Source organism: Sinohyriopsis cumingii, chromosome 12 (genome assembly GCF_028554795.1).
Source record: "Sinohyriopsis cumingii isolate HCF-2022 chromosome 12, ASM2855479v2, whole genome shotgun sequence".
NCBI lineage: Eukaryota > Metazoa > Mollusca > Bivalvia > Unionida > Unionidae > Sinohyriopsis > Sinohyriopsis cumingii.
The window spans coordinates 120,969,171-121,257,528 of record NC_142972.1 but is presented as its reverse complement, the minus strand read 5'-3'; the positions used below and the strand labels follow the sequence as shown (position 1 = coordinate 121,257,528).

Here is a 288,358-nt window from a genome sequence, read left to right as displayed (position 1 = left end):
GACCCACGTCTCTCCTCCTCAAGGGACCGGACAACGCAATAAGGTGTTATTGGTGAACGACCTTTGCAACACCAAAACAAGTCTTGTCCGAATTAACAACCCTCAAGACCAGATGTGTTTAGCCCGAGCCATCGTGGTGGGACGAACCTATGCCGACAAGAACGACACGGCAGAATGGAAAAGAGATTGGGAGAACATTCGAAAATCGAACCGAGCCAAACAACGAAGTGAAGCAGAACTCATGTTGCAACAAGCCGGCCTGTCCAAAGACACACCCTGCGGCATTCCTGAAATGCAAAAATTGCAAGATGTCCTAGCTCCATTCTACACCTTGAAAGTGCACCCTCAAGAAGTGCGCGGACCTCTGTTGTTTCGAGGGAAAGACTTTAAGGATGGAAAATATATTCATGTCTATTATCACGATGACCATTTCGATACCATTACCAGTATCACTGCATTCCTGGGATACAGTTATTACTGTGAGAAATGTGACTATGGCTATAAAAATCGAGAGCAACACAAACATTGCGGATCGAAATGCTCAGGATGTTTGGTCTCTCCACCCTGTCAGAGCGAAGGGCAAAAACCAATGCATTGTCCTCCTTGTCTGCGCACGTTTGTCAGCCCTGCCTGTTACCAACAACATCTGAAGACGCAAGGTTCACAGCAGAAATGTGTTTGTCAACTCCTGAGATTGTGCCCTACGTGTGGACAAGGCATACGTACCAATAATGCCAAGGCACACGTATGTTCAGGAAAGAAAAAATGTCACATTTGTCACCACATCGTGGACTTGGAACACCAATGCTACGTACAAAAATACCAATCCCCATCAGAGAAAGAGGATGGACACAAGAAGAAAGGCAATTTCATCTTTTTCGATTTCGAATGCATGCAAGAGACCGGTATTCACATTCCTAATTTCTGCGTGGCTCATCGAGCGTGCGAGAAGTGCATTCAGGAACCTATTTTCAGTCATTGCCCTCACTTCAGCAAGATTCCCGGAGGGCGTGAAAAAATCTTTCGGGGACCGAACACGCTAGCCGATTTTGCCCAATGGGTCTTAGACCCCGTCGACAAGACGTGGAGCCAAGAGGACATCGAACGTTACGGAGATTGTCATCGTCATGCCACGGTGATGGCTCACAATTTCTCCGGATACGATGGACAGTTTCTTTTGAGATACTATACGGAACAAGGCACCGAACGTCCTAAAGTCACTTTGAACGGAGCCAAAATCATTTTCATGCAAGTGGGACAAGTACAGTTTAAAGATTCGATGAGTTACTTGGCAATGCCTTTGAGCCGAATGCCTAAAACGTTTGGAATGACAGAAATGGCTAAAGGGTACTTTCCACACTTTTTCAATACGGAAGCCAATCAACACGCCGTTCTACCCCATTTGCCTGAGGCTCACTATTACGACCCTGACAACATGCGCACCGAACAACGAGAAGCTTTCTACGCTTGGTACCAGGCTCACGCCTCGGACCCTTTCGACTTTCAAGAAGAAATGTTAAAGTATTGTCGTTCCGACGTGGACATTTTACGACGTTGCTGTGGAAAATTTTGAGACCTGTTCATGGAACACGGAGGGGTCGATCCTTTGAAAGAAGCTTGCACCATTGCCAAAGCGTGTTCCTTAGTGTACAGACAACGATTCATGCCTGAAAACACCGTGGCTGTCATCAGTCCTCAAACGACCGACTATGTCAAACGTCAATACTCGGTCAAAGCCCTACGCTGGTTACATTACTTGTGCGACAAGGAAGACAAATGGATTCAGCATGCCCGCAACGGAGGGGGCGAAAAGACCATCGGAACGCATTCGGTCGATGGCTGGGACTTAGAAAACCCCAAGATCGTGTACGAGTTTAACGGTTGCTTTTTTCACGGATGTCCCGTCTGTTACCCTGACCGAGACACTAAAAATCAGTTTTTACAACGAACCATGGAAGACTTGTACCAGGCCACTTGTCAGCGACGCCTAAAGTTAGAACAGGAAGGATACCAAGTGGGGGAAATGTGGGAACACGAATACGATCACCGTTTGAAAACCGATCCCGAATTTAAACGCCTCGTGGAAAGTTACCAGTTCATGGACCCCCTGACCCCAAGGGATAGTTTGTACGGAGGAAGGACCAATGCCACCTGTTTGCTGTACCAAGCCGACGAAGAGAAAGGAGAAGAAATCAAATACTTGGACCTGTGTTCGCTGTATCCCTACGTATGCAAATATTGTCACTTTCCTGCAGGGCACCCGCAATTGTGCACGGAACACAGCGACCTGAAAAACATTCGCAATACGAAGGCTTGATCAAGTGCAAAGTTTTGCCTCCCAAGGACTTGTACCATCCCGTCTTACCTCACCATTGCCAAGGCAAACTGATGTTTCCTTTGTGCCGTACTTGTGCCGAAACGTGCAACCAAGATCAGCCTTGTCAGCACACCCAGGAAGAACGGGCTTTGACGGGAACCTGAGTCAGCGTAGCATTGTTCAAAGCTATGGACATGGGATATCAACTGTTAGAAGTGTACGAAATTTGTCACTTTCCCAAGACACAACAATACCACAATGGTGACCCCAGTCAGAAAGGCATTTTTGCCGACTACGTGGATGCCTTTTTGAGACTAAAACAAGAAGCCAGTGGCTATCCTTCCTGGTGTCACACTCCCGAAGACCAAAAGACATTCAGAGAGAAATACTGGGCACAAAAAGGCATTACTTTAGATCACATCGAGAAAAACGAAGGAAGGCGATCGTTTGCCAAAGTGATGTTAAATTGCTTGTGGGGTAAAATGGCACAACGTCCGTGTTTACCCAAGACGGAGTATTTGACAGAACCTTCCCGCTACTTTCAGATGATTCACGACAAAACCAAATTCATGAAACACGTGGACGTCGTTCGCGAGGATTTGATCTTGGTCAATTACGAAGAAGATCTGGACTTTGTACAAGAGGACCCTTTTGGAAATGTCATCATTGCGGCTTACGTGACAGCTCATGCTCGCTTAAAATTGTACGAAGCTTTAGAACTGTTAGGGGAACGCGTCCTGTACTTTGACACGGACAGTTGCATTTACATCCATCACCCGAGTCAACAGCACCCTGACATCGAAGGAGACCGTTTAGGAGCCTGGACAGACGAGCATCCCGACGACAAGATTCTAAGTTTCGTCAGTGGCGGTCCAAAAAATTACGGCTACGAATACCGGGACCCACAAGGAGAAGTGCACACGACGTGTAAAGTGAAAGGATTGACTCTGAATTATCGTACCAGTCGTGTGGTCAACTTTGGGGTAATGAAAGAAGCCTTGCAATCCGGAGAGGATGAACACTTTAAAGTGACCACCTATCAACCCAACAAGATTGTACGTTTACCCACTCACCACATCGTCAGTCGACCCTTGGAAAAAGTCTATCAAATCGTGTACCAGAAGCGAGTGCGACTTCCCGATCATTTCACTTTACCGTATGGACACGTCGGTATTGGTCTTTATATAAAAATGAACTCTAGGCAAGATTGATAGTTTATTGGGTTTACCAAGACCAAACAATTGAACAAGATGAATACTTTCAGAGAAACACACAACATGTTCAGAAGGGCACACTTCAAGTTTGGGCGCTCTGAAGTGGAATGCGATTGTGAGCCTTGCGATGGGAACGATGCTGTACGCTGTGACCTTAGCGATGCCGTAAAGCATCATGGGAACTTTGTTCTCACTACCCCTATCATGGAAAGTGATGCTGTGCGTGTCAAACCTGAGGGATGCGAAAGCGATGCCGCTCGTCCTCTTGGACATTTTACTGGGTTTCGTTTTAAAGGTGGATGTTCACCTTCACGTCTACCTCCCTAAGGATGTCATCCAGCCCTGAGCAAACTCCTGTCCATGTCACCCAACCCTCATCGAAACGAACCTGTGAAAGATGAATATTCGTTTCCTGTGCGTTTGTCGGAATACTGTGACTTTGAAAATCGTCTTCAATCGTTCAAAGAAAAATGGCCTAAGTATCTGGGAGGACCGACCCCCGAAGAATTAGCCAGAGCCGGATTGTTCTACTTGGGCGAAGGAGATAAAGTCAAGTGCTTCAGTTGCGGTGTGTCACTTCACCACTGGGAACCGGAAGATTCGGCCTACGTAGAACATGCTCGATGGTCACCGAATTGTCATTACTTACCCTTAGTGGGACCGAGACATTGAAGTAACTTACCATAATCTGTTTATGGATACTTTACAAGAGAACATTCGTGCTTTGCCTGTGGAGTTGAGAGAACGCATTTACCGAGAGCTGTTCAAAATACAATTAAAAATTAAGGAACAGTTGCATCCCTTACGTCACCGGTGTTTGAACCACTGGTACCTGAATTCTATACAAGGACTGATTGAGTTGAAAGTGTTCCATTGGACACACATTGATCAACGACCCCCTGGTTATAAAAAGAATTGGTTTGGTATGGATGATTCTATCTACTACATTGTAAACGTACTGGATCCAATTCCAGAGGAAGAGTTAACGAATTACCAACATCTTTTACGCAATCTCAACTTAGTGAAAGAGGAAACTTCTGAACGAATTGTAATGTGTAGATTAGTGATGAAACGATTTAGATTCGACAATGAATTAAAACCATGTCTGTGTAAACAATACATTTCTTGTGTCAGACAAAAGAGCATTTAGTATGACCTATTCATGGATACTTTACAAGAGAACATTCGTACTTTGCCTGTGGAGTTGAGAGAACGCATTTACCGAGAGCTGTTCAAAATACAAGTGAAACGTAAAGAACAGCTGCATCCGTTACGTCACCAGATCTTTAACGACTGGTACCTGAATGGCATAAGAGAACTGATTCGGCAGAAATTGTTTCAGTGGTCAGACCTTGTTCAATACTTCCAGGGCCCCGATGATCCACGTGTTGATCATTTTGGTTACTTCGAGATTCACCTAGTGCAACGCATTGAGGAAGACAAGTTAAAGGATTACCAACATATTTTACGTGGAATCTACTTAGCGGAAGAGGAAACTTCTAAACAAACTCTGAAGTTTCGGTTACAGTTTGGGGCATTTAAATTTCCAACTGGAGAACGAAGATGTCTGGCTAGAAAGTACGTGTATTGCATCCGAAACAAAGAGACTATAAAAACAGGCTTCCATGCCACGACTTATGTCACATGTAATTGAACAGATTCCGTGGAAGGAACTCAATGACCATATTCAAACCGTGGATCATTACCATCGATTATTACAAGAACTGTATCCATTCAATTTGGGTCGACAAGTGGTGTGTGTCTTAGTGACTTGTTTTCTGGGATTTCGTTTACCAGCCCATTCTTTGTGGACTCTTTACGATCAGTACTTACCACCTCAATGGCCTTAAATGGTCACGAAAGACTCCTTTTGCTCAAAGCCTTGCGTTTTCATCTGGATACTTCTCGACCTCTACGGGTAAAAAAGATTCGTCAACTTTTAGCTACCCAAGACGTGTATGACGATGTGTGTGTAGCTTGTGACTTACATCCCCATTGGACAGATGTCCGTGACTGGAAAAAAGGGGGTTTTGAGGCTTGGACCCAAGAAGTGGCCCAGTATGCACGAGAGTTGTTCAAGGAAAAAAGTCACTTTTCAACCTGTGTTAGTGACGGTGCCAGAAGAAGCTATCACCCAGGACAGGACTGTCGTGGACATGCCTGAAAGACCCTTTCGGGAGGATACTTGTGTGACCTTACCCCCTATAGAACTGGTCAGAACATTACCCAAAACATGTTGTACAGACACTTGTGTTTATTCCACGTTGATGGTTATCATGTGCCTTTTATCCTTGTACTTAAGCCTTTGACTTTTATGTATTTTTGTCTTTCGTGTTCATGTTTAAAACATTCAATAAACGTGTCCTGGAAAAAGTATATAAACTCTTGTCTTGTCTGTTTTCGTGTCACAAGTGACATTCCTAACACTATGGCTACCTCTGCTGTCTCTGCTCCCTCTTCCTCTACTGTCAAAGTCATCGACGAATACTTAGATCGTGCCAGTTGGGAGGCTTTGTATCTTCGCCATCCCTTTAACATGCTCATTGCTGGACCTAGCGGTTCAGGCAAAACCGAATTCGTCAAACGTTTGATCGAACATAAACATCATTTGATCGATCGTCCACCTCAGCGGATCGTGTGGTGTTACAAAGAGTGGCAATCGGCGTACAGCCTCTTGCGAGAAAGTCAAGGAGATTCCATCGTGTTTGTGGAAGGCATTCCTAAAGAAGACGACGGCATCGTCTCTGACTCCCGTCAAACCCATTTGGTCATTTTCGACGACATGTTAGGAGAAGACGAAGAAGAAATTAAACTGTGGTTCACTCGCAAAGGGCATCATCGTAATGCCAGTGTCGTTTACATCACCCAAAATTTGTTTCAACAAAGTAAAGCCCATCGCACCATCAGTCTCAATGCGCATTACGTGGTCTTGTTTAAAAGCCCTCGAGATAAATCGCAAGTGCAAGTCTTAGCCAAACAGTTAGGAACGCCTTGGCTGACTCAGGCGTACGACGATGCCACCCAAACACCACACACCTATTTACTCGTCGATTTGAAACCTACGACCCCCGATGATTTGCGATTTCGTAGCCACTTGTTTCACCACTGGTGCCAAGACGGAGGGCCTGTCCTGTACACGTCTCCGTCCTCGACTTAACTTCATTCCACAAAAAAATCTATAAAAACCTCAGACACTTTTCGTCTGTCTCACACAGTTTGAACATGACGTCCCTTTCGTCGCATCTTCCCGTCAAATTGATTCGTGCCTTGTATGGCATCAGTCGATAAAAAAATCCACAAATACGAGCTCGTGTCTTAGAAGCTAGTCTCAAAGAAGTCTTACGATGGTTCACGGTGACGGCACGTCAATTACTCCAAGGGATCATTCAGATTCCTCATCAAACCAAACGCTTTTCTAATCGAAACAAAGTCGCTTTGACCCAACTGGCCGATCCCCGCATCGACACTCAAACCAAAAAACAAATCATTTTGAAACCTGGAGGGAGCGGTACTCTAGCAGGGGTCATCATTCGCTCACTCTTAAGATGGGATCCTAATGCCCCCAAAGTTCTCCCCAAGAAAAAAGTCAAACGAAGCCCCAAGAAGAAGAAAAAGACCAGGTCCCCAAGGAGAACTTCTCCAGTGGCGGGACCCTCCTCTTACCAGACACCACCCCGAAAAAAGAAAAGAAGCCATCAGAAAAAGAAACAGAGAAAAGTCCCCAGAAAAAGAAAAGTCCACAGAAGAAAACTAGTCGCAAGAGAAGCACTTCGGTCAGGACGCAACCTTACACTCGCAAACCACGACCTGCCACGGCGGTGACCGCGTCCTCGGCAGCCTCACGTTCATCCACTTCCCCGTTGATGACACCAAGAACTGAAGAGTACTTGGAGACGTTGATCACACCAAGAACTTCTCCGTTGATGACCCCAAGAACTTCCCCAGTGGCAGGACCCTCCAATTTAGTGACAGTGGCCGCTGCTCACAAAGTACCTGCTCCCAAAATCAAAGTCCAAGAGAGATCGGGCATGTTACAAAGTTTACTGGATTTGTCCAAGCAAGAAGTGGCTCGATTTAGTCCGTTGCGTACCCTTGCACGACGTGTCATGCCTGTCCTGAAGTTGATACGACGTAAAGACAATCAGTGGCGACGCGTTCCAGTATAAAAAGGTGTGTAACCAAGTAGGGTATCAGTGTTTTGGTGCTCCTGAAGATGTCACCCTCCAGAAAACATCCCTCTTCTAAACAACCCCAAGGAAAGAAAAGGAAAGGAATGCCACCACGTTTGGTCAAACATGGGGACATGTTATCTGTCCTGTCCAAAGCTTCTCCACCCCTACGAAAAAAACTCATTCAATCAGCTTCCAAAGAGGTCATCGATACCGTGTGCGAATGTTGTTTGAACGTCTTGAAAGGCACGATCCCTTCTTCGCCAAATGGGTCAAAAGAAAATTCCCCTTCGACAAAAGAAGCAGATGTTTGTCCAACGTGGAGGCATTTTACCCCTCTTGTTAGGCCCATTGTTGAAAGGAGTCTTGGGAACCATGTTGGGAGGACTGGTGGGAGCAAGATAAAAAGGCTCTCGGAAGTCCCAAGATCTCAGAATCGACCCCTGACAACCCCATGGAAGGACGAAAACTAGCTTTAGTGCCTTACAAACGATGGATGGAATATCATCGTTGGCAAGAACAACGCACCCCGCATTTACCTCCCAATCCCCATTTGAGCGAGATGTCCCAGTTACAACACGAATTGCAGTCCTTGATGGATCGCCAAGATTTGTCCGAAACAGAAAAATCGTAAAAGTACGGTCAACTCTTGCAACAACTGCAACTCTTTCACCAGAAAGCTTTAGACGAAACAGCTCTACCCACTCTGAAAGATTTTAAGACCTTGATGAAAAGTCCAGCACCATCATCACTACCACCACCACCACTACCAGTGACCAAGACAGAAAAAGAAGAAGAAGAAGGGTTTCAAACTCCACCAGAAAAAGTACGCAAGTTAAAAACACCACGTACCTCCAGAATTGGATGGATTAAAAAGATGATGACCACCCCTTCTTCATCACAAGAGAAAAAGAAAGTGAAGACAGAAGTGAAGACAGAAGAGAAACAAGAACCGATATCCCCTGTTCCGACATCCTCCTCTTCGACACCTATTGCCGGTCGCACACGCAAAGCATTGCAATCCAAGAAAGTACCCTAAGAGAAAAAGAGTAGCATCTTCCAAGAGTGGGTGCCTTATTAACACAAAATGGAAAAAGTGTTAGCCAGCATTTACTACGATCCCTCCCATCCTGCAGGTTACGCAGAAGTTCAAAAATTGTATTGTGCTGCCAAAATGCTACTGAAAAGTCTCCGTTTACCTCGGTTGCAACGATGGTTACAAGAACAAGCTACCTACACTTTACACAAACCCATTCGACGCAAGTTTTCCAGAAGTCGCACCCGAGTGGAAGGCATCGATCATCAATGGCAAGCCGATTTAGCCGATGTCTCTCATTTGGCCGGCTACAATCGCGGCTACAAATATTTGTTTTGTGTCATCGACGTCTTTTCCAAATTTGCCTGGGTCGTGCCCTTGACTTCCAAATCGAGCAGCGAGTTAGTGCGAGCCCTGCAACGAGTGTTGAAACAAAGCGGTCGTCACCCTCTTCGATGGCAAACGGACAAAGGCACCGAATTTCTGAACCAAGCTTTCCGAAAAGAATTAAAGAAACGTGACATTCATTTTTTTACCACCGAGAATCCCGAAACCAAAGCCAGCATCGTGGAACGTTTTCAAGGCACTTTGAAAGAACGCATGTGGAAATATTTTAGGCATCACCAAACTCTGAAGTACATCGACATCTTACCGCACCTGGTGCAAGCGTACAACCAATCTTACCATCGAAGCATCGGACGTACCCCGCAAGAAGTGACAAGCGAGAACGAAGTGCTGGTGTTTGAGAGCCTGTTTGGTACGTCCCCGACGAGGGCTGCCCCGAAGAAAAGTGGAGTGTTGACCGTAGGAGATTGGGTACACATTGGCAAAACCATACGCACTTTCGACAAAGGTTACTTACCTAACTGGACGACCGAATTGTTTCCTGTCACTGGACGAGTGCATGGCCGTCATCCTGCCGTCTATAAATTGGAATACATGAACGGAGAATTGCTCAAAGGAACGTTTTATTTGCCCGAGTTACAACGTGTCACCAAAAAAGAAGACGACGTGTACGACATCGAAAGCATTCTCGAACGCAGAACCCGTAAAGTGGGTAAACGACGTGTCAAAGAAGTCAAAGTACGTTGGAAAGGATATCCACCCAGTTTCGATTCTTGGATCGACGCTTCGCAAGTCATCGACTATAAAAAGAAGTGACCATCATGCCCTTTCACACAGACGCAGCTACGTCGACCACTCCTTCACCTAGTTCTTCTCTGCAAGATTTACAAAAACAACCTTTGTGGGTGTGGTGTGGAGAACGTGTGCCTAAAACGCAAATGGTCTTTTTCTGCCAAATCTTCGTGGTGTATTGTGTCATCGGGGCAGCCATCGCCAATTTGAGTTTGCAACAAGGAGACAAACAACTGTGGACCATTTTATTGAGCAGTTGCATCGGTTACCTACTTCCCAATCCCGTGCCAGTGTCAGTCACCACTCCAATAACAACAACAACCCTATTTTGGGCGGAGACACGCCTCTGACGTCCAGTAACCCCTCGGACAGCCACAGAACTCTGGAATTATGAGTCACCAAAACCAATTTTACTTAACCTTACCCAGTGACAGTTCCTTGGAGGTGTTTCGCAACACCATGTTGTGCTGTTACACGGCCAAATTACCTCAGACCATCCCATTAGATCACGAAGCCCATTGGGGAGTGGCTTTAGTAGAAATCATTCACCCGGCTCAAGTCCTCAATGTTCTTCCCAATCAAAATTTGTTTGATGTGGAAGTTCATGACGAACAATTGCAACAGTACTTGGTTACCTATGGCAAATATGACAAGAAAACCCCTCGCACAAAAAAATCAAAAGTACACCACCTATCACTTGTTCATTCCTCCAGGCTATTATTTTAGTGGTCAACATTTGGTGAGCACCATAACCTCCAGGTTTAATGTCGTGTTTCTGAAAGCTTTGGAAAGTGTCAAAAAAGTGTCACCATGGAATACCACAAAGCAGCTCGTCGCTTCTTGATGAAATTTGACGGGAGTAAAATCGTGTCCATTTTTTTTGTTCTGAATTGTTTGACATGTTGGGCGGAGACATGGACATGAGAAAGGCCATGCTCAAGAGAAACGTATTACCAATCATTTACGACAACGAGTCTTTTAGCAAGTTATTTCGTGCCCCGGTAGAACTGAACCAAGGACTGAATTTGATGTTTGTGTACTCCGATGTGGTGGAGTACAACGTGGTGGGACACACCTCTGTGCCCTTACTGCGTGTCATTCCTTTCAAAGTGGATTCTGTCACGACCGATGACGAGGAAGGTGGAAACACTTACCACGTTCACCGCGAATTTGTACATCCTCACTATTTGCCTGTCAGCAAATCGTATTTGGACACGGTCAACATTGCTATAAAAGGAGATTTGGGACAAAATATTCCATTCACCAAAGGAAAAGTCACGATGAAACTCCATTTTCGAAAACGGTTCTCTCACGACTCGTAAGTCATGTATCCAGTGTACCGAGGGGTTGCTCGACAGCGAGGACACGGTTTAGGAGATATGTTAAAATCGGCCTTTCGTTCGGCGGCCCCGGTGATGAAACCGATGGTGACACGCGGATTGCACGCCTTGAAAGATGCGGCACTGACACAAGGCAAAGAATTTCTCCAAAATGTCATCATCGACAAACAAAATCCTAAAGATGCCTTCATGAGGGCAGGCAAAAAATGTCCTGCTGCAAACGGGCAAGGACCTTTTGGGCCGACGAGACACACCTATAAATGCCCTGCACGCTACCGAATCAAGATTTCAGCAAGGACAAGGCAGAAAGAGACGACGAAGAAAACACCCTTTCACCAGACTTCACACGTCTAAAGCTAGAAAGGCAAAGAAAAGAAGAACCGTTCGAGACTTAGACGTTTTCGATTATTGAGAAAGAGAAAAAAATGATGCACCGAGAGTCTTGTGCTTGTTCCAAGTCGGAACTGGATCTGTTTGCCATGCCCCCCACCATGATGACCATGCAAGAATTCCAGTGGGTGGAATTTGATCCCGTCTCCTCTTTGACGGATTCCACTCCCATCGAGGTTGAAATCAAAGGACAGCCCGAAGATTACATCGATCTAAATAGCAGTTACCTGTACTTGAAAGTGAAAGTGATCAAAACGGACAACACCAATCCAGGCGGCGATGATAGAGTAGCTCCTGTCAACAATTTCATGCATTCCTTGTTCAGCGAAGTGGACTTGTACTTGAATAACAAACTGGTCAGCAGCAGCATGGATACTTACCCATATCGTGCCTACCTGGAAAATCTCTTAACGTACGGAAAAGAAACCAAGAATACTCATCTGGATGCTTGCGTGGTATGGAAACCTGACACGGCAGGTGTAGGCACGTTTAACGACACAGTCCTAACAGAAGATGAAAATCCTCACAATGTGGGGTTTAACGACCGTCGTAAGAAAATTCTGCAAGGGCGAAGTTTAGAACTGATGGATCGTTTGCATTTGGACATGTGGTTACAAGAAAAGTATTTGCTGAACGGGGTGGATATCCGTCTGAGACTGAATCGTAGCAGTGCCGCTTTCCATTTGATGGCCCATGCCAATGAATACAAAACTATCATTCAATAAGCCCGACTTTACGTGCGTCGTGTGGAAGTGTTACCTAAAGTGGGAAACGACGTCAGTCAGAGGTTGAGCAGAACGACCGCCAAGTATCCGATACGACGCGTAGAAGTGAAAACGTTCACCATTCCAGCTGGACAGCGATCTATGATCGAAGATCATCTGTTCCAAGGACAGTTACCCAAGCGTTTGATTGTTGGTATGGTCAGGAATTCAGCCTTCAACGGAACCCACGATCAAAATCCGTTTGAGTTTCAACATTACAATGTGTCCAAGATCGAAGTCAGTCGCGACGGCAAGACCTTGTGTACCCGACCCTTTGAGCCTAACTTTGGTGTCGCGAAGAATTATTTGAGATCGTACTTGTCCCTGTACGAAGGCACGGGACAGTTAGGAACCAACACCAGTCACGGTATTTCGTACGACGATTATGCAGGAGGGTATGCTTTGTGGGGTTTTGATTTCACTCCAGACCAAGGCAGCGACGAGGGACATTTCCACCCTATAAAATCGGGTCAGATTCGTGTGGAACTTCAGTTTGCAAATCCACCTCCAGAACACAAAGTGAACGTCATCCTGTATGCAGAATTTGACAATACCATAGAAATCAACAGTTTGAGAGAAGTCATTCTAGACTATTAGAAGCCACGGAAGACTGTTATCCCTCTTTACCTAGTGGAGAAACTTTGAAGATGGAATGCGAGGAGACCGGAGAAGAAGAATCTCAAGACAAAGACGAAGAAGTTATCATGATGAAGTCAAGATGGCCAGAACAAGAAGCCCATTTAGTCTCCTGTTTTGCCAAACACTTGGTCGAAAAAATGACGGAATTGATCAAGAAAGATTGCTATGGATGTCAAAACGATCATCCCAGTCAAATTCAACACGATAAATGCCTTATGCTGAGTCAAGAAGAAAAATTGAACGAGTATCTGGACGAAGCTTGGAGTCTCATCTCGGACGAAGTCGTGTTGCATCAGTGGTATAAAGACTTGCGTGAACATTCTTGTCCACAATTAACCACTCAAGAGATCCATCGTATCGAAGCTCTCCTGAATCAGAGTGGGGAGACGAAGCGAAGAAACGGTTATTTGTCAGACATTTTCAAGCAAAAAGTCAGGATCGAATTGATGACTTATCATTACCTGTGAAGAAGAAGAAAAAAAAAGACACAAAACATGGATACCTGGGAACTTTATTACCTTTTGTGGTTCGTACACGGCTTCTTGGAATCCTGTCGTCTGTGCTAAAGATGAACTCCCTCATCGCAAACCTCAAGACCATCTAGCTTATGTCATCAACACGGACGACAGTCATCTCCCAGGAACCCACTGGGTAGCCGTCTACTTTCCTCAAGAAGGATGTGTGGAATATTTCGATTCGTATGGATTGCCCCCTTTGGAAGACGATATCATTGACTTTATGAGAAGAAATGCTCAAACCACCCGATTCAATAATGTGAAATTACACGGCACAGATTCCTTGGTGTGTGGACAATATTGTGTGTATTTTCTGCATCATCGCAGCCTGGGCTATTCCTTAGAACATTTAGTGACTCATTTTGATCCTCGTTCTTCTTCTAGAAACGATGTGAAAGTAGATCAATGGTTTTGTGACCATTATGCTTATCTTTTGTCTCAAGCTAGGAGACGTAGTGTCCATCAATGGTCTAATGACTTCCAACAGTGGAAATCACAATTTCATTCACAACGTTGTCAGCCCTGTTTAAAGTAGAGTGATAATTGAAAAAATGTTTGATGTTATATTGTTGAGTTAATGTTAAAAAATCTTAGAGTTGTTTGTTAGTGTTAAGTGATTTTGAATAAAAAATGTTGTGTTTTGAAAAAAAAATGCCTTTGTCTTTTGTTTGGCTATAAGAATTTTGATTCATGCTCTTTGACTTCTTACTATCCCTCTCATGGCACTCATTGAACGTTCCGACTCGAAAACCGTGTGGGGGATGTTTTCCTTCACGTCCGCGCTTTGACTTTAAAGCCGGGGTAGCCTCCAGTCTAACCATCCATTGTTGACTCATCCTCCTACGAAGATGTACTCCAAACTAGCTAAGCTAAACGAAGAATACGTGAATTTGCACAGGAACAGACACAGTCTGATACCGAAGCCAGAAGAGATAGAGAATGTGAGAATGATAAAAGTCACTGAAGACCTAATAGAAGAGCTCTTCAGAGAAGAAGTGAACAGGGAGAAAGAAGAATGGACAGAGAAGTACAGACTTCAGAAACAGCAGAGAGAGCAGCAACAGCAGCAGCAACCTGAACCTGACAGAGGCTTTGTCGATTGTCGTATCGACACCAAAGAGTTCTTCTTCTCTTTCCGAAGAAGCAGACCTATCGTCAGAAAGTCTATCGTCAGAGGACATCGCATTCTTAGAAACTAAAAGTGTGCCATAGCTTCAACTTTGCACAAGCAAAAAAAAAAAAAAAAAAAACAACAGCCCCTTTCAGGGCTACCCAATACTCTAGAAAAGAAATAACAATCCATTTGCCAATGTGTGTATGGGGTTTGGTTGGATTGCTTTGCGTATGTGGATAGTATATTATTGATTAAATGAAATTTTTTTAGAATAGTGATGGGCAGTATAAAAAAGTCAGCGTGTGTTTCTTTTAAGTCCGCGCGTTGTTTGGTCATGATCTAGGTAATATAACTTTTCTTTTAGGGGGATGTTTTCCTTCACGTCCACGCATTCACTATAAATTGAAAATCGCTAAGCAGTCTAGCTACCCTTGTTAATTGATCAACAATAAAAATGAGCAGCAGACTTGAAAAACTTTTTGAACTCCAGATGCACCTGGAATATGCCAGATGCCTCCTGAACGAGCTGGCTGCGGAGGCCCTTGTGGAAGAAGCCAGGATAGAACAGGAGGAGGAAGAGAGAAAAATGAAAGAAGAGGAGGAAAGAAAGAGAGAGATCAGGTGTCACCCTATGATGAACCCTGTGTGCAAGGTGACACCTGAGGCAAGGACATCTCCCCAACCTGTAGCTGCACCACAGTTACAACAGGAGGTAAGGATGCCGATTCATCCTAGAATTAGAAATAGAAGAAGAGAAAGGGAAGTCTTCAGTATTCCAGAGACAGAAGATTGGAATAGTGAAGCCACTCAACCCGCCTCTGCGCTTACAGCAACAAGGGTGAATTGGCAAGGAGACTGGAGTCGAAGATGCGTGTGCGGTGCCAGACCAGGAAGGTGCCAGCATTAGATAGGTGCATCTGGAGTTAAAAACAAACAGCCCTTTTCAGGACTACCCAAACCTTTAGAAAAGAAATAGTAATCCATTTGCCAATGTGTGTATGTAGAGTAGTGTGAATATAAACACTGACTCTTTTTTCCTTGTGTGTGTGTGTGTGTGTGTGTGTGTGTGTGTGTGTGTGTGTGTGTGTGTGTGTGTGAGTTTGTAAGCGCTCACGTACGTTTGTGTGGATAGTAGATTATTGGGTTTCATTATAATGCTTTCCGTGTGTGGATAGTAGATTTGGGGTTTGTTTATTGCTGCTTCACGTATGTGGATAGTAGATCATATGAAATGAGAAAAGTAGGGGATGTTTTCCTTTACGTCCGCACGTTTTAAGTGATGATCTAGGTAATATAACTTTTGGGCTTTACGGGGATGTTTTCCATCACGTCCGCGCTTTTCGTATAAGAACCCACAGTATTCGTCGTTCAAACCATTCTACAGAGAATAAAAAAGAAGATGGCTTCAAACCAACTTGATAAAATGAAAACATTGCAAGACGTCCTAGACACTTTGGGTATGATGGAGCAAATGTTAGTGAGGCTAAACGAGGATCACTATTCTTATAGTCCCCATCGAGTGAAGATGGAGATCAACAATTTAAGAAAAGTAAAGGACATGATCAATGCTCTGATGAAAGAAATAAAGGAGGAGAAGGAGGATGAAGAGGAAAGGATAAGGATAAGAGAATGGAACGAAAAAATTGAAAAAGAAGAAGAAAATGAGAAGAAGCAGAAAGAAGAGGAGGAGAAGCAGAAAGAAGAGAAAAAGAAGAAAAAGGAGGAAGAAAAGAAAGAAAAGAAGAGAAAAAGTGTAGGACAGAAAATAAGAAGCTGGTGGAGAAATAGAAGAAATTAGAAGAAGAAAACCAAAGGCCCTTTTCAGGGCCACCCACATCTCTCGAAAAGAGATAGACTTTCAATTGCCTACCCGTTTTTTTTAATTTTTATTTTATTTTATTTTTTTTATTTATTTTAAAAAAAAAAAAAATAAAAATCCCATGTTCAATTCCCCTTGTCCCTAGAATTGCTTTTTACTCCCATGTTAAATTTCCCTTGTCCCTAGACTGACCCAAAATAGATTCCCATGTTAATTCCCATTGTCCCCAGAGTGCCGGGCAAGTTTTCCCCATGTTAAATTTACATAGTCCCCAGAGTGCCGGGACCCTGTTTTTAATGGTAAGTCCCATTGTCCCTAGATCGCCCGACTTCACTACTTGTCTGGTTGGAGCTCTAAGGGATTGGCTTGTCTGGGTGGAGCTCTAAGGGATTGGCTTGTCTGGGTGGAACTCTAAGGGAATGGCTTGTCTGGGTGGAGCTCTAAGGGATTGGCTTGTCTGGGTGGAGCTCTAAGGGATTGGCTTGTCTGGGTGGAGCTCTAAGGGATTGGCTTGTCTGGGTGGAGCTCTAAAGGATTGGCTTGTCTGGGTGGAGCTCTAAGGGATTGGCTTGTCTGGGTGGAGCTCTAAGGGATTGGTTTGTCTGGGTGGAGTTCTAAAGGATTGGCTTATCTGGGTGGAGCTCTAAGGGATTGGCTTGTCTGGGTGGAGCTCTAAGAGATTGGCTTGTCTGCGTGGAGCTCCTTGTCTTCATCCAGGAGACGCTGAATATGCTGAAGTCTGCCTTACTTATCAGGTCGTTTTTCTGCTCAGGTTTTTTCATGGACGAGTTAACGATAGGTGGCAAGATTGGCCGTCTACAATCATGGATTATACTCACCATTGGCTATAAGACCTTGTGCGACTTACTAATTCTAGTATTGCTGGATTTTAATTAGTCGCACGAGAGAGAGAGAGAGAGAGACTCCTCTCGTGAGCGTTTCTGAATGCACAGCATCCTATTTACTTAAAATGTGTACGCCATGTGCACTAATCAGTTTCCCAAAGTTTGGAAGTTTAATCCACCAAACGAGATACCCTTACTCGGCACGCACCGCGTGCTCATTCGGGCTTTAAAAAGTTAATTAAAAATTTTGTCGTCTCAGGTGAAAAATGGCCAATCACCTGACGACACACAGTCCAGAGTGCTTAAATTACGGGTCTTGCGCTTTTCTTTGTGTGTCTCATACTGCCGGAATACATGACGTGTGACAGAGGCAAAGGAGAGATAGGACGGTCAGGAGACCGCAAACACACGCCATAACTTTCTGAAAATCAGTGACTGTAATATTACGTCAAATTCTGTCCAGTTTTATCTAATGTGGCGTTCCATAATAATAATGTGAGCCCATATTTAATTAGGACAATAACTTATACATTTCATTTAATTTATCTCATTCAAGTTTGAACTTTAAAAAAATGTACATTAGCTTTCCAAAACTTAAACCAATTCGAGGTATTATTATTAATTTCTTTGTGTCACGCTATATTATGCAATAAATAGTTTTAATTTTGTCGGTGGCATAGAATAGATCAAATTTGTGCTATTAAATAGTTTTATTAAACGGGGTTTTCGTATAAGCTGAAAAGAAAACCTCAGACATTCAGGTAACCTTGATCAGTCCGCCTCCATAACTATTAAAGTTAGTTTCTTTTCCAGGTTAAGTCTTCGGGCAGGCTGATCTGCTCCATACGTATTATTTCTGCAATCCCAAGAAAAGACTCGTACGCCAACTGGTCTCCCTCCCTCGTGTTCCCGGGTGACAGCCTCTTCTTCGCAGAGTGGCTGCTTCCCCGGTATGGTCTGGTGGGTTTCCCGGCTAGACTGCTGGTATTCTTCCCCAGGCCACAGTACGCCATATATCTCAGTTCCCAGGTCAGGGAAATACTGGCAAACCAGCAGGTTTCCCACCGTGGAGTTCCTGGGTGGCTCCCTCTTCATCGCAGAATGACTGCCTCCCCGGTACGGTCTGGTGGGTGTCCTCGCTGGGCTGTTATACCCATCCTGCTACTCTCGTGAACTGTCAATCGTTGTGTCGGTATTCTCAGCCGATTGTATAACCTGTCGCTGAAATTACTCGACTCTGGGGTGGGGTCGGAGTTGCCTATTATATAGCGCACTGCCATGTTTATGCAGCCATGCCTCATACTTCCTTGCAACAAGTATTGGGATGGCCATTAGCTACACGTGGCAACAGGGGCACCCCACAGCTTACTCCCACATCTCCTATACCATGGCTTGATGTCTGGTCTCTGACTGAATCTGAACGTTATGGAATGAATTAATGAATGTGTCAAGATTGTTCGTTCGTTTAGAATAGAGTCGTCTGACATGTACGACTTATGGCTGCTGGCAAAACGAAATACTTAATTTTGTCGTCGGGTAGTAAGCAAGAAAGTTTTTCCACCCGACACTTTACTGTATGTAGAGCGTACTACTTACTAAATCGTCAGGTGAGAAACGATTGGTAGCAAGATCTGTGAACGAACGCTTTATATATGAGAAACACGCATGTCAAGGAAAACATCCCTCCGATACGGTAAACAGACGTGAAAGAAAACATTGTTTTTCTTTCTTTATACAAAGAATAAAAGAGCATGTAGACACAAGGAAGGGGGAGGGTAAGTCAACACCTGTGTTTCTAAATTAATATATTTAATAAGCAGAAGACTCTTCTCAAACTCAGACATGAAGACGATCTGACAAATTAAACATGTACGCATTTACAAGGATGTGGAGTCGGACTTGGCTTCCGATGATCTAAAGCAACGCCATTTTCCATGGATGCAATTTTTATTTCTCAGCTAAACAAAATTGATAGCCACAATATTCACAAAACTTCCTTTCGATAATATAATCGTTTCTAGAATACCCACGGTAAAAAAAGAAAATCGCTAATGTTTTTAAAGAAATCCAAAACTGCGTAGAAAATACATATCATGAAGTCCACACATTATGGATTGTCATCTCACAGTATTCAAATGAGTGGATACAACATTTATTATCATAAAGTCACAGATGTCGTCCTCCAGAGGAGGTAATGCGCAAAAATCTAGATATTCCACAGTGGTAGTTAGAGATGTGGACAGTTAGCTAAACAAAATCGATAGCCACAATATTCACAAAACTTCCTTTCGATAATATAATCGTTTCTAGAAATACCCACGGTAAAAACCAAAACAATCACTAAAGTTGTTAAGGAAATCTAAAACTGCGTTGTTTATAAAGAAAATACACACTATAATGTCCACACACTATGGACTTTCATCCCATAGTTCAAATGAGTGGATATAATATTTTTTATCATAAAGTCTCTGATGTCGTCCTATAGATGAGGTATTAAACAAAAATCTAAATATTCCATAGTGGTAATTAAGGATGTGGACAGCTATCCAACGGGCTTTTCGACAATAACTATCGTCTGCGTCCATTACATAGGCTTGAACTTCTTTTGGTTTTTGAAGAGGAAGTTAAATTTTAGCACACACTACTACAGTCCAAGAAACTGTACGATCTGAGCATAAAGGTTATAGAGTTCATGGGTTTCCATTTTTGACAGGAAATGACAAGTCATAAGTTCACAGTTGACTTTTTCTTGAAAATATCGTTCAAAGAAGTCGATGAATGGGCAGCCTGCTGAAAATCCGCTTCGATGTGTTTCCTGTAAAGAAAACTGAATGGAGGTGAGGAATGGTCACTCAAGTCTTTATACGTGTTTTGCAAAATCTTCTATCATAAGATGAGGACCCATGCCTCTTCCAGATACCCTACCAACTTGTCATCAGAATCATCAATACAAATTTGTCAAGTTGTTGCTGACTAGGATGATTGATTTAACATCCATGAATAATGTACTGCAAACTAAAGTTCCGCCCAAAGTTGTTCCGATTCTACAGGGTGGAAATGTCTTTCGTCACTGCATCGATGATATCTTAGTAAACAAGCATTATATTTAGTCCATCGTTCATTTCGATGGAGAAGTGAAACTTGTGTTACGACTCTATGGTCATAAACTGAGTAACAGAAGAAAGGAAAACCAACAAGTTTTGTAAAACTATAGAAATAATTTAATTATTAGAGTTATAAAATGAATCCTTGAATGTACTGTTGAAAGTCCTGATGGCATTGTCCAGAACTCCTTTGATTAATCTCACACTAGTTCCAGAATAATATGGTAGTCCTATGAGTACTTTGTAATAACAGTGAATAATGCAAACACTTTATCTCCTCTCAAATTATATCTAAACACAACATTATACACATCTTCTGACTGATATTAACACAAGAACATATGAAATTAGAATCCTAAATAAGAAATGAAATAATTGCTTAGTTCTCAGCTTGTTAACATCTCCAAGAGTCTATTACTACTATATATCTCAATATACTACACATGACATACCTTACTACTAAATCTAATATTTCACAATACCTAGTCACGAGACCTACGTCGTTAAATAATCCACATAACTGACCCATCTAATAAAAAAAAATAACTTCATTTTGCTAAGAACCTTCCTGACCTCACTATCCAAGGAGCAATTATCTAAATTTGTCAACAGGTTCAATATTTACGTTGAAATTAACTTTAAAAAACATATTTATAGTTCAGTATCCTTAATATAGAATCTACACCTATGAACAAGAAATTAGTTATAATATGTTGTTTATAGATGATCATCACAATTTGCGGTCATGAACAAAAGTTACACGAAAATTTAGGTTTGTATAACATTTGTAGAATCGATCGTTTTGTATATGTCTTTCATAGGAGCGAGAACAAAGTATCCACCCAGAAGAGAAAACAAACAGAGGCTAAAGTAATAACCATCATTTGCCCTCAGGAAAGTCCATTGTAAGACGATGCGAAATGTAATACAATTTGTACACGTCGACGAGTTTTCTCCAATGCTTTGCCATATGACCTTAGCTGAAATCGTATCGACCAGACGTAAAGCATTAAAATAATATCCTGTCGTAATTCTCATGGCATAGGCAATCAACAGTTTGATTAAAATCATATCTCCGCTGTCCTACTTGAAGATCTAACGACGATCGCGTAAGGGTAATGTTCTGGTGACCTTTGAATTAGCCAATGGAAATGCAGCTTTCAAAAATCTGAACGTGAATTAAATCGTTCGGTACACATTCATGCTCTTCATCCACAGTGCTGTCTCCAAACATGAAGATATTAGACTTCATCTGATTGGTTGATAAAATGAGCGATTATGGTAATATTATAGGTTACCAGAATATGACTCCTAAGCAGTCGCTGTCAGATCTTCTTGCATAACAGCGGAGATCTGATTTTAATCAGACTGAGACATTCAAGGAGCATTAGTTAGTGATGCTTTTGCTGGATTCATAATAGCCATATCAATTTCGTCCAACCGTTCTTAAACTTGTTCGCTTTGGATATCGATGACGAATGTGTTTTGAACCGCAATGATATTGATGGCTTGAGTATGATGAATGATTTGTACCCAATATACTGCCCAATGAGCTTCCTGATCGAACTGTGTGAATTAAGGTAATTTGGCCGTGAAGCAACATATAATATTGTTGGGAAACACATCCATGTGTAATGTGTTAAAATGGTTATTCAGTATTCGATGGTTCAGGTCCGGGATGAGTCACTTGTTATCAAAGGATGAATTTCCAAATGGTTCCAAATGAAGGCTGCTACTTTAACTGGAAGAGTGGTGACTGGTCTTTGACGGCGAATCAACCGTTGTTATCGTTGTTATCATCTGTATATTTCAACGGATGATTAGGAAGAAGATATCCAGTACAACTACTAAGAAAAATAGTCCACGATTGTTACATCCTTTCAAATTCAAATTTTAAATTTCTGCCCCGATGTCACAATACACCAGAAAGCAGAAAAAAACGGTTTTAAGTTTTAGGTACACGTCATCCATCCATCCCCCCACCCACCCACACACTTTTTTTTTTTTGAGGTCTCAAATGCTTAAAGTTTCGAAACACAAGTCTGTATGTTTTTATCATCAAAGGATAATGTGCGTAAATCGGGCCGTGATAGTTGCTAACTTACCCGGGAAATAGTTAATGGTCAATCAGCTATCGAAACACATGCCTGTGAATGTGCAAGAGTTCCTTGGTCAGCATAATTGATATCAAAACTAGGCCTAGCTACTGATGGCTTGATGAATACATTTCGCTACAACAAAATACTAGAATTAACCTGGCTAAGGCGAGGTGGCATCTGAAAATGTATGGTTGGTCAACGTACCTCGATAAAATCACATGCTCCTTCCTGACAAGTAAAGTCTTCCTTCATCCTCGGCAATGACACGTACAAAGCGAACCGCGCGCAGGTCCACAGGACGATGGAAAAATTCATGGGAAACTTTGCATTCAAGAGAGAAATGAATCAATAGAACATTATATGCAAGTATAAAACCATACAATTTGAAATTGTTTATACAAATATTAAAACAACAGGATTGAATTAGTTGTATTTCCAAACTGAACTAAACTCAGCGCACGAGCAGCACGAGAAATCCAAGATGGCGAGATACAGAGAACAAAAGGAACAATATTTCGACACAGAATGAAATGAAACAGCTGAGGGAGCTTTTTTGAAATGTTCTTATATGAAGGGGACACAGGAAACTGACACAACAAGGATACCAGCAGACAAAAAACCATCAGTGGGCACAATGATAGTAGATTTAAGTATGAGAAAAAAAAAGACTTCACAAACGTAGCGGATAGTTTGAACACGAATGGACCGAGAGGCTTCATACTAATGCCCAAAGAGACAGATCCAATCATGCCATATGGAGAGATGGAAATCGCAGATGGGACAATAATAATAAAAAAACCGAAACCCTTTCTGAGAAATATTAAAAAGAGTACAGGGGACCTATGTATGGTCGACATACCTATGGAAATCCCACTTGAAGCAACGGTGAAAAATATTCGGCAAAAACTACAAATTGAAGTCGTAAGGGCGAGAATTAACACAATCCCAGGATACGGTATAAAAAATGACATCAGAATAATAGAAGCGGAAAAAGAGAAATTATTCACAAAAATGGTGTTCTTCCTACACGGTTTTCTTATTTAAAAAAAAAGTGGGATAAAGGGTGCATTTTCCACAGAAAAGTCACAAATGCGGAAAAACGAGACACACGCCAAAGATGCAGAACACAACAAGAAGAAACAAAACAACAGCTACACCACATAAGTGAGAATACGATTTCCGCCAAACAGACAAAAACACAACAAGCAGGAAAAATAGAAAAAGCGAAAGAGAAACAGGAAACGATCCAAAAACAAAATCATAAACAACAAAGACAACAAAACTCCAGAAAAAGAAAAAGATATGCAAGAAGGCAGACAACTTATCCAACAACACAAGTCTAAACAACAGCAAAAGCAACAACAACAACAAAAGCAACAACCAATAAACAAACAAAAACAACAAAAACAAGAACCGAATGAGAAACAAAAAGAAACACAGGGTAAGCAACAGAACCAACAACAAAAGCAAATGGAAGCGAGAGAACGGCAAAAACAAAACACAACAACAACAACAGCAAAAGAAGCAGAAAGAAGTATCGCAAGAAGAAGAAATAGGACAACAGAAGAAAAAGAAAACCCTTGGAAAATATTAACAGATGAGCAGACAAAGAATATAGGAAAAGAACAAAGAAAGTGAAACCATCTTCAAGTCAGGAACGAGAAACAGAACAACTGAAAACAACCCCGGAAGTGTGCGAAAGATAAAGGAAAAGGATCTACAAGATGTTGTACGACGAGGAACTTGACGCTGAAAAAACGTATGACATAATTTAGATGTCAAGTCGAACTGAAATGGAAAATGAATAACTAAATAAAAAAGAGGATCCGAAAGGACCCAAAACACATACAATAGAAAAAAAAAATACAATATGAGAAAGCGCACATGCACAAACAACCCATACAAGTTAACCCCCGAAAATACTTAATTGAGAAAGTGCACTGGCACAACCCATACAAGAAAACAAACAAAAATTAAAAACTGTAACGAATAGCATTCACCTTGAACAAATACACTAAGCCTACGGGTACAACTACAGTTAGGAAGGTGGGCCAAACTATAATGTTCTGAAAAGATCAGAAGAGGGACCCCCTTCCCCCCAAAAAGAAAAAAAAATCACAGGGCGAAGTCGTTTTCGCTTTCTAAGGTTACACTGTTTAGGCGACTTAGTCCCCCACTTCCTCCGGTAGATTGACCCCTGGTCCATGTAACAACTTGTATTAATTCCATTTATTTTTCTCTTACTAATTATTTAAATAACATGAAATATCTAGGAATCATTAGTATGATGTATGGTAAGTTCATCTGATTTCACCAAGTGCAAACACTGTGGTCAAGGTGTCAAAATATATTCTTGTCATGCGCAGCTAGACATTGCCAGTTGGAGGGCTGAGGTGTAACAAAATTTAGAGATGTTATATATGAAGGATATTTGGCAGATATAATGAAAACTGATTGATAGAAACAAAGTTTTGAATACAATATTTATAGTGTTTTCTCAACGTGTCTTGTTACACAAATGCATGTATAAACATGATAGACAGCATGGATACAAACATTACTGACATAATTCACACAGGCAGATTTGTGAATTAAGAAAACATATATTGTTTTCAAGACAACATTTTCAATATTCTTGTATATTTTAAATCAAATCAGTAGTGTGTGACGCAATTGCTTACCAATCTGTGTACCATTTTAAAAGACTATTTTACATATAATTTTTGCAAGGAAATTAAAGTTAACTTTGTGTCTTTAACCTAATTTTTGAAAATGGTGATTCGCCCGTCATATGCCAATGGCACCCAAAAACTTACAACCGAAATGGCCGGATTCCATGAAACTGAATAAGTCGGAAAACTATCAAAGGAAAATTCAAAAGAGAAATTATGATCGTCGACATCGTGCCCGAAATATGAAAAAATTTCAGATAGGGAATAAAGTATGAATTAAGGACCATTTTTCTTCAGGCATTGTTAGATCTGAGACATCTACACCTCGTTCATACATGATAGTAACTGACGAGGGAGAGATACGGCGTAATAGGAGAAATTTATTATCATGCCTACCTCACTATAGGATCCACTCAGAGTGACTATTTCAAACCCTGATACTTTGTCTGACTCTGAAAGCAGAACAGTGTGAACAGGTCAAAATTGATATTTTACACGTTCGGGAAGATTGTCAAAACCACCAGAGAGACTGAAATTGTAAACATGAAGCTTAGGTAACTTGTTTAGAAATGCGGTCGTCAGATCACGTTTCTTTTTCATGTTAACATTCTCAGGAGGGGAGATGTAGTGTAAGCCTTAATCTAATTAGCTTTGTAATATCACTTGACAGTAAAGGTAATCAGATATTCCACACTGGATTAGAACTGATATACACCAACAGCTGGTTTATATTATACATTCCCTAGGGTTTATGTTCCATGGGAGAAATACTTTCAGGGCAGTCTTTACTCTTCTTCCTAATTGTACTGATGTCTTGTATTTAATAAAGAGTATAGAACACCTTCTGCAGTTATTCTTCAATAATAAATAACATTACATGCTGTCGTCTGAAGTACATTTTTAAAATTTACAGACGTTTCAGAACTGTTGAATATTTGCAGAAATATTCGCCAGTGTAATAATACCAATTTTTTCTTCGATATTTAGATCTATAAATATATTCTGAGGGGCATGTAGGATATACTTTACAAAAAACCATAACGGTTGGACATTTTGAGCAAGCGGTTTATTTCAACTTGAGCAATGTTAGTAGTGTCATTACGGTGGTTTAGGACTTTGATTAGTTTTCTAGATCGGCTAATTAGTTGTGGAGGTCCATAGTCGCTACTTAAGTGGATGTTATTTTGACTCGGCCACTCGATAAATGCTTTTATTGTGTCTTTACTGACAGAATAGATTATATCCTAGATGGACACACGTATGCGTTTTAGTGTGTATGAATCAGCGCCTTTCTATGGAAAGAAAGTTGGTTATTCCTGTGTGTTTACATCACGTTGTTTCATGTCGTCGGCAAACCTGTGCGTCAGTGTTAACACTACTGCATCACAATAACCCAATATATAGACTGCTGTCGTGGTTTTGCCAGATCCTTCTCCGCCAAGACAAAGTTTATTACGCCCAAGTGGATATTGTATCTGTGGCACAGTTGTAATTACAACTAGGTCATTAACCGTTCCATACTATTCTAATCACTGCCTAGCGTTGATGAATTCTTGATTCCTCAATTACCATATGGAGTATTGGGCGTTGATATTAATTTTCATTCACACGTGTGTTGATAAGCTTTAAGAAACAACACAGTTTAATCAATGTGTAGAACACTAGAATCATTTGGAGCAGCGATAAATGTTTGAATCAATTTAGACCAGAGCGGCTTTGCGATGGAATCTGTTCATCGAGAGTAAATTATTTCTAAATATGCGAGTATCAAAGTTCTCAGTAGAATGTATTGATGTATAAAACCATCTGAATGTGTGTCATGAAAATGTCACACAATTTTACTCGCGTGAGTAGTCTCGAACGAATAAATCTAACACCTCAAGGTTTATAACTAATCGTCGAGACAGACACATTTAATCATTTCCAGCTACGAAGCTAAATTTGATAACTATTTTTCATTCGATATTTTTCATGTGATATTTATTTCGGAGTTGCCTCATATAATGGTGTATGAAGCCAACATGTTATTGCGGCGACAGAGTGAACAAGATGAATCAATATCCACAGCTTCTAAAATAAAAGGCAGCAACGTAATAGGGACCCATCCACAATCAACTTGCACACGCTCACTAGATGACCTAGCGAAAACGTAAACTGTACGATCTGAGCAAATCTGTAAAAATTTTCCTCAGTAAGATGTTCGTTGACTGAACCTCTGTCAAGATCATGTGTAATATGACAACACCGTGCAAAGTCCAATAAATCTGGCTGGGAAACAAGTATCAATGCTTATGACATCATCGATGTCCAGAGACCTCCATGACCGTATCATCTGCAAAACCGTTAGACATATTAGTAGTGAAGTGGGTCACCCTAGCGTCAATGGGAATTAGCATTACAGACCCCCCCCCCCGGGTCAATCTAGCGTCAAGGGAAAATTAACATGGAGAAAAATCGTGGGTCAATCTAGCGTCAAGGGGAATTTAACATGGAGAAAAAACCCTGGGTCACTCTAGCGTCAAGAGGAATTGAATATGGAGAAAAAATCTTGGGACTGTCTAGCGTCAAGGGAAATTGAATATGGGATTTTTTTAAAAAAAAAAAAATAAAATTTTTTTAAAAAAAAAAAGGGGTAGGCAATTGAAAGTCATTCTCTTTTCGAGAAATATGAGTGGCCCTGACAATGGCCTTTGGTTTTTCTTCTTCTTCTTCTTCTGCTTCTAATTTCTTCTTTTTCTCAACCAACTTCTTATTTTCTCTCCTACACTCTTTCTCTTCTTTTCTTTCTTTTTTTCTCCTCCTCTTCTTTCTTCTTCTCTTCCTCCTCTTCTTTCTTCCTCCTCTCATTTTCTTCTTCTTTTTCAATTTTTTTCATTCCATTCTCTTATCTTTATCCTTTCCTCTTCATCCTCCTTCTCCTCCTTTATCTCTTTCATGACACCACTTATTATGTCCTTTACTTTTCTTAAATTGTTGATCTCCATCTTTACTCGATGGGGACTATAGGAATAGTGGTCTTCATTGAGTCTCACTAACATCTGCTCCATCATTCCTAAATTGTCCAAAACGTCTTGCAATTTTTGCATTTTGTCAAGGTGGTTCGAAGCCATCTTCTTTTTTATTCCTTGTAGAATGGTTTGAACGACGAATACTGTGTGTTCTTATACGAAAAGCGCGGACGTGAAGGAAAACATCCCCCTAAAACATAAAATTGATCTTACCTAGACCATGACCAAACAACGCGCGGACGTGAAGGAAAACATCCCCACTTTCTCATTTCATATAATAAAACCCAAACTATACTCTCCACATACGCTAAGAAACAATAAAGAAACCCATAATCTACTATTCACACTAACTTACGTGAGCAGTTACAAACACAAACACTTACACTCACACTATAAAAAAAGAGTCTATATTTTATGTTTATATTCACACTACTCTACCTACACACATTGGCAAATTAATGGTTATTTCTTTTCTTGGGTATTGGGTAGCCCTGAAAAGGGCTGTTTTTTTTTTTTTGAACTTCATGGACACCTGGTTAATGATGGCACCTTCCAGGCCTGGCGCCACATACACATCTTGTTCTCCAGTTGCTTTTTACTTTTTTTGGGGAGAGAGCAGAGGCGGGATAAATAGCTTCAGAATCCCAATTTTCTGTTTCTGGGATTCTGAAATTTCTTCTCTCCTTTTCCTCCTCTTCTTCGTTTCTTCTCTCCTCTTCCTCTTCTTTGTATCTTCTCTCCGCCTCTTCTTTGTATCTTCTCTCCTCCTCTTCTTTGTTTCTTCTTTCCTCCTCCTCTCTCATCCTTCCCTCTTCGACAATGGCCTCCGCGGCCAGTTCGTTCAACAGGCGCCTGGCATATTCCAGATGCACATGAAGTTCCAACAGTTTCGCTAGTCTGGTGTTCATTCTCGTGTTGATCAATCAACAAGGGTAGCTGGACTGCCGAACGAGTTTTAATTTATAGTGAAAGCGCGGACGTGAAGGAAAACATCCCCCTAAAAACATAAAATTGATCTTACCTAGATCATGACCAAAAAACAACGCGCGGACCTAAAAGAAACACTCACTCACTTTTTTTATACTTCCCATCACTATTCTAAAAATTTTTTCATTAATCACTTCAATATACTATCCACATACGCAAAGTAATCTAACCTTGAATCTACTCTCCCCACACCTCAAACACCAAAAAAAAAGACATGATCTTAATCTACTATCCACACCAACGTACGTGAGCACTTACTAACACACAATCCTATACACAAACACATACCCTCATACTATAAAAAAGAGTTAGTGTTTATATTCACACTACTCTACCTACACACATTGGCAAATTGATGGTTATTTCTTTCCTAGAGTATTGGGGGTAGCCCTGAAAAGGGCTGTTTTTTTGTTTGTTTTTTCTTTGCTATGGCATTCTTTTTTAGTTTCTAAGAATGCGATGTCCTCTGAGGATAGACATTCTGGCAATAGGTCTGCTTCTTCGGAAAGAGAAGAAGAACTCTTTGGTGTCGATACGGAAATCGACAAAGCCTCTGTCAGGTTCAGGTTGCTGCTGCTGCTGCTGCTGCTGCTGCTGTTCTTGTTGTTGCTGTTGCTGCTGTTTTTGAAGTCTGTACTTCTCTGTCCATTCTTCTTTTTCCCTGTTCACTTCTTCTCTGAAGAGCTCTTCTATCAGGTCTTCAGTGACTTTTAACATTCTCACATTCTCTATCTCTTCTGGCTTCGGTATCAGACTGTGTCTGACCCTATGCAACTTCACGTAGGCTTCGTTTAGCTTAGCTAGTTTGGAGCACATCTTCGTAGGAGGATGAGTCAACAATGGATGGTTAGACTGGAAACTTCCCCGGTTCTTAAAGTCAAAGCGCGGACGTGAAGGATAACATCCCTCCACGGTTTTCGAGCCGCAACGTTCAATGAGTGACATAAGAGGGATAGAGAGAAGTCAAAGAGCATCAATCAAACATTCTTATAGCCAAACAAACGACAAAGGCATTTTTTTCAAAACACAACATTTTTATTAAAAAATCACTTAACACTAACCGACAAGAACTCTAACATTTTTTAACAATAATCCAACCATATAACATCAAACATTTTTTTTCAAATCACAAACATTTTTTTCAATTCATACTCTACTTTAAACAGGGCTGACAACGTTGTGCATGAAATTGTGATTTCCACTGATGGAAGTCATTAGGCCATTGATGGACACTACGTTTCCTAGCTTGAGACAAAAGATAAGCATAATGGTCACAAAACCATCGATCTACTTTCACATCGTTTCTAGAAGAAGAATGAGGATCAAAATGAGTCACTAAATGTTCTAAGAAATAGCCCAGGCGATGCAGAAAATACACACAATATTGTCCACACACCAAGGAATCTGTGCCTTGTAATTTCACATTATTGAATCGGGTGGTTTGAGCATTTCTTCTCATAAAGTCAATGATATCGTCTTCCAAAGGGGGCAATCCGTACGAATCGAAATATTCCACACATCCTTCTTGAGGAAAGTAAACGGCTACCCAGTGGGTTCCTGGGAGATGACTGTCGTCCGTGTTGATGACATAAGCTAGATGGTCTTGAGGTTTGCGATGAGGGAGTTCATCTTTAGCACAGACGACAGGATTCCAAGAAGCCGTATACGAACTGTGGTTCAAAAGGTAATAAAGTTCCCAGGTATCCATGTTTTGTGTGCTTTTTCTTCTTCTTCACAGGTAATAATAAGTCATCAATTCGAACCTGACTTTTTGCTTGAAAATGTCTGACAAATAACCGTTTCTTCGTTTCGTCTCCTCACTCTGATTCAGGAGAGCTTCGATACGATGGATCTCTTGAGTGGTTAATGGTGGACAAGAATGTTCACGCAAGTCTTTATACCACTGATGCAACACGACTTCGTCCGAGATGAGACTCCAAGCCTCGTCCAGATACTCGTCCAATTTTTCTTCTTGACTCAGCATCAGGCATTTATCGTGTTGAATTTGACTGGGATGATCGTTTTGACATCCATAGCAATTTTTCTTGATCAATTCCGTCATTTTTTCGACCAAGTGTTTGGCAAAACAGCAGACTAAATGGGCTTCTTGTTCTGGCCATCTTGACTTCATCATGATCACTTCTTCTTCTTCAACAGTCTTCTCACATTCCATCTCCAAAGTTTCTCCACTAGGTAAAGAGGGATAACAGTCTTCCATGGTTTCTAGTAATCTAGAATGACTTCTCTCAAACTGTTGATTTCTATGGTATTATCGAATTCCTCATACAGGATGACGTTCACCGTTACATCAGGGTCTCGGGTTGCAAACTGAATTTCCACACGAATTTGGCCGGATTTTATAGGGTGGAAATGTCCCTCGTCGCTGCCTTGGTCTGGAGTGAAATCAAAAGCCCACAAAGCATAGCCTCCTACATAATCGTCGTACGTAATGCCGTGACTGGTGTTGGTTCCAAACTGTCCGGTAGCTTGTACAGGGACAAGCACGATCTCAAGTAATTCTTCTTCTCAAAGTTAGGTTCGAAAGGTCGGGTACACAAGGTCTTGCCATCGCGACTGACTTCGATCTTGGACACGCCAAAGTGTTGAAAGTAGAAAGGATTTTTATCGGCAGCTCCGTTGAAGGCTGTATTCTCGACCATACCAACGATCAAACGTTTGGGTAACTGTCCTTGGAACAGATGATCTTCGATCATGGATCGCTGTCCCTTGGGAATGGTGAAGGTTTTCACTTCCACGCGTCGTATGGGATACTTTGCGGTCGTTCTGCTCAACGTCTGACTGATGTCGTTTCCCACTTTAGGTAACACTTCTACGCGTCGTACGTAGAGTCTGGCCTCCTCGATGATAGTTTTGCAAGCAGTAGTACCTATCAAATGGAAAGCGGCACTTCTCCGATTCAGTCTCAGGCGAACATTCACCCCATTCAGCAAATATTTCTCTTGCAACCACATGTCCAAATGCAAACGATCCATCAGTTCTAAACTTTTGTTGGCTCCCATGATTCTGTTTCTTCGTTCTACAAATCCATCATTGTTGTCTTTGGTTGTACTAGTTTCGAATGTTTCAAACTTTTCAGCTTCGTCAGCTTCCCATACCACACAGGCATTGAGATGAGTGTTCTTGGCATCTATTCCGTACGTCAAGAGATTTTCCAGGTAGGCACGAGAAGGGTAAGTATCCATGCTGCTACTGACTAGTTTGTTATTCAAGTACAAGTCCACTCCACTGAACAAGGAATGCATGAAATTGTTGACGGGAGCTATTACCTCATCGCCATCTAGGGACGAATTGTCCTCATTGACAACTTTGACTTTCAAGTACAAGTAACTGCTATTCAGATCGATGTAATCTTCGGGCTGTCCTTTGATTTCGAACTCGATGGGAGCTGAGGCTGTCAATGAGGAGACGGGGTGAAATTCCACCCACTGGGATTCTTGCATGGTCATCATGGTGGGGGGCATGGCAAACAGATCCAGTTCCGACTTGGAACAAGCGCAAGACTCTCGGTGCATCATTTTTTTTGTTGCTGTTTCTCAATAATCGAAAACGTCTAAGTCTCGAACGGTTCTTCTTTTCTTGGCCTTTCTAGCTTGAAGTCTGGTGAAAGGGTGTTTTCTTCGTCGTCTCTTTCTGCCTTGTCCTTGCTGAATGCCTGACTCGGTAGCGTGCAGGGCATTTATAGGTGTGTCTCGTCGGCCTAAAATGTCTTTGCCTGTTTGTAGCAAGACATTTTTGCCTGCCCTCATGAAAGCTTCTTTAGGGTTTTGCTTGTCGATGATAACATTTTGGAGAAATTCTTTGCCTTGCGTCAGTTCCGCATCTTTCAAGGCGTGCAATCCGCGTGTCACCATCGGCTTCAACACCGGAGCTACCGAACGAAAGGCCGATTTCAGCATATCTCCTAAACCGTGTCCTCGCTGTCGAGCAACCCCTCGGTACACTGGATACATGAGTTACGAATCGTGAGAGAACCGTTTTCGAAAATGGAGTTTCACCGTGACTTTTCCTTTGGTGAATGGAATATTTTGTCCCAAATCTCCTTTTATAGCAATGTTGACCGTGTCCAAATACGACTTGCTGACAGGCAAATAGTGAGGATGTACAAATTCGCGGTGGACGTGGTAAGTGTTTCCACCTTCCTCATCAGCGTTCGTGGCAGAATCCACTTTGAAAGGAATGACACGCAGTAACAGTACGGAGGTGTGTCCCACCACGTTGTACTCCACCACATCGGAATACACGAACATCAAATTCAGTCCTTGATTCATTTCTACTGGGGTACGAAATAACTTGCTAAAAGACTCGTTGTCATAAACGATGGGTAATTCGTTTTTCTTCATCATGGTCATTCTCATGTTCATGTCTCCGCCCAACATGTCAAACAATTCTGGACAAAATAAGAAAGACATGATTTTAACCCCATCAGGAAATTTTATCAGGAAGCGACGAGCTGTTTTGTGGTATTCCAGGGTGACACTTTTTTGGGCAATCTCAAAAGCTTTCAGAAACACGCCATTAAACCTGCTGGCTATGGTGTTGACCAAATGTTGACCGCTAAAATAATAGCCTGAGGGAATGAACAAGTGATAGGTGGTGTACTTTTGATTTTGTGAACGGGTTTTCTTGTCATATTTGACATTGCCATCCAACCACTGTTCCATTTGTTCATCATGAACTTCCACATCAAATTTATTTTGATTGGGAAGGACATTGAGGACTTGGGTCGGGTGAATGATTTCCACTAAAGCCACTTCCCAATGGGCTTCGTGATCTAAGGGGATGGCCTGAGGTAATTTGGCTGTGTAACAGCACAACGTGTTGTGGGGAAACACCTCCATGGAACTGTCACTGGGTAAGGTTAAGTAAAATTGGTTTTGGTGACTCATAATTCCAGAGTTCTGTGGCTGTCCGAGGGGTTACTGGACGTCAGAGGAGTGTCTCCGCCCAAAATAGGGTTGTTGTTGTTATTGGAGTGGTGACTGCCACTGGCACTGGACACAAGGTTCCCGTGGTTCCCGTTCGAGGTGAATTTCAGGGAGGGATTAGGAAGCAGGTAACCGATGCAACTGCTCAATAAAATGGTCCACAATTGTTTGTCTCCTTGTTGCAAACTCAAATTGGCAATGGCTGCCCCGATGACACAATACACCACGAAGATTTGGCAGAAAAAGACGATTTGCGTTTTAGGCACACGTTCTCCACACCACACCCACAAGGGTTGTTTTTGTAAATCTTGCACAGAAGAACTAGGTGAAGGAGTGGTCGACGAATCTGCGTCTGTGTGAAAGGGCATGATGGTCCCTTCTTTTTATAGTCGATGACTTGCGAAGCGTCGATCCAAGAATCAAAAGTGGGTGGATATCCTTTCCAACGTACTTTGACTTCTTTGACACGTCGTTTGCCCACTTTACGGGTTCTGCGTTCGAGAATGCTTTCGATGTCGTACACGTCGTCTTCTTTTTTGGTGACACGTTGTAACTCGGGCAAATAAAACGTTTCTTTGAGCACTTCTCCGTTCATGTCTTCCAATTTATAGACGGTAGGATGACGGCCATGCACTCGTCCAGTGACAGGAAACAATTCGGTCGTCCAGTTAGGTAAGTAACCTTTGTCGAAAGTGCGTTTGGTTTTGCCAATGCGCACCCAATCTCCTACGGCCAACATTCCACTTTTCTTGGGGACAGCCCTCGTCGGGGACGTACCAAACAGGCGCTCAAACACCAACACTTCGTTCTCGGGAGTCACGTCTTGCGGGGCACGTCCGATGCTTCGATGGTAAGATTGGTTGTACGCTTGCACCAGGTGCGGTAAGATGTCGATGTTCTTCAGAGTGTGTGATGCGAAAAATATTTCCACATTCGTTCTTTCAAAGTGCGTTGAAAACGTTCCACGATGCCGGCTTTGGTTTCGGGATTCTCGGTGGTAAAATAATGAATGTCACGTTTCTTTAATTCTTTTTGGAAAGCTTGGTTCAGAAATTCGGTGCCTTTGTCCGTTTGCCATCGAAGAGGGTGACGACCGCTTTGTTTCAACACCCGTTGCAGGGCTCGCACTAACTCGCTGCTCGATTTGGAAGTCAAGGGCACGACCCAGGCAAATTTGGAAAAGACGTCGATGACGCAAAACAAATATTTGTAGCCACGATTGTAGCTGGCCAAATGAGAGACATCGGCTAAATCGGCTTGCCATTGATGATCGATGCCTTCCACTCGGGTGCGACTTCTGGCAAACTTGCGTCGAATGGGTTTGTGTAAAGTGTAGGTAACTTGTTCTTGTAACCATCGTTGCACTTGAGGTAAACGGAGACTTTTCAGTCGAGTTTTGGCACCACGATACAATTTTTGAACTCCTGCGTAACCTGCAGGATGCGAGGGATCGTAGTAAATGCTGGCTAAGACTTTTTCCATTTTTTTTGTGTTGGTTGGTGTGTTAATAAGGCACCCACTCTTGGAGGATGCTACTCTTTTTCACTTGGGGTATTTTCTTGGATTGCAATGCTTTGCGTGTGCGACCGGCAATAGGTGTTGAAGAGGAGGATGTCTGAGCGGGGGATATCGGTTCTTGTTTCACTTCTGTCTTCACTTCTGTCTTCACTTTCTTTTTCTCTTGTGATGAAGAAGGGGTGGCCATCATCTTTTTAATCCATCCAATTCTGGAGGTAGGTGGTGTTGTTAACTTGCGTACTTTTTCTGGTGGAGTTTGAAACCCTTCTTCTTCTTCTTCTCCTTTTTCTTTCTTGGTCACTGGTACTGGTGGTACTGGTACTGGTACTGGTACTGGTGATGGTGCTGGACTTTTCATCAAGGTCTTAAAATCTTTCAGAGTGGGTAGAGCTGTTTCGTCTAAAGCTTTCTGGTGAAAGAGTTGCAGTTGTTGCAAGAGTTGACCGTACTTTTGCGATTTTTCTGTTTCGGACAAATCTTGGCGATCCATCAAGGACTGCAATTCGTGTTGTAACTGGGACATCTCGCTCAAATTGGGATTGGGAGGTAAATGCGGGGTGCATTGTTCTTGCCACCGATGGTATTCCATCCATCGTTTGTAAGGCACTAAAGCCAGTTTTCGTCCTTCCATGGGGTTGTCAGGGGTCGATTCTGAGATCTTGGGACTTCCGAGGCCTTTTTATCATGCTCCCAACAGTCCTCCCAACATGGTTCCCAAGACTCCTTTCAGTATGGGACCTAACAAGAGGGGTAAAATACCTCCACGTTGGACCAACATCTTCTTTTTTTGACGAATGGGAATTTTCTTTTGAACCATTTGGCGAAGAACGTGACGATGCTTGCCTAAGCATTGTTTCTGATGTTTGGACAAAGGGATCGTGCCTTTCAAGACGTTCAAACAACATTCGCACACGGTATCGATGACCTCTTTGGAGGCCGATTGAATGAGTTTTTTTCGTAGAGGTGGAGAAGCTTTGGACAGAACAGATAATATGTCCCCATGTTTGACTACACGTGGTGGTAGTCCTTTCCTTTTCTTTCCTTGGGGTTTTCTGGAGGGTGACATCTTTTAGTCTTCAGGAGCACCAAAAACACTGATACCCCGACTTGGTCACAGGCCTTTTTTATACTGGAACGCGTCGCCATTGATTGTCTTTACGTCGTATCAACTTCAGGACAGGCATGACACGTCGTGCAGGGGTACGCAACGGACTAAATCGAGCCAGTTCTTGCTTGGACAAATCCAGTAAACTTTGTAACATGCCCGATCTTTCTTGAACTTTGATTTTGGGAGAAGGTACTTTGTGAGCAGCAGCCACTGCCACTAAATTGGAGGGTCCTGCCACTGAGGAAGTTCTTTTGGGGGTCATCAACGGAGAAGTTCTTGGTGTGATCAACGTCTCCAAGTACTCTTCAGTTCTTGGTGTCATCAACGGAGAAGTGGATGAACGTGAGGATGCCGGAGACGCAGTCACTGGTTTGCGAGTGTAAAGTTAAAGTTGCGTCCTGGCCGAAGTGCCTCTCTTGCGACTAGTTTTCTTCTGTGGACTTTTCTTTTTCTGGGGACTTTTTCTCTGTTTCTTTTTCTGGGGGCTTCTTTTCTTTTTCCGGGGTGGTGTCTGGTAAGAGGAGGGTCCCGCCACTGGAGAAGTTCTCCTTGGGGACCTGGTCTTTTTCTTTTTCTTCTTGGGGCTTCGTTGGACTTTTTTCTTGGGTATAACTTTGGTGGCATTAGGATCCCATCTTAAGAGAGAGCGAATGATGACCCCTCCTAGAGTACCGCTCCCTCCAGGTTTCAAAATGATTTGTTTTTTGGTTGGGTGTCGATGCGGGGATCGGCCAGTTGGACCAAAGCGACTTTGTTTCGATCGAAAAAGCGTTTGGTTTGATGAGGAATCTGAATGATTCCTTGGAGTATTTGACGTGCCGTCACCGTGAACCATCGTAAGACTTCTTTGAGACTAGTTTCTAAGACACGAGCTCGTATTTGTGGATTTTTTTCTCGACTGATGCCATACAAGGCACGAATCAATTTGACTGGAAGATGCGACTGAAGGGACGTCATGTTGACGTTGTGTGAGACAGACGGAAAAGGGTCTGTGGTTTTTATAGATTTTTTTTATGTGGAGTGAAATTAAGTCGAGGACGGAGACGTGTACAGGACAGGCCCTCCGTCTTGGCACCAGTGGTGAAACAAGTGGGTACAATCCTCGGGGGTTGTAGGTTTCAAATCGACGAGTAAATAGGCGTGTGGAGTTTGAGTGGCATCGTCGTACGCCTGAGTCAGCCAAGGCGTTCCTAATTGTTTGGCTAAGACTTGCACTTGCGATTTATCTCGAGGGCTTTTAAACAAGACCACGTAATGCGCATTGAGACTGATGGTGCGATGGGCTTTACTTTGTTGAAACAAATTTTGGGTGATGTAAACGACACTGGCATTACGGTGATGCCCTTTGCGCGTGAACCACAGTTTAATTTCTTCTTCGTCTTCTCCTAACATGTCGTCGAAAATGACCAAATGGGTTTGACGGGAGTCAGAGACGATGCCGTCGTCTTCTTTAGGAATGCCTTCCACAAACACGATGGAATCGCCTTGGCTTTCTCGCAAGAGGCTGTACGCCGATTGCCACTCTTTGTAACACCACACGATCCGCTGAGGTGGACGATCGATCAAATGATGTTTATGTTCGATCAAACGTTTGACGAATTCGGTTTTGCCTGAACCGCTAGGTCCAGCAATGAGCATGTTAAAGGGATGGCGAAGATACAAAGCCTCCCAACTGGCACGATCTAAGTGTTCGTCGATGACTTTGACAGTAGAGGAAGAGGGAGCAGAGACAGCAGAGGTAGCCATAGTGTGAAAAATGTCACTTGTGACACGAAAACAAACAAGACAAGAGTTTATATACTTTTTTCAGAACACGTTTATTGAATGTTTCAAACATGAATACGAAAGACAAAAATACATAAAAGCCAAAGGCTTAAGTACAAGGATAAAAGGCACATGATAACCATTAACGTGGAATGAACACAAGTGTCTGTACAACATGTTTTGGGTAATGTTTTAACCAGTTCTATAGTAGGGGGTAAGGTCACACAAGTGTCCTCCCGAAAGGGTCTTTCAGGCCTGTCCACAACAGTCCCGTTCTGGGTGACGGGTTCTTCTGGCACCGTCACTAACACGGGTTGAAAAGTAACTTTTTTCCTTGAACAACTCTCGTGCATACTGGGCCACTTCTTGGGTCCAAGCCTCAAAATCCCATTCTTTCCAGGCACGGACATCTGTCCAATGGGGATGTAAGTCACAAGCTACACACACATCGTCATACACGTCTTGGGTAGCTAAAAGTTGACGAATCTTTTTTTCCTGTTGAGGTCGAGAAGTATCCAGATGAAAACTCAAGGCTTTGAGCAAAAGGAGTTTTTCGTGACCATTTAAGGCCATTGAGGTGGTAAGTACTGATCATAAAGAGTCCACAAAGAATCGGCTGGTAAACGAAATCCCAGAAAACAAGTCACTAAGAGACACACCACTTGTCGACCCAAATTGAATGGATACAGTTCTTGTAATAATCGATGGTAATGATCCACGGTTTGAATATGGTCATTGAGGTCCTTCCACGGAATCTGTTCAATGACATGTGACATAAGCCGTGGCATGGCAGCCTGTTTTTATATTCTCTTTTTTTCGGATGCAATACACGTACTTTCTAGCCAGAGATCTTCATTCTCAAGTAGGGAATCTAAATCTTGCATACTGTAACCTAAACGTCAGAGTTCGTTTAGAAGTTTCCTCTTCCGCTAAGTAGATTCCACGTAACAAATGTTGGTAATCCTTTAACTTGTCTTCCTCAATGCGTTGCATTAGGTGAATCTCGAAGTAACCATAATTATGAACATGTCGATCATTAGCGACCTCAAAGTTTTGAACAATGTCTGACCATTGAAACAATTTCTGACGAATCAGTTCTCTTATACCATTCAGGTACCAGTGGTTAAAGATCTGGTGACGTAACGGATGCAATTGTTCTTTACGTTTGACTTGTATTTTCACCAGCTCTCGGTAAATCCTTTCTCTCAACTCCTCAGGCAAGCCCAAAATGTTCTCTTGTAAAGTATCCATAAGTATATACACTGTTTTTGGAATCCTTGGGTGGTGGCCAATATCCTCGTTTACCTTTGTGCCTGATGTAATATCCACTCATAATCAGTCTTCTTATACTTTGGAACAGAGCATAATTTAAAAACGGTTCAATAACTTTGCGTTTGCGTTTCACTTGTATTTTGATCAGTTCTCGGTAAATGCGTTCTCTCGACTCCACAGGCAAGGCACGAATGTTCTCTAGCAAAGTATCCATGAATAGATCATACTAAATCCTCTTTTGTCTGACACAAGACATGTACTGTTTGCACAGACATGGTTTCAATTCATTGTCGAATCTAAATCGTTTAGTTACTAATTTACACGTTACAGTTCGTTCAGAAGTTTCCTCTTTCACCAAGTTGACATTGTGTACAAGATGTTGGTAATTCGTTAACTCTTCCTCTGGAATTCGATGCAGTACGTTTACAATGTAGTAGATAGAATCGTCCATACCAAACCATTCCTTTTTAAAACCAGGGGGTCGTTGATCAATGTCTGTCCAATGGAACACTTTCAACTGAATCAGTCCTTGTATAGCATTCAGGTACCAGTGGTTCAAACACCGGTGACGTAACGGATGCAATTGTTCTTTACGTTTCACTTGTATTTTGACCAGCTCTCGGTAAATGCGTTCTCTCAACTCCACAGCAAAGCACGAATGTTCTCGTGTAAAGTATCCATGAACAGATTATGGTAAGTTACTTCAATGTCTCGGTCCCACTAAGGGTAAGTAATGACAATTCGGTGACCATCGAGCATGTTCTACGTAGGCCGAATCTTGCGGTTCCCAGTGGTGAAGTGACACACCGCAACTGAAGCACTTGACTTTATCTCCTTCGCCCAAGTAGAAAAATTCTTCGGGGGTCGGTCCTCCCAGATACTTAGGCCATTTTCCTTTGAACGATTGAAGACGATTTTCAAAGTCGCAGTATTCCGACAAACGCACAGGAAACGAATATTCGTCTTTCACAGGTTCGTTTCGATGAGGGTTGGGTGACATGAACAGGAGTTTGCTCAGGGCTGGATGACATCCGTAGGGGGGTAGACGTGAAGGTGAACATTCCCCTTTAAAACGAAACCCAGCAAAATGTCCAAGAGGACGAGCGGCATCACTTTCGCATCCCTCAGGTTTGACACGCACAGCATCACTTTCCATGATAGGGGTAGTGACACTAAAGTTCCCATGATGCTTTACGGCATCGCTAAGGTCACAACGTACAGCATCGTACCCATCGCAAGGCTCACAATCGCATTCCACTTCAGAAGCCTCACACTTGAATTGTACCTTTCTAAACAACTTGTTTTGTGTTTCTCTGAAAGTATTCATCTTGTTCGCTCGGTCTTGGTAGTCACAATGAACTATCGATCTTGCCTAGGGTTCCCTTTTATATACAGACCAATACCGACGTGTCCATACGGTAAGGTGAACTGATTGGGAAGTCGAACTCGCTTCTGGTACACGATTTGATAGACTTTTTCCAAGGGTCGACTGACGATGTGGTGAGTGGGTAAACGTACAATCTTGTTCGGTTGATAGGTGGTCAGTTTAAAGTGTTCATCCTCTCCCGATTGCAAGGCTTCTTTCAATACCCCAAAGTTCACCACACGACTGGTACGATAATTCAGAGTCAGTCCTTTCACTTTGCATGTCGTGTGCACTTCTCCTTGTTTGTCCCGGTATTCGTAGCCGTAATTTTTGGGACCGCCACTGACGAAACTTAGAATCTTGTCGTCGGGATGCTCGTCTGTCCAGGCTCCTAAACGGTCTCCTTCGATGTTAGGGTGCTGTTGACTCGGGTGATGGATGTAAATGCAACTGTCCGTGTCAAAGTACAGGACGCGTTCCCCTAACAGTTCTAAAGCTTCGTACAATTTTAAGCGAGCATGGGCTGTCACGTAAGCAGCAATGATGACATTTCCAAAAGGGTCATCTTGTACAAAGTCCAGATCTTCTTCGTAATTGACCAAGATCAAATCCTCACGAACGACGTCCACGTGTTTCATGTATTTGGTTTTGTCGTGAATCATTTGGAAGTAGCGGGAAGGTTCTGTCAAATATTCCGTCTTGGGTAAACACGGTCGTTGTGCCATTTTACCCCACAAGCAATTTAACATCACTTTGGCAAACGATCGCCTGCCTTCGTTTTTCTCGATGTGGTCTAAAGAGATGCCTTCTTGTTCATAGTATTTCTCTTTGAATTGTATTTGGTCTTCGGGAGTGTGACACCAGGAAGGATAGCCGCTGGCTTCTTGCTTCAGTTTCAAAAAGGCATCCACGTAGTCGGCGAAAATGCCTTTCTGCGTGGGGTCACCCTTGTGGTATTGTTGTGTCTTGGGAAAGTGGCAAATTTCGTACACTTCTAACAGTTGGTATCCCATGTCCAGAGCTTTGAACAATTCTACGCTGACCCAGGTTCCCGTCAAGGCCCGTTCTTCCTGGGTGTGCTGACAAGGCTGATCTTGGTTGCACGTTTCGGCACAAGTACGGCACAAGGGAAACATCAGTTTGCCTTGACAATGGTGAGGTAAGACGGGATGGTATAGGTTCGTGGGAGGCAAAACTTTGCACTTGATCAAGCCTTCGTATTGTCGAATGTTTTTCAGGTCGATGTGTTCCTTTAACAATTGCGGGTGCCCTACAGGAAAGCGACAATATTTGCACACGTAGGGATACAACGAACACACGTCCAAGTATTTGATTTCTTCTCCTTTCTCTTCGTCGGCTTGGTACAGCAAACAGGTGGCATTGGTCCTTCCTCCGTACAAACTATCCCTCGGGTTCAGCGGGTCCATGAACTGGTAACTTTCCACGAGGCGTTTAAACTCGGGATCGGTTTTCATACGGTGATCGTACTCGTGTTCCCACATTTCCACCACTTGGTATCCTTCCTGTTCCAACTTTCGGCGCCGCTGACAAGTGTCCTGGTACATGTCTTCCATGGTTCGTTGTAAAAGTTGGTCGTTTGAGGGCTGATGACAGCCACGGTGTTTTCAGGCATGACTCGTTGTCGATACACTAAGGAACACGCTTTGGCAATGGTGCAAGCTTCTTTCAAAGGATCGACCCCTCCGTGTTCCATGAACAGTTCTCGAAATTTTCCACAGCAACGCCGTAAAATGTCCACGTCGGAACGACAATACTTTAGCATTTCTTCCTGAAAGTCGAAAGGGTCCGAGGCGTGAGCCTGGTACCAAGCGTAGAAAGCTTCTCGTTGTTCGGTACGCATGTTGTCGGGGTCGTAATAGTGAGCCTCAGGTAAATGGGGTAGAACGGCGTGTTGATTGGCTTCCGTATTGAAAAAGTGTGGAAAGTACCCTTTAGCCATTTCTGTCATTCCAAACGTTTTAGGCATTCGGCTCAAAGGCATGGCCAAGTAACTCATCGAATCTTTAAACTGTACTTGTCCCACTTGCATGAAAATGATTTTGGATCCGTTCAAAGTCACTTTAGGACGCTCGGTGCCTTGTTCCGTATAGTATCTCAAAAGAAACTGTCCATCGTATCCGGAAAAATTGTGAGCCATCACCGTGGCATGACGATGACAATCTCCGTAACGTTCGATGTCCTCTTGGCTCCACGTCTTGTCGACGGGGTCTAAGACCCATTGGGCAAAATCGGTTAACGTGTTCGGTCCCCGAAAGATTTTTTCACGTCCTCCAGGAATCTTGCTGAAGTGAGGGCAATGACTGAAAATAGGTTGTTGAATGCACTTCTCGCACGCTCGATGAGCCACGCAGAAATTAGGAATGTGAATGCCGGTCTCCTGCATGCATTCGAAATCGAAAAAGATGAAATTGCCTTTCTTCTTGTGACCATCCTCTTTCTCTGGTGGGGGTTGGTATTTTTGCACGTAGCATTGGTGTTCCAAGTCCACGATGTGGTGACAAATGTGACATTTTTTCTTTCCTCGACATAAGTGTGCCTTGGCATTATTGGTAAGTATGCCTTGTCCACACGTAGGGCACAATCTCAGGAGTTGACAAGCACATTTCTTCTGTGAACCTTGCGTCTTCAAATGCTGTTGGTAACATGTAGGGCTGACAAACGTGCGCAGACAAGTTGAACAAGGCACTGGTCTTTCGCTCAGACAGGGTGGAGAGGCCAAACATCCTGGGCATTTCGATCCACAATGTTTGTGTTGCTCTCGATTATTATAACCACGGTCACATTTCTCACAATAATAAACATATCCCAGGAATCCGGTGATGGTGGTAATGGTATCGAAATGGTCATCGTGATAATAAACATGAATGTATTTTCCATCCTTAAAATCTTGGCCTCGAAACAACAGAGGCCCGCGCATTTCTTGAGGGTGCACTTTCAAGGTGTAGAATGGAGCTAGGACATCTTGCAATTTTTGCATCTCAGGAATGCCACAGGGTGTGTTTTTGGACAGTCCGGCTTGTTGTAACAGGAGTTCTGCTTCGTTTCGTTGTTTGGCTCGGACGGATTGTTGAATAGTTCTCCAGGTTCTTTTCCATTCTACCGTGTCGTTCTTGTTGACATAGGTTCGTCCCACCACGATGGCACGGGCTAAACACATCTGGTCATGAGGGTTGTGAATTCGGACGAGACCTGTTTTGGTGTTGCGTAGGTCGTACACCAATAACATCTTTTTGCGTCCGGTCCCTTGAGGAGGAGAGACGTGGGTCATGTCCAGTGTGGCTTTACCATCGGTGATGTCAAACTGATCATTAGATTGTTGTACGTGTTGAATCTTGTCCATGACTTTGGAAGCGGTCAATTCTGCAGGGGTGCTAAACTCGATCCAAACAGGGGATTTCAAACCGTCGTGTTGTATGGAAAGTCTCAAGCGATCGTCTTCTTTGGGTTGACATTGTCGCTTGAGTGTGGTGAGCAAAGAATCCCACACCCCAGTGATGAACACTTCTGCTTTCTCTAACGGCACTTCAGCCTTGAAATCTTTAAACTTCACCGTGTATTTGTAAGCCGTGGTTCTACATTTTCTAGAGGAGCGCTTTTCCGTCTCTCGAATGGAATAGTATTTTTCAGGGTTGACTAAGGGTGGCGAACTTTGTTTAGAGGGTTCGGATTCTGGTTCACTCATGTCCTCTTCAAAATCACTGGCATGAATTTGTGCCAAGATTTCAGCCCTGGTACGAGGCGATAGATCACGTTTCTGCCTCTTACTTTCTTCTTCTTCTTTCTTCTCGAATGAATAGGATTGTTTCATCTTGAGTGAAAAACGTCAAATGACTCAAGTTTAAACACCATAGACCAATTTATAGTCATGGCAGGCCAGCGTATATAAAAGGGTGTGTGTCTTGTCCTTTCACTATTCATTTCACTCTCAAGCCGAGCACAACGATGGAAGAGACTAGCCAAATCGAACGTTTCGTCAGAGCTTTGCGAGGGGTCATTAGAAAATTCTCTTCAGACCAGCCCACGGACTACTCTCCTTCCTTTCGAGATAAAAGTCAAGATACTTGCTATATCTGTCAGAAGAGAGGGCATTGGTCTTCAGAGTGTCCAGACCGTCAAAAAAGAAAAAAAAGGGCTAAAAAAGACAGAAGTCAAGATACCTGTTATTATTGTCATGAAAAAGGACATTGGTCTCCAGATTGCCCAAAAAAGAAACAACAGGAGTCAGAAGAAAAGAGGGATTCTTCAGAAGAAGAGAGGGATTCTTCAGAGGAAGAGAGGGATTCTTCAGAGGAAGAAGAGGAAGAAAGAAGACAATTCTATTTACAAGAGGCAAAGAAACAGGAGAAGAAAAGAAGAAGGGAAGAAAATGAGGAGAAAGAAGAGGAAAAGACGGTGAAGAAATTCAAAAAACAGAGAGACTAAACAAGGAGAAAGAAGAAGTGAATGTAATTTATAAAGTGTTCTGTTGTGAATTGTGAATTGGATTGTAACTATGGAGAAAAGAATAAATTAATTATATAAGGTAAGTGTCTTTGAGTTTTGATTTTAAAAATAAGAATGTACACTCACGCACTCATACAAAGACACGTACTATAGGGGTAAAATGGGTTTTTTTTGTGAGTTATTGGCAATTGAAAGTGTATCTTTTTTCGAGAGACGTGGGTGGCCCTGAAAAGGGCCTTTTTTGGTGTAGGGGTGAGTTTAAGCAATCAACTTTAACTGCCTTAAGCCTTTGCCACGGCCGAAGCCTACTTCTGGACTGCGTAATGTTGATGATTGGGTTGAAATCACTAAGGGTGGTACTGTAGGCTTAGTCACAGGGTTAACGTGTTTAGCTCGGGAAGGTCGTATTCTCTTCGGTCGTAATAAAGAAGTCTGATACATTTGTTTCAGACTTCTTAACTCCGCTAAAATGTCCAACAGTACCGTGACCGTTTGATTTTCACCCTCTTGTTTCTTTGCTGCTACTTCTTCTTGCTGTTGTTGCTGTTGTTTTTTTTCTTACCTCTTCTTCTTGCTGCTGTAGGAGAAAAGCTTGTTCCGCTTCCTTTTGTCGTTGTATAAATTTCTCCAATTCTTCTTTCTGTCTCTGTCTAAAATTCTCCACTTGCGGTAATGAAGAAGGTAACGAAGGTTCCGGAACAAATTCTTGCGAGGTAAGAAAATCCACAAAATCCCAATGTACCTCTTCTGAAAGTAAATCCGGGTTCCCTGGGGCAGTCTCCCCTGCTGGTGCACCCAAATGGATCGTTTTCTGAGTTTCCGTCATGTTGAATCACTGTCGCATAGATTGACTGTACACAAGCGCTAGCGAATCTATATAGACCACGTGACGTCACAGACTGCTCTCTTCGGATTGGATGTGAGCTGACTGAATTTTGTAACGCGTGTTCGGATTGGTGAATGAACTCAATCCGTTTCAATCCTTCCTCTACCTATAAATAAGCGCAGTTCACTGCATTGATTCACCTGTTCTCGTCGCTTCAAGATGTGGACCACAGTCGAATCATCCACCCTTATGTCTTCCATGATGTTTAGGACGGACATGCTCATGTATGTCCTGTCCAAGTGGACCGTTGTCGACAAGTCAGACACCAGTCTGTGGATACGAAGAGTGTACGTAGAAAGACAAGGTTGCCTCAAGAGGACACTGATTTATGGCCCTCGAGTAAGACGCAGCTTGAGGACAAGAAGATGCCACAGATGCCCTTTATGTTAATGGATACATTAACATAAACCCAAAGGCCCTTTTCAGGGCCACCCATATTTCTCGAAAACAGAATGACTTTCAATTGCCTACCCCTTTTTTTTTTAAAAAAAATTTTTTTTTTTTTTTAAAAAAAAATAAAAAAATCCCATATTCAATTTCCCTTGACTCTAGACAGTCCCAAGATTTTTTCTCCATATTCAATTCCTCTTGACGCTAGAGTGACCCACGGTTTTTTCTCCATGTTAAATTCCCCTTGACGCTAGATTGACCCACGATTTTTCTCCATGTTAATTTTCCCTTGACGCTAGATTGACCCGGGGGGGGGGGGTCTGTAATGCTAATTCCCATTGACGCTAGGGTGACCCACTTCACTACTCATATTCGTTAAATGAATTTGACGTTGTCTGCCAGTTAAATTATGTCTTGCTATCATCCACGTGTCTGATAATGTTGTAACAGATAAGTAGTTGAACATTGGTTGCGACAGCAATTAATTCATCGTGTACACGTGCTGGTCTAAAACATCTTTCGGAGGGCAACACAATACTGATCGATTCGCTCTGAGTGAGGATCCCTCTCATACAACCAGACAGACACAGGACATATTAGTGTACTGTTGCTTTTTACCCTAGCATATTATTATTATTATTATTATTACATGTAGATTTTCCTTGCATATTGATATATTGTTACTTTTCTCCAGGATACTGAAACACTGTTATTTCAATGTGGTAAATATGACAACATTAATGTCTATTGGGATCTCACTATTATCGCTTTTACAAATATTTCCTCTTACTGACTACAAAACCTGAAAGTTGAAAATTGACTATCTGAGAAATGAGAACAAATTTTAAAATATGAGAGGCTTTATGTGTTTTGTATGTCGATCTACATATTACTGTATTTAAATTTCAAACATTGTGTCACCAACCCTCATTCCATGTTTGCTACTAAGAGAATCCACCGTATGATAAAGAGAACCCAACTAATGCATGACATTCAAGCAAACCTGGCACCTTCGTCATCTCCTACAGCAGTAGAACATGATAAGTTCCAGAGTTGACAAACATGTCTCAACAGCCAAATGCAGAGTGTCAGTTCAGAAGTGTTCTGCACATCGAGTGGGTTAAAAGCTCAGTATTTCCAATAGTCGCGATGCCACGAGTGACAATACTACGTTTATCACTCACGACGTGAAGTATATCTTTAGTTTTTCCTCAAACGTATTGGCTAGTGTGTTTTCTTCGTCTGACCCGAGATCTCTTGTCCATATTACCTTATGGAGTCCTAGTGTTGAGACCTCAGTGGAACATTATAAAAAACTAACTCATATTAGATGATGTAATTATTCTTTAATCTGTCCATCTCTCCAAATTATCTTGACGACAGTTTAGCTACATGGTTTTCTGATATGACGATCATGTCTAATACGATTTCTTCTTCCACTGTTTCCATAATTCCTCTCTCCATTACATAAATCTCCCTCTATTATTCTCAAGGCACATATATCTACTGCATCACCTACCTACACCCACTGCCCTTATATACGGAATATGATTGCCTAACCCTTACAAAATGAAGGACAGGTCCCACAGACCACACAAATACTAAATGATGCTGAACCAAAATTTAGGAAGAAAACGACCTAGTTACCCCGTATTTGGCATGGTCCTCAGCCAGTAATTAAGACGAATATGACCCAGTTGCCCAGTTTTGTCGTTGACTTCCTGAATCCCACAAACATGTCTTTACAAATGTCCATGATCTTGATATGTTTCCCAAATTCTTTCTCCATATTTGTTGCCAATTTGAAAACTGATAATGGTAACTGTTGATTCCGTTATTTCGTGCACTACAATCCGTTTGGTCACACTAGCTTGAGGTACTGTACAACATATTGAAGTAACAATTTCCATAGTGGATCCCGCGCGATGTCAGCTGTTTATAGTTTATGTTCTACTGTAATTTGTGATTATTCACACAGAAAATATAAACAGCTACACAAATCTTTCTCCCAGGTCAATGTAAAATATCACATTACACAAAATAATTCGCCCCTTATTGTATTGGAACCCGGGTAGTCCTGTAGTGGAGGCGGATATATTTACCATTCGGCGACGTAAGCATCTAAAAGGAGCTTCTAAGTTCATGGCTATACTGTTATTAACGTGTCACTGAAACTATTTGTCGTAATTCACTACAGTGAATTATAAGTAATTTTGTTTAGAAGCTTCAGTAGTTCACTGCCTATCATCAATGTTCTTATTTGTTTTTATACTGGCTGACAAAATATCGAACGTAGTAGACAGTGTTTTTGTTCATCTTTGAACCTGTTTCCCTGTTAAACTTAACTTGCGTCGAATGGACATGTACATGGCAGTGCTATAGATTATTATATTTTCCCTGTGCCTATGTGGGCAAATGGTACGTAAGAACAGGAAAGCCGTGTGTACATGTGGGCAAATGGTACATAAAAACAGGAAAGGTCATGTGTGATTCTGTATGATGACACAGAAACGGCATGATGAATGGAGGCAACGGTATACGTATGTAAATACAGAAGGACAAATGGTTGGATAGACGTTGGTTTTGAAAATACCCTTGTATCCTACTCAGAAAGTAATCAATAATCATGATAAAGAACACAATATATTTTCCTTACTTTCTGAAAATAAACCGATTTTTAGAAAACTTTGAATACTTTCTCGAGAGACTTTCCTTCTGCTGAAAACAAATGAACACAAAACTCTGATGTCAGTTGATAGATATGTATATATAAAAGTATTACTTGGTGTAAACTTGCTGTGTGGTCTGTAATACATGGAGAGAAATACAATTTGGTAAGTAGCTAGTTATAAATGGAGGGAAATAGGAATTGGTAAGTAGCTAGTTATAAATGGAGGGAAATACGAATTGGTAAGTAGCTAGTTATAAATGGAGAAAATACGAATTGATAAGTAGATAGTTATACTTGGAGAGAAAAACGAATTAATAAGTAGGTAGTTATAATTTGAGTGCAATCTGAGTGAACGTACAAGTAATAATTGCACTGATGTCAGTTTAAAGAAGGATTATTACAAATCAAAGGCAATTTTCTGATGATTTAGTTTAAGCTAGCAAAGAAGGATTACTAATACAAAGGTAATCTCTCTGATGATTTAGTGTAAGCTAGCAAAGAAGGATTACTAATACAAAGGCAATCTCTCTGATGATTTAGTGTAAGCTAGCAAAAAGAAGGATTACTAATACAAAGGCAATCTCTCTGATGATTTAGTTTAAGCTAGCAAAGAAGGAATACTAGACAAAGGCAATATCTCTGATCATTTTGTTAAGCTAGCAAAGAAGGATTTCTAAATCAAAGGCAATCTCTTTGATGATGTTTTAAGCTATCAAAGAAGGAATACTAGACAAAGGCAATCTCTTTGATGATGTTTTTAAGCTATCAAAGAAGGAATACTAGACAAAGGCAATCTCTTTGATGATGTTTTAAGCTAGCAAAGAAGGAATACTAAGACAAAGGGAATACCTCTGATGATGTTTTAAGCTAACAAAGAAGGATTTCTAAATCATGCCTTTGTAATCATCTCTGATGATTTAGTTTAAGCTAGCACAAAGAAGGATTACTAAGACAAAGGCAATCTCTCTGATGATTTAGTTTAAGCTAGCAAAGAAGGAATACTAGACAAAGGCAATATCTCTGATCATTTTGTTAAGCTAGCAAAGAAGGATTTCTAAATCAAAGGCAATCTCTCTGATGATGTTTTAAACTAGCAAAGAAGGATTACAAATAAAAAGACAACCTAATACATTGTTTTAAGCGAACAAATACATTTTACAATCTTACAAATGACCTTGCTTGAAAACATGCGTGTAATAAATAATATTTCCACGATTGATGAAACACACGTTGACTCCTGGATGACAGATTACTACAGGATTTAGGAAATAACCTACACAGTGTTTTATATTAGCTGACATTGTTTACTTGTTGAGTATCGAGATACATGACATGCAATTTCTAAGTAGTAACTGGACGCCTTTCTAAATTTATTCATTTCCATTTATCGTGTTTATTCTGTCAATTACTGATACTTGCTGAGTATCGTGATATATGACACGCAAATTCAAGTAGTAACTGGACGCCTTTTTAAATTTATTCAGTCCTTTTTATCGTGTTTATTTAAAGTCTATATTTAAATTGGGGTTGTACTCCTTTACGTCCAGAGAGATGTGTTTTCATTACACCAACGCCAGGGATTGAGTTTCCTTCTTGGAAAACAAATTCTGCTAATAAAACGTAAGACTGACACATCCATCACATTATTTCGTCATATTATTGGGATTTGGACTTTATAATAATAACTCATATATTTTTGGAAAAGGAGTCATTTAAACAAGCAAGTTAGCAAGAACACTTGTAACCGGGCGGCAGAATGAACGATTAACTAAAGATACAAATAGCAACAAACAAATATCTTAAGAGTGATGAGTTTAGTTTTAAATTCCTTCTTAGAAGCGATTTCGTGAATGTGAAGGAGAACAAACATATATGTGCCTTTTGGTTTACCACGTGATAATAAAACTGACATCACTACATGCTTGAAACTTACATTGCTTATTTCTCTGTTCATTGCGAGAAACTAGTATTGCACGAAAATCAAAGCAAAATACTAATTTACATATGAAAATACCCACTCATTATGCATACTAAATTTTCAACTTTGATTGTTGTAAATGATCATGTATTGTATCATCTGCACCGAAGAAATTATTGTACAGACAGAAAACATCATATTGGTAAAGTATTTCATATTCCGTTTTTTTTTTCTGTCAAGAGAACGATATTCATAGACGAATGCAGTGTTTCATGGGTAATGGTACAATTTTGATAACGACTGGTGGTGAATAATAAACATGGTATTTCTAGGTCAAACTTTAGAGTTATACTAACAAGGAAGAATGCGTTTATAGTTATTGATTTAAACACAGATCATTTTATGTTTGTCGTTTGAATTAACAGTAGATAAAATGTTTTATCCGACTCGATACAAGAAGTTAGTGAAAACATGTATAATGATGATACAATACAATCAAAATAGAGATAGGGCAAAAAAATCAGAAACTTTCAACGTTTTTAAATGGCAGATGTTTTCGTGATCACGATTATTGATTCAATATCTATACCATATTTCTATCAATTCTATTATTCTTCGTCGCTTGAGTTATACATATTTCATGTTCTATAGTTCTTGTAGTGAATGCTCTTGTGTTGTCTCTGTATTTTGGATTTGCTACTCACCATCCCACATATACTATCCAATACCCAACATTTACTTTCCGTGCATTGTGAGCAATACTTGTTTATCAACCATCCACCAACAAAAAATTGATATTATCCAACACGCCATGTGAAAGGAAGAAAACCTTATCACCTACTACCACATGAAAATGGTAGGATGTGAAAAAAGTTGGTTGAAATTGCACACTATCACGCGCAAGATGGTAGGAGCGTTTATACGTTTGCTATCAGTCGATACACGCAAACATACTGTCACACACTACAGGTTACTGATAGCATATACCCTATATCAAACAAAATAATTATACAATAGTTTTTACGTTTTATTTGCTTTTGAATAGACGTAGACCTTTACAAACACAAAATACACAGTGATAATGACTTTGAGCAGCATCTCGCTTTTCGAGGAGATTTGGGTGGCACATAACTGGTCTTAGGGTTATTTAATCAAAGATGTTTGACACATGCATCGCTTCACAGTTCATTTTCTCAAACGTATCCTTATAGCTTGTCCATAGACTAATACTTCCTTTCACATATGATTTGTGTTTCCTTACCAAATAGTTGTGTATGTGATGCGTGTCAAATTGGCATACCTGTATAGGAATACAGTTTTGCACTGCAATCTATTCCCTCACTATTTATGGATGCCCTTTCATAGAGAGTTTCGGCACCAACACACAAGACTCTCCAATGTTGCGCCGACATAGTTGATGCGATTCCGCTAGGGCCTCATTAGCTTTTCTATTGCTCCTCTTTCTTCCGCTAAATTAAATGTGAGGCTAACTCGGCCTGTTTGCCAACCGTAGTGACTACATTACTGAGGACAGCTTCTGTAATCCCGTTGATTCCCATGCATTCTCTTACTTCGAGGACAAGATTTTCGGGATGGAAACTACATTCACTTTTATCTTCATCAAAATAATTTTATTGTTATTTCACAAGATTTATATAAGTAATATCATGGTTGCTCAAGTTCTAGACCCTGCAATTCGGAAGGAAAGTAATTAGTTCATTAATCAACTTCCAAGCTAACATTGTTCAGTCCAGCCTGCTATAAGCGACATCTCCATTCCAAGAACAGAACAGTTCTTGCTAATTATTGATAATGTACATCACCGGTGGACATCTTGTTTCAGCAAATAGCTAAAGGTCACATTTTTGTCCAGGAACAAAAATGTGTCTTTGTGTCCAAGTTGTAGACGTCAATCATTCCATTCAAAGACATGACAATGAACACTAGAACTATTAAGCGACGGTCAGAATAAGAATTAAAAAAAGAAGAAGGTGAATTTTATCTTTTTTGATTTTGCTATGCGTATTCACAAAAGACTGGAATTCATATACATACTTTATGTGTGGTTCATTGCAATCGTGACAAATGTATTCAATACTCTTTACTTTGTCACTGTCCAAGTTGTACCTTGATTCCAGAAGGACGCAAGACTCTGACAGCTCTTTTTACATTTCGTTGGTACGCTATTAGAGTATAGTATCCCTGTTATGAGAGTTACAGACTCTGACAGCTCTTTTTACATTTCGTTGGTACGCTATTAGAGTATAGTATCCCTGTTATGAGAGTTACAGACTCTGACAGCTTGTTATACATTTCGTTGGTACGCTATTAGAGTATAGTATCCCTGTTATGAGAGTTACAGACTCTGACAGCTTGTTATACATTTCGTTGGTACGCTATTAGAGTATAGTATCCCTGTTATGAGAGTTACAGACTCTGACAGCTTGTTATACATTTCGTTGGTACGCTATTAGAGTATAGTATCCCTGTTATGAGAGTTACAGACTCTGACAGCTTGTTATACATTTCGTTGGTACGCTATTAGAGTATAGTATCCCTGTTATGAGAGTCACAGACTCTGACAGCTCGTTATACATTTCGTTGGTACGCTATTAGAGTATAGTATCCCTGTTATGAGAGTCACAGACTCTGACAGCTTGTTATACATTTCGTTGGTACGCTATTAGAGTATAGTATCCCTGTTATGAGAGTTACAGACTCTGACAGCTTGTTATACATTTCGTTGGTACGCTATTAGAGTATAGTATCCCTGTTATGAGAGTTACAGACTCTGACAGCTTGTTATACATTTCGTTGGTACGCTATTAGAGTATAGTATCCCTGTTATGAGAGTTACAGACTCTGACAGCTTGTTATACATTTCGTTGGTACGCTATTAGAGTATAGTATCCCTGTTATGAGAGTTACAGACTCTGACAGCTTGTTATACATTTCGTTGGTACGCGATTAGAGCATAGTATCCCTGTTATGAGAGTCACAGACTCTGACAGCTTGTTATACATTTCGTTGGTACGCTATTAGAGTATAGTATCCCTGTTATGATAGTTACAGACTCTGACAGCTTGTTATACATTTCGTTGGTGTGCTATAAAAGACCCAATGTCAGCTTGACCAAGTAATCTAAGGTGCTCGCCTTAACAGATTACTCGGACATCTCACTTCTGTCCGCCGGAGTTCAAGTTTCAGATCGACCAATGTGTATATGTGAGAAAGCTTACCATTTCTTCCGTGTGTCTTTCCGAGTTCTTCTTCCACCAAAATATACTGGCAGCCATGAATACTATCAATTCCTGAAAATGGCGTCAATGCCAATAAAACCAGACAATGTGTGCTATAAATTAAATAGCTTTCAAATTATGAGTACTGCTCTGAGATGATGAAATATAATGAGTACTGCTCTGTGATCATGAAATGTAGTTTTAAAAATGCAGTGTAGATCTTTGTTAAATTTACTTTCAAATTTATTGTGTATCCCAAAATGCATTATTTTACAAAGTACAAAAGTACACGCTGATAGTATATTAAGGGAAAGAATCTCAAAGAGCATTCTGCAAATACTGTCAAACACCACCTAAATCAAGAGTACAAATTCTTTAAAATACCTCATTTTTATTTACTAATTTTGTAACATGAATTAAACTGAGCTCTTTTAATAGACTATTTCATATCTTTTCCAACAATGATCTTGTAATACCTGTGTGGTTGCATTGTATTAATTTAATTGTTATGACAACTGTCAATCTCTCACAGTAAGAGACAGATTCGGAACAAATATCTGAAACATAATATAATTTCAAGATAATCAGAATGTTACAATCATCTTCCATCTTTCCATGGTGTGCATCTTTATATTAGTAGCATACAACACATCAGCACAATAATGGTTTTAGGGTACCAACCTAAGGTAAAGTTCGGAAAATTAAAATAAAAAATCAAGTACACAAACACTTAGAAAAATAAACCCTCCAAATAATTGTAGCTATAAAGTAGAAGAATACAGCATGCAATTCGTAAAGATGATACAGTTTGCAAAATGTATATAAAAAGGTAAAAGCAGCATATAGAATCCTCGATACATGACCAAATTATATATATATATATATATATATATATATATATATATATATATATATATATATATATATATATATATATATATATATCCCACCTTCTCTCAAGAAGTCAAATATTTTCTGAAGCGTACAGTTTCCTCATGTAGTGCACATCAAAATACTTCTGTCTCTTACGGTGGATGTCGATTTACTGGCCACGAATGTGTTCTACTGTCACTTGATACTGGAAGGGTATACACTAGTGTCGAGGTTAACCCTTCAGTGGGTATGCACGAGTAACGTAATCTCCAAGGTGTAAATTATAGAGTTAGAAGTAGTATTATATTTTCAAATTTAAGTACGTCACCCGTTTCAATGTTTAAAAAAATTGAGGTTCAAGACACAAAGCGGCTACAAGAGTACTCAGAGAGGCAACATATGAAATCCCAAAGATATTGCTAGTACAAAGTATTGAAATATCTGATCGATCCGCCAAGGCGTAGATGGTTAACTTATCGGAACCTTGACTAGCGGAGATGAATACACAGGAGATGCAGGCAAAACATCGTACAACAGAATGTTCTGCTGGTTCATTCTTAGCACATGCCTTCAAATCTGTATCCAGTTATGAGCGTGAAAGAAGAGAAATGTTTAAAATTTAGTTTGATTTTATATACTATTTCACTCACACATTCATCTGCAAGCCTTTCCATCACAATTTTATTCTTGTATAGTCGTTCCATAGTCCATGAGTTGAGGTAAGGGTCCGACCATTTCATTTGCCCGGGGCAGGGGGGTCGGGGGCGGGGGCGGCAGTGATGATAACATTTTCATTTTTTGATTAACGAAAAATAATTATCCCCTTGCATTAATAGTTAAATTGCTGGTTCCCGACAACAGCTATCCGCTCAATATACATTCGTCCGGTCAGTACAGAGTTACATTCTATGTCTGTTTTATTTTTAGATCAGCAGATTTGATAACGTTTACATTGTGCACATCATCGTCAATTTGTTACTTCTTAGTGAGAATCCGAACCTAAACTACATCCAGTAGTATGTATATTCCTGACAGCTGTCATTATTGATGCCAGAACATGGTGGTACAGCAGCGCACAAAATGCCAGATTTGTCTTCTTAGAACGGCCATTTATAGACGCATATTCTTCCAGATGCCCGCTGTCAGTGTTGGCTTTGATCGGTCTTTCCTAGTTCTTCGTCTTCATACCTCACAGGATTGAGAAGTAAAGAAAAAGATTCATGGGATAGTGGTCATCTGATGGATATTTGGATTATAATTTAGTCGGAGTAAATCAACGTTAGTAAAACTGGTTTCGTCAACGGTCAACACGTACAGACACATTTTGCGAACTACTGCATTGGTGTCAAATTGGTGTCACAACTACTGCATTGGTGTCACATTGGTGTCACAACTACTGCATTGGTGTCACATTGGTGTCACAACTACTGCATTGGTGTCATTCTGCGCTCATAGAGGAGACTAAACTGATAAAGACGTTTCTGAAAGAATCAGTGAATTGATGAAAGTATTTCTAGCATGACTGAATGTAAGATAATATAAAATTGTACACCATGGAATCAAAAATCGAATACTGAGTCAAGTGCTGAAAGACACCAGTAAATGGTGTTAGTGACGTTTCGGCAAAAACATAACGTGAAGTGATCTGGCTTCGTATAATTATTATTTTCAACTGTAGAAATCTGAATTACTTAGAGAGGAATGGTGAGTTTAATTCATTTCAGTTTCTACAGGATAATACTAGTCACTCTCCATCCAATGTATATGTGTACGTACGTACGTACGTACGTACGTACGCATGCATGCATGCATGCATGTATGTATGTATATATGTATGTATGTATGGATGGATGAATGTGGATGGACTAATGGATAAATGGATGAATGTATGTATGTATGTACGTACGTACGGAAGGACGGAAGGACGGACGGACGGATGAATGTATGTATGTATGTATGGATGGATGGATATATATGCATATATGCATGTATGTATGTATGGATGTATGGATGGATGGATGGATGGATATATATGCATGTATGGATGGATGGATGGATGATGGATGGACGGATGAATGTGGATGTATGTATGTATGTATGTATGTATGTATGTACGTACATACGGACGGACGGATGGATGAATGTATGTATGTATGTATGTATCTATGCATGTTTGGATGGATGGATGGATGGATGAGAATGGATGGATGGATGGATGAGATGGATGGATGAATGTGGATGGACGGATGGATAAATGGATGTATGTATGTATGTATGTACGGAAGGAAGGAAGGACGGAAGGACGGACGGAAGGATGAATGTATGTATGTATGTATGTATGTATGGATGGATGGATGGATGGATGTATGGATGGATGGTTGGATGGATGGATGAATTGATGGATATATATGCATGTATGCATGTATGGATGGATGGATGGATGGATGGATATATATATATGCATGTATGCATGTATGTATGTATGTATGTATGGATGTATGGATGAGATGGATGGACGGATGAATGGATGGATGGATGGATGGATGATGGATGAATGTGGGTGGATGGATGGATAGATGGATGGATGGATGGATGTATGTATGTACGTACGTACGTACATACGGACGGATGTACGTATGTATGTATGTATGTATGTATGTATGGATGGATGGATGGATGGATTTTTATATAGAAAAATTATATAATACACCAGTAGATTATTTAGATGGTTCATCAAACAGATACAGACATGTTCAATAGAAGACGTGATACACCCTAAAGTTTACCAACCTTAAATATGTTCTAGTTTAAAAGACAAACATGTACCCCCACTTTAGGCTCCTTTGTTCATCCTACCCACTTTGATCGGTGCGTCCTCAGCTTCTTCCATGCAAATAAAAACCTTAAATGTGTGGCAGAGGAAGCCATTTTGAATTTTATTCTTGAATGGGTGTCTGTTACGGGACGAAATACTACGTCACTGTTGATATGAAAGTTAAATTACTGATTTATTCAAATATGAAATATTCAAACGCTACATCAACAATATATTTTTCAGCTTAAATATGTTCAGTTCATCTATTTTTAGTCTATATACGTGCTGGAAAAGATCAAAGGCTGCTTACTAACTTTTTGGAGCAAGAATTTAGTGCTGCCTAGTTTTCTGTTTTCGCCTAAACTTACAAAAATTATCGACCTTACGCATCCGAGTTTTACAACGACTTGACAGAAAAGGCAGAGGTTGCTCCGGTTGCAGCCTGATTAGGTATATTATTAATGGTCCCCGGACATTCACTTGCTTGGAAAAAAACTCAGTGGCTGGAATTGTTTGCAGTCCTGTAGGTAAGCGGATAAAATGAATCTCAGATTTGTCCATCATGTTTTAACGACCGTCGTCCGAGAGTAGACTGACCTATCCCTCCTTTCTTCGACAGCCGTTAAAGTAGCGCAGCAATGATCAGACATGCACTGTTTTGCTAGTAATTGTTGTGAATTTTTTCTCCTGTCTAATGATTTTTCCAACCTCTCTTATTTTTTTAATATAGTTTTGTCTATTTGATTTGTCTGTTGTTGCTATTGTTTTTGTTTTTTATTTCTTTCTTATATGAAATCAGTTCATATATCGCAGTTTACATGGTAACTTAATGCTAATGAGTCACGGTGCGCTTTAGAGTGGATTAAATTGATGCTAATCTAGACTACTTTAAATAGCTTTCTTGTGCTGAGATACCGTCTCGAACGCCTGCTGATGTGGAGATCAAATGCCAATGAACAGATCCCACAGGTCACTACTGCGTGTCCTTAAACCACGTGGAATTTTGTCAGTTGTAACTCAATTTGCCCAGCATCGCAATGGACTATTTTGATAAGATACTCCGATGGAACAAAACAATTTGGTAGAAATACTAATTTCTCTCTCGCGTTAGATGTTCTAAAAATATGTCTTGGCTGTAAATATCATTCTATTTAAAGGACAAAGTCTTCAGAGAAAGAACTTATAATTTAGAAAATTGGTCGATAATGATGTGCTGTCATTTGCATGAGTAGGCAGTGAAGGGTTAAGCCTGAATTCATGTGTATTAGGTTTTAATGAATAACACTAAATTGATCAACTCGTTCATATCATAGAAAATATCATTTACTTTGACAACAAATCTAGTTTCCCCAGGAGCATAAAACAGCATAACTTTTTAATCCACATTGTCAGAATGAAATGATGTAGAAAGAATCTTAATCGCTCTGGTGGCCTTGTGGTTAGAACGTCCTCCTCAGATGTGGTACGTCCCGGGTTGGAGCCCTGGTCAAGTCATTACAAAAACATAAAAAATTGGTACTAGCAGCTGCCTCGTTTGGTACTCAGCATTAGGAGGTTAGTGGTGTTGGGATTGGTTGGCCTGGTGTCAGAATAATGCAGCTGGGTGGGATATCATGCTACGTGTTTGCGGCATGATGCCCCAGTGCTAGACATCACTATAAAATGCCACACAAAGTAGCGATATGGACTGGCTGTAAAGTACTGACAAATTGTTAAAGCTACTTTCAAAATCGAGATAACACACACACACACGTACGCACACACACACACACACACACACACGCGCGCGTAGAAAGAGTCGTGTAGCTTGTGTTTCATTTCGAATTATACCAAAATAAGAAATTGAATGTTTCTGGTTTAAGACCTTAGCACACTATTTGGGATATACAATGCTTTATTATAATGGATATTTAGCCTTTACAAATTTCAAATATTTGATTTAGTCATATACATTATCCTTTATACAGCTTTCGTGATTCTTTAATTAGTTTCAGTTTATGGACCTCGTGGAGCCAACATTTGACTCCATACCATTATATAATCAAAAACTCAATAATATTGGCAGCATCGCATACTGGAAGGTAATTTTTATTTTTAAGCTCAGTTTATAGAATATTCGTCTGAAAGACATGCAGCGTTGAAAGCTGGGTTATTAGGTCCAACGTGGGTTTTGGGTGATGAACTATTTAGTATTACCTGTAGCTCGTTCTCCACGTGTACTAGTAAACAGGTGACGCATGTAAGGATAAGTAGGGCAAGGAATGTTGTGCAACATCCGATATAATTTGCACTGGAACCATGGACTCTATATATATACCATGCGCAGCAACGTTAATATGATCATCCAGTGTAATTTGCTATAGTGTTACTATGGTCACCCAATGTAATTTGCTATATTGTTACTATGGTCACCCAGTTGTACAAGGATTTTCTCACAACTTAAATAATGTAATCCGGTGAAAAAGAGTACAGTGCCTACATACTTTCTGGATTGTAATTGATGTTTTAATTCGACCTTAAAGGTGAATTCCTCTGAGTACTTTGCGCCATTTTATGAACAAAGATGAATGTATTCAGTCAAAAAAGTTAATCGGTAACAGTGTTTGTGATTTTTCGTAATCTTGAGTCAGGCTTGGAAGAAATACCAGAATCTCATCCAACTGTTCAGATGTGCCATATTCAGCAGAGAGTTAATCATTTCCAATTCCAAACCGTCAGTCTTGTTCGTTTGTGCGACAGTACGCATCAAACCGAAAGCGATTAATCATCACACTGGGTATCCACGTCAAATCCTTCTGGATCTTTCGGGCTTGTTTCGTCTTGAGCCATTCACAGATAAATATATAATACTGCATGATTCACATACTGCATGATCCACAGGAAATCCTTTGAAATTCTGTCACATTGGTAAGAAATGTCAGAATACAGATATATATTGTAACCAAATATGAAAACGAATTTTCTTGGTGGGTGGGTGTACAATCTAAATATTTGTTAAGTTTTTTCGATGCCATTCCCAAAACATTGCAAATACAAACTTGCCTAAAAGAACGAATGCCAATGATCCGACCGCCACGGTAGCATGACTGTTACGATTGTATTTCCAAAGCAGCGTGAATCCAATATTAGAAAAATCTGCGCGACACCATTTCCAAAGTCAAGGTCGCGTGTCGTACGCAGTATAAGTCTCCCTTTGCTACTTGCATATGACACGTGCACAATAAAACATCAAAACACTTTAAAAGATTTCCATTTTATTTTCAGCAATAAAATTATAAATTTGTATATAAAGACAAAAATTTACTGTCTATCATTTTCGTTGTATAACTCATTTAGAATATAAATACAAAGGAACTATCTCGCAGCGTATAACACTCAACCTTCACCTTGGAAATGGTATTACACTGATTTTTTTTCTGAAATTCACGATGATTTGTTCTGAATGCTTACAGTCATGTTACTATGGCGGACGAGTGATTAGTATTCGGTCTTTTAGACGAGGTATGGTTTATACAAATATTTTGAATGACATCGAAAAAACTGATGAATATTTAAAATGTCTCAGAAAATTCGTTGCCAGCATTGCCAGTTATAAATCTTTATCACATAGTCGGTACACTTTGCCTGCAGTGTGTGCAGTTTCATATTTTTTATATTATGCATGTGAACATATCACTTTGTGTGATTCTGATTGGTCCAAATAAGCCCATGAAATTAGTATGCAGTATTCTCTTTACTGATTAGCTGTGATCGTGTGAAAACTTTTTTAACCCCGCCTTCTGGAACTTTTTGTTTTCATTAAACATTTTTGACCGCCATTTTTTATTTGACTCGTGAAAGGGAATAGGGAATAAATGGTCTCGTCTGTTTCAGTAATGCCAATTTACACACACAGGGATTTCTTATGTCATGTATATCATAACATGAAAAAAAAAAAAGAAAAGAAATAACCCACAAGACAAGAACAATAACATGTAAAACTACCGGTATTGCTTAGATGATAACGAGGGTGGGGGTGGGGATGGATGGGCGATATATATGTATCATGGAATCCACCCTATATACAAGCTTGGTTTAAATGTGAACTTACTGAAGTAAATAAAGTCACCTTTGTTCACAGAAAAATACAGACATAAACCGGTCTCCCCAACTGAGAGAACTTTATCCAACCACAGCATATTGACGCGGTAAATACGTCAAGCAAGTCCGACTCAAAATGAGATTTGTTTACGTCTTCTGTATCTAATGTTCCAAATCAAATACTGCAAATATCTGGTCACAAATACATTACAGTAAATATGTGTATTTCTGCATCCAGTAATCTTCTGTTCACAAAAATATCGCAACAATGTAATGTTTAGTTGTGATGTGGAATTTCAAACACTGTCATTGTATTGTGTATGCCAACTCAAACAGGTACTGTGCTCAGTATCAAATAATCTGACATCACACGAATTGGACATCTTGTGTTGACAAATGTTTTGTCTTTTGTAAAATGTTCTTTTTATTTGGACGGACGCTTTTTCTTTGATTTTTAGTTATCAAAAATGTATAATATAATTTTGCTATCTCAACTTTTTGGGGACCAATTTTTACGCACAACAAATGAAAGGTACGGCGTCTGTTAGAATGAACGAAATTATTCGTTCTTCGTTCTATCTAAATAATTTATACTGAAATAAAACTATGTGATGAAAAGAATTTCAAATGGATAATGATTTAATACTAAATTTATGAAACTCTTTGAATAACATTCAACTCGTTTTATAAATTCACTATTAAATCGTTTCATAAATTCACTGTTAAATCGTTTCATAAATTCACCGTTAAATCGTTTCATAAATTCAATATTAAATCGTTACCCATTTGAGATCCTCTATGTATGGGACTTGTTCTGGTTCTTTTTCCCTCAACTATTCTGACATTGCTTGATACGATAATAGAATTTCAAAGGCCTGTGCACGACCTTTCTATCACGAAAACAAAAACAAAGGAACAATATAGAAAGTACCAACAAATACTTATCTATCGAAATAACAAATCTAGATTCGTAATAGCACTGTATCCCAATTAAGCTCAAAAAATTTCTACAAATATAATTACCCTTAGGATTTAAAGGGTTGCACATTAATTATTAACTCAGGATTGTTCGAGTTTTATGACCATTGCGGCCAGTGCCGGATTCAACCCTGTAGAGGCCCTTAGGTCCTTAGGTCGAAATCTTGGGTCCCCCTCGCAAATTATCTCCTAATACGTTTTATCAATATTATTTTTATCCGTTTTGGCGGGGCCCCTAGGCCGGTGCTTACACTGTCTAGTTGGTAATCCGGCACTGATTACGGCTTCCACTTTTTAGACAAGGACTAGTGGTAAATGATGGAAATCTCTTTCTTAGCTTATATAATTTCAAATCTAAAACAAAGTTTAATACATATCAAATGTCCTCTTTAGTGCCAAACTTAGTTTATCTGCTAAACAAGGCTCAGCTGTAATATTTAGTGGATAAATAAAAGCTGTATACTAATGAATCGCAAAGGAGGAATACCTTTATTGCACAAAATACTTTTTTTCCCATTTAAGTTTATCAGTTTACCCTCCAAAAAATCTGAATTTATATTTAGTTCATTGACAGTGCCAGACAATTTGAATAATCCAGGATCATTTTGTTTATAGTGGATTGAAGTGAAATAAAGAAACATAAAAAGATGCCACTCACGAGCAAGACATTTTCTTCTCGTCTCATCAACAGGATATATAACTTTAAGATAATTAGTTACCTCCTTGATGATCGTTCACTTTTTCCACCAGTTGTGTCCTTTACTTCGAAAGCAATACACGCAGAATGAGCAGTGTCATCACTATGAGGGTGCTGGGGGTGTGGACTGCACCGGGTGACACCACCGGGGATACACCAAAATGACTGTCGATGACATTTTTGATTTTTGTGCAGGAAGGAGGTCTATGGGAGTTACACCATGAGTTACCGCACGTGACTGTCTATAATATTTTTGCATTTTTATGCATGAAGGAGGTCCATGGTGTTGACACCATGAGTTACCGCACGTGACTGTCTATAATATTTTTGAATTTTTGTGCATGAAGGAGGTCCATGGTGTTGACACCATGAGTTACCGCACGTGACTGTCTATAATATGTTTGAATTTTTGTGCATGAAGGAGGTCCATGGGGGTAACACCATGAGTTACCGCACGTGACTGTCTATAATATTTTTGAATTTTTTTGCATGAAGGAGGTCCATGGGGGTGACACCATGAGTTACCGCACGTGACTGTCTATAATATTTTTGAATTTTTGTGCTGGAAGGAGGTCCACGGGGGTGACACCATGAGTAATCGCACTGAGTGACACCAACCCTAGTGACGCCACTGAGAATGGGTGTCAGTTGTTTACTTATAGGCCAAATTCCTTGACCATTTTTACATCACATATCTGCTTTAACAAGCCTACAGAAAACGACGAACTTTTCAATTCACCATAAAGAGTGATGAGCTTTTCGCTTACTAAACAGTTATAAATGGCCTCGGGAGGTCTAAAGCGCTCGCCTTAACTGATCACTGCTATCTCACCTCTGTCCACGTGGGTTCGAGTCTCTGGCTTTGTCAATGTGGGTATAATAGAAAGCTACCAGTGATTCACGTGGGTCGCTGTTTCCTACTGGGTTTTCCCGAATTCTTACTCCACCAGTCATACTGGCCGCCCGATATAGCATATTTTTCCGCTGAGAAATGGCGTCAAATCCACAAACAACAACTACACAGCTGTGAAGTGAAGTGTAGCGAAGTTCACGTGTTAAGAAGAAAAAACAACATTAGGCTGTTTTTGTCAAGGCTTAGGCGGTTGCTTAGTGCGATATCGGAGAGAAATAAACAAACCAGCATGTGTATTAATGTATTAAAGAAAACAAACTCTACAAGTGTTTAACCAGAAGCATATAAACTGACCTTTCTAAAGCTGGAAGAGACAAGATTTCGATTGATGCTGAACCAGAGATGTTCAGAACACAATCATGTTCAGATTTAATTCCTGATTGTGTGGATAATATATATGATCGCGTGCACTATACACGAAATAGCTGCCGAAAATGACCCTTGTCGTCACAGGGATACATAGTTCTTACTATAGCTGAAAATTATGCATTATTCTGGCAATTACACACCGCAGTAAGAAAAACCTGTGGGAAAAAAACACAGAATATACGGAAATTACCATAATTTATGAGACAGGCGTCCAACCAAGAAACACAGTCACAAAATAATATTGGTCGTTGTCCACTCGAGTTAAACGTATCCAGTCAACCGTGTCGTATTTTATTCCATACCACCCCTAGTTAACATTCTCTCGCGACGTTTTATCCTTAACAGACGAAATTGGAACTAGCAAAGTGCACCAAAACCATCTAATTCTATACACAATTGCAACATTTATTTGAGCATGAAGGCATTGTTTATTAGGTGATACATTACCAGCGGTTTAAAATGATTAGAGAGATTTATTGTAGTTGTATGGGTTAACAGTAAGGAACCTCTTCAATCTATTTGTTTGCTGAATCAGCTACAGATAAACTAGACTGGGTTATAAAACTGTACCTAGAATTATGTATATTTGACCAAATTCATGGTACTACTTATATTCTTGTCACTTTTTTGTATTGTTACGAGTCTATATCTTAGAATATGTAACAGAAAAGAGTGAAAAGCAATAAGCTTTGTACACGTCAATAAATAAATTATTTTCCTACAATGCAAAATGTGAAAATGAGAAAAAAGATCTTGCGAATTAAATCCCCAAATAATCAAAGAATTACCGACACAAGTCCTTGTAATTTAAAGTAAAGTCCTGAATACCATTCAACAGAAGTCCAGAATAAATCCAAAAAGTGAAGTCGATGATGTGTCTGTGGTAGTTTATAGAGCATTGATGTGTCAACGGTCTTTTGTTGAATCACAGTAATATATTTCCAGGTTTGAATTCACTATTAATTCCAGTGAATGTTTCTGCCCACGAATTTTATCGGAGCACTTTTGTATTTCCAGAGACAACTATCACTTGAATTTAATAATTTGAAGAAATAACATTTCCAGCCCTAAAATGAAATACTGAACACAACGTATAATACAACTTGAAAATGTTAGATCTTAAGGCATGACTGAAAAATTCTCTCATTTACAAGTTTATATAGTTCTCTACTCGACCTTAGGTCACAATTAGCATTTTCTAAACAAAACTAATGGAAAATAACCTTCTAGAACGATCCTGATATTTATAAAATAAAAAACATAACATGGACTACGTAAAATACACAGGCGAAATTCCAAAACCTATGACCTAGACCCTAATAAAAGTATTTACTTCTATTAAGAATAATACTGATTTTAAACCCATATACAGAGAGAATAATTTAGCAGTGTGTTAGTTGTTTACAGAACAAAGTTAATTCAGGTCAAGCCCAACATACAATGTTACATTACAATAGCATATAATGGAATTTAAAAAAACTAACAAACAATCAAATATACATAACATTTCACCTCATACAGAAAAAGAAAGATTTACGCAGTAAAACTTTCCTTTTACTATTAGTGAAATATTATGTGTTAAAAGAAATTAAATAAGATGAAATCTTATGAATGACATAATATACACGAAACAATACATTTCTATATACGTGATAGTTCATCTGCTATTAGATTGTCTTTTCCCTTGACGTGCCTGATGTCATTATTGTATTCCTGAAACTTCAAATTCCGCCTTAATAATCTCAGATTTCTGTGTTTCATCTTGTCAATGAAAGTAAATTGGTTGTGATTCCTAAACACAATAATCGGAGTAGGAGCTGAACTAATGTAGTCATCAAAGTGTTGTAATGTAGCATCAAAACCAAACATTCATTCTCATTTGTGGAATAATTTCTCTGGTGATTATTTAAAGTCTCAGAAAAATAGCACACTGGATGATCTACACCATTTTTGTCTTCTTGAATCAATACTACTCAAACCCCAACAACACTTGCATCAACATACAGTTTAAATGATTAACTGAAATTTTGAACTGTTAGAACTGGTGCACTCCCAAGCATAGCCATTGACTTATTAAAAGCCTTCTGACATTTGTTTTGGGATTCTTGCTCAATAAATTTGTCACGGGTTCAGCAATTATGGAAAAATTGGAACACAATTTCCGATAGTATGCAGCCATACCAAAAATTGCATCAGTTGCTTTTTACTAATAGGCACAGGGATTCAGTAATAGCCTTAACCGTAGCATTTATAGTTTTAACTTGTCCATGTCCTACGATATGTCGTAGAAATGTTACACAAGCACGGCAAAACTCACTTTTGAATAAATTACTTGTCAGATTTGCATCACTGAGTCTGTCAAAGAATTTCCGAATTCTCGCTTAATGATTTTTGTGTCGTTGTAGATGATGACATCATCGATGTAAGCATTACTATTATCTAGACCAGATGCAATCATGTTCATTAAACGTTGAAAAGTATTAGGCGAACCTTTCATCCCAAACAGCATCACTTTATATCGATAAAGTCCCTCTGGAGTCACGGATGCCGAAATTTCCTTTGCCCTTTCCGTCAGTGGAATTTGCCAAAATCCTTTGAAAAGGTTAAATTTGTTGACTTACTTGGCATTTCCAATTTTATCAATGCATTCATCGATTCATGGTAATGGAAATGAATCTGTTTAAGTCAAACTATTCACCTTTCAAAAGTCAGTGCAAAATTTAGTCAAAATGTTTATCAAAGCTTTTACTATTGTTTTAGTTTTTAATATTCCTCAAAGGAATTGCCTCTGGAAATCATGTAGACGCACACATTATGGTCTACAAGTATTGGTTACCTGAAAGATAAAAATACAATAAAACTTACTAACAAATAATGCAAATTAAACATACATAACATTATCTCCTGTATTGCAGCATAGTGTAACAGACACTTTTAAACCTTCATTTTTTTTGGAGTCAGATGTAATTTGTTGCGCTTCTATTGTATATGCAGTCATCCTTGTTAGAGTGTATGTGTAGATGTGTGTAGGGGCCTGTGTGAATGAACACATCAGTAAATATCAATGGAAGTTTTTGACGCTACAGCTTCTGTTGTTGCGCCTTAACTACACCTTGAAAGAAAGTACATGATACCGGCTTGCAACAACGAAACTTTACTTTTTGGAAGATACTGTAGCTGCAAACACTAAAAGCACTTATCTATACCTCCTCCCAAAAACTAATAATTAATGTCGACTTCCTCAAAGCTTTAGACAAAGGCAATGTACAGTATGATGGACCTAAAACAACATGACCTTGGGGTCCCTTGGGCTTCACTGTATCTGGAGTACATTGTATTTCTGTTTTGCAGATGAAATTTAAGAATTTACGTGGAATGTTTGAATCAATCTCCAAGGCCAAGAAACATGACAAAAATGACAGCAAACCTGAGGCGGAGAAGGAGAAGAAAGGTTACCGTTCCCGTCATCAATCCCTTACAGAACTGTCAGAAGATAAAATACAAGGTACGTACTGATGGTGCCTAAGTGCCGTCTTTATTACCATATTCCTCATGCTGTAATGCCTTCTATGTTATAAACAGCGTAACGAAGACGTTGATAAACTATTCCTTGAGTTGTTTACGATATTATGTTACTATGCCGTTCACCATGTTATGGATGTTACTCCTTGTAGGTGGAAAAGCAATGATTAAGTTTGTAAAACATTATACCTAACTCCCTTATTTGCAAGTTGGTAAAACGTAGTACCTAACACCGTGTTTCCAAGTGGTAAAACTTGGCACTTTACCTCTTGTTTGCAAGTTGGTAAAACTGGACGTCTAACCCTCAGTTTGCAAGCTGGTCAAACTTGACGTATAACCTCGTGTTAGCAAGTTGGGAAAACCTGGTGCTTAACCCCGTTTTGCAAGTGGGTGCTTGTATAGCATGTTCAGAGAAGACGTTATGTAAAGATGTTGTATTTGTAAAAAGCTTCTAAACTTGATAAATGACATATATGTATACATAATTTCTTTGGGACAAAATCTTCGATTCATTACTATACACAATCGATTATTCTTCCAGATAAAATCAAAACATCATCATGTCGATTCTCTGTATATTTACAGAATTAAAAGAGAGCTTCACATTGTTTGACAAGAACGGAGATGGAATGATAACAAAAGAGGAGTTAAACAGCGTTTTGTATTCCTTTGGGGTCAGGTCAACTGTCCTTGAACTGCAAGCCATGATTAGAACGGTGGATATTGATAGTAGGAAAAGTCAAATATCTTGTTTTCATTACAGTTCACAAAATGCCCATCACACATTTTGGCTTCATAATTGAATGTATGGTAAAATTTAAGGTAAATTCAGATGTTCGGCTTCCTTCTGCAGTAAGGTGGAAAATATGACTTATCAGAAGAAAAAATGTTTAAAGCGTTTTTCGTAATAGAACATATAACGTTCCATTTAGATGATGTAGCTAAATCACGACAATTCAAATAAGCAAACGAATACATTTATGTTCATTTTCTTGCTTTGTTTTTCAAATCGCTACTTTCATCAGTCTGCTTAACGGGTATTAAAATATTGTTTAGTTTGGGTAAAATAATTATACTAAACGAAATATACGAATTCTTACATATACTTTGGGATTTAGGTATCGTATGCTTTTACTAATTACAATTTCAGAATCAGGTACCATAGACTTTTATGAATTTCAGAACCTGGCAACATTCTTTTATGAATTATAATTTCAGAATCAGGTACCATAGACTTTGAGGAGTTCATGAAGATCTTCCAGAGAAAGTTATCCGTTGATCCCGAGATGGAGCTTCATGAAGTGTTCAGCTTCTTCGATAAGGACAAAGATGGAGGAATCTCACCTGGTGAACTGTACGAGGTTCTCAACAAACTAGGAGAGGTCATAACAGAGGTATTACATTATATACTGCTATCATATTGAAACCTCTGATTTAATTGCTGATTTAAGCTACTCGATACGTGTTCAGTTGTACACTGCGGCGCGGAATTGATTGATTTAAACCATATCAAACTGGATATTTAGTTACTTTTAAATAGTTCTCGAGATCTGATTAGGTTAATTTGAATTTTTGTGATTTTGACATTTGTTTGACCAAACAAAAAATCTTGTATTCACTATTAAGCAAAACCCACTTGATGTCAGTGGCGTGGAACCATCCAAGCAATCTCCGCAGTAGCATAGGTGTGGGTTGTCCAAGGTAGGCCTAAACTGCCCATCGAACAACTATTTTTATTGAAGGGGTCCCCATAATTAAGTTTTGGAGGGAGAGGGCAGAATGCATACGCCATATGTATACACATGAAATCGTAGAGTCATGTTGTGACAATATGCATAAGGCACGACCTGGATGTTAAAGTCATTTTAGAAATTTTTCAATATCTTCTATCCACTGTTAAAACCTTTTTGATAAAGCATTCTTTGCACAATTTAGCAAAGAAAAAGACAACGTAGACAAATGAAATTTGGTATCCATATGTGCACGTTTCGGTGGTGCACGATTTTATACACAATGGGTGTTTATGCATAATGAGTAAACATGCAATCTTATTTCGCATGGAAGCAACAATATATGGATTATTTCACCTAATTAAACTGAAACCTACCTTAGACACCTCCACGTAAAGGACAGTTACTCCTAAACGACATCATTTTGGTGCCCCTGCTCTTGTATATATGATGTTTTCATACCTCAAATTAACGTTGCATACCCCTTAAGGGCTCATTCAAATTACGTTGTGTGCCCTTTGTAGGTAGACATATTTTATTATAAATGGTATTGCTGGTATCAACATCAAAAGACGACATTCTTTTATCATCGCGTATGTTTTTTTTACCTAAGTGAACAGCTTTTGTATGTAATATCAAACCTAATGACCTTGTAATTTTTCTTAAGGTCGCCAGAACTATAAATTAGGTCAGGTTTATTTTAATACGGTTAGAAATAGCTTTGCCACATATTAACTTTGTTTGCTAGGCACAAAACGTTACACTTTGGCTTAAACTTTGGGACTTTTTTATTACTCTTGTGACAATGTATTTTCATTCAACATACAAGATTCCGACGTTTCGGTTTGAAAAGACTCTTTTTGCTTTCTCATAAAATATTCATTCTTGTTTCCAACTTGCCGAGTTATAATGGTGCCAACTTACAGTCCTACTGGAAGAAGACATTTAAAAATATTTATATTCTTTGAAACGCCTCATACAGGCTGTATTTTCCAGTCTGTTACTTACAAAGTCTCATCTTGGCTAGATATTCAAATACGTTTCTTTACAAACCTCATACTGAATACATTTCCAGTAAGTTTCTTGAAAAGCCTCATCCCGACTACATATTCCAGCTTGTTCCTTTAGGAACCTCATCCCGACCACAAAGTCCAGCTTGTTCCTTTAGGAACCTCATCCCGATTACATAGTCCAGCTTGTTCCTTTAGGAACCTCATCCCGATCACATATTCCAGCTTGTTCCTTGAGGAACCTCATCCCGATCACATATTCCAATCCGTTCCTTAAAAAGCCTCAAAGTGACTACATATTCCAGATTATTTGCTCTTGGTCGAGTTATCCTCACATTTCACGGCAATTTCACACCGTTTAGGACCAAACTATTTTTGGGAAGCAAGTAAATGTCTTATACTGTTTGAATTTTCATGGAATAAGGAAAGGGAATTAGAATTTCACGAACGTCGTGCTGAAAGAATTGTTTAACTAGAATCAATATCAAATGTGTTGACATGTATCTGTATATCCATGTATTTCTCCTGCTTTCATTTACTCAGCTCGTCTTTTTTTTATTGTGATGAACATCAATGAAGTATCGTTATTAAATCTCCGTATTTGCCCTTCTTTCGTGATGCTGAAAGGTTTTATTGTTTTCTTCCACTTCAGAGCTGCAGATCTAGTTCACGTGGCTCGGTTCCCTACTTTCAAATGGCGTCCAATAAATTCAACGTTCGTATACATTTTACTGCCCACATGGAAAATATGGTTGGCGAATACAAAATGCATTGATGATGCTCTCATTTCTATGCCACTTTGTTCCATTTGTATATGCTTCTAATCTAATATGAAGCTTTATAAATATTATGAAGATATAGGTTTCGTGTATTTTCAAAATAATCATATATATTTTCTATCTGTTTTACTGCCTTGTATGGAGGCTTTTGCTCAGACAGCGTACATGTCTAAAGGTATATATTCATCTGTACGTGAAAGCAAATTATGAAACGTCTTGTGCTCTTACAGGACGAGGTAGATGCGATGATAAAAGAAGCAGACATTAACAGGGATGGAAAAGTGGACTACGAAGGTTTGTACACTGTTTAAATAGCAACAAGTAAAATTGCATGTGTTAATTCCAGTTCTAGTTGTAAATGAAATATATGTTGAAGATGGTAAATAATACTTGACAGACGGACATCGCCTTTTTGGTCTTAAAACTGGATAAAATCCGCATTCTAAGGACATTTTATTTTAGACAGTCATGCTTTTTTCACGATATTTATTGGATTTAATTCTGAACAAAGTAGATCCAGGACTTTTTGAACGTGTTAGATGGGTAGGAGTCGGTGGTTCTGATTAAAATGGTCAAACGTGTTCGGTTGTAAACTGCAATAAAAGGAGTTTTACCGAACCCCCTCCTCTCCGAGACTCCTCTAAATCTATCACAGGGGCTGTTTGTGCTCGAAGAACCAATTTAGCGCGGATGTTGGGAGTGGGGTCGGGTGGGGTGATTGGTTTCGAAGACTCCGCTTCCAGTCTTCCCAAAGAGCCATAACTCTGCTCCGTCTCTCCTTCCTCTTCATTTGTTGTCAAATTTTCTCACCAATCTTATTTATATGAGCCATTGAAATAACCATTTGTATATGTCCGAAGGTCATTGAGCCAATCTTTATTATGTTCGTCATATAGCACGTCTGTGAATTAAGTAATAATAATTGACGTGTCTGTGAATTAAGTAATATTAATTGACATGTATGTGAATTAAGTAATAATAATTTACTTGTATGTGAATTAAATAATATTAAATGGCATGCCTGTAATCAAGTAATAGTAATGTGGATGTCACAGCCTGATTCATCCTTTAGGAAAGAAGATGAAATTACAGAAATGTATTATTGGGCTAAATAGTTTTATCGACTTGAGGATTCGGTGAATGTTACATTTTGTATTTATGGGATGCACACACTACAACTGCTGAATGATAATATATCATTATAATTAAGGAACTGAACAACGTTCCGTCTATTTAATACGGAATATAAATAAATAATTTTAAAATAAACCAGAAGATAACACTAATCATTCAACTAAATATATTTCGAAACGAAACGCTTTCAACCATATATCATACTTATTAACCAACTGCATTATATAGGCATTTATAAGGCAAATCAACGACGTGTGACGTATTCCAGATTGCCATATCCGGTTATTTGTAATGCAGTGAATAGGACGACAGCCATCTTCGCTAGCCAAGGTTCCGATAACCATGTCTACACCTTGGCGGATCGAATAGCTATATTGGTACTAGTCTGGTTCCCTGCTTAGTATGCTGCCTGCGTTGCACTCCTGGGTGCAACGCAGGGATCATACTAAGCAGGGAACCAGACTATATTGGTACTTTGTCCTAGCGACATCTATTGGATTTCATGTGTTAACTCCCTTAGTATGTAGTGCCAACTAACCAATAGTGTGGGGCATTGTACATATGACAAAAACGGTGGTTGCAATTGACCTCAAAAGGATACTTTGGAAGCTAAACATCGAAAGTATGACTATGTACCAGAGGGAAGCCATTACAGGTGTATTTGAGCGAAAGGTATTTGTGCAAACACGGACTGACACTGGAAAATTGCTTATTTATCAATCCATTCAAATTGTGTGCTCTCCTTGTCTTAATCACGTTGGAACAGTGTTGAAATTTACACAACTTAGTTTTGATTTGATGCAGTGGCTCGCGTCACAAGGTATTTGTGCAAACACGGTATTTGTGCAAGGTATTCACAGACCCGAAGCTCAAAAATATATGCTCCATATGCCATGGTTTAGATAGGGTTATTGGAACCTTGGCTAGCGAAGATGCACGATCACATGCAATTGGTTAATTCAATATGCCAGCATACAGTATAAAGACACTATCTTTCCCCCCTTTCAGAATTCAAAGCCATCCTGAATTACAGATAGCTTCACTCATGTTTTGAACGACGTTCTGGGATGTATTCTGAAGTTCACAAGGGCACCATATTTTTTTTATTATCATGATTGTTTTCGCTGTTAAGAGACTAAATAGTCTATGAAAAGAATGTTTTGCGTACTGAAGCAAAACTTAGTTTCATTAACTCTAAATCACATATAACTCTTTGAAAGATTATTTTAAAGATAGTGGGATCAGAGATACCGCCGTAGATGTGTGGACGAAGAGCAGTTGGTGATGAACAGCACACCTTTGCCACGTCGATTACAGAATGCTCAACATATGAAAAAACATATTGTGTGTAACCTTTCTTTGATCATTGTTTTAACTGATACCAATAAAAAGTCGTGTATTTTACTGCAGACATAAGAATGTCCTATTTTCTCTACTCTTTGATGGACAAACTGAACAATTACCTGTCATAAACATTGTATAAAATCAGACATTTATTTGTGAGCACTGAATGCGCGACAGAAGATACTTAGGAATTTAAATTTCGGAGTGCGGTCGCTGGAGAGGTGGAGAGAGCACCCAATATGCGTTCGCTTTATTTCAAAATTTGTATTCCTTTTTTTACAATGCACATAAACATATATTTGCCTTTAGGAATTTGTTGTAAGGATCAGTCGACAGAACCTTCAGGCAAAGAAAAAAAATATTGTATTTAAAATTGACTCTTGAAATAGTATCTTAAAATGCCTATTAATGAAATATTTAATTAACAGACACCAATATATAGAGGATATTTACTATGTTAACACTGGATATATTTAATCGTGTGGTGCCACAAACATGATACTTTAACGAGCGGAGAAGCCACGAGTTAAAATACTTAGTTTTTGCTACCAAAAGATGAAATGTATTCATTATTAACGTAGGAAAACAAATTTGTTTTTATTCTATACTGAACTTGCTCCAGAATCGAAGTTTAGAAGATTAAATTCACTATTCGGTACAACACGCTCATCCCCACCACCTGTTCGTAAATTCACCCCACTTTCATGGCCTGATCATACAAATATACGTGACTTAAGAAAGCGGAGGGATTGGGTTGGCCTAATCTATCACAGAAAATTACATTTCTCTCATCTTGACCCTATCAAAACAACGCAAGTCCGATTCAGCAATGCATCACGGTGAGGTTTTGTCGTTGTTAGGAAGTAAGAGCAAACAGCTGCAAAAAGACGCAACGGCGTTTGGTCACATTTCTTTATCAAAGATTAATTCCTATGTTTGAATTTTAAGGCAGTTTTTATGTATTTATTTTAGCTCACAGGGTACTTTTTTGCTCTTGTAAGTACAACTTTTGTTGGCACAAACAATCAAGCGTCGCATAGCATTATAGGAAATAGTATATTTTCACATGTGAAACTATCTGTATATATTTTTCACATGTGAAAATATAGGAATAAAAAAATTATGGAAATTATTTCGCCAGATAGTCTCCTAAGTTACTTAAGTATGTAATAAAATGAAAAGAATTCTGACTGAATTGGTAAATAATAAACCTGAACATTCCTCCACACCAAAACTTTCTGGATGTATAGTATTGAAAACTTCGAGGAAGGATAATTTGGTATTGTGAAACAACAGAACAAACTGTTTTCTAAATTTAGTATTAGTCCGTCTGGTCGTAAGACCATGTAAGATTATAGTATGGCGTTTGACAACATGCCTTAATAATCTACATTTTAAAATGTTCAACATAAGATGGACAAATGTAACAGAAGACATTTTGGTATAAAATGCTTTCAGGTTTTTATAATCGATACTGTTCAGTCATGAAAAAGCTACAAAACACTTTTGAACGACTCATCAAATCTGACAAATGATGCAAAATGTGTGAAGATTTAAAATACAAACAAATCATGAAACATTTTTTATAGCATGCTATAAACAGAATAGAATACATTTCTATTTCGATAGCATATGCTATAAACAGAATAGAATACACTTCTATTTTCACAGCATGCTATAAACAGAATAGAATACACTTATATTTCCATAGCATATGCTATAAACAGGATATACATGCACTTCTGTTTCCGTAGCAGGTGCAATAAATAGGATAGAATAACTTTCTATTTCCATAGCATGTACTATAAACAGGATAGAATACACGTCTATTTCCATAGCATGTTATATAAACCGGACAGAATACATTTATATTTCCATAGCATGTGCTATAAACCGGATAGAATACATTTCTTTTTCCATATCATGTTATAAACAGGATATAAAGAAATTTCTATAGAATCCATTCTGTTAATCCAGATTTTGTGGACAACTGCTATTAGGCATATGTCATCTTAGTAATCGATCTCATACCCACATGGGCCTCGTGTTACAAATTTGGTGGACAGAGGATAACATACTCGCCTTATGAGACTTATCTGTCTGGCTGAACATAACGTATATGTTGAAAGCACGATGAGATACATGAAAAGAAAGTCCATACATTTAAATACATGTCTTCTAAAAAAGTGACAGTGATCAAGTACACATGATATGGTACAACAATGAGCGTCGCACAACAAAAATCGACGAGCTTCAAAATTTTTATTAATAAACAAATGCTTCTAAACTTTTGTGTACAAAATAATTAGAACGTGTATTATCTGTAATTTTTATGATTCACGTGCTACCTATGTAAGAACAATAACACGAACAATGTTGAATTATCATTTCACAGCCATCCAAAGCAACGCATTCTGTACTGTTGAGGTTGTTTAAGATTTTCCTAAGAAAGATTATTAAGAAAGAATATTGTACATACGCTGCACAGTAGTTTTTAGAATCAAAAGGCCGAACAGGGATGCTGTTCCTCAGAGTTCTGACCTGAAACACGTTTCACTTTAAACTCTGGTCAGCTGTTTTGGAAGTTCTGAGTTGTGATCATGTGCTAGCATTGGTACTGTCAAAATTAACCCAGGTTTATACTCACTTAAGGTGGTGCTATACAGTTTCGCATTTTGCATAGGGTTAGGAATTTAAAGAAAAACAATGTCCCCGGCTTTCCTCACTGGTTATACTGGCTATTTAAAAAAGACCTTGTATATCTTAGGTATAATGCAAAGAACCTTTAATTCCCTTTATTTTGGTGTATGATTGATGGGTGTACTATGGGTTATAGAGTATACAGCTTGGCCTTACTTCAGATGTGCACCTTTCAAAAAAGTGCTAGCTCTACTTGGTCATTTTCACTTCCTGAACTTCAGAGGTCATTTGTATAAAAAAGAGCCGATAACTTTTTTGACATTTTATATATTTGGTAATTCATTCATTGCACTTTCAGAAGCTGGTATTGTCTAGTCTGGCAAAATTCATTTTCCCTATTTTAATAGCTGCTATGTATAGTGTACTTTAGACTAATTCAGACTGATTTTTTAACACAAGGGAGCAGTCAATTTAGTTAGCAGTGTGCTTAAATCATGTAAAATTTCCAAAAGTACAATATCCAAAAGAAATATCATCCACATTACATTAATGTAGCATAGAGGTATGCAAACATTCTCTCCACTGTGCATGTTTTAAATGCGAACTACTTCACCTTACATACGTTACTCTCTCAAAAGTACATATTATCTGGTGAGCGCCACCTAAACAGAATCAAGATGGCGAAAACAGGGCCGCCATCTCTAGCCGTAGTAGTTGTATCGATGCAAGATGGCGGACAGGAGATGCCATCTTTTTTCCTACTCTGCCCATTTTCGTACGTGAACAAACTCATATTTTATGGCTCATTATCGTTCGGAACAACACACTTTGGTAAAAGGATCAAAACACACCACGTGATGCGTTTCGACCAAACGAGAAATGTTATGCAAATCGGGACATCTCCGTCACAACTTAGTTTGCAGTATCAGCAAAATGAAACAAATGTCATAACAAGGTAAACCCTGTCCATAACTGCATTAATGAAGCTGATAATAATAATAATAATAATAATAATAATAATGATAATAATATAAATAATAATAATTTATTTCAAGAGCGCTAGGCTCTCACCTCTTTATGCGAGGGTTTGAGTCTTGGGTTCGGCCAATGTGGGTATGTGAGAAAGCTTGCCAGTAGTTTCTCATGGGTCGGTCGTTCTTTCTGGGGTTTTCCCGGGTTCTTCCTCCACCATTTACACTGGCCGCAATGTATAGCCTATATTGTGCTGAAAAATGGCGTTAAACCCTACAACAACAACAACAACAGCGCTAGGCAATATTTTTAAATCAAACTATTCTACCCTGATACGCCAATTAATAAACATGAATAGAACGAGATACTATAAAAAGTCAGTTATATTCAGTTTTACATAAAATCATTTGCAAATATATACAAACATGTTAACATATGCATATATTCAAAACTTCATAAAGATAGGAAGATGCTAACAGTGAAGATCGATAGGCCTACTGGAATTATTTCAACGTTGATGGGAGGGAATTCCACATCATGGCGCCGGAGTAGTGAAGACTTTATTTTAATGTTTCTCTTAGTGGCTTTTTGGAGATTAATGTTAACTGCAAAACTTATATCATCATAAGTTTCGCATAAAAAAAAGTTTTTCACAAGGTGCTCCATTTATACAGTTGTATCCATGAGTTGTTTATTATATTCTCTCTATCTAATAAAGATGGGGGAAAGATTATTTGACGGGTTATCAGATGAAGCATCCAATATTTTGTTGTAGTCTATAGACACTATTTAACTGAGACTTTGAACTTTTACCACGTATTGTGGCACAGTCTTATTTTCGCAAAACGTAGGAAGAATTAAACAGAGTTGACGTTCCGATGGCTCGAAAGAAATGTTTAGGAATGAAAAACAAGACCACTTCATACTTTTAACTGCTGATTGTCGAAACCATCTTTGATATTTTTCGGTGAAAACAAGATTTTAAATTAGTTGCTTGATGTCATCTTGGAATCATATCATTTAGCACCAAAATGGTATCATAAGAAGCATTCTGGTGGAAACCCCATGTTGATATGACTTCCGGTTTGAAGGGTTAACGATGTCAAGATTTCCAAGATGGAAGTCATGGTTACCATATTCGATATCAGATTGGAACCATTTCTATTCAGTACTAACTAAACATAATAATAAGTCTTTTTGGTGACAGCACACGGTCTCTTTGACTAGTCATCCAGGAGAATTAGAGATAGCAAGACGTTCAACGTGGCCATTGTGGCAGTCATATTAGAAGTCGGATCAGTACCATTTTCAAGTATGACCAACTCGACATCATAAGAAGTCTTCCAGTTAAATATCCATGCTGATAAGACTGGTGGCCTTATTGGACATCAGATGTACACAATTTTCATTCAGGATCAATCATGCATGATACAAATTTCTTTAGTAAAAACCCCATGTTGATATGACCATTCCTTCAGAAGGAGTAATGACAAAACAAATTGTAAAGATTGTCATTGTATTGGTTATATTGGAGATCCGAGCGGCACCATATTCATTTAGAACTAACTAGACGACGATGGGATGATTGTGCATTTACAGTTTCATGGTAATCCTCGAGTAGTTTGTAAGGAGTAACGGTAACAAACTTTTTCTAATGGACGAACGTACGACAGACGTCGGACGATAGACCATCCCGTAAGCTCTTCTAGTCTAAAACCAGCTGAGCTAAAACCACAGTCTGGTGTCAAGAGGCAAACACTTCTCAATACAACCAAGTAATAAAATGTTTGACATCAAAAATTCGAATACAGTATACACGGAAAACATGTTAATTCCATTCTCAGCTACGAGCCATGAAAGCATACAAGAGTGTTTTACATATCCTGTTCGCAGTTCTGACATTGTCAACATATAACTCAAATTCCGAGTCCTCAGATCACATCGAGTGTTATTTTATAGCAACTACAATGTGTACGGATTTGCGGTTATTAACTGGTGTTTCCTATCACACCAGTTCATGATATAAAGATCACACATTAGTTTCGTTTTTGATTTTACTTGTACATGGATCAGATGTACAACTGACTGTGTCATCTGATAAGAGGCTTGCTTATGTATAAGGTTTGTGTAATTGAATATCATTAATAAAAAGTGAGAAACAGAAGTGCTAGAACAGATTTACGATGCACACCTGATGTAATAGGCAGCGCCTATAATCTTGCAATTTCTCAACATACTTGTTGAGACCTATTAGTGTGATAAGATATAAACCTATAAATTTACCAGGTGAGATGTCTTTTTGAAGTCTAAAAAGAGTAGTCCTATTAAATTTCCATTATTCATGGCCTTTACCCATTTTTCTGTAATTCTTGTTAACTTTCCATGACCCTTGCTTTTAACCCGGTTTCGTGTTATTACTGTTAAATTTCCATCTTCCATGGCTGTTACCCAGTTTTCTGTAATTCTTATTAATCCAGTTACACGTGAGAGGGAGACTCAAAATCCCAAATACAATTACACATGAGAGGGAGACTCGAAAACCCAAATACAGTTACACATGAGAGGGAGACTCAAAATCCCAAATACAGTTACACATGAGAGGGAGACTCGAAAACCCAAATACAATTACACATGAGAGGGAGACTCGAAAACCCAAATACAGTTACACATGAGAGGGAGACTCAAAATTCCAAATACAATTACACATGAGAGGGAGACTCAAAATCCCAAATGTCCCCGTAGACAAAGATTATTTATGGCAATGTAATAGTTGAGCTGCTTAGTTATATTTGTTATTTTTATAAATATTTTTGATAATTTTGGAATAAATGATACATGTTTATAGCTTTTAGAATTATCTTTGCAGCCACATTTGAATATAGGGCAACTGTAAAGTGTCATGAAAGGTACCGTATATACTCATATATCTGAACTGCGATAGTTTAGAAAGGATCATTAGCTACATCACTGAGGAAGACATTTTCATTGAAATATCTCTATGTAAGTTAGATATTTTGTTATACATACAGGATCGAAGCAACTGGAAACATAAACTGGGACTTGCATTGCAGAGAAAATATTTAATGGTTAGTATAAGTGTGATACATCAAATAATAACTAGTCACAATTACTCGTATAGGCTGGGTTATCACTTGTTCCCAATTGGACATTTCGATGTTTCGAGTCATCTGTGTAGTGGGGACCTTTAAAAATAAACTTTATTTATATTACCCGTTACAATTATTTCTTTGTCCTCAATTTCATCTTGAAATGTACCCATCCAGGCAACAGTAAATTAAGATAACTGTGTGCAGCACATATTAGAATGGTGTTGTTATTGTGAAAGTGACTCCACTTTGATACAATGTCACCAATTTATCGATCATACTCGCTGTTTCATTGTTCGCTGACACAAGGTAGAAAATGCAACAGGAAGATCAAAAGCAATGACAATTTTCATTATAACCACATTGCGTTGTTTTCCTTGCATTTGTAAGAAATCCTAATTAATATTTCTATTCGAAAAAGAGTGACTGAATTTAGGATGAAACGTTTTTGAAAGACCGGTAAGCAGCAACGTCTATAGTAGTAACACTAGCCACTATCACCACAAACAACAAAGATAGCCAAAAGAACCCACGATCGTTCCACTTGGGGCAAGCTGGAAGATTTCTTTTTCCTGTGTCTGAAAGAATGCCACATATGTGCTCTCCTAGTGCAAGCAAAGGTCTGTAACTGTGGCTAAAACATCTTCAGGTGTTTTAGAAATCCGGCTACAACAGCAGCGGCAACAACAACGACAGCTCCAACGACCAAATAACAGTGTTTTGTTCCTTTCTTGAATGTGCACCGTATTTTCCTGTCTCCAAGTGGAAGTGGAGGTCTGTAGTTGTTTCCTATCGGTTGTCCGCCTTCTTCGTTATCTCGCAGAGATCGTAACGAATCCAACTGGAAAAAGATGGGCTGTCATAAAAACTGTAATAATAAGATACAAGTATATCTTGTATCACTCAGTTAATAATCTTAAATATCGTTTAGTTTACATAAGACACTTGGCATTACGGAGAGATGTTAGTCTCGTCAACTTTGTGTTTGTAATTTTTCAGAGATTTTCTTTTCAAACATATTCCTTGTTTGGTTTTTTAAGTATAGGGCTCATAAAGTTTTCTACTTCCGCCTGTAAGATAATGGGATTCAGATGAGGTGACGTAAATTTTTGTGGGCTTGTTCAAAGGAATTGGTTGTATAGGTTATTAGGAATAGCAGGTGGGTTTATTTTTTATTTTTTTCTCACTTTAGTCATTGTCAGACTTTTGGCAACCTGTAGACCAGGGTAACCAAAACAATTCTAAGAAATACACGGAGATACCCGGAAAACGACCGAGCGCTGGTGCCAAAACGAGGCCGAGTCATCGACCTAACTCGAATCAAGATGTCCAAACCAAAGAACAGGAGAAAGCAACAGACATGAACCAGATTTATACATTTCGGGTAAGGATGAAAATGACAGTGAAGATAATTTAGCCAGTAGGGTTGAAGTTATCACAGAAGCAATTGATACAGGTGCAAACTCTGAAGCAGACAGAGAAAGAGGGGGCGTTGTTTTTTAAGTCGATGACGTAGTTCTTTAAATTTTATCAGCAGGAGGACAAATGTGGCTCGAAGAGAAATGAAATAATAGCGTTTGTTTTAATTATTTATTGTGGGTACCACCATCTGAATATAAATTAAAGGCAATGAAGAATGAATACCCAAATTTTGGTAAATGAATGATGCTGAATGGATACCCAAACATGATAACTAAATAATGATGAAGCCGAATAAATAGATAGGGTATGATATTTGAATGATGCTGATGCAGAATGAATACCCAGCGCGTGATTATTGAATGATACTGATGTAGAAATGAATACCCAAAGCGTGATTGTTGAATGATGCTGATGTAGAATGAATACCCAAAGCGTGATTATTGAATGATGCTGATGTAGAATGAATTCCCAAAGCGTGATTATTGAATAATGCTGATATACAATGATTATTCAAAGCATGATTATTTAATGGCGCTGATGTAGAATGAATACCCAAAGCGTGATTATTGAATGATGATGATGTAGAATGAATACCCAAAGCATGATTATTGAATGATGCTGATGTATAATGAATACCGAAAGCATGATTATTGAATGATGCTGATGCAGAATGAATACCCAAAGCGTGATTATTGAATAATGCTGATGTAGAATGAATACCCAAAGCGTGACAATTGAATGATACTGATGTAGAATGAATACCCAAAGCATGATTATTGAATGATGATGATGTAGAATGAATACCCAAAGCATGATTATTGAATGATGCTGATGCATAATGAATACCCAAAGCGTGATTATTGAATGATGCTGATGTAGAATGAATACCCAAAGCGTGATAATTGAAGGATGCTGATGTAGAATGAATTCCCAAAGCGTGATTATTGAATGATGATGATGTAGAATGAATACCCAAAGCGTGATAATTGAATGATGCTGATGTAGGATGAATACCCAAAGCGTGATTATTGAATAATGCTGATGCAGAATGAATAACCAAAGTGTGACAATTGAATGATTTAGATGCAGAATGAATAACCAAAGCATGATAATTGAAGGATGCATATGCAGAATGAATTCCCAAAGCATGATTATTGAATGATGCTGATGCAGAATGAATACCCAAAGCGTGATTGTTGAATGATGCTGATGCAGAATGAATACCCAAAGCGTGATAATTGAATGATGCTGATGTAGAATGAATACCCAAAGCGTGATTGTTGAATGATGCTGATGCAGAATGAATACCCAAAGCGTGATTATTGAATGATGATGATGTAGAATGGATACCCAAAGCGTGATTATTGAATGATGCTGATGCAGAATGATACCAGAGCCTGATAAATGTTCAATCTCATTCCGCCGATTGTGAATCAGTAGATAGTGGCTGTCGCTTCGGCCAAATCTCAGGCCAACATTCATCAAATTAAACTTTACATGAAGGCTTATGTCAAAATGAAAGATGTATGCACTGATTCTGTTTCCTTGAGTCCACAATGCACCGAGTCATTACAGAGAGTCATTGAGTCCACAATGCACCGAGTCGTTACAGAGAGTCATTGAGTCCACAATGCACCGAATCATTACAAAGAGTCATTGAGTCCACAATGCACCAAGTCATTACAGAGAGGAAAATCTGAAGATAGACCTTGGAGAAAGTATACAAGCATATGCACAAAATTCAACATATTCAATAAAGTCATATGTGTCGTCTGGAGAAAATTTAGATGTACAGGTAAAGGCCATAAAAGACACAAGCATCGAACCCTTTTAAGTCAGGGGTGATGAGTATGCCAGGCAAAACCGATCTGGGACTTTGGACTATTTAACTAGATGCTGCATTTTTCAGCCAAAACGCAGCAACACTAAATACCACCTATAGTCATTTGTAATTCAGCAGATACAATCGCAGAGATCATTACACTCCTGGTTGATGGCTTCCGTAGTAAATGATGACGTGAGTGTAAGCGAATAACAGTTCCGTGATGTCAGCATATTGTAAAAACTTGTGAATTTCAAAATATACAAAGATGGCATACAATTACATCTCATGAATGAAGTCCAGAAAGTTTGATAGGGTCTATAGTTGAATTTTAAGATTTTCCGTAGCAACATAAGCGTTTGCACCCTATAAAATGCATTGATTAAGACAAGATCTAAATCAGGGTCTCAAACATGTGGCCCGCCGACCGCATGCAGCCCGCCAAAGCCACATCATGTGGCCCGCAGAATGATTGCATCACAAGATGTCATGAGAAATAACAAAGGTGGTACTGCCCTTGGGGTGTCGAAAATACCATTATGCGGCCCTCACTGTGGTTTGAATTTGAGATCCCTGCTCTAAATGAACTTGAAATTCAAATTATCTTGAGTAAGAAAGTTATTTAAAAAGCAAACCTTTTGCCACTAGTATATTTCTAAGAAATTTTCACGTTTAAACAAAGAATGGTTCATCGAGGATTATTCTTAATCTGAAACGTTTCATTAGGTTTATGGAGAGTCATCTTTTAAAATGGGATATTTTAAAATCAGTAAACAGTAATATGGGACCAGGTGTTACATTGCATGGGTATGTTTGAAAAAGACGCATACCGTATTATCCACACAAGATCGACCCATCATTAGTGTCTTGGCTTCTTTTGGAAACAAAAATTATATCAGTTCACTTGCCTGTCGGATTGATTTTCTAGCGCAACATCTATCTTTACGAAATAGTGTGTACTATCCTCCCTAAGAAAATGGTGCTAGCGTAACTCAGGATACATGAACTATTCACGTCCTCCCTAAGAAAACAGTGCTAGCATAACTCAGGATATATGAACTATTCACGTCCTCTCTAAGAAAACAGTGGTAGCGTAACTCAGGATATATGAACTATTCACGTCCTCACTAAGAAAACAGTGGTAGCGTAACTCAGGATATATGAACTATTCACGTCCTCACTAAGAAAACAGTGGTAGCGTAACTCAGGATATGTGAACTATTCACGTCCGCCCTAAGAAAACAGTGGTAGCGTAACTCAGGATATGTGAACTATTCACGTCCTTACTAAGAAAACAGTGGTAGTGTAACTCAGGATATATGAACTATTCACGTCCTCACTAAGAAAACAGTGGCATTACACTCATTGTATATAAACGATTGACGTTCCCACTAAAATAACAGTTAAGCATAATTCGGGGTATAAAACAATTCACCTCCTCATTAAGTGTGGTAGTGTAACTCATTGTAAATAAATGACTTGCATCTTCATTAAGTGTGGTAGTGTAACTCATTGTAAATAAATGACTCACATCTTCATTAAGTGTGGTAGTGTAACTCATTGTAAATAATGACTCACATCCTCATTAAGTATGGTAGTGTAACTGATTGTAAATAAATGACTCACATCCTCATTAAGTGTGGTAGTGTAACTGATTGTAAATAAATGACTCACATCCTCATTAAGTGTGCTAATGTAACTCATTGTAAATAATGACTCACATCCTCATTAAGTATGGTAGTGTAACTGATTGTAAATAAATGACTCACATCCTCATTAAGTGTGGTAGTGTAACTGATTGTAAATAAATGACTCACATCCTCATTAAGTGTGGTAGTGTAACTCATTGTAAATAAATGACTCACATCCTCATTAAGTGTGGTAGTGTAACTCATTGTAAATAAATGACTCACATCCTCATTAAGTGTGGTAGTGTAACTCATTGTAAATAAATGACTCGCATCCTCATTAAGAAAACGGTGATAGTGCAACTCAGGGTATGTAAACAAATCACCTCCTCAAACAGAGCAGCAGGGAGTGCGAACCCTACAAAAGTTAGGAGGGTCCGCTCCCGAAAATAAAGCTTCCTACGAAAATGAAAATACAAGGTCAATGATATCAAACCGAAGCCTCTAACCGACCGAGACTTCTCTAATTGGGTTATTTCATTTTTGACGTTTGTGTTTTCGTTTTTTATGCGTGTTTGTTCACCCACCCGCCCACTCAATATTTTGTCGTCACCCTCTCTGCTGCTGTGAGTGGCTTAATTAAATCATTATTATTTCAAATGGAATCTCACAAAGCTAAACTATCTCGACAGCGACTAGAGGCAATTAAGAAATGTCTTCCCGTCCGTGATTGTGTCAAACAAAAATTACAAGAGCGTCCGGAGTCTCAGGTGGAATTAATAGAGGGTGTAGAAGTTATCTGACCCTGTTACAAAGGCTGCCAAATGTCTTCTTCCCACGTTTGAGCAAACCACTAAAGCAATTGGTAAAATATCATAAAGAACTAAAAAAAAAAGAACGATTCTACGAGAACTTCCAGGTAAAATAGCTGCTGTTCAACCAATGCGAGAAATACTTGAGGGTATTGACCAAGCTCGTGCTGAAATAGGTTAAAAAAAGGATCGTGGACCAGAATCATGACCACAAACAAATAAAAGAAAAAAGTAAAGTGATTAATAAATTTACCAAAGGTGGTATTAAATTCATTATAAAAAAATTAAAAAACGTGAATGAATTGTCTGCGCTTGCCGTGGTAAGTTTTGATAACAAAGACGAACTTTTACAACCCAAGTATGTTAATCAGGCTGTGTAAGTCGTGAAAACTGGTACAGATGGATATTTCGCATATATTACAACGTTGATCAGGCCAGAAGCAATGATACAAGATATATGGCATTTAGTAATGGAATAGATAACTATCTGGCACAGTGGCAACGACAACGACAACAATAACAAAAACAACATCCTCAACCACAACCTAAAATTATTCTCATGGATAGATTTACACCTGAAGGTATTACTGCTATCAGGGATATAGACCAAACAATGGATATTGCAGCACATGGAAACGACAAAAAAGAGATATACGTAAAAGCTGAATATATTAAAAAAGTAAACAACAGAAATTGGATTTTTAAGGTATATTGCTTCGCTAATAATATTGAGCGGGTCAGACGTGATGATGAAAATTTTGCTAAATTTAAACAGAAAGTGGACTCAGTGATGTTATTCAGGGTCTATTCAGAAGGATAGCCCCAAAAGCAAAACCAAATGGGAATGAAAGATATTGATATCGTGATAAAGGTATTGGTGCTGTTGTTGATGTTGCCGGTAAAGCATTCTCAGCAATCAAGGATAGACTAGCACGAATAATATGACGAAAACCACAGACAGTAAAACTGCCCAGCACTGAATGTATGCCTGCAAATGATAGTAAAGTAATACATCAAGCTGCAAATCAAAACTTAGCAGAGTTGGCAGGTATACCACTATCAGAAAAAGAAAAAAATATAACTGCTAGCAGGAAGTGGTCTTCGTGTTGGACGATAATAATCATAATAAAATGTTTAAACGTGTATCTGATCCTGCATTTGACATGGATGCACCAATTCTCAAGGACGAATCTGTGCGCGATTATCATTATTATACTATGACACACGTGAACCTAACGCACGTGTAAGAATTGATTTACAAGTTCAAGATACAAGCAGATATTTCGTACCTGCTGAGTCATTCATTAAAGTAGAAGGTCGACTTTACAAGTAGATGGTACAGGAATCGGAATTTGTGATCGACCTGGTTTTGTTAACAATGATATTATGACGTTATTTAAAAGTGCCTTATACATGACTGATGGAAGACCCATTGAATCATGCCTGGAAAACGTCGATATTGCCACGACGGTACTTGGACTTGCAAGATACAGAGATGATTACTTGAGATCAGCTGGTCCGTCGATGACATTGAAAGGATACAACTGATCATCCAGAAAGCAGAAACGTGAGACCGAATGCAGCTGAAGACGCAGTTGTATCAATGAATGACAATTTCAACTTAGGATTTTCCGCACGTAGATTAATGTTAAATGATGAAGAAGAATTTTCATGTGTGATTCCACTAGCACATATGTTTGGATTTTGCAGACATGTCAGAAATGTTATTTTCGGAGCCAAGCATACAGTTATACCTGTTAAAAACACAAACAAACTTTCGTTGTGGATGTCAGTAATGGCTCCATCGATCGGCGAAGAACAACGGTTACTTTCTTTTATGAGTTACGGTGATAAATCAACATTGTCATGGTTAACGATGACAAAAGACAGTATTTCAAGTGACGTTGTTGATTTATTTACATGGTATATAGCATCACACCAGGGTGTTTCTGCACTGCGACATATATTCATCGCATTTCAGGAAAATACACCACAAAATACACAAAAATGAAATTCAATGGTATTTGACACGCTTGCAGTTAGTAAATTTCTTTAAGGATAAATAGGCATCAAGAACCATCCTAATATATATTATTGAATTTTGTTCGCAATCATGTAGCACGTGCTTATCGTTGGTTGATGACATTTATGGGGCGTGATCAGAATGTTAATTCTGGTTTGCAGATATCTCAATAGTGATTTTACAACGCTGTATCCAATCTATTATTTTTCGTTGAAACATTTATATTTCTTCAGGCAATCTGTCGTTGATATAAACTTTTGAGCTCGTGTAGCATGATCACCACCGAGAATACCTGGTCCACCAGCTATTCCTGGTGGTTATAGAGTAATCGCTGTTATACTCTCACACAAAACAATGCTACTTAAAAGTGTTGGGGGATGAATGAGAGTCATTGATGCCCCAGTAGAAACATGTAATTAAATCGCTCGTAATATAATAATGTCATATCATCATATTAGTGTCAGTCTGAATCCAAATAAACTATCACTGCCAAAAGGTGAACTCAGGCACTTCAATTACTCCAGACGATCAAAGACAGGGGTTAAACTTAATCCTTCGGTTGGTGCCATTAAAAACGTAGTCAGGACGGGTAGTATATTTTCACTTCTTGCAGCTATACCAGCGTTGACAGTCGCTGCAGCCCCAGCTGCTGCAAAAAGCATCTGCACTTGGTATTGTTGTAATTGCCGCTGGGATGGCACTAAAGAAAGCATCAGGTCACGTAATAAAGACTTCCGAAAAAGGGAAAGGTCCAAGACTGTCAGAAACTCCCCATTCGTTGTACGGTCGAGGTCTATATCTTTCCGGGACGCTTCGTTAGACGCAAAGCGTCTCCTTTCCATGGCCAATTTTGATTTACTTAATGCCGTTAAAAAAATTAAACATAAAAAACAACAGAGGTAGTTTTATACGTGACCAGTTATCAAAACAACCAAACCGTGTTGAAACCGGTATCATTAATCTCGATGGAAGTTCTGGTCCATGTATTCGTTGGGTTGCATACGCAATTGATCTACGTGGAGTTGTTTATTTTGATTCGTGTGAACTGGCACAACCAAAAGAATTTTAAAAAAAAATATGTCGGCGGCCTACAAAACACTCACGTCTGGTATTCAACATTACCAACACAGACAATAACTAATCCTCTATGTGTCCGTGAAGCAATTGCTATACTCGACGCTGTGTCAAGGTGGCTGACACCACCTCACCACCTCACAAAGTTGTGCACGAGTATACATCGTCGTCCAGCATTTTAAACAGATCTTAGTGTAATATACCATGGCAGATATTTACGGAAGATCTACACTGAGTAAGACTCAGGGCAAACCCCAATTCGACTTATCTAAATAAGCAACCCTTCACGATTTGAAGGAATAACTCGTTAATCTTTTGAATCTAGCAACTGTGGACCAAGATGAAGTCGTCGTTTTTCAGGATAAACAAAAACAATTAAAGACGAGCAATATGCCGTTGACATATATTATTCTGCGAGTTCCAGATGCGACCGAGGATAACTTGTGATTTTTACTAATAATGGTAAAATATTTATAGATAAAAACTCGGAGGAATCTATTTTAACGCTCATGGGAGAGATTACTGGACGCATCAGAAGAATAGCGGATATTAAGTATGGCGATCTCAATATAATGATAATAATAATAATAATAATAATAATAATAATAATGAGGACTTTGTATAGCGCCTAATCTTTAGAAGCTCTAAGCGCTTTACATTAGACAACACCTATAAGATAAAAAAAAAAAAAACATATAATAATATTATAACAAAAATAAAGACCATGCAATTAGAAAAACATTAAAAAATGAAAAACATGCTGATAATATTTTAGGTAGGAAACATTATTAGGTCTTTAAGTTTGTTCTTGCAGTCGAAATAAGTAAGTTTTGAGAGCCCGCTTGAATGTAATCACTGTGTCTTTGTGTCTAAGTTCAGTGGGCAATTCATTCCACGTTGCTGGGCCCTGGTATGCGAAAGAACGCTGTCCATATGACTTTGTTTTCATAGTGGGAATAATGAGTATATGATTGTCAGAAGAGGAGCATAAGTATCTTTCTGGTATGTTAAACTAGAGTCCGCCAGTGAAACGTAGCACAGAGAACAAATTTTGTGTTTGATTCTGGATCGAATGCATAGCCAGTGTAGGGTACAGAGAAGCGGGGATGTGTGCTCTGATCGTGGTACTCTAAGTATGATCCGAGCAGCTGTGTTTTGAACTTTTTGAAGTTTCTGGAGTAGATATTGAGATGAACCAGACAGAATTGAGTTACAATAGTCTAGTCTTGAAAGTACTAATGAACACACAAGTGTTTTAGTGGCATCAGCTGAAAGATATTTGCAAATTGAGCTGATGCGTCTCAGCTCAAGATATGCAGCCTTGCATATATTCATGACATCTTGATGCAATGTGAGAGTACTGTCCAGAGTAACACCTAGGTTTCGTACTGATTGTGTGAATTTAACGTTGGCATTACTGATATTTATTGTTTGAGGTAAAGGATGTGAATGAGAAAGTCTTTGTGTTGTAATCAGAATGGCCTCAGTTTTATCATCATTCATCTGCAGCTTGTTACATGTCATCCATGATTTCACATCAGAAATGCACCTCTCTACACCTTGGATGGTAGCATCAACTTCAGTTTGGGTGGCTAGATTTGTATATTTGGGTGTCATCAGCGTACAATTGGTGAGTTGTTGTTGTTGTTGTTGTAGGGCTTAACGCCATTTTTCAGCACAAGATAGGCTATACATGGCGGCCAGTATTAATGGTGGAGGAAGAACCCGGAAAACCCCCGGAAAGAACCACCAACCCACGAGAAGCTACTGGCAAGCTTTCTCACATACCCACATTGGCCGAATCTGAGACTCGAACCCACGCAGACAGAGGTGAGATGGCAGTGATCTGTAACGGTGAGCGCTTTAGACCACTCGGCCACTCGGGGCCCCACAATTGGTGAGACACTGGATGATGATGTATGACACTTGAGAGCGACTGAGTGTACAGAATGAAGAGAAAAAGTCCAAGAACAGACCCCTGTGGAACACCAAAACATAGATCAACTGGGCTGGAGTGTATTCCATTTGCAGATACAATTTGTGTCCTGTTGACCAAGTAGGACTTGAACCACAGTAAGGCTCTATCATGAATGCCAAATACATGCTGGAGACAGTGAAGTAATATATCATGGTCTATTGTGTCAAATGCTGCAGACAAATCAATGAGGATGAGGACTGTAATCTTTCCGCTATCCAACGCAGAGAGAATGTCATTAACTACTTTTAGAAGAGTAGTTTCAGTACTCTGGCAAGGGCGATATGCAGATTGTACTTTGCTAAAAAGACTTTTTTAATTTAGATGAGATACAAGCTGGGATAGAACAACCTATTCAAAGATTTTTTTATATGAATGGGAGATTAGAAACTGGGCGGTAGTTCTTTAAATCGTTATGGTCTAGTGTTGGTTTCCTTATGTGGAGGCGTTACAATGGCAGTTTTGAAAAATGATGGGAATTCCCCGGATGAGAGAGAGGTATTAATAACATCAGTTAGTGAAGGCAATACTGGATCTAAGCACTCAAGCAGCAGTGATGTTGGAATTGGATCAAGTTCACATGACTTTGGTGCACTCTTCATCAGGATTGTACGTACGAAATCCAAAGAGACAGGTTCAAATGCTGCTAATGGTTGCCGCTGAAATTCTGTAACCCAACTGTATGGTGACGACGAGTCAAATGAAATTGTGGTGTCAAGCTTATCTCTAATGGTTTGTACTTTGTCACGGAAGAAATTTGCAAACATGTCCGGAAGGTCGACTGGAGAGAAGGTAGTTGGAAGAGGTGATGATTTGTTCCTTGACATTAGCTTGTTAGTAATCTCGAAGAGCTCTTTGCAGCTGGAACTTTCCATGATCTTAATAGTGTAGTGGGCTGATTTCGCTGCATAGACTATATTTGTGACATTCTTCTAAGCGACTTGATATATTTGCTTATGAATAGTGAGTCTGGTGGAAAGCAATATGAGCAGAGATAAAATTATAAGTATGAGAGAACAAAATTCATGTGGAAACAAAAAGATACGTAGAAAGGAACAACAACACGATCAGAACTGATATCAGTAAATGTGTTGCTAAAGCAGGTGGTACAATGGCTAGCGATTTCAATATGGCTAGTAATACCATTGCTTATATGAGAGAACCATTAAAATACGATGAAAATGCAACGAAGAGATTCGTCGACGATAGCAAAATCCTGATGATGACATCGTTAATGCCAATCAATAATGGAATGACCACATTTAGATCTGAATATTCTAATCATATAAACGCGTTTACAATCTGGCCCTTCTGTATTGATAGTATTACTAGATAAAAACGACGAAGTAATATTTGTAGTGGAACCCGAAGAAAAAGGCACCACGGTGTTGTACTATTGGTGTCATGAATTAATCATTAAACTACAACCTACTTAAAATATAATGAATCGAACCCCAATCGACGTTCAAGATTTCAGATACGAGCAAGTATGTTCGTGGCATATCCAGCTGAAAAATATCATCGATGAGTATACAGTAAAACAAAAAACAATATCGACGTGTTGTTGTTACTGATATAATTGTATAGTATGAATCTGTCGTCATCGCTGAAACAGTAAAGGTCATCAGCGCATTTTCAGCTCATACGTGATAGCACCAGCATTGCTAGCAGCAATGAGAATTGGTGTCACCGTTATAACCGGCGTTACTGGTATACTTAATATCATCACAATAAAAATATCCACGTGTACGGTTGATAAATTACACGACTATACAATATATTTGCATACAGAGAAGCTAGCAAACTTCAAATTATCTTTGTTGACATCATCAAGTCTCAACGATGGATTAATATCAAATGAAGAGGTCACAGAATTAGTGAAGATTTACCATGAGGCAATGACTGTGTCGGAATCTACGAGAAACTATATTAGACCTCCGATTTAACAAGTAATAATAATGTCGTCAACAATGACAACGTCATCACAAGATTTACTACAGTAGATGGTCGCTAATACAACTCCGTCAAAAACCTCGATGATATCAGCAAGCATAACCAATCCTGAATTTAGCGTTACCTTTCCAACTGCAATTTCAGCGGGGAAAAACAGTACTAGCATAATTACGAGTATATAATAGTTGGCCAAATATTAGATCAAATTCATTCGGTGGGTTGCAAGCAAATAATTCACTGGTATTTGCGTATAAAAATAAACCCAGACTCGGAAGTTGTTAGTATTCCTACAGGTAACCATCAAATCCAGATCGGATATTTTCCCGAGGTAGACACAAAAATACTGATATATGTTACTCAGCGATATACACAAATACCTAAAGTGATTACAGATAACTGCAATATTTTAATTATGTTTAATGGAGTCGATACACAGACTCCGCGAAACATTCATCAGACCTGGTGTAGTGGGGATATGGATATGATTAAGTTCAAAAATTTCTTTTCACAGGCGCAAGCTACCCCACACGGATTTACCACGATAATTTTACATGAGCCTCGGTCGCGATATCGCGTAGGTCTTGATAAAATATGCCGTTAAGAGACAGCAGCAACGATGGTGACGACAAATAATGAGTGGGCGGGTGGGTAAACAAACAGGCATAAAAAACGAAAACACAAACGTCAAAAATAAAGTAACAAAATGAGCTAACCCAGTTAGAGAAGTCTCAATCGGTTAGAGGCTTCGGTTTGACGTTATTGACCTTGTATTTTCATTTTCGTAGGAAGCTTCTTCTTCGCGAACGGACCCTCCTAATTTTTGTAGGGTTCACCATCCTCGCTGCTAACAAAAAAACGGTGGTGTTATAATAATTCAGGGTACATAAACCATTCACCTTCTCATTAAGAAAACGGTGGTAGCGTAACTCCGTGTATATAAAGGATTCACGTCCCTAGGATAATACATTCCAAGAGTGTGATAGTTTTGTGATTTGCAGCGCAGAACATAGACAAACTAGGATTCACGTTGCATGAAAATTAATATGTGTTATTGACCAATGAGATTATTCATTAATTTCGCTCCCTTTGAAACAGCCTGCAAATTCAAGTTTATGTTACTCAGAAAAAAGTTAACTGTATAAGGGTTCTGCATCATGGTTTTTCTGAAAAAGCATACCAGTACACTCAGAGAACAGATAGGACATGTTGGTAAATTTGTACTTAGTGAACTAAGTTATACTCCACTGTATTCGAAAAACATACTATGAATCATGGGGTCTAAAGCAGATTAAATTGGATTATTATGATTTTGTCTGCCTGTCATGTCAGTGCAAGAAAGATACAGAGTGGTGGAAAGAAACCATTCACTAAAGTTATAGACTGTATTGATTTTCCCATTTTTTTTTCTCAGGCTTTAGTCTAACTCTTCATGAACAATACATACTTGAGGCCATTGGTTGTTATTCTACTGATTACTCCTAACAAACTGCACATAACCCAGATCTGTCGGCGCATTAAGCGCGTATATATGGTATATGTCGGATGGTTTAAAAATAAATTACGTTGCACTAAAGAACAACGCAACAATGTTAAGTGAGAAATGTCTTGTCAATCTTGGCATTGCTAGCAACACACCAAATTTAAAAAAATGCTGGAGCTGATAGTGAGTCGAGACGATAAAATAAAAAGCAGGTTACTTTCAATCAAATAACAGAAGTGTTTTTGCCAGTTCATAGGTTTATCTGCTTCAATTTGTCACAATATACTCAAACCACATGTTTCAAAGTTTTCTAATCTGGATCCATTAGCTTTTGATGCATTAACTCTGACATCGAATTATTATTTACGATGTATTTCCCACCACCTCTCAGTTTGTTGGGGACTATTGAAGAATATGGAATACGATCAATCAGAAGTGATAGTTTTTGCACGAATCAGGACTACACAAAGTTGGTTTGGTCCCAAATATTTTCTGCTACTATGCTCTCTCAGATGTCAATTTGTCTGCTTTAAGATTCTTTGGGAATCTCTTAAAACTTAGTTCATATATGACCAGGTGGTTACGTCTTCGCTGTGGACGGTACATTAATCCCATTTCACTGGATGTAAATCTAGTTCGATAATATATTGGCTTCGCTTTTTCATTCAGGATACGGCCCACTCAACGATGCACGATCTGTAATATTAGTTTCCCTCTCATTTCAAGGCCTTGCTTTTATACTGACAATGTTACTTGCTAGGGACTTCAATCATTATATGTGTTCAGTAGTACAAACATGACCATTGAATAAAATGTGGTAAGAATTAGAACAGATTTTCTTAAACAAACAAAAGCAGGTTCGTATTTAGTTAAATTGTTTTGCATGCATTTACTTTGCACTCTGTTGTGTTTGTTGTTGGCATCGAATAAAGATAACAAAATCCCTGCAAGTCAAAGAATTGCGTTGTTAATCAAGTTCTGAAAACACTTTCAAATGGTTTGTAATGACACAACTGACAGAGAGATAATAACTGTTTTGTTGCTAAGCAGGAATTGACGTTACTGTGTTTAAAAAATTACACAGTGCGTCAGTTAACATCTGCTAATAGTGCTGGAGTTCCAAGAGCTAAAGTAAAGACTAGTCATTTTCAAAATTTGTTAAACAAACCTGCAGCTAATATTTTCATAGTATGTTTTCTTGAATTTATTTTATTTATTTATTTTTCAATTAGTGCATGGTTTATTCATGCTCTAAACATCTCCCTTAATCCCCGTTATCCTATATAATAGAAATGCAATCAGAAAATATAACTAGATTTATATATTATTTGAGGTTTGACTGAAATTCTACGAAGCCGTATAGTATGGTGAGGGGTTACAATCAAGCAATTACGGTTTTAAAGACTAATCCAAAACAGTATATGTAGTGACGTAAACACTCATTATTATGTATGACTTTAGATAACTACAATCAAATATAGTCAACCTTATAGTGCTTGACATGACAGCAGTCGACTGTATAGTGGCAGTCAACCTTATACTGCTTAACATAATATCAGTCAACCTAATACTGCTTGACATAATATCAGTCAGCCTAATACTGCTTGACATAATATCAGTCAGCCTAATACTGCTTGACATAATATCAGTCAGCCTAATACTGCGTGACATAACAGCAGTCAGCCTAATACTGCTTGACATAACAGCAGTCAACCTTATAGTGCTTGACATAATAGCAGTCAACCTTATAGTGCTTGACATAATAGCAGTCAACCTTATAGTGCCTGACTTGATAGCAGTCAACCTTATAGTGCTTGACATAATAGCAGTCAACCTTATAGTGACTGACAAGATAGCAGTCAACCGTATAGTGCTTGAAATGATGAACAGTCAGCCTTATAGTGCTTGACATGATAAATAGTCAGCCGTACAGTGCCTGATGTGGTAGCATTCAACCTTATAGTGCTTGACATAGCAGTCAACCTTATAGGGCTTGTTATGATAAGCACTCAACCTTATAGTGCCTGATGTGACAGCATTCAGTCATATAGTACTTGACATAATATCAATCTTTTACGGCTTGACATAATAGCAGTCAACCTTATAGTGCTTGACATAATTGCAGTTAACCTTATAGTGCTTGTCATGATAGCAGTCAACCTTATAGTGCTTGTCATGACAGCAGTCAACCTTATAGTGATTGTCATGACAGCAGTCAACCGTATAGTGATTGACATAATTGCAGTCAACCTTATAGTTCTTGACATAATAGCAGTCAACCTTATACTGCTTGACATAATAGCAGTCAACATTATAGGGCTTGACATAATAGCAGTCCACATTATAGAGCTTGACATGATAGCAGTCAACTTTATAATGCCTAACATGATAGCAATCAACTTTACAGTGCTTGAGATGATAAGCATGATAAGTAGTCATGCTAATAGATCTTGAGATAATAGCAGCCAACCTTACCATGCTTGATCTGATAACACAATTATAGTGCTTGACATGACAAGCAGACAAACTTACAGGTCTTGACACGATGGCAGTCAACCGTATATTGCTTGACGTAATATAGTCAACCTTAAAATACTTGACAAGATATATTTGGGGCTTTATTGCAGCGACATGAATCAGGAGAATCTTCTATATCGACCAGAGTTCACACCATGCAAGTGTCCGCTGACTGTGTGATACATTCTTATCCAGGGTATCGATTAAAACCCTGTGAGACAGACGATTTTGTTGTATGCAAAATCAGTTAAGGAACCTTATTATGAAGTACCACCAGCTAAACTCTTGGACTTTTGAGGCAAAGCGGTCCATATGACGAATTTTGTCTCCATATTTGAACTATATTACATATTTTACATGTAGTCCTTATTTTATATACATTCTGAAGGATTTTACAACAAATTTCATTTAGAACCTATTATAGTTCATATTTATTTTTATTTGGAACGGTTTATCTCCTTTATTTAATTTGTGCAACTCATAATTATTTTTACATACTTATAACTTTGCTTTTAATTGGCAACATATGACCATTATCGTCCTGATATACCGCTAAAGGTTACTACATACATATATGCACGCGTACGCACGTGCGTACGTGTGTGCTTGCGTGCGTGCATGCGTACATACATACATACATGCATGCATGCATGCATGCATACATACATACATGCATACATACTATTATCCCTGGCTAAGTGTTTGCGATATTCTGATAATATGGAAAGATAATATTTGTCTTCTTGCGTCAATATTTATTTTTTCTTCAGTATGCTTTCTACACACTGCTAGACTGATCTCTAAGGCATTCTGTATCGGATCTCCAGAGACCCACTTTGTTACATGTACTTTGACACTCACCTGTTCCCTAGAGACTTGAATTTTTTTACTAAACACGATCCACGTGACACTCTCATACAGAGGCGGTGTTGTCAGCGAGCCCATGTACGTCCAGTAGCTTAAAGTGTCATCTGTACTTGACAAAATGGAACAATACAAAAAAATTACTCAAAAACATATATAATGCAAAATGTGATTCTTAGAAATTAAACCATGATTTTTATATCAACTTAGTATTGAAAGTTGTATCATGACATCTAAAAAGTACCCGAATAAGCGCATCAACCATGACAAAGAGTATCAGACCCAAAGATCAATTCTGTGTTAGAAATAATACATGTTACGACCCTAATTAAAGTCCGCTGATTTATTTCAATGACAGCACAGATATAAAGTTGTGTCATTGTTTACAATCTTCAACGTTTCATCACTTTTGAGAGTGTAAGAAAAACATGTTTTAGCTACAGTTGGAGTTCAAAGTCATGATCCAATTTGTCTAACCTCAAAGCCATCGTTTGCTCGACATCAATATTGACATTGCCCCTGTTCGGACTTTATGCTGTTCTGTAAATTTAAATTTTTGTATAACAATATACTAATTAACTTCATTAAATATTTCCTTCATTTTTTACACTTTTATAAAATCCACTGCATTACTTATAAGTTCACATACAACAAAGCTGTTTTGATTAAGAACACAATAATAGCAACATTAACGAAAACAACAGAGAATCAGCATAGGTTACGTTGCACGTTTTAAGAAATAATTCTGTCTGAATAGAATGACTCGCATTTTAGTGCAACTGACCTTTCCGGAACTGGGGCCGAATCACAATTTTGTACTTTACCAAATTACGCTAAAGCCAACAGACTAAAATCAATCAACAGAATAAAATATAATTTTCTCCAGAACTGCAATAGAATGCAATAACAATTAATTGGATCAATTAATGTGCAGACATATTTAAAAGATTCAAACATTTTATATATTTTATAATCATCCTTTTCTGTATCTGTTGCAATACTGCATCATAAACGAAGAGTTTGGTTGCATTTTGCTCTAGTGTGATTTGCTCCAAAGTAAAGCTTATCTTAGAAGACTGTGTTGGCGTTGTCTTATGTCGTATTTGACAAAGATTTCGTCCATGCACAAGGACCTACTTGCCACACTTATAAAAAACGAAGCTTCCTTCAATTTGTTTTGCGCTAGGCAGAATACATTTCTGCACATTTTATTTTCAAATACTTATTTTATTCAATTTTATTTGCATATATTTTAATTCCTTAAAACTGAAAAATGGCAGCAGTCCTCTGGTTGTTGCTTCGAATGTAAGATGGCCCAAAAAGTTGAAAACAAAGTACATCGCTTTTTTGCTCCTAAGGTGACATATCAGAAGTGTTGTACATTATTATACATTTCAATAATACATAACTGCTTGAACGTTAATTTCCTTAACACTGATAAACACACTTTGGAATCAAAACTAGTTTTATAGGCTCACTCGTATACTGATTTCCACTTCTGAGAAGATATTAAATGGGAAATTTTATCAGTGCCTGCCACCAGAGATAATTATTTTGTAACTGACCAGACAATGATCTCCAACATATGCCTAATCATAACTCGCTGATTCATCTTGAAATAACAAAGCAAACTCTTTCGTAGTTCTTGGGGAAAAAACAGACAAATAATGACTCCAGTTATGGGGTAAGGCCTGACAAAATTTACCATGTTCCTAACAAATTGTAAGAATCGAACCATGCGTATGTGTCATATTTGCAATCTAGCAGTAACCCTAGGGTGAAGTAAACACACCAGAGTGACACCTATGCAATCAAACTGTGTACGTCCAAATGAATTTTGATATAAATTAATGCATACATGTGACAAATTAACGTGTACACAAGTTGCATATGTACGAAAGAAATATTGTCTAAATCCGATTTTAAACACAAAAACCAAACGATATTTCAGCACAAAATTCTTTAAGTATGCACCAACAGGACTGATCTATTTAATTATTTAATTTAACAATTAAAGTCAATAGCTGTGAATGCATAATGCACGATTAATAAAATCATGGGTTTGCTATGGGTTTCCCCTGTATGATATTTATGATTCCATTATACAATTTAAGTTCTTTATTTTCAGACTTTCGTAAAAGTCCAATGCATTAGTTATACAAGCTATACAGTGAGGTACGCCATGGCTGCTTTACTCCCAGCATGGACAAAACATATCAGGCAATCCACTTAGGTTAGGCTGCATTTTCTGGCAATAGTTGTAAAAAACTGGACATTTTAGTGCAACTCACCTTTCTGGAAACGGCTGAATGAAACATGTTTCTTTTGTTATTTTACTGACAAACCAGAGACTGAACTCAATACATTTTATTTTCTGTTAAGTTTTAATGCTGCTTTCTGTTGAATTCAAGTCATTTTTCTAACTAAGTTTCAAATCTACATGTAAAATCAGAAAAGCATATCGACGGTTTTTCAAAGACTACATCAGGATGCACAAAAAAAGAACAACAAACAGCTCATTTGCTCAATTAGTTTGCTGACAGCATATTTCAATATTACTCATGGCTGAAGGGGGGTGGGTGTCTTTTTCAAATGGCAGTATTTTAAAATATATAGTTTATTTGAGTAAGGTTTTGGATAAACTTGCGGAACTGTCTGAGTTATGATACAAGACATTTATAAGCGCAGTTAATTGTACGACGATTCAAATATGCTTCGTGAATTATTAAGTCAAATTGCATGCTTCGTGGATTATTAAGTCAAATTGTATGTTTCGTGGATTATTAAGTCAAATCGCATGTTTAGTGGATTATTAAGTCAAATTGTATGTTTCGTGGATTATTAAGTCAAACTGTATGTTTCGTGGATTATTAAGTCAAATTGCATGTTTCGTGGATTATTAAGTCAAATTGTATGTTTTGTGGATTATTAAGTCAAATTGCATGTTTTTACATATGCGTAGGAGGATGAGTTGCAACGTGACAATGTTTTACTGGTCGAGCAAGTTACACATCCAATGAAACTTTTAATAACAGCAGTGGATACAGTAATATACATATGCAAGGTAAATACAGCAATATGCATATACAAGTGTCACAAAGTCATACATTATCATTTTCGGACCCCAATACAAGAATTATATCAATATGAAATGGTATCTTGGCCCGTCATGTTTGCCGGTTACCGATTCGGCAACACACCTGGGTCACCGGATTAACTCAAAGCTGACGTCGCATGACGCAATACTCGATGCATGCAAGAAAAGGAGAAAATCTTTTCACGGTCTGTTTAGTATTGGCATTAAACCGAATGGTTTAAATCCTTTGGTTGCTGCAAATGTAATTAAAAAGGTAATTTTCCCTTCAATGTTTTATGGAAGTGAATTATGGTGTAACATTTCAAAAAGTGACCTCACTTTATTGGATAAAACTCTGAGGTATTTTGCCAAACATTTACAAGGTTTTCCAATACATACAAGATCAGACATTGCCCTGGGAATGCTAGGATGGACATCAGCGCAGTCCGAAATTGATAGAAGAAAATTGATGTTTTTACACAGATTGTGTTTGATGCCTAACAATGTACATACTAAACGTGTGTTTAACGTTGCGTTATTTCACTTCATTTTGAGCGGATGCATGTCAAGCTACGGGTTAATTTCAAATTTATATTATACCTCAAAGAAGTTTGACTTGCTCGGGTATCTAACTGCTTATTTACATCATTCTGAAATTCCAGATAAACATAATTGGAAAGAAAGTGTAAGGTCAAAAATTGTTGGTCTTGAAAATAGCCTCTGGAGAGTTCGTTATGTCTAATCAAGCAGATTTTGATAGATTCTCTTCGATTCACGAATACTTACGACCTGCCTCAGTGTGGCAGTCCGCTAAAACCAGACAACACACTAAGGTATTTACGTATGTAGCTAAACTATGGGCTGCTGTTCCACAAACACAGCTTGATATGTGTATTAGATGTGGGAATGTTTATACAGACTTGATACTTCATTGTTGTGTTAGTTGTCCTTATATGTCGAACTTTAGAAATTCTTTCTGGGATTTCCTTACTGATAAATTTCCCCTGAGCCTGCTACATTACATTATTTAATGCAGAAGATGAGCTGCAACTACAATTTCTTTTAGGTAAAAGGTTACCATCAGGAGTAATCGACAAAGAAAACTCCAAGCTATTCGTCCTGTATGCAGCATACTTTGTCATGCAGTGTGCAGCTATCTTCTGTAAATAAGGTACTGAAACTTGCAACTTATGAGTTGACGAACACTTTGTTGATTGATATTGTGTAAGAATTTGTATTCTAATATAGAATTTTTTTTAAAAAATATTTATTGATTGTATTCAGATGATTTATTCTTATATCATGTATTCTTCCATGGAAGGAAATAAAGATGATGATGATGATGAAGCTAAATACAGTAATACGCTTATGCCAGGGTAAATACAATAATACACCTATGCCAGCTAAATAAAGTAATACGCCTATACCAGGTTAAATACAATGCTATACCTATACAAGTTAAATACAGTAATACACCTATACAAGATAAATACAATAATACACCTATACAAAATAAATACAATAATACACCTATATAAGGTAAATCTTAACGGCAATAATCTTACGTATGTCAACACTGATACTTATTTAGGTCATATTTTGAAATCACATCGGTCAGATAATGAAGATGTGATGAGACATTACCGTTTTTTTGTGTACGCGAACAAACATGCTTTTGCGTAAATTTAAGAATTGTTCATTGAATATAAAAATTAGATTATTCAAATCTTATTGCTGCACCATGTACTGTGCTCCTCTGTGGACAAACTTTAGTGAATCTATGAAAAGGAAACTAGTTATTGGTTATAATAATAGTCTTCGTTTTCTATTAGGTCTTCCTAGATGGAACAGTGACTCCAACATGTTTGTAAATCATAATGTATTTGGTTTTGATGAAGTAATGAGAAAGTATGTATTCTCAATGATGACAAGAATATCTAATAGTAGGAACTGTATATTGAAATCTCTTTGGAACTATGACAGTGATTTAAATTGTCATATTATTATCAGATGGAACAAACTACTTTTTAAATGTGCCATTTAAGTTCATTCTTAACAATGCAAGGCGTAGTTAATTGTGTAGATGTATCTGTATACTTGTACGTATGATATATATATATATATATATATATATATATATATATATATATATATATATATATATATATATATATATATATATATATATATATATATATATATATATATATATATATGTGTGTGTGTGTGTGTGTGTGTGTGTGTGTGTGTTCTTTTATGTTTACAATGCTTTTACTTTATACTTGAATTCAGATGTATGGATTATGTTAGTCCGAAATAAATAATTCTTATCTTAATACAGTAATACAAGGTAAATACAGTAATACAGCTCTACAAGGTAAATACAGTAATACACCTCTACAATGTAAATACAGTAATTCACCTCAACAAGGTAAATACAGTAATACACCTCTACAATGTAAATACAGTAATACACTTCTACAAGGTAAATACAGTAATACACTTCTACAAGGTAAATACAGTAATACACCTCTACAAGGTAAATACAGTAATACACCTCTCCAATGTAAATACAGTAATACACCTCTACAAGGTAAATACAGTAATACACCTCTACAATGTAAATACAGTAATACACTTCTACAAGGTAAATACAGTAATACACCTCTACAATGTAAATACAGTAATACACTTCTACAAGGTAAATACAGTAATACACCTCTACAAGGTAAATACAGTCATACACCTCTACAAGGTAAATACAGTAATACACCTCTACAATGTAAATACAGTAATACACCTCTACAATGTAAATACAGTAATACATGAAATATGCCATAAGATTAATGAAACAAGTAACACAGTTGCTCAACAGTCAGAAATACAATCTTAAGATAATGTATAGAATAATATTGGGAGACCCGTAATAATTGCTTTCTTTGAGGAGAAAAGAAGAAAGAGATATGGTACCTGGAAGTAGGCAGGTAGGATTAAAAGATTCTGCTAATCTTGTGGACTGTCCCCTTTGTCTAATTTTGATTGTTAAGTCGGTTATACGTTTAAGACCAGCATGCTCTTTGCCAATCTATAAAGATAAATGCACGAAGTTAAGGTACAACTTGGAGACCAATGAAGACAGTTGTTTTTTGCTACAAAGTTATCATTCTTGCGTCTAATTGTTCTCTTATCCATTTTACATTATATTCCATTTATGACATTGATGTAATTCAGGAGAAATTTATCAATGGATTCCGTTGTTTATGACGATGTTACACTTTAACGTATTCTAAAGCCGTCTTCACTATGAACCCTTGATAAAAAAATGTTTACCGGTACTTTCCAATTCGGTGTCCCGAGTGGCCAAGTGGTTTAACTCATTCGGCTCCAATCCCGCCTCTAGGCGTGATGAGGTTGTACCCTATTTCCGAGCTCTGCAGCATCAAGGTCATTTAGGATACATCAAAGTGGGTGGTATTACAAAAAGGCAGACCGATATAGCTCTACAATGATACCAAATAATCTGGAAGTTCTAGTTTCACTACAAAAGACAGAGGGAAAAAACAAATTTTGAAACCTTTTTTTTTTTTTTAACCCAAAATTCGCTCGTGGTCGGAATGCGATTTTGATTCCGGATTTTAGACCCTTTGGCCTCACGTCTAAGGCAGACCAGTCTGAACACAGACAGGTGAACCTTCGCAAATAATAGGATAAGGTGGGCATTTGGAATAAAGAGTGGTCTCCATACGAAAATGATGGGTCTATTAAACACACACAAGGAGAAGAAGAAAAATAAATTCCAACTTCTACCCTTCTGCTCATGCGCAAACAAAATAACCAATGGAAAACTATGTTTCTAATACAACTAGGCATTAGTCTCATGAAAAATCTGTTGAAAGCCGATGTATTACGATGTATTCAGAAATAGTCCCCAAAATGTCGTTCCTACACGCATTTCAGGTGAAAACGACAAAAAACCTCCGGGGCCGAATGAGTTAAAGCGCTCACCGTTCCGGATCATTGCCATTTCACCTCTGTCTGCGTGGGTTCGAGTCTCTGATTCGCAAATGTGGGTACGTGAGAAAGCTTGTCAGTAGCTTCTCGTGGGTCGGTGGTTCTTCTCTAGGTTTTCCTGGGTTTTTCCTCCACCATTTAAACTGGCCGCCATGTATCGCCTCTCTTGTGCTGAAAAATGGCGTTAAACCCCACTAAAACAACAACTTTCTGTTTCCAAAATAGAACAGGCTTTTTGTGATGATTTTAGGTAGAAAATATATTTTCACTGCATTAATAATGATAATATTATTATTGTATAAAACCATAAAAGTATTGAATATCAAATTATAACATTTCTTTTGACAGAGAATCCCCATTGCAAAAGAAGATGCAGACAAATAAAGTCAGAGACAAACAGACAGAAAAACTACAAACCGTAACCATTACTCCAAACACGGCCAAGCCGTCAGCTTTATCTATTGCCTCGGCAAATGTCGTATACTTTTCATAATTATAGTGGACCAAGTGGAGCTACAAGAAGAAAAATGATATAGACACATTCCATTTATTAAATAGTATTCACTTTGCCATATTCGAAAAGAGCTAGCAATTGTCATGCAATACTTCTTCAAACCAGGTCTTTGAGATGCTTTAATTTGTAGAATCATGGAGTTAAATGCCATCAAATTAATACCTCCAAACAAATTTCATTAACCCTTTACTTGAAATTAGACAGAAATATATAATAGATCTCACAAAACTTCGGTAGTCTTGTAAAGAAATTACAGTTTGCCGCTATTCTTTCAGACTAACATTTTGAAGATAAACGAAACATCAAGAGAGTATATATATATATATATATATATATATATATATATATATATATATATATATATATATATATATATATATATGGGGGGGGGGACGCTGTGTCAATGATCTACCAGGAGATGTATACATTTTTCATTAAAAGGCGACGAGGCTTGTCGAGTTTCCTTTTAATTAACAATGTATACAACGAGTGCTTTCTCATTGATACAGCGTACATACTATACATATATTTTATTTACATCACATACAAATACATAGACGAGAAGCAACTTTGTGCTGACAGGGTGAATGAAGTCCGCTACCAAATGTAGTTCTATCTTTGTGTGCCCATTCACAACCACCTTTTCATATTGATAAGTTGATTGTTTTCGTTTTTGATTTCCTGTTTTTATTCAAATTTATTAAAGTAATATAAGTTACACTAATGATTTATACCTGAAAGATGGTTTAAATGAAGAAAATAGAGTACTAGGCCTACAGAAACATCGATTGTTGAATATTGAACGGTCATTGATGCATTAAAATACAGGCGCAAGGAAATTAGCGTGGAATATAATCGAATATAATACGACGAACCAACAAGAGATAATTAAAATATTTTAATATATTTAAAGTTGATCTAAGTAATTATTCTGCTTTAATTAACATTACTACCGACCATAAATCTCTCTCTCTCTCTCTCTCTCTCTCTCTCTCTCTCTCTCTTCCTTCGGTTGGTTTGACTTAACATTTAACATCATTCTTCGTAGGTCCGAAGACATTGTGGTATTACACAAGCGAAAATCCTCTTTTCTCGGCTGTTCATGGCCTTTCGCCATTATCTTGATACGATGGTCAACGGGGGGGGGGGATGGGGGGGGGGGCGGGGGGGCTTTGGATATTTTCAGATTTAATAAATAATAACTGATTTTTAGAACCTTAGAACAACATCAACAAAGCATAGACACTTGATTCTGGTGAAACTAATGTGTACACTCACGATATAACATATGACATATATGTTGAGTGTACACATTAGTTTCCCCAGAATCGAGTGCCTGTGCAACAAAGACTTAAATAAATAACGTATGTGTGCCTCGTAACCAAGACGTTTACCTTACTGTGTCGACCGGAAATTGCAACTTTGTATTATTGATTATATAACACTTTAGAGAGGTCCCAAGGGAAGTGTAAACATATCGTTATGAAAAATGATATTGTAGGTTACTTGGTGCAATTTCAGTTTCAGGTTTTTTATCCAGTCCAATTTCTTTTTCTCTCTCCTCACTCCAGATTTCTGCATATTTTGTCCATTGTGCATGAGAGGGGAGGAGCAAACGGAAAAAGAAAGGATTGCGATCAAATTGTGTACCATGTTAAATTCATTTAGAAAACGGGGATGATTATTACTTTTTATCGTTATTTTCATGCGTCACTAATGATTAATGCGTGGAAATTCATAATTGATCTATAGGAATAGACCCAACAGCACACAGTTCCAAGAATGTTTATGCATTTAGCAATTAAAGTTATCGTAGTTAAGCGAGGAAAGTCTTTGTGAACTTTTGTCGTTCATCTCCACCCATGTCGGTGTAAACTTCAAAGGAACAATATTTCCGACCCAGTGAAATTAACCGGGGTATCTTAAAACGGTCCTTAGAAGCAAACATTTGAGCTACCAACCCTAACCACTTGGTAGGAACCTATGTCCACTTATCATATTTTCAAAGGGAAAATTGTCACGCACTGTCGTACACAGACTCTGAGCTGTCTAAATCTGAGGAACGAAATTATTTCTTAGGGAATGATTAGGGACCCTTGCCTACAATTGGGTAGAATAAATTAGAGCGTACACTTTAGAGCAATCTGACTTTGAAGTGACGACCCTATTGTAAATTTTTTAGTCTGGAAATTTCCTAGGAGGGGAAACTTTGTCTCAACTCCGTGGAAGCCTAAAGATTAGTGCTTTCCTCGTGAAACAAGAAAAGGTCTTTGTGTAAACGGAAAGGCTTGTTTAGTGCTAGGATGCACAAGTCCTGAAAATTCAGCGACGATTTTAGTTTCACGTAATATTCTATTATTTAATTGCTTGTTTTATGCAAATATGTTGGCAATGACTAGGTTTCTATACTATGTATCGTTTATTCAACTCATGGGAATGTGTTGATGCTAGAGATGTTATGCAGTTTATTTTATTCAATTTCATGGAAAGTGTTGATGATAGAATTGTTCTGCAATTTACCTTTATAATTTAACATTTCTTAGTTCATTGGTAGAATTGATTGCATGCGATCCAAATGTTCATATGTGTAAGATTTCATATTGTTATATGAAATAAATCCCTTTGTTGTTAGGACGATACAGATCATCGTGAGTTAACGATAATTACCTAATTATATCTGATTTTGTAATGCTTGGGTAATCTTGTAGTTAAGGAACGCCGTGAGTTACATTTCTTTTGAATTTCATGCAACAGTAATCGAACATATTGTAGCATATGTAAATTAATACGGTAATATTTAGTAGTCGTTCACGTGGTAATTTAAGACTTGCCACTGGAAAGCGAGGTCAATGTCCTACCGTACTAAGTCAGGATTTACGCGGTGAGTGGATATCCACAGGATCTGAATAACGATTAAGTGAATTGTATACATGTCTATAGAAGGTATACATTATTATAGGGTAAATTTGTCCTTTAAGGATCAGCTTTCAAAGAGAAGGACGAGACAGTCCGAAGACAGGAGTACGGGGAAAAGAAAGAATGAAGGACGAGGTCAGAATAAAGGACCAGGAAGTCCATGAAGGGGCAGAACCTAGAGTTTGAAAGGATGAACTAGGAGACGTTGATATATGGTCAAAGTGAATGAAGGTGAGGCAATCAATCGTGGACATTGAGCTCTCTTCACCTCTCGTTATGATGATGTAATAAATCCAAATTGGACACACCTGTTAAATTCTACTTATATAATCTAACTTGAATTTGAATTACCGTTTTAATTTGTTCTGATTAAATTTCTTATTTTCTTGTCAAATGGGGGCTCGTATTGTTTTTCTCCCCAGTATTCTTGCTCAGTTCTCTGTTGAAATTCCATTCTTCTTTCACTCCCGCCGGGCTATGCTATCGAGGGAGGTCATCCTCTGGATAATGCAGCCAAATCCAATTAACCACCCCTCTTTATAAGAGGGCGACGTTATATATATATATATATATATATATATATATATATATATATATATATATATATTCCTAATCTGAACATGTAAATGAGAAGTGTTCTTAAATCTGAACATATAAGTTATATTTTCTTAACCCGAACATATTAATGACGTGTTTTTTTAAAGGTATTAATTCAATATTTAAATTAAACGTTCTGGTGCTTACCCCCGAAAAATATTTATATGCTTTTGTACATAGTAAAGTCTTTTACTATATCTATTTAGCACTTTATTATATCTAAACAGTGTAATGTACAAAAGCTGGCATACCTCGCCAGAGCTACTTGTCCCGTCTATGGTGTGTTCGGAGCCCACGTCGTCAGTGGTTCCCCAGTGTAGATGGAACTGGTGTAGTCTGTAATTTCCCGAAAGAGGACCACCAGATATCACTAAGGAGAGGAAGTAAGAAAAGTGCTTGAAAACGGTGTGATGGTAACATGCAAGTAACTTGTATACCGATATCCTGTTTCTTTTCACGATAAGTTAATTTTTCATCTACATTTAGGTCAGTAATACCTGCCCAACACACATGGTTCCCATGATCAATGTCAGCAAGCTAATAATAAAGATGCGAACAGGAATTTTAGTGGCTCTTGTATCAAACTGAATTCTGAGAAGTTTTATTAAAGAAAATTAACCTCATCATTATTTTAAAGTTCAGCTATTACAGTTATTTATAACCAGACCTATGTATTGTCGTTTGCATGGATTTAGCATTAATGTGAGTATTTATTGACAAATTTGAGTATTTATTAACAAATTTGAGTATTTATTGACAAATTTGAATGTTTGTTCACAAATTTGAGTATTTATTGACAAATGTATTTGTTCACAAATTTGAGTATTTGTTGACAAATGTGAGCATTTGTTCACAAAATGTGAGTACTTGTTTACAAATGTGAATATTTGTTCACATATTTGAGTATTTATTGACAAATGTGAGCATGTGTTCACAAATGTGAGTACTTGTTCACAAATGTGAGTACTTGTTCACAAATGTAAGTACTTGTTGACAAATAAGAACTGTATTCGCAAATATGAGCATTTATCAAATAAATATAGAAATGTGTTTAACATTCCAAATTAAAGCATGAGATCGAATAATCGGGTCTCCTAATGAAGAACTTAATTATGAATTAAAAACCAGCTTCAATGGCCTTGCACTGGAAGCCCGAACTTAGAGACCAGCAATTAGAAGACGTTTAACTTCAACGTGACTTGGATAAACGCCAGATCCTGAAAAAAGTCTTACTGGACAGTACTTTCACGTTATGCTAGATTTGACGGACGTGAAGGGAAAAAAACAAGGCAATAGTATAAGACAAACCTAAATGACGCTAATGGATCAGACAGAACAGTATAAGACAAACCTAAATGACGCTAATGGATCAGACGGAACGGTATAAGATAAACCTAAATGACGCTAATGGATCAGACAGAACGGTATAAGACAAACCTAAATGAAGCTAATGGATCAGACGGAACGGTATACGACAATCCTAAATGACGGTAATGGATCACAGACGGAACAGTATAAGACAAACCTAAATGACGCTAATGGATCAGACGGAACAGTATACGACAAAGCTAAATGACGCTTATGGATCAGACAGAACTGTATAAGACAACCTAAATGACGCTAATGGATCAGACAGAACAGTATAAGACAAATCTAAATGACGCTAATGGATCAGACGGAACAGTATAAGACAAACCTAAATGACGCTAATGGATCAGACGGAACAGTATAAGACAAACCTAAATGACGCTAATGGATCAGACGGAACAGTATAAGACACATTATGATAGAGCTGATTGACGCCAAGGGATTAGACAGGACATTATTAGACTCGGTTTGATAGATTCAACTGCTGCGGATGGATACGAAGAAACAGAGTAAGACACGTTATGATAGATCTAACTGACGTGCACGGATATGAAGGATCATCATAACACTGGATAAAGAAAAGGTAACTACAAAATGTGTGTTATTTACTCAGACATTACTAGCTGATATAGTGCGTATGGGCAAACCTTCAATCGAAACATAAACGGAAAAGATGGCGAATGTGATAAATGCTCTTGACTCTGATTGTATCAAACGACGGAAGCATTTATCGGACCAAACGGAATATATGGCCAAGTCAACTGGCTCAAGGGAAGGAGTGACGCTGACACTGTCCACCATACTCAATACCTCCAATGAAGAAACTACATTAGTTAAAGATAACGGTGTAAGTGGTTATTACGACGATCAGAAACACTCAGCACGAGTACACACAAGGAACAACGAGAGAGAGAAGGTCATCATTAGCAAACAATCCGGGCACCTCATCGAAGGACGTGGATAAAGGAAACAAAACAGTCGATGTCATCACAACCAATAGAAACTGCAGACCACAAAAACGTGTGAGGAACTCTTATGAACATCGGGTTCTAATGTCAAGGATACCTGTTTATAGAACGAGAGAGGAGATGAGAACTTGTATATAAAAAACACGCTAAAATAAAAGGGGTAGAAGTAATAGACTCTCAAATCTTAAAGCATTGGCGAGTAAGAGGAGGAAAGGACAATTTTACTGCTTTAGTCACGGTAGACGAGTTAGACTTTGAGAAGGTTTTAGAGGAAGGGTTTTGGCCAAATTTTGTATGGGCAAGAGAATGGTATGAGGATTATTGTGATAAGGACATCAAGCAGTAATGGCGTAACAAAATACAGGAGCAGTAAGTCGCAAACATATATTATGGTCAATTACTTTATAGTCATTGCAATACGTGTATTGAAAATCTATTTATTTTTTTTTTTGAGTCAACAAATGTCTAGTCATACATTTCGTCTGATGACAAGGAACGTAAAAGGAGTCATGTATGGGTCACCTTACTTGTATTCTTTGCTAAATGAGGTAGATGTTGCTGTGCTTACTGAACATTGGCTTCTACCGGAGCAGCTCAATTTCCTAGACAATATACATCCAGAGTTGAAATCGTTCTCACGCTCTGACAATAGGCTAACAGTGAATTTTGAAGAAAGGCTAAGGAATAGCAATCCTTTATAGGAAATCACTCCGCGTTAATCCCATGTCGAGCGCTGCTCAGCGACAGAGTTTTAGGGATAGAGGTAAAATGTAACGATAGACTTAAATATTTTATATTCAGGGCACTTTTGCCTTCAGCTAATTTTCCTATTGCAAGTTACTCCGAAACAATAGAAGAACTGAAGGATCCGTTTGATATTTTATGTAAAGAAGACTTTCCCATACTCGCTGGAAACTTCATTGGTCAGTTAAGTTCACTGTTTAGCTTAAAAACAAATTGTCTAACATCAAACGCTAGAGGCACTATTCTAAAAAAGTTCCTGAGCGATAGGCATTTAGTATCTGTTAATAGTCAATCCATTTGTGAAGGGCCTGATTTTACCTTTTTCTCATCCGATGGCAAATCAAAATCTCTGATAGACCATATACTATTGCTAAAAAGTAAATTCGACTTAGTGATTAAGGCCGAAATAATAGATGATCATCCTTTGAACATTTCAGATCATCATCCTGTAACAATAGAGTTGGTCACACCTTTTGTACATAATACAACAGTGGCTGACAAGCATTTCATTTATTCCATAAATTGGAAGAAAGCCTCGGCAGAACAAATAAATAGATATAAGGAAGCAACACGCATTGAATTGTTAGCGCAACTACATAAGGCAGAACTATTGACGAATGTCGATATTGAAATTATTATTCAAGACACGGTAAAGATTTTACATGACGCAGCTTCTAGGTTTCTTCCCATAAAGAGGTTTTGCCCGTACGCTAACCCCAACTGGAAACTACAAGACGTAAAAATGTTTCACACGTAAATGCGCCTGAAATGTTGGGTATGGATTTCTAATGGTAGGCCAAGAGGCTGGGAATATATGTCATACGCGATCTATAAGAAAGCGAAGAAATTGTTTGCAAAAGAATTATTGAAAGCTAAAGAAATGTACGCTAGAGAACAGTTGAGTGAGCTTGAAGAGGCTGCAGAGCTCGATATTTCAACTTTCTATAAGTTTATACGGAATAAAATAAATAAATGTGATTACATTCACGAAATCGAATCAAACGGAAAAATTGTACGCGACCACGACTCTATTAGAGAGTTATGGGCAAATCATTTTTCAAATTTGTCACTACCTGACAATACTTATCTGTACAATGAGAATCAATACCAGATGGTCTTAGCAGAGGTTAGAAAACAGTATAGAAACCTATTCCCACTTTGATGAAGTTGTTGATCAAATTCCCACTAGAGAAGAAATCAGTATTGCAATTAGTTCTCTCAATAATGATAAGGCATGTGGTCACGACGGTATTGTTGCTCAGCATTTACTGTGCTTGAGGACACTCCAAGCAGTGTACAATTGCTTGAAATTATATTCACAAAAGTGTACGAGGCCGAGAAGTACCCGTACCACTTTAAACAAGGCTTGGTAATACCAATATTTAAAGGAGGGGAAAAAAACCAAATTAGATATGAATAATTATCGTGATATAACTATAATTCCAGTGCTTCAGAAAGTCATAGAACAAATTATATATAGTAGACTACTTGTATTTCCTAAGCAGATTTCTTTTCCAAATCCATTGCAAAAGGGTTTTAAAAACAGTTGCGGTAGTATCACTGCAGCGTTCTGTATTAAAGAATCTATATGCTGCTATATGGATAAAGATATTCCTGTATATGCCACATTTCTTGATAATGCTAATGCCTTCAACACAGTTTGGCACAACGGGTTATTCTACAAGTTGTACAGACTTGGCATCAAAGGGAAGACCTGGTGCATCACGAAAGACTCGTTTGAGAGAGTAACAAGTTCTGCTTTATTTACAGGCAAGCTGTCCAAACGCTTCGATATTAGGTGGGGTGTAGGACAGGGCCATATCTTGTCTGCCTGGTTCTTTCTTGTAATGATAAATTATTTGATCACGGAATTAGATCACACTTTGCGAGGTCTAAAAACTTGTTTATCTCCACCTGCCGTGTGTCTTATTAGCAGATGACACAACTGTAATGTCTAACTCGCATCATTCAATGCAACAGCTGCTTGATACAATTTCTAACTATGCGAAAAGGTGGAGATTAAAATATAACGCAGATAAAAGTTGCAGCATCTTGTTTACTAACAAAAGAATGACTGGTATCCCTTCTTTTCTGTTCGAAAATCTCCAATTCCGATAGTCAAAAGTAAGAAGCATGCCGTCATACCTCTAAAATACAACTTAAAACCAAACGACGCGATACAAGAAGCATGCGATAAAGGCAAACACTTGTTAAACTCTTTTTATTTTATTGGTATCAGAGACGGAGGAATGAACCCTTTAACAAGTCTGAAAATTTGGAGAAGAATTATTCTACCCTCGGTCCTATATGGATGTGAACTATCGTCGGGTATCACAAACTCCAACAAAGAAGAACTTGAGTTATGCCAGAGATATGCAGCGCGACGTATGCAAGCTTTCGATAAATATTCGCCTACGGAGGCAACGCCTAGTACCTTAGGACTCTGGTCAATGGAAGCATACCTAGATAGGATTAAATTGCTCTTTTTCAACGGACTGTGTAAGGGCGATTGGTCTTTAATCTGGAAAAAGATTTTCATAATGCGCTTATGTCAGTATCTGACTAACCCGCTAAAACAGACGGGATTTATACCATATATTGACAGAATAACTAAGAAATATGGTATGGGAAGTGTTCTTTTAGACTATGTAGTAAGAGTACAAACAGAAGAAAAAATTGTTTGCAATCGACATATTATTGATATTATTCAAAACCATGAATAAACTACCTGGAGAGCAAATATGGAACTAAGGGGTGATTTAATTCACTTCAGGAACGTTCATTTGGACTTAAAACCAAGTAGTATATGGTTTCTTGGCCGTCAATTTCCATCCATGTTATGGCCTCTCTCTGAAGTAATGAAACTATATATAATGCCTGTTTGTAAATTTATGATATGCAAACTCTATGGAAAAGAGACTGACGGCAGAGCGAAACATTTTATTTTAGGTTGCGAAATGCTACTTGTGGAACGAAACGTTTCCTTTGAGGGAGTGACTGGCTCTTTAGAGGTGAGAGACGGGGTTAACTTATTTAATCAAGAAGACGATATATTGTTGGAGACATTTCTTGGAAGCAGGTTTGACTGCATGTCGTCTATTGTCGATGATGTATCGGATAGACTCATGTTGGTGACGGCAAACAGCATAGCTTCATTCTACAATAAAATGTATGCCCTACTATCAACCAATTTATATATCTCATTTGCAAATGCATTAGTCGACGATGTATTTCTCTTGCTTGCGTTCTCGTCTATGCTGTGTCTCATGATCTTATGATACGTATAATCTGCATCTTAGTAACCTGGTATAATCTTTGTTGAAGAGGTAATTAAGTCATTTAGACAGTCAGTCATAGATAAATGAATGCACGCACACATACACGCAAACAAGTATGTATATCCATAAACACGCGTGTCATGTAGAAAGAACTACATATATAATCACACTTATAAGTTATCCATTTCCTTTTCGTTACTATTTCGAAGTTAATGTTAAGCACATAACAATATAGACGTATTAACTTTTCGAAATATTATCATCATCAAGCAATTGTTAAAAGATCAGTGCCATGCTGACACAGTACTACTGTTGTATTTTTGTCACTTTTCTGTTGTATTTTATGATATTGTATTATCCTGAATTTGATTAACCTGATGCAATCTCTGCTGAAGACGAAATAAAGTCAGTCAGTCAGTCATCAGACATACATACATACATACATACATACATACATACATATCCATCCATCCATTCATCCATACATACATGCATACATACATACATACATACATACATACATACATACATACATACATACATACATACATACATAGTAAATTGTAAAAATATAATAGCTTTATACCACAGCAATTTCCAACTGTTATAGCATCAATTCATTTTAAGTTCAAGAACAGTTCAATAACAAGAAATTAAGTTCAATAACAGTGCTTTCTCTCCAAAATCCACAATCAAGAAACACAGAGTTAGTGTCGCTTTAATTCTCATATTGGTCATTTATTTGTCTAATTGCAGCAAGAAGTACCTAATGCATGATATTGTCTATTTATGTATATTAGAAGTGTATCATCATTATATAGAAATTCTATACTGCTCCATGTATATTATTAGTAACATTGATAGAGACTATGGTCATTTGCATATATGTTTGTAAATGAAGATGGAAGTTTATAAAAGCATTTAATCATACAGTTCATCATAACTGACACCAGCCTTGTGTAAATATCATTCAGGCAGCAAGTTGAAGCAATTGATATAATGGTCCTATGTGTTTGTAGTTTATATTTCTGTTCATCTCTCATCTCCTTGATCAGTCATAATTGTTGTATTTTATCTTCCAATATATAAAATCCAGTACCAAAATTCTAGATTTGTATTTGAAGCAAATATCAAGTTTGAATGAATTATTGAGGTCAGATAGTTAAATAATTTCATTCTGTCACAGGTTTCCATCTGAATACCATCACTGGAGTCTCTACCTTTCAATAAAATAGAAGATGGAACTTTCATAGCAAAAGACGATCTTGTAAAGTTTATTAAATCTAACGATTCGATTCATGACAGGAAAAAGAATTATGAAGAAAGAAAATATTTTACAAGAATTAGAGAAACAGGATACTGGGATGATCTAGAGAGAAGAAAAGAAATTGGTGTCGTCGTCTTGAAATTTTAAGTTTGGGGCTCTATGAAGAAACAATTAAAAAGATACAACTTGAGGGGCTGAAGATTTCATCTTTAATTATTGTTTATATAACAGAGTTCACCGACAATGGAATAAAATCAAACTGTTTGAATGGCATTATAGTTCCTTTTGTAAGAAAGAAATGTCAGACTATGAAGATGAGCAGGAAAGTAAATGGAAATTCTTTGGATTATGTAAAGACTTGGCAGAAAAGGGACAAGAATTCAATCACTTGTGCTTGGAGGTCTGTCAACGGTATGTTGCACCGGAATGCAATAAATGGAATTACTATCCATCTGGAAAGTATCCATTGACCCGAGAAAATAGAAACCGACACAGAACTCGGTCTGAGAGACACACCTGCTCTTCAGTTTCAAAATATCATATGTTTGCAGTGTACAAATGTGTGTGCACATAGAGCAGGAATACACATTGGTATCAAATTACAGGAATTGCAACCACTAATTCAGTTGATGTGAAACGAGCTCTTCTCGAATTCGTAAAGAAAATATCTGATACTAGAGCTGCAAGTGAGCAATACGAAGATCTGCCAGACTTGGACGAGTTCATCCTAGCAAATTTCAAGGCTGTTCCGCATAGCATAAAGGAATATCTGCCAGACTTAGAAGAGTTCATCCTAGCAAATTTCAAGGCTGTTCCACATGGCATAAAGGAACACACGAAAGCTTCAGTTGCAGAATTTGCCGGTGTGAAGTTCAAGACGTCACATTCGACTGGAGAACAGCACAAAGAGTACGTATAAAAGGCGATTCTTCAAAAGCTGAAATGACACCTTGCAAATTTATGTCACACTGTTATGTGAGGAAAACTACTCCTTCATTCCAGACACACTCAAGGCAAATATAATGAAAACATGGGATTCTAAAGGAGAAATATATATCGTACACATGAAGTAAGAAAAAGGAGCGATCAGTCAAAAAAATTCACAAGCCCATTATTTTGGGAACATAGACTGGCATAAAACTTGTAAGTTCCTATTTAGGCAATCGCATTGATCAGCTTCTTCTTAAGATGATCTTGGAATATAGACAGTTAAACTCTGTACTTAATAATAATGTTCTCTTAAAGTTGAATTTTGTACAGCATACTTAAACTAAACAAACTTAATAAATAATTAAAAAAATGCAACATAAAAAGACATTACAGAAAATTATATAAACTATATATGTGTGTGTGTGTGTGTGTGTGTGTGTGTGTGTGTTAATATCTGATATATTTTATTCAACTTTATCATATATGATATATTTGTTTTATTTTCTTCTTAACTTCTATATAATTTCCCGTTTATCTCTTTCCGTAAAATGTGTATCCGCTTACAGCTATATCTTATAAAAGCATCAAGGACATTTTTCCGAGAATGCTGGTCATATTTCATGGTAATTGTCGCTATAAATCTTTATAAGTGTAATTGCCCATCCTCTGACGGGAGTCATAAAAGACAGTTCTAACATAAAAACAAAAGAGCAACAAAAAAAAAAGGGGGCGATGCTCGTGTTTAAAAGAAAGTTTGAAGATTAACATTAAAAATGGAATGAAATTCTTTTTAAAAAATGGTTTGCCGAGAGTTTCGAACTCGCGATCTCTTGTTTGCCAATCGGGACGGGACACAAAGAAAGAAAGACAAATGTGCGTGTGGGTGTTTATATATATATACATACATATATATATATATATATATATATATATATATATATATATATATATATATATATATATATATATATATATATATACAATGTGGGTATGTCAGAAGTCAGAAAGCTTGCCAGTAGCTTCTCGTGGGTCGGTGGTTCTTCCCGGAGTTATCCCGGGTTCTTCCTCTACCATTAATTCTGGCCGCCATGTATAGCCTATCGTGTGCTGAAAAATGGCGTTAAGCCCCATAACAACAACAACAATATATACATATATAATGTTATTTATGCAATAAAAACCTCTTGCTATAGTGTACATTACTGATGTGACACGTACAAATTGCTCTCGAAATTCGGTGCAAGGCGACATCTTGTTTCGTTATCTAAATAGCCAGAATCCGTTTTGCATATTATTGTGCACTCGAGTTTTCGTACTTTGATTCACGACACCGCCTCAGACAGGAAACAAAACTGAAGCCCTTATAATTTGTTTCGATGTGATAAGCATCTAATCCGTCCAGGTCATGTACAGATAGGAGGTAAGTACCTCAACAAAATTTGTTATTTTAATAGCATAAGGCTTGGACGAAACACACTCTTATAACTTAAGAGATACTACAGTAAAAGAAAGTTCACTTACACTTTGATACAATCACACAGCCAAACAAAGTAAACAAAATAAATACAGACATTAAAAAATCATACATTCAAACTACAAACTACCAGGATGCATTTGTATTTTACATTTCATTCAGTATTTGCTTGCATTCATTTTACAATCGTTGATATGAAATTGCCAGCACCATAACTTGATTTGTATCTCCAAGTTAACTTAGTAATCAATCCGTATTTCATCAATGTATTTAGATGGTGAGTAATCAATCCGTATTTCATCCATGTATTTAGATGGTGAGTAATCACTCCGTATTTCATCAATGTATTGAGATGGTGTTCCCTTAGTCAGTATGTTCACTGCTTGCATTATCTGAATGTGCAAAATAACTCAAGGGCAATAACTCGGCAAAATGTGTCAAAATCGTGCTTAATCTAGTCATATCTCCAAGATCATGTCAAACTGAAAAATTCAATGTAAATATGGTTGGAATTATTTAAAATGTAATTGTTTAAATATTCACGATTCATTGATATATGTTTGGTCCCTAGTGAGCATATATATGTATAAAATGATACAAAATCGTCGCGCTAATCGGACATCCTATAAATAAATCCTCATAGTATTTTATTATTATAATAAAAAATGGGGCTGTCTGAATATTTTATGTGCAAGCCAGTAATACGTCGATCATGACCCATTACTTAAAACAGCATGCTAATCTCTAAGTGATTTTCAACCGTTTTAAGAAGGAGCTTGACAGATAATTTGATTAAGTTTTTTTTAAAAAAGGTTACCGCCTACACAATTCGAAAGTTGTTAGGTTGTGTGAAAGTAAAGGATCAAAGCTCTCTAAATGATCAAAATATGCCAATGGCTGAATCGATGATCTTGTACAGATGAAACTTGAACGCATATTTCCAGTAACCTGTGGATGACAAAATGCAAAGGAGAGCCATGCACACGTAATGTATAGAAGGCATATTTTATCGGACAACACATGCTTTCGACCAGTATGTGTGTGTGTGTGTGTGATTTGGATTTGTAACGTAGCTTTAACAATTTTTCAGTCATATCGCTACGATGTCTGCAGTGTGGCAGTTTAAAGTGATGTCTAGCATTGGGCATCATGCCGCAGATACCCAGTCACATTATCCTGACACCAGGCCGACCAGTCCTAACACTAACCTCTTAATGCTGAGCGCCAAGCGAGGCAGCTGTTAGTACCATTTTTGTAAGTCTTTGGTGTGTGACTCGGCCGGGGATCGAACTCACGACCTCCCGCATCCGAGGCGGACGCTCTAACCACTAGGCCACCGGAGCGGTGCTTTCGACCAATTCAGTTCTAAAGAGAAATATATATTTTGGATAATACTATTATCTACTTGACACTTTGAAGATACCTGCATGCTTGTCTTATGTATTTATAGAACCTCACTCTTTTAGTCGAAACTGCAAGTATACTTAAATCAATTTGCGAGATCTGTTAAACTTTTGGAAGTATTTACATGTGTCCGTTGGGAAGATTGTATTGCTCAGATGTGTGAATGTTTCTTCGTTTTGCTACCAAAATTGTTTAGGATGACGCAAACGGTGTGTACATTGTATGTTTTAACCAAATGTAAACATCAGGGTCCACTTGCATTGTAGAGCTAATACAAGTACCGGATATGTAGCGACGAATATAATCATAAATGTAAGACATATAGGGCGTAAAGAGTACTCTGTGTACATGTACCTGGCATTTTAATAATAGTGACATACGGTTTGAATAAGAGGATTCTATGCGTATGGAGTACGAACCCTTTGGCCCCTTGCTGAGACAGCAGGCTTCAACAGGTTTTGTCTTGCTTGGATGACCTCCATTTTTACAAATACGATAATTTCACAATTGTCGGTAGAGATAATAGAGAACACATTATTGAACCACTGTGTAAATAAGAACGTCACTCTTCTTGAATAGACGAGACGTAACGGACATAATAACTTTCTTTAATACTCAAAACACTGAAATACGCATTGGTATGAAAATGACGCATTCTTTGCTCTACCTTTACTTTACTTCACCGGATCACATGTGCCTGACGCGAGCTTGATGTTGAGGGGAAAATTACAATAATCTGAAGGGAAAAAAATCATACAGAGTGACAAAAATACCTTGGATTACCCCATGACCCGTTCTGACATAGGACCCTCTCTGTCATAATATACATTTGAGAAGGTATGAAACTTACAAATGCCTCGTTCCGCAATATGTCACTCGATTCCTACTGATATTTCCGTCTTTAAAGGCACACGTCTATACTCTATGGCTTGTTTTACTGCTGAGATATTTTTCTATTTATCAAGCCATCATTGACTTTTCTGCGCTGTACCCGACTGACGTTACTGGCTCCGAAACATGCGATTTTCGCGAATTTTGTCTCTTGGGACAAGTGCGTGCACATGTGATAACCGGTGAAAAGAGCTACATGTACCGTGTTCGCGAGCCTATGATACACCCTTTCTTGAACTATAGATGCAAAAGTAAGTTTTTACTTACCATTGCCTTGATTCAACTTTAGGAATCCTGGTCCATGCAAGAATTAGATATTGTCTTCTTCACTGCACATACATCGTATACATACGACTATGTTTTGTTGTTGTTGTTGTAGGGTTTAACGCCATTTTTCAGCACAAGATAGGCTATACATGGCGGCCAGTATAAATGGTGGAGGAAGAACCCTGGAAAACTCAGGGAAGAACCACCGACCCACGAGAAGCTACTGGCAGGCTTTCCCACATACCCACGCTAGCCGAGCCTTGGACTCGAACCCACGCAGACAGAGGTGAGATGACAGTGATCCGGAACGGTGAGCGCTTTAGACCACTCGGCCACTCGGGGCCCCTACGACTATGTTTCAAAAACAGGTAAACTATGAGGCACACACGTCAACGCCGAAATATGATTGGCTCCAAAAGTTATACGTTGATGTATACTCTCATTAATTTAACACATTTAAATGATTTCTAACATGGTGCGATCATGTGTTTACCTATTTTTGCCTGGGTACAAATAGTCTACATCATGAAACGGTTCTCTGATGCATGGATGTTATTGAAGTATAACCTTTTGAGCTAATCATATTTTGGCACACACACACACACACACACACACACACACACACACACACCAAATGACGTCCCTCTGGCCTTGCAACAACCATTCTGTCGTAGTTTAAACATTACATCTAGGAAGTTTTGCCAATGCATGTTTAAAATACAGACTAAATTTAACACGAACCTGGCTGATTCTAAACGTAGTTCATCTTTAGATTTACATCTCTTCTGGCAAATGATGGTTGATGACACTAATTTTAAAGTTATGAACAATATCGGATTATCTGAGCTGAGAAAGTGTTAATAAAGATACTAGTGACTGAACTTTGGAAAATTGTGCATCACATCCAAGAACATTTTCTCAACTTGTATGGTGTGTTATCAAAGTTGGAGAGACCTTAAGTTGCTCTAAAGGTGAATTTTATTTGTGTTATACAGTGGAGCCTCGTTAATCCGGACTCCGTTTATCCGGAAACCTCGCTATCCGGACATAATTCAACGGGAACGGAATTCCTAAATGTTAATTTGCTCCGTTAATCAAGAAATCCGCGTTCCGGATCCGGAAATCAATATCGGGGACCAAAGTGTAAAATTACATTAAAACTTGTCTCGATAATCCGGAAATAATCTGTCCAAAAATAAGAAAATTCGAAAAATCGTATGTGAAAATACAATCAGAAGAATAATACATAAAACACAGTAGTGAAGCCCTTGAGAATCTATGGCCACTATCAATAACTAAGTAGCGTGACCATATTGTAACCAGCGATTGTATAAACAATGTCTGTTTTAGCTAGTCGCCGACGGGGGTGTTAATAATTAAATAAACACACTGGGATCAAATCGTCCACGCTTTTTGACATAACATATGGTAAATAAATTAAAAGTGTCATTAAGCCTCTTTGTTGTTTACCAATTGTATGTAACAATCACAGTTTATTGTTTGCTGTGTAAATACAGTTGACATTTTTAAGCTGTAGACAGTATAGGGCTTCATTTTCGAATAAAATGGGGACGTCAATCATTAGCAACTGTAAAATACGACTTATAAAAATGACTGCATTTTATTAGTTTACCATTACGCATTTAACTGGGAGATAACAGTTTGTATTCGTTGTACTTTTTACATATATTATGGCGACACCATCAAGCAAGCGCAGACGAGTAGAGATACCGGCCAGCATAAAAAAGATTTGCCAGCACAAAGAAGATCACCCAAAAGCTACAATTCAAGATATACGCCAGCATATTATAGCTTACTATTCCATAGACACTGGCAAGTCGACAGTTGCAGACATTATAAAAAACAAGGACAAATGGTTGTCCGTACCTGCCGACTCAGCAGACCTAACCCGCGCTCGCCATGCCAAATATCAAGTCGATGATGCCGTATTCAAGTGGTTCTCAGACATGTCGGCCCACCACGATGAAATGCTCATTGTCAAGGCAAAGATACTCGGAGACCAACTCTGCACCACTGAATTTGCCTATTCTCGTGGATGGCTACAACGCTTCAAGAATCGGCGGGGCATCAAACGCAAATTGTATGAGGGAGAAGCACGGATAGACGAAAAGGAAGAGACAGGGCAACAACTCAACGATGACGACATTTTGACTCTGGTATCTAAAGATGAGGTTCCAGACAATGATAATGAAGAAGACGATGATGACACTACCGACCCCGAGGGAAAAGACATTACCATCAACCAAGCCAAGGACAGTATAGCAACATTAATTTCGTATTTTGAGCAGACGTCAGCAAATTTCACCAGTGATGACATAAAACACAATAGCGAAGCCCTTGACAATCTATGGCCACTATCAGTAATCATTGCAGATAGATCCGCCAAAGAATCCAGACGGGGCCCCGAGTGGCCGAGTGGTCTAAAGCGCTCACCGTTACGGATCACTGCCATCTCACCTCTGTCGGCGTGAGTTCGAGTCTCAGGCTGGGTTAACGTGGGTACGTGAGAAAGCCTGCCAGCAACTTCTCGTGGGTCGGTGGTTCTTCCCGGGGTTTTCCAGGGTTCTTCCTCCACCAATTATACTGGCCGCCATGTATAGCCTATCTTGTGCTGAAAAATGGCGTTAAACAATACAACAACAACAACAAGAATCCAGGCAAACAAAGGTTACAGACTTCTTCAGGAAATTGACATAATACATGTATGTACAGTACATACATGTACATGAACATAGTGTGATGTGTTCGATGTGTTAATTGTCTAAACTTCTATTTACTGTATATGTACGTACAAGCACATGTTATAATAATGTGAAATAAACACAAATTAATAGATGTATTCATTAATTTCTTTCAACCATTATTGAATATACAGTACATTACATTTAAAGCTAGCATATACATGTACATATATACGGTGTGATGATATCGTAAAATAAAAAATGTGCATGATTCAATTATCCGGAAAACTCGTTAATCCGGATATATTCGCTGGGAACGAATGTGTCCGGATTAACGAGGCTCCACTGTATATGTGTTGTTTGATTTTGTAACAACTCCACCATGCACAGCAGGAGACAACAAGGGTTTCTTCGAGAAGTAGATCAAGACGCGAGACTATCATGACGGATACGACCTGTTTGAGACAACCAGACTGAGATGGAAAGTAGGGTTGGCAAAACAGCTAGGTTTCTCTGCCGCATGGGTGAGACAAAACTAGCCACATTGCTGAGGCTACCAACGGGATGAGGCTTCATAAGGAAATGACAACTTCTCCACAAGTGGAATTGAAAGGACTGTATAGGATAAGGGTCATTTTCTGCCCCCCCCCCCCCAATATATTCGCATAATGGATGTTAAACGTATGGAGTGGCTTGATTTAGTATATGACATAAAACGTTTGTGTTCACTTGCGTGTTGCCATGGAAACTGTGTTAAGAAAATATCAGAGAAGATATACCCGTTTTTTCTTCTTTCTCATGTATTTGTCATTAATGTTGTCTCTTCATAAGCTATTCACTAATTTAAAATACATTATTTATTTTGATTCTTTTTCTGGTATAAAGTTGCACCAAACAAGGTTTCTGCCTGTTAAAAAAAAAGACAAGAAATAAACACGAGTAACATATGGTGTATGAATCAAATAAGTCAACATACAACTGTGTTTACTTTCATTGTAAAAATTTGTCATTGATAACATCAAAAAATGTTGTTTTTTTAACTTTGTATAGTATTGAGGGCTGATATGATTAATTACGAGACTTAGAGGCTTCTGAAGTCTCTAATTCGCCAAACATATTGGTGTTCGTCCTCTACATGGAAATTGAATGCATTAATTCCTTAATTTCGTGGCAAACAACCCCACACATATACACATCCTAAGCCTTTAAACAAGTCAAAACCGGGTATCTACACCTGCATAGTTTAAAGTAGGTATCATGAAAATACCTATTTATCGATTTACTAATTTGCGTAACTTGTTTATGAAGCAATGTTATTTCTTACTAAATCGTTTCTATTATATAAGGCGCTCCCCAGTACAAAGGAAAGAAAAGAAAGAAGAAATTACTGCACCTTAAATGTTGTTTGTATATTTAATTGCATGAACGGCGTTTGGGGTTGGCAAGTGGGGCAGGACCCGCTCTTTCGATTAAAACACCAGTTGTCCACAAACAGGAATATTTTTTATGAATAATGAAAAAAACTAAGTTCGTGTGCCAAATCGGGAAAGTTGATCTAGTCTAGACATAATCAGTGTTTGCAGTAGCATACCAATCGAGATACCGATAATCTGGCCCCGCGCGGTCATGGTCGGCCTTAGGCCCCACTTACTCCTAACGCCGCCTCTGTTTAATTGTGAATGCATATGGTCACAGTTATTTATAATATTATAAATTGCACCTCGAGGCCCCGAGTGGCCGAGTGGTCTAAAGCGCTCACCGTTCCGGATCACTGCCATCTCACCTCTGTCTGCGTATGTTCGAGTCCAAGGCTCGGCTAGCGTGGGTACGTGGGAGAGCCTGCCAGTAGCTTCTCGTGGGTCGGTGGTTCTTTCCTGGGTTTTCCAGGGTTCTTCCTCCATCAATTATACTGGCCGCCATATATGGCCTATCTTGTGCTGAAAATGGAGTTAAACCCTAGAACAACAACAACAACAAATAAATTGCACCTCAAGAAGCTTTATTTAGTGGAATAGTCCACATATTAATCTATAGAACTAGAAGAGAAAATAGTGCAGTCTATGTGATTCAGCCGTGATTTAGTTACAGATAGAGCATTGAAATGAATTCTTTGGTTTGTACTTGTACTTACAACTGCCAATTTGGTGTTACAGGAGGAAAGTATCAACGTAGTTAAATGATTTGTGTCGGAATAATAGGATGAGACTGATCAACAAACTGTAACTCAATTTTTGTAACCTTTTGAACTGGAAATATGAGAGATTGCCTTAATAATACCTTGCTAACGGATGATCGCGGGTATTGCTTATCTAAGTTCCTTGGCTCCGTATTTTAAGGAAAAATCAAACTCAAACTCAAAATCAGCAGCTTAACATGTATTAAAACTTTGATTACAATTAAATTAGATTAATATTATTTTCAGGATCGTACAAACTTCGAATCCTTTTTTAGCCTGCTACATTGATATTTTCTGTGCGAGTGTACAACATAAAAAAGCACCACCCCCACACACCAAGCAAAAACGCGAGGATTTAAAGGAGACCAGAAACCAATAGAAATATACAATAATAATAAAAGTACTATAGCAGAAAACCTTATTCTGAAGTATCATCTGAGACCATAATGCCAATATTTAAATATTGGCCCATCTTCTAGGAGCTGAATTTCCGTGACCTCGCATGCAAAATTTCCGGGCCTATTCGGTTAATTTCGGGATGTGACGTCATAGTAGCGACTCCAGCAGCTCAAGTGGGAGTTGCCAGAGTAAAACGCAATACCGTTTTGCGTTGCTTACGGGTGTAATAGAAGATTAAGAAAAGCCTGTGGACATAATTTTTTTTTTCTTTTCCGAAAGATAAAGGCATAATGAAAGAATAGGTACATTATTACAAACGAGTCGATTTCAAAGCAACACTATACAGAACTATGTGCTCCTTAAATTTCTCAAAGGAATGTTACGAGAGGGATCATGAAAAAATGGCAGCTCAAAGATACGCAAATGCTAGGCCTAGACTAAAAGTTGGCGCTCTTCCAGACATACCTTTGGACATTTTAAATCCTGGGAAAAGTGTTAAACGTGTGAGTTACGAAAATAGGCAGAAGGACGATTAAGTGACCACAAAATGCAACAATCAATCCACATATCTTTTATCTAAAACAGCAGTGCTAAAAACAAATCTGATAGCCCGACACCCTGGGCCCCTTCTAGTTTTAGTTCCGGCCCATCCTGTATTCAAAGTGAGGTGCCCGTCAGGCTTGTCGAAACAAAAATTGTTTGCCTGAGGAAACTTTGATAACGCTGGTGAAATGAGTAAATGTATTTTCAAGATGTTGACATACATGCCTTAACACGGCACAATCTAAATCAAATCACCACTGTCCTAGGTGAAATTTAGATTTGATTTTAATCAAATGGAAGCTTTGCTAAAAATAAGATTCTAAACCTGTCGTGTTTCGAGACAACACAATTTTCAGTAATCTTATAAAAATTAAATCTTTTTAACAAACAATGCATTGTATACATGTAGTATGCATAAACGGTAATCTGTAATAATTGGAACTGATATAAAACTATTCCTTGGTCAGTTTAAAAAGCAGTGATTAAAAGAAAAGAGGTCAAAGTTTCACATTAACTGTCTGATAATAGAACGGGGGGGGGGGGGCTATTTACCCTCCCCCTTGCCCCAATGTGCGACCGCCCATTTGACGTGCCTTTTCTCCCTGTGATACGCCTTATTATTCCCCCATGACAAGCCCCTTTTGCATATTCTGGTCAGTTCTGGCTAAATTGCAAAATTGCTAAAGTTTTGATTTAAGTACGCAAACAATAAAGCCGGTGTGACTAACAAATATAATCCTTATCCTTATTGATCTTGTGAAAAGGACTGCCCTTCGGACATACTTCAAATAAACCATGTTCGACAGTGTGTGTATGTGTAAGCACCAGCAACTGATTGCCAAATAAACGATGCCTATTTTGTTGTTACTTACGATGCCATAGACTTCATTTTAACAGTTCAAATCTGCAGTCACAAGTTAACGTACATGTGGCAACTGTTTTTCTCAAGTTTTATGCCCACCTTATTTCCTTAGGTTTAAGTATTAATGCATGTAACACTGTTTGCTGAATAAAATATTTATTCACAATTAGTTATTTAGGGCCACATATACTGCATGGTATATTTTATTTTATTCCTTGTATTTATTCCTTCATGGTAATTAAACTTTTCATATACGGTAGAGGAATGTCAGGTGTTAACTGGCCGAGTTTCTTTGGCGGAAGCGGAGATGAGATTTTGTTTGCAGAGAAAATTTCAAAGTGATCATTCATTTAAGCTAATTGGTGACAATTTTATTCTTTTCATTTTTATTTTTTTTTAGTATAGTACTGTTGTAGTTGTTTAAAAACATCTGGAATTTACTTGAATAATGTTTAATCTTCACGTTCTATTTACTGAAGAAGAAAAAAAGAAGAAAATAACTGTTGTATGATATTAATTATTTCGTCCAGTGCCGGGTTTAGACGTGTGTGCGTGTGATTTGAATTTTTAACGTAGCTTTAACAATTTTTCAGTCATATCGCTACGATGTCTGCAGTGTGGCAGTTTAGACTGGATTGCACACGTTATATCTATTTATAAATGGTTTGGGGTGGGGTTTTTTTCATGACAAATGAAAATTGACAGACATAATGTAATAATCGGGACTTCGCTGCGCAAAATTTAGAGATATTACGAGATTGGGAGGTAGATGAGGAAATATCCCCAAAATCGGGAGTTTTTTCTCCCGGCTTGAGAGTTGACAGGTATGAACTGTCCGGGCTTGTGGAATTTCATTCAGGACTTTAGTTTATTTAAGTCACCAGCCCGGGGCCTGTGCCTAACAAATTTCTTTTAGCACTTACCAATACAGTACATAAACTATTATATCAGACTGCAGATTGAACTTTTGAATATGCAACCCAAATGTGGTCTCCTCTTGTCTGCCTCTCTCGCCAATGTTTATGTTTGTATTCGAGGACTGGCTAGTATTGCGTCACGGTACCATGTGATCTGTCGTCTCATCAAAACTCGGAAAAACTCGGCAATTTACGGAATCGTTGTATCTTCCACGCAATATAATCACTACCCGCTTACAATATTTAATTTATAAACATTGCAGTCGAATTAAAATCTGTAGAGAATTACATACGTAAAAGGAAAATTTTGATTTCTAGTCTCCTTTAAACAGTAAACATGTCAGAATCGCACTGGATACAGTAAGAAACCTGTTAATCCAGTCTGTGATTCATATTGCTATCAATTCGTTTGAGCATAATATAAATTAAAATTTTGCTGGTGTAGAGCGAATAATGAATACATTTCGCTTAAGCATATTCATCTACCCATTATTCAAGCAACTATCACATTTAGGTCACTTCAGTACGGGGAATGGGAGAGGGCAAAAATTTAATTCATCTATTCATGTGTCCTAAATATACTATGATTGAACGCCTCCTGAAGGAGTGAAATAATTATTATGGCTTAAAACTCAGGGTGCAGTTTATGTCTTCCATCTACAAGGCTCCATATGCCACTTAAAAAAGTTAAATAGACAGACTTTTGCAAATCGATGTGCAGACTTTGTAATGCAGTTTTAAAAAGGCATATATTTAACGTTGTAATGCAGTTTTAAAAAGGCATATATTTATTATTCTGATCATCTTAAATATACTTTGATTTTGTTTTGTTTGGTATGGCAATAGGAGCCTAATAAACAGCGACACATTAATGCTGGATTAGACTGAATATATGTGAAGATTCGGTCGCCATAAGGATGTTTGGACTGTCACAATTGTATGTAAGCATTATGGAGACTCACTATAAAGACGACAAATGTGTTTTCGTTTAAAAGTAAGCTTTGTTGTTTCGAACATGAATATCGCTGATTGATAATAAGAAATATAATTTATTTTGATGAATTCATATACAAATATGTGCTACAGTTACGCAACACAACATTCTGTCATCGTCATCCTAATGCTGCTCTGTAATATATGTCGCCCTAATGATGGTTACGTACTTATTTGTGTGTGTGTGTGTGTGTGTGTGTGTGTGTGTGTAACGATTGCAGTTAGTCATTCTGTCATCCTAATGCTGCTATGTGACATATGTCACCCTAATGATTGTTAGGTACTCTTGTGCGTGTGTGTGTGTGTGTGTGTGTGTGTGTGTGTGTGTTTGTGTGTAATGAGTCATTATGTCATTCTAATGCTGCTCTGTGGCATATGTCACCCTAATGATGGTTACGTACTCGTGTGTGTGTGTGTGTGTGTGTGTGTGTGTGTGTAATGAGTCTAATTAGAGTGTGATTTGGATTTCAAAATGCACGAAATTTATTGTTTATGTACATTTTGACAACTCGTTTAATTTACATATCATCAAAAGGAAAATAAGTATCAATTTCGCCCATCGGAATTTTTTAAATTTTCGGTTCAGTCTGCAATAAATGTTAATCATTATGTGGTATTAAAGTGATCCAGTGTAAGAGAGTCATGTGTAAAATGGTGGCATAGCAAATGTTTTTATTTTTGTTTTTCATAAATTCATGTATATACCATCTTAGATTTTCTAAAATTATTATATGATTTTTTAAATATATTTTTTTGGACTTTTTAAAATGCACATTCATTGAAATAAAACAAGATGCAGGTGCGTCATTCTTTGAGGCCGACATATTACAATGTGGGATGTAACAACATTTAAATGGACTATTCATAAAACCATTTAACATTTTCATATGTGGCTGGGGAAAGAAAAAAAAACATGAAGCAAGAAGTCATTATAATAGGTCACACGACCTACATCAACTGCAAGTTTGTCATTGTGTGGACTAATAACCGGGTGCATACAGTAGTTTACACCAGCCTGGAAGAATTCCTGAGGCTCACACAGTCATGGGCTTGAGATCATAGCAAAGGGCCGTTCAGCAGGGGTGTCATATTACCTTGGATAGAAAATATCCAAATTTTGGGGGCCTGATTATGAGTCATAAGGTATAGCAACATAAACTGGACAAAATAAGGCCAACAATACTCTTCAGTTGTTCCTCCTTCGTAAAAGCAAATGTAGTAGTAGTAGTAGTTGTAGTAGTATTAGTAGAAGCAGCGCTGGTAGTAATAACAGTATTTTCTTTTATATTATTTTGTAATCACCAACCTGATTCTTGAGATGCATCTGCTTGTATAGAATGTCCGCTGTTCCTAACCACCATGTTAGTCTCAGGTCTGTACGAGATTTTAATGGGATTATTAGCCAGACTGGAGTCATGTATACTCTCTTTAGAAACAATATTCACTGGCGATTGCCGTTTTCCGGCAACTATGGAGAATTTTCTAACCCATGTATGAGGGCCTGACAAGAGAAATATTTAAAAAGCAAATAGTTATTCTTTATCTTTCAGCGCGACGTAATGTGAACAGTGTCAATAAATCTTATCGTAGAATGCAAACAAGAGGGTTTTAATACCGTCACCCGAAATAATTTCCGTCTTAAGTGCTACTCTATATTCGATATAATCGAAAAGCACACATGTCACTATTCATTGAATATATAATTGTTTTGTGAAACGAAATGAATTATTCAAGTAACTACAGGCTTTTCTGTCAGAAGCAATTTGTAGAGAGCGTAAGACTTTCAATTCGTCACCTACAGTTTTAATTAAAGTGTTTGTAAATGTTACACCGTCACGCTTCTCTTATTGCTGAATTCTTTTCTTATTTTGTAATATATAATGGAAACAGACACCACAAATTTATAAACAACCCTCTGCGAATAAATATGATTATTTGAATCCTATTTTCTAAATGTTCACAGTAGTAATCTTTACATAACGACAGATTTCTGGAAATAGTAAGACAGCATGTGAAGAAAGCTGAAAGTAGGACGTCTGTGAGAGGAGGAAAAACTAGTTGTTACCATTTGATTGCATATATCCCCACTGTTCATCCATTGATGGTATTGAGTGATATGGTATGATCCCCTCTCACTATGAAATAAATCTTGCTTAACTCCGCCTTGATAAACCCTAAGTCCTGAAAAGTAGAAAGAAGAAGTTTAAACACCCTTTCACGATGGCGTGCCCGCTTGACCCGGTCTGATGTCAATATAGCAAATCAGGTTTTGAATTCTTAAGACTTTACAACCTTACTTGTATTATAGGTAATATATCTTTACTGCATGAATGCTTGCCTAGGTACTGACTCATTCAACGCAGATAAGGTTTAAATAACCCACGTAAAAAGTGTATAAAGTGTTTTCTCAACTGTTGTATACTTTCATTGACTTACATGTATTTAAAACTAACAGGCACGTGCAGTTTCGCTATTCAGATAAACATCAATTACACCGGTATCCCGACAACTTATACCAAATGCAAACATTAGCTTTGACAAAGTGCAAACATAAACATTTATGTTAAGACTTAATTACTTATTATTTTAGCAAATCTTCGATATCCATCTGGGTTCCGTACTAGCTTAGTTGGTAGAGCGTCGAACACGTAATCCAGTGTTCACGCGTTCGATACCAGACACTTCCACCACATGATATAGTCAATATTGTGTTACATGTACCTTTAAAAAGAACACAAAGAAACCGTTAATGAATGGATTTCCAATAAAATAAGTTTGCTAATTCGCGGGAAGCGACAAAAAACGGGTTTTCTCTTTGCTCAGTAGACACCGACAATTTTATGAGCAAGAAATGTGAATCCGGCATATGTCGATTGCTTGGACGAGATGCATATATGGCCACCTGTCAAGCAGGTGTACCCGATTTAAATTTCCCATCATGCTTGTTATATTTGTTTTCTCTTCGTTGTTTCATGTGATTTCTTGTGTTGAATTTGGAGAGAGAATCGTGTCAATGCCTAATATACACAAAACACAACGGAACATAATCAGTAAACAGCTGCATTTATCGTGCGGAAATTATTTCCCTAGAGTACGAAGTGAAAATGAGAAAAAATAACTTACGGTATTGTGAATTAAATAACAAAATAATCCAGGAATTGCAGAGAAATGTCCTAGTAATTTAAAGTCCTGAATAAAATTAAGTAAAGTTGCGAAGAAATCCGAAAACTGAATGCGATGACGTGTCTGTAATAGCTTATAGAGTGTTGATGTGTTGACAGTCTTTTGTTAAATCACAGTAATATAATCCCAGGTTTAAATTCAGCATAAATTCCAATGAATGTCTCTATCCACGAATTTTATCAGGAACTTTTGTATTTCCAGACAAAATAATCACTTGAATTCAATAATTTGAACAAAAAAAATTATTCCAGCCCAAAACTAATGATTCCAACATATAATGTACAACTTGGAAGTGCTAGGTGTTAAAGCACGAATGACCAAGTCCTCACATTTACAAGATTATATAGTTCTCTACTTGACCTCAGGTCACAATTAGCATTTTCTAAAAAAAAAATTACCTAGTTGAAAATAACCTTCGAGAATGGTCCTGATGTTTACAAAACAATAGCCTAGATTATGCATAATTCATTAAGGAAACTCCAGTACTTTGACCCAAATAATTACTCCTTCTATTAATAATGATGCCGATATTAATCACATACAAGCTGAGAATAATTTAGCTATGTATTTGTTTACACAAAATGAAATTTAATAAAGTCAAACAGGTCAAGCAGAAATGAACTCAGTTTTGGACAGGGTCAAGTCCAGCATACAATGTTACATTATAATAGCATGTAATGAAATTAAACAATTTTTGAAACTAACAAACAAACAATCAAATTAAATACATGTAACATTACAAAAAGTAACTAAAGTAAAAGTGGAGTACTATACGAACAGAGTTAAACTATAGTGTAATGATTCTTTATTGGATTTTGTGTGTTTATTTGCTCGTCTTTTATTGTCCCTATTTAGCAACTGCATTCGACAAAGACACAATAAGAACAGAACGCGCTTCGGCTAGATAAAAATATGAATTTCGGTTTATACATTTCCAACAGTGAATTTTGAAGATAAAATTCTATATGGTGACCTCACGTACGCGTACGTAGGTCCGATTGTTTATTTTTCTCCTTTTTTGGCATCTGATTTTACTTTGACCAATCTTTTCATTCGAGGTTGCGGTTTTTTACAATTCGAACTTATGCACAGTAGCTTTAAATGTACTGTTGAACATAGCCAACTGACAAAAATGTCCTATCCAGATCTACGTTAATTGGGTAGGAAAAACTAAAAATGGGAACAGAACAGATGAAACAACATGAAATATGTTCATGACAAATTCCTATGTACATATGTTTGTATGTATGTGGCTATGGGTGTATAGATAGATAGATAGATAGATAGATAGATAGATAGATAGATAGATAGATACCGGGAGATAGATAGATATGTCTCCCTCAAAATTTTCACTAGAAAAGGAAATATAAAATCCATTGCTGTAGATTTTTTTTTTCGAAACAGAATTTCATCTCCTCAAAGTGTTTTATTATTATATAATGAACTAACAGAATGCTTGAATGTGCATGAATTGGGTTTTATTTTGGTTGTGACGATAATTAGGTTGATTTGATGCCGAGTCATTCATGAATACATCATAAAACTTCAATTCTCAACTACACACCAGCAACTAGGAAAATTAGAAGAATAATACACACTCACAGACACAGACGCACAAGCACAAACACACATACATACACACACACACACACACACACATATATATATATATATATATATATATATATATATATATATATATATATATATATATATATATATATATATATATATATATATATATATGTGTGTGTGTGTGTGTGTGTGTGTGTGTGTGTGTGTGCTTCTAATTTTGCTACTTTAAACGGATTCCGTTGTCAGTACAAATTCATTATTTGAATAGCGATTATTTTATTTCAAAAGCTGATTATTAGAAAAGAAACATTGAAACTTACGTTACTCTATTCACATTTTTATTACCTACCTTTTTGGAAAGATTTTGTTCTCTTATTGATACGTTCTCGTCATTCAATATGCAAAGGTGATCGTTTATGAGTCAAGTATTCGATTTTAGAGACTCTATTTCAATACATAAAGGTTATAATGAATAAGAATAGAATTCAATTTTAGAAACTTGACTACTGAGGTAAACTCTTGAGAATGGTAACTCTACTTCGTGTGTATGTCAGGCTGAGAGTTCAAATGAACCTATGTTCCAATTAGACATTGTTAATTGACAAAACGTATTCGGAGAAGAGTTCATTAAACTCTTTACGATTATGAGGGTTCATGTGTTCAAATGCTCATTAAAGATAACATATTGCGTTGGAATATATCTCCACGTGAGTTGATGGTTTATTTGATGATAACATGAATACTATTTAAAACGTCTTTGCAATAATCTGACAGTCCATTTGCTTCAATAAATGTCACTTGTGGGAACAAATTAAACAGGAAACGTCGAATATAAAATACACTCAAATGAAAAAAGTCAACAGTTTACATTTACGTTGCACAAGTAAGAGAATTTTTTCCGCACATAAGATTTTATATCAATAACGTGGATGACCGTTGACATGCAAGCATATGAGAAAAATAATCATGGATGCAAATACATTTTGATACTGATATTATTTTGCAATGTCCTTATGCTAAATGATTTAAAAGAAGACAGAGAATAATAAAAACGAAATAAACAATCTGCATGACAACAAAAGTAATTAAAACAACATACAATGTATCAGTTGCAGGTATGACATAGAAAAAATAACTTGTGGAACACAATGGGATTTTACAATCTCAACTGGAATCATTCCAGAAGCTTTTGAATGATGAAATTAAACACAATTAGTCAATGATTAATGCAGTGTCAAAGGTTCATGCCAGCAGCAGGGGGGGGGCGAATCCTACAAAATACTTTTCCGAGATACCCCTTCCACGGAAACTATTCCCGATAGAAGCGTTATTTCGACGAAATAACACTTTTATTCAGAAAACGAGACAAAAAAAATGTCCCTGAAAATGCTTTGTATTTCCGCTGACATAACGCGAGTTACTTCAATAAATCCGACTCGTATCCGACATAATTTCCACGGTGAGGTATCATCGAAAAATCAGGTGTAGTTTGCGCCCCCCTGCTGCTCTACGAAGACGAAGATTTCAAAGGAAAAACATTTTTATGTTAACCATACAGTGTATCAAGTCCGATACGGTATCTTGTTCTGGGATCGTGTAAATTTATTGTCACAAATCCATGCGGGGGAATTAAATCATGGACAAATAAATAATGGCAAATATCGGAGAAGCACTCACAACTAGATTGGCACGACAACGACTAGCCGCGATTAAAAAATTTATTCCGGTCCATGATTCCGTTAAAGAAAAATTACGAGCAAGACAAGAAGCGCGAGTTGAGTTTGCAACATCTGCGGAGGAATTATTTAAGCCTATTACAGCAGCTACTGGTGAAGTTAAAACTGCAATTGTAGGAAAACCTGATCCTGCTGACCCTACCAAAACAAAACGAGGGTTACTTCAAGCAATAGAAGAACTTAAACAGCAACAGGCAGATGAAGGTGCTGTAGTTGATCCAGGTGCCGCCGGAGTAGTGACAGTTGCTAAGGAAACATTTATTAATAAATTTACCGAAGATGGTATTACTGAGATAAAAAATATTCCACTTACTAGCGTGGATGAACTTAAGGAGTTTTCTGCTTGGATTGTCTTAAATTATCCTAACCGGCAAGAATTTCTAAAACCAGGAGCTGCCTCGGGTATGACCCAGGCTGATTGGAGGGATTATGTTTACAAAGTAAACCGAGGTATTTCTCGAATATCTAGCACTGATGATACCTATAATTTTATAAAAACTGGCGTAATTGGGGTTAATAAGGAACTAAGAGACCAACAAATGAAGGCAAGGGAAAAGGAAAGGCAGGCAAAAATACAGGAAATGGAAATGAAAAGGCAGGAAAGGGAGGAAGAAAAGAAGAAAAAAATACAGGAAAAGGAAATGAAAAAACAGTCGAGACTACAGGAGAAGAAACCACCAGCTCTAAAAATAGACCCCGCAATAACACTGCCTGATCCAGTGCCTGAAATTTCATCACCTGAACAAATGGGGGCTAGCGCTCCTGATGATGATTTTACCACTCCTGTTTCGTCGCCCATCCCCCCCGATATATCAGAAGAGGAAATACTGAAAGAGAAACTAAAAGAATTAAAAAATGAATTAAAAAATTTAATGGAGGAAAAAGAAAAATTACAAAAAGGAATACCGAAAAAGGGTACCTACTCTAAGGTAGAAAAGATAGAAAAGAGGGAAAGATCTGTAACTGATGAAATTGTTAAAACATCAGCAAAACTAAAGAAAAAAATGGGAAAAGGATACACCGGTCGCGGATATAACAACCACATCTGTCCTGACAATATCGTCAATGACGTATCACGGTTAGAAGTTCTCATAGGAGGAAGACGCGCCGGAAACAACTCTCCGGAAATTATAAATGAAGCCGCAGATATCTGTCAGAGACTATTTCAGCGTGGCATTATGGATATCGGCGTTTACCGGGGACTCATTGATGAACTCGCAGACGGTTACCACAGCGACTAGCAAATTTAGTTAGAGAAACAATAATTAAATAAAATGATCGTGCACAATTCTCAACCTAGACACACTAGCGTGTTACCAGTCCGCGTAGTGAACTCGCGATTACCAGTCTACAGAGCAACCTACGGAGATGGTCTCGGTGATACAGTTACTGGTTTGTTTTCAAGAATAGCCCCTAAGGTGTTACCGATTGCAAAACAATTGTCGATGAAAGCTATTGATGTTGTCAAGGATAAAGCCCTTGGATCTGTTGGTGATCTCGCCGGGAAGGCATTCGCGTCAATCAAGGATAGACTATCACGGTTAACTCGTAGATCAAAAAAACCGCCACCGGTGAAACTGGCCAGTACTGAACTTATGCCCGCGGACGTCAGTAAAGTAATAAATCAGGCTGCCAATCAAAAACTTGCAGAGCTTGTAACCCAAACACCCGAACAAATAAATACAAGCCTGATATCAGGAAGCGGATTTCGTTTTAGAAGACGATAATTTTATATAAAATGTTCAAACGAATATCAGATCCAGCGTTCGACATGGATGCACCAATACTCAAAGATGAGTCTGTGCGTGATTATCAGTATTATTCTTATGAGGCAACAGTACCTAATCAACGCGGACGAATTGAATTACGAGTCCAGGATACAAGTAGATATTTCCTGCCCGCTGAAGCATTTCTTGAAGTCACGGGTGAACTTGTAACAGATGTTGTCGCTAATACAGAATACGGAGCTAATGTTCGAGTTGGTTTTGTTAACAACGGTATCATGGCGCTGTTCAAAAGTGCTTCATACAGCATTGACGGAAGAGAAATTGAAATAATTCAGGATAATGTTGACGTTGCTACAACAATCCTGGGATTAGCGAGATACTCAGATGATTACACTAGATCAGCTGGTCCGACTATGATGTTCGCTAAGGATAATTCTGATCATCCGGATCATAGATCTAGCATTTTTAGACAAGCAGTAAGTCGTGCTGCTCCTCCTGTTGCTGTTGATACAATAGAGAATTTACCATTTCCCAACCCTAATTACAATCTTGGTTTTGCTACGCGTAAATTAATGTTATCAGGTGACCGTAGGAGATTTTCATGCGCAATTCCACTATCTCACATCTTTGGATTTTGCAGAAATGTCAGAAAGGTTATTTTTGGAGCCAATCATACAGTTGTACTTAACCGAAAAGGTGATGACGTTGACGCCATCTGGCGAGAGGATACTGCTGGTGTTGCTGCCGGTAAAGTAATATTATTCAAGCTTGCGTTGTGGATGCCAGTAATGTCCCCATCAATCACTGAAGAGCAACGGCTACTCTCTTTCATGGACACAGGCGGTAAATCATTGATATCATGGTTGACAACAACAACAGATTCCATTCAGGGTGCCGGTGCTGGGCAATTCACGTGGCACATAGCATCACAGCAGGGGGTGTCAGCACCACGACATATTTTCGTAGCACTTCAGGATGGCGCAAGAGTAAATAGTCAAACACGATCGAATATGATATTTGACAAACTTACTGTCTCTGAGGTTTCGCTGCGAATAAACGGGCATCAAGAACCATCTGAGGACATACTGATAGATTATACAAACAATCAGGTCGCGCGTGCGTATCATCGTTTGATGACATTTATGGGACGTGATCAAAATATTGATACCGGGTTGCAGATATCACAACTGGATTTTACAACGCTGTATCCGATTTATTACTTTTCGCTGGAACATTTGGATCTAACCAAACAATCTGTCGTTGATATACACTTCAGGGCTAACGTGGGCGAGTTTCCCGCTGGTGGTTTCAGAGCTGTCGCGGTTATACTCTCCGATAAAGCAATGCTGCTTGAAGGTGTTGGCGGACGAATGAGAGTTATTGACGCTCCAATCGAGAATATGTAACGCAATTAAAATCAAACTTAGGATATAATGTCATACAGTCATGTTAATGTCACCTTGACTTCCGGTCAAACGAAGAAATTGCAATCGAAGAACGCAGGCACGTGCGGGACATCAATAACGTTAAAACGAGATCAACTTGTTGGTGGTCCAAACAAGCTGTCGTTGACTAATACTCAGCTTAAACATCTTAATAAGGCACTAACAGCAAAAACCGGTGTCCGACTTGATTTCTCTGCTGCAGCTATCAAGGACATGACCAAAACCGGTGGAATATTTCCGCTCATCCCAATACTAGCTGCTGCAATTCCAGGATTACTTGGCGCAGCGGCAAAAGCTGCAGCGTTAGGTGCAGTTGGAACCGCAGCTGGAATGGCACTAAAGAAGGCAACCGGAAACGGGTATAAGAAAAAAAAGGGGAGATCCGCTCGCGGATCAGGGCTAAGACTACCAGGAACTCCACCATCATGGTATCCAAAAAAATTCTAACGCCGTTGAGCAATTTTGATTTACTCGATGCTGTTAAAAAATTGCGTATAAAACATTTCAGAGGAGTATTTATGCGAGATCAATTACCGACGCGGCCGAATAATCCAGAAACTGGCATTATCAATCTCGACAACAAAGATGGTCCTGGAACTCACTGGGTTGCTTACGCGATCGATCCACGTGGAATTATCTATTTCGATTCGTACGGTTTAGCACCGCCAACTGAGTTTCTCAGGTATGTCCGCGGAGTGCCTCGCACTCTCAACAGCAGATTTTTTAATATTCCAGTGTGGCAGTCGACGCTACCAACACAAACATTAGTTGATCCGCCCATTTGTGGAAACGAGGTTTTAAATGTTCTTGATGCAATCTCAAGAAATCCAGCAACGTCTCCGCATCGAGTAGTGCATGAATATACCGCATCGAAAAACGCTAGCGTTTCCAATGCTTAGCATTTTCATGCTCGCATTTAAAAAACAGCAATAAGAATAATGGTGGATATTTACGGAAGACCTTTCACAGGAAAAGTAAAACCAGGCACAGATGTTGATCTCTCAAAATATGCGACCCGAGATGAAGTCGATAATCTTTTGAATATAGCTGGAGTTGACCCAGATGAAGTTGCTATTTTTCAGGACAAGCAGGGAAAACTAAGAACGAGCAACATTAAGTGGAATGATATAATTCGCAAAGTTCTTGGAGCTACCAAGGATAACTTCGTTGCATTTAGTGATGGCGGCCGGATCAAGGACTCGAACATATCAATCGCAAGCATCAAAGACAGTATTGATAAAGGTGTTGATAAATGTGTGAAAAAAGCCGGTGACACGATGACAGGCGAACTTAGCATGAATGGAAACAAAATAACCGTTCTAAAAAATCCGGAAGGTCTCGAAGATGCCGCAAATAAACAATACGTAGACACCGTTGATGATAAACTAGCCACGTTGCGGTCAGAGTATGATGTTCACGTGAACGGGTTTAAAAGACTCCAAAGAAACCTTCAAAAAACTAGTGAAACCGTGGATAAGTTCTTTGGGCCTCCTCCAGTCGTCGATATGAAGCTTTCTGAAATCAAAACCAACATTGACACGATCAAACAAACACAGCAGAATATCGTATCGGGTATTCCTGAGATCGTTAACAAAACCAGTCTGATTAAAGTCCCCACTGGAGTTACTCCCGGGCATATCACCAACATCGTATTCACGGTATCATCGGGATTCGCAACATGGTCACGACAAAATAGCACTATCAAATATACAGCAACGGCCACCGGTGTTTACAGGTTGTCTGTGTTTTCAGCCGCTAAATTTGAAATCTTCACAACATATCCTTGGAGACATTCCACCGATAAGTATTCCGGGGTTGTAACCGTAATACTAAACAGCGGAACCGAGGAAACATTTATGCTTGAAGCCGAGGACGATAGTTTAACAGCAACATCTTACTGGTGGTGTTTGGAATTCGTCGCTTCAACACCTCAATTGGTTACCGCGTAATTGAAAATCGGCAGCGATTTTTAAATAAATGTCAACGACGCCAGATGCTCAACAATATCGATACAATCAAGTCCGTGAGTGGCAATCTGAGTTAAAAACTGTCATCGAAGTAACCAGTCAAAAAGTAAAAAAATACAAGCGCCGCATAACAGTGTTAGACATCGCGGTTTATTCAGTATCTGCCGTTGTTGCATCCGCGGGAGTAATACTATCAGCGGTCACTCCGGTAATTGCAGTCGCCGCCACGATCTCTGTTTGTGCGACCACAACCACGGCAGGAGTTTTCGGCATCATAGCAAAAAAAATATCCTCGTGTGCTAACACAAAATTACACGATTACACGACAAAATTAAATACAGCCACGACCGCATATCAGAAATTATCATCGCTGATATCATCATCGTTAGACGCGCAATCCAGCGACGCCGCGTTGATATCAGATTCTGAATTCAAACTAATGTCAGATGCGTACAATGACTATTTGAAAACTAAACAAATAAATAATGTCACTGATGGCAACGCCACAGGAACTGCTTCAACAAATAGTCACAAACACAACACCGGTAAGGACCACAATGATCTCAGTGTCCTCGACGACACCAGAATTCAGCATTAATTTTCGAACTCCAATTCGTGTGAACGAAATCGCGTTGTCGAAGCTCAGTGCGTATCACAGCTGGCCTAATGTCAGAGCGGAATCATTTGGCGGTCAGCAGCCAAATAATTCGTTTGTGTTTTCGTGGAAAACCAAAGCCGACTCTGACGAATTCGACTGGGATACAATTACGCTACCCACTGGGAGTTATCAGATCGAAGAAATCAACAATGAGATACAACGCCAAATAAAACGAATCACCGGCAAGGACGCCAAAATATCTATAACAGCTCATGAACCAACGCTGTCTGCGGTCATTGAAATCTCAACACCGGGATACGCCGTGGATATTTATAGCAGCTCTCTTCGAACAGTATTAGGATGGCCACAAAAACGACCCGAGGTCGAACCGGGTCCACCAAAACCTAAAAAATCGGATTTTATGACCACCAAGGAAGAAATACACGACCTCGCGTACAGCAATTATTTTTCCCTTGCAGATAGATTACTATTAAAAAGAAAAGGAATTCTTAGGCCGCCAGATGATATATTTAATTTTTGGATGATCACGGTTTCACGTGATGATGGAACTCCCATTGCAGATAATTACAAATTTGATGATATAGAATCTAAATTTTTTATTCCGATCAAGACCGAACATCAGCAACAGCTACAATTGTTGCGGGGATATTTTCAAGATTATATTTCCGATACGACAAGACCACGCGGTGACATTATCACAACCATAGAAAAACTAAACAAACTCGCATCCGCGATGGAAATCATAAATCTAAAAATAATTCAGTTGTTGTTGGATCTCGGGGATCCGGATGCGTTTAAGGAGGATCCTCGGAATGTCTTGGGGGAATATGGACAGCAAACTAGATTAGAATTTGCAACCCGATATGGTATTCCCGTGAAGGATATTCCAGATTTTAAATTTCCTGGATATAACGCACCTGCGCTACGAAAATCAGTCCAGGATCTCATCGCGGAATCTTTCGAAGATATTTCTGCCACGTACACGCGAACAAAACCACAACCTGTTATTTTAAGACACGACAACAGTACAGCATCCGATGGCAGACACATCTCACCCGGGATCGTAAATATCACAGATGTTATTGCGGTCAATCTTGTATGTGACGTCATCGACGGTAGCTACAGCGCTAGCGCTGACACAACGACGGCCCAACAGGGGTTTATCCTGTACACGTTCACACCAAAAGACCCCCCCGGTTTTCTGATTGTGCAAGAACCAATCAATGTGGTCTATCTGCGGTGTAATAATCCGTGGTTGTCAACGATAAATTTCAAACTTGCCGACCAACGGGGGATTTGTTGGACCTGCGTGGCGAGACTGTCTCCGTGAACTTACTGGTGAAGTCCTGAAACTCTTCGAGTTTCCAAATTGGAAATGCAAAGCATTTCTGGAAGAGTTTCCACGCATAGCGTTTCTCTGGCGATGCTAGCATCGCTCACGCATTTAAAAAAAAACAGTTGTATATAATGTGTGAATACATTCACGCACGAGTTCATATTCATGATAAGCAAATTCTTCACGAGGCAATAAAAACCGCATTTGGAAACGCTAGCGTTTCTGGAAACTCAAAGAGTCAGCCCCCGGAACAGTATTTCCCCGTTAAAATAATCGTTGACGTGTATGGTGACGAAGACTTCCTGTTGACGTCGTCACAATTAACACAGCTACAGCAAAATCATATGATCACAGCTTGGTGTCAACGAGAACAGATTATGAACTATTCTCATTGTTGTATTGATGTTGAAACGCTCGAGCAAATCCTGGAAGTCTAAGGACTTCTCATGTAAAACATTTCGAAAACTCTTTGAGTTTCACACTCTGAAAACGCCCTTGAGAAGTCCTTTGGACTTCCAGAGAAATGCTTTGAGTTTCTGGCGATGCTAGCATGAGAAACTCGAAGAGTTTCCACGCTCGGGCAAAAAAAATAATACACTTTTTTTTTACCGTGGAAATGTGCTTTACACTCCAAGCGGGGGCTAGCGTTTCTCAGGTTCTACTTTCACTTTGTGCTGTGAGTCACACGCTATGCGGTTTATACTTCCTTGTCGGCCTCGTAGTCACAAATACTAGTATTTTCGTCAGAAATGCAAGGCATTTCCGTGTCTAGATTCTTTATATAACCTTTTAACCGTCTCACCCTGGTGCTAATTAATTTTCGAGTCTCATACTCGCTTGACAATACAAGACGAATCTTCTCAACTGCACGGCACAGTGGAATAAATTCAGATACCTGATTTTCAGTTATCCCGGCAAGTGATCTGTAAATGCGATCTTGCAAACCCTTAATGAACCTATAACACGCGGGGAGATTGTTCTTCCCCGATTGTGATAGCTCATTCAAGGATTCAAAATCTGACATAATTGTTTCAGTGTCTAGTAAAATATTAAAACCTCGCTGTTGTAATTCTTTAATTTCAACAAGTATGGTATTTATGTTTTCGTGATTCATATTATTATATATTTTCATATTTTTAAATGCATGAGCGATGCTAGCATCGCCAGAGAAATGCTTTGCATGAGCGTGGAAACTCGAAGAGTTTCTCTGGAAGTCCAAGGGACTTCTCATGCTAGCATCACCAAAAACAAAAATAAACAGATAGATGATGAGCGGTTATCACTTACTGGGTACTCTTCACCGGCCTACGGTTCTTTCATGAGTCCTTTGTTAGGATTTTTTTTTCTTGGTCTTATATTAGACCTTCGTGTTGTGATTTTTCCCTTAGGCACCTCATGTTACCGTTTATTTTTGGCCAACACTCTTTCTGAATGTTTCTATTGGTGGGCACCCAGGTGACGTAGAGCTTTATGCATCCATCTATCTGTTTATTTTTGGGGGTCACTCACCCCATGAGGAACTTCTAGATCGTCAAATAACGGTCTAGAAGCTCGGGGGGGACGATACAACACAGAACAACCTTTAACCTCTGATTCGAGTGTCATAGCAGGCAAAGGCACAATGAACATGTAATCTTATCCTAAGACCTTATCCTATGACGACACAAACATACACAGGTGGGTCATTTTCTACGATCAGCAGCAGAGCAAAACCATCCATTGAATCGACCATTGGATGGTGTAAAAACACCCGCCATTGGCGGATTTAATTTATGGTTTTGCTTGCGCGTGCTGACTTTCGATCGACCCAAAGGTCTTAGGGAGCGATTTCGTATATAACCCAACTGTTACTTGCGAGTTGGAAATTCGCTCTAGCAGTGGGCGGGACTTGTTTAAAATATTTTAATTGTATGTTTTCTTAAGCGCGGTCATATAACAAGCACAGAAGAGCAAAACAGTCGGATATATTCAGTAAAACGAGGATATTGTTTGTAAAAAAATATATATTCTACGGTAAATAAATGATTACATGTTATGAACTCGATAAAATATTTTATCAAGGTGGCTTTCTTAGGGGGAGCAAATCCTCTGACCCAACGACAACTCTGCAAAGCGTTACACACTCTCGGAGGAGTTATCGTCGTTTGTGTCAGCGATAAGAGTTATATAACAGAATGAAATCTTCTGTTTGAGCTTCTTTGAAAATGCTGTTTTGTAGATCCCGGTTGCGACATGCTGTACAACAGGTGAACAAATACCGAAATACCTACCGGCGGCGTTTATTGACTGGAATACAATTTCTTCACCTGCGTTTATAGATTTAATAGCTCTTCTTGCAACTGTTTTACAACGCCCTGTGTTACCCAGTAGGCAGTTCTTGCTCTGAGTGACCACGCGAAGATTGTTTATAGAGTTATCAAGTATGTTACCGTTAATGTGATCAATGACAAAACCCTTAGGGATCACTCCGTTAAAAACCTCATAGACGAAACGATGACATAAATACCTCTTTGAGCACGTGGCAGTAAATCTTAAATAACCAGCATTATCAACTGTACCAACTGGTCGTCTTCGCGTGCAGTGTCGCACCGTGCCATCTCGGTTTGCCTCATAATTTGGAATAGTTGGATGCGGAACAAATTCTTGATTCATTATACTATAAGCAAATCATTTGTCTAATTCATAATTTGCCTGAAAACTTATTTATGTAATCACGCTCCGAGAGAGTGTTCGAGTCTGGATTTTTTTTATCATAATACCGTTTTAGTTCTCGATAGCGTTTCCCCCCACACGCTGAACATAATTGAGTTTTTCCTCGTACTCCAATGCCGCATCTGATACACGGTATCGGTCCTAGACTCCCACCGCGGACCTGTTGAGCATGTTGTCCACAGTATTCGCCTCTGCAACGTCTGCTACACGGCTCTGATGAATTTAGTTTGATCCACTTGCATGAGAAATGCTTTGCATGAGCGATGCTAGCATCGCCGGAGAAACTCTTTGAGTTTTCGTTCATTATATATAATATTTTTGTCTATTTAAATACTTGTCTTAATTATAATAATGAGTTTTGAAAGACTATCCAGAATAAAACCCGTATCAGGTTCTCGATTCGATCTTGACCGGTTAACCGCTGATCCACGACGAAGAGAGTTAAAGGAACTGCTTGGTGTTATCAAGAATGCCAAGGAAGAGTTTCGTCGTGATGGCGCCGCACATGTGTGGTCGACATATAAAATTATCCCCGACGCGAGCGTTATCATTGATGCTACCATGAACGATACAATCGCGCGTAACATAATTGGGTATCTCGACGATAGAAGATATTTCATGCGGATAAAATTTATTGTCAAAGTGGTCAACGAAAACGACGATGACACGTGGATTATCCGTGATAAAAATGATCCTATCCTTGACATTAAAAGGAAAACTATTTTGTTGAGCAATAATTCTAGACCAGGAATGTTGACGGGGGTTGATATACCGTATTACGCCAGATCGTATCCAGTAACTGCAGTCGTTTACGGAATATATCCGATAAAGAAACCAAGTGTAGATAAACTCACGCCAATGAAAACATCAGTAATGTTAAATTGTGTAGCTGAGCGAGTAATGGAACATTTTAAAAACGCAGCACGTGGAAATGGTCTAACTGAGATCAGAAAAAATAAAATAACAACATGGGCTAATCGAGTCAAAGATACAGGGGCCACAATTAAGGATGTTGCCGCGCTAGAAAAATTATTAAGATTTCCTATAACGGTATTATCGCTAACAGGCGAGGAATTGTATAAATCGAAATACAACCGTAGTGGAGCTTCAATAACAATTATTGATCATAACAGCCACGCCTGGACGGAATCAGTTAAAATATTTCCACGCGATCGTGTTATAAGGTATTATTCCGCGGGTATGTTTGATTGTATTTATCAAATGAGTAAAACCGATCCGGTATCGGTATGGTTGTTTAGAAGTTCTGAAGTTGGTGATTATGACCAGTTCGTGACCCCGAACGGAGAAATATATAGAACTGCGGAGTTACAAAATGAAATGAAAGCGCTCACAGAAAAATATTCAACTGAGCAAGTTGATCAATTACTAACTAATTGTTTTACTGTTCCAAGTGTTGCCGCACATATAGCACGACAAAAAAATAATTGGAAACCAACCATGAAGAGTTTTCTCGAGAATGTTCAGCAGAGTTGCATCGAATACGGACACGGCGGTTTATGGAATAGTGTATTTGTTAGTGATAATATGGTATCGGTGGATATGATTGCGTGCTATCCAGGAAGTTTTCTTGGCTATGGCGAATGCGCTGAATACTTTAAACGATTTGGACATCCCACAAATTTAATGACAAGAGTAGCTATTAACGGACCTTTACCTGATTTTGACCTGACTGGATTTGCTCGCGTGGAATCGTTCGAATTTGCAACACGGTTACATCCTATTAATTATGCTTGGTTTGGCAGACATTTCCACGAAAGGAAGTGGGTGCCGTTTCCGTTGTTGCGGTTTATGGTTGACAAAACAATACTAACATCTGTTGTTGTCAGTGAGGGGATTATTTGTTACTCAAAACAAACCTCAGTTTGGTTACCAACTCCAACTGATACTGCGTGTTATTCTGACTTAAAATTAAATTATCCTACAGCGTCTGAAGAAGAATTACGCACACTGGCGTATAAACATGATGAGCGCAACTGTAAAGATCTCGGCCGAAGATTGATAGGTAAATTTACTCAAGGTGGAGCATATGATCATAAACGACATCACAGTCGATTAATTATGGATGAAGAAGAATTAAATTTCATTATCGCTGATACTACTGCGAAAGATACATTTTGTAGCCGCGAGGATATAATAATATCATTGCCGGGGATGCCTGGAAAACGATTAGGAACAGTTGTTAGTTATATCGACGGTGATTCAGCTCAGTACACTCATTTGAGATCCTCTATGCTGGCTTATGTTTCTATAAATTTATTGTCGATGGTGAATAGAGTTCCCTTCGCGGTAAGGGTTGCAACAGATTCGTTTTATATTAACGAAGACGATTTAACAGCGTTAGATTTACCAACATCGGATGATCAATGGGGAACATGGCGAGTAAAAAAGGAAGAGTTGCACGCGTACTGTGAATCAGCTGATGTTGAAATTAAAGATGAATATCGTAAATCAACAACCTTGTCGTGGACAACTTTGTCGTTGCCTTCTGTGTACGATCCAATTGCTAGACACAGAACAGTTTATTTGAACGGACCTGGAGGCTGTGGTAAGACAACTCGTGCAATCGAACTATTTCGCGATTCTGATTTGGTCGTGCTAACACCAACACACAGACTTGCCAGAGAAATGATACAACGCGGAGTAAAGGCCTGCACCTATCACGGCTTTTTCAAATACAGCGGCGGTACATGGACTCCTACACGAATGGGAACGAAGTATATCCCGGAGAAAATCATCTGGGATGAAATAGACACTGTGCCGCTGGATACATTACAACGGTTCCTGACGTGGTTGTTAACGAAAAATACCGCAGTTGTGATGTGCGGCGATCATGGTCAACCACCACCATTTGTCGGCGAATCTCCCCACGAATGGTTACGAGGGTTTGTTGATTATTACGAGGAAATGCGTGATGACATCAGAGCGCTTGATGACACATTAAAGGAGTTTAAAAAACTAATTAGGCTACAAACCAATAAGGTGCAATGTGAAATAATGCGTGAAATAATTCCAGAGACTTCATTTGATAACTTTTTAACGGCGTGGAAACCAGATGATTTAATTGTTGCAAGTAGAAAATCAGTCAGAGATACACTTCAGCGGCGACTATTTCAGTTACAGCGGCAGAAATTTCCAACGTTGGAAGTGCCGTTATGTTATAGACCAGATGATACACGATTGCAGAATATTGATGTTGATATTCCCGGAAAACCAGAGAAACAAAATTTAGTATTGAATGATATAGTAACAGTTAACGTCGATGCGGTCGAAGATGCATTAGCAATAAATAAATCACCGTGGACACTAGGATATGCTATGACGATTCATTCAGCACAAGGATTAACTATTTCTGATACAACTGTTTGGATCGTTGATGACCGCATCGAATGGTCAAATTTAGTTTATTTAGCCGTGTCCAGAGTAAGAAAGATGGCTCAGTTACGAAGAATTGTATTAGATACGTCAACGAAGTCAGCCGTTGTTGAGTTAACGCAAAAAGATCAAATAAGAAAAAAATTAGACAGTTACCGACAAAGTGACAAGAAAAATAATAGAGAGTTTAACCTGGATATCAACGCTGTGTTGTCGTTACGTGAGCGTCAGAATAATCACTGTGCGAGTTGTAATTGTTTATTGCTGTGGCAGTATCCGAAAAACGACCCAAGACAATTTACCGTGGATAGAATAGATAGTAATCGCGGTCATACGCGTGAAAATGTAATGCTGACCTGTCTTGAGTGTAATCGACGCAGAGGTGTTGCTGCAGTTATTTAAGTGATCGAGGTGGTAATTGTGTATCCGTGGGAATCACCTGAAGTTGCTCGCGTGTGAATCCACGCTGAGGAGCAGTCGAATCTAATCTGTAGATTGCGTTTCTCCCAGTTGATCTGGTTATGCTAGATATCTTATGTGTTGTAACGCTCCATATAGGATCAGTTGCCCTTTTTTTTCCTCCTTCGAGTTCGCCCGGTTCGTATAAATACCTAACGGTGACATTACCCAGCAACGGGGACGCTAGCGTCGTTGGCCGCGTTGAAACACGTTCACTGACGCGGGGTATATATTTTTTTGTGATTGCATTTACAGGTCTCATGTTTGTTGTTCTGGTAATTTCATTATTCAGTGCGGCTATCACGTTTGGCAGTCTTGCAACCCATTCACGAGATCTCGTATCGTAAATGAATTCCCTCGCGTACTGGTATCCGAATAATCTCTCAGCGAGTGTTCTATTAAATCGCTCAACAATTGCCTGATCCCGATGAATTTCAGTATGTCCTCGTCGTATGGTAACGTTATGCTGCTTTGTCAGTGATGATACCGCGCCCTGAAATTCCTTGCCAGGATCAACTTGTAATAATCGAGGCCAGCTTAGAGGTCCTCGCTGATAAATTCGTTTAAACGCAGAGGCGACTTCGGACGCTGTTTTAGTCGCTAACGGTTCTGCTTCTTTGTATCTACTGGCAACATCAACTACTGTTAGCGCGTATTTGTATATTTTTCTGCGGACAGTATCATGAGGCAGGAATAGTATGTCAGCCTGATGAACTTCATTGGGCACACTAACATCAAAATGTGCAAAATTGATTTGTCGAGGTGGTGGTAAGTAGATTTGCCATATTGCTTGTTTTGATAGCCAATTTTTGGCAACCTCGCGTGTTACTGATGCCGCGTTGGCGAGTTTATTAATTGCTGCATTACCTCTCCAGTATCCGGCCGGGGAATAATAAATCGCTTCCATTGTTATTAATTATCCAGCGCCTAATGCTAATTTAGATTTCATCGCTGATCTTATTAACCAATTAGCGAGTGACTCCTTAAATGATTTATTTTTTATGGCGCTTAGTGCATGAATTAATTTCACATCCGCGATATGCCTGTCTTGCAGATCTTTACTTCGATAAGCAACATCATGCATGTGACACGCTGCGTCGATAGCGTTTATCGGATACTCTCCCGGTTTTGGTTTAGATTGTTCATCAAGTCTGATATCTAGTCGTGTCCCTGGACCGCAGTAATTGTATCCTGGGAGATGTTTTTCTCCGGGATATTTAGCCCAAGGGGTACCTGGAAGTCGTCCGAGGGTTGCTGCGATGTCACCTCCGCTGACTTTGTCAGGCTTTTTTTTTGAAATCTAAATTTTTTTGTGCCACATCGCGCACACTTACCAGAAAGTGCTTGTCTGTTATTTTTTGTTGTAATGGTTGTTAGATCATTCGTAGGGGTTTGTGCCTTACACTTCACACAATATAGATCCATAATTATTATTCCTTATATACAAATGGAGATCACTGATTTTTCTGCGACGCGAAGGAAAGAACCAGTCAAGCATAATTCCGCGCTACCAAATTCTATCAGAATGAACATCATAGGACCGTCAGGATCAGGTAAAACGCAACTGCTACTGAACATGATAATGAAGTGGATGAAATGGGACAAACTATACTTGATAGCTCCGTCTGTGGATGATCAACGTTGTTATGATGTTATAAAAGATTTTAATGAGAGTGCAAAAGCGCTGAGTGAAGACGGCGAGGATGTTGTTGAATTTATAACTGATATTGAAGAAGCTCCGTCCGTGGAAGACCTTAACGGGGAAATAAATAACCTAGTAGTGTATGATGATGTGATGCTGGACAAGCAAAAAAATCCTGCAAGAATATTTTCACGAGGTCGTCATAAAAACACTGATGTGATTTATGTTACTCAGCGTTATACACAAATTCCTAAAGTAATTAGAGACAACTGTAATCTTCTTGCGGTGTTTAATGGAGTTGATGTTCACACGCTGAGAAACATTCATCAGACATGGTGTAGCGGTGATATGGACATAAATAAATTCAAAAATTTCTTTAGTCGCGCTCAAAGAACCCCGCATGGATTTGTGACAATAAATTTACACGATCCCAGAACAAGATACCGTATCGGACTTGATACACTGTATGGTTAACATAAAAATGTTTTTCCTTTGAAATCTTCGTCTTCGTAGAGCAGCAGGGGGGCGCAAACTACACCTGATTTTTCGATGATACCTCACCGTGGAAATTATGTCGGATACGAGTCGGATTTATTGAAGTAACTCGCGTTATGTCAGCGGAAATACAAAGCATTTTCAGGGACATTTTTTTTTGTCTCGTTTTCTGAATAAAAGTGTTATTTCGTCGAAATAACGCTTCTATCGGGAATAGTTTCCGTGGAAGGGGTATCTCGGAAAAGTATTTTGTAGGATTCGCCCCCCCTGCTGCTATGCCTTATAATGAAAATCACTGATTTTTGAAGAACAAAACAACAGATAACGCTAATATTACGTCAGAGTTAATAAAGAAAATTCGTTTCATCGGAAAAAGACTGCGGATAATGAAAAGAACACCAAATTTTCATGAAAATATAACAAAAGAAATTAAAGTAACGTACGATATACATTTATGGTAGATTTTATAAGAAAACAAGATGGTTAAAAGATGTTTTATTTGCTCAGTTTTACAAAATAATTACGTCCACTGGCAGGGCAGTCAAAACCTGAGGCATTAAAGCATGTTCACAACGGAAAATGAAATAGATAACGAGACTCTTGTATTAAGTGATAATTCTATTGAAACAGCAAAGAACCCCCTACTCAGCTAAAACTTACAATAAAAATTAGAATTACAAAGTATGTGGCACTTCATAGTATGGTTGCACTTTTCCAACTCTACTTCGAATAAATAATTAAATGCCTGCAGCACCACTGATGAATGAGGGTAAAACAACTAATGGAAGAAGTAACTGTATTATTTAAATTGTATGATCGATATAGATCTGGAAAAAGAAATAAACATGAATGAAATATCATGGAAGAATTAATTAGAAAATATTAAATGAAAACAAAGCTATGACAACCAATTATATAAATGAATAACTGACAGAACATTGATAACTCGGTACTTGAACAACCTGGATGATTCATTTGATCAATTTGCAATAATGCAACTGCTCTCGCAAATGTAAAGCAAAACAAGATAAAACAGTTACGCTCACTAAACTTAAAGACTTCTATCGGACAGCGTATAAACAGATCAAATACGAGCACCTATTAATTGCACTTGTGATGGGTATCTTGTGTTTGTTGCATACAGATTTTTCTTTTTTTAAGATTACAAAAACCTTGCTTCCGTCTTATTAGACATGAAGAAAAAACAAATGCCAAAGGATGATAATTCTTCAAGTTGTGGCTACCAGCTTCAGTCTGAATAAGTATAATATTGTTCAATCCTTGAAACAATGCTCTGTGACTAATAAATTGAAGATGCTTCGAACTTGAGCACGTAATGCTCAGAACACTGGTATTAAAGCTGTACGACCGCTCCGGTGGCCTAGTGGTTAGAGCGTCCGCCTCGGATGCGGGAGGTCGTGGGTTCTATCCCCGGCCGAGTCATACCAAAGACTTACAAAAAATGGTACTAACAGCTACCTCGCTTGGCGCTCAGCATTAAGAGGTTAGTGTTAGAACTGGTCGGCCCGGTGTCAGAATAATGTGACTGGGTGGGACATCATGCTATATGTCTGCGGCATGATGCCCCAGTGCTAGACATCACTATAAACTGCCACATTGCAGACATCGTAGCGATATGACTGAAAAATTGTTAAAGCTACGTTAAAAATCCAAATCACATCACATTACATTAAAGCTGTACACTATGTTACAAGTTTAAAAGATGAATACATCAACAGAACACTGGTATTAAAGCTGTACACTATGTTACAAGTTTAAAAGATGAATACATCAACAGAACACCGGTATTAAAGCTGTACACTGTTACAAGTTTAAAAGATGAATACATCAACAGAACACTGGAATTTAAACTTGTACACTATGTTACAAGTTTAGAAGATGACTACATGAACAGAACACTGGTATTAAAGCTGTACACTATGTTACAAGTTTAAAAGATGAATACATCAACAGAACACTGGTATTAAAGCTGTACACTATGTTACAAGTTTAGAAGATGAATACATCATCATAACACTGGTATTAAAGCTGTACACTATGTTACAAGTTTAGAAGATGAATACATCAACAGAACACTGGTAAAAGATGAATACATCAACAGAACACTGGTATTAAAGCTGTACACTATGTTACAAGTTTAAAAGATGAATACATCAACAAAACACTGGTATTAAAGCTGCACACTATGTTACAAGTTTAGAAGATGAATACATTAACATCTTCTAAACAGATGGTATTAAAGCTGTACACTATGTTACAAGTTTAAAAGATGAATACATCAGCAGAACACTGGTATTAAAGCTGTACACTATGTTACAAGTTTAAAAGATGAATACATCAACAGAACACTGGTATTAAAGCTGTACACTATGTTACAAGTTTAGAAGATGAATACATCATCATAACACTGGTATTAAAGCTGTACACTATGTTACAAGTTTAGAAGATGAATACATCAACAGAACACTGGTATTAAAGCTGTACACTATGTTACAAGTTTAAAAGATGAATACATCAACAGAACACTGGTATTAAAGCTGTACACTATGTTACAAGTTTAAAAGATGAATACATCAACAAAACACTGGTATTAAAGCTGCACACTATGTTACAAGTTTAGAAGATGAATACATTAACAGAACACTGGTATTAAAGCTGTACACTATGTTACAAGTTTAAAAGATGAATACATCAACAGAACACTGGTATTAAAGCTGTACACTATGTTACAAGTTTAAAAGATGAATACATCAACAGAACACTGGTATTAAAGCTGTACACTATGTTACAAGTTTAGAAGATGAATACATCATCATAACACTGGTATTAAAGCTGTACACTATGTTACAAGTTTAAAAGATGAATACATCAACAGAACACTGGTATTAAAGCTGTACACTATGTTACAAGTTTAAAAGATGAATACATCAACAGAACACTGGTATTAAAGCTGTAGACTATGTTACAAGTTTAAAAGATGAATACATCAACAGAACACTGGTATTAAAGCTGTACACTATGTTACAAGTTTAAAAGATGAATACTTCAACAGAACACTGGTATTAAAGCTGTACACTATGTTACAAGTTTAGAATATTAATAAACTTTCGAGTACTAAAAGATCATGTCTATTAAAAAATTTCGTTCTTCAAAACTCAATTCACATTTAAGAGAACACTGGCAAAGGCCTCTGTGCTAGTTGGCGGTAGTCAAAGGCTTCAAAGTGATAATACATTTGTTACCAATACGATTCGATCACATCAAAAACCTTTGATCAATCTGAAAATAGCAAACACATAGAGGGAGCTTCTTGCCGTTATAAATACATCACTATGGAGATAATTTAGCAGCTAACAGAGCATTGTATTATTTAGCTTGAAGGGTGTTTGGTGCTGTAGAATAAAATGAAGAAAGTGATCGAAAAGAATTTTTGAACTCAGTAATAGATACGTATCATAGACAATAGATGCTCCGCCATAGTAATAGAAACGTATCATTGACATTAGATGCTCTGCCAAATATTTTTACAACTTCTTTCGATGTCATTATTCGCAATGTTTTTTTTTTCTTCATTGTTCGATGCATCTAAATTCATTTAAGTTGCAATCGTGCGTCAGTGTGTATGAGCATTCAGGTAGATGTGCGATATCAGTTATGAATTTGTCCGATGCCTCTTTGAACTAAATCCTGCCATCACAAATCCCATATATTTTGTATTTTATCAGTTTTCTTTTTTTATTACCTTTTCATCAGCTTGTGGAGCTGTTTTGTCACATTTTCAGTGATGAAAACCTTGTTTTTGTCTTACATTCAGCTTTTTTATTTTAGCCAGGATTTTTGCCTCATTTGATTAGCTTTGAATTTATTTATGATGGACGCTTTAACATAGTTCGTCCACCTTGGAAAATTATAACGACTGACAGCTTTAGGATTACAGCCATAATTTAAAGTCTTTCTGAAATTATTCCACACAAGCTCTTTAATGTTGATTTTCATTTAATAGAGATCATAGCCTGCATAATTATTATGCGCTGTGCCTCCTGGAATAGTGTTCAAGGTGAACACGCATATGCTTCATGAGCTGACAGATTCCTGGTGATCAGTGATTTGTATTTAGTACGCGGAAAGTCAACAACTTACATAATGTCTAAGATTTTCGAACAAAACAAATGACAAACTTAGAAACAAATACTTACTTCTTTAGGAAGCATTTACTAATATTTGTCCGTATATTTTTTTTTTCAAAATCATTTTTTATTTTCTGTAAAGATTGATAGCGGGATCAGTATCAGTCCATATGTTATCACAACATTAAAGACTTCTCCCTTACAATTATTACATATTACTACATATCCATATTATCAATATAATTCTAAATATTACATCTAGTTATATTTAGTTTAATGGTGTGAAAATAAATAAATGAAGATGAGAGTGTGAGTATTGAGTCAATGGTTTTGTTCCAGTCTATACTTATCCGTAAATGGTTTTTCTCCAGTCTATACTTATCCGTAAATGGTTTTGCTCCAGTCTATACTTATTCGTAAATGGTTTTGCTCCAGTCTATACTTATCCGTAAATGGTTTTACTCCAGTCTATACTTATTCGTAAATGGTTTTGCTCCAGTCTATACTTATTCGTAAATGGTTTTACTCCAGTCTATACTTATTCGTAAATGGTTTTGCTCCAGTCTATACTTATTCGTAAATGGTTTTGCTCCAGTCTATACTTATCCGTAAATGGTTTTACTCCAGTCTATACTTATCCGTAAATGGTTTTACTCCAGTCTATACTTATTCGTAAATGGTTTTGCTCCAGTCTATACTTATTCGTAAATGGTTTTGCTCCAGTCTATACTTTTCCGTAAATGGTTTTACTCGAGTCTATACTTATCCGTAAATGGTTTTACTCCAGTCTATACTTATTCGTAAATGGTTTTGCTCCAGTCTATACTTATCCGTAAATGGTTTTACTCCAGTCTATACTTATCCGTAAATGGTTTTGCTCCAGTCTATACGTATCCGTAAATGGTTTTACTCCAGTCTATACTTATCCGTAAATGGTTTTACTCCAGTCTATACTTATCCGTAAATGGTTTTACTCCAGTCTATACTTATCCGTAAATGGTTTTGCTCCAGTCTATACTTATCCGTAAATGGTTTTACTCCAGTCTATACTTATCCGTAAATGGTTTTGCTCCAGTCTATACTTATCCGTAAATGGTTTTACTCCAGTCTATACTTATCCGTAAATGGTTTTGCTCCAGTCTATACTTATCCGTAAATGGTTTTACTCCAGTCTATACTTATCCGTAAATGGTTTTGCTCCAGTCTATACTTATCCGTAAATGGTTTTACTCCAGTCTATACTTATCCGTAAATGGTTTTACTCCAGTCTATACTTATCCGTAAATGGTTTTGCTCCAGTCTATACTTATCCGTAAATGGTTTTACTCCAGTCTATACTTATCCGTAAATGGTTTTGCTCCAGTCTATACTTATCCGTAAATGGTTTTGCTCCAGTCTATACTTTTCCGTAAATGGTTTTACTCGAGTCTATACTTATCCGTAAATGGTTTTGCTCCAGTCTATACTTGTCCGTAAATTTGTGTAACTAGCGTATAATACAAACGAATTTAACTACGCGTAGAAAGAAGTATTGGTTCCAACTGTTCCCAAAAGTACACGAAACTTACTTTTCTCTCCTCTTTGACTGCAATGTATTTTTGTAAAATATAATATTTTAAGGCCATTTAATTTAGGTATGTCTCTTGTCATCTTGTATGTGTACATGTAGTACTTGGTAAGAAGAAGAATAAAATATAAAGGTTTTTCATTCATTAGCTCTACAGCTATTTCCCTGAATAAAACAATTTTGGCGTGTGGAATAATTCATATATTTAGTACATCTCACATCCACTTAGACATATCACTCCATAATCTATTATATTTACATCCCAAAACAATGCATTGCTTTTTTCTGGTGAGCCGTTTCAAAACGTACATTTATCAGTATCATTAGCATGTATTTTGGGCAAAATAGTACTCATCGGTAGAATTATATGTAGAACACGAAGTTGAAACTTTGTAATTTATAATTTTTTTACTTTGAATAATTTAGACTATACATTGGACCAATAATCACAAGCGAAGTTAAAATTCTGTTCCTCATCTTTTCTCATAAGTTGGTGAAACACCCAAGTTCAAAAGTAATTTGTAAAATCTTCTCAACTTTTTTTAATTGGTAAGATATAACAGGTCTGGCATTCGCGCCTGCATCTAGTTTCACGTTTAATTTTCAGCATAACGAACTTATAGTATCAGCGACACCTTGTAAGGAAAGATAATTTTCATTTATGTTGTATATCTCTTTATAGCTTTAACTTCAGGAAAACTTCCCTGGTAAGTAAGCACATCGCTAATATCATTAATCTTAAGGGAAAAATTTAGAAATTCAAAAGTACCATAAAGAATCAAGGTAATATCATCTGCAAACTGTGAGAGTAAATAGTCTGTTTCCTTTTCTTTCATATATTTAATATTCTTATTATTTTTAATAGCGTCGATATAATTTCTGCACATATTAAAAAGAGATATGGAGATAGCGGGTCTCCGTGTCTGTTATATTTTTAATATAAAGCCATTCTGACACACTCCTGAAGAGATATTACAAAAACAAGTGACCTAATGGTTAGAGCGTCCGCCTCGGATGCGGGATTTCGCGTGTTTGAACCTCGACTGAGTCATACCAAAGACTTATCAAAATGGTGCTAGTAGCTGCCTCGCTTGGCGCTCAGCATTAAGAGGTTAGTGTTAGGAATGGTCGGCCTGGTGTCAGGATAACGTGACTAGATGGGACATTATGTCACATGTCTGCGTCATGATGTCCCAGTGCTAGACATCACAATACACTGCTACATTGCAGACATCGTAGTGATATGACTGAAAAATTGTTAAAGGTACTTTAAAAATACAAATCACACACACACACACACACACACACACACACACACACACACAGAGACAGAAACACTTTTTTGACTACTGTCTTATTATTGGTCGAAAATTATAAAAGGCTATTACATTAAGCATGAATTTACATTAGATGGAATCAAATCTTTTTCAAAATTGATTAATAATAAGATTACTAGGTATATGTAATTCTTCATTCATATGCATTATATCATAAATAATCCTTGTGTTTTCACCAATATATCTTCCTTTAATAGAACCAGCTTGGTCCTCAGATATTGTATCATTCAATATTGACTTGATTCTTTAGAGTAGTGAATGGGGTCACCTTAGCGTCAAGGGGAATTAGCATTACAGAACCCTTGGGTCACTCTAGCGTCAAGGGAAATTTAACATGGGGAAAAATCGTGGGTCACTCTAGCGTCAAGGGGAATTGAACATGGGAAAAAGTCTTGGATCACTCTAGCGTCAAGGGAAATTGAACATGGGGAAAAAAGTCTTGGGTCACTCTAGCGTCAAGGGAAATTGAACATGGGGAAAAAAGTCTTGGGTCACTCTAGCGTCAATGGAAACTGAACATGGGGAATAGAGTTTGGGCTTGTCTAGGGACAAGGGGAATTGAACATGGGATTATTTTTTTTTAAAAAATTAAAAAATGGGTAGGCAATCGAAAGTCAATCTCTTTTCGAGATCTATGAGTAGCCCTGAAAAGGGCCTTTGGGTTTCTTCTGCTTCTAATTTTTTCTATTTCTCCACCAACTTCTTATTTTCTCTCCTACACTCTTTCTCTTCTTTTCTTCCTTTTTTTCTCTTCTTTCTTCTTCTCCTCCTCTTCTTTCTTCCTCTTCTCATTTTCTTCTTCTTTTTCAATTTTTTCATTCCATGTTCTTATTCTTATCCTTTCCTCTTCATCCTCCTTCTCCTCCTTTATTTCTTTCATCACAGCACTTATCATTTCCTTTACTTTTCTTAAGTTGTTAATCTCCATTTTTACTCGATGGGGGCTATAAGAATAGTGATCTTCATTTAGTCTCACTAGCATTTGTTCCATCATGCCCAAATTGTCCAGGACGTCTTGCAATGTTTGCATTTTATCGAGGTGGTTTGAAGCCATTTTCTCTGTAGAATGGTTTGAACGACGAATACTGTGGGTTCTTATAGTGAAAGCGCGGACGTGATGGAAAACATCCCCCTAAGACATAAAATTGATATTACCTAGATCATGACCAAACAACGCGCGGACGTGAAGGAAAACATCCCCTACTTTTCTCATTTCATATGATCTACTATCCACATACGTGAATCAGCAATAAACAAACCCCAAATCTACTATTTACACACGCAAATCATTAAAACTAAATCCATAATCTACTATCCACACAATCGTACGTGAGCGGTTACAAAACCCTAACTATACTCTCCACATACGCTAACAAACAATAAACAAACCCATAATAAACTGTTAACACAAACGTACGTGAGCGCTTACAAACACAAACACACAAACACAAACACAAGTAGTGAATGGGGTCACATTAGGGACAATGGGACTTAGCATTAAAACGACCCCTGGGTCACTTTAGGGACAATGGAAATTTAACATGGAGAGAAATCGTGGGTCACTTTAGGGACAATTGGAATTTAACATAGAGTTTGGGTCTGTCTAGGGACAAGGGAAATTAACATGGGAATAGAGTTTGGGTTTGTCTAGGGACAAGGGGAATTGAATATGAGATTTTTTTGTTTTTTTTTTAAAAACAAGTTTTTTTTAAATTTAAATTTAAATTTAAATTTAAAAAAGGGTAGGCAATTGAAAGGCTATCTCTTTTCGAGAAATATGGCTGGCCCTGAAAAGGGCCTTTGGGTTTATGTTAATGTATCCATTAACATAAAGGGCACCGCATTGGTCTTCTTCTTGTCCTTAGGCTGCGTTTCACTGTAGGACCGTAAATCAGGACTATTTTGAGGCATCCTTGTCTTTCTACGTAGATCCTACGTATCCACAGACTGGTGTTTGTCCTGTGGACAACGGTCCATTTGGATCGGACATACATGGGTATGTCCTTCCGGAACATCATGGAAGACACAAGGGTAGAAGATTGCACATCGGTCCACATCTTGAAGCGACGAGAACAGGTGAATCAATGCACTGAACTGCGCTTATTTATAGGTAGAGGTAGGATTGAAACGGATTGAGTTCATTCACCAATCCAAACACGTGTTACAAAATTCAGTCAGCCCGCATCCAATCCGAAGAGAGCAGTCTGTGACGTCAGTTGGTCTATATAGATTCGCTAGCGCTTGTGTGCAGTCAATCTATGCGACAGTGATTCAACATGACGGAAATTCAGAAAACGATCCATTGGGGTGCACCAGCAGGGGAGACTGCCCAAGGGAACCCGGACTTACTTTCAGAAGAGGGTACATTGGGATTTTGTGGATTTTCTTACCTCGCAAGAATTTGTTCCGGAACCTTCGTCTCATTCTTCATTACCGCAAGTGGAGAATTTTAGACAGAGACAGAAAGAAGAATTGGAGAAATTTATGCAACGACAAAAGGAAGCGGAACAAGCTTTTCTCCTACAGCAACAGCAACAGCAACAAGAAGAGGTAAGAAAAAAACAACAGCAACAACAGCAAGAAGAAGTAGCAGCAAAGAAACAAGAGGGTGAAAATCAAACGGCTACGGTACTGTTGGATATTTTAGCGGAGTTAAGAAGTCTGAAACAAATGTATCAGACTTCTTTATCACGACCGAAGAGAATACGACCTTCCCGAGCTAAACAAGCCAACCCTGTGACTAAGCCTATCGTACCACCCTTAGTGATTTCAACCCAATCATCAGAAGTAGGCCTTGGCCGTGGCAAAGGCTTAAGGCAGTTAAAGTTGATTGGTTAAACTCACTCCTACACCATAAAGAAAAAAGGCCCTTTTCAGGGCCACCCACATTTCTCGAAAAGAAATACAATTTCAATTTGCCAATAACTCAAAAATAAACCCCACCCATTTTACCCTTATAGTACGTGTCTGTGTATTAGTACGTGAGTGTAGCTACTTATTTTAAAATCAAAACTCAAAGACACTTACCTTATATCATTCATGTATTCTTTTATCCATTTTTTACAATCCAATTCACAATTCACAACAGAACACTTCTTCTTTCTCCTTGTTTAGTCTCTCTGTTTTTTGAATTTCTTCACCGTTTTTTCCTCATTTTCTTCGCTTCTTCTTTTCTTCTCCTGTTTCTTTGCCTCTTGTAAATAGAATTGTCTTCTTTCTTCCTCTTCTTCCTCTGAAGAATCCCTCTCTTCTTTCGAAGAATCCCTCTCTTCTTCTGAAGAATCCTTCTTTTCTTCTGACTCCTCTTGTTTCTTTTCTGGGCAATCTGGAGACCAATATCCTTTTTCTTTACAATAATAACAGGTATCTTGACTTTTGTCTTTTTTAGCCCCTGTTTTTTTTCTTTTTTGACGGTCTGGACACTCTGAAGACCAATGCCCTTTCTTCTGACAGATATAGCAAGTATCCTGACTTTTATCTCGAAAGGAAGGAGAGTAGTCCGTAGGCTGGTCTGAAGAGAATTTTCTAATGACCCCTCGCAAAGCTCTGACGAAACGTTCCATCTGGGTAGTCTCTTCCATCGTTGTGCTCGGTTTGAGAGTGAAATGAATAGTGAAAGGACAAGACACACACACTTTTATATACGCTGGTTTGTCATGACTATAAATTAGTCTATGGTGTTTAAACTTGAGTCATTTGACGTTTTGCACTCAAGATGAAACGATCCTATTCATTCGAGAAGAAAGAAGAAGAAGAAAGTAAGAGGCAGAAACGTGATCTATCGCCTCGTACCAGAGCTGAAATCTTGGCACAAATTCATGCCAGTGAGTTTGAAGAGAACATGAGTGAACCAGAATCCGAACCCTCCAAACCAAGTTCACCACCCTTAGTCAACCCTGAAAAGTACTATTCCATTCGAGAGACGGAAAAGCGCTCCTCTAGAAAATTTAGAACCACGGCTTACACCTACACGGTGAAGTTTAAAGATTTCAAGGCCGACGTACCCTTGGAGAAAGCAGAAGGGTTTATCACCGAGATGTGGGATTCTTTGCTCACCTCACTCAAGCGACAATGTCAGCCCAAAGAAGACGATCGCTTGACACTATCCATAGATCACGACGGTTTGAAATCCCCTGTTTGGATCGAGTTTAGCACCCCTGCAGAACTAACCCCTTCCAAAGTCATGGACAAGATTCAACACGTACAAAAATCTAATGACCAGTTTGACATCACCGATGGTAAAGCCACACTGAAAATGGCTCACGTCTCTCTTCCTCTAGGGACAGGACGCAAAAAGGTCCTACTGGTGAACGACCTTCGCAACACCAAAAAGAGTCTCGTCCGAATTAACAACCCTCAAGACCAGATGTGCTTAGCCCGTGCCATCGTGGTGGGACGAACCTATGCCAACAAGAACGACACGGTAGAATGGAAAAGAACCTGGGAGAACATTCGAAAATCGAACCGAACCAAACAACGAAACGAAGCAGAACTCCTGTTGCAACAAGCTGGCCTGTCCAAAGACACACCCTGTGGCATTCCTGAGATGCAAAAATTGCAAGATGCCCTAGCTCCACGCTACACCTTGAAAGTGCACCCTCAAGAAATGCGCGGGTCTCTGTTGTTTCGAGGCCAGGATTTTAAGGATTCATGTTTATCATCACGATGACCATTTCTATACCATTACCAGTATCACTGGATTCCTGGGATATGTTTATTATTGTGAGAAATGTGACTATGGTTATAACAATCGAGAGCAACACAAGCATTGTGGATGGAAATGCCCAGGATGTTTAGCCTCTCCACCCTGTCTGAGCGAAGAACCAGTGCCTTGTTCGACTTGTCTGCGCACGTTTGTCAGCCCTACCTGTTACCAACAACATTTGAAAAGACAAGGTTCACAGAAGAAATGTGCTTGTCAACTCCTGAGATTGTGCCCTACGTGTAGACAAGGCATACGTACCAACAGTACCAAGGCACACGTATGTCGAGGAAAGAAAAAATGTCACATTTGTCACCACATCGTGGACTTGTCACACGAGAAGCTTTCTACGCTTGGCACCAGGCTCACGCCTCCGACCCTTTCGACTTTCAGGAAGAAATGCTAAAGTATTGTCGTTCCGACGTGGACATTTTACGACGTTGCTGTGGAAAATTTCGAGAACTGTTCATGGAACACGGAGGGGTCGATCCTTTGAAAGAAGCTTGCACCATTGCCAAAGCGTGTTCATTAGTGTATCGACAACGATTCATGCCTGAAAACACTGTGGCTGTCATCAGTCCTCAAACGACCCACTTTCTCAAACGTCAATACTCGGTCAAAGCCCTACGTTGGTTACATTACTTGTGCGACAAGGAAGACAAGTGGATTCAGCATGCCCGCAACGGAGGGGGCGAAAAGACCATCGGAACGTATTCGGTCGATGGCTGGGACTTAGAAAACCCCAAGATCGTGTACGAGTTTAACGGTTGCTTATTTCACGGATGTCCCGTCTGTTACCCTGACCGTGGCACTAAAAAAATCACTTTTTGCAACGAACGATGGAAGACTTGTACCAGGACACTTGTCAGCGGCGCCAAAAGTTAGAACAGGAAGGATACCAACTGGTGGAAATGTGGGAACACGAGTACGATCACCGTATGAAAACCGATTTAGAGTTTAAACGCCTCGTGGAAAGTTACCAGTTCATGGACCCGCTGAACCCGAGGGATAGTTTGTACGGAGGAAGGACCAATGCCACCTGTTTGCTGTACCAAGCCGACGAAGAGAAAGGAGAAGAAATCAAATACTTGGACGTGTGTTCGCTGTATCCCTACGTGTGCAAATATTGTCGCTTTCCTGTAGGGCACCCGCAATTGTTAACGGAACACATCGACCTGAAAAACATTCGACAATACGAAGGTCTAATCAAGTTTAAAGTTTTGCCTCCCACGAACCTATACCATCCCGTCTTACCTCACCAAGGCAAACTGATGTTTCCATTGTGCCGTACTTGTGCCGAAACGTGCAACCAAGATCAGCCTTGTCAGCACACCCAGGAAGAACGGGCCTTGACGGGAACCTGGGTCAGCATACAATTGTTCAAAGCTCTGGACATGGGATACCAACTGTTAGAAGTGGACGAAATTTGCCACTTTCCCAAGACACAACAGTACCACAAGGGTGACCCTACTCAGAAAGGCATTTTCGCCGACTACGTGGATGACTTTTTGAAACTGAAACAAGAAGCCAGCGGCTATCCTTCCTGGTGTCACACTCCCGAAGACCAAATAAAATTCAAAGAGAAATACTATGAACAAGAAGGCATCTCTTTAGACCACATCCAAAAAAACGAAGGCAGGCGATCGTTTGCCAAAGTGATGTTAAATTGCTTGTGGGGTAAAATGGCACAACGACCGTGTTTACCCAAGACGGAATATTTGACAGAACCTTCCCGCTACTTCCAGATGATTCACGACAAAACCAAATACATGAAACACGTGGACGTCGTTCGAGAGGATTTGATCTTGGTCAATTACGAAGAAGATCTGGACTTTGTACAAGACGACCCTTTTGAAATGTCATCATTGCGGCTTACGTGACAGCTCATGCTCGCTTAAAATTGTACGAAGCTTTAGAACTGTTAGAAGAACGCGTCCTGTACTTTGACACGGACAGTTGCATTTACATCCATCACCCGAGTCAACAACACCCTGACATCGAAGGAGACCGTTTAGGAGCCTGGACAGACGAGCATCCCGACGACAAGATTCTAAGTTTCGTCAGTGGCGGTCCCAAAAATTACGGCTACGAATACCGGGACAAACAAGGAGAAGTGCACACGACGTGCAAAGTGAAAGGACTGACTCTGAATTATCGTACCAGTCGAGTGGTCAACTTTGGGGTATTGAAAGAAGCCTTGCAATCGGGAGAGGATGGAAACTTTAAAGTGACCACCTATCAACCGAACAAGATTGTACGTTTACCCACTCACCACATCGTCAGTCGACCCTTGGAAAAAGTCTATCAAATTGTATACCAGAAGCGAATGCGACTTCCCAATCACTTTACGTTGGCGTACGGTCACGTCGGTATTGGTCTGTATATAAAAAGGAACCCTAGGCAAGATCGATAGTTCATTGTTCATTGAAGTAACTTACCATGTCGGTGACAAAGAAGAAACCAGATTGGTTAGGAGTCAAATGTTGGATATCACCGAGACCAGGGTTTTGAGGCTTGGACACAAGAGGTGACCCAGTATGCACGAGAGTTATTCAAGGAAAAAAGTTACTTTTCAACCTGTGTTAGTGACGGTGCCAGAAGAACCCAGGAAAGGACTGTCGTGGACAGGCCTGAAAGACCCTTTCGGGAGGACACTTGTGTGACCTTACCCCCTACTATAGAACTGGTTAGAACTTTACCCAAAACATGTGGTTGTTGTACAGACACTTGTTTTTATTCCACGTTCATGGTTATCATGTGCCTTTTATTCTTGTACTTAAGCCTTTGGGTTTTATGTATTTTTGTCTTTCGTATTCATGTTTGAAAAAAAAACATTCAATAAACGTGTTCTGAAAAAGTATATAAACTCTTGTCTTGTTTGTTTTTCGTGTCACAAGTGACATTTCTCACACCATGGCTACCTCTGCTGTCTCTGCTCCATCTTTCTCTACTGTCAAAGTCATCGACGAACACTTAGATCGTGCCAGTTGGGAGGCTTTGTATCTTCGCCATCCCTTTAACATGCTCATTGCTGGACCTAGCGGTTCAGGCAAAACCGAATTCGTCAAACGTTTGATCGAACATAAACATCATTTGATCGATCGGCCACCTCAACGGATCGTGTGGTGTTACAAAGAGTGGCAATCGGCGTACAGCCTCTTGCGAGAAAGTCAAGGCGATTCCATCGTGTTTGTGGAAGGCATTCCTAAAGAAGACGACGGCATCGTCTCTGACTCCCGTCAAACCCATTTGGTCATTTTCGACGACATGTTAGTAGAAGACGAAGAAGAAATTAAACTGTGGTTCACGCGCAAAGGGCATCACCGTAATGCCAGTGTCGTTTACATCACCCAAAATTTGTTTCAACAAAGTAAAGCCCATCGCACCATCAGTCTCAATGCGCATTACGTGGTCTTGTTTAAAAGCCCTCGAGATAAATCGCAAGTGCAAGTCTTAGCCAAACAGTTAGGAACGCCTTGGCTGACTCAGGCGTACGACGATGCCACTCAAACGCCACACGCCTATTTACTCGTCGATTTGAAACCTACGACTCCCGAGTATTTGCGATTTCGTACCCACTTGTTTCACCACTGGTGCCAAGACGGAGGGCCTGTCCTGTACACGTCTCCGTCCTCGACTTCATTTCACTCCCCATAAAAAAATCTATAAAAACCTCAGACCCTTTTTCGTCTGTCTCACTCTCAGTGCGACCATGACGTCCCTTCAGTCGCATCTTCCCGTCAAATTGATTCGTGCCTTGTATGGCATCAGTCGAGAAAAAGATCCACAAACACGAGCTCGTGTCTTAGAAGCTAGTCTCAAAGAAGTCTTGCGATGGTTCACGGTGACGGCACGTCAATTACTCCAAGGAATCATTCAGATTCCTCATCAAACCAAACGCTTTTTCGATCGAAACAAAGTCGCTTTGGTCCAACTGGCCGATCCCCGCATCGACACTCAAACCAAAAAACAAATCATTTTGAAACCTGGAGGGAGCGGTACTCTAGGAGGGGTCATCATTCGCTCACTCTTAAGATGGGATCCTAATGCCCCCAAAGTTATACCCAAGACAAAAGTCCAACGAAGCCCCAAGAAGAAAAAGACCAGGTCCCCAAGGAGAACTTCTCCAGTGGCAGGACCCTCCGCTGACTAGACACCACCCCGGAAAAAGAAAAGAAGCCCCCAGAAAAAGAAACAGAGAAAAAGTCCCCAGAAAAAGAAAAGTCCACAGAAAACTAGTCGCAAGAGAGGCACTTCGGCCAGGACGCAACCTTACACTCGCAAACCACGATCTGCCACGGCAGTGACTGCGTCTCCGGCATCCTCACGTTTGTCCACTTCTCCGTTGATGACACCAGGAACTGAAGAGTACTTGGAGACGTTGATTACACCAAGAACTTCTCCGTTGATGACCCGCAAAAGAACTTCCCCAGTGGCAGGACCCTCCAATTTAGTGGCAGTGGCTGCTGCTCACAAAGTACCTTCTCCCAAAATCAAAGTCCAAGAAAAATCGGGTATGTTACAAAGTTTACTGGATTTGTCCAAGCAAGAACTGGCTCGATTTAGTCCGTTACGTACCCCTGCACGACGTGTCATGCCTGTCCTCAAACTGATACGACGTAAAGACAATCAGTGGCGGCGCGTTCCAGTATAAAAAAGGCCTGTGACCAAGTACGGTATCAGTGTTTTTTTGGTGCTCCTAAAGACTCAAAGATGTCACCCTCCAGAAAACCCCAAGGAAAGAAAAGGAAAGGACTGCCACCACGTTTAGCCAAACATTGGGACATGTTATCTGTCCTGTCCAAAGCTTCTCCACCCCTACGAAAAAAACTCATTCAAACGGCCTCCAAAGAGGTCATCGATACCGTGTGCGAATGTTGTTCGAACGTTTTGAAAGGCACGATCCCTTTGTCCAAACACCAGAAACAATGCTTAAGCAAGCATCGTCACGTTCTTCGCCAAATGGTTCGAAAGAAAATTCCCATTCGTCAAAAGAAGGAGATGTTCGTCAAACGTGGAGGCATTTTGCCTCTCTTGTTAGGTCCCATACTGAAAGGAGTCTTGGGAACCATGTTGGGAGGACTGGTGGGAGCAAGATAAAAAGGCCCTCGGAAGTCCCAAGATCTCAGAATCGACCCCTGACAACCTCATGGAAGGACGAAAACAAGCTTTAGTGCCTTACAAACGATGGATGGAATACCATCGGTGGCAAGAACAACGCACCCCGCATTTACCTCCCAATCCCCATTTGAGCGAGATGTCCCAGTTACAACACGAATTCCAGTCCTTGATGGATCGCCAAGATTTGTCCGAAACAGAAAAATCGCAAAAGTACGGTCAACTCTTGCAACGACTGCAACTCTTTCACCAGAAAGCTTTAGACGAAACAGCTCTACCCACTCTGAAAGATTTTAAGACCTTGATGAAACGTCCAGCACCAGCACCATCACCAGTACCAGTACCAGTACCAGTACCACCAGTACCAGTGACCAAGACAGAAAAAGGAAAAGTAGAAGAAGAAGAAGGGTTTCAAACTCCACCAGAAAAAGTACGCAAGTTAACAACACCACCTACCTCCAGAATTGGATGGATTAAAAAGATGATGGCCACCCCTTCTTCATCACAAGAGAAAAAGAAAGTGAAGACAGAAGTGAAGACAGAAGTGAAACAAGAACCGATATCCCCCGCTCAGACATCCTCCTCCTCTTCAACACCTATTGCCGGTCGCACACGCAAAGCATTGCAATCCAAGAAAATACCCCAAGAGAAAAAGAGTAGCATCCTCCAAGAGTGGGTGTCTTATTAACACACCAACCAACCAACACAAAAAATGGAAAAAGTCTTAGCCAGCATTTACTACGATCCCTCGCATCCTGCAGGTTACGCAGGAGTTCAAAAATTGTATCGTGCTGCCAAAACGCGACTGAAAAGTCTCCGTTTACATCAAGTGCAACGATGGTTACAAGAACAAGCTACCTACACTTTACACAAACCCATTCGACGCAAGTTTGCCAGAAGTCGCACCCGAGTGGAAGGCATCGATCATCAATGGCAAGCCGATTTAGCCGATGTCTCTCATTTGGCCAGCTACAATCGTGGCTACAAATATTTGTTTTGTGTCATCGACGTCTTTTCCAAATTTGCCTGGGTCGTGCCCTTGACTTCCAAATCGAGCAGCGAGTTAGTGCGAGCCCTGCAACGGGTGTTGAAACAAAGCGGTCGTCACCCTCTTCGATGGCAAACGGACATAGGCACCGAATTTCTGAACCAAGCTTTCCAAAAAGAATTAAAGAAACGTGACATTCATTTTTTTACCACCGAGAATTTCCGAAACCAAAGCCAGTATCGTGGAACGTTTTCAACGCACTTTAAAAGAACGCATGTGGAAATATTTTACGCATCACCACACTCTGAAGTACATCGACATCTTACCTCACCTGGTGCAAGCGTACAACCAATCTTATCATCGAAGCATCGGATGTGCCCCGCAAGACGTGACTCCCGACAACGAAGTGTTGGTGTTTGAGCGCCTGTTTGGTACGTCCCCGACGAGGGCTGTCCCCAAGAAAAGTGGATAGTTGGCCGTAGGAGATTGGGTGCGCATTGGCAAAACCAAACGCACTTTTGACAAAGGTTACTTACCTAACTGGACGACCGAATTGTTTCGTGTCACTGGAAGAGTGCATGGCCGTCATCCTGCCGTCTATAAATTGGAAGACATGAACGGAGAAGTGCTCAAAGGAACGTTTTATTTGCCCGAGTTACAACGTGTCATCAAAAAAGAAGACGACGTGTACGACATCGAAAGCATTCTCGAACGCAGAACCCGTAAAGTGGGCAAACGACGTGTCAAAGAAGTCAAAGTACGTTGGAAAGGATATCCGCCCAGTTTTGATTCTTGGATCGACGCTTCGCAAGTCATCGACTATAAAAAGAAGTGACCATCATGCCTTTTCACACAGCAGACGCAGCTACGTCGACCACTCCTCCTTCACCTAGTTCTTCTGTGCAAGATTTACAAAAACAACCCTTGTGGGTGTGGTGTGGAGAACGTGTGCCTAAAACGCAAATCGTCTTTTTCTGCCAAATCTTCGTGGTGTATTGTGTCATCGGGGCAGCCATCGCCAATTTGAGTTTGCAACAAGGAGACAAACAATTGTGAACCATTTTATTGAGCAGTTGCATCGGTTACCTGCTTCCTAATCCCTCCCTGAAATTCACCTCGAACGGGAACCCCGGGAACCTTATGTCCAGTGCCAGTGCCAGTCACCACTTCAATCACAACCAGAACCCCATTTTAGACGGAGACACGCCTCTGACGTCCAGTAACCCCTCGGACAGCCACAGAACTCTGGAATTATGAGTCACCAAAACCAATTTTACTTAACTTTACCCAGTGACAGTTCCATGGAGGTGTTTCCCAAGAACACGTTGTGCTGTTACACGGCCAAATTACCTCAGGCCATCCAGTTAGATCACGAAGCCCATTGGGAAGTGGCTTTAGTAGAAATGATTCACCCGACCCAAGTCCTCAATGTCCTTCCCAATCAAAATTTTTTTGATGTGGAAGTTCATGACGAGGAAATGCAACAGTGGATGGATAGCAATGTCAAATATGACAAGAAAACCCGTACACAAAAGTACACCACCTATCACTTGTTCATTCCCCCAAGCTATTATATTAGTGGTCAACATTTGGTCAGCACCATAACCTCCAGGTTTAATGTCGTGTTTCTGAAAGCTTTGGAGCATGTTAACAAAAGTGTCACCATGGAGTACCACAAAACAGCTCGTCGCTTCTTGATGAAATTTGAACGGAGTAAAATCCTGTCCATTTTATTTTGTCCTGAATTCTATGACATGTTGGGCGGAGACATGAACCTGAGAATGAGCATGATGAAGAAAAGCGAATTACCCATCGTTTACGACAACGAGTCTTTTAGCAAGTTATTTCGTGCCCCGGTAGAACTGAACCAAGGACTGAATTTGATGTTTGTGTACTCCGATGTGGTGGAGTATAACGTGGTGGGACACACCTCCGTACCGTTACTGCGTGTCATTCCTTTCAAAGTAGATTCTGCCACGAACACTGACGAGGAAGGTGGAAACACTTACCACGTCCACCGCGAATTTGTACATCCTCACTATTTGCCTGTCAGTAAGTCGTATTTGGACACGGTCAACGTTACTATAAAAGGAGATTTGGGACAAAATATTCCATTCACCAAAGAAAAAGTCACGGTGAAACTCCATTTTCGAAAACGGTTTTCTCACGATTCGTAAGTCATGTATCCAGTGTACCGAGGGGTTGCTCGTCAGCGAGGACACGGTTTAGGAGATATGTTAAAATCGGCCTTTCGTTCGGTGGCCCCGGTGTTGAAACCGATGGTGACACGCGGATTGCACGCCTTGAAAGATGCGGCACTGACGCAAGGCAAAGAATTTCTCCAAAATGTCATCATCGACAAACAAACCCTAAAGAAGCCTTGATGAGGGCAGGCAAAAATGTCTTGCTGCAAACGGGCAAAGACATTTTAGGCCAACGAGAAACACCTATAAATGCCCTGCACGCTACCGAGTCAGGCATTCAGCAAGGACAAGGCAGAAAGAGACGACGAAGAAAACACCCTTTCACCAGACTTCAAGCGAGAAAGGCCAAGAAAAGAAGAACCGTTCGAGACTTAGACGTTTTCGATTATTGAGAAAAGGGACAAAAAAATGATGCACCGAGAATCTTGCGCTTGTTCCAAGACGGAACTGGATCTGTTTGCCATGCCCCCCCCCCCCACGATGATGACGATGCAAGAATCCCAGTGGGTGGAATTTCACCCCGTCTCCTCACTGACCGATTCCGCTCCCATCGAGTTTGAAATCAAAGGACAGCCCGAAGATTACATCGATCTGAATAGCAGTTACTTGTACCTGAAAGTCAAAATTCTAGATAAGACTGGAGGTGCTATAGACGATGAAGCAGTAGCTCCCGTCAACAATTTCATGCATTCCTTGTTCAGTGGAGTGGACTTGTACTTGAATAACAAACTGTTCAGTAGCAGCATGGATACTTACCCTTATCGTGCCTACCTGGAAAATCTCTTGACGTACGGAATAGATGCCTAGAACACTCATCTCAATGCCTGTGTGGTATGGGAAGCTGACGAACCTACCAAGTTTGAAATATTTGAAACTGATGAAAAGAAAGACAACAATGATGGATTTCTAGAACGAAGAAAGAGAATCACGGGAGCCGACACAAGTTTAGAACTGATGGATCGTTTGCATTTGGACATGTGGTTGCAAGAAAAGTATTTGCTGAACGGGGTGGATGTCCGCCTGAGACTGAATCGTAGCAGTGCCGCTTTCCATTTGATGGCTGGTAGTGACGGTTACAAAACCAAAATCCTAGAAGCCAGACTCTACGTACGCCGTGTAGAAGTGTTGCCTGAAGTGGGAAACGACATCAGTCAGACGTTGAGCAGAACGACTGCCAAGTATCCCATACGACGCGTGGAAGTGAAAACCTTCACCATTCCCAAGGGACAGCGATCCATGATCGAAGATCATCTGTTCCAAGGACAGTTACCCAAACGTTTGATCGTTGGTATCGTCGAGAATACAGCCTTCAACGGAGCTGCCGAAAAAATCCTTTCTACTTTCAACACTTTGGCGTGTCCAAAATCGAAGTCAGTCGCGATGGCAAGACCTTGTGTACCCGACCTTTCGAACCTGACTTTACCAAGAAGAATTACTTGAGATCGTACTTGTCCCTGTACGAAGCCACCGGACAGTTAGGAACCAATGCCAGTCACGGTATTACGTACGATGATTATGCAGGAGTCTACGCTTTGTGGGCTTTCGATTTCACTCCAGACCAAGGCAGCGACGAGGGACATTTCCACCCTATAAAATCCGGCCAGATTCGTGTGGAAATTCAGTTTAAAGACCGAGACCCTGATGAAACGGTGAACGTCATCCTGTATGCAGTATTCGATAATACCATAGAAATCAACAGTTTGAGAGAAGTCATCCTAGATTACTAGAAACCATGGAAGACTGTTATCCCTCTTTACCTAGTGGAGAAACTTTTAGTGTTGGATTATTGTTAAAAAATGTTAGAGTTGTTGTTGTTTAGTGTTAAGTGATTTTTGAATAAAAATGTTGTGTTTTGAAAAAATTGTTTGATGTTATATTGTTGGATTATTGTTAAAAATGTTAGAGTTGTTGTTTAGTGTTAAGTGATTTTTGAATAAAAAATGTTGTGTTTTGAAAAAAATGCCTTTGTCTTTTGTTTAGCTATAAGAATGTTGGATTGATGCTCTTTGACTTCTTACTATCCCTCTCATGACACTCACTGTACATTGCGACTCGAAAACCGTGTGGGGGATGTTTTCCTTCACGTCCGCGCTTTGATTTTAAGAACCGGTTTGTTTCCAGTCTAACCATCCATTGGCGACTCATCCTCCTAAGAAGATGTGTTCCAAACTAGCTAAGCTAAACGAAGCCTACGTGAATTTGCATAGGGTCAGACACAGTCTGATACCGAAGCCAGAAGAAATAGAGAATGTGAGAATGTTAAAAATCACTGAAGACCTGATAGAAGAGCTTTTCAGAGAAGAAATGAACAGGGAAAAAGAAGAATGGACAGAGAAGTACAGACTTCAGAGACAGCAGCAACAGCAGCAACAACAACAACAGCAGCAACAAGAACCTGAAGCTGACAGAGGCTTTGTCGATTGTCGTATCGACACCAAAGAGTTCTTCTTCTCTTTCCGAAGAAGCAGACCTATCGCCAGAAAGTCTATCCTCAGAGGACATTGCATTCTTAGAAACTAAAAGATTGCCATAGCAAACAAAAAAACAGCCCTTTTCAGGGCTACCCAATACTCTAGAAAAGAAATAACTATCCATTTGCCAATGTGTGTAAGTAGAGTAGTGTGAAAATAAAAACTAACTCTTTTTAAAAAAATGTGAGGGTATGTGTTTGTGAGTTTGTGTGTTTGTAAGTGATCAAGTACGTTGGTGTGGATAGTAGATTAAAATGATGTCTTTATTTGGTGTTTGAGGTGTAGATGTCGGGGTTAGATTGGATTGCTTTGAGTATGTGGATAGTCAATTGAAGTGATTAATAAAAAATTTTAAAATAGTGATGGGTAGAATAAAAAAGTGAGTGAGTGTTTCTTTTAGGTCCGCGCGTTGTTTTCTTTTTGATCATGATCTAGGTAAGATCAATTTTATGTTTTTAGGGGGGATGTTTTCCTTCACGTACGCGCTTTCACTATAAATTGAAACTCGTTCGGCAGTCTAGCTACCCTTGTTGATTGATCAACACAAGAATGAATAGTAGCAGAATAAGCAAACTTCTTGAACTCCAGATACATCTGGAATACGTCAGGCGCCTGGTAAATGAACTGGCTGCGGAGGCTATAATAGAAGAAGAAAGAATAAAGAAGGAAGAGGAGGAGAGAAGACAGAGGGAAGAGGAGGAAAAGAAAAGATAAGAGAGGATGTCGTTCAATATTCCCGAGACAGAGGATTGGGGTGCTGAAGCGAATCATCCTCCCTCTTCGCTCCCCAGAAGGAAGGTGAAAGGAGACTGGGGAAGAAGATGCGTGTGTGGCGCCAGGCCAGGAAGGTGCAATCATTAGATAGTTGCATCTGGAATTCAAAAAAAACTGCCCTTTTCAGGGCTACCCAATACTCTAGAAAAGAAATAACTATCGATTTGCCAATGTGTGTGTGTGTGTGTGTGTAGGTAGAGTAGTGTGATTATAAACAATAACTCTTTTTTCATAGTGCGAGGGTATGTGTTTGTGTGTTTGTGTTTGTAACTGCTCACGTAAGTTTGTGTGAATTTTAGATTATGGGTTTCTTTATTGTTTCTTAGCGTATGTGAAGAGTATAGTTTGGGTTTTGTAAGCGCTCACGTACAATTGTGTGGATAGTAGATTATGGATTTTGTTTATTGTTTCTTAGCGTATGTGGAGAGTATAGTTTGGGTTTTGTAAGCGCTCACGTACGATTGTGTGGATAGTAGATTATGGATTTTGTTTATTGTTTCTTAGCGTATGTGAAGAGTATAGTTTGGGTTTTGTAAGCGCTCACGTACGATTGTGTGGATAGTAGATTATGGATTTTGTTTTAATGATTTGCGTGTGTAAATAGTAGATTTGGGGTTTGTTTATTGTTGCTTCACTTATGTGGATAGTATATTATATGAAATGAGAAAAGTAGGGATGTTTTCTTTCACGTCTGCACGATGTTAGGTCATGATCTAGGTAATATCAATTTTATGTTTTAGGGGGATGCTTTCCTTCACGTCCACGCTTTTCGTATAAGAACCCACAGTATTCGTCGTTCAAACCATTCTACAGAGAAGATGGCTTCGAACCACCTCGATAAATTTCAAACATTGCAAGACGTCCTTGACAATTTGGGCATGATAGAACAACTGCTAGTACGACTCAATGAAGACCACTATTCTTATAGTCCGCATAGAGTAAAAATGGAGATTAACAACTTAAGAAAAGCAAAGGACATGATAAGTGGTGTGATGAAGGAAATAAAGGAGGAGAAGGAGGATGAAGAGGAAAGGATAAGAATAAGAAAATGGAATGAAAAAATTGAAAAAGAAGAAGAAAATGAGAAGAGGAAGAAAGAAGAGGAGGAGGAAGAGAAGAAAGAAGAGGAGGAGAAAAAAAGAAGAAAAAAGAGTGTAGGTGAGAAAATAAGAAGTTGGTGGAGAAGAAGAAGAAATTAGAAGCAGAAGAAGAAGAAAAACCAAAGGTCCTTTTCAGGGCCAGCCATATTTCTCGAAAAGAGAATGACTTTATTCAATTGCCTACCCCTTTTTTAAATTTAAATTTAAATTTAAATTTAAAAAAACTTTTTAAAAAAAAAATCCCATATTCAATTCCCCTTGTCCCTAGACAAACCAAAACTCTATTCCCATGTTAATTTCCCTTGTCCCTAGACAGACCAAAACTCTATGTTAAATTCCCATTGTCCCTAAAGTGACCCACGATTTCTCTCCATGTTAAATTTCCATTGTCCCTAAAGTGACCCAGGGGTCTTTTTAATGCTAAGTCCCATTGTCCCTAATGTGACCCCATTCACTACTAACACTCAAACTCAAACACATACCCTCACACTAGGAAAAAAAAGAGTCAGTGTTTATATTTACACTACTCTACATACACACACATTGGCAAATCGATTGTTATTTCTTTTCTAGAGTATTGGGTAGCCCTGAAAAGGACTGTTTGTTTTTTTAACTCCAGATGCACCTATCTAATGATGGCACCTTCCAGGCCTGGCACCGCACACACATCTTCTTCCCCACTCTCCTTTTACCTTTCTTCTTGGGAGTGCAGAGGCGGGATAAGTGGCTTCAGAATCCCAATTTTCTGTCTCTGGGATTCTGAAATTTTCTCTCTCCTTTTCCTCCTCTTCTTTTTTTCTTCTTTCCTCCTCCTCTTTCATCCTTGCCTCTTCGACAATGGCCTCCGCGGCCAGTTCATTTAGTATGCGCCTGGCATATTCCAGGTGCATCTGGAGTTATAGCAGTTTCACAATTCTGGTATTCATTGTCTTGTCAACGAATGAACAGGGTAGCTAGATTGCCCAGCGAGTTTCAATTTATACTGAAAGCGCGGACGTGAAGGAAAACATCCACCTAAAACGAAATTGATCTTATCTAGATCATGACCAAACAACGCGCGGACCTAAAAGAAACACTCACTCACTTTTTTATAATGCTCATCACTATTCTAAAAAATTTTCATTAATCACTTCAATATACTATCCACATACCCAAAGCAATCCAATCAAACCCCAAATCTACACTTCCACACCTCAAACAGCAAAAAAACCCCATGGTTTTAATCTACTATCCACACCAACGTACGTGAGCACTTACAAACACACAATCCTATACTCAAACACATACACTCACATCACAAAAGAGTCAGTGTTTATATTCAAACTACTCTACCTACACACACTGGCAAATTGATTGTTATTTCTTTTCTAGAGTATTGGGGTAGCCCTGAAAAGGGCTGTTTTTTTGTTTGGCCATTGATGGACACTACGTTTCCTAGCTTGAGACAAAAGATAAGCATACTGGTCACAAAACCATCGATCTACTTTCACATCGTTTCTAGAAGATGAACGAGGATCAAAATGAGTCACTAAATGTTCTAAGGAATAGCCCAGGCTGCGATGATGCAGAAAATACACACAATATTGTCCACACACCAAGGAATCTGTGCCTTGTAATTTCACATTATTTAATCGGGTGGTCTGAGCATTTCTTCTCATAAAGTCAATGATATCGTCTTCCAAAGGGGGCAATCCATACGAATCGAAATATTCCACACATCCTTCTTGAGGAAAGTAAACGGCTACCCAGTGGGTTCCTGGGAGATGACTGGCTCCGTTGAAGGCTGAATTCTTGACGATACCAAGGATTTAACGCTTGGGTAACTGTCCTTGGAACAGATGATCTTCGATCATGGATCGCTGTCCAGCAGGAATGGTGAAGGTTTTCACTTCCACTCTTCGGATAGGATACTTGGCGGTGGTTCTGCTCAACGTCTGAGTAACGTCGTTTCCCACTTAGGTAACACTTCCACACGACGCACGTAGAGTCTGGCTTCTTGGATGATGGTTTTGTAAGTGGAATTTTCTGCAGCCATCAAATGGAAAGCGGCACTGCTGCGATTCAGTCTCAAGCGGATATCCATCCCGGTCAGCAAATACTTTTCTTGTAACCACATGTCTAGATGCAAGCGATCCATCAGTTCTAAACTACGACTTAGATGAATTTTCGCTCTTCGTTCTATAAATCCCATTGTATTTTGAGCATCCCCAGCAACTGCAATGCTGTTGAACTTAGTCGCTTTGTCAGGTTTCCATACCACGCAAGCATCCAGATGAGTGTTCTTCGCTTCTTTTCCGTACGTCAAGAGATTTTCCAGGTACGCTCGGTAAGGGTAAGTATCCATGCTGCTGCTGACCAGTTTGTTATTCAAGTACAAGTCCACTTCGCTAAACAAGGAATGCATGAAATTATTGACGGAAGCTACTACATCATCATTGTCTATGTTAGCGTTGGGTGGTTCGATCACTTTTACTTTCAAATACAAGTAACTGCTATTCAGATCGATGTAATCTTCGGGCTGTCCATTGATTTCAAACTCGATGGGAGCGGAGAGGAGACGGGATGAATTTCCACCCACTGGGATTCTTGCATCGTCATCATGGTGGGGGGCATGGCAAACAGATCCAGTTCCGACTTAGAACAAGCGCAAGATTCTCGGTGCATCATTATTTTTCTCTTTCTCAAAAATCGAAAACGTCTAAGTCTCGAACGGTTCTTCTTTTTTTTGTCTTTCTAGCTTTAGACGTGTGAAGTCTGGTGAAAGGGTGTTTTCTTCGTCGTCTCTTTCTGCCTTGTCCTTGCTGAATGCCTGACTCGGTAGCGTGCAGGGCATTTATAGGTGCTTCTTGGCGGCCCAAAAGGTCTTTGCCCGTTTGCAGCAAGACATTTTTGTCAGCCCTCATGAAGGCTTCTTTAGGGTTTTGTTTGTCGATGATGACATTTTGGAGAAATTCTTTGCCTTGCGTCAGTGCCGCATCTTTCAAGGCGTGCAATCCGCGTGTCACCATCGGTTTCAACACAAGGGCCACCGAACGAAAGGCCGATTTTAACATATCTCCTAAACTGTGTCCTCGCTGTCGAGCAACCCCTCGGTACACTGGATACATGACTTACGAATCGTGAGAGAACCGTTTTCGAAAATGGAGTTTCACCGTGACTTTTTCTTTGGTGAATGAAATATTTTGTCCCAGATCTCCTTTTATAGCAATGTTGACCGTGTTCAAATGCGACTTCCTGACAGGCAAATAGTGAGGATGTACAAATTCGCGGTGGACGTGGTAAGTGTTTCCACCTTCCTCGTCAGCGTTCGTGGCAGAATCAACTGTGTGTCCCACCACGTTATACTCCACCACATCGGAGTACACAAAGATCAAATTCAGTCCTTGGTTCAGTTCTACCGGGGCACGAAATAACTTGCTCAAAGACTCGTTGTCGTAAATGATTGGTAATTCGTTTTTCTTGATCATGCCTATTCTCATGTCCATGTCTCCGCCCAACATCTCAAACAATTCAGGACAAAATAAAATGGACACGATTTTAATCCGGTCAAATTTCATCAAGAAGCGACGAGCTGCTTTGTGGTACTCCATGGTGACACTTTTTTGGACACTTTCCAAAGCTTTCAGAAACACGACATTAAACCTGGTGCTTATGGTGCTCACCAAATGTTGACCACTAAACTAATAACCTGGGGGAATGAACAAGTTGTAGGTCCACTTTTGAGTTTTGTCATCATAGGTTTTATTGTCATATTTGACATGGGTATTCAAGTACTTTTGCATTTGCTCGTCATGAACTTCCACCGTAAAAAAAATTTGTTTGGGAAGGACATTGTGGACTTGGGTCGGGTGAATGATTTCCACTAAAGCCACTTCCCAATGGGCTTCGTGATCTAACTGGATGGCCTGAGGTAATTTGGCCGTGTAACAGGACAACGTGTTGTTGGGAAACACCTCCACGGAACTGTCACTGGGTAAGGTTAAGTAAAATTGGTTTTGGTGACTCATAATTCCAGAGTTCTGTGTCTCTCCGAGGGGTTACTGGACGTCAGAGGCGTGTCTCCGCCTAAAATGGAGTCGTTGTTGTTGTTATTGAAGTGGTGACTGGCACTGACACTGGACACTAGGTTCCCGGGGTTCCCGTTCGAGAAGAATTTCAGGGAGGGATTGGGAAGCAGGTAACCGATGCAACTGCTCAATAAAATGGTCCACAATTGTTTGTCTCCTTGTTGCAAACTCAAATTGGCAATGGCTGCCCCGATGACACAATACACCACGAAGTTCTGGCAGAAAAAAACGATTTGCGTTTTAGGCACACGCTCTCCGCACCACACCCACAAGGGTTGTTTTTGCAAATCTTGAAGAGAAGAACTGGGTGAAGGATTGGTAGCCGTAGTAGCTGCGTCTGTGTGAAAGGGCATGATGGTGACTTCTTTTTATAGTCGATGACTTGCGAAGCGTCGATTCAAGAATCAAAACTGGGCGGATATCCTTTCCAACGTACTTTGACTTCTTTGACACGTCGTTTGCCCACTTTACGGGTTCTGCGTTCGAGAATGCTTTCGATGTCGTACACGTCGTCTTCTTTTTTGGTGACACGTTGTAACTCGGGCAAATAAAACGTTCCTTTGAGCACTTCTCCGTTCATGTCTTCCAATTTACAGACGGCAGGATTACGGCCATGCACTCTTCCAGTGACACGAAACAATTCGGTCGTCCAGTTAGGTAAGTAACCTTTGTCGAAAGTGCGTTTGGTTTTGCCAATGCGCACCCAATCTCCTACGGCCAAGATTCCACTTTCCTTGGGGACAGCCCTCGTCGGGGACGTACCAAACAGGCGCTCAAACACCAACACTTCGTTCTCGGGAGTCACTTCTTGCGGGGCACGTCCGATACTTCGATGGTAAGATTGGTTGTACGCTTGCACCAGGTGAGGTAAGATGTCGATGTACTTCAGAGTGTGGTGATGCGTAAAATATTTCCACATGCGTTCTTTCAAAGTGCGTTGAAAACGTTCCATGATGCTGGCTTTGGTTTCTGGATTCTCGGTGGTAAAAAAATGAATGTCACGTTTCTTTAATTCTTTTTGGAAAGCTTGGTTCAGAAATTCGGTGCCTATGTCCGTTTGCCATCGAAGAGGGTGACGACCGCTTTGTTTCAACACCCGTTGCAGGGCTCGCACTAACTCGCTGCTCGATTTGGAAGTCAAGGGCACGACCCAGGCAAATTTGGAAAAGACGTCGATGACACAAAACAAATATTTATAACCACGATTGTAGCTGGCCAAATGAGAGACATCGGCTAAATCGGCTTGCCATTGATGATCGATGCCTTCCACTCGGGTGCGACTTCTGGCAAACTTGCGTCGAATGGGTTTGTGTAAAGTGTAGGTAGCTTGTTCTTGTAACCATCGTTGCACTTGAGGTAAACGGAGACTTTTCAGTCGAGTTTTGGCAGCACGATACAATTTTTGAACTCCTGCGTAACCTGCAAGATGAGAGGGATCGTAGTAAATGCTGGATAAGACTTTTTCCATTTTTTGTGTTTGTGTGTTAATAAGACACCCACTCTTGAAGGATGCTACTCTTTTTCTCTTGTGGTACTTTCTTGGATTGCAATGCTTTGCGTGTGCGACCGGCAATAGGTGTTGAAGAGGAGGAGGATGTCTGAGCGGGGGATATCGGTTCTTGTTTCACTTCTGTCTTCACTTCTGTCTTCATTTTTTTTTCTCTTGTGATGAATAAGGGATGGCCATCCTGGTGGTAGGTGGTGTTGTTAACTTGCGTACTTTTTCTGGTGGAGTTTGAAACCCTTCTTCTTCTTCTCCTTTTTCTGTCTTGGTCACTGGTAGGGGTGGTGGTGGTGGTACTGGTGATGGTGCTGGACTTTTCATCAAGGTCTTAAAATCTTTCAGAGTGGGTAGAGCTGTTTCGTCTAAAGCTTTCTGGTGAAAGAGTTGCAGTCGTTGCAAAAGTTGCCTGTACCTTTGCGATTTTTCTCTTTCGGACAAATCTTGGCGATCCATCAAGGACTGCAATTCGTGTTGTAATTTGGGACATCTCGCTCAAATGGGGATTGGGAGGTAAATGCGGGGTGCGTTGTTCTTGCCAACGATGGTATTCTATCCATCGTTTGTAAGGCACTAAAGCTAGTTTTCGTCCTAACATGGGGTTGTCAGGGGTCGATTCTGAGATCTTGGGACTTCAGAGGGCCTTTTTATCTTGCTCCTACCAGTCCTCCCAACATGGTTCCCAAGACTCCTTTCAGTAAGGGACCTAACAAGAGGGGTAAAATTCCTCCACGTTGGACCAACATCTTCTTTTGACGAATGGGAATTTTCTTTTGAACCATTCGGCGAAGAACGTGACGATGTTTGCCTAAGCATTGTTTATGGTGTTTGGACAAAGGGATCGTGCCTTTGAAAACGTTCAAACAGCATTCGCACACGGTATCGATGACCTCTTTGGAGGCTGATTGAATGAGTTTTTTTCGTACAGGTGGAGAAGCTTTGGACAGGACAGATAACATGTCCCCATGTTTGACTAAACGTGGAGGTAGTCCTTTCCTTTTCTTTCTTTGGGGCTGTTTAGAAGAGGGATGTTTTCTGGAGGGTGACATCTTTGAGTCTTCAGCAGCGAAAACACTGATACCCTACTTGTCACAGGCCTTTTTTATACTGGAACGCGTCGCCACTGATTGTCTTGCCGCTCTTGCCTCTAGTTTTCTTCTGTGGGCTTTTCTTTTTCTTGGAACTTTTTCTCTGTTTCTTTTTCTGGGGGCTTCTTTTTTTTTTCCGGGGTGGTGTCTGGTAAGAGGAGGGTACAGCCACTGGAGAAGTTCTCCTTGGGTTTCTGGTCTTTTTCTTCTTCTTGGAGCTTCGTTTGACTCTTTTCTTGGGGACAAGTTTGTGGGCATTAGGATCCCATCTTAAGAGAGAGCGAATGATGACCCCTCCAAGAGTACCGCTCCCTCCAGGTTTCAAAATGATTTGTTTTTTGGTTTGAGTGTCGATGCTGGGATCGGCCAGTTGGGTCAAAGCGACTTTGTTTCGATCAAAAAAGCGTTTGGTTTCATTAGGAATCTGAATGATTCCTTGGAGTAATTGACGTGACGTCACCGTGAACCATCGTAAGACTTCTTTGAAACTAGCTTCTAAGACACGAGCTCGTATTTGTGGATTTTTTTCTCGACTGATGCCATACAAGGCACGAATCAAGTTTACCGGAAGATGCGACTGAAGGGACGTCATGTTCAAAATGTGTGTGAGACAGAGGAAAAGGGTCTGAGGTTTTTATAGATTTTTTTATGTGGAGTGAAATTAAGTCGAGGTCGGAGACGTGTACAGGACAGGCCCTCCGTCTTGGCACCAGTGGTGAAACAAGTGGCTACGAAATCGCAAATCATCGGGGGTCGTAGGTTTCAAATCGACGAGTAAATAGGCGTGTGGCGTTTGAGTGGCATCGTCGTACGCCTGAGTCAGCCAAGGCGTTCCTAACTGTTTGGCTAAGACTTGCACTTGTGATTTATCTCGAGGGCTTTTAAACAAGACCACGTAATGCGCATTGAGACTGATGGTGCGATGGGCTTTACTTTGTTGAAACAAGTTTTGGGTAATGTAAACGACACTGACATTACGGTGATGCCCTTTGCGCGTGAACCACAGTTTAATTTCTTCTTCGTCTTCTCCTAACATGTCGTCGAAAATGACCAAATGGGTTTGACGGGAGTCAGAGACGATGCCGTCGTCTTCTTTAGGAATGCCTTCCACAAACACGATGGAATCGCCTTGACTTTCTCGCAAGAGGCTGTACGCCGATTGCCACTCTTTGTAACACCACACGATCCGCTGAGGTGGCCGATCAATCAAATGATGTTTATGTTCGATCAAACGTTTGACGAATTCGGTTTTGCCTGAACCGCTAGGTCCAGCAATGAGCATGTTAAAGGGGTGGCGAAGATACAAAGCCTCCCAACTGGCACGATCTAAGTGTTCGTCGATGACTTTGACAGTAGACGAAGAGGGAGGAGAGACAGCAGAGGTAGCCATAGTGTCAGGAATGTCACTTGTGACACGAAAACAAACAAGACGAGAGTTTATATACTTTTTTTCAGAACACGTTTATTGAATGTTTTAAACATGAATACGAAAGACAAAAATACATAAAAGCCAAAGGCTTAAGTACAAGGATAAAAGGCACATGATAACCATTAACGTGGAATAAACACAAGTGTCTGTACAACATGTTTTGGGTAATGTTCTGACCAGTTCTATAGTAGGGGGTAAGGTCACACAAGTGTCCTCCCGAAAGGGTCTTTCAGGTCTGTCCACGACAGTCCCGTCCTGGGTGACGGGTTCTTCTGGCACCGTCACTAACACTGGTTGAAAAGTAACTTTTTTCCTTGAACAACTCTCGTGCATACTGGGCCACTTCTTGGGTCCAGGCCTCAAAATCCCATTCTTTCCAGGCACAGACATCTGTCCAATGGGGGTGTAAGTCACAAGCTACACACACATCGTCATACACGTATTGGGTAGCTAAAAGTTGACGAATCTTTTTTTCTCGTAGAGGTCGAGAAGTATCCAGATGAAAACGCAAGGCTTTGAGCAAAAGGAGTCTTTCGTGACCATTTAAGGCCATTGAGGTGGTAAGTATTGATCGTAAAGAGTCCACAAAGAATCGGCTGGTAAACGAAATCCCAGAAAACAAGTCACTAAGACACACACCACTTGTCGACCCAAATTGAATGGATACAGTTCTTGTAATAATCGATGGTAATGATCCACGGTTTGTATATGGTCATTGAGTTCCCTCCACGGTATCTGTTCAATGATATGTGACATAATCCGTGGCATGGCAGCCTGATTTTATAGTCTCTTTGTTTCGGAAGCAATAAAGGTAGTTTCTAACTAGACATGTTCGTTCTCCAGTAGGGAATTTAAATGTTACATACTGTAACCGAAACGTCAGAGTTTGTCTAGATGTTTCGTCTTCCGCTAAGCAGATTCCACATAACATATGTTGGTAATCCTTTAACTCGTCTTCCTGAATACGTTGCAGTAGCTGAATCTCGAAGTAACCAAAATTACGAACGTTTAGTTCATTCACAAACTGAAAGTGTTCAACAAGGTCTGACCACTGAAACAATTTCTGACGAATCAGTCCTATTATACCATTCAGGTACCAGTGGTTAAAGAACTGGTGACGTAACGGATGCAACTGTTCTTTACGTTTGACTTGTATTTTGACCAGCTCTCGGTAAATGCGTTCTCTCAACTCCACAGGCAAAGCACGAATGTTCTCTAGCAAAGTATCCATGAATAGGTCAGTCCGTACAATTCACAATCTTCTTCTAGAGCAAAAGTAATCCACATAGTGAGTAATTTCTGACCACTGCCATTCAGGGTAACGTCCAAGAATGTCACTGAACTCTTTTGATGTAAACGGTCTAGAGTGATATAATAGGACGAATGCACACTTGACCCAGAGAAATCTAACACACTGGTTGACTTTTTTCACTTTCCTCTTGTGAATTTCTCGGCACAAACGTTCTACAGTCACCCATTAAGATTTCACTCTGGCAAGTCCCTGCCAAACTTCCTTGTAAATCTTCTCTTGCAGTTTTTTAGGTAACGATTCAATATCGTGTTTGAAATGAAGTTTAAATACTGGTCTCGTTGATGTCCAACATTTGACTCCTAGCCAAACTGGTTTCTTCTTCGTCAACGACATGGTAAGTTACTTTAATGTCTCGGTCCCACTAAAGGTAAGTAATGACAATTCGGTGGCCATCGATCATGTTCTACGTAGGCCGAATCTTGCGGTTCCTAGTGGTGAAGTGACACACAGCAACTGAAGCACTTGACTTTATCTCCTTCGCCCAAGTAGAAAAATCCTGCTCTGGCTAATTCTTCGGAGGTCGGGCCTCCCAAATACTTAAGCCATTTTCTTTTGAACGATTGAAGATGATTTTCAAAGTCGCAGTATTCCGACAAACGCACAGGAAACGAATATTCGTCTTTCACAGGTTCGTTTCGATGAGGGTTGGGTGACATGGACAGGAGTTTGCTCAGAGCTGGATGACATCCGTAGGGGGGTAGACGTGAAGGTGAACATTCCCCTTTAAAACGAAACCCAGTAAAGTGTCCAAGAGGACGAGCGGCATCGCTTTTGCATCCCTCAAGTTTGACAAGCACAGCATCATTTTCCATAATAGGGGTAGTGAGAACAAAGTTCCCATGATGCTTTACGGCATCGCTAAGGTCACAACGTACAGCATCGTACCCATCGCAAGACTCACAATCGCATTCCACTTAAGAAGTCCCACACTTGAAGTGTGCCTTTCTAAACTTGTTTTGTGTTTGTCTGAAAGTATTCATCTTGTTCGCTCGGTCTTGGTAGTCACAATGAACTATCGATCTTGCCTAGGGTTCCTTTTCATATACAGACCAATACCGACGTGTCCATACGGTAAAGTGAAATGATTGGGAAGTCGCACTCGCTTCTGGTACACGATTTGATAGATTTTTTCCAAGGGTCGACTGACGATGTGGTGTGTGGGTAAACGTACAATCTTGTTCGGTTGATAGGTGGTCACTTTAAAGTTTCCATCCTCTCCCTATTGCAAGGCTTCTTTCAGTACCCCAAAGTTGACCACTCGACTGGTACGATAATTCAGAGTCAATCCTTTCACTTTGCACGTCGTGTGCACTTCTCCTTGTTTGTCCCGGTATTCGTAGCCGTAATTTTTGGGACCGCCACTGACGAAACTTAGAATCTTGTCGTCGGGATGCTCGTCTGTCCAGGCTCCTAAACGATCTCCATCGATGTCAGGGTGCTGTTGACTCGGGTGATGAATGTAGATGCAACTGTCCGTGTCAAAGTACAGGACGCGTTCCCCTAACAGTTCTAAAGCTTCGTACAATTTTAAGCGAGCATGAGCTGTCACGTAAGCCGCAATGATGACATTTCAAAAGGGTCGTCTTGTACAAAGTCCAGATCTTCTTCGTAATTGACCAAGATCAAATCCTCGCGAACGACGTCCACGTGTTTCATGTATTTGGTTTTGTCGTGAATCATCTGGAAGTAGCGGGAAGGTTCTGTCAAATATTCCGTCTTGGGTAAACACGGTCGTTGTGCCATTTTACTCCACAAGCAATTTAATATCACTTTGGCAAACGATCGCCTGCCTTCGTTTTTCTCGATGTGATCTAAAGTGATGCCTTCTTGTTCACTGTATTTCTCTTTGAATTTGATTTGGTCTTCGGGAGTGTGACACCAGGAATGATAGTCGCTGGCTTCTTCTTTCAGTTTCAAAAAAGCATCCACGTAGTCAGCGAAAATGCCTTTCTGCGTGGGGTCACCCTTGTGGTATTGTTGTGTCTTGGGAAAGTGACAAATTTCGTACACTTCTAACAGTTGGTATCCCATGTCCAGAGCTTTGAACAATTCCACGCTGACCCACGTCCCCGTCAAGGCCCGTTCTTCCTGGGTGTGATGGTAAGGCTGGTCTTGGTTGCACGTTTCGGCACAAGTACGGCACAAAGGAAACATCAGTTTGCCTTGGCAATGGTGAGGTAACACGGGATGGTACAAGTCCGTGGGCGGCAAAACTTTACACTTGATTAGACCTTCGTATTGTCGAATGTTTTTCAGGTCGATGTGTTCCGTTAACAATTGCGGGTGCCCTACAGGAAAGCGACAATATTTGCACACGTAGGGATACAGCGAACACACGTCCAAGTATTTGATTTCTTCTCCTTTCTCTTCGTCGGCTTGGTACAGCAAACAGGTGGCATTGGTCCTTCCTCCGTACAAACTATCCCTCGGATTCAGGGGGTCAATCAGCTTGTAACTTTCCACAAGGCGATTAAACTCGGGATCGGTTTTCATACGGTGATCGTATTCATGTTCCCACATTTCCACCACTAGGTATCCTTGCTGTTCCAACTTCAAGCGTCGCTGACAAGTGTCCTGGTACAAGTCTTCCATGGTCCGTTGTAAAAACTGATTTTTAGTGCTACGATCAGGGTAACAGACGGGACATCCGTGAAATAAGCAACCGTTAAACTCGTACACAATCTTGGGGTTTTCTAAATCTCAGCCATCGACCGAATACGTTCCGATGGTCTTTTCGCCTCCTCCGTTGCGGGCATGCTGAATCCATTTGTCTTCCTTGTCGCACAAGTAATGTAACCAGCATAGGGCTTTGACCGAGTATTGACGTTTGACATAGTGGGTCGTTTGAGGGCTGATGACAGCCACGGTGTTTTCAGACATGAATCGTTGTCGATACACTAATGAACACGCTTTGGCAATGGTGCAAGCTTCTTTCAAAGGATCGACCCCTCCGTGTTCCATGAACAGTTCTCGAAATTTTCCACAGCAACGCCGTAAAATGTCCACGTCGGAACGACAATACTTTAGCATTTCTTCCTGAAAGTCGAAAGGGTCCGAGGCGTGAGCCTGGTACCAAGCGTAGAAAGCTTCTCGTTGTTCGGTACGCATGTTGTCGGGGTCGTAATAGTGAGCCTCAGGTAAATGGGGTAGAACGGCGTGTTGATTGGCTTATGTATTGAAAAAGTGTGGAAAGTACCCTTTAGCCATTTCTGTCATTCCAAACGTTTTAGGCATTCGACTCAAAGGCATGGAAAAGTGTAACTCATCGAATCTTTAAACTGTACTTGTCCCACTTGCATGAAAATGATTTTGGCTCCGTTCAAAGTCACTCTAGGACGCTCGGTGCCTTGTTCCGTATAGTATCTCAAAAGAAACTGTCCATCGTATCCGGAGAAATTGTGAGCCATCACCGTGGCATGACGATGACAATCTCCGTAACGTTCGATGTCCTCTTGGCTCCACGTCTTGTCGATGGGGTCTAAGACCCATTGGGCAAAATCGGCTAACGTGTTCTGTCCTCGAAAGATTTTTTCACGCCCTAAAGGAATCTTGCTGCAGTGAGGGCAATGAATGCAAATAGGTTCTTGAATGCACTTCTCGCACGCTCGATGAGCCACGCAGAAATTAGGAACGTGAATGCCAGTCTCTTGCATGCATTCGAAATCGAAAAAGATGAAATTGCCTTTATTCTTCTTCTTGTGACCGTCCTCTTCCTCTGGTTGGGGTTGGTATTTTTGCACGTAACATTGATGTTCCAAGTCAACGATGTGGTGACAAATGTGACATTTTTTCTTTCCTGAACATATGTGTGCCTTGGCACTATTGGTACGTATGCCTTTCTGCTGTGAACCTTGCGTCTTCAAATGTTGTTGGTAACAGGTAGGACTGACAAACGTGCGCAGACAAGTTGAACAAGGCACTGGTCCTTCGCTCAGACAGGGTGGAGAGGCCAAACATCCTGAGCATTTCAATCCACAATGCTTGTGTTGCTCTCGATTGTTATAACCATGGTCACATTTCTCACAATAATAAACATATCCCAGGAATCCGGTGATACTGGTAATGGTATCGAAATGTTCATCGTGATAATAGACATGAATGTATTTTCCATCCTTAAAATCTTGGCCTCGAAACAACAGAGGCCCACGCACTTCCTGAGGGTACACTTTCAAGGTGTAGCGTGGAGGTAGGACATCTTGCAATTTTTGCATTTGAGGAATGCCACAGGGTGTGTCTTTGGACAGGCCAGCTTGTTGCAACAGGAGTTCTGCTTCGTTTCGTTGTTTGGCTCTGTCCGATTGTTGAATAGTTTTCCAGGCTCTTTTCCATTCTGCCGTGTCGTTCTTGTTGGCATAGGTTCGTCCCACCACGATGGCACGGGCTAAACACATCTGGTCTTGAGGGTTGTTAATTCGGACGAGACTCTTTTTGGTGTTGCGAAGGTCGTCCACCAATAAGACCTTTTTGCGTCCAGTGCCTTGAGGAGGAGAGACGTGGGTCATGTCCAGTGTGGCTTTTCCATCGGTGATGTCAAACTGGTCATTAGATTGTTGCACGTGTTGAATTTTGTCCATGACTTTGGAAGTGGTCAATTCTGCAGGGGTGCTAAACTCGATCCAAACAGGGGATTTCAAACCGTCGTGTTGTATGGAAAGTCTCAAGCGATCGTCTTCTTTGGGTTGACATTGTCGGTTGAGTGTGGTGAGCAAAGAATCCCACACTCCGGTGATGAACCCTTCTGCTTTCTCTAACGGTACGTCGGACTTGAAATCTTTAAACTTCACCGTGTATTTGTAAGCCGTGGTTCTAAATTTTCTAGAGGAGCGCTTTTCCGTCTCTCGAATGGAATAGTATTTTTCAGGGTTGACTAAGGGTGGCGAACTTGGTTTAGAGGGTTCGATTTCTGGTTCACTCATGTCCTCTTCAAAATCACTGGCATGAATTTGTGCCAAGACTTCAGCTCTGGTACGAGGCGATAGATCACATTTCTGCCTCTTACTTTCTTCTTCTTCTTTCTTCTCAAATGAATAGGATCGTTTCATCTTGAGTGCAAAACGTCAAATGACTCAAGTTTAAACACCATAAACTAATTTATAGTCATGGCAGACCAGCGTATATAAAAGGGTGTGTGTCTTGTCCTTTCACTATTCATTTCACTCTCAAACCGAGCACAACGATGGAAGAGACTACCCAGATGGAAAGTTTCATCAGAGCTTTGCGAGGGGTCATTAGAAAATTCTCTTCAGACCAGCCTACGGACTACTCTCCTTCCTTTCGAGATAAAAGTCAAGATACTTGCTATATCTGTCAGAAGAAAGGGCATTGGTCTTCAGAGTGTCCAGACCATCAAAAAAGAAAAAAAGGGGCTAGGAAAGACAAAAGTCAAGATACCTGTTATTATTGTCAAGAAAAAGGACATTGGTCTCCAGATTGGCCAAAAAAGAAACAATAGGAGTCAGAAGAAAAGAGGGATTCTTCAGAGGAAGAGAGGGATTCTTCAGAGGAAGAAAGCAGCCAGGTAAAGAAAAAGAAAAAGGAGAAGAAAAGAAGAAGGGAAGAAAGTGAGGAGGAAGAAGAGGAAAAGAATGTGAGGGTGAAGAAATTTAAAAAACAGAGAGACTAAACAAGGAGAAAGAAGAAGTGAATGAACTTTTTAAAGTGCTCTGTTGTGAATTGTGAATTGAATTGTAACTATGGATAAAAGAATACATTAATTATATAAGGTAAGTGTCTTTGAGTTTTGATTTTAAAATAAGAACGTACACTCACGCACTCATATACACGTACTATAGGGGTAAAATGGTTTGTTTTTTTTTGAGTTATTGGCAATTGAAATTGTATTTCTTTTCGAGAGACGTGGGTGGCCCTGAAAAGGGCCTTTGGTTTTTATGGTGTAGGGGTGAGTTTAAGCAATGAACTTTAACTGCCTTAAGCCTTTGCCACGGCCGAGGCCTACTTCTGGACTGCGTACTGTTGATGATGATGATGATTTGGTTGAAATCACTAAGGGTGGTACGGTAGGCTTAGTCACAGGGTTGACGTGTTTAGCTCGGGAAGGTCGTATTCTCTTTGGTCGTAATAAAGAAGTCTGATACATTTGTTTCAGACTTCTTAACTCCGCTAAAATGTCCAACAGTACCGTGACCGTTTGATTTTCACCCTCTTGTTTCTTTGCTACTATTTCTTCTTCTTCTTCTTGTTTTTTTCTTACCTCTTCTTCTTGCTGCTGTTGCTGTAGGAGAAAAGCTTGTTCCGCTTCCTTTTGTCGTTGTATAAATTTCTCCAATTCTTCTTTCTGTCTCTGTCTAAAATTCTCCACTTGCGGTAATGAAGAAGGTAACGAAGGTTCCGAAACAAATTCTTGCGAGGTAAGAAAATCCACAAAATCCCAATGTACCTCTTCTGAAAGTAAGTCCGGGTTCCCTTGGGTGGTCTCCACTGCTGGTGCACCCCAATGAATCGTTTTCTGAGTTTCCGTCATGTTGAATCACTGTCTCGCATAGATTGACTACACACAGGCGCTAGCGAATCTATATAGACCACGTGACGTCACAGATTGTTCTCTTCGGATTGGATGCGGGCTGACTGAATTTTGTAACGCGTGTTTGGATTGGTGAATGAACTCAGTCCGTTTCAATCCTTCCTCTACCTATAAATAAGCGCAATTCACTGCATTGATTCACCTGTTCTCGTCGCCTCAAGATGTGGACCACAGCTGAATCATCCACCCTTGTGTCTTCAATGATGTTTAGGACGGACATGCTAATGTATGTCCGATCCAAATGGACCGTTGTCCACAGGACAGACACCAATCTGTGGATACGTAGGATCTACGTAGAAAGACAAAGATGCCTCAAAAGAGTGCTGATTTACGGGCCAACAGTGAGACGCAGCCTAAGGACAAGAAGAAGACCAATGCGCCGCCCTTTATGTTAATGGATACATTAACATAAACCCAAAGGCCCTTTTCAGGGCCACTCATAGGTCTCGAAAAGAGATTGACTTTCGATTGCCTACCCTTTTTTTAAAAAATTTTTTTTTAAAAAAAAAAAATCCCATGTTAAATTCCCCTTGTCCCTAGACAGACCCAAACTCTATTCCCCATGTTCAATTCCCCTTGTCCCTAGACAAGCCCAAACTCTATTCCCCATGTTCAATTTCCCTTGACGCTAGAGTGACCCAAGACTTTTTTCCCCATGTTCAATTTCCCTTGACGCTAGAGTGACCCAAGACTTTTTCCCATGTTCAATTCCCCTTGACGCTAGAGTGACCCACGATTTTTCCCCATGTTAAATTTCCCTTGACGCTAGAGTGACCCAAGGGGTTCTGTAATGCTAATTCCCCTTGACGCTAGGGTGACCCCATTCACTACTCTTTAGGCAATACATCCAGATGCTGTTTTGTAGGTATTTATTTAGTAATGATATATGCCGCCAGTGTTTAAGATATTGTTTTGGTTTATCTTACTGAGGTGAACAAGTTATAATTCCCTCTCGCAAAACTGTTGAAAAATATCAGTAGTCACGTGCTTCATTTGTTGCTTCCACTACAAAGTCCACATATTGATCCAGGCGATTTTTAAAATCTTCTGCCCTGAAACCATCGGATCCAGGACATTTGTTGTTTTTCATATTTCTTACACAATCTAAAGCTTCTTTTCGAAGACTGATCGTAATCTGACATAGGAATGTTATAATTTTGAAGACTGATCGTGATCTGACATATGAATGTTATAATTTTGAATACTGATCATAATCTGATATAGGAATGTTATAATTTTGAAGACTGATCATAATCTGACATAGGAATGTTATAATTTTGAAGACTGATCGTGATCTGACATAGGAATGTTATAATTTTGAAGACTGATCGTGATCTGACATATGAATGTTATAATTTTGAAGACTGATTGTGATCTGACATAGGAATGTTATAATTATGAAGACTGATCGTGATCTGGCATAGGAATGTTATAATTTTGAAGACTGGTCGTGATCTGGCATAGGAATGTTATAATTTTGAAGACTGATCGTAATCTGACATAGGAATGTTATAATGCTGAAGAAGATCATTTAAACGTTTGTCCTCTGCTTCGTTTTCCTCTTGATTTAGTTTTTTTTTTCATATTAATTCTCTAAGATTATCAAATTGGTTTTTTATAATTTAGTTTTTGTCTTTAATTATTTTTGTAATAGTTTTGCCTCATAATTTCTACTTTCCTGATGACAAAAGTGTCTTCTGGGTTTCTCCCCCTGCCAAATATGTTTTTTATCCTCAAGCTTTTCAGTTAAGAAAACAGTTTAAAAAGGTTTCAGAATGTTTCATTGAATAGCAACAATAGCATATTTAGCTCATTTACACGAGTCTTTTTAATATAATATTGACGATGCCAGTCAACGTATCTGACATGATCATACAAACGCTTATAAAAACAGCATGTTACCGTTTATAAACCAGGTAACGTCCAAGAAAGTATTCAGCTGCAAAACAACGGAACAAAATATTGATGTTTATGAATTGTATATCTGCTTTGTGTCTAATTCTCAGATATACATTCAAAGCAATCAGTAAAAATCGGTTTTGTCTTTTGCCATGAATCATAATTACTGTGTTTTAGGACAATAAATAAATGTTGACGATACATGCCGGAAGGTACATTGCAGACACTGGAGCTGCTGAGCATTTACTTAGGCGAACCTCATAATATGGTAATCCATGGAGTTACTAATTGTGGCAATGATATGTTTATCTTATATCTTGAAGAGAATGAATATATGACATTTTTCAATTAAACTTTCATTCATGAGCAATGCAATAATTTCTTCATTTTGAAAAGTTACAATTTGATACATTTCGTATATTAAAATTTCATCTTTCTTTTTTAATTCATGTAAAATACTTTAAAAGTCTTCGTCGATTGAATACAGTTTCGAATACAGTGTTGAAATTAAACCGCAAAACAAACAAATATTTTGAAAGGTTTTCTTCTATTCATCTAAAGAAGAAATATTTAATATTTTTCGTTTAACAAATCATTAATCTTTGTTTGCATCTGAGTGCATTATGAATTGCTTTAATGTTTCGTACCCACCACGTCTTGCCATCTTTGTCCGAGTAGTATGTCTTTTGCTTTGGTATCTCTGTGCTCAATTATTCTAATTCCACCTCCTATTCCACCCTCAGCCATCATAGTCTGTCAACGGTTCTAGTTAAATATTTGATATATGTAAACGGGCACCACCATCACACGATAATCTGATATCACCATCACACGATAATCACGGAGAACTATAATAGTCAGCATGGTCTAGTTTACAGTTTTTCATACAGGCATTGTTAAGTTCTTCCAAACATCAATATCAGCGATGTATCGCACATTTATCATAAAGGTCACCTGATGTAACTGTTAAAATTTCAAGGTCATTGTCTACGTACTCCGAATCATCATTTGATCTGTTTGAATCGTTTCTATTAATGTATTAGTTTCGTTAAAACGTTAAAAGCTATCAGTGTTTTCATATTGGTAAACCTATTTCTTTAAGTATTTGAATTTTATGTCTTTAACGTTTTTTTTGTATTTATTTTAGCAAATTATTCTATAATTTGTCACATGAATCCTATGCTACCTTCACATTTGATTGACATTTAAATTCCTTCATGTATATAACACCTATGAAATCCTTTCTGAACTAACTATATATTTTAATGTTCGGTGTGATTTTCATTTCTCCATTTTGGTCATTTATAACCAATGTCTTCATAATAAATACCATATGGTTTATTTTTCGAAATATTGTTTATTTTCATTTTTGAAGACTATAAGTTTTGCATTTGTTGGTCTCAATTAATTATAAGCTAATTTTGCGATTTTGGAAAATTATTTAAATACAGTCTACACCTCTGTAAATGATATATTTGCATCCCTCGTGGAATAACATTCAAACAGAGTCCGGATGGAATTTGGATCGCTGCTCGATTGTGAAGAATATGTCAGATTTAAAAAAATGCATATCGCACGCGACTCGATTCATGATTTCAAGACTGAGTCTGTGGAACAATGGTATTTTCAAAATGACACACACACACACGTGTGTGTGTGTGTGTGTGTGTGTGTGTGTGTGTGTGTGTGTGTGTGTGTGTGTGTGTGTGTGTGTAGTTACGACTCTATGGTCTTGAACCAAGTAATGGAAAAGAGCAAAAACCAATGAGTTTTGTAAAATTCAACAAACAATTTATTTCCCAGAATATAAAGTGAAAGTTTAAAAAGAACTTAAGTATGGTGAATTCAATCCAGATAGTCGTAAACGTTCTATCACAAGTCCAAATGTATAAAGTTAAAAGTGAATTCCAGTGGTATTCTAAATAATTTCCAATATTGAATGTGTTTATGTGCCTGCAGTCTCGAACGTGCTAATGTGCCAGTGGCCTAGATCGTGACGATATTTTAAGATCCTCTTGGTTTATTATAATAATATAATCCAAAAATGTTCTTGTCTGAATCAACTATATTTCCAGCTTAATGGTTCAATCCAAGAATAGTATTGATGAGCACTTTGTATTTCCAGTGAATAATAACTAAAATATATAAATCCACCCAATAAAAACTGAACACAACAGTAAGACTAAACTAACAGTGCTTCAAGATGTTAAAGCAATAATTAGTAATTTTTAGATAAACAGTATATATATAGCCCACTACTTGACCTACGTCTCTATTATGATTTTTTGAAAATACTCTGTCACTTAACGGAATTTTAGATTCTAGAAGATTCTGAGGTCAGAATCAAGACTGTATAGTTTAATTCAAATTCAGGTAAACATGTTTACATTAATAATGATCTGAATATTTAATCCACACTCATAGAGAAATATTAGTTATATATTATTTTGTTTACAAAAAAATATCCCTGGTCAGGTACACAGTGAACTTGATTTTGGACAATTTCAGGCACTAAATGCAAATGTATATAATATATAATCAACAAGGAAAGCTAACACATACTACAAATTAAATATACATAGCAATATATGATACATACATAATCATAGAGAAAAGCCAACACAATGCAAATTAAATATTCAAAACTACGACTACTTTTATCTAAATTCGATTTCGATGGTCTCTTTACTTAACCTATTTGTGTATTTCAAATAAATTTCACTGCATGCAAGACATATATACGGTATCAAAATATTTTTTTTCCTTCTATTTGTGAAATATTAAAGCAAATCTATGTATGTTTGAGTGATTGATACGATCTATGTACAATGTTAAATTTTCAATTCTGTAAGATCTCAATAACTCAAATAGTTAGAATTTCATTACATTCAGCATTCTCAGATGCCTTATTCTACGATTGAATATTGCACATGTCTAATCGTTAAAAGACCAAACATTTAATTCTGGGTGGGGAGATGGGGTTATGGGATCGAGTGTGTGTCTCTGTGTTTGTCTGTTCGTATGTGCTAATATGATTGAATCGGAAACTAGAGAAACTATCAAGATGCCAGATGGGAGAGAGAGAGAGAGAGACAGAGAGAGAAAGAGAGAGATCTTCTGTTATTTTTATTAATTTGTTTTGTTATTTTTTCATTATGAGTGTCGTGTGGGTTAATTCCCCAGATGCTGGCATTACCAATATTTTTATTTGAAAAAATTACTTTGATAAATGTAATCCTACAAAAGAAGATTTTTATTTCACTTGCAATGTGGAGATCATAGTGTTCCACTTATCTTGATAAATATTATATAAAATACTTAAACATTGAAGTGATATGATTTTACACAGCTCCATCTAGCATAGACCTGTTTGACTTTGCCCTTCAAGTCTTGCCAAGTATTTATTGATCCATTGAAAAGGTATGATGGATTTATTGATTATTTATGACCCTCCGGTCTTTTTTCTCTTTCTCATGGTTGTAGACAAATACCTATAGCAAATAATGACCCAGTTGTGGAGGCACTTTTTTCAGTGGAAATACATAGGCTTAAACTTTCCTGCATTTAGAAATGTAAATCGCGATACGTATGAATTAATTTGGGGTTGGAGTAAAAATGGTTCCCATTTAGCGCTAAGGCCAATAACTACGCCAAATGACCCTTAAAATCGAAATAAAATAACAAAAAATTCAGTTCTTTGCCAACAGTTCCTTTTTTGTTGTTGTTGTCTATTGGTACGTGAAATATTAGTATATAAAGATCAGCTGCACATTACGTCGAATCGAATTAACAAAAAGTTTCAGGTTTTGGTCGACTGATAAATTTTTGTGTCTATTGCTACGTGATATATTAATCAATCACCTGACATCGAAACAAAATAACACAAATGTCAGTACTTTTTGGAATGATCATTTTCATTATCACGTTAATACACAAAGACTTGCTGCACATGACCACTTCTCGATGATCACATTTTTACGTTGATATAAGCAACGGCATTGTAACCACATTTCTCAAATTACTTTCTATTGCTATATGTGTGTGTGTGTGTGTGTGTGTGTGTGTGTGATTTGGATTTTTAACGTAGCTTTAACAATTTTTCAGTCATAGCGCTACGATGTGTTTATAGCGATGTCTAGCACTAGTGCATCATGCCACAGACATGTATCATCATGTCCCACCCAGTCATATTATCCTGACACCAGGCCGACCAGCCCTAACACTAATCTCTCAATGCTGAGCGCCTAGCGAGGCAGCTGTTAGTACCATATTTGTAAGTCTTTGGTATGGTCGAACCCACGACCTCCCTTATCCGAGGCCGACGCTCCAACCACTAGGCCACCGGAGCGGTCTCTGTTGCTATCTAATAATTGTCGAAACATAGGTGTTCGGAGGAATTTTTCTGTAGAGGGAGGAGCTAATATCACAGGGATATATTTATATGCTGTGCGAATGATTATCTTTTTGGAAAAGTGCAGCGTTGCAGCATATAAATATACTACCGGAACACCCTTTTGTGGAAAACTGGTTGTTAATTTTTGCAACAAAGGTTTAGTATGATAACAAGGGAGGTAACTGTGTACAATCATAATAAATTTCAGACGAGTTTTTCTTACCTTGTCTTTAGGAAAGAATGATAAGTGTAATTGTCAGTGCGACAGGTAAATCTGTAACGTCAACATCACCTGGATATGTATGTAGAAATAGTATGGGGTCGGTTATAAAACAATGTTTGTTTGATTATGATAATTGCAAAAACTATAATCGTGATCCTGTAACCGAAATAATTAATTTGAAATTTTGCCTTCGATTTTTCGTCTAAGTACATTTAATCCATTTGAAGACGTCATGATTCACTGAAACGTTTCTTTCTTGACATTCATTTATTTATATTTTTACAAATCTGAGAGAGAAAAAAAAATGTTTTAATATTACATAGCGTCATTCTGGAAAAGGTGTGTCTGTGTGTGTGTCTGTGTGTGTGTGTGTTTGTGTGTGTGTGTGTGTGTGTGTGTGTGTGTGTGTGTGTGTGTGTGTGTGATTTGGATTTTTAACGTAGTTTTAACAATTTTTCAGTCATATCGCTACAATGTCTGCACAGTGGCAGTTTATAGTGATGTCTAGCACTGGGGCATCATGCTGCAGACATGTAGCATGATGTCCCACCCAGTAACATTATCCTGATACCAGTCCGACCAGTCCGAAAGTAGTGAATGGGGTCACTTTAGCGACAATGGGAATTAGCATTACAGACCCCCCCCCCCCGGGTCACTTTAGCGACAAGGGAAATTTAGCATGGAGAAAAATCGTGGGTCACTTTAGCGACAAGGGGAATTGAACATGGGAATAAATCGTGGGTCAGTCTAGCGACAAAGGGAATTTAACATGGAACTATAGTGTGAGTCTGTCTAGCGACAAGGGAAATTAACATGAGGAATAGAGTTTGGGCTTGTCTAGGGACAAGTGGAATTGAACAAGGGATTTTTTTTTAAACTTAAAAACAAGGGGTAGGCAATTGAAAAGTCATTCTCTTTTCGAGAAATATGGGTGGCCCTGAAAAGGGCCTTTGGATTTATGTTAATGTATCCATTAACATAAAGGGCATCTGCGGCATCTTCTTGTCCTCAAGCTGCGTCTTACTCGAGGGCCATAAATCAGTGTCCTCTTGAGGCAACCTTGTCTTTCTACGTACACTCTTCGTATCCAAAGACTGGTGTCTGAATTGTCGACAATGGTCCACTTGGACCGGACATACATGAGCATGTCCGTCCTAAACATCATGGAAGACACAAGGGTGGATGATTCGACTGTGGTCCACATCTTGAAGCGACGAGAACAGGTGAATCAATGCAGTGAATTGCGCTTATTTATAGGTAGAGGAAGGATTGAAACGGATTGAGTTCATTCACCAATCCGAACACGCGTTACAAAATTCAGTCAGCCCGCATCCAATCCGAAGAGACCAGTCTGTGACGTCACGTGGTCTATGTAGATTCGCTAGCGCTTGTGTGCAGTCAATCTATGCGACAGTGATTCAACATGACGGAAACTCAGAAAACGATCCATTGGGGTGCACCAGCAGGAGAGACTGCCCAAGGGAACCCGGACTTACTTTCAGAAGAGGTACATTGGGATTTTGTGGATTTTCTTACCTCGCAAGAATTTGTTCCGGAACCTTCGTTACCTTCTTCATTACCGCAAGTGGAGAATTTTAGACAGAGACAGAAAGAAGAATTGGAGAAATTTATACAACGACAAAGGGAAGCGGAACAAGCTTTTCTCCTACAGCAGCAGCAAGAAGAAGAGGTAAGAAAAAAACAACAGCAACAACAGCAAGAAGAAGTAGCAGCAAAGAAACAAGAGGGTGAAAATCAAACGGTCACGGTACTGTTGGACATTTTAGCGGAGTTAAGAAGTCTGAAACAAATGTATCAGACTTCTTTATTACGACCGAAGAGAATACGACCTTCCCGAGCTAAACACGTTAACCCTGTGACTAAGCCTACCGTACCACCCTTAGTGATTTCAACCCAATCATCATCATCAACATTACGCAGTCCAGAAGTAGGCCTTGGCCGTGGCAAAGGCTTAAGGCAGTTAAAGTTGACTGCTTAAACTCACCCCTACACCAAAAAAAGGCACTTTTCAGGGCCACCCACATTTCTCGAAAAGACATACAATTTCAATTTGCCAATAACTCAAAAATCAACAAAAACAACCCATTTTACCCCCTATAGTACGTGTCTGTGTATGAGTGCGTGAGTGTACGTTATTTTAAAATCAAAACTCAAAGACACTTACCTTATATAATTAATTTATTCTTTTCTCAATAGTTACAATCCAATTCACAATTCACAACACAACACTTTAATAAAAAGTTCATTCACTTCTTCTTTCTCCTTGTTTAGTCTCTCTGTTTTTTGAATTTCTTCACCGTCACACTCTTTTCCTCTTCTTCCTCCTCACTCTCTTCCCTTCTTCTTTTCTTCTCCTGTTTCTTTTTCTTTACCTGTCTGCTTTCTTCCTCTGAAACATCCCTCTCTTCTTCCGAAGAATCCCTCTCTTTTTCTGAAGAATTCCTCTTTTCTTCTGACTCCTCTTGTTTCCTTTTTGGGCAATCTGGAGACCAATGTCCTTTTTCTTGACAATAATAACAGGTATCTTGACTTCTGTCTTTTTTAGCCCCTGTTTTTTTTTTCTTTTTTGACGGTCTGGACACTCTGAAGACCAATGCCCTTTCTTCTGACAGATATAGCAAGTATCTTGACTTTTATCCCGAAAGGAAAGAGAGCAGTCCGTCGGCTGGTCTGAAGAGAATTTTCTAATGACCCCTCGCAAAGCTCTGATGAAACGTTCGATTTGGCTAGTTTCTTCCATCGTTGTGCTCGGCTTGAGAGTGAAATGAATAGTGAAAGAACAAGACACACACCCTTTTATATAAGCTGGTCTGCCATGACTATAAATTAGTCTATGGTGTTTAAACTTGAGTCATTTGACGTTTTGCACTCAAGATGAAACGATCCTATTCATTTGAGAAGAAAGAAGAAGAAGAAAGTAAGAGACAGAAACGTGATCTATCGCCTCGTACCAGGGCTGAAATCTTGGCACAAATTCATGCCAGTGATTTTGAAGAGGACATGAGTGAACCAGAATTTGAAACCTCTAAACCAAGTTCACCACCCTTAGTCAACCCTAAAAAATACTATTCCATTCGAGAGACGGAAAAGAGCTCCTCTAGAAAATTTAGAACCACGGCTTACAAATACACAGTGAAGTTTAAAGATTTCAAGGCTGAAGTACCGTTAGAGAAAGCAGAAGTGTTTATCACCGGGGTGTGGGATTCTTTGCTCACCGCACTCAAGCGACAATGTCAACCCAAAGAAGACGATCGCTTGAGACTTTCCATACAACACGACGGTTTGAAATCCCCTGTTTGGATCGAGTTTAGCACCCCTGCAGAATTGACCGCTTCCAAAGTCATGGACAAGATTCAACACGTACAACAATCTAATGATCAGTTTGACATCACCGATGGTAAAGCCACACTGGACATGACCCACGTCTCTCCTCCTCAAGGGACTGGACGCAAAAAGATGTTATTGGTGGACGACCTTCGCAACACCAAAAAGAGTCTCGTCCGAATTAACAACACTCAAGACCAGATGTGTTTAGCCCGTGCCATCGTGGTGGGACGAACCTATGCCAACAAGAACGACACGGTAGAATGGAAAAGAACCTGGAAAACTATTCAACGATCCGATCGAGCCAAACAACGAAACGAAGCAGAACTCCTGTTACAACAAGCCGGACTGTCCAAAGACACACCCTGTGGCATTCCTGAGATGCAAAAATTGCAAGATGCCCTAGCTCCACGCTACACCTTGAAAGTGCACCCTCAAGAAATGCGCGGGCCTCTGTTGTTTCGAGGCAAAGATTTTAAGGACGGAAAATACATTCATGTTTATTATCACGATGACCATTTCGATACCATTACCACTATTACCGGATTCTTGGGATATGTTTATTATTGTGAGAAATGTGAGTATGGTTATAACAATAGAGAGCAACACAAGCATTGTGGAATGAAATGCACAGGATGTTTGGCCTCTCCACCCTGTCTGAGCGAAGGACCAGTGCCTTGTTCAACTTGTCTGCGCACGTTTGTCAGCCCTACCTGTTACCAACAACATTTGAAGACGCAAGGTTCACAGAAGAAATGTGCTTGTCAACTCCTGAGATTGTGCCCTACGTGTGGACAAGGCCTACGTACCAATAGTACCAAGGCACACGTATGTCGAGGAAAGAAAAAATGTCACATTTGTCACCACATCGTGGACTTGGAACACCAATGCTACGTGCAAAAATACCAACCCCCACCAGAGAAAGAGGATGGACACAAGAAGAAAGGCAATTTCATCTTTTTCGATTTCTAATGCATGCAAGAGATCGGCATTCACATTCCTAATTTCTGCGTAGCTCATCGAACGTGCGAGAAGTGCATTCAAGAACCTATCTTCAGTCATTGCCCTCTCTGCAGCAAGATTCCTGGAGGGCGTGAAAAAATCTTTCGGGGACCGAACACGTTAGCCGATTTTGCCCAATGGGTCTTAGACCCCATCGACAAGACGTGGAGCCAAGAGGACATCGAACGTTACGGAGATTGTCATCGTCATGCCACAGTGTTGGCTCACAATTTCTCCGGATACGATGGACAGTTTCTTTTGAGATACTATACGGAACAAGGCACCGAGCGTCCTAAAGTGACTTTGAACTGAGCCAAAATCATTTTCATGCAAGTGGGACAAGTACAGTTTAAAGATTCGATGAGCTATTTGGCCATGCCTTTGAGCCGAATGCCTAAAACGTTTGGAATGACAGAAATGGCTAAAGGGTACTTTCCACACTTTTTCAATACATAAGCCAATCAACACGCCGTTCTACCCCATTTACCTGAGGCTCACTATTACGACCCCGACAACATGCGTACCGAACAACGAGAAGCTTTCTACGCTTGGTACCAGGCTCACGCCTCGGACCCTTTCGACTTTCAGGAAGAAATGCTAAAGTATTGTTGTTCCGACGTGGACATTTTACGGCGTTGCTGTGGAAAATTTCGAGAACTGTTCATGGAACACGGAGGGGTCGATCCTTTGAAAGAAGCTTGCACCATTGCCAAAGCGTGTTCATTAGTGTATCGACAACGATTCATGCCTGAAAACACGTGGCTGTCATCAGCCCTCAAACGACCCACTATGTCAAACGTCAATACTCGGTCAAAGCCCTACGTTGGTTACATTACTTGTGCGACAAGGAAGACAAATGGATTCAGCATGCCCGCAACGGAGGGGGTGAAAAGACCATCGGAAGGTATTCGGTCGATGGCTGGGACTTAGAAAACCCCAAGATCGTGTACGAGTTTAACGGTTGCTTATTTCACGGATGTCCGGTCTGTTACCCTGATCGTAGCACTAAAAATCAGTTTTTACAACGAACCATGGAAGACTTGTACCATGACACTTGTCAGCGGCGCCTAAAGTTGGAACAGGAAGGATACCAAGTGGTGGAAATGTGGGAACACGAATACGATCACCGTATGAAAACCGATCCCGAGTTTAAACGCCTCGTGGAAAGTTACCAGTTCATGGACCCGCTGAACCCGAGGGATACTTTGTACGGAGGAAGGACCAATGCCACCTGTTTGCTGTACCAAGCCGACGAAGAGAAAGGAGAAGAAATCAAATACTTGGACGTGTGTTCGCTGTATCCCTACGTGTGCAAATATTGTCGCTTTCCTGTAGGGCACCCGCAATTGTTCACGGAACACATCGACCTGAAAAACATTCGACAATACGAAGGCTTGATCAAGTGTAAAGTTTTGCCTCCCACGAACCTATACCATCCCGTCTTACCTCACCATTGTCAAGGCAAACTGATGTTTCCATTGTGCCGTACTTGTGCCGAAACGTGCAAACAAGACCAACCTTGTCAGCACACCCAGGAAGAACGTGCCTTGACGGGACCCTGGGTCAGCGTAGAATTGTTCAAAGCTATGGACATGGGATACCAACTGTTAGAAGTGTACGAAATTTGCCACTTTCCCAAGACACAACAATACCACAAAGGTGATCCCAGTCAGAAAGGCATTTTCGCCGACTACGTGGATGCTTTTTGAAACTGAAACAAGAAGCCAGCGGCTATCCTTCCTGGTGTCACACTCCCGAAGACCAAATACAATTCAAAGAGAAATACTACGAACAAGAAGGCATCACTTTAGACCACATCGAGAAAAACGAAGGCAGGCGATCGTTTGCCAAAGTGATGTTAAATTGCTTGTGGGGTAAAATGGCACAACGACCGTGTTTACCCAAGACGGAATATTTGACAGAACCTTCCCGCTACTTCCAGATGATTCACGACAAAACCAAATACATGAAACACGTGGACGTCGTTCGAGAGGATTTGATCTTGGTCAATTACGAAGAAGATCTGGACTTTGTACAAAATGACCCTTTTGGAAATGTCATCATTGCGGCTTACGTGACAGCCCATGCTCGCTCAAAATTGTACGAAGCTTTAGAACTGTTAGGAGAACGCGTCCTGTACTTTGACACGGACAGTTGCATTTACATCCATCACCCGAGTCAACAGCACCCTGACATCGATGGAGATCGTTTAGGAGCCTGGACAGACGAGCATCCCGACGACAAGATTCTAAGTTTCGTCAGTGGCGGTCCCAAAAATTACGGCTACGAATACCGGGACAAACAAGGAGAAGTGCACACGACGTGCAAAGTGAAAGGACTGACTCTGAATTATCGTACCAGTCGTGTGGTCAATTTTGGGGTATTGAAAGAAGCCTTCCAATCGGGAGAGGATGCAAACTTTAAAGTGACCACCTATCAACCGAACAAGATTGTACGTTTACCCACTCATCACATCGTCAGTCGACCCTTGGAAAAAGTCTATCAAATCGTGTACCAGAAGCGAGTGCGACTACCCAACCACTTTACTTTGCCGTATGGACACGTTGGTATAAAACATTGGTTGTAAGAGGATAGTCACCCACCAGAAAGATGACTTCGCCACAGCAAGAATCGAGTGAGAAACCCGATGAGAACTCCAAGTTCAAACCCTACCATTTTCCAGTCTTCTTACCTGACTATTGTGATTGTGCCCGTCGATTGGACACATTTCAGAAATGGCCTACGGATAGGGAAGGATTACCTTCTTCGCATGTTTTAGCTAGAACAGAATTTGTCTACTTGGGACCTGAGTCAGGATTGGGATACGAGGTACAGTGTTTTGCTTGCGGACTAAAGTTACGAATGGATCTATGTATCTATAAAGATTCAGCTATTCTGGAACATACTCGATGGTCTCCGCACTGCCCTTACCTTTCTATGGCCTTTCCACCCATCACACTACGGTACAATTATGACGGTACCTTAGAGACGGTACCTTCCAAAACAAGACATAAAAAACGTAAAAAAGGAAAGATGTACAAGCTGGAGACTGCATTGCGACTAGTATAAAAAGGGGGCTATGGTCAAGATCGATAGTTCATTGGGACTACCAAGACCGAGCGAACAAGATGAATACTTTCAGAGAAACACAAAACAAGTTGTTTAGAAAGCCACAATTCAAGTGTGAGGCTTCGGAAGTGGAATGCGATTGTGAGCCTTGCGATGGGTACGATGCTGTACGTTGTGACCTTAGCGATTCCGTAAAGCATCATGGGAACTTTAGTGTCACTACCCCTATCATGGAAAGGGATGCTGTGCGTGTCAAACCTGAGGGATGCGAAAGTGATGCCGCTCGTCCTCTTGGACATTTTACTGGGTTTCGTTTTAAAGGGGAATGTTCACCTTCACGTCTACCCCCCTACGGATGTCATCCAGCCCTGACCAAACTCCTGTCCATGTCACCCAACCCTCATCGAAACGAACCTGTGAAAGACGAATATTCGTTTCCTGTGCGTTTGTCGGAATACTGCGACTTAGAAAATCGTCTTCAATCGTTCAAAGGAAAATGGCCTAAGTATCTGGGAGGACCGACCCCCGAAAAATTAGCCAGAGCCGGATTTTTCTACTTGGGCGAAGGAGATAAAGTCAAGTGCTTCAGTTGCGGTGTGTCACTTCATTACTGGGAACCGCAAGATTCGGCCTACGTAGAACATGCTCGATGGTCACCGAATTGTCATTACTTACCCTTAGTGGGACCGAGACATTGAAGTAACTTACCATAATCTGTTCATGGATACTTTACAAGAGAACATTCGTGCTTTGCCTGTGGAGTTGAGAGAACGCATTTACCGAGAGCTGTTCAAAATACAAGTGAAACGTAAAGAACAATTGCATCCGTTACGTCACCGGTGTTTGAACCACTGGTACCTGAATGCTATACAAGGACTGATTGAGTTGAAAGTGTTCCATTGGACAGACATTGATCAACGACCCCCTGGTTTTAAAAAGGAATGGTTTGGTATTGACGATTCTATCTACTACATTGTAAACGTACTGCATCGAATTCCAGAGGAAGAGTTAACGAATTACCAACATCTTGAACACAATGTCAACTTGGTGAAAGAGGAAACTTCTGAACGAATTGTAACGTGTAAATTAGTGACTAAACGATTTAGATTCGACAATGAATTGAAACCATGTCTGTGCAAACAGTACATGTCTTGTGTCAGACCAAAGAGGATTTAGTATGACCTATTCATGGATACTTTCCTAGAGAACATTCGTGCCTTGCCTGTAGAGTTGAGAGAAAGGATTTACCGAGAGCTGGTGAAAATACAAGTGAAACGTAAAGAACAATTGCATCCGTTACGTCACCAGATTTTTAACCACTGGTACCTGAATGGTATAAGAGAACTGATTCGTCAGAAATTGTTTCAGTGGTCAGACCTTGTTCAATACTTCCAGGCCCCCGATGATCCACGTGTTGATCATTTTGGTTACTTTGAGATTCACCTAGTACAACACACTGAGGAAGACAAGGTAAAGGATTACAGACATATTTTACGTGGAATCTGCTTAGCGGAAGAGGAAACTTCTAAACGAAGTCTGACGTTTCGGTTACAGTATGCAACATTTAAATTCCCTACTGGAGAACGAAGATGTCTGGCTAGAAAGTACGTGTATTGTTTCCGAAACAAAGAGACTATAAAAACAGGCTGCCATGCCACAACTTTTATCGCATGTAATCCAACAGGTTCCGTGGAAGGAACTCAATGACCATATTCAAACCGTGGATCATTACCATCGATTATTACAAGAACTGTATCCATTCAATTTGGGACGACAAGTGGTGTGTGTCTTAGTGACTTGTTTTCTGGGATTTCGTTTACCAGCCGATTCTTTGTGGACTCTTTACGATCAGTACTTACCACCTCAATGGCCTTAAATGGTCACGAAAAACTCCTTTTGCTCAAAGCCTTGCGTTTTCATCTGGATACTTCTCGACCTCAACAGGAAAAAAAGATTCGTCAACTTTTAGCTACCCAAGACGTGTATGACGATGTGTGTGTAGCTTGTGACTTACATCCCCATTGGACAGATGTCCGTGCCTGGAAAGAATGGGATTTTGAGGCTTGGACCCAAGAAGTGGCCCAGTATGCACGAGAGTTGTTCAAGGAAAAAGGTTACTTTTCAACCCGTGTTAGTGACGGTGCCAGAAGAATCCGTCACCAAGGACGGGACTGTCGTGGACAGGCCTGAAAGACCCTTTCGGGAGGACACTTGTGTGACCTTACCCCCTACTATAGAACTGGTTAGAACATTACCCAAAACATGTTGTTGTACAGACACTTGTTTTTATTCCACGTTAATGGTTATCATGTGCCTTTTATCCTTGTACTTAAGCCTTTGGCTTTTATGTATTTTTGTCTTTCGTATTCATGTTTGAAAAAACATTCAATAAACGTGTTCTGAAAAAAGTATATAAACTCTTGTCTTGTTTGTTTTCGTGTCACAAGTGACATTTCTCACACTCTGGCTACCTCTGCTGTCTCTGCTCCCTCTTCCTCTACTGTCAAAGTCATCGACGAACATTTAGATCGTGCCAGTTGGGAGGCTTTATATCTTCGCCATCCCTTTAACATGCTCATTGCTGGACCTAGCGGTTCAGGCAAAACCGAATTCGTCAAACGTTTGATCGAACATAAACATCATTTGATCGATCGGCCACCTCAACGCATCGTGTGGTGTTACGAAGAGTGGCAATCGGCGTACAACCTCTTGCGAGAAAGTCAAGGCGATTCCATCGTGTTTGTGGAAGGCATTCCTAAAGAAGACGACGGCATCGTCTCTGACTCCCATCAAACCCATTTGGTCATTTTTGACGACATGTTAGTAGAAGACGAAGAAGAAATTAAACTGTGGTTCACGCGCAAAGGGCATCACCGTAATGCCAGTGTCGTTTACGTCACCCAAAATTTGTTTCAACAAAGTAAAGCCCATCGCACCATCAGTCTCAATGCGCATTACGTGGTCTTGTTTAAAAGCCCTCGAGATAAATCGCAAGTGCAAGTCTTAGCCAAACAGTTAGGAACGCCTTGGCTGACTCAGGCGTACGACGATGCCACTCAAACGCCACACGCCTATTTACTCGTCCATTTGAAACCTACGACCCCCGAGGATTTGCGATTTCGTACCCACTTGTTTCACCACTGGTGCCAAGACGGAGGGCCTGTCCTGTACACGTCTCCGTCCTCGACTTAATTTCACTCCCCATAAAAAAATCTATAAAAACCTCAGACCCTTTTCCTCTGTCTCACACACAGTGTGAACATGACGTCCCTTCAGTCGCATCTTCCCGTGAAATTGATTCGTGCCTTGTATGGCATCAGTCGAGAAAAAAATCCACAAATACGAGCTCGTGTCTAAGAAGCTAGTCTCAAAGAAGTCTTACGATGGTTCACGGTGACGGCACGTCAAATACTCCAAGGAATCATTCAGATTCCTCATCAAGCCAAACGCTTTTTCGATCGAAACAAAGTCGCTTTGGTCCAACTGGCCGATCCCCGCATCGACACTCAAACCAAAAAACAAATCATTTTGAAACCTGGAGGAAGCGGTACTCTAGGAGGGGTCATCATTCGCTCACTCTTAAGATGGGATCCTAATGCCCCCAAAGTTATCCCCAAGAAAAAAGTCCAACGAAGCCCCAATTAGAAAAAGAAAAAGACCAGGTCCCCAAGGAGAAGAAAAACTTCTCCAGTGGCGGGACCCTCCTCTGACCAGACACCACCCCGGAAAAAGAAAAGAAGCCCCCAGAAAAAGAAACAGAGAAAAAGCCCCCAGAAAAAGAAAAGCCCACAGAAGAAAACTAGTCGCAAGAGAGGTACTTGTTCTTCGTCCAGGACGCAAACCACGACCTGCCACGGCAGTGACACGGTCACCGGCAACCTCACGTTCATCCACTTCTCCATTAATGACACCAAGAACTGAAGAGTACTTGGAGACGTTGATCACACCAAGAACGTCTCCGTTAATGACCCCAAAAAGAACTTTCCCAGTGGCAGGACCCTCCAATTTAGTGGCAGTGGCTGCTGCTCACAAAGTACCTTCTCCCAAAATCAGGAAGTCCATAAAAGATCGGGCATGTTACAAAGTTTACTGGATTTGTCCAAGCAAGAACTGGCTCGATTTAGTCCGTTGCGTACCCCTGCACGACGTGTCATGCCTGTCCTCAAACTGATACGACGTAAAGACAATCAGTGGCGACGCGTTCCAGTATAAAAAAGACCTGTGACCAAGTCGGGGGTATCAGTGCTTTTTTGGTGGTCTTGAAGACTCAAAGATGTCACCCTCCAGAAAACCCCAAGGAAAGAAAAGAAAAGGACTACCACCACGTTTAGTCAAACATGGGGACATGTTATCTGTCCTGTCCAAAGCTTCTCCACCTCTACGAAAAAAACTCATTCAATCGGCCTCCAAAGAGGTCATCGATACCGTGTGCGAATGTTGTTTGAACGTTTTGAAAGGCACGATCCCTTTGTCCAAACACCAGAAACAATGCTTAAGCAAACATCGTCACATTTTTCGCCAAATGGTTCAAAAGAAAATTCCCATTCGTCAAAAGAAGAAGATGTTGGTCCAACGTGGAGGCATTTTACCTCTCTTGTTAGGCCCCATACTGAAAGGAGTCTTGGGAACCATGTTGGGAGGACTGGTGGGAGCAAGATAAAAGGCCTTCGGAAGTCCCAAGATCTCAGAATCGACCCCTGACAACCCCATGGAAGGACGAAAACTAGCTTTAGTGCCTTACAAACAATGGATGGAATACCATCGGTGGCAAGAACAGCGCACCCCGCATTTACCTCCCAATCCCAATTTGAGCGAGATGTCCCAGTTACAACACGAATTGCAGATCTTGATGGATCGCCAAGATTTGTCCGAAACAGAAAAATCGCAAAAGTACGGTCAACTTTTGCAACGACTGCAACTCTTTCACCAGAAAGCTTTAGACGAAACAGCTCTACCCACTCTGAAAGATTTTAAGACCTTGATGAAAAGTCCAGCACCATCACCAGTACCAGTGACCAAGACAGAAAAAGGAAAAGAAGAAGAAGAAGGGTTTCAAACTCCACCAGAAAAAGTACGCAAGTTAACAACACCACCTACCTCCAGAATTGGATGGATTAAAAAGATGATGGCCACCCCTTCTTCATCACAAGAGAAAAAGAAAGTGAAGACAGAAGTGAAGACAGAAGTGAAACAAGAACCGATATCCCCCGCTCAGACATCCTCCTCTTCAACACCTATTGCCGGTCGCACACGCAAAGCATTGCAATCCAAGAAAATACCCCAAGAGAAAAAGAGTAGCATCCTCCAAGAGTGGGTGTCTTATTAACACACAAACACAAAAAATGGAAAAAGTCTTAGCCAGCATTTACTACGATCCCTCGCATCCTGCAGGTTACGCAGGAGTTCAAAAATTGTATCGTGCTGCCAAAACTCGACTGAAAAGTCTCCGTTTACCTCAGTTGCAACGATGGTTACAAGAACAAGCTACCTACACTTTACACAAACCCATTCGACGCAAGTTTGCCAGAAGTCGCACCCGAGTGGAAGGCATCGATCATCAATGGCAAGCCGATTTAGCCGATGTCTCTCATTTGGCCAGCTACAATCGTGGCTACAAATATTTGTTTTGTGTCATCGAGGTCTTTTCCAAATTTGCCTGGGTCGTGCCCTTGACTTCCAAATTCATCAGCGAGTTAGTGTGAGCCCTGCAACGGGTGCTGAAACAAAGCGGTCGTCACCCTCTTCGATGGCAAACGGACAAAGGCACCGAATTTCTGAACCAAGCTTTCCAAAAAGAATTAAAGAAACGTGACATTCATTTTTTTACCACCGAGAATCCAGAAACCAAAGCCAGCATCGTGGAACGTTTTCAACGCACTTTGAAAGAACGCATGTGGAAATATTTTACGCATCACCACACTCTGAAGTACATCGACATCTTACCGCACCTGGTGCAAGCGTACAACCAATCTTACCATCGAAGCATCGGACGTGCCCCGCAAGACGTAACTCCCGAGAACGAAGTGTTGGTGTTTGAGCGCCTGTTTGGTACGTCCCCGACGAGGGCTGTCCCCAAGAAAAGTGGAGACTTGGCCGTAGGAGATTGGGTGCGCATTGGTAAAACCAAACGCACTTTCGACAAAGGTTACTTACCCAACTAGACGACCGAATTGTTTCGTGTCACTGGACGAGTGCATAGCCGTCATCCTGCAGTCTATAAATTGGAAGACATGAACGGAGAAGTGCTCAAAGGAACGTTTTATTTGCCCGAGTTACAACGTGTGACCAAAAAAGAAGACGACGTGTACGACATCGAAAGCATTCTCGAACGCAGAACCCGTAAAGTGGGCAAACGACGTGTCAAAGAAGTCAAAGTACGTTGGAAAGGATATCCACCCAGTTTTGATTCTTGGATCGACGCTTCGCAAGTCATCGACTATAAAAAGAAGTGACCATCATGCCCTTTCACACAGACGCAGCTACTACGTCGACCACTCCTCCTTCACCTAGTTCTTCTGTGCAAGATTTACAAAAACAACCCTTGTAGGTGTGGTGTGGAGAACGTGTGCCTAAAACGCAAATCGTCTTTTTCTGCCAAATCTTCGTGGTATATTGTGTCATCGGGGCAGCCATTGCCAATTTGAGTTTGCAACAAGGAGACAAACAATTGTGGACCATTTTATTGAGCAGTTGCATCGGTTACCTGCTTCCCAATCCCTCCCTGAAATTCTCCTCGAACGGGAACCACGGGAACTTTGTGTCTAGTACCAGTGCCAGTCACCACTCCAACAATAACAACAACAACAACCACAACCAGAATCCCATTTTCGGCGGAGACACGCCTCTGACGTCCAGTAACCCCTCGGACAGCCACAGAACTCTGGAATTATGAGTCACGAAACCAATTTTACTTAACCTTACCCAGTGACAGTTCCCAAGAACACGTTGTGCTGTTACACGGCCAAATTACCTCAGGACATCCCCTTAGATCACGAAGCCCATTGGGAAGTGGCTTTAGTGGAAATCATTTACCCAACCCAAGTCCACAATGTCCTTCCCGATCAAAATTTTTTTATGGGGGAAGTTCATGACGAGCAAGTGCAAAGGTACTTGAATTCCCCCAATGTCAAATATGAAAATAAAACCTATAATGAAAAGACTCAAACGTCCACCTACAACTTGCTTCTTCCCCCAGGCTATTATTGTAGTGGTCAACATTTGGTGAGCACCATAAGCTCCAGGTTTAATGCCGTGTTCCTGAAAGCTTTGGAGAATGCCAGAAAAAGTGTCACCCTGGAATACCACAAAGCAGCTCGTCGCTTCTTGATGAAATTTTCTGACAGTAAAATCGTGTCCATTTTATTTTGTCCTGAATTTTTTGACATATTGGGCGGAGACATGGACATGAGAAAGGCCATGCTCAAGAAAAACGAATTACCCATCGTTTACGACAACGAGTCTTTTAGCAAGTTATTTCGTGCCCCGGTAGAACTGAACCAAGGACTGAATTTGATGTTCGTGTATTCCGATGTGGTGGAGTACAACGTGGTGGGACACACCTCCGTACCGTTACTGCGTGTCATTCCTTTCAAAGTGGATTCTGCCACGAACACTGACGAGGAAGGTGGAAACACTTACCACGTCCACCGCGAATTTGTCCATCCTCACTATTTGCCTGTCAGTGAGTCGTATTTGGACACGGTCAACATTGCTATAAAAGGAGATCTGGGACAAAATATTCCATTCACCAAAGGAAAAGTCACGGTGAAACTCCATTTTCGAAAACGGTTCTCTCACGACTCGTAAGTAAGTCATGTATCCAGTGTACCGAGGGGTTGCTCGACAGCGAGGACACGGCTTAGGAGACATGTTAAAATCGGCCTTTCGTTCGGTGGCCCCGGTGTTGAAACCGATGGTGACACGCGGATTGCACGCCTTGAAAGATGCGGCACTGACGCAAGACAACGAATTTCTCCAAAATGTCATCATTGACAAACAAAACCCTAAAGAAGCTTTCATGAGGGCAGGCAAAAATGTCTTGCTGCAAACGGGCAAAGACATTTTTGGTCGCCGAGACACACCTATAAATGTCCTGCACGCTACCGAATCAGGCATTCAGCAAGGACAAGGCAGAAAGAGACGACGAAGAAAACACCCTTTCACCAGACTTCAAGCTAGAAAGGCCAAGAAAAGAAGAACCGTTCGAGACTTAGACGTTTTCGATTATTGAGAAAGAGACAAAAAAATGATGCACCGAGAGTCTTGCGCTTGTTCCAAGTCCTAACTGGATCTGTTTGCCATGCCCCCCACGATGATGACCATGCAAGAATCCCAGTGGGTGGAATTTCATCCAGTCTCCTCTTTTACAGATTCCGCTCCCAACGAGTTTGAAATCAAAGGACAGCCCGAAGATTACATCGATCTGAATAGCAGTTACCTGGATTTGAAAGTCAAAGTGATCAAAACGGACAACACCAATCCTGGAGCCGATGCTAGAGTAGCTCCCGTCAACAATTTCATGCATTCCTTGTTCAGCGAAGTGGACTTGTACTTGAATAACAAACTGATCAGCAGCAGCATGGATACTTACCCTTATCGTGCCTACCTGGAAAATCTCTTGACGTACGGAAAAGAAGCCAAGAATACTGATCTGGATGCTTGCGTGGTATTTAAACCTGACACGGCAGGTGTAGCCACGTTTAACGACACAGCCCTCGCAACAGAGGACGAAGCTCACAATGTGGGGTTTAACGACCGTCGTAAGAAAGTTCTGCAAGGGCGAAGTTTAGAACTGGTGGATCGTTTGCATTTGGACATGTGGTTACAAGAAAAGTATTTGCTGAACGGCGTGGATGTCCGCCTGAGACTGAATCGTAGCAGTGCCTCTTTCCATTTGATGGCCCATGCCAATGAATACAAAACTATCATTCAAGAAGCCCGACTTTACGTGCGACGTGTGGAAGTGTTACCTAAAGTGGGAAACGACGTCAGTCAGACGTTGAGCAGAACGACCACCAAGAATCCCATACGACGTGTGGAAGTGAAAACGTTCACCATTCCCACTGGACAGCGATCCATGATCGAAGATCATCTGTTCCAAGGTCAGTTACCCAAACGTTTGATCGTTGGTATCGTCAGGAATTCAGCCTTCAATGGAGTCCACAACGAAAATCCTTTTGAGTTTCAACACTTTGGCGTGTCCAAGATCAGTCGCGATGGCAAGACCTTGTGTACCCGACCTTTCGAACCTAACTTTGCCCAGAACAATTACTTGAGATCGTACTTGTCCCTGTACGAAGCCACGGGACAGTTAGGGACCAACACCAGTCACGGTATTACGTACGACGATTATGCAAGAGGCTATGCTTTGTGGGCTTTTGATTTCACTCCAGACCAAGGCAGCAACGAGGGACATTTCTACCCTATAAAATATGGCCAGATTCGTGTGGAAATTCAGTTTGCAATCCGAGACCCTGCCAATCCTACGTTGAACGTCATCCTGTATGCAGAATTCGATAATACCATAGAAATCAACAGTTTGAGAGAAGTCATTCTAGATTACTAGAAGCCATGGAAGACTGTTATCCCTCTGTACCTAGTGGAGAAACTTTGGACATGGAATGTGAGGAGACCGTGGAAAAAGAAGAAGTGATCATGATGAAGTCAAGATGGCCAGAACAAGAAGCCCATTTAGTCTCCTGTTTTGCCAAACACTTGGCCGAAAAAATAACGGAATTGATCAAGAAAAATTGCTATGGATGTCAAAACGATCATCCCAGTCAAATTCAACACGATAAATGCCTGATGTTGAGTCAAGAAGAAAAATTGGACGAGTATCTGGACGAAGCTTGGAGTCTCATCTCGGACGAAGACGTGTTACACCAGTGGTATAAAGACTTGCGTGAACATTCTTCTCCACCATTAACCACTCAAGAGATCCATCGTATCGAAGCTCTCCTGAATCAGAGTGAGGAGACGAAACGAAGAAACGGTTATTTGTCCGTACATTTTCAAGCAAAAAGTCAGGATCGAATTGATGACTTATTATTACCTGTGAAGAAGAAGAAAACACACAAAACAATGGATACCTGGGAACGTTATTACCTTTTGAACCACAGTTCGTACACGGCTTCTTGGAATCCTGTCGTCTGTGCTAAAGATGAACTCCCTCATTGCAAACCTCAAGACCATCAAGCTTATGTCATCAACACGGACGACAGTCATCTCCCAGGAACCCACTGGGTAGCCGTTTACTTTCCTCAAGAAGGATGTGTGGAATATTTCGATTCGTACGGATTGCCCCCTTTGGAAGACGATATCATCGACTTTATGAGAAGAAATGCTCAGACCACCATATTCAATAATGTGAAATTACAAGGCACAGATTCCTTGGTGTGTGGACAATATTGTGTGTATTTTCTGCATCATCGCAGCCTGGGCTATTCCTTAGAACATTTAGTGACTCATTTTGATCCTCGTTCTTCTTCTAGAAACGATGTGAAAGTAGATCGATGGTTTTGTGACCATTATGCTTATCTTTTGTCTCAAGCTAGGAAACGTAATGTCCATCAATGGCCTAATGACTTCCAACAGTGGAAATCACAATTTCATTCACAACGTTGTCAGCCCTGTTTAAAGTAGATTGTAAATTGAGAAAAAATGTTTGTCATTTGAAGAAAAAATGTTTGATGTTATAGGGTTGGATTATTGTTAAAAAAGGTTAGAGTTGTTGTTGGTTAGTGTTAAGTGATTTTTTGAATAAAAAATGTTGTGTTTTGAAAAAAAAATGCCTTTGTGGTTTGTTTAGCTATAAGAATGTTTGATTGATGCTCTTTAATTTCTTACTATCCCTCTCATGACACTCACTGAACGTTGCGACTCGAAAACCGTGGAGGGGATGTTTTCCTTCACGTCCGCGCTTTGACTTTAAGAACCGGGTTGTTTCCAGTCTAAACATCCATTGTCGACTCATCCTCCTACGAAGATGTGCTCCAAACTAGCTAAGCTAAACGAAGCCTACGTGAATTTGCATAGGGTCAGACACAGTCTGATACCGAAGCCAGAAGAGATAGAGAATGTGAGAATGCTAAAAGTCACTGAAGACCTGATAGAAGAGCTCTTCAGAGAAGAAGTGAACAGGGAAAAAGAAGAATGGACAGAGAAGTACAGACTTCAGAGACAGCAGCAACAGCAGCAGCAACAACAACAACAACAACAACAACAGCAGCAGCAACCTGAACCTGACAGAGGCTTTGTCGATTGTCGTATCGACACCAAAGAGTTCTTCTTCTCTTTCCGAAGAAGCAGACCTATCGCCAGAAAGTCTATCCGCAGAGGACATCGCATTCTTAGAAACTAAAAAAAAAGATTGCCATAGCAAACAAAAAAACAAAAAGCAGCCCTTTTCAGGGCTACCCCAATACTCTAGAAAAGAAATAACGATCAATTTGCCAATGTGTGTAGGTAGAGTAGTGTGAATATAAACACTAACTCTTTTTTTTTAAATGTGTGAGGGTATGTGTTTGTGTATAAGATTGTGTGTTTGTAAGTGCTCACGTACGTTGGTGTGAATAGTAGATTAAAATAATGTTTTTTTTTTGGTGTTTGAGGTGTGGGGAGAGTAGATTTGGGGGTTTGATTGTATTGCTTTGCGTATGTGAATAGTCGATTGAAGTGATTCATGAAAAACTTTTTTTACAATAGGAATGGGAAGTATAAAAAAGTGAGTGAGTGTTTCTTTTAGGTCCGCGCGTTGTTTGGTCATGATCTAGTTAAGATCAATTTTATGTTTTTTAGGGGGATGTTTTCCATCACGTCCGCGCTTTCAGTATAAATTGAAACTCGTTCTGCAGTCCAGCTACCCTTGTTGATTGATCAACACCAAAAATGAACACGAGACTGGCGAAACTGTTGGAACTTATGTGCATCTGGAATATGCCAGGCGCATACTAAATGAACTGGCCGCGGAAGCCATTGTGGAAGAGGGAAGGATGAGAGAGGAGGAGGAAAGAAGAAACAAAGAAGAGGGGGAGAGAAGATACAAAGAAGAGGCGGAGAGAAGATACAAAGAAGAGGAGGAGGAGAGAAGAAACAAAGAAGAGGAGGAGGAAAAGGAGAGAAGAAGAAATTTCAGAATCCCAGAAACCGAAAATTGGGATTCTGAAGCCACATATCCTGCCTCTGCTCTCTCCCCAAAAAAAGTAAAAACTAACTAGGGAACAAGATGTGTATGTGGCGCCAGGCCTGGAAGGTGCCACCATTAACCAGGTGTCCATGAAGTTCAAAAAAAACCCAGCCCTTTTCAGGGCTACCCAATACTCAAAAAAAGAAATAACCATCAATTTGCCAATGTGTGTAGGTAGAGTAGTGTGAATATAAACACTAACTCTTTATTCATAGTACGAGGGTATGTGTTTGTGTGTTTGTGTTTGTGTTTGTAACTGCTCAAGTAAGTTTGTGTGAATAGTAGATTATGGGTTTCTTTATTGTTTCTTAGCGTATGTGGAGAGTATAGTTTGGGTTTTATTATATGAAATCAGAAAAGTGGGGGATGTTTTCCTTCACGTCCGCCCGTTGTTTGGTCATGATCTAGGTAAGATCAATTTTATGTTTTTAGGGGGATGTTTTCCTTCACGTCCGCGCTTTTCGTATAAGAACGCACAGTATTCGTCGTTCAAACCATTCTACAAAGAAGATGGCTTCGAACCAACTTGACAAAATGCAAAAATTACAAGACGTTTTAGACAATTTAGGAATGATGGAGCAGATGTTAGTGAGACTCAATGAAGACCACTATTCCTATAGTCCCCATCGACTAAAGATGGAAATTAATAACTTAAGAAAAGTAAAGGACATAATAAGTGGTGTCATGAAAGAGATCAAGGAGGAGAAGGAGGATGAAGAAGAAAGGATAAGAATACGAAAATGGAATGAAAAAATTGAAAAAGAAGAAGAAAATGAGAAGAGGAAGAAAGAAGAGGAGGAAGAGAAGAAGAAAGAAGAGGAGGAGAAAAAAAAGAAAGAAAAGAAGAGAAAGAGTGTATGAGAGAAAATAAGAAGTTGGTTGAGAAAAAGAAGAAATTAGAAGCAGAAGAAGAAGAAAAACCAAAGGCCCTTTTCAGGGCCACCCATATTTCTCGAAAAGAGAATGACTTTTCAATTGCCTACCCCTTTTTTTAAATTTAAAAAAAAATCCCATGTTCAATTCCCCTTGTCCCTAGACAAGCCCAAACTCTATTCCTCATGTTAATTTCCCTTGTCGCTAGACAGACCCACACTATAGTTCCATGTTAAATTCCCTTTGTCGCTAGAGTGACCCACGATTTATTCCCATGTTCAATTCTCCTTGTCGCTAAAGTGACCCACGATTTTTCTCCATGTTAAATTTCCCTTGTCGCTAAAGTGACCGGGGGGGGGGGGGGGGGTCTGTAATGATAATTCCCATTGTCGCTAAAGTGACCCCATTCACTACTTCCGAACACTAACTTCTTAATGCTGAGCGACTAGCGAGGTAGCTGTTAGTACCATTCTTGTAAGTCTTTGTTATCACTCGGCCGGGGATCGAACCCACAACCTCCCGCATCTGAGGCGGACGCTCGAACCAATAGGCCACCGGAGCGGTTCTGAAAAAGGCGATTCAAGTATTATTTGTATTCTACTGGTAGAATTTGAGATAGTAGCAAGCACGATAAAAGAGATATAACTTTGTAGTAGGAGTAATTTCTCAAGTTATAACCTTAGTGTCGGTAGCATCTTTCTCAGATATCAATATAACCTTAGTTTCGGTAGTATCTTTCTCAGATATTAATAAAACCTTATTGTCTGTGGTGTCTTCACCAGATATCCAAGATAGCCTTAGTGTCGGTGGTGTCTTATTAATATATCCAATATAACTATAGTGTCGGTGGTGTCTTCGCCAGATATACAATATAACCTTAGTGTCTGTAGTGTCTTCCTCAGATTTTCAATATAACTTTAGTGTCGGTAGTATCTTCCTCAGATGTCCAATATAACCTTAGTGTCGGTGGTATCTTCCTCAGGTTTCCAACATAATCTTAGTGTCTGTAGCACCTTTCTCAGATATCAACATAACCTTAGTGTCTGTAGTGTCTTCCTCAGATTTCCAATATAATCTTAGTGTCTGTAGTATCGTCCTCAGATATCAATATAGCCTTAGTGTCGGTAGTAGCTTTCTCAAATATCAAAATAACCTTAGTGTCAGTAGTAACTTTCTCTGATATCGATATAACCTTCGTGTCTGTAGCATCCTCCTCAGATACCAAAAATACTTTAGTTCAGTAGTATCCGGTTGTATTTTCCTCAGATATCCAATATAACCTTTGTGTCTGTCGTATCTTTCTCAGATATCAATATAACCTTAGTGTCCGTAGTATCTTTATCAGATATCAATATAAACTTAGCGTCGGTTTTGTCTTTCTCAGATATTAATAAAACCTTAGCGTCTGTAGCATCTTTCTCAGATATCAATATAACCTTAGTGTCGGTTGTATCTTCCTCAGATATCAAAATAACCTTAGTGGCGATAGTATCTTTCTCAGATATCAATATAACGTTAGTGTCTGCAGTGTCTTCCTCAGATTTCCAATATAATCTTAGTGTCTTTAGTATCGTCCTCAGATACCAATATAACCTTAGTGTCAGTAGTAGCTTTCTCAGATATCAATATAACCTTTGTGTCTGTAGTATCTTCCTCAGATATCAAATTAACCGTAGCTCGGTAGTATCCGGTATTATCTTCCTCAGATATCCAATATAACCTTAGTGTCTGCAGTATCTTTACAGATATCAATATAACCTTAGTGTCGGTAGTATCTTTATTAGATATCAATATAAACTTAGTGTCGGTTGTATCTGTCTCATATATCAAAATAACCTTAGTGTAGTGCGGTAGTATCAGGTAGCATATTCCTCGGATATCCAATATGAACTTAATGTTAGTTGTATCTTCCTCAGATATCAAAATAACCTTAGTGTCGGTAGTATCTTTCCCAGATATCAATTTAACCTTAGTCACATGTATCTTCCTCAGATATTAAATATAGTCAGTGTCGTTAGTATATTTTTCGAATATCAAAATAACATTGGTGTCGGTAGTATCTTTCCCAGATATCAATTTAACCTTAGTCACATGTATCTTCCTTAGATATTAAATATAGTCATAGTGTCGTTAGTATATTTCTCGAATATCAAAATAACATTAGTGTCGGTAGTATCTTTCCCAGATATCAATTTAACCTTAGTCACATGTATCTTCCTCTGATATTAAATATAGTCATAGTGTCGTTAGTATATTTTTCGAATATCAAAATAACATTAGTGTCGGTAGTATCTTTCCCAGATATCAATTTAACCTTAGTCACATGTATCTTCCTCAGATATTAAATATAGTCATAGTGTCGTTAGTATATTTCTCGAATATCAAAATAACATTAGTGTCGGTAGTATCTTTCCCAGATATCAATTTAACCTTAGTCACATGTATCTTCCTCAGATATTAAATATAGTCATAGTGTCGTTAGTATATTTCTCGAATATCAAAATAACATTAGTGTCGGTAGTATCTTCTTCTGGTATAGCATATAACCCTAGTGTCTCGCTTAGATATCCAATATGAACTTAGTGTCGGTTGTATCTTCCTCAGGTATCAATATAACCTTAGTGTCTGTAATATCTTTCTCAGATATCAATATAACCTTAATGTCGGTAGTATCTTCTTCAGGTATATCATATAACCCTAGTGTTGGTAGTATCTTCCTCAGATATCAATATAGCCTTAATTTCGTTAGTATCTTTCACAAATATCAGTATAACATTAGTGTCGGTACTAATGTCCACGGATATCAATAAAACCTTTGTGACGGTAGTATCTTCCACGGATATTAATATAACTATTTTAACGGTAGTATCTTCCACGGATATCAATAAAACCTTTGTGACGGTAGTATCTTCCACGGTTATCAATATAACCTTTGTGACGGTAGTATCTTCCACGGATATCAATATAACTATTTTAACGGTAATATCTTCCACGGATATCAATAAAACCTTTGTGACGGTAGTATCTTCCACGGATATCAATATAACCTTTGTATAGGTAGTATCTTCCACGGATATCAATATAACCTTTGTATAGGTAGTATTTTCCACGGATATCAATATAACCTTTGTGACGGTAGTATCTTCCACGGACATCAATATAACCTTTGTGACGGTAGTATCTTCCACGGATATCAATATAACCTTTGTATAGGTAGTATCTTCCACGGATATCAATATAACCTTTGCATAGGTGGTATTTTCCACGGATATCAATATAACCTTTGTGACGGTAGTATCTTCCACGGATATCAATATAACCTTTGTATAGGTAGTATCTTCCACGGATATCAATATAACCTTTGTATAGGTAGTATTTTCCACGGATATCAATATAACCTTTGTGACGGTAGTATCTTCCACGGATATCAATATAACCTTTGTGACGGTAGTATCTTCCACGGATATCAATATAACCTTTGTATAGGTAGTATTTTCCACGGATATCAATATAACCTTTGTGACGGTAGTATCTTCCACGGATATCAATATAACCTTTGTAACGGTAGTATCTTCCACGGATATCAATATAACCTTTGTATAGGTAGTATCTTCCACGGATATAAATATAACCTTTGTATAGGTAGTATTTTCCACGGATATCAATATAACCTTTGTGACGGTAGTATCTTCCACGGATATCATTATAACCTTTGTGACGGTAGTATCTTCCACGGATATCAATATAACCGTTGTGACGGTAGTATCTTCCACGGATATCAATCTAACCTTTGTAACGGTAGTATCTTCCACGGATATCAATATAACCTTTGTATAGGTAGTATCTTCCACGGATATCAATATAATGTTTGTAACGGTAGTATCTTCCACGGATATCAATAAAGTCTTTGTAACGGTAGTATCTTCCACGGATATCAATATAACCTTTGTATAGGTAGTATCTTCCACGGATATCAATATAACCTTTGTAACGGTAGTATCTTCCACGGATATCAATATAACCTTTGTATAGGTAGTATCTTCCACAGATAACAATATAACCTTTGTATAGGTAGTATCTTCCACTGATATCAATATAACCTTTGTAATGGTAGTATCTTCCACGGATATCAATATAACCTTTGTAACGGTAGTATCTTCTACGGATATCAATATAACCTTTGTATGGGCAGTATCTTCCACGGATATCAATAAAACCTTTGTATAGGTAGTATCTTCCACGGATATCAATATAACCTTTGTGACGGTAGTATCTTCCACGGATATCAATATAACCTTTGTAATGGTAGCATCTTCCACGGATATCAATATAACCTTTGTAACGGTAGTATCTTCCACGGATATCAATATAACCTTTGTATAGGTAGTATCTTCCACGGATATCAATAAAACCTTTGTATAGGTAGTATCTTCCACGGATATCAATATAACCTTTGTATAGGTAGTATCTTCCACAGATAACAATATAACCTTTGTATAGGTAGTATCTTCCACTGATATCAATATAACCTTTGTAATGGTAGTATCTTCCACGGATATCAATATAACCTTTGTAACGGTAGTATCTTCCACGGATATCAATATAACCTTTGTATGGGCAGTATCTTCCACGGATATCAATAAAACCTTTGTATAGGTAGTATCTTCCACGGATATCAATATAACCTTTGTGACGGTAGTATCTTCCACGGATATCAATATAACCTTTGTAATGGTAGCATCTTCCACGGATATCAATATAACCTTTGTAACGGTAGTATCTTCCACGGATATCAATATAACCTTTGTATAGGTAGTATTTTCCACGGATATCAATAAAACCTTTGTATAGGTAGTATCTTCCACGGATATCAATATAACCTTTGTATAGGTAGTATCTTCCACGGATATCAATAAAGTCTTTGTACAGGTAGTATCTTCCACGGATATCAATATAACCTTTGTATAGGTAGTATCTTCCACGGATATCAATAAAGTCTTTGTATAGGTAGTATCTTCCACGGATATCAATATAACCTTTGTATATGTAGTATTTTCCACGGATATCAATATAACCTTTGTATAGGTAGTATCTTCCACGGATATCAATATAACCTTTGTAACGGTAGTATCTTCCATGGATATCAATATAACCTTTGTATAGGTAGTATCTTCCACGGATATCAACATAACCTTTGTATAGGTAGTATTTTCCACGGATATCAATATAACCTTTGTGACGGTAGTATCTTCCACGGATATCAATATAACCTTTGTAACGGTAGTATCTTCCACGGATATCAATATAACCTTTGTGACGGTAGTATCTTCCACGGATATCAATATAACCTTTGTATAGGTAGTATCTTCCACGGATATAAATATAACCTTTGTATAGGTAGTATTTTCCACGGATATCAATATAACCTTTGTGACGGTAGTATCTTCCACGGATATCAATATAACCTTTGTAACGGTAGTATCTTCCACGGATATCAATATAACCTTTGTGACGGTAGTGTCTTCCACGGATATCAATATAACCTTTGTGACGGTAGTATCTTCCACGGATATCAATCTAACCTTTGTAACGGTAGTATCTTCCACGGATATCAATATAACCTTTGTATAGGTAGTATCTTCCACGGATATCAATATAATGTTTGTAACGGTAGTATCTTCCACGGATATCAATAAAGTCTTTGTATAGGTAGTATCTTCCACGGATATCAATATAACCTTTGTAACGGTAGTATCTTCCACGGATATCAATATAACCTTTGTAACGGTAGTATCTTCCACGGATATCAATATAACCTTTGTGACGGTAGCATCTTCCACAGATAACAATTTATCCTTTGTATAGGTAGTATCTTCGACTGATATCAATATAACCTTTGTAATGGTAGTATCTTCCACGGATATCAATATAACCTTTGTAACGGTAGTATCTTCCACGGATATCAATATAACCTTTGTATAGGTAGTATCTTCCACGGATATCAATAAAGTCTTTGTATAGGTAGTATCTTCCACGGATATCAATATAACCTTTGTATAGGTAGTATCTTCCACGGATATCAATAAAGTCTTTGTATAGGTAGTATCTTCCACGGATATCAATATAACCTTTGTATAGGTAGTATTTTCCACGGATATCAATATAACCTTTGTATAGGTAGTATCTTCCACGGATATCAATATAACCTTTGTAACGGTAGTATCTTCCACGGATATCAATATAACCTTTGTATAGGTAGTATCTTCCACATATATCAATATAACCTTTGTATAGGTAGTATCTTCCACTGATATCAATATAACCTTTGTAATGGTAGTATCTTCCACGGATATCAATATAACCTTTGTATAGGTAGTATCTTCCACGGATATCAATATAACCTTTGTATAGGTAGTATCTTCCACAGATATCAATATAACCTTTGTGACGGTAGTATCTTCCACGGATATCAATATAACCTTTGTATAGGTAGTATCTTCCACTGATATCAATATAACCTTTGTAATGGTAGTATCTTCCACGGATATCAATATAACTATTTTAACGGTGGTATCTTCCACGGATATCAATATAACCTTTGTATAGGTAGTATCTTCCACGGATATCAATAAAACCTTTGTAACGGTAGTATCTTCCACGGATATCAATATAACCTTTGTATAGGTAGTATCTTCCACGCCATTTTTCAGCACACGATAGGCTATACATGGCAGCCAGTATTAACGGTGGAGGAAGTACCCGGAAACCGTGGAAAGAACCACCGACCCACGAGAAAGCTGCAGGCAAGCTTTCCCACAAACCCACATTGGCCGAATCCGAGACTCGAACCCACGCAGACAGAGGCGAGATGGCAGTGATCTGTAACCGAGAGAGCTTAGACCACTAAGCCACTCGGGGCCCCCAAGATAAATGACATTTGAAATCCATAGATGATATCCTGTCTTCTTTATCCACCCTTGTATAGAACGTAATGTCCTTCTTATGTAAAGGCGGTCACATATGGGGACATAGCAGAGTTATTCGACAGGTGTGGTATGTGTTTCTTCATTAGGGATAATTCTTGGATATAAATGTTTGGGTGTGTTTGTGTGTGTGTGTGCATTCGATAATTCTGGAATATTTTTTTACAGCAAGTAATATATAAAATGGTACGAAAACAACCCTTCAGAGCACTGCACATTGTATCATCATGATGGGCTGTATCATTATGATGGCTTGTATCATTATGATGGGTTGAGCTCATCTGATATGTCATATGCAGTCTTTCTCCAGTCTGTATCTTTACCGTATCTGAATCGACTGTGCTGAGCAAGCAAAGAGAAAAACTATCATTATCGGTCGGACTTTGTCATATTTTTTTAGTGAGAAACATCAGTAAAGTTTAGACGCTACAGGAGACTTACGCATATTTTCCATATTTTACCTCATATATAAAATAAATGGATTCAGTAAACCTAAAGAATGCTTGGAGATGTTCATTGTATAATATTTCATTGTTTGATACTAGAGTAATTTTCTTAATCTTTTTAATTTTCGAAATGTCTCGAACTACTTTAATAATAATAGGAGAATCAGTTATGCACATAGAAAAAACCAGATTGCATCCATTTTATTTTTTAAATTATTTTCTGCTAATTGTTCGATATATAAAATAATTAACATTCTTAGTAATGTGCTATAGTTTCTCAAACAAATCCGACAGTTTCTGTGCCATAGATTTTTTTTGTTTATTACGCGATTTGTATAAACATCCTGACCACGTACTCTCGACATCGTATTTTATTTAAACACGAAAAATCTTGTAAATTCAATGTTCTTCTTCTCGAGTTCGTTTGGCCAGGAAATTCCTTTCAGAGTATCTATTGGTTGTTGGAATTGTAATAAAATATTTGTTAATGGGAACTTTGAGTATTTACTAACTTGTTTAATACTGTGTTTCCCACACCGATTTGTGATATTATTTGCTTTAGTTGTTCTGTTTTTTTTATTATACTTATTATTAATAACTCTTATTTTCAATATCGAACATGCTCACCATTTTCCTGTCATTTTCAATATTGAACACGCACACAATTTTCCTGTCATTTTCAATACTGAACACTCATTTTCCTGTCATATTCAATATCGAACACGCACACCATTTTCCTGTCATTTTCAATATTGAACACGCACACAATTTTCCTGTCATTTTCAATATCGAACACGCACACCATTTTCCTGTCATTTTCAATATCGAACACGCACACCATTTTCCTGTCATTTTCAATATTGAACACGCACACCATTTTCCTGTCATTTTCAATATTGAACATGCACACCATTTTCTTGTCATTTTCAATATTGAACATGCACACCGTTTTCCTGTCATTTTCTTTTCAATACACCCATGTCACTCAAGTTACAGTACATGAAGACAAGCGTAAAGAGCAAATGAATTCGAGAACAGAATAATCACATTTCTCTATTGTCGTAGTATAGTAATTAGTCTTACTCTGTTGGGTGGACAATAATAGGTTGGTTACACTTAGTGCAATTGTATGTTGGTTTCTTTAAGCGTTGATATAGGTAACTACCAACAAACACAGTGTACACCGGGACGGGAATGATATCAACAGTCGATCAAGTTAATGCCAAACTGATCTAAGAGGTATTTAAAGAAAGTATATGCTGTCGTAAGAGGATCTGGGAGTATCTGTGAGCATTTATGTGTCAAATGTCAGTTCTTTGTAATATTCTCTCTCTCTCTCTCTCTCTCTCTCTCTCTCTCTCTCTCTCTCTCTGTAATGAATTCAATATTGCACCTTCTTTGATCATCTTTCTATGACAACAGAGTCATGAATTTCACCTCACTTGAATAGCTTAGAGTCTGCTTTTGTTTTTGTAACATGTCATTCTTAACCAAACACAAATTATTGCAACTCTGACAGAATGTAAGACAAAAATTACTGTATGAGATCCAAATGAATCGTTGTAATGAATCGTTGTAATGAATCGTTGTAAAGAATAGTTGTAATGAATCGTTGTAATGAATCGTTGTTATGTTTCCTGGGACATAAATGAATAAAATATGGACTTTATACTATACGGTTGTGGAAATCATGCCTTTTATTTTGATTTTTGTTCTTACAAATAATGTTAACTAGTAGTTAATGAAACAAAGGTCATGACGATGAACACAATAAATTCAAATTTTCCTCATAGACTCCACAAAAATAAGCACCTGTATATACTAGTCCAATGAATGTCTGTCAGAGATATTATATAAATGAACATTTAGCATAGCTATTGCCCTCTCCAAATACAAATAAAGATACATAAAAGCAATAAAATCAATACAGAACAAAAATACCGTAGGAGATTGAGGAATATTTTTCTAGATCGCCTCAACTCTAGTAGAAGTTGGCTCTACGCGAGCTATGCTAAATATTGTAACCCAACGAAGCTGATTCACCGGAAACAATTGTTTTGATTGATTGTATCGGATACATGTGCATCGTTCGATTCGGTTTTTAATCGGTTGAGTGTCTCTTATTCAGTCAGTCGTCAAAAATCAACATTTCTTATCATTTTGTATAGAACATCAATTGAAGAGTGACAAGTTTTAAAATTCATAAAGCTATTTTGGTGTTGCATACATCCGAGGAAAAACAAAATCTAGAGCAGTTTATGTCCTGTCTTCCATTAACTATGCTCAGGAACACTTCTATGAAGAATGGAACGATGGTTCTGAACATTTTGAGTCCTACTTTAAATTAGCTAAGTATGTTCGAGAACACTTCTCTGAAGTTAGACACAGTCGTTCTGAACATTTTTATTCCTGCCTTACATTAACCATGTTCAGGAATACTTTGTTGAAGATGGACACGATCGTTCTGAAAAGACACCAACCTTACGTACGAGGTACAAAAAGTTCTTTCCTCTTTTTATGCATCAAGCTACCTTACTAACCTTCAGTTTGATGTACAGACACAATACCGACTAATCGTATCTTTTGGCTTAGCGTAGTCACAAGACGCACATTATCAAAATAAAAATGTATGTATTGTAATACTCTGTATTGTATAGAAACACAGCCTAATCCTGACAGTTCCGATATATTTTATGTAAAATCGATGTAGAAATACCATGGTAGAATAGACTGAATACTAATACGCCTCTTTGTTTCTTCCAGGCCTAGACACGAGTACGTCGGGATCCACGTCAAGCCATTCTTAAATCCAACGTAAGAACGTGTTGTACTCATACCAGTAACGGCCATGTCTGTACAGTGGGGATATGAGAATCGTAACGGTAACGTAGAGTTCATCCTTTTCTTATTTCTTTTCTCCCAATTTCTTTTTTACTTCTTCTTTAAATTATTAGACCAACGTTGCATGGCCTACAATTGAGACTGCAGATATACAGAAAAGTCACATGGCCTCTATGGCAAACAACTTGTCGGTCTACAATCTGCTGTATGAGACAGATCGTGACAGCTCATCTCAGATAATCAACAGGATTTTATAACACAGTTTCACGTTGTAAGGAAAATGCACTGTATGCATGTTAAGAACTATTTCAAAACGATATTTTCTCGCATGTACAAAACCGGATTAATAAAAACAAAACTAATCACAGTTTGAAACAATGCAATACATGCACGTGTAACATATTCCCTTGAAAAGATTTCACGCTAATATATTCTTTAAATGTTTAGGTTTTTCCGGGGATAACAAGAACATTTTACCTACTCTGAAAGTTCACGTTTCCATCCTCAGAGCATCAATTATACTATTTTAACATAAAATAATATTACCAAGGGATCTTTCTGACGAAGCGCCCATTATTCAGTTACATTACAAACCGTTTCCATCCCATTATCATTGCTACGAAAGTATATTACAAACCGGTTGCATCCCTTTATCATTGCTAGGAAAACACTCTTTTTCTGGTACCTTCTCGTTACTGTCATCGAAAAGAGCCCGATACATGCAAATTGTCAGAACTGACATTTAAAATTTAGAAAAATAATGGTATTCGATTAGTTAGAAAAAAAAAAACACTATTTCCTGGATAATCAAAAGTTTGAATATCGACCGGAAAGACACGCAGACTTTGAATCAGTATAATTTATTTGCTTTGAGAGCGCAAAGAGTGATTTTAGAACCCATAGAGCAGCGTCTAAGCTCTTAAGGATGATTGCCGTCTTTATCCGTGTATAGTACCAACAAAGCAAACTCTTTTTTGCCGGTGCATTATGTTTGCAGTTAGGAGCGCGATATAAACAGACACATACCATAGGGGTTTTCTTGTAACTAAATTTAGAAAAGATGACCGCAAAAAGAAAATAAGCGTATGTATGTATGTATGTATGTATGTATGTATGTATGGTGATACACCATCATAGTTTCATCATGCAGTTCACATCAAAAGGCTTCTTTCTCACAAGGTGGAGGTGGACACCCTTGATGCGAGAAACCGTATTTGCACACAACCATGAATCGTTCATGCCCGGGATATTAAAGGACTGTCAGATTTAAGGTTTCCAATGCATTCCGTGTGGAAAGAGAATCCGAAAAGACAGAATTTTGAGTTGGGCTGTTACACTTGTGTCTTGTTTCGAACCGTCTGTACACATGGATGTATGACTATGACAGGAGGCCTCGATTTCATTGAATATACTCCGAAAAAGGACATGATTTGTTGAAGGCTTTTTTACATTGCAAAGGTGAAATGTTCGTATTAATTTGGAAGCTTTGATAACCAGAGTAGTGATTTGGAAATACAAAATTAGGACATATTTCCAACATTGATGTTTGAGAACAAATTCGTATACCTAAAGATCGAATGAAGTTTGGTTTCTGAGCGCATCTGGCTTGATGTTTGGAGCTAAAGGCTACATCGTATGCGATTTTAGATGAATTAGAAGATAGTTTGCTAGCATCGTGAAAGCCAGTTTCGTTCGTCTTAAATAAAGTGATGATTTATTTGCCTCAGCGCAAAGGCTTTCTGATGACGAAATTATAAATGTATATAGACGCAGTCTAAGTCCCTGACTGTGTATTGTATCCAGCATTTGCAGGTCGGATTTACAAGCCGATCCGAACACAACCAAGCCGTAGTGAAGTTTCAACTTTTCTAATGACTTATATAACCGAAGCAGGACATTCGAATCAAATCTTTAATCTGTCTTTGCCACGACTAATAATTAATCCAGTACTTTGTTTTTAATGTGTCCCTTATGTGTCTAATACCAGGGAGAAAACTTTGTTAACGGTTCGAAAAAGCCCTAAGATTGTGTCTCCTCCACAACGGGAAATAGACAACCGTCATCACGAATACGATGTGATCGGTATCAATGCATACACACAAAGTTAGATTTCGAAAATTTGAACCCGTTTTCTTCCACCCATTCTTCAATCCTGTTTAAGCTTATAGCTGGCCTTCAATAAAATGCATACACTTTGATTTATAGCATATGATAAAGTCGTCAATATATAATGCGCAGCCAGTTCCTGGATTAAGACATTTCACTGTGCTGACATTGTGCTGCCCTGAGGTACACCCATTTTTATAAGATATCTTTCAGATAAGAGCTGACATTAAACAAGAGATTTCTGTCTATTACATTATTGGAGATAAAGTTAGGTAGGCGGCGCCTTAGACCCAGATTGAACAGGTCATTCATTATGTAACGTCGCCCTCCTTGTACGAGGGGTGGTTAATTGGATTTGGCTGGCGTTATCATGGGAATGACCTCCCTCGATTGTATAGTCCAGTGGAAGTAGAAGGACAGAAATCTACAGAGATTTGAGCAAGACTATTGGGAAGAAATAATGCAATACGAGCCCCCTTAGACAAGAAAAATAACAAAATTTAATCAATAAGAATCAATAGCTTTAATTCAAATTCAATCTAATTTATGTCAACAGAATTTAATAGCGGTGTTTAATTTGGATTTATTTCATCATACTAACGAGTGGTGAAAAGAGCGCAATGTCCACGACTGATTGCATTACCTTACTCCCTTGACCGTGTATTAACCGTGTATTAACGTCCTCCTATTTAAAAGAGTCTTCTTATTCCGAACCCTTCGTCCCTTTCTGGACTTCCTATTCCTTTATTCTGAATTCGTCACTTCTTTGTTCGGTCTTCCGTCTTCAGACTGTCCCGTTTTTTCCCCAGAAAATTGTTCCATAATGTTGTTCTCTTTCAGAAATTGTGCGTCCTAGCATTAAACCCAGTCTTTTATTACAAGCCAGCCACCTGGTCCCTTTTATCTTGTTTAACGATAAAAACAATATCCTTTTTAGGTTTTCTCAAAGCCAAGCTTCTCCTCTCTCAGGATTTTAGACTGAAGAATTTTGAACAAGATAGACACTTTAAATTCACATTACTTTGAAAGTGTACGCCTTAATTTACTCTGGCTAATCGTAAGCAGTTATTCCAAAATTATCCCAAGATAATAATTTATTTCGTCAAATATTTAGATAGCCTAGAATATCTGAACTAAGATGCATATCAAAAGATAATTTGACATGAGTTCCTATCAATCGGTAATGGTATGTAGCTGCTATGTTTACTTTCTCAGGACAGCGTTACAATGCCCTCGTCAAATCTAACAGAGTCATAAATACTAGCCTTTCACGTTTTAACACTGACACGGGTAGGGAAGAAAGAAGAAAGGTCGAAGTGACTCTTCACAAAGACTTTTCTTGCTTAAATGTAATAAAATATTAGTGCATTCAACTTTAAGGTTCAACACAATTCAAAATTTTACACTGCACATTGTGTCGTACTTCCGTGTGGTATCATGAACTTCCACTAAGTCGAAAAAGACGGCAACTGTATGTTCTGTATTATGAAAACTCCAAAAATAAATACTTACACTCTGACAAGGTTGCATATTGCGTTTCAAGTCTGACAAGATGGTCAATTGTGCTTCAGGTCTGACAAGCTGGTCTATTGTGCTTCAAGTCTGACAAGATGGTCTGTTGCGATTTTCTGGCTCCTGAATCCACAATGAACACCTGATAGTTGTTTATGTGCTTCGACATACCAGACTAGTTCGCCATTCATTATCCATTCTTTGGATTTGCAAATACAGCGTCTTAATTATATCAGCCGACAGTTGTATGGGTTAGTTTGGTCCTTTCCAGGTTTGGGCACTTGAATCGCCGTTAAGGCTGCGGAAAATGTCCGTTTCTAATCTTTAACAGTGTTTTGAGATAAAGAAGAATTATATTTGACAATAGGACAAATGTCATACTGAGTTAATGGACGAGCGAGATTTCAACAGAGTCATATGATCCCCACGTTTTCCTCCAGCTTTTTTCTAATGTCAAGATGATCTTAAGCGCTGTAAACACAGACTTTCAGTTGTTGGATTGGCATTGACATGTTTATGGACCGTTTTCCCATTCATTGATGACGTCTTTGCACACATCCTGAAACCATGCTTTGTTGACACTTACAGGAATTTTCGAAGTTTTTGGTATCAAATCCTAAGCAATATCCAAGAATACCTTTGTAAATAGGTATTCAGATCCTCTTGACTGACTACACGATTAGCTTTGTAAATAGGTAATCATATCCTCTTCGTTGACTACACTATTAGCTTTGTAAATAGGTAATCATATCCTCCTCGTTGAGTACACGATTAGCCTTGTAATTAGGTAATCAGATCCTCTTGATTGACTACACGATTAGCTTTGTAATTAGGTAATCATATTATCTTCATTGACTACACGATTAGCTTTGTAATTAGCTAATCATATCCTCTTCATTGACTACACGATTAGCACGGCAAATAGGTAATCATATCCTCTTCATTGACTACACGATTAGCTTTGTAAATAGGTAATCATATTTTCTTCATTGACTACACGATTAGCTTTGTAAAATGTAATCATATCCTCTTCATTGACGACACGATTAGCTTGGCAAATAGGTAATCATATCCTCTTCATTGACTACACGATTAGCTTTGTAAATAGGTAATCATATTCTCTTCATTGACTACACGCTTAGCTTTGTAATTAGGTAATCATATCCTCTTCATTGACTACACGATTAGCTAGCTGTCAGACGTTTTCTCGCGCAGGGATTGAAGCTTTCCCAATTTGCCTTGTTCCATTTCCATCTGTGCTTAAGCCCTTGAAGTTTGCAAATATATATATATATATATATATATATATATATATATATATATATATATATATATATATATATATATATATATATATATATATATATATATATATATATATATATATATATATGTTGTGTGTGTGTGTGTGTTTGTGTGTGTGTAATCATAATTGGTTCGAAAATTTCAAATCACGTGAAGCAAAACTGAAAATAGGGCCTCGGGTAGCCTAGTGGTCCAAAGTGCTCTCCTTTACCGATCACTGCCATCTCACTTCCGTTCCAAAAACCTTCTTACTTCTTTTACCTTCTCCATGGCCTCTTTTATTGTCCCCACTCTGACATAGGGGGGATTTATCAGCCCTCTCAATCTCTTCACTTCTACTTCAATTAATCCCTCTATCATCTCCCTGGCTAATTTTAGTTCGTTCACGTAGTGCAGACTTGTTCTTAACCTTCAATCTCTTTCAATCCTTTCAACTCCATATTCCCCATCCACCATCCAAAAGTAAATATTTCTTAAATTGCGGAACAATTGGGACACTTCCATCTTCGTTTTGTTTATTCCGTGAAATGGTGCTAATAAGAACACTGAGGGTTCTTATAGTTAAAGTGCCGACGTGAAGGAAAACATCCCCTAAGACACAAAATTTATATTACCTGGATCATGTCCAAACAACACGCGGACGTGATGGAAAACATCCCCTACTTTTCTCATCTCATATTATTACTATCCACATACGCGAAGCAGCAATAAACAAACCCAAAATCTACTATCCACACACGCAAAGCATTAAAAAGAAACCCCAAATTTACTATCCGCACGAACCAACTTAAGCGCTTACAAAACCCAATAATCTACTGTCCACACAAACACATACACTCACACTAGGAAAAAAATAGTTAGTGTTTATATTCACACTACTCTACAGACACACATTGGCAAATGGATTACTATTTCTTTTCTAAAGGTTTGAGTAGCCCTGAAAAGGGCTGTTTATTTTGAACTCCAGGGACACCTGGTTAATGATGGCACCTTCCAGGCCTGGCACCGCACACACATCTTCTACTCCAGTCTCTTTTTACTTTTTTTGTTGGGAGTGCAGAGGCGGGATGAGTGGCTTCAGAATTCCAATCTTCTGTCTCTGGGATTCTGAAATTTCCTCTCTCCTTTTCCTCCTCTTCTTTTTTTCTTCTTTCCTCCTCTTTCATCCTTCCCTCTTCGACGATGGCCACCGCGACCAGTTCATTTAGTATGCGCCTGGCATATTCCAGGTGAATCTGGAGTTCAAGGAGTTTGCTTATTCTGGTATTCATTGTCTTGTTAACGAATGAACAGGGTAGCTAGACTGCCAAGCGATTTGCAATTTATACTAAAAAGCGCGGACATGAAGGAAAACATCCCCATAAAACAAAATTTATCTTACCTAGATCATAACCAAACAACGCACGGACCTAAAAGAAACACTCACTCACTTTTTTACTACCCATTACTATTTTAAACACTTTCATTAAAAATAATATACTACCCACATACGCGGATCAGCAATAAACAAAACCCAAATCTACTATTCCCACACGTCAAACATCAAAAAACATTATCATTATCTACTATCCACACAAACGTACGTGAGTGCTTACAAACACATACAATCACACCAGAAAAGAGTCAGTGTTTATATTCACACTACTCTACATACACACATTGGCAAATCGATTGTTATTTCTTTTCTAGAGATTGGGTAGCCCTGAAAAGGGCTGTTTTTGTTGCTTGCGTGAAGTTGAAGCTAGGGCGATCTTTTATATTCTAAGAATGCGACGTTCTCTGAGGATAGACTTTCTGACGACAGGTCTGCTTCTTCGGAAAGAGAAGAAGAACTCTTTGGTGTCGATACGACAATCGACAAAGCCTCTGTCAGGTTCAGGTTGCTGCTGATGCTGCGGCTGTTGTTGCTGTTGCTGCTCTCTCTGCTGTTTCTGAAGTCTGTACTTCTCTGTCCATTCTTCTTTCTCCCTGTTCACTTCTTCTCTGAAGAGCTCTTCTATCAGGTCTTCAGTGACTTTTAACATTCTCACATTCTCTGTCTCTTCTGGCTTCGGTATCAGACTGTGTCTGACCCTATGCAAATTCACGTAGGCTTCGTTTAGCTTAGCTAGTCTGGAGCACATCTTCGTAGGAGGATGAGTCGACAATGGATGGTTAGACTGGAGGCTACCCCTGGCTTTAAAGTCAAAGCGCGGACGTGAAGGAAGACATCCCTACACGATCTTCGAGTCGCAACGTTCAATGAGTGTCATGAGAGGGATAGTAAGAAGTCAAAGAGCATGAATCAACATTCCTATAGCCAAACAAAAGACAAAGGCATTTTTTTTCTTCAAAACACAACATTGTTTTATTCAATAATCACTGAACACTAACAAACAACTCTAACATTTTTAACAATAATCCAACAATATAAATTCAAACATTTTTTTCAAATGACAAACATTTTTTTCAACTAACACATTATTTTGGACAGGGCTGACAACGTTGTGAATGAAATTGTGATTTCCACTGTTGGAAGTCATTAGGCCATTGATGGGCACGACGTTTCCTAGCTTGAGACAAAAGATAAGCATAATGGTCGCAAAACCATTGATTTACTTTCACATCATTTCCAGAAGAAGAACGAGGATCAGAATAAGTCACTAAATGTTCTAAAGAATAGCCCAGGCTGCGATGATGCAGAAAATACACACAGTACTGTCCACACGCCAAGGAATCTGTGCCTTGTAATTTCACATTATTGAATCGTGTAGTCTGAGTATTTCTTCTCATAAAGTCGATGATATCGTCTTCCAAATGGGGCAATCCATACGAATCGAAATATTCCACACATCCTTCTTGAGGAAAGTAGACGGCTACCCAGTGTGTTCCTGGGAGATGACTGTCGTCCGTGTTGATCACATAAGCTTGATGGTCTTGAAGTTTGCGATGAGGGAGTTCATCTTTAGCACAGACGACAGGATTTCAAGAAGCAGTGTACGAACTGTGGTTCAAAAGGTAATAAAGTTCCCAGGTATCCATTGATTTGTGTGGTTTTCTTCTTCACATGTAATGATAAGTGATCAATTCGATCCTGACTTTTTGCTTGAAAATGTCTGACATGTAAAAGGCGTTTAGATCCGACTTCTTACTCTGGTCCAAGAGAGATTCGATGCGACGGCACTCCAGAGATGTTAATGCAGGAGAAGAATGTTTATCCAAGCCTTTATACCACTCATTCAACACGAATTCTATGTGACCCCAAGCTTTGTCCAGATATTCGTCCAATTTTTCTTCTTGGATTAACATCAGACATTTGTCGTGTTGAATTTGACTGGGATGATCGTTATGACATCCATAGCACTCTTTCTTGATCAATTCTTTTATAATATCTGCCAGGACTGTAGCGAAACAGGAGACTAAATGGGCTTCTTGTTCTGGCCATCTTGACTTCATCATGACAACTTCTTCGTCTTGGGATTCTTCTTCCACGGTCTCCTCACATTCCATGTCCAAAGTTTCTCCAGTAGGTAAAGAGGGATAACAGTCTTCCATGGTTTCTAATAATCTAGAATGACTTCTCTCAAACTGTTGATTTCTATGGTATTATCAAATTCTGCATACAGGATGACTTTCACTGTTACATCAGGGGTTCCGTTTGCAAACTGAATTTCTACTCGAATCTGGCCGGATTTTATAGGGTAGAAATGTCCCTCGTCGCTGCCTTGGTCTAGAGTGAAATCAAAAGCCCACAAAGCATAGCCTCCTGCATAATCGTCGTACGAAATACCGTGACTGGTGTTGGTCCCTAACGGTCCGGTGGCTTCGTACAGGGACAAGTACGATCTCAAGTAATGGTTCTGGGTAAAGTTAGGCTCAAAGGGTCGGGTACACAAGGTCTTGCCATCGCGACTGACTTCAATTTTGGACACGCCAAAGTGTCGAAACTCAAAAGGAGTTTCGTTGTAGGTTCCGTTGAAAGCTGAATTCCTGACCATACCAACGATCAAGCGTTTGGGTAACTGTCCTTGGAACAGATGGTCTTCAATCATAGATCGCTGTCCAGCGGGAATGGTGAACGTTTTCACTTCCACTCTTCGTATCGGATACTTGGCGGTTGTTCTGCTCAACGTGTGACTGATGTCGTTTCCCACTTTAGGCAACACTTCCACACGACGCACGTAGAGTCTGGCTTCTTGAATGATAGTTTTGTAAGTGGCATCAGCAGCAGCTATCAAATGGAAAGAGGTACTGCTACGGTTAAGTCTAAGGCGAATATCCACTGCGTTCAGCAAATACTTCTCTTGTAACCACATGTCCAAATGCAAACGATCCATCAGTTCTAAAGTGCGACTTCTAGCAATTTTCGTTCGTCGTTCTACAAATCCCGTTGAATTTTTATCATCCCCAGCAACTGTAATGCTGTCGAACTTAGTCGCTTTGTCAGGTTTCCATACCACGCAAGCATCCAGATGGGTGTTCTTGCTTTCTTTTCCGTACGTCAAGAGATTTTCCAGGTAGGCAAGATAAGGGTAAGTATCCATGCTGCTGCTGACCAGTTTGTTATTCAAGTACAAGTCCACTTCGTTAAACAAGGAATGCATGAAATTATTGACAGGAGCTACTACATTATCATTGTCTATGTTAGCGTTGGGTGGTTCGATCACTTTCACTTTCAAGCACAAGTAAGTGCTATTCAGATCGATGTAATCTTCGGGCTGTCCTTTGATTTCAAACTCGATGGGAGATGAGGCAGTCAAAGAGGAGATGGGATGAAATTCTACCCATTAGGATTCTTACATCGTCATCATAGTGGGTGGCATGGCAAACAGATCCAGTTCCGACTTGGAACAGGCGCAGGACTCTCGGTGCATCATTTTTTCTGTTTCTCAATACTTCATAATCGAAAACGTCTAAGTCTCGAACAGTTCTTTTCTTTGCCTTTCTAGCTTTAGACGTGTGAAGTCTGGTGAAAGGGTGTTTTCTTCGTCGTCTCTTTCTGCCTTGTCCTTGCTGAATGCCTGACTCGGTAGCATGAAGGGCATTTATAGGTGTTTCTCGTCGGCCCAAAAGATCTTTACCTGTTTGCAGCAAGACATTTTTACCTGCCCTCAAGAAAACTTCTTTGGGATTTTGTTTGTCAATGATAACATTTTGGAGAAATTCTTTGCCTTGCGTCAGTGCCGCATCTTTCAAGGCGTGCAATCCGCGTGTCACCATCGGTTTCAACACCGGCGCCACCGAACGAAAGGCCCATTTTAACATAACTCCTTAACCGTGTCCTCGCTGGCGAGCCACGCCTCGGTACACTGGATACATGACTTACGAGTCGTGAGAGAACCGTTTTCGAAAATGGAGTTTCACCGTGACTTTCCCTTTGGTGAATGGAATATTTTGTCCCAGATTTCCTTTTATAGCAATGTTGACCGTGTCCAAATAAGACTTACTGACAGGCAAATAGTGAGGATCTACAAACTCGCGGTGCACGTGGTAAGTGTTTCCACCTTCCTCGTCAGCGTTCGTGGCAGAATCCACTTTGAAAGGAATGACACGCAGTAAGGCACAGAGGTGTGTCCCACCACGTTGTACTCCACCACATCGGAGTACACAAATATCAAATTCAGTCCTTGGTTCAGTTCTACCGGGGCACGAAATAACTTGCTAAAAGACTTGTTGTCGTAAATGATTGGTAATTCGTTTTTCTTGATCATGGCCATTCTCATGTCCATGTCTCCGCCCAACATCTCAAACAATTCAGGACAAAATAAAATGGACATGATTTTACCCCTGTCAAATTTCATCAAGAAGCGAGGAGCTGCTTTGTGTTACTCCAAGGTGACACTTTTTTGACACTTTCCAAAGCTTTCAGAAACACGACATTAAATCTGGAGGTAATGGTGCTGACCAAATGTTGACCACTAAAATAATAGCCTGGGGGAACGAACAAGTGGTAGGACCACTTTTGAGTTTTGTCATTATAGGTTTTTATGTTATATTTGCCATAGGTATCCAAGTACTGTTGCAATTGTTCGTCATGAACTTCCACATCAAAAAAGTTTTGATTGGGAAGGACATTGAGAACTTGGGTTGGGTGAATGATTTCTACTAAAGCCACTTCCCAATGGGCTTCGTGATCTAATGGGATAGCCCGAGGTAATTTGGGGGTGTAACAGCACAACGTGTTCTTGGGAAACACCTCCATGGAACTGTCACTGGGTAAGGTAAGTAAAATTGGTTGTTATTGTTCATGATTCCAGAGTTATGTGGCTGTCCGAGGGGTTACTGGACGTCAGAGGCGTGTCTCCGCCCAAAATGGGGTTGTTGTTGTGGTTGGAGTGGTGATTGACACTGGCACTGGACACAAGGTTCCCGTTGTTCCCGTTCGAGGAGAATTTCAGGGAGGGATTGGGAAGCAGGTAACCGAAGCAACTGCTTAATAAAATGGTCCACAATTGTTTGTCTCCTTGTTGCAAACTCAAATTGGCAATGGCTGCCCCGATGACACAATACACCACGAAGATTTGGCAGAAAAAGACGATTTGCGTTTTAGGCACACGTTCTCCACACCACACCCACAAGGGTTGTTTTTGTAAATCTTGCAGAGAAGAACTGGGTGAAGGAGTGGTAGCAGTAGTAGCTGGGTCTTGCGAAAGGGCATGATGGTCACTTCTTTTTATAGTCGATGACTTGCGAAGCGTCGATCCAAGAATCAAAACTGGGTGGATATCCTTTCCAACGTCCTTAGACTTCTTTGACACGTCGTTTGCCCACTTTACGGGTTCTGCGTTCGAGAATGCTTTCGATGTCGTACACGTCGTGCAAATAAAACGTTCCTTTGAGCACTTCTCCGTTCATGTCTTCCAATGTATAGACGGCAGGATGACGGCCATGCACTCGTCCAGTGACACGAAACAGTTCGGTAGTCCAGTTAGGTAAGTAACCTTTGTCGAAAGTGCGTTTGGTTTTGCCAATGCGTACCCAATCTCCTATGGCTAACACTCCACTTTTCTTGGGGACAGCCCTCGTCGGGGACGTACCAAACAGGCGCTCAAACACTGGCACTTCGTTCTCGGGAGTCACCTCTTGCGGGGCACGTCCAATGCTTCGATGGTAAGATTGGTTGTACGCTTGCACCAGGTGCGGTAAGATATCGATGTACTTCAGAGTGTGATGATGCGTAAAATATTTCCACATGCGTTCTTTCAAAGTGCGTTGAAAACGTTCCACGATGCTGGCTTTGGTTTCAGGATTCTCGGTGGTAAAAAAATGAATGTCACGTTTCTTTAATTCTTTTTGGAAAGCTTGGTTCCGAAATTCCGTGCCTTTATCCGTTTGCCATCGAAGAGGGTGACGACCGCTTTGTTTCAACACTCGTTGCAGGGCTCGCACTAACTCGCTGCTCGATTTGGAAGTCAAGGGCACGACCCAGGCAAATTTGGAAAGGACGTCGATGACACAAAACAAATATTTGTAGTCGCGATTGTAGCTGGCCAAATGAGAGACATCGGCTAAATCGACATGCCATTGATGTTCGATGCCTTCCACTCGGGTGCGACTTTTGGAAAACTTGCGTCGAATGGGTTTGTGTAAAGTGTAGGTAGCTTGTTCTTGTAACCATCGTTGCACTTGAGGTAAACGGAGACTTTTCAGTCGAGTTTTGGCAGCACGATACAATTTTTGAACTCCTGCGTAACCTGCAGGATGGGAGGGATCGCAGTAAATGCTGTCTAACACTTTTTCCATTATGTTGTTTCTTAATAAGGCACCCACTCTGCGGTGATGCTACTTTGGGTGGGTCGAAAGGGTGGTTTGGAAACGGATTTACGTGTCCGATGGGCTACGGGAGTAGAAGTCAAAGGTAGTGGTGGTGGAGGTGGCAATGAAATGGCTTTGGTCTTCTTTTCTTTTTTCACTTCTGGTTTCCCTTCTTTCTTTTTCACTTCTGTCGAATGAGGAGTGGACATCATCTTTTTAACCCAAGCTTTCATTTCTTCTCGTTGGGGTGTGGGGGACGGAGTCTACGAGGATGCTGCAATCTTACTTGAAATGGGAGCTGCTGACGGTGTTTGAAACACTTCTCGTATCTCTTCTTCCTCAGTTCTTCGTGGGGTACCATCTCTGGTGATTCCTGGGGATAGTAGTAGTGATGATGGTGCTGGACTTTTCATCAAGGTCTTAAAATCTTTCAGAGTGGGTAGAGCTGTTTCGTCTAAAGCTTTCTGGTGAAAGAGTTGCAGTCGTTGTAAGAGTTGACCGTACTTTTGCGATTTTTCTGTTTCGGACAAATCTTGGCGATAAATCAAGGACTGCAATTCGTGTTGGAACTGGGAAATCTCGCTCAAATTGGGATTGGGAGGTAAATGCGGGGTGCGTTGTTCTTGCCAACGATGGTATTCCATCCATCGTTTGTAAGGCACTAAAGCTAGTTTTCGTCCTTCCATGGGATGTCAAGGGTCGATTCTGAGATCTTGGGACTCCAGAGGGTCTTTTTATCTTGCTCCCACCAGTCCTGCAAACATGGTTCCCAAGACTCCTTTCAGCAACGGGCCTAGCAAGAGGGGTACAATTCCTCCATGTTGGACCAACATCTTCTTCTTTTGACGAATGGGAATTTTCTTTTCAACCATTTGCCGAAGAACGTGACGATGTTTGCCTAAGCATTGTTTCTGGTGTTTGGACAAAGGTATCGTGCCTTTCAAGACGTTCAAACAACATTCGTACACGGTATTGATGACCTCTTATTGAATGAGTTTTTTTCGTAGGGGTGGAGAAGCTTTGGACAGGACAGATAACATGTCCCCATGTTTGACTAAACGTGGAGGCAGTCCTTTTCTTTTCTTTCCTTGGGTTGTTTAGAAGAGGGATGTTTTTTGGAGGGTGACCTCTTCAGGAGCACCAAAACACTGATACCCCTACTCGGTCACACACCTTTTTTTATACTGGAACCCGTCGCCATTGATTGTCTTCACGTCGTATTAACTTCAGGACAGGCATGACACGTCGTATAGGGGTACGTAACGGACTAAATCGAGCCAGTTCTTGCTTGGACAAATCCAGTAAACTTTGTAACATGTCCGATCTTTGTTGAACTTTGATTATGGGAGAAGGTACTTTGTAAGCAGCAGCCACTGCCACTAAATTGGAGGGTCCTGCCACTGGAGAGGTTCTTGGGGTCATCAACGGAGTTCTTGGTGTGATCAACGTCTGCAAGTACTCTTCATTTCTTGGTGACATTAACAGGGAAGTGGATGAACCTGAGGCTGCCGGAGACGCGGTGACCGCCGTTGCAGGTCGTGGTTTGCGAGTGTAAGGTTGCGTCCTGGCCGAAGTGCCTCTCTTGCGACTAGTTTTTTGTGGACTTTTCTTTTTTGGGGGACTTTTTCTCTGCTTCTTTTTCTTTGGGCTTCTTTTCTTTTTCCGGGGTGGTGTCTGGTAAGAGGAGGGTCCCGCCACTGGAGAAGTTCTTGGAGACACGGGTCTCCTTGGGGACCTGGTCTTGACACCGTGGCTCTTTTGATTCTTCTTGGAGCTTCGTTTGACTTTTTTCTTGGCGAGAACTTTGGGGGCATTAGGATCCCATCTTAAGAGAGAGCGAATGATGACCCCTCCTAGAGTACCGCTCCCTCCAGGTTTCAAAATGATTTGTTTTTTGGTTTGAGTGTCGATGCGGGGATCGGCCAGTTGAGTCAAAGCGACTTTGTTTCGATCAAAAAAGCGTTGGTTTGATGAGGAATCTGAATGATCCCTTGGAGTAATTGACGTGCCGTCACCGTGAACCATCGTAAGACTTCTTTGAGACTAGCTTCCAAGACGCGAGCCCGTATTTGTGGATTTTTGTCTCGACTGATGGCATACAAGGCACGAATCAATTTCACGGGAAGATGCGACTGAAGGGACGTCATGTTCAAACTGTGTGTGAGACAGACGAAATGTGTCTGAGGTTTTCATACATTTTTTTGTTGAGTGAAATTAAGTCGAGGACGGAGACGCGTACAGGACAGGCCCTCCGTCTTGGCACCAGTGGTGAAACAATTGGGTACGAAACTGCAAATCATCGGGGGTCGTAGGTTTCAAATCGACGAGTAAATAGGCGTGTGGAGTTTGAGTGGCATCATCGTACGCCTGAGTGAGCCTAGGCGTCCCTAACTGTTTGGCTAAGACTTGCACTTGCGATTTATCTCGAGGGCTTTTAAACAAGACCACGTAATGCGCATTGAGACTGATGGTGCGATGGGCTTTACTTTGTTGAAACAAATTTCGGGTGATGTAAACGACACTGGCATTATGGTGATGTCCTTTGCGCGTAAACCAAAGTTTAATTTCTTCCTCGTCTTCTCCTAACATGTCGTCAAAAATAACCAAATGGGTTTGACGGGAGTCAGAGACGATGCCGTCGTCTTCTTTAGAATGCCTTCCACAAACACGATGGAATCGCCTTGATTTTCTCGCAAGAGGCTGTTCGCCGATTGCCACTCTTTGTAACACCACACGATGCGTTGAGGTGACCGATCGATCAAATGATGTTTATGTTCGATCAAACGTTTGACGAATTCGGTTTTGCCTGAACCGCTAGGTCCAGAAATGAGCAAGGTAAAGGGATGGCGAACATATAAAGCCTCCCAACTGGCACGATCTAAGTGTTCGTCGATGACTTTGACAGTAGAGGAAGAGGGAGCAGAGACAGCAGAAGTAGCCATAGTGTTAGGAATGTCACTTGTGACACGAAAACAAACAAGACAAGAGTTTATATACTTTTCCAGGACACGTTTATTGAATGTTTTAAACATGAATACGAAAGACAAAAATACATAAAAGCCAAAGGCTTAAGTACAACGATAAAAGGCACATCAAAATCATCAACGTGGAATAGACACAAGTGTCTGTACAACATGTTTTGGGTAATGTTCTGACCAGTTCTATAGGGGGTAAGGTCACACAAGTGTCCTCCCGAAAGGGTCTTTCAGGCATGTCCACAAGAGTCCTCTCCTGGGTGACGGGTTCTTCTTCTTCTGGCACTGTCACTAACACAGGTTGAAAAGTAACTGTTTTCCTTAAACAACTCTCGTGCATACTGGGCCACTTCTTGGGTGCAAGCCTCAAAACCCCCTTTATTCCAGGCACGGACATCTGTCCAATGGGGGTGTAAGTCACAAGCTACACACACATCGTCAGACACGTCTTCGGTAACTAAAAGTTGACGAATCTTTTTTTCTTGTTGAGGTCGAGAAGTATCCAGATGAAAACGTAAGGCTTTGAGCAAAAGGAGTCTTTCGTGACCATTTAAGGCCATTGGGGTGGTAAGTACTGTTCGTAAAGAGTCCACAAGGAATCGACTGGTAAACGAAATCCCAGAAAACAAGTCACTAAGACACACACTATGCGTCGTCCCAGATTGAACGGATACCGTTCTTGTAATAATTGATGGTAATGATCCACGGTTTGAATATGGTCATTGAGTTCCTTCCACGGAATCTTTTCAATCACGCGTGATAAAAACATCGGCATGACAGCCTGTTTTTATATTCTCTTTTTTTCGGATGCAATACACGTACTGTCTAGCCAAACATCTTCGTTCTCCAGTTGGAAATTTAAATGCTCCAAACTGTAACCTACACTTCAGAGTTCGTTTAGAAGTTTCCTCTTCCGCTAAGTAGATTCCACGTAAAATATGTTGGTAATCCTTTAACTTGTCTTCCTCAATGCGTTGCACTAGCTGAATCTCGAAGTAACCAAAATGATCAACACGTGGATCATCGGTGGCTTGGAAGTATTGAACAAGGTCTGACCATTGAAACAATTTCTGACGAATCAGTTCTCTTATACCATTCAGGTACCACTGGTTAAACATCTGGTGACGTAACGGATGCAACTGTTCTTTACGCTTGACTTGTATTTTGACCAGCTCTCGGTAAATGCGTTCTCTCAACTCCACAGGCAAGCCCAAAATGTTCTCTTGTAAAGTATCCATAAGTATATACACTGTTTTTGGAATCCCTGGGTGGTGGCCAAGAGCCTCGTTTACCTTTGTGCCTGATGTAATATCCACTCATAACCAGTCTTCTTATACTTTGGAACAGAGCATAATTTAAAAACGGATGAATAACTTTGTGTTTGCGTTTCACTTGTATTTTGATCAGTTCTTGGTAAATGCGTTCTCTCAACTCCACAGGCAAAGCACGAATGTTCTCTAGCAAAGTATCCATGAATAGGTCATACTAAATCCTCTTTCTGACACAAGAAATGTACCGTTTGTACAGACATGTTTTACTTTAGTGTCGAATTTAAATCGTTTCATCACTAATTTACACATTACAATTCGTTCAGAAGTTTCCTCTTTCACTAAGTTGACACTGTGTAAAAGATGTTGGTAATTCGTTAACTCTTCCTCTGGAATTCGATGCAGTAAGTTTACAATGTAGTAGATATAATTATCAATACCAAACCAATTCTTTTTAAAACCAGGGGGTCGTTGATCAATGTCTGTCCAATGGAACACTTTCAACTCAATCAGTCCTTGTATAGCATTCACGTACCAGTGGTTAAACATCTGGTGACGTAACGGATGCAATTGTTCTTTACGTTTGACTTGTATTTTGACCAGCTCTCGCTAAATGCGTTCTCTCAACTCCACAGGCAAAGCACGAATGTTCTCTTGTAAAGTATCCATTTAAATATATTGTCCAACTTAGGTTAAGTAATGACAACTGGGAGACCATCGAGCATGTTCCAGGTAGGCTGAATCTTGCGGTTCCCAGTGGTGAAGTGACACACCGCAACTGAAGCACTTGACTTTATCTCCTTCGCCCAAGTAGTAAAATCCGGCTCTGGCTAATTCTTCGGGGGTCGGTCCTCCCAGATACTTAGGCCATTTTCCTTTGAACGATTGAAAACGATTTTCAAAGTTGCAGTATTCAGACAAACGCACAGGGAACGAATATTCGTCTTTCACAGGTTCGTTTCGATGAGGGTTGGGTGACATGGACAGGAGTTTGCTCAGGGCTGGATGACATCCGTAGGGGGGTAGATTGAAGATTGACATCCACCTTTAAAACGAAACCCAGTAAAGTGTCCAAGAGGACGAGCGGCATCGCTTTCACATTCCTCAGGTTTGACACGCACAGCATCACTTTCCATGATAGGGGTAGTGAGAACAAAGTTCCCATGATGCTTTACGGCATCGCTAAGGTCACAGCGTACAGCATCGTTCCCATCCCAAGGCTCACAATCGCATTCCACTTCAGAAGCCCCAAACTTGAATTGTGCATTTCTGAACTTGTTTTGTGTTTATCTGAAAGTATTCATCTTGTTCGCTTGGTCTTGGTAGTCACAATGAACTATGGATGTTGGACATTGTTCCTTTTTATATACAGACCAATACCAATATGTCCATACGGCAAAGTAAAGTGATTGGGAAGTCGCACTCGCTTCTGGTACACGATTTGATAGACTTTTTCCAAGGGTCGACTGACTTTGTAGTGGGTGGGTAAACGTACAATCTTATTGGGCTGATTGGTGGTCACCTTAAAGTGTTCATCTTCTCTAGACTGCAAAGCTTCTTTCAATACGCCAAAGCTGACCACGCGACTGGTACGATAATTCAGAGTCAATCCTTTCACTTTACACTTCGTGTGCACTTCTCCTTGTGGGTCCCGGTATTCGCAGCCGTAATTTTTGGGACCGCCACTGACGAAACTTAGAATCTTGACTTTAGGACGTTCGGTGCCATGTTCCGTATAGTATCTGAGAAGAAACTGTCCATCGTATCCGGAGAAATTGTGAGCCATCACCGTGGCATGACAATGACAATCTCCGTAACGTTCGATGTCCTCTTGGCTCCACGTCTTGTCGATGGGGTCGATGACCCATCGGGCGAAATCGGCTAGCGTCTTCGGTCCTTGAAAGATTTTTTCAGGTCCTCCAGGAATCTTGCTGCAGTGAGGGCAATGACTGAAAATAGGTTCTTGAATGCACTTTTCGCGCGCTCGATGAGCCACGCAGAAATTAGGAATGTGAATGCCAGTCTCTTGCATGCATTCCAAATCGAAAAAGATGAAATTGCCTTTCTTCTTGTGTCCATCCTCTTTCTCTGGTTGGGGTTGGTATTTTTGAACGTAGCATTGGTGTTCCAAGTCCACGATGTGATGACAAATGTGACATTTTTTCTTTCCTGAACATACGTGTCCCTTGGCATTATTGGTACATATGCCTTGTCCACACGTGGGGCACAATTTCAGCAGGTGACAAGCTCATTTCTTCTGTGAACCTTGCGTCTTCAAATGCTGTTCGTAACAGGCAGGGCTGACAAACGTGCGCAGACAAGTGAAACAATGCACTGGTTCTTGTCCTTCGCTCTGACAGGGTGGAGAGGCCAAACATCCTGAGCATTTCGATCCACAATGCTTGTGTTGCTCTCGATTGTTATAGCCATAGTCACATTTCTCACAGTAATAACTGTATCCCAGGAATCCGGTGATAGTGGTAATGGTATCGAAATGGTCATCGTGATGATAGACGTGAATGTATTTTCCATCCTTAAAGTCTTTCCCTCGAAACAACAGAGGCCTACGCATTTATTGAGGGTGCACTTTCAAGGTGTAGCGTAGAGCTAGGGCATCTTGCAATTTTTGCATTTCAGGAATGCCACAGGGTGTGTCTTTGGGCAAGCCAGCTTGTTGCAACAGAAGTTCTGCTTCGTTTCGTTGTTTGGCTCGGTCCGATTGTCGAATAGTTTTCCAAGTTCTTTTCCATTCTGCCGTGTCGTTCTTGTTGGCATAGGTTCGTCCCACCACGATAGCCCTGGCTAAACACATCTGGTCTTGAGGGTTGTGAATTCGGACGAGGCTCTTTTTGGTGCTGCGAAGCTCGTCCACCAATAACATCTTTTTGCTTCCAGTCCCTTGAGGAGGAGAGACGTGGGTCATGTCCAGTGTGGCTTTTCCATCGGTGATGTCAAACTGGTCATTGGATTGTTGTACGTGTTGAATTTTGTCCATGACTTTGGAAGTGGTCAATTCTGCAGGGGTGCTAAACTCGATCCAGATAGGGGATTTCAAACCGTCGTGTTGCATGGAAAGTCTCAAACGATCGTCTTTTTTGGGTTGACATTGTCGCTTGAGTGTGGTGAGCAAAGAAGCCCACATGTCAGTGATGAACCCTTCTGCTTTCTCTAACGGTACTTCGGACTTGAAATCTTTAAACTTCACCGTGTATTTGTAAGCCGTGGTTCTAAATTTTCTAGAGGGACGCTTTTTCGTCGCTCGAATGTCATAGTACTTTTCAGGGTTGACTAAGGGTGGTGAACTTTGTTTAGAGGGTTTGGATTCTGGTTCACTCATGTCCTCTTCAAAATCACTGGCATGAATTTGTGCCAAGACTTCAGCCCTGGTACGAGGCGATAGGTCACGTTTCTGCCTCTTACTTTCTTCTTCTTCTTCTTTCTTCTCAAATGAATTGGATCGTTTCATCTTGTAGCAAAACGTCAAATGACTAAAGTTTAAACACCATGGACTAATTTATAGTCCTAGCAGACCAGCGTTTATAAAGGGTATGTGTCTTGTCCTTTCACTATTCATTTCACTCTCAAATCGAGCACAACGATGGAAGAGACTAACCAGATCGAACGTTTCATCAGAGCGTTGCGAAGGGTCATCCGAAAATTTTCTTCAGACCAGTCGTCGGACTACTCACCTTCCTTTCGAGATAAAAGTCAAGATACTTGCTATATCTGTCAGAAGAAAGGGCATTGGTCTTCAGAGTGTCCAGACCGTCAAAAAACAGGGGTTAGAAAAGACAAAAGTCAAGATACCTGTTATTATTGTCAAGAAAAAGTACATTGGTCTCCAGATTGCCCAAAAAAGAAACAAGAGGAGTCAGAAGAAGAGAGGGATTCTGAAGAGGAAGAAAAAAGACAAGTGAAAAAAAAAGAAACAGGAGAAGAAAAGAAGGGAAGAAAGTGAGGAGGAAGAGGAGGAAAAGACTGTGACGGTGAAGAAATTCAAAAAACAGAGAGACTAAACAATGAGACAGAAGAAGTCTAAGAACTTTGTAAAGTGCTCTGTTGTGAATTGTGAATTGGATTGTAAATATTTATAAAAGAATAAATTAGGTATTAAAAGGTAAGTGTCTTTGGGTTTTGATTTTAAAATAAGAACGTACACTCACACACTCATAAACACGTACTATAGGGGTACAATGGTTTTTTGTTTTTGAGTTTGAATGGATGTTGGCAATTGAAAGTCTGTCTCTTTTCGAGAGACGAGGGTGGCCCTGAAAAGGGCCTTTTTTGGTGCAGGGGTGAGTTTAAGCTATCAACTTTAACTGTCTTAAGCCTTTTCCACGGCCAAGGCCTACCTCTGGACTGCGTACTGTTGATGATGATGATGATTTGCTTGAAATCACTAAGGCTGGCACGGTAGGCTTAGTCACAGGGTTGGAGTGTTTAGCTCGGGAAGGTCGTATTCTCTTCGGTCGTGATAAAGAAGTCTGATACATTTGTTTCAGACTTCTTAACTCCGCTAAAATGTCTAACAGTACCGTGACCGTTTGATTTTCACACCCTTGTTTCTTTGATGCTGCTTCTTCTTCTTCTTGTTTTCTTTCTTACCTCTTCTTCTTGCTGCTGTTGCTGTAGGAGAAAAGCTTGTTCCGCTTCCTTTTGCTGTTGTATAAATTTCTCCAATTCTTCTTTCTATCTCTGTCTAAAATTCTTCACGTGCGGTAATGAAGGAGACGAAGGTACCGGAACAAATTCTTGCGAAGTAAGAAAATCCACAAAATCCCAATTCACCTCTTCTGAAAGTAAGTCCGGGTTCCCTTGGGTGGTCTCCACTGCTGGGGCACCCCAATTTATCGTTTTCTGAGTTTCCGTCATGTTGAAAAACTGTCACATGGATTGACTGCACACAGGCGCTAGCGAATCTATATAGACCACGTGACGTCACAGACTGCTCTCTTCCGATTGGACGTGGGCTGACTGAATTTTGTAACGCGTGTTTGGATTGGTCAATGAACTCAATCGTTTCAATCCTTCCTCTACCTATAAATAAGCGCAGTTCACTGCATTGATTCACCTGTTCTCGGTGCCTCAACATGTGGACCGACGTTCAGTCTTCTACGCTTGTGTCTTCGATGATGTTCAGGACGGACATACCGATGTATGTCCGATCCAAGTGGACAGTTGTCCATAGGACCGACACCAGCCTATGGATACGTAGGATTTACGTGGTGAGGTAAGGATGCCTCAAAAGAGTTTTAGTCTATGGACCTACCATTAGACGAAGCCTAAGACGAAGAAGATGCTGCAGATGCCCTTTATGTTAAGGGCATATTAACATAAACCCAAAGGCCCTTTTCAGGGCCACTCCAATCTCTCGAAAAGAGATAGACTTTCAATTGCCTACCCTTTTTTTTATTTTTTTTATTTTTTTAAAAAATCCCATGTTAAATTCCCCTTGTCCCTAGAATTGCTATTTTTTTCCCCATGTTAAATTCCCATTGTCCCTAGACAGACCCACACTTTAGTCCCATGTTAAATTCCCATTGTCGCTCAACAAACCCAGGGTTTTTGCCCATGTTAAATTTCCATTGTCGCTAAACAAACCCAGGGGTGTTTTTAATGGTAATTCCCATTGTCTCTAGGGTGCCCCACTTCACTATTCATGTATCATGCGTTAAAAAAATTACGTTAAACCCCAAACAACAACAACAACAACAACAACAAATTAATCCATTCGAAAAACTTTCGTGAAATCATACTCCATTTAAAGAAGAGTAGACCTCACTGACTACGCAAAAAAGTAAAGGGCTTTTCGGATTTAATTGCTATCTCATGTATCGTTTTATAATTATCCTCATGAAGTAATCGAGTACGACATCTTTTTAAATGTTTCTTTCTCTTTATTTTTCCTTTCACCAGGACCTCACACTTGGATAAAAAGTTTCCCAGTCGCTGCTGGAATACGACAATCGCCAGTGAACATATCTACTAAGAAAAGTGTTTATGATGACGACCTTGCAGCAAACCCCATCAAGATCTTATACCTTCCTGAGACTAACATGGAGGTTGTCAACAACGGACATTCCATACAAGCAAACGCAACAGAAGAATCCGGTCAGTTTTCTTTTTTGGGGGCGGGTGGGGAGACACAACAAATATCCTTTTATTATTAGATACAAGTATATCATATAAACTTAACCGTCGTAGATGAAATCTTGGGATGATACCACAAAACGCTGGTGTCATGATTCGTTTTGTACGGGTATTGCGTAAAATGTTAGGCACCATCCTAAAGACCATTACCTCATGTATCTAATTTTCCTCTGTCATCGCATTACTTTATATCGCACTACCGTTGAAATAAACCCATTAACCCAAATTACGCCGTACATTTGAAATAAATCCATTTGCCCATCGACCCAAATTACACATTGAATTTGAAATAAATCCATTTGCGCTATAACTAAAATTACGCTGTACATTTGAAATAAATCTATTAGCCTTACAACCCAAATTATGCATTATATTTGAAATAAATCCATTAACCCTTAAACCCAATTAAAGCGTTATGCTCTTACGCAATGCAAATATATTAAGCATGCGATACTTGACAATTTAAATTTATTAAATTATGATATACAACACATGAGTGCTTGAAATTTGAGTTGACATGATAAAATGGGATAATTATCATTTTATACATGACAAATAAGTTAACGACTACATCTGAAATATGATTAATATAATATTCCAACGACATGTGATGTACATACTTCTCCGACAACACTTCATTTTACAGGGTATTTAAATTGCTACCAAAAAAAAATTTGTAAGATTCTTTTGATAGGTGTTTTGATCATACTGTCAGCGTGACCTTGTATGGCACGAAAAAATAATAAGTAGTATACGCCATGCTTTATAATTAAAATCAAACCTATTCAAGATCCAGAAAGACGTATCGCAGAGACACACACACACACACACACACAGAGAAAGAGAGACAGACGGAGAGATGAAACGTATAAACGCCCTTTGTGTGCTAACAAAAGACGTCTCAAACTTCAAATACTGTTTAAATTTGTGAAGATTACAAAAACAAATCATACAATCTGGTGAAAAAATGTCTCGTGACTGGGTTCTTATATATATATGCCTGTATATAAACGTTCTAAGGTTTACTATATCAGTGTGAATGCTGTACGTTTTCACTGTTCGCCTGTCACAAAATGTAGAAATTAAAAGTAATTGGGGATATTTCAAAAATAAATTACAGTTTGATGTGAATTCTGCAGTTTGTGGATTCTACAAGTTTCTTTTGTTTTAAAGAAATCAAAATACACTTTGGTGTGAATTCTGCAACAATTTTTTCTTACCTTTTTCAGAACAGCGGTATGTCAGTCGGTAGAGTGTGTGACACTTAATCCGTAGGTCCTGATATTATGCCAAGGCGCACGTGTGCGCAAATAACGGTAAAACAATATGAGTTTCCGCACTTGGAAAGAAATAGTGCATGAGAACTCCAGCTAAAGTTCAGAGTCGCGCATATAAAAATGCACTATATGCAATACTTAACTTTCAAATTACTGTGAAAATAAACTGAATAAATAAGAATCTAATTTTAAATTTTAAAAATCGAAACAAATTAAGGATTCGTTTTTGATCAAAATCCTCCGGCCAGTTTCATAGTTTGCAAATGTAGGTTACAATATGAGTATGCTTAGCATTTCCGCAATAAATGTTTTTCGCCTCACGCCACCCCAACCCCTACCCCATTTTGCGCATGCGCGAACTTTAGTCCATTATGGAAGGTGAGATTATATACAAGCATGGATGAGCGAAAAATTAGTTATTCTTGTTAACTCCGAGTCATTAGTGGCGCTGGTGTGCAAAGTTAATGGCACAACGAGGAAATAGAACGGGAAAGTGAAAACTTTCACCAAACAGAGGAAGATAATTTTAAAAATTGTCTGATGCCGGGTTAGATGAAACGCCAAAGAAGAAACCAAAATTTGATGCAAAGTTTTATATGTCTTGGTTGCTACGGTACAAATTATTACAACACAACGCCAAGGCCGTAGGTATTTTTTTTGTGTGTGTAATATTTGCAAACGTTGTGGGGTAAAATATCACATTTACGTTGTTCGGCTGTTTGAATAATGATGTCGACTCTTACACGACACACCCTGTCACCCGATCACATGCATTTTGGAGCGAGATAGCCATATAAACAGTGAACTGTAGAAAATTTTACAAAACAACTATAAAGAACAGTTTCCTATGTATATGGCCTTTCACAGGGCAGGCTAAGAAAGAGAGTTCTCAGCACAGAACACTATTCATACACATATGAGGAACTGATTACGTTCTTAAACGATCAACGGACTAAGGCGTATACAACTAGAAGTGGCATCTTGTGAGAATTTTAATTTCACTAGAATGTTAACAGAGTGGAGTAGATTAAAGACAAACGGATATTGAATTTTTGGCTAAATAACGAATTATGGCGATCCCCCTCCCCCGTTTTTATACTCCCCCACTGCCTTTAGACAAATTCCTGTCAGCATCTCTGAAGGTCGCAGGTTCGATGTCCGTTCAGGCCAATCCATGTCGACAACCTTGCTGTGTCCTTGGGTCTTTGGAAAGACATTTATTTTCATTTCTAAGCATGATATAGCCTATGCAGTGTTTTGGGTGCAGTTGAAATCCACAAAACATAAATAAATAAACAAATATAACTTTTATTTGTTTCGTATTTGTTCACAGGCCAAAACGTAGTTGTAGACATGTCAATAAGGTTTCATAAGAACCAAACAACAAACGGGTCCTGACATTTAGATAACAATATAAATGTGTTTTTAACACACGTCATTACTGATACCAGACATTTCATGAATATTTTTCGTTTCTAGTGATTTCAGGCGGTCCTCTGTCCGGAACCTACAGACTACAGCAATTCCATCTACACTGGGGCGCCACTGATGATGTCGGCTCGGAACACACCATAGACGGCACGTGCTACTCAGCTGAGGTACTGAGTTTTAAGTCCCGTTGTTGAAATCTTGTACAAATCGTGAAACAAGCAAAACACTAAACTAAATGTTGCTGATTCTGCATAACATCTCTTCTATTTTTACTTCTGAATGACATACTAAACATATCTTGTGGACCGTATACTACTAAATGTGTACATTGTTTCTATGTGATTTTCCCTACCAAATCTACCGGGAAACTTTACACTATCTCCTCTAGAAAAATTTGGTCCTTCATGGAATTCATCGCAGTATAGCAAAACTACATTGTGCATTACTGCCGTCCTCATTGTTACATGTATGTATGTATGAATGTATGTATGTACAGTAATACCTCGAACATTCGCGAGGTTAGGTTCCATAACCAGTCGCGGATCAGGAGGAATCGCGAATGTTTGGTACGAGTCACTAAAAATGCTAATAAATGCTAATTTCTAGGGTTTAAACCCTAAATATGACCCAAATCATGCTCCCAAAGCACTTTAATTTCATTTAAAAGTTAGCTTAATACATTACCCTTAAAAAGAGAAATAAATGGGTGACGTAAAAATAGAGTACAGTATCGCCTAATGGGTATTTGCCACACTAGCGCATTTACAGTACGGTAAATGTATACTAATGTTACCCCTATACTAATTCATTGGCTGCCGTTTTCTTTTGCACTCACAGTAAGGTAAAACCAAGTAACGAATGGGACTGTAAACTTAATGACTGACGTTTTCTTTGTCATTGACAGGAAGGTAAACTAGGTAAACTTCATATGTCACAGAAGTCATATAACGAAGGTACAATTCAATAAAATAAAGAAAACGTGCGTAGAGGGTACCGATGAAAATTTCGCGAATCCGTGAATTCGCGAATCCAGAAACGCGAATGCACGAGGTATTACTGTATATATTATTATTCACAGTTCTTCGAACGGAGTACATGTACTTTCAAATGGGTAAAAGGGTACAATTTTCACACTAAATAAGAGAAATCAAATCAAATATAACTGACAAAACATATAGTGCATTTAAATATACACGATACGATGAATGTATTTCCAGCTTCATCTAGTCCATTTTAACTGTAAGTACAAGTCTTTCGCCGAGGCTGTGGACAAACCTGACGGTCTGGCAGTATTTGGTGTAATGGTTAAGGTATGTAGTCTCTCAGTTCGTCTGTCTATCTTCGTATCATTTTATATATTTGTCAGGTTTAGTCATTCCCATGAATCTTATTTAAAAGATCGAGAAATATTGTGGTATCCTCCGCCTGTATTTTACTACATCGGCTCCAAAATCGTTGCATGGAATTTCACGAGACTTTAAAGCTATGTTGTCCCTGTGGTTGTCATCCTTGGCTCACGCCTCTAAAGTCCCTTGGAGAAGGTCAGGGTTAAAATGTACATAAATTGTAATTACAATGAAGTTTCAGATATTTTCTGACCAAAATTCTTATATATAAGGATTTTCGATGACAAGCCATTGCGGTTGATCTTGTGTTTATATTTGCAGATATCGCAAACAAACCTTATGGTCTGAAATGATTGTAAATGTTTTTATATTTGTAACAAATTTATAAATTCTTTATATATGAATAAATATTACAAAAATGTTATTATACTGGTTTGTCTGTTTATCTGTCAGTCTATCAAATACGAAAGCTTAGATGGTTATCGGAGGATTATCCAGGCTGACTATGTGCTGATTTTTCCTCATTATACGGATTGATAATACAACATTTACCTTCCAAAGCTTGCATCTGGTTCTTTATGCCATATTAATAAAATATCAGGCATTGTAAGTTAGAGAGTGGAATTACAAAAATATACCATGAAAAAAAATAGACACGTCTAGTTTTGTGCTATTTTTATCCATTTACCTCGTGATCACCTTTACATACTGAAACTTGTTCCATAACTGCAGATGAAGGAAACCAGTTTTGGGATTTTTTTGTTGGCTTGATTTTTGCAAACTGTCTGTGGTCGTCATGAGTATTTGCGTGTAGATGGTTCTTGGGGGTACTTTCTTGTCGTCTTCCCATCACTGTAAATGAAGCCTTCTTTTCTTGGGAAAGAAATGTGCACTATATTGTAAATGTAAATGAATTTAAAATAATACAACTTTTAATATTAATATAAGGCAAATCTAGTTGTGGCCCGTAACATCTCATTTTTTAAAACTACTGAAGAACTTGGAACATTGTGAAAAATGCTTACAATTTAGAACATTAGTGTTGGCAGTGATCGATTGCTTACTTGTCTTTTGCTTGCTTTGGCAGATTGGTAAGGAGCATGCTGGATTTAAGAGTATAACAGATGTAGCAAGCAAAGTTTCACACAAAGGACAGTCGACAAAATTGTCCAATAAATTTGATCCAAGCTGTCTTCTGCCAGGTAATATTATACCATTACTGACGTTTTTGAGGTGAATATTTAGATGTATTGAATATCAAATGATATCAGGTGATACATCTAGAAATAGGTCTCACAGTATTCGTATAATAAAGATTATGATCCCCACGTCTTCTGAAACAAGGGTGGCTATTATGCTATCCGGAATACCGAATAGTGCGTGTATGTGTGATTCATGTAGTGCATCTCCTACATTGTTTGAAATGGAGACTTCGGTCTTTGGAATTTGAATGGGGATCATCTGCAAATATACAAAACGTTATGAAATTTAGATGCATGCTCGAGTTGCAGATCTGCTTGTAAGACCAGGTCCACTGCCCCAGAAGCAGTCTGGTCTCCTCAGGGTAAAGTGCCTATGATTCACATTCATCATTGTTAGACTGAATATGGCATGACGGTAAAATTCCCAGTCATCACCTCTTCAAACAATTTTGTTATCGAAACAAATAATAATAATCACCAACACCATTCATGTGACCTTTAAACTTGTTTTGATAAAACTATTTTTGACGGCAAAATATGCAAGAAGTGCAACTGTGTTAGCTTCAATTTAGATGGTCCGGGGAGGCAACTCGCGTAACTTCACAGTACAATTTTCGTGTTCATATAATAACACTTCCGTTACTGGGAATCAATGCTTTGTTTTGTTCATAGCATTACCAAAGTGGCCATTCATTCTTCGAATCGAAACAACACTATATTCTCAGGATGAGACAACGTCTGTAAGTACAGGTAGACTGTTTTCGTACGAATATAGAAACGTAATCAAGAAAGAAAAAGTAATCTTAAAAAGGCAAATAATGCATAAAATGTTGTATTCGGTATGACATTATGAATCTCCTGATTATCATTTCCTTGCACAATAATGCATTGTCTGTCTGTTCGTCTGTATGTCTGTACGTTCATCCGTCCAATCTGCTGCTGGATCCGAGATGTAGAATGGGCAGAATGGATGTTGTAAGAGGCTACCAATAGAAGCAAAAGCAGTTTTGGTTCGATGGTAAGGGTGTCGAACTTGTAACTGAAAGGATGTGGGTTTGAATCCTGCTGTATGATCACCACATCAGCAATGCACTTTACTCCAATTGCCTCGACACTAAATAGCGTACTTGTGTTGCTGTACCGTAAAACATCGAACCAAACCATCCATCCCTCTGTCGATTTTTGTGTGTGCCTATATAACACACATATTTATTTTGCATTTACCTGTTTCTGAATTTCGAAAGTCAAATTTTTTTCTACACAGCTGATACATCAAACTACTGGACGTACCCAGGCTCATTGACAACCCCGCCTCTGTACGAGAGTGTCACGTGGATCGTGTTTAGAAAATCCATCAAGATCTCCAGAGAACAGGTGAGTACCATATTGTTCACTTCTCCAGTTTCAGACCTTAAAATATACACAAAGAATGTCTGAACCGGGACAGAGCTGATGAAATGTGTATAAGAGAGCTTTTAATACATTTTAATTCTTTGTGCTGATGAGCCGTAAATCACCCTCAAGATGTAAATGAGAAATCTTATAACTAGTTGCTCATGAAGCATACGTAGCAATGCTTTGAATTTCTTTTCGTTACTTGTAAGCTTGTGATAGTCGATGGAAGTCATGGTTGGGTTATGTTATTTAGTATGGTGCATCAAACCATTATTGTACATAATGACGCTGTTCTACGTGTCGTATCTTAGTGACATAATTTATTTATGCCATTTGTCATACAGAAATAATTCCTCTTAATTAACAGTTATTGTAATAAAAATGCCTTTCTTTCTCAGATTGAAGCACTAAGATCCCTAAAGGACGAAGAACACGGTGGCAGACATATTGTAAACAACTACAGGCCACCGTTACCGCTCGGGGACAGAAATATACGTTGTTCATGTGCGAGAGAATCTTAATTCCTCTCCAGAAGGCAGATGCAGGAAATATAAAACTGTTTTTATTCAAATACGGATGAACGGAGAAATGTCTACTAGATAGCTATCAACATATCCAAGCTGCTAAGTTCCCTTCCATCTCTCTCTCACTCACTCACTCACTCACTCACTCTCTCTCAAAATTAGCCTGATGCTTATTCAAGGGATTTTCTGTAACAGAGATATATATATATATATATATATATATATATATATATATATATATATATATATATATATATATATATATATATATATATATATATATATATATATAGATGTGTATGTATGTATGTATGTGTGTGTGTGTGTGTGTGTGTGTGCGCGCGTGCTTGGGTGCGTGTGTGTGTGTGTGTGTGTTTCATATACATTTGTAATCATTAATCAGTTCTTCGAATTCCAAGTGTTCAAAAATAAAATTACAACTAATGTTTCTAGACACGCTTGTATTGCTAATGCTTGGGTGTGGATCGCTTAAACATTAAAATGTTTACTCTGATAGTGGACGATTTAAATACATGTACTAAGACGTTGAATTCACAAGATAAAGTGTTGGGCCCACGTAATGCCATTCGAACATACTTCAGTTTCAACTAAATGGCCATATATTTAGATTAGAAGGAATATCCATGGCTTAAAGGCAGAAAAGAGGTTTCCAAATATCCGTTTTATTTTTTTTTCTGTCAGTTAAAATGTTGTTCTGCATTAATGGTGTGCAGCCTGTGTTCTTATTTATTTTTGCGGGCTGCTGCAAGAATGAATTTAGCGAAACATTCTGTTGCTGACATTAATACATGCACTTAGAAACTTTCTCAACATATCTGACATAGAACAAGAATTCTTTAATTGTAAGAGTTGGCATGATACACGTCAACAAGTCAAAGCAAATACCTGACAGACGATTAATATATACTTGTATATATTTCTTTACTATTAGTGTCTTTGGAAATATGCGTATTGCAACATCAAGGTCATCGATATTCAAGGTCATCGGATGTAAATGAAACGGTTTTATGTGCAATAGGAAACAGCAAGTTCAGTAAAGATTTTGGTCAGTCATACAACATCAGCTTGATTATTAACTGCCTTTTAATTAACATATGCGCTACATACGGAGATATGTAATTGTTATATAATGTCCATATATTGAGACGATGGCTGCGTTTTATGTTTGTAAATAATTTATCAATGGGAACGAGGAATTGTATTTCTATGTATTTTCATGTTGATTTTCAAAAGATATATTCGCTGACTTTTTACTTACATGGTCCGGTCTTTAAAGGCATATAATTAACAGTTCTTTTGTAAATATAATTGTTTATACACGTGCTTTTGTAGACAGTGTACGGTCAGTATTTAAACTAGATTTTAAATGTATATAAACTTGACTTTTAACATTTTATTTAAAGGATTGTAGTCATAAATATTTTGAGTAACTTTAATAGAAAATTTAATGCTACAGCCTTGCGCCTTTCATTCTGAGTACATGGGAACTATTTAGGATACGTTTTCCTAATATCTAATGCTTTCGCAGATATGATTACGGTTGGTACTCGCTTAAACAACAGAGATCCTGATCTGCCAAAGCATAATGCGGCTGCAGACCAGAGTATATGTTGTTTGTTGAACTGAGTCTTCCTATCAAACTGCACAGATCCAGACGTACCAGCGTATTATGTGAGGCAGATCTGGGTCTGTACAGTTTAAAGTTGGATTCGAGTCATAAGCAAGTACGTTCGGTACTTCACATTGAAGCTTGTTATGAATAAGTACTCTATGTACTTCTAATAGATAATTGGAATACAATGTCTAAATTTCTGAAATAAAGAAAAAATATTAGAAATTGGTAATATATTGTGTACAGTTTTATACACATCGATTAAGTTTTTGCAATTCTGTAGAGTTTATCTGACGATTCCTTTGTGTAATAAGAAGAAAAGAACTGGGGCATGTAAGATTGTTTATGACACAGTACGTAAGATTTTCTGGTACACAGCATGAAAGAATATTGTTTCTCATGAGAAAAGTTTAGCAGTATTGAATGATACATTTTAACGTTGTATTGGTCTATGTCAATAAAAAGGAAATTTAAAAATCATTTATTTTACTTGTTTTTATTGTTGATTTTATATTTCATATTATCATTATTATTATGGTGTTGTTGTTGTTGTCCTTGCTGCTGCTAATAATAACACTTCATGGTGATGACGGCGATAATTGTGACGTTGACTTACCTAGCTTCCAAACAGAAACATTGACCTCATCGGACATATTTCTTGGGGCTGGGGTGGGGGTGTTGCTTTTGCTTCTTTTTATAGGTGGTGCCAAACAAGGAACTATTGTGGCAATAAAATCATCAGTGACTTTGGAGATGAAAATCTTTAAATTCTCACCGATTTCTTTTTATAAATATTTTCATGCATTCCAAAACTAAAGCTAAAGTAAAAGCGTGATGACCATTCCTCACACAACTTAGAATTTGCAAAACTATCAATATTATGACACTCGATTTAAAATTTTCTTCTTTAACAACGGTAATAGATAGTTTGCAGAGAAACCTCACTTTGTTTTGAAATTGGGTCTTTAGTTCTTCTTACATCATTTATCTCATGCAGCGTTCAAGAATGTCGAGGCATTGGTATTTCAGTGGTGTAGATTGCTCAGTAGGCAAGTTTGGTCAGATTCTAGAATGAGAATAAGGGATTGGCTTGTCTAGGTGGAACTCTAAGGGATTGGCTTGTCTGGGTGGAGCTCTAAGGGATAGCAGCAGGGGGGGCGAATCGGACATTTTGTCCAATCGTTATTTTGCTTAATTATTACTTTCTGCAACTCAACGATCTAGTGTCGTCAGCGCCTGGTAAAAAAAAAACGACGACGTCGTTGGGGGATCGTCCAAACGTCATTTGGTTTAATTAACACCTTCTGCGCGCCGATCCCCAGCGTCGTCAGCGTCCGGTAAGCACATCGACGACCGCGTCGATGTCATCGCCCCCTCTGCTGCTAAGTGGTTATTTACAATGAAAATTATTTACAACTAACCGAATATTTGGTCAAGTCCAATACGATATCGTGTCCGAGGATCATGTAAATTTATCGTTACGAATCCATGTGGGGTCGACTGAGCATGACTAAAAAAGTTTCGAAAACCATTAAAGTCCATGTCACCGCCGCACCATGTCTGCCAAATATTTCGTAGCGTGTGTGTATCAACGCCGTTGAATACAGCAAGAATATTACAGTTGTCTCTAATTACTTTTGGAATCTGAGTGTATCGTTGAGTGACATATATCACGTCAGTGTTTTTATGCCTGCCTCTGGAAAATATCCTAGCTGGGTTTTTTTGATTGTCTAACATAACATCATCGTACACGACTAGATTGTTAACGTCGCCATCAATATCATCAATACCCGGTGCATCATTGATATCCGTAATAAACTCAATAACATTTTTTTTAGCGATCGCTGATGCATTCTCGTTGAAATCTTTCAACACCTCGTAGCATCGTTGATCATCTACGCTAGGGGCGATTAAATACAACTTATCCCACTTCATCCATCTCATTATTAAATTGAGTAACAATTGCGTCTTGCCGGATCCAGATGGTCCGATGATAATCATCCGGATCGAGTTTGGTAACGCTGCAACATGCTTAACTGGTTCTCTTGTTTTAGTCGCCGAAAAATCAATTATATTCATATTTCTATACATAAATTATGGATCTATATTGTGTGAAGTGTAGAGTGCGTACTGGCACAAATGATATGACAACCGCTACAACAAGAAATAACAGATCGGCGCTTACTGGTAAGTGTGTACAATGCGGTACAAAGAAATTTAGATTTATTTCTATTAAACCCGGGGACGCTTTAAAAAAAAGCGAGGAGGTGATATTGCAGCCAAATTGGCAAAACTCCCCGGAACACCGTGGGCAAAGTATCCAGGAGAAAAGCACCTCCCAGGATATAGCTACTGTGGCCCCGGAACACGATTAGATATCAGACTCGATGATCAAAATCAGCCCAAACCCGGTGAGTATCCAATAAACGCTATCGATAAGGCGTGTCATGTTCATGATGTTGCTTATCGTAGCGGTGATCTGCAACAGCGTCATATCGCGGATGTAAAATTAATTCACGCGCTAAATGCTATTCCTGATAAATCCGTCAAAGAAAAATTGGCTTCATGGTTGGTAAAATCGGCTATGAAAGGTAAATTAATGATTGGAAGCGGAGCTTCTCGCGCTGGTAATTGAAAATGCTAGCATTTATAATAACAACATGGAATCCATCTATTATTCTCCGAGAGGATACTGGAAGGGGAAGGCCGCAATTGGTAAGCTTGCAAGCGCTGCAAAGGTAACAAAGACCACTGCGGCTAATTGGTTATCCAAACAGGCTATATGGCAAATCTATCTACCACCGCCTAAACAAATCAACTTCTCGCGCTTTGATGTCAGCGTACCTAATGAAGTTCATCAGGCTGATATACTATTTCTGCCGCATGACAACGGTTACAAATACGCGCTAACCGTAGTTGATGTTGCGAGTCGATACAAACAAGCGGAGCCGTTAAAAACAAAGTCGGCAACTGAAGTAGCCGCTGCGTTTGAAAGAATTTATCGAAGAGGCCCTCTGCGCTGGCCAAATCTATTACAAGTTGATCCCGGTAGTGAATTTCGCGGCGCTGTTTTATCAACGCTGAAACATCATAGCGTCGCGATACGACGAGGTCATACTGCGCTACATCGTGATCAGGCAATTGTTGAACGATTCAATCGGACTGTTGCTGAACGGTTATTTGGATATCAATACGCGAAGGAATTCATCCAAGAAAAACGATCTCGTGAATGGGTTAAAAGGTTGCCAGGCGTAATTGCAGCGTTAAATAACGAGATTACCCGAGCAATCAACATGAAGCCCAGCGACGCGATTAAATACGAGTATATACCCGGAAAATCAAAAATAAATAGCGTTTCCAAGCCGATTCTTGGCGATGTCACTGTTAGATATCTATATGAACCAGGAGAGCTTGAAGGCGGTAAAAAAAGAGCTACTGATCCTATTTGGAGTGTTACCACACATAACATATCAACGATAACACGATCAACTGGTAGACCACCGATCTACAGACTGGATTCAACTGCTCCTCAGCGCGGATTTACACGCGAGCAACTACAAGTGATACCTAACGATACTCAATTACCCCCACGTGGTCTTAACTAGCGCCGTTGCGTCTATTGCACTCAAGACAGGTCAACCTCACATTGTTTTTGACATGACCGAGACTGTTATCGATCCTATCCACGGTAAATTGGCGAGTGTCTTTATCCGAATAACGCCAACTCATTATACAATTGCAACTCGCGCAGTGATTATTCTGTTGTTGTCGTAGCGAGATTATTAATTCGGCATCAATATCAAAACGCCGCTGTTTTTTTTATCCTGTTGGCGGTAACCCGAGAGTTTTCTATCAATGACGCTTGTATCGATGGTGACCTTGTCGCCGGCTTCGTCACCGGCTCCGTCAACAACAATTCTTCGAAGCTGATTCATTCTCCGTACTCGGGACACTGCAAGATAGACTAGATTTGACCATTCGATGCGATTATCAACTATCCAAACAATTGTATCCGTGATGGTTAATCCCTGCGAGGAATGTATTGTCGTTGCGTATCCTAGCGTCCACGGGGATTTATCAGCACGTAGCGCGTCCTCGACGACGCTGATATCAACGAGCACGATATCATTCAGCACGAGAATTTGTTTTTTTGTCCCCGACGCTGTCGGGGCTGGAATTTCAACTTCAATGTTCTGCCGCCGTGTGTCCGCGGGTCTATAACATAACGGCACTGGACGCGTTGGAAACTTTTCCTTATGCAACGTAAACAACTTCTGCTGAAGTGTGTCTCTGACTATCTTTCTACTCGCTACAATCAAATCGTTTGGTCTCCATGTTTCCCAGAATTCATTTAACGGCGTTTCCGGAATCACCTCGCGGATTATTTCACATTGAATTCTATCCGGCTGTAATCTGATTAATTTCTTAACCTCGCGCAGTTGTTCATCAAGTGCCCGGTAATCAGTATCGGTTTCTTCATAATAGTCCACAAAACCCCTTAACCAATCATGTGGACCCTCGCCGACAAATGGTGGTGGTTGGCCATGGTCCCCACACATGATTACCGCTGTATTCGCGCGCAGCAACCACTCAAGAAACATTTGTAAAGTATCTAACGAAACAGTACATATCTCATCCCAGATGATAATATCGGGAATAAATTTTTCACCCATTCGATCAGGAGTCCACTCACCGCCGCTGTATCGAAAAAAGCTGTGATAAGTAACGGCGTCAACATTTCGTTGTTTTATCTCTCGCGCTAGTCTATGGGTCGGTGTAAGCACGATTATACTTGCCCGCGTACGAAATAATTCAATTGCCCGAGTCGTCTTTCCTGACCCGCCACAGCCGCTTAAATAAACTGTTTTGTGTCTACAAATTGGATCAGAACACGATGGTGCATTAGACCATTCTGATAAATTATCACCGCGTAGGTAATTGTTCTCAACGATGACATTTGCTGACGGGGAATAATCGCGTCGTATTTCATTTTTAATTCTCCATGTACCCCAACTCTCGTCCGGACTAGTAAACTCGGCTACGTTTTCCTTATACGCTACGTCTATGTAAAACGAATCAACCGCTACTCTAACCGCGGTATCGGGGAATCTATTTATCATCGAGAATAAATTAATAGCGGCGTAACCCAGCATAGACGCCCTCAAATGCGGGTATGCCGGGCTGTCTCCATCGCTGTAGGTAACAACTGTACCCAACCTTGTTCCATTGGACAAGAAAGCTGTTTCGCAGTTCACGTATCTATTTTTCGCCACTGCGTCCTTGATTACGAAATCATATTCTGCGTCATCTATAATCAGCCGTGAGCAATATCGTTTGTAGTCGCAGTTTCTTCCACCTTGTGTGAACTTACCAATTATTCTTCTACCGAGATCTTTTGCCTCGCGGTTTCGTTGGTTAAATATCCTCCTGGACCATTCGATGATATATTCCTCGTCGGCATCAATGTGTTTTCTGGATTCGTCAATTATGCTATCTAGACGCTCTGGTTCTGGTAACCAGACTTCAGTCTGCGCTCGGTATGATATAATCGCGTCACTGACAATCAACGATACAAGCATGCTACAATCAATCATATACCGTAGCAGCGCTATTGGCAGCCACTTCTTTTCAGCCATGTGTCTACCGATCCAAATATAGCAACAGCGATGGAGTCCTGCCGCGAATTCAAATGATACTATGCGAGCGAATCCGGTTAAATCAAAATCAGGCAGTGGTCCATTAATAGCAACACGAGTCATTTCATGTCTGGGGTGTCCAAATCGTTTGAAATACTCAGCGGCGGATCCATACCCGAGAAAACTCGCTGGATAACAGGCAACCATATCAACCGAGATCATAGCGTCGCGGTTGTATTCAGTGTTCCATAATCCACCGTGATAATACTCCAAACAACTGGATTGTACATCCGGTAGAAATTCCTTGCGCGTTGGTCTCCACGCATTTTTCCTTGCTGCAACATGAGCTACAACCGATGGAATCGTAAAACAATTTGTTAGCAGTTGTTCATCATGCTCTTCAAATTCCATGGCGGTTTTTTTCATCCTGTTGTGAAATGCTTCAGTGCGATATAATTCGCCGTTTGGCCTTACAAACTGATCAAAGGTATCCGCATCGTTTTCAGCGCTGCGAAGTAACCACACTGATACAGGGTCGTTTTTACACAAGTAGGCAATAGCATCAAATAGTTTCCTCTCCGCGAGAAAACCATCCCTGGAGAATTGTTCTCCTAAAAATTCTTCGGGTATATACTTTACTGTTCTATTCCGTGGAAATATTGTGATCACGGGCGTCCATGCGTGTTCGTTATGATCGATAATTTTGATTGGGGCTCCCTTTGATTTGTACTTTGATTCGTGTAATACTTCACCGGTTATCGTTGTAACGGTTATTGGAAATCTCAGCGATGTTTCTAATCTCGCTATGTCGCTGATGGTCGCTCCACGCTCTTTTACGGTTAGTTCCCACTGGTTGATTTTGCTACGTCGTAAATCAGTCAATTTGTTTCCTCGACATGCATTTGTAAAATGCTCTATTACTCGTTCTGCTACACAATTTATCCCCGTTGACTGTTTCATTGGTTTCAGTTTTCCGATATCAGGTTTCTTATTTAACGGGTATATTCCATAGACAACTGCTGTTTCAGGATACGCTCGTTCATAGTATGGTCTGTCAATTCCGGTTAACAGCCCCGGCTTGGAGTCGCGGCTGACAGTGACTGTTTTCTTGTCGCTGAAAACTGGTTCAAATTTATCACGTATGATCCAATCGCCTGATTCCACCCGGACAATGAATTTTACTCTGAAGAAATACCTTTTACTGTCAAGTTGTGATATTATCATTGCTGCGCGGTTGTCGTTCATGGTAGCATCAACAACACCATCAATTCGAAATGTTGACCAACTATGAGATGCACCATCACGTTTGAATTCATTGATACAATCGCGTATTTTATTCAACAGGGTTTTATCGTTTATTAACGCTTTTGGTGTGTCCTTGAGGACTCTGTCGAGATTGAACTTAATATTTTTCCAGGGCTTAATTACTGCTAATCTCTCAAACTCATCCATATAATTAAAACAAGTATTTAAATGAAAGAATATAGTATAATGAATCACTGCAAATGGTTGATGATTGGGTCGACAACCCCGTGCAATAAATCATGTAGAGGTGAATTCTGCGGGTATCATTTACAAAGCGTTCGTAATGGTTCTCTTGGCCCCCTCCCGTGCTTGGTTTGTCACGTCGGTGTAAGAGGAAAATCGCAGTTGTGTATTAATTGTGGCGGAAAGCGATACAGGGAACTAAAACGCTATTATGACAAGCGAATTAAAAACGCCGTCATTGACCCCACCGCCGATTTCGTCATCAAAACCCCCCAGGACTACGTTGAAAGATTCATAATTAAACCAAATAATAAATTAGACAAGTAGTATTATTATACAAATGGACCGAGAATTTCAGTCGCATCCCCTGCTCGTCAATTACGAGGCGTCTCGCGACGGCATTGTTAGAAATCGTAGACTGAAGAAGCCGGTTGGTACCGTAAATAATCAGGGGTATTTGATGTTTGGTGCCGGAAAAAAGAAGTATTATGTTCACAGGATTGTATTTGAAGCATTCAACGGATTAATCGAAAATGGGCTTGTGATTGATCATATTAATAATAATAAGACTGATAATTCTCTTACAAACTTGCAAGCTATCTCGCAAAGTCAGAATACCAAAAAAGGCCAAACCGGTAAATACCCAAAGAAAGCAAAACCCGTAAAGTCATTTGATACAACAACTCACGAGGAAAAAATATTTCAGTCGATGAATGAGGCAGGAAAATATTTTGACATTTATATCGCCTCAATACGATTTGTTGCAGAAGGAATACAGAATTCAGCGATCTCAAAAAAGACCGGGCATAGAATTCGATTTTCATATCAGCGAGTGATGAAGTCACCGGCGCCTATGGCGCTGACGAGGTCACGTCTAACGAATTATTAAACACCTTCGGAATTGATACACGGGGTTTCATTTTTCTTTTTATTTAAAAACAAGATGTTTTATAAGAATAATGAATATCGAAGACATCAATAATATATTAGCCGAGATTTCAAAATTAAAAAATCAAGGAATTGAATTATCTGATGGTCTCGACAGTGAAAAAATATTATCCGATTATGAAATTATTAACGAGCAATCAAAACGGGGGCGTTTTACCCTGGCCCGCGAGTATTTTTTTATAAAACGATTACAACATACGATCAATGAAAACTTGTACCACAATGACGCAAATGCATTCATTGGACTATTTACTGCCGTTGAAATAATACGAAAAAAACTCGGACGTGTTTATGAACGACGCCGGGAGATTTCTAGTAAGATCAAAAACATTAGAAGGATTATAGACGAAAACTCCGTGGAGCCCCCGATGGTACACTCGGCGGAAAATTAGAAAATTGCGGATCAATTTACAATAATGGTAGGTGAATCACTTACTACTCGGCTAGCCAGAGAGCGGCTAGCAGCGCTTAGAAAGTTTATACCGTTACGAGACAGAGTGAGAGAGAAACTTCAAACGCGACAACAAATGCAAACTGATTTTGCTGTTGGAAGTGAACAGTTATTTGCCCCGGTAACTAAAGCGACTAAGGATGTTACGGCGGCAACTGTACCCGTTCTTGGTGCGCTTGAAAAGATAGCGGCAGAGACAAAACAAACAAAAAGGTCTTTAGAAACACTCCCTGCAAAAATAGCGGCTGCTACAACACGGAGGCCACCACCACTCGCTATAACCGAACCACAAGAACCTTATATTACAATGGCCGACGAGGAAGAATTAGGTGCTACTGCGAAAGAACCAGAAGAAGAAATACCCGAAGAAACACCAGAAGAAGAAATACCGGAAGAAAAAGAGGGGAATATACCCCGTATTGTACTCAAGAAGAGCACAATAGATGAAATTAGAGGCTTCAGCAACAGGGAAGAATTAATTAATTTTACTGCCAACAATTTTGCTAAGAACATACGAGATAAGAAGCATATCAATAGCGGTTACGAGAAAAATATAAAGTCGTTAAAGGACTGGGCAAGAATAGTGTATTTAGCAAGTAAACATAAAGATGCATTACCACATCATAGTAAATCCGATTACGACGCATTCCACAAGGAAGTTAAGATTATAACACCAAAAAAAGGAAAAGGATACTCTGTTGGTAAAGAATCCTACGGCGTTACCTGTCCTGGCAGTGTTCTCAGTGATATATCACGGCTAGAGGTACTAATTGGAGGAAAACGAGCCGGAAATAACTCTCCGGAAATAATCAATGAGGCCGCTGATATTTGCAAGCGGTTATTTGCAGGCGGTATTATGGACATTAATGCATATCGAACGCTCATAGACGAGCTCGTGGATGATTAATTGGAAAACTGGTGTTTTAATAAGGATGATCATACACTACAACCACGATAAACCAGTACTCGTCTACGTGGTAAACTCGCGATTGCCTGTTTACCGCGCGTACTATGGAGATGGTCTCGGTAGCACCATTGCGGGGTTATTTACAAGAATGGCTCCAAAAGTAGCGCCGTTAGCCAAACAATTAGGAATGAAGGCTATTGATGTTATTCGTGATAAGGGAATCAGCGCTATTGGAGATGTTGCCGGAAAGGCGCTTTCAGCCGCGCGGGACAAACTAATGTCGTTGGTGAAATCCAAGAGATTTTCAAAAAGAAAACAGAAACCACCGGTAATGCCATCAACGACAGTGATGCCTGCAAATGTCAGTAAAGTAATAAATAACGCCGTGGAAGAAAAACTAGAGTCGTTGGCGACGACTCAGTCGTTGGCGACTTCGCCATCCGCCGATGCGGCAACCAACGCGCTCATGAACGCGATAGCGGGGAGTGGTTTAAATTCAAAGAATTTACGACGAAAACGACGTTGATGGATTTCAATTGAAAACATCAACATGATAAATAATAGAATGTTTGCGCGAACCGCTGATCCCGCGTTTGATATGGACGCCCCAGTGCGCAGGGATGATTCTGTCCGTGATTATCAATTTTATTCTTATTATGCAGCGCAACCCGACCTACGATCGCGAATTGAACTTCAAGTCCAAGATACCAGTAAATATTTTTTGCCGTGTGAAGCGTTTATCGAAATCGAGGGAGAACTCGTGACAAATGCCGCCGATAATGCACCATACGCAGATGACCATCGTGTTCGAGTTGGCTTCGTCAACAACGGTATCATGGCGTTATTTGAGAGCGCCAGATATCTTATTGACGGGCGAGAAATTGAATCAATAGAACGCGAGGTTGATGTTGCAACAACGATAATTGGGTTGGCGAGATACTCGGATGATTATACAAGATCGGCGGGCCCATCTATGATGTTTTCGAAGGACACCACCAATAACGCTGACCATCTTCAGTACGTTAACGTGCTGGCGGAAAGAGATACCGCAGCTGACCCACAGGCTGAAGCAGCCAATCCAGACCGCAGAGCAAGACCAGGCGCTAATTTCAATATTATAAAAAGCACCAACAATGATTACAATCTAGGATTCGCAGCACGAGTAGGAATGTTGCAAGGACCACGCCGACAGTTTTCATGCGCGATTCCACTCCATCACATATTTGGATTCTGCAGAAATGTCAGAAAAGTTGTCTATGGGGCTAAGCATACAATCGCGCTGACGCGAAGGGGTGATGATAACAATGCAATATGGCGTGCTGCTGGCGTCGCTGCCGGTAAAGTCGTTTTAACTAAAATGGCATTGTGGATGCCGGTGCTGACTCCATCAGTTACCACGGAAGCACGATTGTTAGCATTTATGGAACAGGGAGGGAAATCGTTGTTGAGTTGGCTAGCGGTAACAACTGATGCTAAAGAGGATAACGTCGCCGATACGTTTACATGGCACCTGGCGTCAAAACAGGGTGTTTCAGCCCCGCGTCATATATTCATAGCGCTGCAGAATAGGGAACGATTGGGTAGTCAAGAACGCAGCCATATGATATTTGATCAATTAGGAGTCAGGGATGTTTCGCTGAGAATAAACGGACAACAGGAACCATCCGAGGATATACAGCTTAATTACGGCGACAACCATATCGCACGTGTGTATCATCGATTGCTGTCGTATATGGGTCGTGATCAAAACGTCGACACTGGTTTGCAAATATCACAACTTGATTTTAAAAACCTGTATCCGATTTATTATTTTTCGCTGGAACATCTTGATTTAACGAGACAATCCGTCGTTGATATACACTTCCGAGCTCGTATAGCCCCGGGTGGTGTTAATTATAGAGCGGTTGCTGTCATTCTCAGCGATAAATCAATGCTGCTAGAAGGCGTTGGTGGACGAATGAGAATCGTTGATGCGCCAGTGGAAAACATGTAATTGAAAGCACAAAACGCGTTTACAATAAATGTCGTATAGTGTCGTCAGTGTAGAGTTGACTGATGGTCAAGTCAAGAAATTACGATCAAAGTCGGCTAAACAATGCGGAACCACAATAACGCTGAAGCCGTCACAGATGGCAGGTGGTAATCATAAGATATCGTTGACGGCGCGTCAAATAAAACATTTCAATGATGCGATGAAGAATAAAAAGGGTGTTCAAATAGATTTTTCAGCCGCAGCAATTAAAAACATGGAAAGGACCGGTGGGATATTTCCACTGTTAGCTGCGATTCCAGCGTTGATTGCCGCGGCCGCACCAGCAGTGGCTAAGGCGGCGGCGTTAGGAGCCGTTGGTACCGCGGCGGGGATGGCATTGAAGAAGGCAACCGGGAAAGGCTACAAAAAAAAACGACCCGTGGCCGGAAAGGGTCTAAGACTACCGGGAACCCCGTATTCATGGTACTCGGGAAAGGGTCTAAGACTACCAGGAACCGTTTATTGACTCGGGAGTCTATGACTCCCATGTCTAATTTTGATTTAATAGACGCCGCAAACGCGTTAGCGATAAAAAACTTCAGAGGTGTTTTTATGAGGGATCAATTACCGGCGGCCCCAAGGAATACTGAAACAGGCATAATTAACCTCGATGGGTCCTCCGGAGCGGGAACTCATTGGGTTGCATACGCGATTGATCCGCGTGCAATCGTCTATTTTGATTCATACGGGTTAGCCCCGCCGAAAGAGTTCATGCGGTATATCCGGGCGTGTTCAGCCCGGGCGTGTTCAGCCCGGGTTTTTTATTCCACGCTGCCAACACAGCAATTGAGTGACCCGCCGATATGTGGCCGTGAGGTATTGAACGTACTCGCGGAGATTTCATCATCGCGGAAACCACCTCATGTGGTTGTAAACGAATACACTAGTGGGGTTGTAGAAGCTCAACGGATTTTAGAGAATAACATTTACAATAATAATGATTGATATCTGGGGGCGACCGGTTTCGGCGCTGAAACAATCCGCGGAAACGACCGCCGCCGACATAAAAAAACTAATTGAGGATGAAATCGCTGATATGTTGAATCTAACAAGTGTTGACCCGGGCGAAATAGTTGTATTTCAAGACCGCCAGGGTAAATTGAAATCCGGTAATGTGTCACTGAATGACGTTTTAATACGACAGCGTGATGCCGCCGAGAACGCTATCGCGCTGTATACCAGCGACGGACGACTCAGACCAGGTAAACATATAGTGGAGATAGAGAGAATAATAGAATTAATCCGAGACGGTACTATAAGGTTGAATGAATCCGTGATCGAACTTGACGCGCATGTGAAAAAATCTGTCACCGATATACAACTCACTACCGCTAGTTTTTTTGGAACCCCGACGGTAACCGAACCGAATCTTGCAACAATAAAAAATACTATTTTGGAGTTTACGACGCTGTCGGGTCAATTTACCTCGTTACGAAAAAATGTTAACAGGATCGATGACAACTTTGATAAATTCCTTGGTAAAAAAAATGCCAAACCGGATGAAATCACAATAACTATAAATGATATCACTGCGTATGGACAGGAAATAGAAACAATCAAAACTGATGTTGCAACGAACAAAAAGAGTGTAGACGCGCATGAACGGGAAATAGAAATAATCGGCGCTAATGTTGCAACGATCATAAATAATGTAGACTCGCATGGACGGAAAATAGAAACAATCAAAACTGATGTTGAAGCGAACAAAAAAAATGTAGACGCATATTGGCGGGGAATAGGATTAATTAAAACTGATGTTGCAGCGAACAAAAAAGGCATAGACGTGCATACATATGAAATAGAAACAATCAAACTTGATGTTGCAGCGAACAAAAAAAGTATAACCGAGAATACACGGGAAATAGAAACAATCAAAACTAATGTTGCAGCGAACAAAAAAGATGTGGACACGCATATACAGGAAATAGGAACGATTAAAACTGATGTTGAAGCGATTAAAGACGGACTACCGAGAGTAGCAGAGCAATTCGAAAAAATAAAAATCCCTCATGAGAACATCATCAACACAGTATACACAATTCGGCATGGATCATTCGATTGGACTCCTACACAGAATACAGTAAATATCACCGCAACTGTTAAGGGCATTTATCGATTGACACTGGTTTCAATGATGCAGTTTAATATATTATCGTCGAGTTCATCCGGGTTTAACAATACAATATCAACAATTATAGACAAGAACGCAACTGAACAGTTTACAATTTATGCCGTTGATAGAAATCTAGCCCGGGCAAACATTACATGGTATGTGGAATTTGCAGCGAATCTAAGTAATTAAAAACACTAGCTCTTTTAAAATAAAAATGACCACCAAGGAAGTTGAATCAGAGGTATCACCGACGTCACATCAATATCGATTCGATACCGCAAAAGAATTTTCCGCGAACTTGAAAACGCTTTCCGAACAATACCGTGTAAAAATAAAAAAATACCGTCGTAAAATAACCGCCATTGACGCGGTCGTGTACTCGGTGTCGGGTATAGTAGCTGGCGCCGGTGTTATTTTATCCACGGTGACCACGATAACCCCGATCGCTGTTCCAATCGCTGTCTCCGCAATGACAACAGTTGCTGGAGTTGCCAACGCAATCACTAGGAAGATATCATCGTGTTTTCAGAAAAAACTCAACGAGTATACAGTAAAACATCAAATAGTATCCGACGCATACTCGAAATTATCCGGGTTGATCTCGTTATCGATTGATAATTTGTTCGTATCCGATGTTGAATTCTCCACGATGGTCCAGTTATATAGCTCCGCGATGTCAAAAATCGAGGATTTTCAACTGGAAGCCGAAACCACCTGGTTGTTAAAATTAGACACTAAAAACAACGAATAATAATAATGTCGCTGAACCCCGAAGGGTCTCAATTACTTCAGCGGATCGCGGAGAACACCACTCCGGTACAAACAAGTATGATATCGATAACATCAACGAAACCCGAATTCAGTGTGAACTTCCCATCACCGGTTCCAGTAAAGGAAATAGCGCTGGCAAAATTGCGAGTATATCACAGTTGGCCTAATATCCGAGCGGACGCATTTAACGGACAACAACCTAATAACTCGCTGGTTTTTGCACGGACAAATAAACCCGATGGGACCCCAAACTGGGAGGAGGTTACAATACCAACTGGGTCATACCAAATAGAGCAAATCAATAAAGAATTTCAACGCAGGATAAAATCGATCACAGGAAAGGAATCAAAAATCGCTATTACGGTTCATGAACCGACGTTATCGTCGACGATTGAAATAAGCACACCGGGGTATATGGTTGATATTTATAACAGTTCAATAAGAACCATACTAGGATGGCCCGAGAATCCACCCGCGGACACCCCCCCATCAACTATCCTCAGACACGATAACGGAGATGGTGGTAGGCATATTGCTCCATACAACGTAAATATCGCATCAGTGATAGCGATCAATCTAGTGTGTGATGTTATCGAAGGGAGTTATCAGGTGGATACCAAGCAATCAAATCAAGCTCAACAGGGGTATATCCTTTATTCGTTTTCACCAACAGCCCCTCCGGGATTTTTGATCATTGAGAGTCCGATTAATCCGGTCTATATGCGATGCCATGATCGGTTTTTAACGAGAATTAATTTCAGACTTACCGATCAGTCAAATAACCTAATTGATCTGCAAGAGGAGGAGTTAGTGATCACTCTGTTTGTAAGATCATAGCAGCAGAGGGGGCGATGACATCGACGCGGTCGTCGATGTGCTTACCGGACGCTGACGACGCTGGGGATCGGCGCGCAGAAGGTGTTAATTAAACCAAATGACGTTTGGACGATCCCCCAACGACGTCGTCGTTTTTTTTTTACCAGGCGCTGACGACACTAGATCGTTGAGTTGCAGAAAGTAATAATTAAGCAAAATAACGATTGGACAAAATGTCCGATTCGCCCCCCCTGCTGCTGGGATTGGCTTGTCTGGGTGGAGCTTTAAGGGATTGGCTTGTCTGGGTGGAGCTCTAAGGGATTGGCTTGTCTGGGTGGAGCTCTAAGGGATTGGCTTGTTTGGGTGGAGCTCTAAGGGATTGGCTTGTCTGGGTGGAGCTTTAAGGGATTGGCTTGTCTGGGTGGACCTCTAAGGGATTGGCTTGTCTGGGTGGAGCTCTAAGGGATTGGCTTGTCTGTGTGGAACTCTAATGGATTGGCTTGTCTGGGTGGAGCTCTAAGGGATTGGCTTGTCTGGGTGGAGCTTTAAGGGATTGGCTTGTCTGGGTGGAGCTCTAAGGGATTGGCTTGTCTGGGTGGAGCTCTAAGGGATTGGCTTGTCTGGGTGGAGCTCTAAGGGATTGGCTTGTCTGGGTGGAGCTCTAAGGGATTGGTTTGTCTGGGTGGAGCTCTAAGGGATTGGCTTGTCTGGGTGGAGCTCTAAGGGATTGGCTTGTCTGGGTGGAGCTCCTTGACTTCATACAGGAGAAACTGAATATACTAAGATCTGTCTTACTTTTCTGGTCGTTTTTCTGCTCCGGTTATTTTCGTAGACGAGTCAACGATGGGTGGCTTTTTGGCCGTTAATGATCATGGATAATAGTGATAGCTAATGGCTATAAGACCTTGTGCGACTTGTTGATTCCAGCACTGCTGAATTCTTACTTAGTCGCACGAGAGAGAGAGAGAGAGAGAGAGAGAGAGAGAGACTCCTTCCGTGCGCGTTCATGCATCAACATCATGCTATTTAATCAAAACCAGTGCGCCAATGCGCACTAATTAATTTCCCTAAGTTTCGAAGTTAAATCCACCAAACGAGTTACCCTTACTCGTCACGCACCGCGTGCTCATTCGGGCTTTAAAAGATTAAATAAAAATTTGTCTCATGTGAGAAATGACCAGCCACCTGATGATACACAGTCCAGAATGCTTAAATGTACGAGTCTTGTGCTTTCTATGTGCGTGCCTCACACTGCAAGAATGATGTGTGGCCGAGGCAAAGGATAGATTGGACGGTCCGGAGACCCCAAACGCATGCCAGAACATTCTGAAACGCCATGACTGTAATATTATGTCATATTCTGACCAGTTTTACCTAATGTGGTCGTTCCATAACAACCAATAATGTGTGAGCCATATATTTAATTAGGACAGTAACTTATACATCTGATTTATCTCATTTACGTTTGAATTTTATAAAAATGTACATTAGCTTTCCAAAACTAAAATGAAACCAATGCGAGGGTAATATTATTCATTTTTATTTTATGTCACGCAATATTATACAATAAATAGTTTTAATTTTAACGGTAGCACGGAATAAATCAAATATGTGCTATTATATAGTTTTATCAAAAGCGATTTTCAAATAAGCTGAAAAGAAAACTATATACATTCAGGCAACCTTGATCAGTTCACCATTATAAATATTTAAGTTAGCTAAGTCTTCGGTCAGGATGATCTGCTCACATGTCGATGCTCTGCAATCCCAGGAAAAAGGCTGGTACGCCAGCTGGTTTTCCTCCCTCGTATTCCCGGGTGACACCCTCTTCTCCGCAGAGTCGCTGCCTCCCCAGTATCGTCTGGTGGGTTTCCCGACTGGACTCTGGTATTCTTCCCAGGCCACAGCACGCCATCGGTCTCAGTTCCCAGGTCAGGGAAATGCATGCCGGCAGGTTTCCCACCTTCGAGGTCCTGGATGGCTGCCTCTTCTTCGCAGAGTGACTGTCTCGGCGGTACGGTCTGGTGAGTGTCCTCGCTGGACTAATATCCCCGGCCTCCTGCACTCATGGACTTTCACCCGTTGCATTGGTATTCTCAGCCGATGGTATAACCTGTCGTTGGAATTACTCGACTCTGGGGTGGGGTGGGGTTTGTCTATTATATAGTGCACTGACATGTATATGCAGCCATGTCCCATACTTCCTTGCAACAAATAGTTGGATGGTCATTAGCTGCACGTGGCAGCACGAGCACCCCATAGTTAACCCCAACCCTCTCCGACCACATGAGGCGCATCAATGTTCATAGCTTGATGTCTGGTCTCTGACTGAATCTGAACGGAATGAAATGAATTAATGAATGTGGCAAGATTGTTCTTTCGTTTGGAATAGAGTCGTCTGACATGTACGACTCATGGCTGCTGGCAAAACTAAATACTTAATTTGTCGTCGGCTGGTAAGTAAGCAAATCCTTCCACCCGACAATTTACTGTATGTAGAGTGTACTACTTAATAAATCCTCAGGTGGGAAACGATTGATATCAAGATCGGTGAACTCAGCGCTTTATATATGAGAAACACGCATGTCAAGGAAAACATCCCTCCGATGCGGTAAACAGACGTGAAAGAAAACATTGTTTTTTTGTCTTTATACAAAGAATGAAAGAGCACGTAGAGACAAGGAAGGGAGAGGGTAAGTCAACACCTGTGTTTCTAAATTAATATATTTAATAAGAAGAAGATTCTTCTCAAACTCAAACATGAAGACGATCTGACAAATTAAACATGAACGCATTTACAAGGATGTGGAGTCGGACTTGGCTTCCGATGATCTAAAGCAACGCCATTTTCCATGGATGCAATTTTTATTTCTCAGCTAAACAAAATCTATAGCCACAATATTCACAAAACTTCCTTTCGATAATATAATCGTTTCTAGAAATACCCACGGTAAAAACCAAAACAATCACTAAAGTTGTTAAGGAAATCTAAAACTGCGTTGTTTATAAAGAAAATACACACTATAATGTCCACACACTATGGACTTTCATCCCATAGTTCAAATGAGTGGATATAATATTTTTTATCATAAAGTCTCTGATGTCGTCCTCCAGATGAGGTATTAAACAAAAATCTAAATATTCCACAGTGGTAATTAAGGATGTGGACAGCTATCCAATGGGCTTTTCGACAATAACTATCGTCTGCGTCCATTACATAGGCTTGAACTTCTTTTGGTTTTTGAAGAGGAAGTTAAATTTTAGCACACACTACTAGAGTCCAAGAAACTGTGTACGATCTGAGTATGAAGGTTATGGAGTTCATGGGTTTCCATTTTTGACAGGAAATGACAACTCGTCAGTTCACAGCTCTTTTTTTCTTGAAAATATCGTTCAAGGAAGTCGATCAATGGGTAGTCTCTGCAGTCTGTTGCAAAACAGCTTCGATCCCTTTCGTCTTAAGAAATTTCAGTTGAGGTGAGGAATGGTCACTCCAGTCTTTATACTTCTTTTACAGAACCTTCTATCCTAAGATGAGGACCCATGTCTCTTCCAGATACCCTACCAACTTGTCATCAGAACCATCAATACAAATTTGTCAAGTTGTTGCTGACTAGGATGATTGATTTAACATCCATGAATAATGTACTGCAAACTAAAGTTCCGCCCAAAGTAGTCTCGATTCTAAATGTGGAAATGTCTTTCGTCACTGCATCTACGATATCTGAGTACACCAGCATCATATCTAGTCCTTCGTTCATTTCGATGGATGGAGAAGCGAATGTCTTGTGTTAACGAGTCTATGGTCATAAACTAACCAACAGAAGGAAGCAAAACAGTAGTGAATGGGGTCACTTTACGGACAATGGGAATTACCATTAAAAACACCCCTGGGTCACTTTACGGACAATGGAAATTTAACATGGCGAAAAATCGTGGGTCACTTTACGGACAAGGGGAATTTAACATGGGAATAAATCGTGGGTCACTTTACGGACAAGGGGAATTTAACATGGCGATAAATCGTGGGTCACTCTACGGACAAGGGGAATTTAACATGGGATTTTTTTTTTTTTTAAAAATTTAAAAATTTTAAAAAAAGGGGTAGGCAATTCAAAGACTATCTCTTTTCGAGAAATATGGCTGGCCCTGAAAAGGGCCTTTGGTTTATGTTAATATGCCCTTAACATAAAGGGCATTTGCGACATCTTCTTTTCCTCAAACTTCGTCTTACAGCAGGGCCATACATCAGAGTCCTCTTGAGGCAACCTTGTCTCTCTATATAGACTCTTCTTATCCACAGGCTGCTGTTGGTCCTGTGGACAACGGTCCACTTGGATCGGACATACATGAGCATGTCCGTCCTGAACATCATTGTTGACACAAGGGTTGAAGATTCAACGTCTGTCCACATGTTGAGGCTCCGAGAATAGGTGAATCAATGCAGTGAACGGCGCTTATTTATAGGGATAGGAAGGATTGAAACGGATTGAGTTCATTCACCAATCCTAACACGCGTTACAGAATTCAGTCAGCCCGCATCCAATCCGAAGAGAGCAGTCTGTGACGTCACGTAGTCTATATAGATTCGCTAGCGCTTGTGTGCAGTCAATCTATGCGACAGTGATTCAACATGACGGAAACTCAGAAAACGATCCATTGGGGTGCACCAGCAGGGGAGACTGCCCAAGGGAACTCGGACTTACTTTCAGAAGAGGTGAATTGGGATTTTGTGGATTTTCTCTCCTCGCAAGAATTTGTTCCGGAACCTTCGTTACCTTCTTCATTACCGCGAGTGGAAAATTTTAGACAGAGACAGAAAGAAGAATTGGAGAAATTTATACAACGACAAAAGGAAGCGGAACAGGCTTTTCTCCTACAGCAACAGCAACAAGAAGAAGAGGTAAGAAAAAAACAACAACAGCAACAGCAAGAAGAAGTAGCAGCAAAGAAACAAGAGGGTGAAAATCAAACGGTCACGGTACTGTTGGACATTTTAGCGGAGTTAAGAAGTCTGAAACAAATGTATCAGACTTCTTTATCACGACCGAAGAGAATACGACCTTCCCGAGCTAAACACGTCAACCCTGTGACTAAGCCTACCGTACCACCCTTAGTGATTTCAACCCAATCATCATCAACATTACGCAGTCCAGAAGTACGCCTTGGCCGTGGCAAAGGCATAAGGCAGTTAAAGTTGATTGCTTAAACTCACCCCTACACCAATAAAAGGCCCTTTTCAGGGCCACCCACATTTCTCGAAAAGAAATACAATTTCAATTTGCCAATAACTCAAAAAATAACTCACCCATTTTACCCTTATAGTACGTGTCTGTGTATGAGTGCGTGAGTGTAGCTTCTTGTTTTTTTAAAATCAAAACTCAAAGACTCTTACCTTATATCATTCATTTATTCTTTTCTCCATTTTTTACAATCCAATTCACAATTCACAACACAACACTTTAATCAAAAGTTCATTGATCCCTTTTTCCTCCTTGTTTAGTCTCTCTGTTTTTTGAATTTCTTCACCGTCACACTCTTTTCCTCTTCTTCTTCCTCCTTGCTTTCTTCCCTTCTTCTTTTTTTCTCCTGTTTCTTTTTCTTCACCTGTCTTCTTTCTTCCTCAGAAGAATCCCTCTCTTCCTCTGAAGAATCCCTCTCTTCTTCTGAAGAATTCCTCTTTTCTTCTGACTCCTCTTGTTTCTTTTTTGGGCAATCTGGAGACCAATGTCCTTTTTCTTTACAATAATAACAGGTATCTTGACTTTTGTCTTTTTTAGTCCCTGTTTTTGTTCTTGTTTGACGGTCTGGACACTCTGAAGACCAATGCCCTTTCTTCTGACAGATATAGCAAGTATCTTGACTTTTGTCTCTAAAGGAAGGAGAGTAGTCCGTAGGCTGGTCTGAAGAGAATTTTCTAATGACCCCTCGCAAAGCTCTGACGAAACGTTCCATCTGGTTAGTCTCTTCCATCGTTGTGCTCGGCTTGAGAGTGAAATGAATAGTGAAAGGACAAGACGCACACCCTTTTATATACGCTGGTCTGCTATGACTATAAAGTAGTTTATGGTGTTTGAACTTGAGTCATTTGACTTTTTGCTTTCAAGATGAAACGATCCCATTCATTCGAGAAGAAAGAAGAAGAAGAAGAAAGTAAGAGGCAGAAACGTGATCTATCGCCTCGTACCAGGGCTGAAATCTTGGCACAAATTCATGCTAGTGATTTTGAAGAGGACATGAGTGAACCAGAATCCCAACCCTCTAAACCAAGTTCACCACCCTTAGTCAACCCTGAAAAGTACTATTCCATTCGAGAGACGGAAAAGCGCTCCTCTAGAAAATTTAGAACCACGGCTTACAAATACACGGTGAAGTTTAAAGATTTCAAGGCTGAAGTGCCGTTAGAGAAAGCAGAAGTGTTCATCACCGAAGTGTGGGATTCTTTGCTCACTGCACTCAAGCGACAATGTCAACCCAAAGAAGACGATCGCTTGAGACTTTCCATACAACACGACGGTTTGAAATCCCCTGTTTGGATCGAGTTTAGCACCCCTGCAGAATTGACTGCTTCCAAAGTCATGGACAAGAATCAACACGTACAACAATCTAATGATCAGTTTGACATCACCGATGGTAAAGCCACACTGGACATGACCCACGTCTCTCCTCCTCAAGGGACAGGACGCAAAAAGGTCTTATTGGTGGACGACCTTCGCAACACCAAAACGAGTCTCGTCCGAATTAACAACCCTCATGACCAGATGTGTTTAGCCCGTGCCATCGTGGTGGGACGAACCTATGCCAACAAGAACGACACGGTAGAATGGAAAAGAACCTGGGACACTATTCAACGTTCCGACCGAGCCAAACAACGAAACGAAGCAGAACTCCTGTTACAACAAGCCGGACTGTCCAAAGACACACCCTGTGGCATTCCTGAGATGCAAAAATTGCAAGATGCCCTAGCTCCACGCTACACCTTGAAAGTGCACCCTCAAGAAGTGCGCGGACCTCTGTTGTTTCGAGGCCAAGATTTTAAGGACGGAAAATACATTCACCTTTATCATCACGATGACCATTTCGATACCATTACCAGTATCACTGGATTCCTGAGATATGTTTATTATTGTGAGAAATGTGACTATGGTTATAATAATCGAGAGCAACACAAACATTGTGGATGGAAATGCTCAGGATGTTTGGCCTCTCCACCCTGTCTGAGCGAAGAACCAGTGCCTTGTTCCACTTGTCTGCGCACGTTTGTCAGCCCTACCTGTTACCAACAACATTTGAAGACGCAAGGTTCACAGAAGAAATGCGCTTGTCAACTGCTGAGATTGTGCCCCAAGTGTGGACAAGGCATACGTACCAATAGTGCCAAGGCACACGTATGTTCAGGAAAGAAAAAATGTCACATTTGTCACCACATCGTGGACTTGAAACACGAATGTTACGTGCAAAAATACCAACCCCCACCAGAGAAAGAGGACGGTCACAAGAAGAAAGGCAATTTCATCTTTTTCGATTTCGAATGCATGCAAGAGACCGGCATTCACATTCCTAATTTTTGCGTGGCTCATCGAGCGTGCGAGAAGTGCATTCAAGAACCTATCTTCAGTCATTGCCCTCACTGTAGCAAGATTCCCGGAGGACGTGAAAAAATCTTTCGGGGACCAAACACGTTAGCCGATTTTGCCCAATGGGTCTTAGACCCCGTCGACAAGACGTGGAGCCAAGAGGACATCGATCGTTACGGAGATTGTCATCGCCATGCCACAGTGATGGCTCACAATTTTTCCGGATACGATGGACAGTTTCTTCTCAGATACTATACGGAACAAGGCACCGAACGTCCTAAAGTGACTTTGAACGGAGCCAAAATCATTTTCATGCAAGTGGGACAAGTGCAGTTTAAAGATTCGATGAGCTATTTGGCCATGCCTTTGAGTCGAATGCCTAAAACGTTTGGAATGACAGAAATGGCTAAAGGGTACTTTCCACACTTTTTCAATACGGAAGCCAATCAACACGCCGTTCTACCCCATTTGCCTGAGGCTCACTATTACGACCCCGACAACATGCGTACCGAACAACGAGAAGATTTCTACGCTTGGTACCAGATTCACGCCTCGGACCCTTTCGACTTTCAGGAAGAAATGCTAAAGTATTGTCGTTCCGACGTGGACATTTTACGGCGTTGCTGTGGAAAATTTCGAGAACTGTTCATGGAACACGGAGGGGTGGATCCTTTGAAAGAAGCTTGCACCATTGCCAAAGCGTGTTCCCTAGTGTATCGACAACGATTCATGCCTGAAAACACCGTGGCTGTCATCAGCCCTCAAACGACCCACTTTGTCAAGCGTCAATACTCGGTCAAAGCCCTACGTTGGTTACATTACTTGTGCGACAAGGAAGACAAGTGGATTCAGCATGCCCGCAACGGAGGGGGCGAAAAGACCATCGGAACGTATTCGGTCGATGACTGGGACTTAGAAAACCCCAAGATCGTGTACGAGTTTAACGGTTGCTTATTTCACGGATGTCCCGTCTGTTACCCTGACCGTGGCACTAAAAATCAGTTTTTACAACGAACCATGGAAGACTTGTACCAGGACACTTGTCAGCGACGCCTAAAGTTGGAACAGGAAGGATACCAAGTGGTGGAAATGTGGGAACACGAATACGATCACCGCTTGAAAACCGATCCCGAGTTTAAACGCCTCGTGGAAAGTTACCAGTTCATGGACCCGCTGAACCCGAGGGATAGTTTGTACGGAGGAAGGACCAATGCCACCTGTTTGCTGTACCAAGCCGACGAAGATAAAGGAGAAGAAATCAAATACTTGGACGTGTGTTCGCTGTATCCCTACGTGTGCAAATATTGTCGCTTTCCTGTAGGGCACCCGCAATTGTTAACGGAACACATCGACCTGAAAAACATTCGACAATACGAAGGCTTGATCAAGTGTAAAGTTTTGCCTCCCACGAACCTATACCATCCCGTCTTACCTCACCATTGTCAAGGCAAATTGATGTTTCCTTTGTGCCGTACTTGTGCCGAAACGTGCAACCAAGATCAGCCTTGTCATCACAGCCAGGAAGAACGGGCCTTGACGGGAACCTGGGTCAGCGTAGAATTGTTCAAAGCTCTGGACATGGGATACCAACTGTTAGAAGTGTACGAAATTTGCCACTTTCCCAAGACACAACAGTACCGCAAGGGTGACCCCAGTCAGAAAGGCATTTTCGCAGACTACGTGGATGCCTTTTTGAAACTGAAACAAGAAGCAAGCGGCTATCCTTCCTGGTGTCACACTCCCGAAGACCAAATACAATTCAAAGAGAAATACTACGAACAAGAAGGCATCTCTTTAGACCACATCGAGAAAAACGAAGGCAGGCGATCGTTTGCCAAAGTGATGTTAAATTGCTTGTGGGGCAAAATGGCACAACGACCGTGTTTACCCAAGACGGAATATTTGACAGAACCTTCCCGCTACTTCCAGATGATTCACGACAAAACCAAATACATGAAACACGTGGACGTCGTTCGAGAGAATTTGATCTTGGTCAATTACAAAGAAGATCTGGACTTTGTACAAGACGACCCTTTTGGAAATGTCATCATTGCGGCTTACGTGACAGCCCATGCTCGCTTAAAATTGTACGAAGCTTTAGAACTGTTAGAAGAACGCGTCCTGTACTTTGACACGGACAGCTGCATTTACATCCATCACCCGATTCAACATCACCCTAACATCGAAGGAGACCGTTTAGGAGCCTGGACAGACGAGCATCCCGACGACAAGATTCTAAGTTTCGTCAGTGGCGGTCCCAAAAATTACGGCTACGAATACCGGGACAAACAAGGAGAAGTGCACACGACGTGCAAAGTGAAAGGAC

The 288,358-nt window shown here is 39.7% G+C and overlaps 3 protein-coding genes and 1 long non-coding RNA gene across 12 annotated transcripts; 3 read left to right on the top strand and 1 right to left on the bottom strand.

The window, feature by feature from the left end:
* The first annotated feature begins 56,576 nt into the window (after window positions 1-56,576).
* Window positions 56,577-75,030, top strand: LOC149787356 (uncharacterized). Of its 4 annotated transcripts, none has more exons than XM_089977933.1 (6): window positions 56,577-57,288; window positions 68,788-68,941; window positions 69,544-69,687; window positions 70,177-70,352; window positions 72,708-72,771; window positions 74,620-75,030. In XM_089977933.1, the coding sequence occupies exons 1-6, from the start codon at window positions 57,286-57,288 to the stop codon at window positions 74,646-74,648; spliced, it is 570 nt and encodes a 189-aa protein (XP_089834059.1). In that variant the 5' UTR covers window positions 56,577-57,285; the 3' UTR covers window positions 74,649-75,030. The 4 variants fall into 4 exon arrangements, with proteins under 4 accessions (XP_089834059.1, XP_089834060.1, XP_089834061.1 ...); XM_089977934.1 differs by lacking the exon at window positions 56,577-57,288 and adding an exon at window positions 58,778-58,926; XM_089977935.1 differs by lacking the exon at window positions 56,577-57,288 and adding an exon at window positions 58,926-59,063.
* LOC149787354 (carbonic anhydrase 13-like) lies at window positions 65,818-133,934 on the bottom strand. Of its 3 annotated transcripts, none has more exons than XM_089977915.1 (8): window positions 133,839-133,934; window positions 133,607-133,722; window positions 132,848-133,042; window positions 110,610-110,728; window positions 106,749-106,844; window positions 105,291-105,405; window positions 99,242-99,351; window positions 65,818-68,272 (listed from the first exon to the last, which is right to left on the bottom strand). In XM_089977915.1, exons 2-8 carry the CDS (start codon window positions 133,638-133,640, stop codon window positions 68,249-68,251), a joined length of 693 nt encoding a protein of 230 aa, XP_089834041.1. In that variant the 5' UTR covers window positions 133,641-133,722; window positions 133,839-133,934; the 3' UTR covers window positions 65,818-68,248. The 3 variants fall into 3 exon arrangements, with proteins under 3 accessions (XP_089834041.1, XP_089834039.1, XP_089834040.1); XM_089977913.1 differs by lacking the exon at window positions 65,818-68,272 and adding an exon at window positions 77,201-82,515; XM_089977914.1 differs by lacking the exons at window positions 65,818-68,272; window positions 133,839-133,934 and adding an exon at window positions 77,201-82,515 and having other exon boundaries at window positions 133,607-133,793.
* LOC149787355 (uncharacterized) lies at window positions 106,856-116,591 on the top strand. Its single transcript, XR_016425156.1, has 3 exons — window positions 106,856-109,992; window positions 110,586-110,741; window positions 116,388-116,591. It is a non-coding gene; the product is annotated as an uncharacterized LOC149787355 (long non-coding RNA).
* LOC149787353 (carbonic anhydrase 2-like) lies at window positions 120,211-263,773 on the top strand. Of its 4 annotated transcripts, none has more exons than XM_089977929.1 (8): window positions 120,211-120,333; window positions 231,358-231,476; window positions 254,252-254,446; window positions 257,242-257,360; window positions 258,411-258,503; window positions 259,627-259,741; window positions 261,006-261,115; window positions 261,535-263,773. In XM_089977929.1, exons 2-8 carry the CDS (start codon window positions 231,443-231,445, stop codon window positions 261,655-261,657), a joined length of 789 nt encoding a protein of 262 aa, XP_089834055.1. In that variant the 5' UTR covers window positions 120,211-120,333; window positions 231,358-231,442; the 3' UTR covers window positions 261,658-263,773. The 4 variants fall into 4 exon arrangements, with proteins under 4 accessions (XP_089834055.1, XP_089834058.1, XP_089834057.1 ...); XM_089977932.1 differs by lacking the exon at window positions 120,211-120,333 and adding an exon at window positions 121,211-121,372; XM_089977931.1 differs by lacking the exon at window positions 120,211-120,333 and adding an exon at window positions 229,763-229,880.
* The last annotated feature ends 24,585 nt before the right edge of the window (window positions 263,774-288,358 follow it).

Bases quoted from the DNA above. Each gene is read 5' to 3' on its own strand.
- LOC149787356 (XM_089977933.1), top strand. The intron at 68,942-69,543 runs GTACGTACTGAT...GTATATTTACAG, and splicing joins GTCAGAAGATAAAATACAAG to AATTAAAAGAGAGCTTCACA. The intron at 72,772-74,619 runs GTTTGTACACTG...CCCCCCTTTCAG, and splicing joins TGGAAAAGTGGACTACGAAG to AATTCAAAGCCATCCTGAAT.
- LOC149787354 (XM_089977913.1), bottom strand. From the start codon at position 133,640: ATGGATGAACAGTGGGGATATATGCAATCAAATG. The intron at 106,845-110,609 runs GTATGCCAGCTT...TTCTTCTTGTAG, and splicing joins GGACAAGTAGCTCTGGCGAG to CTCCACTTGGTCCACTATAA. The intron at 105,406-106,748 runs GTTTGTAGTTTT...TTATCTTTATAG, and splicing joins TGTTTGGAGTAATGGTTACG to ATTGGCAAAGAGCATGCTGG.
- LOC149787353 (XM_089977929.1), top strand. From the start codon at position 231,443: ATGTCTGTACAGTGGGGATATGAGAATCGTAACG. The intron at 257,361-258,410 runs GTACTGAGTTTT...ATGTATTTCCAG, and splicing joins GCACGTGCTACTCAGCTGAG to CTTCATCTAGTCCATTTTAA. The intron at 261,116-261,534 runs GTGAGTACCATA...TTTCTTTCTCAG, and splicing joins TCAAGATCTCCAGAGAACAG to ATTGAAGCACTAAGATCCCT.